This window comes from Euleptes europaea, chromosome 4, assembly GCF_029931775.1.
Source record: "Euleptes europaea isolate rEulEur1 chromosome 4, rEulEur1.hap1, whole genome shotgun sequence".
Lineage (NCBI taxonomy): Eukaryota > Metazoa > Chordata > Lepidosauria > Squamata > Sphaerodactylidae > Euleptes > Euleptes europaea.
The window spans coordinates 73414409-73702766 of NC_079315.1; the positions used below are offsets into that span (position 1 = coordinate 73414409).

General features: G+C 40.7%; 1 protein-coding gene and 1 non-coding gene across 3 annotated transcripts; both read left to right on the plus strand.

The window, feature by feature from the left end:
* Positions 1 to 2457: 2457 nt before the first annotated feature.
* EFNA5 (ephrin A5) lies at positions 2458 to 240171 on the plus strand. 2 transcript variants are annotated; one of them, XM_056848274.1, is made up of 5 exons: positions 2458 to 2605; positions 185967 to 186259; positions 229191 to 229256; positions 229664 to 229744; positions 239496 to 240171. In XM_056848274.1, exons 1-5 carry the CDS (start codon positions 2481 to 2483, stop codon positions 239615 to 239617), a joined length of 687 nt encoding a protein of 228 aa, XP_056704252.1. In that variant the 5' UTR covers positions 2458 to 2480; the 3' UTR covers positions 239618 to 240171. The 2 variants fall into 2 exon arrangements, with proteins under 2 accessions (XP_056704252.1, XP_056704253.1); XM_056848275.1 differs by lacking the exon at positions 229664 to 229744.
* LOC130477214 (U6 spliceosomal RNA) lies at positions 66356 to 66466 on the plus strand. The gene has a single exon (XR_008933305.1). It is a non-coding gene; the product is annotated as a U6 spliceosomal RNA (small nuclear RNA).
* Positions 240172 to 288358: the final 48187 nt, after the last annotated feature.

Consider the following 288358-nt stretch of genomic DNA (forward strand, 5'->3'; position numbering starts at 1 on the left):
CTATGAATTGTGGCAGTGGTGAAATGCAGAGCGGAGTTTATGATTCCAGCCCCCTCGTCTAAACTTTGGACTTCAGCAGGGTGTGGTTTTTATCTGAAGGGCTGGTGTGTGGCTGGCGTGCAAAACACAACGCCTTTCAATTGCCTTCTGGAGAAAGGTCACCTGGTCTTTGGCAGCGCAGCATAAGAAATACAGCTGCCGGCAGCAGATGATATTGCTGCCCTTTGAGAGATGTTAATGAAATATGGCTCGATAAAGCAATAAGGACCCGTTGCTTCCCTTTCTCGCGATGTAAATGTATGAGGCGCAAAAGGCTTCAGGTGAATCACTCTGCCGCATTAAGTAAGCCCCAGCAGCGGATCTGGCACCGGCAGACCCACGCCGGCGAGTCCTAACAGTGCTGGTAGGCAGGGGCACAACCCACCTTCGCATGACAGATCTGTGCTTTGATAAACTAATTCAAAAGCCCCAGAGCCGGCGGGCTATTTAGCAATCCCGGATTGCATTTGTGGCGAGAAGAGGATTCAACGCGAAGCAAAACAGATTAGCAATCTGCTTTCCAGACCGTGAAACGTTTTGTTTTAAAATCTGATGACACCATGCACGAGATTAGACTCGCACTTTGCGGCGAGATCCGATGGATCCAGACGCATCCCAGACTCCAGCAGCCCGCGGCGCATCCGTTTCCAGCCCAGCACCGGGGCGCGGGCTTCCCCGTCGCCCCACTGTCCGCGGGGAACCTGCGTCGGGGCACGCGCGAACCTCTGGCGCATCCCGCGCGGAAACGGTTACCTGCAGCACTCAGGAGCCGCTCCTTGTAATTCAATTAGTCTGGTTTCCAAAGGGTGTGTGTGTGTGTGTGGGGGGGTCTGTTCGGCACGGGAGGCGGAGCCAAAGGCGAAAAGAAACGCCCCTTTTCTACGATCCAATCCGGTTGGAAGGGACGAAGGGGGGGGGGAAAGAAAAAGCAATCTGTAAGCAAACAGCCGTCTGGGTTCTGACTGGCTGCTCTAACCACCCCCCTCCCTTCCCCAAGGAAACTGCATGCAAAACCCCCCCCCCCCACATGATCAACCAGCAGCGCCTTTGCTCCCAGCTAGCCGACTGCGCCTCCCGCGCACGCAGAGGCTTCCAGATCCGTCTCCTGGCACATAAGCGCGCGTGGATGCGTGCCTCTCTCTCTCTTTCTCTCCCGCGTGTACATCTCTGTTGCGCGCAGACAACCCAGCCCGGTAGCCTCCTCGGTTTTTCTTTCTTTCTTTCTAGGCTGTCGGATTGACACGCAGGAAACCGGTCATTGCAAAAAAAAAAAAAAAAAAAAAAAAAAACCCGAGAGGGAGAGGGGGGCGTGACTTTTTAAAGACCCCCCCCCATTCCTCGGCCGACTTGGCTTCTGCTCCTCCAATCCTCGCCGCTCCCTGCCTGCCAGCCGCTGCGTTCGAGTTTTATTTCCTTCGCTGGAGTGGCGAGCGGGGGCCTCGCCTCGCGGGGCCGAGGGAGCAGCTGCCGCCGGGCCGAGACCCCGGAGGGTCCTTCTCTCCCCACCCCCTCCTCTCTGATGTAGCCGTCTGCAGGGAGGGTTCCTTGTTCTCCTCCTCCTCCTCGTCGGCAAAGTTGACGTTTCCCAGGGGCTGGGACCTGCTCGGCGGCGGCTGCTGCTGCTTCTTCTTCCCAGAGCCGCCCGGCGACGGAGGACAGACCGCGCGCCGCCTCGCCTGAGGGGGCCCCCAGCCGCTTGGGCAGAGGAGGCGCCTTCGACCGCGGAGGGGTTTGGGGAGGGGGAGCCGCCCTTCTCCTCCCCCCCCCCCAAATCCACACTACTCCCGAAGCGAGCGGGCTTGGATCCCTCCGGACTGCCGCCCTCCCTCCCTCCCGCCGGCCGGCCGTTGGGGCTCCGTGGATTCCTTCCGCTCGCGCCGGGCCGACGAGCCACCCCGAGGGGAGAGGCGCCTCCGCCAGCCCGGCTTCTCCCCACTCGCGCCCCGGGGGCCGCCGACGGCAGAGGGCGGGCGCGCGCGCCGAAGTGGACTTTTTCCTCCGCGGAGGGTTTTCCCTCAGCCGGGCTCGCCTCAGCCGGCTCCTCGCGCCAAAAGGCGGGAAGCGGCGCCCCCGAGAGAAGGACGCGGCCAGGCCGCCACCGCGGAGCCGCCCCTCAGCGGCGCTGGACTGGGGGGGCGGGCCGGTGCGGGTCTCGCCCCGGGCCCGGCGCAGGACTCACCGTGAATGCGCTCCCGCCGCCGCCGCCTGCTGCTGCTGCCCGGCTCCCGGCTCCCCCTGCAGGGGCGCGCAGGCTCCCTGAGGCGCTCTCCTCGGCGCTGGGGGGGCCCTCTGCTGTTCGGGTGCGTGTCGTGACTTTGCGTGGCGCCTCTCTCTCTCTCTCTCTCCCGCCTGTCTTTCGCCCCCCCCCCCGCCGTTGTTCCTCTTTGCCGCCGCGGTCTTGCCGAAGCCCCTTCTGCGCTGCGCCTCGCCGGCCCGGAGCGATGTTGCACGTGGAGATGTTGACGCTGCTCTTTCTGGCGCTCTGGCTGTGCGGCCTCTGCCAGGATCCCGGCTCCAAGGCGGTCGCCGATCGCTACGCCGTCTACTGGAACAGCACCAACCCCAGGTAAGGGAGGGGGACCCGGCCTTGGGCCGGGCCGGAGAGGGGCTGACCCAAAGCAACATCTCCGGGCTCGCCCTTCGGGTTCCGGGTCCTTAAAGGGTAGAAGCACTAGAGGTCCGACTCCCCCCCCCCACCGGAGGCACTTGTTTGCAGAAAGTGTGTGTGTGTGTGTGTGTGTGTGGGGGGGGTTCCTCCCCTGACTCCAATAGAAGCAGCCTTGGAAACATCACCCTGGCCATTGGTGCATGGGAGGTTTTGCCTTGTGTTTGCTACTCTGTAGATGCCCGTTTCCCCCCATCCGAATTCTCAAAACTCTGCACGGGGGCTTATTGTTGAGTTTGGAGAATATGGATGGGGGAAAGTGCATCGGTAGAGTGGCAGATCCAAAGCAGAACCTCCCATGCACCAATGGCACCGGTGTTTTGTTTTTCCTTCTGAACTGCATTGCATCGGTGCATCTGACTTAGAAGTGTTTTCCTGTTCGGGGCTCCTAATGAAATACCCCTCTTACCTTTGGTAGCGGCAGGGAACCTCTAGTAAATTACACCTGAAGTGGAATATCTACCCGGAAGGTACATATGCTTCCCTCAGTTCTCTGGTACCAGTTTTGGGGTATGTGCGTTTGCGTAGAGCAGGAATACTCCCATTTTCCTTCTTGCTTTCCAGGGAAAGTTTTTAGAAGTTAGTAAATACCCAGAAACTGTTTTGATGATTTGTGTGTGGGTTGTGGCACAATAATAATGATAAACTTTCTAAGAGTCTTCCGTGCGGTACAATTGCAGGAGACTTTGGAATTGGCTTCCTGGCAACTACATGTGGCACCTGTTCCGTGCCAAGGTTTTAGTGATCGTGAAGGCTTAGCATTGCTGTGCAGCTCCCACTTCCCTCCTTCTGTTTACCTCCCTTCATATAAACCAGTTAACAGTTCAATGCTATGAACACTTTCCTGGGAATTGGCATATTGAAAAGACCTGCTTAGGATTGCTTAGTCAGGTTAACTGAGTAAAAAGCCTCAAGGTTTTCAGTGCCGTCAGATGATCCCTGGACTTGGAGGCTTTGCGTGGAAAAAGGCAACTCTTCTTGCTTAAGCTGTCAGAGCAAATTCAAGTGCAGTATCTGTTGATGCTTTCATACAGCAGATTTCCTTTATGTTGCCTGTGAAGCTGGAGAGAGAGAGCAGCCCTTGATATTTGCAGCCATGAGTTAGCATGATTAGGAGATGTGATTTAAGAGAGAGAGAGGCTACCCTGGTACAGGAGGAAGTTCTTAAAATACTTGATAAAACACATTCAGTTTGCTGTATGTAAAAGCAACCTTTATGACAGTTTCTTTGTTCTCTTAGCTTTTATTTGCACTTCCTGTAAATAATTAACAGCAATTTCTGTTTCTAAACTCCTGTCAAAATTGCACGAGTGAATCTTCAGATTAGGAGTTCTGTTGAGGGTGTTACCAAGTCCTCCAGTATCTGAAAATTACAGTCATTTGCCAAATGGTAGTACCTCTCTGGTTTTGTATGAGGTACCTAAATGCAATTTATTTTTATTGAGGGTTGCATTGTTAAAGAAGACTCGAGCAGATTTTCCTCCTTAAACTTGTCAGGTTATCCAAGTGAGTTTGAGGACACTTCTGTCTTGTACTATCTCTGTGCTTTTGATATAGGTGCTTGGATTGGGGTTGGCTCATTGATTTTGTTTGTTTGTTACCGGTTAAGTTTTTTAATACACGTGTGGTGTTTACAAAAGACTTAATATTTGAGGGAAGCTTTAAAATTAATAGTACCAATGTTAGCAGGAAGAGTTTTAAAGTATCTTAGTTTTAGTAGGTAGTTGATCATTTTAGTGTAATGTATAGCAACTTAAGCAAAACAAACACTAAGGAAGGGTGACACTGAATTGGATTGTTTCAAGTTACTTTTCATGGTGATGGTTACTGACTTCTTTGCTTTCAAAACCTGCCATCTCTCTTGTCATCTCTCTAGTGTCATATCACAGACAAATCTGCAGCCAAAAAGGCTTCAGGTAAAATCAGGCAACTGTTGTAACCAAGAGCACTTTGCAGATGTTATTTATAATACATTTTATAAAAAAAGCAACTGTCCCATCAGAATGTCCCAGAACAAGTTTTAAGATTAAATACATGTTTGCTGAAGATGGTAAAATAATAAACTGAGTTCGTCCACTCTACTTGTGAAAAAGGAAACATTTGCTGCTTTGAATTTGACCAAATGACTTGCACATGTTGCTATTTTGCTTAAATCAAAGTATGCTATTAAATTGTTTTGCTTCCCTGCCTGTTATGGTATTAATTAAACATGTGAGGTAGATACAGTTTTTAAGTATAAATAATCCACGGTACAGTGGGGTCAAACCAGAGGGTTTTAAACTATTGAAGTCAGAAAGGACCCATTTAAGTTAGAACTGTTGTGCACACTGCAAAGAAACTTCTTAAATAGTAAAGCTCTAGAATGTTCTAACTTTATCACTGGTGTGTAAGTGATGGAAAGCTCCCTGTATTCAAGGTTTAGAAAACCTTGCTGATATTGTGACAGTATCTTAGGGTGCGGCGTGTTTCTTCTAGACTTAAAAATAAGGTTAAATGATGAATTTTCATTTTTTTTCCCCTCTAATAAATTTTCTGATTCAAAGCTGCGCCTTTTATTATTACAAAGTCTGCAGACAGTTGTGTTGAACATGTTAAACCTTTCTTTAGAGAGACATTAGAACATACTGAGATAAGTTGACACCTACAATCCAGGACCTGGAATACGGAAGTCATGACTTTTTTAAAAAAACAGGTTATCTTCACTGAAGAGTGAGTGTTCTTAACTAATACCTAAAGATGTATAATAGGTACACAGAAATGTTATTTGCTGAATACAATTGCTAATTATTGTGGTGGCTAGTTTACTCTGAACAAGGAAGCCAGAGAAATGTCAACCCATAGAGAACAATGTAAACTAAAAAAAAATTGATAGCTGTAGAAGTTTTATATTCCTAATATTCTGATTTATTTAGATTTTATAAAATCTAAATATGATATATCGTCATAGGGAAGAGTTACAACTACTAATATAATATTGAGTTGTTTATCATTATTCAATAAAAGGGATTTTTGCTTAATCCACTCCACCTCCCCAATTATATGGGCAACAATCCAATGTAGGGCTAAGTGTGCTTATCCCTAACTTTGTGTTGTAGTTTGGCTTTTTTAAATCATGTATGAACAGCCTGTATCCTCTTCCTTCTAGCAGTTGCACTGAAACATATTACTACATATTTATCATGAAAAAAGTAATTTTTAGAACAATAGTAATTAGTCATATTTTTTCAAAGGTTACCTAGTTAAATGTACAGTATAAATAATGTTAAGAGGAAAATGTATAGTGACTTGATCGAAGAGTTTTAAAGCAGTGATTGTTAAAGTGATTCTGTAATTTTTCTAGAGAAACATTTTGAAAATTCATTATAAACCTGTGGATGTGATATGGACTTCACTCTCTAAAAGCTTTTAGTTCTGTGTCTATTATTGCAGAGGGTGGATTGCAGAATTGTATCGCAGAATACCTGGATTCTGTTTAGAACTCTTCTGCAATAATTGGGTATAGCTTTTAGAGAGCTGTGTTGAAATCATGCTAATTTTCCCTTTGAGGCCTATATCCTGCTAATACTTACAAAGAGATTTTGATACCATGGATAGATTTAGGGATATTACAATATTTCATACATTTGGTAAGTTTTTGTGTGGTTGCACCCCTAATTTGTCTCCAGTTTTTTTAGGTGATGGTAATAAAAGGGGGGTGGTTAATGCTTCTTCTCATACAAATTATTAAATATGCACAATGATTTTTATGTTTCCTTTCCTTTTATTTCAGGCTCATCTGACCAAAGGTCTTGAGCACGACATACGTAGGATAAAATAATCTTAACATTGTGGGATGTTAAAATATACAACAGCAATAACTTTAAATTTTTAAGAATGTTTAAAACACTTTAGATTTATAAATAAAAACCACATATTTTCTACCTTTCAAGTGTGAGTAAAATTTACATTTCTGATTATGCTGTTTGGGCGATGTAACTTCTGCACTGTGGTTTTTAATTAATTTTGATGCATGCATAGTAGTTACAATGATAGCTGTATGAGGGTGGTTGTGAGCAGGACTCCCACTGTACAGTTGAAAATTGGCTTGAGTGTTGATGTCCAAATTGGTGTCCCACTTTGGTTTCAACAAAGAGGTTCTGGACTGCTTTGAGTACGAGACTTCTTGTAGCCCAGGTTTTGCTAAAATTAATGGGGACAAAGGTAACACAGTTAAGTGCAAGCTTCAAGTTAAAAGCCTTAAAGTTGCATGGCCTTCAGAGGCAACAAAGCTGTTGAGCATTTGTAAGTTCCACTGAGTTTGATGGATGTTCAGAAAGTCTTCATCTCTTTGTGAAATCAGATCTCCTTCCTACATAATTTCCTGTAGGAGTCTGTTCTGTTTTAGAAAGTTTGGACGTATTTTCTTGTTCAGGACTTTGTTTTATAAATTCTACATCTTTCATTAGTAATAGGGCTTTATGACAAGAGAGATGTTTCTGTAGATGCAGAAGTAGACATTACTTTGTATCCTGTGAGTGTTAACTTGGAAGTTTAGTGTCAGTAAGTTCAGTGGAACTTGGATGTGAGTGAATGTGCATACGATTTCACCCTACCCATTAAGCGTAAACATAGAGAGGTTCATGCTGTTGGTTTCTTAAGTCTGCCTATTTTGGGTCAGCAGTGTAAGTAAAACTGTTGGGTGGGTCAGTGGGTTTGGCACTAATGTGCTAGTATCAAAAGAGTCAGGATACTGATACTTATGTCCAAGGAATATTAGTGGCTATCGCTTATATTTTAGTGGCTGACGTGGCAACCCCAGCCTGGAAATACTGAGATCTCTGCCTCAGTAAACTTTTGGTTTAGAAGTCCAACAGAAAAGCCCTCTTAGTTCATGACATGTAGCTTATCTGATTTTAAAAATGCTATTCTGAACTCCAAAGTTTGTGTGTGTGTGTGTTTTTTTTAATGAAGGTGTCTTCTAGTTTGGTCTCTTCTATGAAAACATACCCAATAAGCAATAGCTTTACAGGCCTTTACTTTTCAAAGAAATGGCAACTACTAGAGCACAGAATTCACTTGTCTGATTCTTTTTTCCAAGTGCCTTTAATGGAGATGTTTAAGTGCTGGACCTACTTGCCTTATTTACTACTGTTAAGGAAAGACTGATAAAGAAGATGCATACTGTCTCTCTTACTCTTATGAGTCAATCTACTATTTCTATGCTGGGATAAGAAAATGGATGAATACTGTTCGTTCATCAGGAATCCTACTTTTTCCTCCTTGAGACTTGGATGAAGATGGGCATGTGTAGAGTGACGACGGAGAAATATGATAAATGAGCAGTAAAAAGAACAAGAATGTTTTTAAGCTAAGCTCAACAAGAACTCAATTCTGTGCTTGTTTACTTAGATGTAAGCCTCATTATAGTAAATGGTTTGTATAGGATTGTAGCCAAAGTATTTTACTCACATAAGACTTTTGTCTTGCATGTATTTGCTAATTTATCTGTGAAATCTATTTGATTAGGAAGTAAATAAAAGTTAAACGTTATCACACACTGATTGAGTTTAATATGTGCTTAACTCCGTCAGCTTTGGCTGCATCATATACTACAACCTAATTTTGTAGTGAGATTTTTAGCTACTCTGTCTTAGTTTGTATCTGGTTGTCATCAGTAGGTGTATGAAATGATAGGGCTTTGTTTTTATAAAATGTTGCAGTACAAAATTTATTGTTTTGCTAAAATGTTGGAAGCTAATTTTTAAAGTTTAAAATGTGCAAGAATAGTTATGTAATTATTTGTTTTCTAACAAAGAGCTTTTAGTAGAAGTTATGAGCCGGGTTTGTCTTCTTCATTAACCCCATCCCTCCTTTCTTTGTTTCTTTGGTAATACAATCCAGTTGCTGTGGTTTAAAAGCTCCACGTGTAATTCTTTAATTCCTGTCATTGTTTTATCCAACATTTTCAGTAATTGTGAATGATATATTTGCTTTTGCAAAACGGTGTTAATTTTATGTTTGTGTTTACTTGTGCCCGTCTATGCAATATATTGAGTTCTTAGCAATTTTTTAAAAAATACCAGTTCTGGTACGAACTGAAGTATAACCCCCTCTGTAATACTCTTAGGTGTAGCTATATGCAAAAATCATGTATTTCAAATTAGTAATATTTCAGCACTTTAAAATTATTAGATATGCTTAGTTAAGCCCATTAGAGTTGGATCATGATGCCAAATTGTTGTCTCATGATTCTTTTTTTGAAAGCGAAAAATGCAAGATCTAAAATCTACTTTAAAGGAAAGTAAACAGTATTCTTCTGTATAATGTTGAATACTTTACTGATGACACGGATAAATGAAATCTCTTACATTGCTGAAGAGGGTTTTTTTGGTATTTGATAGCTGACAGATGGATGAAAATGCACTGTTGAATCTTTATCTTTCATTCAGATAGATCAAAATTGATTTATGATTTTTAAGCTTTAGTAAAAGCCTACTAATTTTATTCAAATATAAATCATTTTTCATCTTCTATATGATGACACAGCCAATCATTGTACTAACAAAATAAAATATAGATGTTTTGAGGAACAAACTATTTAAGTATTGTGAAGAAGACAAATCGCAAATTATTGCCAGAATGCTTTATGACTAAAGTGTGATCCAGTGCTCATGCGCATCCGTACCCCGTTCCTCCAAATTCTGAAATGTAGTTGGAAAGACTGTGGGCCCCAGTGAAGTTGGAGTCGCCTTCATTAAACTTATCTTTAAATTCCTGAGTTTAAAATGTTTTGATTGGGGAAAGAAGTATGTAAAGGAGAAATGCTGCCTTTGTATTTGTACCTTCCCCCAATTTTCATTTTCTATAATCCTGAAAGTTGAGGATGGGGTAGGCACTTCATGAGAGAGAAACTGGAAGAAGCTAGGTTCCAGCCTGGACTTTTAGTCCTTTTCTCTTATCAGTATTTTTGTGTGTTGAGCTGTTAAATAAACCCCCATCTTGTTAACAAGAATAAGCGAAACTATTATTAGTTGTCTGCTCTCTTGTATTGTTTTGTAAGTCCCATACCTTGTCTATTTGTATATATGTACACAGAAGCGCTTCACACAAGGAACCATGGGACCAAACTGCTGAAACCATTTTCAACACTACTTTTAACTCTCAATTTTATCCCAGTTCATATTGAGCTCTTCTGTGAAACCTCCATCTTGGTTTACTTGGTTCTATTCAACTGTTAAAAAGAGCACTGAATAAAATGGGGCTGATGACAAAGAGGACTAAAACATTTAAAATATCAAAACCAAATGATGGGTATAAATTCCTCTATTTTTCTTTTGGTTTGCTGTTGAAATTTTATAGCATTGCTTTACCACAACAATTTACTTTAAATTATTTGTGTTCAGTAGTTTGTTTTCATGCTGTGTTTGGTATGGCATCATTCTGAATTATTTTTGCTATTTAGTATAGTGTACAATATCTTCTCCCTTATGAAAAAATAATAATTTCAGTTTAATGGTGTGAACATAATCTTTTCACACTGGGCACACTTTATGCTGTGTCCAGATTTCTCAGTACAGATGAAGCAATATGGTTTTTGATATTAATAGTGATACAACACAATAGGTTTATATCTTTTTGAAGAAAAAAATCTTACATTTAAATTTGTTCTAGAAATGATCCTCCTTTGCCCTCCAGATTTAATTGTTTTGTCTTGGAGAAGAGTAATTATTAGCACATGTTCTGCAATATGTGGTAATCTTTTCTTTGAATTTCTATCATACTAGGTAGAAATGGCCTGCCTCTTTGGCCTACTATGATTATTGCAGAAAAACTGAATGCCCACTGTTACTGTTCAGTGTTGGTATATTTCCCTACAAATGAAGTAATAGACTGTAATTAAGTCAATATGAGTTTATACAACCTGCTCCAGTTTTCTAAACCCAGATAAGCTTTTTAAATTGTATATGTTTCGGTACATGTTCAGGTTAGCAGTGCGATCCTAACAGTCTTCTGAATCCATTGAAGTGAATGGACTTAAAAGGGTATAGGTCTGTTTAGGTTTGTGCAGTAAATTGGCCTGTGATTGGGATATATGTTGAACAATGAGTGGCCTTCAGGAATATTAACAGGTGGTAAAATATTATCTAGTAACAGATTAGGTTTTCTAGCATTCTCAGAAGGTAGATAATTTCTACGGTGCTACTGAATTTGAGTCTAACTGTTCTAATTCTTTTGTTCAACAGTCAAATATCAATGGCTCGAACTCTAGTGCTGCAGTTTTTAAAATATTAATGCATATGCAGACGCCTAAAATACGTTGCACAGTTTTCTTGTTCTTACCTTTTATTATTAATTTGCTCATTTTATGAGTGAACAATATTGTTAGTTCTATGGCTGCATCTTCTATTATAGCATAAAAATAATTTCCCCCTCTTGCATGGAAAGTACCTTTGTTGCTTAAATATGGCATTTTGATGAGTTAATAACCTGTATCATTCAGGTATGTTACTGGTCATCTCAGAAATAGTTTCAAATTTATTTCTCACAGTTTGGATAATAGTTGTAAAATATAGACATTGTAAGTGGCACAGCAAAAGTATATACATATTTTCAGATATGCAGAAACATTATAACCCAATTTAGCAAGTAGATTGCACTGCTTAAATCCATCAGTACTGATTGCATTTCTATTTTTTCCTGAAAAAAGGTGATAGATGCTGGAATTTGCAAAGGGTGATCTTCTGTCACATAAACATACCATGGTCACTACACTGGCACATAAAATGCCTTAAGCCACAAGAAGGGCAAACATATTTTTTATGTTAGTGGTATGAAAGCCAGAGGGATACAGACCTGTAATTGATCTTTCATTATTTGCAAGCTTTCAGGATTCTGGTCAATGATAGAACATTTATAGTCATAAACTTAACTAGTGATGAATTACATTTGGTGTATCAAGGGAATCTGTACAACACTGCATAGATTTGTTCTCTTTGGGGTTAGGATTCTTTGGTGGTCATCTTTGGTAGCAACTTTCTTCACAAAATAACTTCATTAGTAGAAGAAAAAAAAGGGAAGTGAATTTTCCTGCAGGGAATATTGTTTTACCATTATTGCCAGGGGGTGGGGGATAGAAGAAGTGGATTTTGAACAAGAAGCAAAACACTCCTAAAAATGTGCTTCCATTTGCATATGACTATTATATTTTTCTTATTGCATATATTGTTTTTGAAAAAAAGTCCACACAGAGAGCCTAGAGAATAGTATTCTGTGTATGGCAACAGCTGTTGTTATTTGTTTACTACTGTTGGTTCAATACATTTTATACCTTTCACCCATTCATTAGAAGCTTGGCTTATTAAAAATTAGTGATCCATCACTAAGAGGGGTACAGTACAAGTAGCGGTACTCCTGACGAGTTTTGTGCCAAGCAACAGGAAACAATAGGGATACAAGGGCTGCCAAAAGTGTGTCTCCCAATTACTAATTAGGCTAAATAAATAAATAAATAAATAAATCAGCAACTACAGCAGCTACTATGGCAGGCACAGGGATAATTTCTTTTAAACACTGAATAAACAATAATAGCCAAACAGTTGTTACCATGTAGTTTATGGAGCTTCCCCTTCCTTCAATAATCTTTTGAAATGTTGAATGCTCTAGGGTATGAGTGGGAAGAATCCGTGTCTTCCTGACTTTATCATCAACTTTTTAACAAGCAGCAGCGTTTGCAACAAGGAATGTGTTAGTGTTATGTTATTGAAAGGGATGTCATAGATTCCCTTACCCAACAAATTGGCCAATATGAAAGTAAACCAACCATTCCTTTTTATATTTCTGGATTACAAAGCTGCCAATCATACCTGGCAAAGACCCCATCATGGCTGCGCTGTCCGTAATTAGTACATTTTGCTTAACATTTACAGTGGGAAAGGCAAGGGGTGCTTGCAGAGCTATAGCTGTCATGGGAATAATGAAAAACTAATTGCATACCGCACTATCACCATTTTGAGCTTGGCATTTATAGAAAATATCATGCAGAATACATATTGTATTATATATAGTGTTTGAGTAGATAAACAACTCTATGGGAAAATGCTACTATGTGATTTACTGTTCCTTGTAGAAATACTTGATTGATTGTTGAGTCATTAAAAAAAATCCTTTGGCATTACCTCCCATACGGTTATGGTCTGAGATATATATCACAGATTCATAAGGTACAGTCTTTCAATATAATTGTGGCTAACAAGCTTCTGGTCAAATGCTTTTAAAAATGTCATTCTAAGCCCTTTGTGTAAGAAGTACACTGGAGTTAGACTTAAGCATATAGTTAAATGCTTCATTCTTGTTGGTTCCATCCATATAAAACAATCCCACTCATACTAGTATTATTTGTTCATCTTGTTTCATTACTTATAGGTTTAGGCTACTTATCTGAAAAAGCTAGTGCTTCAGTTAAAGATATTAAGGCCAGAATCCAAAGAATTCTATGTGCAGAATGTTTCTGTGCACACATTGAGATAAGGTTGAATTTTTTTGCTGCTAGCCTGTGCAGTAGCCAATTCCATTCCAGAGAGTTAGTATTCAGAAGAATGCAAGGGGTTGCAGAGTGATATAGGGCTTGAAAATCCCAGTGTGATGATGGAACAATATGGCTGTATTCAGATATAGCACAACTGCAGTGAAATAAAAATGCGCACACAGGCATGTTGTTAATAGGCATGCATGCATGCCTTGGTCCTCCGCTCTATTTTCTCATATGGAGAAGCGCAGTTACAAGTAACAGGCTACCCATGTTGTATGGATGATGCCATGCAAGTTAATCAGAACGAACTCTTGTTAACTTCTGAGCTTGTATTTGTGCCTTTGAAACCGCAGCTAGTTTTTAACCGTGATTCTTTGCACCAGAAAGAGAGGAGCTTTGAATCTTTGGATCCTGGCTTTGATCAGTAGTGTGTCCCTGCTATAAAGACTACTTAGTAAGTTTTTTATAGTTAAGAACTGTAAAGTACAAAATATGTATGAGGCATGTACGGAAATATTGCTAGATAAATTTTGCTAGATAAATACCAAGCTTGCAATTTTTTTGCAAACCAAGACTACAATTTAAACTTTTATACATTTGTCCAATTAATAAAACATACAAAAAAATAACGTTAAAGTTTGTGGATCTGATGAGGGCAAAAGGTGCGGTATACGTTTTGTAACTAACTAAATAAAATGTTTTGGTATTCAGAAACACATTCCCGAATGTCAAAGTTACACATGAAGTAACAGATGTGATGGCCTTACATACCTGATATTTCAAGAGTGGAAGGTAGTAATAAGTGCTGAAAGCTCAAAGAGCCTTTCAGCTCCAGAAAGTGGCCAAATCAGAAATGTTTGCATGAAACATTCAAAGTTACTCAAGCCTAATTTTTGTTCATAAATTAGAACAAAATTTAAACAAGGGTAGATGCTTTCCCCACTATATCAGTGAAATTTTTAAAAGTGATTTTGTATTTTTTTTTCATCTTAGTTGCTCGTTTGCTTACATCTTTGTTTCTCTTGGATGTCAGACTCTTCAGTGTTGTATGTAATATGATATTGAATTGAATGCGATCAGATGTAGCCTTGAAAAATCTGGTCTACATTGTTTACATGTGCTTTCATTTTTATCAAGGTAGTTTTGATTTTGACGTAGAAGAATTTTATATTGTTTTTATACCCTGCTTTTCTTTACCTTTAAGAAGTCTCAAAGCGGCTTACAATCATCTTCCCTTCACACACACCCCATAACAGACACCTTGTGAGGTAGGTGAGGCTGAGAGAGTTCTGAGAAAACTGTAACTTGCCCAAGGTCACCTAGCAGACTGCATTTGGAGGAGTGGGGAATCAAACCCAGTTCTCCAGATTAGAGTCCGCTGCTCTTAACCACTATACTATGCTGGCTCTTGCAGCTTTCTTTCTCTTGATTCAGTAGCTGAGGATAAGGTGGTACAGAATGAAAGCAGCCACAGCCTTTTACATTCCCACAGTAGTGTCAATCACTGGTTTGGGGCCAGGAAGCAATTTTCCTCCAGGGCAGATTGGCCAGGGATCCTAGAGGTTTTTTTTGCCATCTTCTGGGGTGTGTGTGTGTGGGGGAAGGTAGTTGTGAATTTCCTTCATTGTGCATGAGGTTGGACTAGATGACCCTAATGGTCCATTCCAACTCTATGATTCTATGTTGGATATAAGTCTTGCTTGGCTGCAGAATTATTACTTTGAATCTTTGGAACCCTTCCTTAATCGGTAGTACGTCTCTACTGCAAGAAGTATTTGTACTAGATGATCCTGGAGGTCCCTTCCAACTCTATGTTTCTATGATTCTATTAAAACTATTTGCAAAGTACAAAATACATGCAGAGCGTTTTACAAATGACACATGAAGTTGCAAAAGAAGCCAAAATAAGAACCAAAATAAAAAAAGCCAGTGATATCCCCCCATAGATCTAATGCAACATGGAGAATTTTTCAGTTTCAGAGCCAGCCATTCAGAGCAAAGACATTGTAATGTGCCCATTAATAATTATTGTAGTCTGTATGGTAGAAGTCATACTTTTACTCTTGGTGTTACTCTTGGTGTTATGCTTGTGTAGCAAACATTTTTTATTATTATAATTGATAGTGTTTATATGTTGGCCTTCTTTCTTAGTGACTAATAGCACACAGTAAATTTTACTCTACAAGTGTAACCATAATAGGGGATGTGCAAATTTTATTTATTTATTTAATTTATTTATGCCCTGCTTTTCTCCCAGTGGGGATCCAAAGTGACTTACATAATTCTCTCCATTTTATCCTCACAACAACCCTGTGAGGTAGGTTAGGCTGAGTGTGTGTGACTGGTCCAAGGTCACCCAGCAAGCTTCCATGGTAAAAGTGGGTCTTCTGGATACTCTTTAAAAAAATTAAATTTATTTATTTGTCCAACACTCTTAACCACTACACCACACTGACTAGGGTTCGTAGTGTAGTGGGTTCATATTTTCTAGGCTGGGAGAGGGATAAAAGAAATTCTTACACCAAATGTATGTATTATGAATAACAAAGGGCATTGCAGTTGCTGAGAGAGATGGAAGATGATTTTTGTTTCATGAAATAAAGCTAGGCTGAAATAACCCAGTAGCAGCACAGACGTTCTAGGTAAGGCTTCATTTTGTCTGCAGGATGATGAGCTTTTAGACTCTTTTGGACATATACATTATCTTCAGTATGGATTCTTCGCCAGTGAGAGCCTCATTATTTAGTATTCGAATGAAACTAATTTTAGTGACTTTCAAGTCTTAATGAAGAATGTGATTGCAAGACTGCTTTCTGAAGACACTTTCTTTATATGTTATAATACCCTCTCTGAAGAAGTTTTTTATGGGGAGGTGTTTTAGACAATCTTGCTGTAGATCCGTTAAGAAGCTTCAACTTCCAAATGTACTGTCAGAAATTTCATTAAAAAGACAGTGATGCTTCCTGCAGCAAGCAGATTGGCAACACTTTTTAATAGTGCAATTTAATCAATATTCATAAAGTATGCAAAAAAGGTTATTGGGACTATCCATAGATTGACTCTCACTTTTCTATGCTAACCTAGACATGATAATATGAAACAATGAAAAACATATTGGTGCTATGTTTAAATGTAGATTTGAGAGATTATACAAGATATACAGGTATCTGCAATACCATTCTGAGTTAGATTAGCACATAATGCCAATTATGAAAATATTTAGTAAACCTGAAGTTCTGGGTGCTTTTGTTTTCTTACCAAGGCTTGCGGTCTTCCAGAATTTGAAGCCACAAACACCTGTTGAAATACAAATAATTCAGTTGCCGATAATATTTTTATGGAGTGTATTAACAAATTTACATTAATCCATCGTGTACTTTTTAAGAGCATCTCTTGGTGAAACATTCTTTTTTACTTTTGCAGATGGGCTGCTGAAAGAACTGAATTTTATATTGTGCAGTAAAATGGCATCATACAATTTGCTTTTAAAGAAATTGATTGTCATTGCCTTTTTAGAAGGAATCATTGTAAAAGTTCACAAGCACTTTTTCATTGGACAGTTGGGATGCAATATAATTTATTGTAGTAGTGGTGTTTATAGATTTAGTCTTACTCATATAGGTAAATCAGTCCATTGTGTGCTTTTTTGATGGAGAATATCCAATGAAACCATTTATAGCTTGTTCTGTAAATAAAAGAAAGGTCCATATGACATTGTAGGTGTGTTTTCTACCTTCAGTGATACAAATACAGAAAAAAATTGCATCATTTGATATTTTTCAGTTTATCTATTACAGATAAAACTTTGGCCCCTTTCAAACTGCCCTTATAACCTGTTTGAGCAGCTGGTTGCTAACGAATTTTATGTGTCATTTCAGACATACTTGTTTTGGTTCCTGGCTGCTAATTGATTTTTTAAACTTTTTTCAGACAAAGCTGTTTGTTCCCCATTGCCATCCCAGGTTTCAGCCAGTTTTAATGAAAACTACTTTCTCCTATTTTCAGTTCTTCCTTGTGCTTCTGAATTGCTGCAATGTGCTGTTTAAAATGTCTGCAGTGCTTCTGAAAAAACTGTTTCCTCCCACCATTTTTAGTGGTGCATTATTTTGGTCTCCCCCCCCCCAACATTCTAAGATTAGTGCTATAGCACCATAGCAACTCAATGCATCTGAATGTTGATGATATAGCACTGAATTGCTATATCATCAGCATTGGAATGCATTGGGTTGCTATGGTGCTATAGCTCTAATCTTAGCATGTTTAAAAAAACCTGAAAAAGAACGCACCGCTAAAAAGGGGGGGAAAGCATGGCACTGTTTGAAATGGCCAGAGTGCTTCAGATCACTTTAGAGATGGCTCATAGATGGATTGAAATGAGCTGTATGAATCACCCGTCCCTGTATTACTTTGTTTGGAATTGGGCCAACAGCAGATAACATCCAGTTTAGAATGGTACGGTAGTACAAAAGGGGCCTTTGTTGGGAGGGTGTAATGATTTACCCTTGCAATGTTTAATTGATTTTCTCATGTCCTCATATTGCTAAAACCAGTGCAAGCAAACAATAAAAAAATTCAGTACTTTAATACAAGTCATTTAGGGAGGCAGTTGCAGCATTAGACAACTAATGTGAGGGAGGAGAAGAGATTAATTGTTGCCTTAGTCTTCATTGCCAAAGGTGTTGGATGATGTCCACAATAGTATTGCTTCTTTTAGGGAGTGCAGCTGACATTTATTTACTTTAAAGCATTTGTACCCAGCCTGTCACCAAAGGGCTCAAAATATCTAATGGTAAAAGATCAAACATAAATCTATCTACTACTCAAATATAAAAATATATGTCCAAACCACATACTCCACCAAAGAACCAGTTACCCAAAAGAATGCAGTATTTTTCCTCTCAGAAAGAAAACAAAACAACTAAATTAAAACCAGATGAGAAGCTAGAAGAGGCATGGTCAGGTCTTTGTGGGGTTCTTAAAGATAAAGTATAGCTAACTGAAATGTCATTTCACTGATGTTAAAATGGGAATAAGAAAAGATGAGCTGGGGATGGTTCTCACGGATGAAAGCATATGGAGAGCAAAGGTAAAACTGCATTGTTCTGTAGTTTGGATTGGATTTGGGAGACCTTTGCAACTGTGATTTCTATTTAAAATACTAGCAGTTCATCTGCATTGGCCCCAGTGCAAAAAGAGATAATGTGATGAAGTTCTAGGACTGACAAATTAAACTTAATGTCACCACCAGATGGCATATACCCAAGAATTCTTAGGGACCTCAAATTAGAAATTTGATTTCATAACAAAAAAATAAAATACATTGTGCCCGAAACCAACCTCCATGTTGGAGGATTGGGAAGTGACCAATGAAAAACCAATTTTTAACAAGGGATCTACCCCGAAACTAAAACTTTACACACATGTAATGCCTGTAAGTCTAATATGTGAATACGTGGAAAGCAACACCAGAATTTTTCAAACTGTAGAAGACCAAACCCAAGCATAATTCTTTGTAGAGTAAGTCCTGCCTTGCTAGCCTTTTAGGGACATACTATTTATTTTTCTTATAAAATAAACAAGTTTACATTGGAGGTAATATAAAACTCTTTAACATGTACTGGCAGCGCCGACTGGGCCTTCTGCTGGTGCCCCACTGGTGCAAAGCCTTGTGCCAGCATCCCGGGGGATGTTCCCAGGCTGTGCCGGAACCGCCAGTAGGCAGCTTTCTGTCCTCTTTTGGCCTGGCACACCAGTGGGGAGAATGGCATTGCTGCACCTGGTTTATTTGCTGGCGTAGTCTCGCTGTTCTCAGTGGGGCAAAATGCCTCATTAAAAATTTTAAAATGCCTCATTTTAAAATTAAAAAGCCTCCGAAAGCCTTTCGGCAGCCAGGAAATGGCTTTGGAGGCGCCTTGGCCATGCCGTCTCCTGCCGCTGAAAGGTCAGGAATGGGCAGTTAGTTTGAGATCTTCGTAACAATTTATACTGATTTTTTAATGTGTAGCCTGTGTTCCAGGCCCTGTGTTTTTAACGAACTTATTGTATACACCATGTAGTTTCCAGCTCAGCCTTTGAGGTTCCCAGTACAATTTACACAGCATATAGACCCATCCTAAGCAGAGTTACACCCTTATAATTCCATTGGAGTCAATGGGACCGTTACTTGCTGATAGGGAATGGTTACCTACCAATTCAAAGGTGTCCTACCTTATGACCACGCAGGATACAACAATTATTGACTCGGTGGGAAGATTTTTTTTGCTTGTAATTAGAGAACGTGATTGCTACTCTGCACCATATAATGGTTAACTCAGGATTAAATAACCAAGTAACCAATCTAGTGGGATTTGTATGTTCTTATAGAAATTATTTTATAGTAAACTTTACTATATGATACCTGCATACTTTATATCATTATTTTACTGTAAACTCCACTGTACATTTTCCCTTTTAATGCCAATAAAGGCTTTCGTATTCATAATCAAGTCAATGGGACTGTATTTAGAAAATGTCTGCTGCATAATCTTTTCCCTGAAGTTTTTGCTTTTGAGCATAAATTCAGCAGTTTTATGAGTGTAAAATACTTTTTATTTATTTTCTTCATTTATAACCTGCCTTTTACTCCAGTGTAGACCTGAAGCAGCTTACACCATTCTGCTCTCTTCAATTTTATTCTCACAGTCACCTTGTGACGTAGGTTATGTTGAAAGTATGTCGCTGGCTGAGGGTCATCCAGCTTGATTTCATGACCGAGGGGGGATTTGAACCAGGGGCTCCCAGATCCTCATCTGACACTAATCACTACACCACAGTGGTTTTTGGGGATTTTCAAGGTTTTATTCTAATTAGACTTTGCACTATTCAATGTGTAACTTTTATAACTTTGTATAAAGATGCTTTTCCTAATTATGTAACGTTAATTAGTAGTGAAACTTGAATTTATCGTATGGTTTACAAGCAGAACCCTAGATTCACTTTTCCTTTTTCTTGACCTTTCTTTTCGGCCCGGTTTTCATTTTCCACCTCAGTTATTTCCATGAAAAATGTGGTTTGGATAGTAATCTGTTTACCTCCTCACTTTTCCTTTTGTTAAAATAAAATCTGGTATTCTCTTGGGAACCCTACTGCTAAGTTCTGCTTGGAAGGATCTGTAATACTGCAGTTCAGAGCTGCTGTAAATATTGACTAGGCTTCTGAGCTGAGCCCTTCTAAAAGCTACCCAGTGGGTTGAAAAGCTTTTATTGTTCCTCCTTAGTCAGCATAGTGCAAGCTAAAAAACGCATGTGTTACAAAAAGAAGAAAGGTGATGTGGAACATAAAACATGGGGCACAGCTGAACTTTAATCTACTTAAAATAGAGGAAAGGGAAGCCTACAAACAAGGGGGGCAAGTGCATACTCAGGGATATGGAAAATGTAGTAGAGGTCGATTGCCAAATACTGGTTGTCATCTGTTCTGTGAGATTGATGCGTGTAGCGACTTGTCTTGATTAGCACTTATAAAATGGGACTTGGTCTGATGGGAACTCCAAGTATAATTGTTCAACAGGTCTCTCTTAAATGTTTAAGTTTTGCTTCTGAGGAAGAAGGAAAACTTCAAGTGTATGTTGTAGAGTAATTTTTCACTGGCAAGGATTTTAATAGTAATATTAAGTTCAACATTATGAACTTAATCCATACTGTAGCTACTGTGAGTATCCTTGAGTTTAAAAAACATTGTATCCAGACCAATTATATGTTTTAAAAAAACATTCAATTTAATAAACATTCAATTTAAAGCCATAGGGTTTTACTGTTACTAGGTTAGTTTTACTCTTTGGGAGAGATTGGGAGGACTGCCTATTGCTAATCCAAGAAGTGTACTGTGGTATTCTTTTTATAGCAGTAGCCAATGTTAGCAATTCCCATCAAACATTAAGGCAAATGGCAATTTCCTCTTGCTGGGGTATACTTATGCTTACAATGAACTGTCTGCCGCATCACTTTATTGTGAGGCTGGCATTGAATATACCTGATAACCTACTGGGATGATCTGCAACATCATGTGATCAACAGTTTGCTATATGAGTTTTTTAAAAAAATCCAATGCCACTTAATCCAGTGCCACTTAATATCCAGTACCTACATTTTCCCAGTGTGTTAGTTATTGAGACATTCTTGGAAAACAAGCAAAAGGAGTTTGTTTGTTATGTCCAAAATGTAAACAAACAACATAGAAATTCATTTGGTATAAGTAACCTCTGCGGTAGCCCTTTTTCTTTCTGCTGGAGAATAAAAAAGCTAACTTTGCATAGTTTGTAAAACAGCAGCTTTTGCAAATCAATCTTATATTCACAACTGCTTTTCTTTGTGTTCCATCTGTCCTACTCTCTTACCAGTACCCAGGGATCTAAAAACAGCTTTCTCAATCATGACATTATATAAAGAATTGCAGTTACGTTTACTTCGGGTATAGTTGAGAGGGCATTTGAGAAATCACCTTGTAGAGAAATCAGCTTGATGGGATGAAATGTGAACATGGCATATTTTAGACGGGGGTCCAATACTAATGAGTTTTCCACTCATCTAACATAATGGTTTCTTATAGTAGAGTAGTCTTTATTTTTAAAACTATATTTCTTGAAACTCCTGAAAAAATGTTATATCCCAAAACTTGAATGGCTCAGTGGTGAATTTTTATAAAACTTATCAGTTGTCCTGGTTTTATAGTGCAAGTATTATCTTTTTTAAAAGAGAAATTGAATCTGTTATAAAGATCTTTTAAAATAAATTGATTAATTTTAATAAGAAAATCAAGAAATAGAAATCATCTGAGCATGTGCTAAACACCTTTACATGAAAGTTATTGTAGTACCGTCTGCAGGAGCTTTTTGCAGTAGTATTGAGGCACGTAGCCTAAATCACCTGTTCAACCATGTATGCATAGATACGTTGAAAGAAGAATTGGGGGAAAGGATCTTCTTTATTTACTGATGCCAAAGCTAGTCCACATTTTTTCAGCAGTTTCTAATTGCAATTATTTTAATCAGGTTTCTTGGTTGATTGGAACATTTCCTGTTTTTCAGTAAACTACATGAAATTGTAGAACATGATAAAGAATTGCCGAACTAGAAAGGGACACATCTAGCTCAATGCTTCAGATAGATGGCTCTGGGAATAATTATCAAATAGCTAACTGGTAAATTTAAAACAGTGTTTGCTTTAAAAATGATTTTGTAAATGTACAATCTGATGCCTTATTAAATGATAGACTTCTTCAAGAGACTTGGTGCTCCCTTCCGTAGGTGACACGAGGTAGGCAACTTGCTCCCAATTCTGTGTACTTTGTCCAGGCATCAGTGTATGGCCAGAACTAGTTGGGTGGGAGTGTGGCTGGCCATGTCAGACCTGGAGAGGGTAGCAGTTTACATGTGTCTTGCAAAGCTATTAAGTGGGAGTCTGTTCTAGCTTCTCCCAGCTTGTTTGGAAATCTTGGCACATGGGCCATCCTCGTTGAATCAGGAACCTGCTAAATTTTTATTAATCAGTTTACCTTAATGAGGTGAAAAGACCCTTTCAAAAGATTGATCCACATACAGAAACTGTTCTTGAATGTTTTTACATAAACAACTTCAAGGAGTCTATTGTGGTTGGGAAAAGACAACTGTCAGTTCTCTTGGTCTAGCCTTCTCTTTCTTCTCTACTTAGTTTTAAACTTTCTGCAGCCGTGTGCTAATGAGATATTAAAAAAATCCAAAGAAGATTTAACACAAATATAATTTGTGTGCTGTGGGGGAAGTGGAAACAGCAAAGAGAAATACCTTTTGGGAACTGAGGCAAGGAAACGTAAGCTGATAAAACATGACTCTTCTTTCTTGCTCCCTCCCTCCCAATTCCTTCCCAATAGGAGCTGTTTGGATAACTTGCCCCTTTCTAAATTCTTCCTTTCTCTTTCTGCACCCCTTCCCCTTTTCTCTCTCTTGTCAAGCCCACTTCATAAACGGTAGCAGCTGGAGATCTTTTTAGTGGCATTCAGGGATTACTGCCCTTCAGGATTTTAATAAGCCCTGATGCTTGAAATGCCTATAAGGGTGCTCTCTCTGAGACAATTACCATTCACAACCAGGAATTGAGGGCCCTTCAGCAGCCCAGATGGTTGAGGTACTGCACATGGGCAGATAGTGTTCTAAGAACAACAAATCACTGGAGCAAAGAAGGATGGGGAGGGGAAATGAGGAGAAGCTGGGCAAAGAAAAGAATGGGAGGGGTGGAGTACCGTAAAGCTATCAAAGATGAATTTGCTCATCCTCTTGTATTTAGGATTTAAATTTCTGAAATCTATGGGAAGATTTTTCAGACAGGAAGCTGATTTATTTCCCTGTGCGGTGTACAAAATGTGTGTTGGAATCTAGAAATGTTAAAATTGCATTGCTTTTAATTAGCATGGGCTTAAGCTAAAAATGTGACTACACAAGAGGGAAATAATTCTTATTGTGAGCCCCTGGAGACTATGTTCTTAATGATTGGCATAAATGATAAACTATTCCTGGCCCACTCTGAACATATAAAGAGTAGAAATTGGCACTTCATTAACATAAGAAGCATTTAAAATATGGGAAGATTTAATATCTTTTCATCCGGGAAACTGCTCAGCTTCTCCCCTTCCCCCCAAACCAGAGCCCTTGGGAGAAAAAGTCAACTAATTTGGAATCCCTGTAAAGGATGACGATTTCTTTAATCTGTGTGATATTTGGAGACATTCTTTTGGAAGAAGCTGTTTACATTTTGAAAGTTATCCTAGTTGTGACAATTTTATCTTGTTGGAGCTCCACAGTGGTCACTTCTGATAGACATTTTGGCTGCACAGAAGCCATAGATAAAATATGGAGAGTGGCTTATTAACTGAGCAGCTGTTCTCCATCTGGATAGACAGACATTGCATTTTTAATCCTATGACTTTATCTTCCTGTAAAAACCCATTTGTGGCTCTGTAGATTAAAGTTAATAATCGATACACTTAGCTGAGGAAAACCTTTAGCTTTTATGATATGTCCTTTGTGTGTATATGTGTATATATATGTGTGTGTGTGTGTGTGTGTGTATGTATATATAAAAACTGATACATTTATATATTGTACAGGACAGTACAGGAAAATTCCAATTCCTAAAGAGATGGAATCAGTGTGGTTATAAATAGTGTAGATTTTAAACATGGCTGATAGATTTACAATATGATGGTTAAGCTGACATACATTGCTGTCCATTTCACTGGAATGCTTTGGCCTTGTATACATGTGACCTTGCTGTCTGTACCAAGAGGTAAATGCTGTATTACAAGCTTACTTCTGATAATGCTGTGTACATTTTTGCGAACTTGCTTTCTTAGAATCGACTTGGCACTGCTTTAGAAATAATTGAGTATACTATTTCTAATGGAAGCCTTTGTCCAGTGTTTTATGCAAAAAGTAGAAACCACTGCTATGTAAAATATGTGTGCCTTTGAGACAAGTGTTTTAAGTGATTGTTAATCAGCAGCTAAAATGTATGGCTACTTTTAAAAATAGTAATTTAATACATGATAGCTTTGGGGTGCAAATTTGTGTATTGTTTGACAGTATTATTTAGGAATTCATAACAAAAGCTTTGAATAGTTTTCTTTTGTTCTCCTGCTCTTGACATAATTTAGTCTGTTCAGTAATCAAACCACACCTTTAACTTTTAGTGGTGGTTTCCACAATTCTCCTGAGTCTTCACTTGCCTTTAAATGTACTTTTATTTTAGTTTGCCTCAGTGGCAAAAGTTCTTTTTGTTAACAGACATGAGAACCAGTTTACCTGCAAATAATGTTTCATTATCTTTTTTAAAAATGACAAAAACAGTTGCAAGAATACGGTCATGGGAAACAGGAAAATCAGATTTCCCCCCCGTACTCCTGTTATACTTACTTTTCCATACACACCTAATCTCATCAGCCTTATTATATCAAGTAGGTAATTGGCAAGTAAAACATTGCCAAATCTGAAAGGACCATATAAGAAGAAATGGTTGTATCTGGACACTATAAAAGTTGTGATATTAACTACAAAGTGAATGTGTCGTCATGAATGTTAACTTTGAATATTTGTCAAATTTTGCTTTGTTTTATTCTATTAGTGTAGTAGGCAACTTATGAATGAATTAGAGGATAACAGCTTCTAGTGAAAGATAATTATGAGATTTACTTTATCCCGTGTGCCTATCACACACTCTACACCAAATTATTTTGTATTAAACATAATATTTGAACTAAATATGAAAAATATTCAATCAAATTGACTGCACATTCCAGTCAGTGAATATAGTTATTTTTTTGCCATGATGTTATAACTGATTCATTAGACAAAAAGTGGTGGAGCACTAAATTTACTGCATGCCCTAGAAATGTATAAAATACATATTCTGATAGAGAGTATATATATGTTTGGAACAATGCTTTTTTTCTTTGCTACAACCAGTTTCAGGAAGAAGATGATACTATCTTTTCAGTAAGTATAATGACTTGTAATAAGGCTGTCACATTTGCTAAATTATTTGCTTCTTGCTAAGGGCCAATTTAGATGTTACAGATGCAGACCCAATTGTTTAAATCTGGGTCTAACACAGAATGCAGAAGTTGGGTAGTGGAGGAGAGGGAAGCGTCCAGTTCTGAACAAAACATATATGCAGGAAAGTAAAATAAGCCTTCTGCTCATGCCAGTGCTTATCTGTCAGCCTCATTCATTTCTAATATTTGATCTAGGCTGAAAAGAAAAGTTCCTGAGGGTATAGAATACTAGGAAGACACCACATTGGTGGCACATGCCTCCTTTACTTAAATATGGTGCTGTGAGGTTTGTTCTTTTTGATTCTCAAAGGTTGTATTTGATTATCGCCATTTCACATTTCTGTATTAGTGAATTAAGTTTTAGCTGTCATTTGTTGGATAGTATACAGAACTGTCAGGTTTTAGACACCTGTTGAACTCTGGAAGCTGAGCTACAATGGTTTTTTCACTCTAGATGCCTTGAGCCAAAAGGACTTTATATAACCTGGATAGATTCACATTTGATGCAATTGCCAGATCTCTCTAATTCTTATGGCTTCTGTTGGCGAGTTCAGATTTTAGATGGTTTTGAGCTATTGTAGAGAAGCAGAAAACAGAATCCATATTTTGTTGAATTAAACAGAAATATCAATTGAAGAAATTGTACATTTCACCTTTAAAGTTTCACAATTAAATGTTGGCTAGGCAACATAGCTGGGAGTCTGTGTATGTACGGGACCATGATTGTGTTGTGCAGGGGTAACAAGGCCAAATGTGGTCTGTTCTTTTGGATCACATATAAAATTGAAATTAGTTAAATTTCAACAGAAAACTGGCATTACTTTTGTAATTATCCGTTTCCATAAAGATAAACAATAAAAGGCATCTGTTAATATTTGTCACTTGAATAAAGTCTTGACTGTGCAAAAGTATACTTGGAATGTTAATGATTTCTTAGCTAAATAAACTTCAAAGCATTTTTAAATAGTATTGATTTATTTAGCACCTTGCTTAAATAATATCTTTCATTTTAAAAAATGCTGAAGAATTAATGTTGGGTGGATGCATTGTTTTTGGATTTCATTCCAGTTGTTAGTGGACCATGTCCTTTTAATACATTAGTAATGTTTTTTTGCAGCCTCATCTCTTAAATGCATTGGTTAGCACCAAGAACACTAAAAATAAATGGAACTTGCATTGGCAGCAACATTGTGGATCAGAGCCTTAATCTATGTTTCATTTAACTATTATTTGTAGTTATTTGGTAAATTGCAGTAAAAATATTTTAAAGCAACTACACATCATTTCCTCAAAATTTTCCACGATTCCCTGGTGCTCCTGGCTTTGTCATATTATTAGTCTGTGATGGAGGAGATAAAGCATTTCCTTGTATTGAATTTGAGCACGCTCTGTGCTTTGGGCCGAATTAAATATTAAAGACTACTTGCGATCTTACAGACAAGCAGGGCAAGCAGACTTTTGCACGCACACGGATAGGGAAAAAAATCCCAATAAAGCCAGGTAGAGAGGCATTGGTGGATTCCCAGATGTAGGTGACTTGTTCATTTCTTCGGAAATAATTTCTTCCTAATGTGTGAGAGCCATAGGAACATATTTGAAATTGCTTTAAAAGGGTATGGTCCATTGGCTTTTTGCTTTGGGTCACTGTTGTAGTGTCCCAATCAATATAATTGTTAGCAGTACTGTTCACATTTGCTTTGTAGAATAGTTGTACAATCCTAAACAGAATTTCAGCCTTTTGACCCATTGAATTCAGGATGTAACTCTGTTCAGGATTGTGCTGAGACAGTGCAATCCTATGCCTGTTTAAAGTAGGGGTTTCTCCTTTGTAAATGCATATAGGAGTACTAAGAATGGGTTATTGGTTGTTTGTGAGCACCTATTGGAACTGCTATGAAATTGTGCACACTCTTTGAAGTTGAGAAATGGTGTATTTTCTGTAATGGAAATGAAGTTGTGTAAAATTATCTATGGCCATACTATTGTGAAGCTGGGGACAGGTTTTCCCAACTTTAGCAATGGCTGATTCCAGAGAGGGGTGGGAAAATCCACCCTTGTTGTTCAAGCATTAGCAAGCAGAAGTAAATTGGGGGAATAATTGACATGCTCTGTCCCTGCAGTGTTTGCTGTTGGTGCCACCCTTCCTGCCCCCTTCTTCTCCATGGCAAAAGTGCCAACTTGAAAATCTTGCCGGGTCCCCTGCAGTCCAGCAATCCCCCAACTCCCCCCCCCCAACAGTGGTGACACTGTTGCTAAAGATAAAAAGGGGAGGAGAGGAGTGCTGGAGCTTAGCGCCACCATTTTGAAGCTCCCCTCTCCCTGGATTGCGGGCAGAGCTTTCAGTCAGAGGCTCTGCTTGCAGGTAATGCAACATTTTCCCTTTAAGTTGGGGCAAAGAAGGTTTTTCCTTGTTCTCGTTTAACAGGAGTCCCATGAGCTGTGATCAGAAAAAGCATGTGTTATGTGGAAACTCCCAAATAAAGTGTTGCATTGCACCTGAGGAAAAAATTTCTGTGTGGAATCCAGCCAATGTCTCCTAGTACGGAAGACAGGAAAATGTAAGGGGGAAAGAAAGTTTTTGACTTACAAACTAAACTGGCATTTATTGTGTATTTGACACACTAGGCTTCTGTACTGCAGAAGATTTTATATTAATGATAGCAGTGGGCATATACACTTTATTGAGGAGTATTTGTCCTTGCAGTCCTGGTTGAGTATAGTCACCTTGTTCATAGGCTCTTTGCTGAATCTTTTCATCCCATGGGTGGCTGGCTTTACAAATTTGGTCTTATCAGTCATTCCTTCAATGTGGAGTTTAGTGGAAATGCATTTATATTACTTAATTAGAAACTTTGCCTTTACTGAACCTTCTCAGTATGTGGCTGTCTATTACCTAAGGCTTAAAAACCATGATAATTACTATGTCTATAAAACGCTTCTCATTACAACACATAAAATGTGTTGGATTAAAGAGACTGCTATGAGGGGATTGTTTGCTGTATTCCAGTCAGTATAAAGTAAAACTCCTAGATAAAAACTAAGCATTGGATTTAGTACAATGTGTACATTATGTGAGTAAAGTCATCCTCCGTTCTCTTGTGGTTGATAGAGGAACAATGTAAAACCTTCAGTGTAGAAGTGTCTTTGTGTGTGTGCATGCCTGTATTCATGCATAACATTTCCACACATGCAGTCAACTTTGTTTCTGTTTTGTAACAATACTGCCCACATGATGTGTCTCCAGTTGTTTAAGAAACATGGGTAATGGGAAAATATATTTAAATGGATTCACAGGTTTGAGCTAGTATTCTTGGTGGGAATTAATTGAAGCGCTGCAAACCTCGGATTCAGCTAATAAAAGTATGTAAAATCATAGAGAAAGATTGTATTCACTGAGTTAAGACAGACTCCTCTGTTCTAAAATATACGATATGCTCTTTAGCTATATAGGAAAAAATGTTTTAAAACATTCATAATGCAATTAAAGTATAATCTTCCCCTATTTATGAAATGCCCCACGATCTGCTCTCTTTTTTCCTCTGAAGATACAACTTGAAGATAAGAAATGTATTAACTCTTTAGTATCAAGTAGTTAGCTAAAGCAACAAAAGAAAACATTTTGGAAAACAGCAGCATGATTTTTTGTTGACTTTGGCTACACCATATGGATGCTCTTAACTAAATTTGCGGTTTTAAACAATGACTGTCCCTCCGTTTGAAACTTACACGGCTGAATCCCAGGGTTGTTTGGGGTTTTTTGGTGTGTGTGTAAACAATGCTTCTTATCCCTTTCAAATCCATCTTTTTGGGGGTAAATCCAGTGTTCTTCAAGTTGATAACCTTCCTTCCTTCTCTTAACCCCATTCCTGTGTTCACCGTATAGGAAATAGCTTTGTATGATGGGATTCCATTGGAGTTGGGCTTGCTTGTGCTGCAGTATCCTGTTCAGTACACGTTTTAACAAGCGTGAACTATACTTTTTGAAATGGAAACATTCCATTTGCAGTGTCATGTTATTAGCGGATTTCAAAAGCAAACAGAAAGTGTAATTTAAATCTATCCCTCTCAAGTGCACTTCATTATAAAAAATTCTCAGCTGTTTTAGAACAACACAAGCAGTAGCTGTTCTGCATTTCTTACTATAAGCTACTAGTATTGAAAATGCTGAATCATAACCTGGTGTGTGTTTTTAATGAAAAACTGTATATGTTTCTAAAACTAATCCTACATTATTTCAAGCTTGTTCTTCTGTTTTCTTTTGTCTGAGCAAGGCCTGATCTTGAGCCGTTCTCATATAGTTTTAAAGGTGGTTTTGCACAACTAATCCTTGGCAGTGCGAGAGATCTCTTTGATTCTCATATTTAAAACAAATGAGTTATTCAGAGTTGGAAACTACATTTTTTATATCCGTATATGATAGCTGGAATGTTCTGAATGGACCAATGTGGGGCTTAGGAATTAGTATTAAGTATGTTCTTAACACTTTTTCTTGAAACTATGTGTCATTTCTGAACTGGGAAACGGCTGTATTTTAAAATATTGTCTAACAATGATTTTTAGCAACCCTCTTGTTTGTTTTCTCTTTCAAGATGAGGTAGTATGGAGTTCTTCTGTCCAGCATTTTTGTGTCTGAGGATTAACTACAGGAGCTCCCAGTGGTGTTTGTGGTAGTTGGTTATTTCAGAGTCCAATATAATTTAAACTTGTTTTTATAAAGCATTGAGTTATAAAAAAAAAAAACACAGCTTCCATGTTCCTCTGGTTCATCATTTGCAGTGGCGTTAAGGGCTAAATCGTACACCAGCCATGCCCACCGTTAAACTGGGGAGCTCTCTGTCCATTAGTAGCCGGAGCCTCCTCTAGCAGTGTGCTGCTTTGTATCAGTGGTGGAAGAAACATGGCACGCAGATGTTTAAATTATTTACACTCATAATCGGCCTTTATGTTACATTGCTGAGCCAGGCGTCAGTTATTCTAGTGCATAATTGATGGTGCTCAGAAGTGGAAATGTTAGAAAAGCGGAAGTAATGTGATGAAAAAGTGCAGTGAGGCAGCTCCAGTTGGTGTAGTGTATTGAGGCAGAGAGGTCTGAGGCACGATAGGATAGCGTGTGCACGCCCACTAAGGAAAAGACATCAGAAGTAACTGGTCTTGACTCTGGCATGTTGTTGAGAGTTATATTTAGAGGGTGAAGAGCTAACAGAGTCAGCACTCCTGATTTTTTCCCCCTGCGAAGTCATATGACTAATAAAAACTCAAAAAGTTGTAGCACTCTATCACAAAAAGGCTTTCGAACAGTACTGGAAATAAATGCTTCAAGACAGAGCAAGATCTGTCATCGGGCTATTTGAACTGAGTGACAACTGGAAACATAGCAAGTTAATTTGCATAATCCCCTTGTACTTGTGTTAAAAGTAATATAACATAATGGCTCGAGTCTTACAAACAAACTTCATGAACGAGTTCAGTATCCCTGGCGGCTTGGCGAAATCAGACTTCTACTTAGTCATTAATTTCAAATGGATAGCTATAGAGTAAGGGTGCAGCACATACATTTTGGTTATCTTTAGGTAAAATTAGTACAAGTTTAGATATATGAGCAGCCTTTCTTTTTACTGAAATGTAGCTTCTACAAGAAGAAAAATAAATAATACTCAAAATTACTCTTCTAGTGAATTATTTTAAATTTTTTATTGAAGGTAAAGTTGAGGCGTATCTCATGTACAGAGAATTTTTGTTTTTGATGGACTATTTAATGGTTAGCTAGTCCATGAATGATACATGTTAAGCTTTGGCAACTATTTTTGAGGTGCCTTCTAGCATCAGTTCTGCCTTACAGATTCATGGAAATCCTAATAGTTATAGAAAAGTTACTAATTTCTTTAAATAATGAGATGTTCATGTGGAAAGTCCCCTAGGTTTGAGAACCAAAGCAGGAAGCAAGGTGGGTGCTGTAATGGCAGTCATAGGTAAGGAAGTAAATATGATCTGCATTGAAGTTCCGTCATCCACATTGCAGACCTGAAATGTATTTCTACAATAGATCTGTCTTTCATGACTAACAGTTCAGTCCTATGCACACTTGTATCCTCCTAAGTCCATTGAGGCTTAGGAACGTATACCCTGCTTAGGATCAAACTATAAGAGAGCAATTTTAAGTAGGTCTCCTCAGAATCCTGTTGAGGTCTGTTTAGAGGGGCTTACTCCAAGGAAAGTGTTCTTAGGTTCTTATTTACCATACTAAGTGTTCTTAGTATGGTAAATAGCCTTAAAAAACAAAGTATATCTATCTCAGATGTAGCAATAAACAGAGCTAATTAATAAGACACTCTCAACTCTTGTAAAAACAAAGTTGCTACTTGAAACATTTTTGTAATTAAAAGGAACACGTCATGTGCAATACTGAATGGAAATAAGAGGTTCTTTGCCTTTGATTTTTCATTTTAATATGTTTATGCATTTAGTTGGAACTGCTTGATAAAAGAACAGAGTTAGCAAATCATTATGCATTTATATACAAAATATGAAAGGGCATGAAAGTAGTAAACGACCTCATGCTATTAGCTCGATGTCTGCTTGGATTACCTTTTTACACAGAGGTAGTACTGATGCAGGCATTTGCATGCTAAATGCTCCCTCTGTGACAATTCTTCAGGTGATAAAGTGGCTAATAACTTTTATTATTTTCTGTACTGTGCAAATGAATGCTTTGTCCTCCATTCATAGGGAAGAATGGTGCAGAGATCCCAAATCAACTCATCCCTGTGCTTTAATAACCCTGTCTCATTAACATTTCCTGTATTAATTCTGCAAAGTAAAACAAACAAAAACCAACAGAGAACAATGAAAGATGAATAAAGGAAATAGTACAAAGATGATTATGATAGTAAAAGTGACAGAAAAAGGTATGAAATGATATTTCATACAGAAAAGGCAACCTCATAACATTTAATGAAGCAACACAAATTCTTACAGCTTCTCGGATGATGGTGCTATAAAATATCTTAATAAGCTATTTTAAAAAAAGAAATATGTTTTGAAACAGTGGCTGTTGTAACATCCCATGCCACAAAGACAAAAACAATATCCAGAAAATTAGAATTTTGAGGCTACACATTTATGGTGACTTATGTACTAATTTGCTATTTTTTCCTTCTGAGATCACAGTTATAAACAGACTTCATAGGAAGTACCGTAAGTCTTGTAAAGCTCAGCAGGACTTATGTGAAACACAGAACATTTGACTGAGGACAAATTATAAGAAGGCAAGAAATAAAATTTTAAATGTGAATGCTGGAAGTTTGCCGGCATGGCTGTCAATCAAACTGAGGATTTACTACCAATTGAGTCCATTACTACAAGTTCTGTTAATGACTAGTAGACAGGCAGTGCAATCCTGAGGGCTGCCTGTGATGCAGTGGCTGGCCACCAGTGCAACTGTGACACCGCTAGTCCGCTTCTTAAAGGGTTTGGTTAAGCAGCAGCCAGCAGGAAAAAGAGGTTGTAGCTGGGTTTTCATGGCTGCAATGACAAACATCATCCCCAGAAACTTCATAGCATCCCAACCAGGTGTTGTGTTGTGATAGCTGGACTATGACAGACAGGGCAGGCACAAGCAGTCTGGGGCTGGCAGGCATGGGGGGGGGGCTGGCCCAGCACTTGTCACAATCCAGGGGAGGGAAGGGACATGGCCAGGGTTGCTGGCTCCATGTCTGTGGCGTTCCCCCACCCCCTTAAAGGGGTCGAGGCCTGGAACAAGTCCTGGCCAACTGACAGTAAGCCATGGCCCAGCAATCACACTTCTACAGAGACCCCAAGCAGGCCCTCAGCTCACATGATGCAAAGGGTGCGCTCACCTTGGAAGGGGCATGGGGAGATGTCAAGTGGAGTTTGTGCAGTTGCGAGTGTCCTCCACTCCCCAGTGGCTGTACTTCCCAGCAGCCCAGCCACATTGCTGAGGGTGCCCTTGGGCCACCCCCTGGCCACCCTTGCCAGCGGTGGAGCAGGAGATGGGGCCACTGGGGTAGGCTCAGATATGGGGATGTGCAGCACTGCCAACAGATCCCCCAATAGCCTCCTCAGTGAAGCAGCAGTGTTCTGGGACTGAGCAATCTGTCTGTGCCCAGAGACTATCATTCTAAATCCATTCTGCATGCATTGCAATTTTTGTGAGCAGTAATGCATTTCAAAGGCGTCCACAAGTCAATTGGCATTCTTGGCTTCCAGTATATCTAATAGGCATTCCTGCATCTCCCATTATTCCCAACAAGCACTCTTGTCATTTATTTTAGTACATCCTCTCTTGATGCACATCTGGGGACCCAAAGTGGCTTACATCATTCTCCTCTCCTCTGTTTTATCCTCACGCTAACCCTGTGAGGGAGGTTGGTAAACTCTCACACCTGTGAGGAAGGTGGTAAACTCTCCTTCCCTCGAAGCTTTTAAGCAGCATCACTGGGGTAGCTCCTGGTCATGTACAAGAGAAGGAGGTTTGGGAACCCGGTCCCTGCTTACCTGTCAGTATGCGGCAGAACCTTTTGATGAAGCCTCTGGAGATGGGATACATGTTAGGGTTCTGAAATGAGAGAGGTCAGCCACAGAGTGTGGCGTTTGCTCTCCCCTTTGGGTATTTGTGCGAAGTGGTCACCCAGTAGTGCTAAATGCTGTTTGTGATTTTCCTGCCACCAAAGTGCCTCGCCACTCATTCTAAGTCTGCACGGTAAAGAGCTCTGAGACACAGTCCTGTGCCACGCGCCCTACCTCATGAGTTGTGGGTCATCTAGTTGGGGCTTTTATAGGGCTGAGGGGGCTGACATTTGGTGCTGCGGAGGGGCTTGGCCCCCACGGGAGAGGGAGATGATTGGTTGCTCCCATAGTTGACATCCTGTGCTGCTTCTGACTTCATGGGTGTGGCTGGGGTAGTGGCGGGTCATGATTTTTGATCACAATTGGAGCGTATGGGTTATGCCATGTTTTTTGTCGGCATAACTTTCCACTTTTAAGAGGGGGTGTTCCCAGGCTGAAAGGGTTTAGGGAGCCAATTAACTTTGACCATGCCCCCAGAACCGCCCACAACCACATTGGTGCAGGGACCTATGCCTCAGTTGCACCGACAGGCAGACCCTGTGGGGCTGTGCCAGCGCCCAATAGTAGTGCAGTGGCCTGGTGGCTTGCACCAGTGTAACTCGTCCTTACAATGATGTATCTCAGAGGTACACCTGCATGAAGTTCAGTTGGCTCACTGAGTGCATCCCCCCCTTTAGAATTGCACTGTTAATCTTCTAGTAGCAATAATCCATATTGCTCGTGTTTTGTGTCTAATTGGCAGAATTATCATTAAATACAAATTTAAGGTATTGGCACAAGGCCTTTCCTATTTCAGGTTATCATTCATAGGTGAAAGACATAGGCCTAAAAGCACTCACAACTGCAATGTATTGCTGCTGCATTTATTCTGAACCTTTGTAGCCATGTATCGGCCTTGTGCTTTGCTAATGTTAGCTTCACTGTATAAAGCAAAATTTCAACTCTTAGTGGTATAGCTGACACCATGAGGCATGTCATAGTTGTTCTGTCCTCCCCCCCCCCACGTTTATGCCCGGGTTGATAATGAACTAAAAGGTAAAAGATAAAGGTCCTCTGTACAAGCACCGGGTCATTCCTGACCCATGGGGTGACGTCACATCCTGACGTTTACTAGGCAGACTTTGTTTACGGGGTGGGTTGCCAGTGCCTTCCCCAGTCATCTTCCCTTTACCCCCAGCAAGCTGGGTACTCATTTTACTGACCTCGGAAGGATGGAAGGCTGAGTCAGCCTTGAGCCGGCTACCTGAAACCAACTTCCATTGGGATTGAACTCAGGTTGTGAGCAGAGCTTGGACTGCAGTACTGCAGTTTACCACTCTGCGCCACGGGGCTCATTGATAATGAACTAGAGCACTATAAAGCTTTGAGTGATGTGGTTTGGATTCTTCTCAGTCTGTCGTGGGCACTTTTCTTTAGGGTAACAAAAATACAATAACGTAACATACTTTGGTAAAATAGCAGAGATCTGAGTTTTGAAAAATGGAGTGTTTTCAGGTCTGTGCTAATTTGGTGGTTAAATCAATGCATGCAATAAAATCAATTAGTATTGTGTAGGTGTAAAATGGCCAAATGTTTAATCTTAAGTCCTAAAATATCATCAGGTAAATGCTACATAAGCATTTATAGTTTCTAGGTAACTGTTTTCTCTCTTGTGATTCCCTAGCTTGACAGAAATGGAAAAGAACCAACCATTTCAAATGTAATTTTATATGTGGTGATCAGTGGCACTGTGGGAATATACTCTGCTTTGTTGCAAGAAATGGCTGTCTGATCAGTATACTTGCAATACACTTCAGTTGATTATACTCTTCTAAACAGAGATTGATTTCCATGCAGGAATCAGTAAATCTTAATTCAGCCCGGAGATTTAAAAAAGTAAAAGTAAAACCTTTTATTCTTTATTATTATGAATTTATGGTTTAAGAGGTGTTGGTTTTATTGAGACCAATTATAACTTTATTATCTCTTTAGCCATTAAAATTCTGTGTAATTGTCTACTAATCCATTATATGCAATAGAAGATGCGACCTTATGCTAAAGCCTGGTTACTGCATAAAACATATATATGAATTCTAAGTCAGCTTTTGTGAAGACTGCATTCTTGTATTGTTTTTAATGTAGAGTCATGTCAACAGCTAAATGTTGGGTTTCAATGTGGGAAATCTAGTTTTAAATCAGCTGAGAGACCTATTGGTGGCCTCGAGCCACTGTATTTCAGCCTCAGTTTCCTCATCTGGGATTACTGGTTTTGTTATTTATTTATGTTTATCCTGGCTTTCCTATAAGGAAATCAGGGTGGCATATATAGTTTTTCTCTTCACTTATCTTCACAACAATTCTGTGGGAGAGTGAGGTTACCTGTGATTTTCATGACAGCTGGGAATTTCAACCTTGGTATCTCTGGCCTAGTCTAATACATTAACTAGTAAACCCCTTTGTGCTCCTTGGAGAAAGGGTGGGATGCAAGCATAATGTAACAAATATTTTTGCATGGTGGGCATTTTTTTTTAAACTCTCACATACTGTAATCTGAGATTTACAGCCCATTCCTGAGCTTTTGGCGTCCGGAGACGGTGGGGAGGAGGCGCCGCGCCTCCTCCTCCTAAGCCTTTTTCCATGGGTGGTGAAAGCTCGAAAAAAGCTTTTCGCCCCATTCATATGGAGCACCCCGGGAACACCCTTGGGATGCCGGAACGCCCCCTGGAATGCCGGCGCTGGCCTTTATGCCTGTGGGACGCCAGCAGAAGGCCCCTCCGGTGTCCTGGGGTGGTGCTGCCATGGCAGAGCTGGGAGTCAGGGGCCTCCCCATCAGCGTTAGGGCCACTTACGGTGGCGTGAGTAGCCTGGAATCTGGTGTGGGGGGCTCCAATGCCAGCGCAACCCCTTCCTGGCCTCCTGAGGACTTTTCTTCTCAGAAGTCAGGAATGCGCTGTTAGCATTTTACTCTAAATGGACTGAAATCTAAAGGCTGTGATGTAATAAATCTCATTAAATGAGAGCTGATGGCTAAAGTTACTTCATATGGAAACATTACCAGAAACTAATATGAAAATCTGGCATTATTCTGCAGTGTTGAGCATGCTTACAAAGAATAAACTTCATTGAATTCACTGGGGCTTCATTTTTAGCAAATGTGTTTACAATTGTGCTATTACTATTAAGAAATATGTTTGCATCTCTCTCAGTTAACATCTAGAAAACTATTTGCATATTAGGCAGCCCATTCCTGAAGGGGGTGGTTAGGTGGCTCAGCAAGCCAAAAAAAGAATTAAGAAGCCCTTTTCCTTAAAAAAACAATAACAACCCATGGAACACCCCATAGAGTACCATGGGGCTATGCTACGATTTTAAAGGCGTAACTGAATGCCTGCAAAATGGTGTGTTCCCTACTCAAAAGGGCTTAGAAAGCAGACTAAAGGGGTCATGCTGGCTCCTGTGCAGTTTTGGCTCCCCCTTCAGGAATCGGTTAGAAGTCTTCAAATTCAAGCATCCCCCTGAATTAATGTGTCCGGGTCTTGGACAGACGAGCTAATCAATTGTGCTCTCCAACGCCAATGGCAGACATTTCAATCCTTCCAGGCGTGCCTGCCTCCCCCCCTCTGGATGCTCCCCCCCTCAAACAAGGCTAATGTAATAGAGGAGCACTTATATCCTACTACATCAGGTCCTAGTACCTCAGGGGGCATTGCAACTGGATCATGGCCCACAATAGCTGCCCTGAAGGCCAAATTGGGGGAAGCAGACAAAATACAGACAGATAATTCTAAATCTCTTACCTCTTCTATGGATTATGAAGAGGAAGAAAAAGAGGAGGGTGAATTTGATTCAGACGAAGAGCCACCCAAACCACAGAACAGCATAACAGGCTGTACTCTGGGGAGGACTACCAGTCTCTTTTGTCCAAGGCCATATTAGCCCTTGACTTGAATGAGGATGCTAGCCTATCCAAGGAACCTAAGTCAAAATTGAAAGAAGGGGTCAAGGAATGTTTTCCTGGACCCCAGTCTCACACTAATCTGGTCCCATTTCCAGAATTTTTCATCAGAGCTGTCAGAGAGGAGTGGGAAAATCCCTCCTCCAACAGACAGGTTCCTCAAAACATTAAAAAACTTTACACTCTCGCTCCACATGCTATGACCATGCTAAAAGTTCCCCTGGTTGATGCCCCAGTGCTTGACCTGCAGTCCCCAGGTATGGTGCCAGAGGATGGTTCCAGAGGATGGGGTAGGGTCCCTACGGGACCAGCTGGATAGAAAGTTAGACTTCTTGGCCAGAAAGGCTCATGGAGCTTCGGCCCTAGCCATCCAAGCCAGTGCTACCACTTCTATCTTCGCCAGGGCTTCATATCTTTGGATTAAAAAGATCATGCAATTAGTCCCGGAGGACAACCTTAGAGTCATAGGAGGACTTGAAAGAGTCCTTAATGCCACCACTCTGATGGCTGACGCCTCGCTTGACACCATGTCATTCGTAGCAAGGTCCATGTCCTTGGTTACCTCCCTCAGGAGAGCTCTTTTGCTGAGGGCCTGGCCGGCCGATTTCAAAGCCAAAACAACACTTATGTCTTATCTGATAAACGAAGGCAGGCTCTTCGGGGAGAAACTAGATAGCATTTTGGTAGAGACCAAAGACAAAAAACAGGTGCTGCCAATGCAAATCAAAAAGGATCAGCGTACAACTTCTTATCCTTCCTTTTGTGCCTCCAAGATCTCACCCAGGTTTAGACAGGACTTTAGGAGAGGCTCATGAGGATCCTTCCGGGAGTTGTGGGGCAACCCCCGACCCTTTCGTAGGGGAGGCAGATTCCAAAGACCACAAGGATCACAACCAAGATCAGACAAACCAGATAGATTCACAAAGAATAACACACAGTGACGCCAGCCTCGTAAGCGGCAGACTCCAACAGTTCACCGCAAGGTGGGCTCAGTCCAATCCGGACAAATGGGTCTTCAAAATTAGAACACAGGGATACCTTCTGGAATTTGTATCCCAACCCTTAGGTCGCTTCATCCGTTCCCCCACCTCTTACAGGAAGGGCAAACACAGCAGAACCCTAGCGGCCATTCAACATATGTCACATATCAGGGCCATCAAACAGGTTCCCAGCCAACAAAGGTGCCAGGGAGTGTATTCTATTTTCTTCACTGTCCCAAAGAAGAATGGGGACTGGAGGGCAATCTTGGATCTGAAATATATCAACAAAAGAATAATCCACAGACATTTTCGAATGGAAATGGTCAAATCAATCGTGGAATCCCTCCTCCCTGGCACCTTTATGACTGCTGTGGACCTCACAAAGGCATACCTTCACATCCCTATCCATCCTTCCCACAGATGTTTCCTGCCCTTTGCGTACGGACATCAACACTACCAATTCAAGGCCCTCCCATTTGGCCTGACTTCCGCCCCGAGGGTCTTCACCGAGACCCTCATTTCCGTAATAGCGGCCCTCAGACAGGAGGGAGTCCAGGTACATCCTTACCTGGACAACATCCTGATCTGTGCCCCAACTCCACAGATCTCACACTGTCACACAACCAGTGTCGTTCAGGTACTCCAACAGCACGGGTACCTCATAAACTTCAGAAAAAGCTCTCTACAGCCCTCCCAGACCATGACTCACCTAGGAGCCAAGATCAATTCCAAAACAAATTCATTATCCCTACCCAGAGAGAGGATGGTAAAAATAATAACCTTGGCTTCAAACACTGCCAAATTAAAGACTACCAAGCTCATGTCCCTAGCGAGACTCATGGGCTTAATGGTAGCTTGCATAGCGATCGTCCCATGGGCTCGATTCCACTCACGCCCACTACAGTGGCTCCTAAGACCACATCAGTCAGACATTACCAAGAAAAAGATCAAAAAGGTAGCCTTACCATACAGTGTCAGAAAGAGTCTCCTTTGGTGGTCCAATCCAACCAACCTCAGGAAGGAGACTTAATACATTCAAGAGGAACCCATGCAGGTATTTACAGACGCCAGCCTAACAGGCTGGGGAGCCACCCTGGGAGACCAGTTAGCCCAGGGACTGGCTCTCAGGGAGTTTGCAGATACACTCAGGAACCACGACGTCCTCATCAGGACTGACATCACATCAACAAAGGCTTACATCAACAAACAGGGCGGCACCCAGTCCTCGTCCCTTCACCAAGAGGCGATGGCAATCTTTACATGGGCGCAGGCAAACATTCCCTATATTCGTGCGGAGCACATCAAGGGCTCCCTCAACCTCCAGGCCGACTGGCTAAGCTGCCTGTTCGTGGATGAAGGAGAATGGGAATTAGATCAGGAAACATTTCTGCAGATTACAGAAAAATTTGGCATCTCTTTAGTCGATTTATTTGCCTCAGACTCAAAGCACAAGGTACCAAGATTTTACTCACGGTACTTCCAACCAAGACCAGAAGGGACAGACGCTCTGTTGAGTCAATGGCCCGGGGGACTACTTTACGCCTTCCCCCCAATTCCCATTTTACCCAAGGTTCTTTGCAAAATCTACCAACAAAGAGCCAACATCATTGTCATAGCCCCGTTTTGGCCTCGCAGACCTTGGTTTGTCAACCTAAAATGGATGTCTTGTCAGGAAACCTGGAGGATTCCTCCAGAACGGGCCAAACTCCATCAGGGTCCGATAATACACCCAGACCCACAATGGTTCAGTTTGACCACCTGGCACTTGAACGGAGGTCATTACTAAACCTTGGCTACTCCAGTGAAGTCGCCAACACCATCCTAGAGGCCAGAAGACCTTCCACTAGGCGCATATATAATATGTCATGGAAGGCCTTCGTCAGGTGAGCTAGGAGAAAACGCGTCGACCCCATTAACCCAGGCATTCCAAAAATCCTGGAATTTTTACAAGAGGGAGTCAGACTTAAGTCTTCCTCCACCTTGAGGCGTCAAGTCACAGCATTAGCCACGGTCATTCTGTTCACCGAAGGAGTACCAACAGCACAACACAGACACATATCTGCATTCCTAAAGGGGGTATCACACACTCAACCTCCTGTGATCCACAGATTCCCATCCTGGAATTTCAATCTTGTACTAAAAGCCCTTACGGCATCGCCCTTTGAACCCCTCAGAACTGTGGCTTTAAAATTCCTACGAATGAAAGTTCTCTTTCTTACAGCCATCACCTCAGCCAGGAGGGTGTCTGAGCTTAGGGCCTTATCTATCCAGAAAGGCCTCTGCGTCTTCCACAAAGACAAGGTGGTGCTCACTCTGGACCCCACCTTCCAACCCAAAATAAACTCGCATTTTCATAGGAATCAGGAAATTAATTTACCATCCTTCTGCCCCAATCCTTCTGGTCCGAAGGAGGCAACATGGTACACCTTAGACTTAAGAAGAGCCATACGCATATTCATTAAACGCACAGCTGAAATTAGAAAGTCGGACTTCATGTTCATAGGAATAACTAACCCCAACAAGGGTCAGATAATGTCAGCCCCTGCCATTAGCTACACCCTCAAACAGTGCATCTCTGAGGCGTACAAAGCGAGTGGCGCTCCCATACCAGGGGGTATCACGGCGCATTCACTCTGTAGCGCGGCCACCATGGCTGCTTTTAACAAACAAGCGCCTGTTGAGGAAATCTGTCGCGCTGCCACCTGGTCCTCTGTTTCAACGTTCGTGAAACACTATAGGATCAACACATGGTCCTCAGCCCAGGCAGCCTTTGGACGCCAAGTTTTACAAAACGTAATTGAGTAGCAGACATATCATTCATACCCACCCTGTTGGGAGCTCTATAAAGTCCCACAGCTCAGGATGCCCTAGTCTCAGTGGAGAATATAGCCTTGTCTACTTACGTGAGGGCTTATTCTCTCCTGAGGCGAAGGGCATCCTGCCCCACCTGGGAATTAACTGACAATATTAACTGACAATCAAGACGTAACAAGCATTTATTCCTAAAAATTGTTCTTACTGTTTTTACGTTTATTGCATGTTCTTTGAATTTTAAAACAAGTTGATGTTATACACATGTTCTTTCTTCGTCAGTTAGTCTCGTTGCTGGCAAATTAGCTAGACGAGACGGTAACTGGCTTCCTGCAGGCTGTTTTCCCGCCAAGGGAGACAGGAAGTCAAAGTTTTGGTCCTGCCTACCCGAATGGAAAGGAAAACAACCCACAGCTCAGGATGCCCTTCGCCTCAGGAGAGAATAAGCCCTCACGTAAGTAGACAAGGCTGCATTCAGCGCTGCCATCACTACTGGGAGCAGCGATTGGAAGCATGGGGCCAGCAGTATGGATTGATCTTATATGGATGGAAAGCCAAATTTCTATTGGAATATAGCTTTGCAGCACTATATATCTTCTGTCCTTTCAAGATCTGTAAATTCACTCAAACCACATTTTCCATACTGCACTACCTAAATTCTTGCTGTGTTTTCCCAGCAAAATTGAAGGATATACCAGTGAAATTAACGTCCCCCTTCCATCAGTTGAAATGAGTAGCAGAGTCTAAGCAGACCTAGTTTACAGGTTGACTCAGATTTTTCAATTCGCCTTTGCCTCCATTTCCTGTATTCCAAATTGGGATTATTAAAGCTTGGATCTTGTGGGAAATCTCTACTGATTAAAGGATTTCTGTCAGTGGTGTGCAAATTCTCTGCCTCCTCTATACCTCTGCAGCTCAAACTGCTATTCCTGAGGTACAGGAGACCCCCAGGAATGAAGGAAAGTTGAAGGTTTTCTGGGGAGGGAAGGAGATTGGCAAAAATCCTCCCCCCACTTCCATGAGTAGAAATGATCAGCAGGATCAAATGCAGTCCTCAGTGGCCTATATTTTACTGCTCATTCTGCTCAGCAAAATCTGGAGCCTTCATACACTGGAAGTGGCTCTTGTGCCATTGTAGATAACTGTAGTGGAGCAAGAGACAGCTCATCAGAGGTAGTTTTCTTAGGCTGGAGTAAGGCTTCAAACTGATGAGCAGTCTTTTAAGATGCTACTGGATTTCTGTTTTCTTTTCATTGTGTTTTAACATGAAAATATTAGTGTCATCCATTTACTATATACATGTAGAAACTTGGATTAAAATCGTTATTCGTATTTCATTTAAAAGTACGTTTAAAAAGGTATTCCAGTTATGACAGTTACCCGTAAACATTGTTGTAATTATATTAGCAAGGTAAAATTATATAAACATTATAAAGAAATCATATATGATTTTGATGAATGATTGTATAATGACTTCAGTTAAACACCCATTGTCAAAATGTGCCCACATAGTACAATATTGGAACAAATAAATTTTTGTATGTGAAGCATATTGATGTATGATTTAGATTCTTGCAGGTTACTTGGAAGTAATGGGAATTCAGCCTCTTTGGCTCAGTTATATTGCCAAATTGAGAACTAATTAGAAAGAGAAAATTAAGTACTTATATTTATTTGTATGTGTGATGCATATATTTCACTGAAGGCAAAGTAGAATATACAATTTACTATGAAATCTATATTTAGATGAATTGCAGCTCAGTAATATGTTGGGGAAGGTGTAATAAGAGTGCTTAATGTACTTTTTGACTACTTGGTGGTGGTAAGTACAGAAAATGTTGGGTTGCAGTGGGCCAGTGATGCAGCTCATTCTTGTATCATGATGAATTGGAAATGCATTTAGACAATATTTTTATGTCATAGTCTCCTTGCATGATTTCCATTTCAGCTCTTATTCAGCCAAGCATCAAATCTTTCCATGATCTCTAGGCTTGCTCTCTGCGTGCTGTCTATGCAGTTAAGAGCAAGTTGCTCAGAAATGTGTTTTGCCATACCATTAACAGTTGAGAAATTAGGCAGTTTATAGTATCATGAAGGGTTCCAGAATTGTTTTTAATTTATTACTGTTGAAAGCTTTCATTACTCTGTGTGATTATTCTATATATATTTTTTTGTAAAAACCCAAATATGTGTACATGCAGGAGGATATTGTTTTTCTCAAATTTGATAAGGGAATTTTTTTTCAAATAGTATCAAAATCAATACACAAAGAAACAAAATGCATTGCATTCTCCCCTCAGTCGTCATAGAATCTCAGATCACCCCACAACAGTTTCTTCTTTGTTCTCAACTCCACGTTTATTTCTATAGAAATGTATTAAATTAATTTTGTCTCAGGTTTTTGTGATGTATGGAAGGAGGAAATGGAGGCAAACAAGAACCTTTACATGATTTCTAGGAAGTTGTTGAGAGGAATGTCTAGAAAAATAGTCAGTGAAGTTTGAAGACATAATTAAAAAGGGGAAAAAACACAAAGATAGAGCTGGATAATGTTACATAGCACATCCAAATAGGCAGCCATAGTCAACTCGTCATATTACTTCACTTGTTTTCATGTGGTGAAGGAAAAAGTAAGCCCAACTACTGAGGACAGAGAAGCTGTTTCTGCCGGAATAAATTAGGGCCTTTGGGGGCCATTGCCTATATCTATACAGTAATAATAATAATACAATATAATATTATTATTGCTATTGTTGTTGTTGTTACTGCTCACCCTGGTGCATTTAATACTTTTAGGAAAATTATGTTTGGTATCACTTAATGCATACCTGTCATTGAGGTGCATTCACATGGTTGATGGCTTGGTAAATTGACTAATCTCTTACAGCCAGTGGCATGGGGTGGACATTTTTCCATAGAAGATATTAAACAATGGAGAATTTTCCAGTGCTATATTCTTCTGTGGGAAAAACATCTACCCCAAAATTGAAATTTAGTCTGTTTATTTATTGATGTCACACACTACAGATTGTACTATGCCAATAAAGGTATTTGAATTTATTGATGTCAAGGCTATTATGCTGCAAACCAATCATATTAGGTGTACTAAACGTGGGATATGAAGCGTAGACAAACTCCAGGGCTTGTACATAATGTTAGCAAAAGAAGACAAATACACTATTTAGATTTTTGATTCAAAAAGTCAAGTCCAATTTTCACAGAAAACCAGCATTGTTGCTTACAGCTATATATTACATCTAAACATTAGCAAACAGTGTACAGGCTCATAGATCCCATGTGGTCTATTTAACCATGAAGATATCTGCTTGGCTTTCTGGCAGTCTGTATATAGGGATGCAGGAATGCAATATTGTACACAGTGAATGATACACAGGATATTTGTTCATAATCAAATTGCAATTGATAAATCTGAGGAGAGGAATAGTAAATATTGATTAGAATTGTTTTCTGTTGCCATGTGTCAAGTAGTTTACTATATTTTCGAATCAGGTGAGTTACCATTTGAGTGTTTTTAAAGTATTTTTGTAGCCCATGAATAGAAATACAATAAAAGGATTTTAAAAAGAAGAGTAGACAAAATGATCTAAGGGATTATGCTTTTTAAAATGGTGGTAGTTTAATCCTCAGTATTTTGACAATATTCAGATGTATTGGTTTAGACAGATAATCGTATCCATGTAGGAAAAGCATATGTGAGGAAGATAAGTGTTTATTTTGTCAGAATGACATGTTCGGGGAAGCCATGTTAAAACTAAAACAATATGAAAAAGACTTTTAATTCTGTGAGCAGTCTTTCAGAGATCTAAATTTACCACCAAGAGTTGTAAAGGATTTTTATTTATTTATAAGTATCTCATTATACCTTTTAATAGGAGAAAGGGCATCCTATATCTGGCTGCACAGTACTAATCTGAGACAAATAGATTTAGTAGAATATAATTGCATACTTTCTTTCATTCCTCCTGTTCTTAGGCCAAAGTTTTGAATAATAAACCCTAAAACTTAAATAAGACCCATATCTAAAAACACCCTTCTTCGACTCATCTCTGCAGCCTCTAAAAAACGAGCAACAAAATAAGTACATTGAGTGTCAGAGTCCTCTAAGAGGAACAAGCTTTTGCTCTAACATCACTCGAGAAAACGCGGACCATTTATTAAAACATGACAATTGCATACTTAAGAATGGTGTATTGTGATTTGCCAAATATGGAGATCAGTCTTTTTAAATGTTATAAGCTTTTGAGAGTCGAAGCTCCTTTTGTCAGATGTATCTGATGAACGGAACTTTGACTTTCAAATGTTTATACCCTAAAAATCTTGTTGGTCTCTAAGGTGCTACTGGACTTGAATCTAGCTCTTCTACTGCCGACCATCACCTCGGAAACTATCTTTAAATGTTATGTTCTTGATTAGTACAATAAGTACTATATATATGATGTCCATGTTCTCTGACTTTACAGGACATTTCATTTACACTTTAATTTTTAGATTAGTTGCAGGTTTATGGCAGTTTGTGAATTTGATCCAACAAAAAGTATAACATTTCTTATAATAGTGGGAACATTTGTATTGTTGTATATTACTTATCCGAAATAAGAAATGGACTGTGTGCAAAATATGTCAATTGACAAGTTATTAAAATTTGTTACAACACACTGTGTGAAGTATCTGTTGGGTTATTGAAGTATGCAGGAAACAAAATTGTAGGTTATTTCCTATGCTGCTGCTGCTCTGTTATAGCAAGTGCAATGCAGAAAGGCTGTTCACAATCTATGTCATTCTGATAACATGCAAATAAAGTTCTTTATGATTATCAGGTTCTTACTGCGTAGATAGCTTGGTAGAATTTTTCATTTGGATTGACTGGTAAAAAAATCTTAGCAGTTTTTAAGTTGTAAGGGAATTTACATAGTTTTTGTTTTCATTATTTGAGCTTTGCAAAATAAATGTGGAAGCAGGCACAAAACTTTGCACACTGATGCGTATAGTAAGAACAATTTCATATGATTTGAATGCGATAAGTGGGAGATAGGGCTCAGTTTTCAGATACTTTTTCCACTCTTGCTGTGATATTTCATTGCTATCTCATTTCTGTAATATCTTAACTGAGATTCTTCCTGAAATAGGGCATCCTATTGCCCACTGTAGAGTGTGCTTGCATGAATGGGCATTCTTGGGGCCTTCATTAAATCATTACTAGTAACGAGCTGTGTATATGCTCACACATAGTCATGACACTTTGTGACCTTTACATTTTTAATTTATTTTGTTTCCTCCTTTCCATAGAGTCCTAAAACATGAACTCTTATCTTGTTTTATTTTTTTGAAGAAAAACAGATAACACATATTTGTGTCCTCAGCAGTGCATACCAGCTTGTAGGCTGAGTAAGCTGTAGAAGCAGTTTTTGAAGATTGGGACTAGTGTAACTTTTCACTACAGTTATTCCATAGAGCAGGAGTGAAATATTTCAGGGTGACCTTTTCTGAATGCACCACATAAAGACCCGTTGCCTTCAGCTGGCTTTATTGGATATTATTAACAACTGACATGAATTCCAGCTTTCTGGATCAAATTTTTAACATTATTTTTTCTTGAAACATACACTTTTGCATTCTTAAAGAACTTTGACTTAGAATAATTCACTTTGATTTTGTGTGAGTTCTTATAGCGTCGACCAGAGTTTCCAGTGAAGACTAAGACAGGCAACACTAAATTAAAAAAGCAGATTCTTTTTGTATCCATGAACAACAAAGACAAATATGGATACAACCAGAAATTGCCATTAGTGTTTCTTGAGATAGCAAAATATTTTAATTCATATTTTAATATTTTATTTGTATTATAAATGAAATATTTGATAGGTTGTTCTCATACAATTTATTGGACATGTACAGACAACTTAGATTTTTGGGTATGTGTTAGATGGCAATCATGACTGTCTATATATTCTGTAATCAGAGCTCATTAAAAAAAACCGGAACAGCACAACTTGCCTGTTTATTGGCTACTTCATAATTTGATATCTTCTCCATTGCAAATAAATTCCAGACTTTTTAATACCACTGGGCTTTACTTGGCAATAAGGAATGAAAGGAGTCATTTTAGGAATGGGAGTCTTCTCCCTAAGTGGTCTCAAATGAAATTCCCAACATTTAAAGAAAGGTGTGAAGAGCTTGCTTTCTCTTCCACATTTGTAAATACTTATCTCTGATCCATGAACTGGAGCTAGACTCAAATGCACTTACTTGGAAAAGTTTGAATGTCTTTTCACGTAGTGCTCCTAAAAAATATTGTATACTCAACCTGCATTCTTTAACTCATTTGCTTTTTTTGTTACTACTTTTATTAGTGTTATTTATTTCTAATGTTCATAATATTGTTAATGTCTTCCCCAACTACTTACATTTAGTTTAGTCAGCTCCTAAATAAAATTTGGCGTACTAAGACAGTTCATATTTGTTAGAAAAAATATGACTTGTATTTTTTGAATCTTCACATCATAAAACTAAAGCATGGAAGGGAAGTAGGGGGACCAAATTCTAACATAACTGATGAGCTGGTTAAATAGAATTTCAGTTGGGTACTTTTAAAATCAAATTCATTAAAGACAGACCTTGAATATTTTTTTAAAAAATTTTCAATCATAGTATGTGTTATTTAACTAACTTTATGATGCTGAATAATGTGTTTAGAACTGTCCTAGTAAGATCAAAGTGACAATTTTAGTGTTACTTTGTATCAGAAATATGTCCTGCAAATGTAGGTAAATTCACAAATTGTTCAACTTTGTGCTCCTCCTTCAGCATACTGTAATGTATAATATAGTGACCATGGACAGGTGCTGGAACACTGTGGTCTTTTAAGAGATCAGAAGGTTAGGCAAACAGACCCTAGAATTTAAACATGGCAGTTATTTCATGTCAGTTTAATTATCCTTATATTTTACGAGACAGTCAAGTGGTCTGGAAACGTTGAGAAATTGGAGACTTTCGCAGCTCTGAGGGCAAAGTTCTGATTGGGTTTGTTTAGTAATCTTTCTTTTTGTGAAGGACTTAATGTGAGTGATGGGCTGTTAGAACCACTAGGAATGCTTACTGCCAGAACAGGATTTAGACACTATGGTATCTTTAAGTAGGAAATACTTTTCAGCCTGATTCTTCCTATATGAATTTATCCTATGACTTGGTAATATCGACTATGGGTCATTATTTTTATTTTAGCATAGCCATTTAACCCCTAAAGTGTTTTAATTAAAAATACCCTTAAAGGGAATAGTTTATATTGTTTTGCAACAACCCTGTTTTCAAGCTACTACGCTAGGAGTACAGTCTGGCACAAACAAGTGATTGAAAAAAAGTTAATTTTATCATCTGTTGGTAGTGTGACAGTGCAAAATGTTGCACCCTTGCCTGAAAGTAGTTCATTGCTCCAGAGTAAATGAAAATCAGTTAGTAGAAAAAATTAATTAATGTTTACTGGTTCCATGTGATGTCCAAGTTGTGCCTAACATTGATGAAATATATTTGGCTCTGATTATACAGGATTGATTACTAATTTTGAGAAGAAATCACAATTTACCACATTATAACTAAAATGTTTAACGTGTGTGTAGGGGAGGCTTGGTATACATAACAAAAATTCTAATTGTTTTACCCAGCCCCACATTTTTATCAAGCACTTGAGATTTTGTTTTCATTTGTGCTGTGGCTCTTAGAAACGAGTAAGTAGCAAAGAAACAAAATTAGATAATTCAGATTTATACTGTTGATTCAATAAAACCAATAAAATCCCTTCATTTCTAAGTTTTTTATTAGTAGTATTTTTATTGCGTAAATTTGTTTAGCTTGTACAATCTAAGTCATTGTGGAAAATTTCTTTATCCGTATTGTGCTTTTATGACTTGAAGAGAATGAGGCTTGTTCTGGAACTTGTGAACAAGCGAGAGTGCCTTTTTAAAACAGTGCCTTCCAGCTAATTCTTCCGTTCATTTTTCTTCAGTTTATCATTCAGTATATGCTTCATTCCTTAAGTAGTTACTTTTCTAATAGGCTTCTCAGAGTTTAGTGCTAATTTTACAGTCTAGTTTATTCTTTTTGTACTCTTCTTTCCTTAAGTAGGTCGCCTTGCATTAATATAGGGACTGTGGAGGATCATCAAGAGGAGTGTCTTCCTTGTAAGGTGCTTATTCCGTCCTTCACTGACTGTGCTTTGCAGAAGCACCCACCTTTTTTGTCCAGTGACATGGTATAATATTTTTAAATAATCTTTCTCCTTTTCAGTGCCTATCTTTTATCTCATGCTTATTCTCACAGAGTAGATTTGTTCAGGCTCAACAAATGGTGAGGAGGTAAAAGATGGGTATGTTTGAGGATTTGCCTCAAGCAATTTAAAATCATGTGAATTTTGCATGGAGTGTATTTGCTTTAGCAATATGCTAAAGCATACTGCCCAGTAGTATGAAATCTGGTGTCAGTATTGACATATTATCTGGGGATAGACAAAGTGATATTGAAGCTATTGAACAATAATGCACCTGATGATAATTTTTTGGGGACTATAACGGTGAATTGCCTTGAATTCTTTGGCAGACATCCTACAAACATATTTAATGTCAATTTAATATGATCTGAAACAAAGTGCATATAATGCAATAATTAAATTCAAAATACTATATCACCTTTTGCCAGCATAAAAATATTGGAAGCTTTGATTGGCTCATTAGAATTTCTCTTAGTTTTACTTGAGAGTATACTAGATTGGAGTGGTGTCTTTTTCTTCTAATTTATTGGATGCTAATTACTTTACTCAGCATAGAAAATTTTCTAAGGAGGCATTTTCCTTTATTTCTGTTTTTGTGTATTAATCAGTACGGTATTAGTTTTCCCCTTCTCAAAATACGTGTGTACATTCCAATATTAATAATGTCTATTCTCTCAAATTATTGCAGTGTTTTCAGCTTTACCCTCATATCTTTCTTTGTGTGAATATGGTCCAAGTCAGTAACGAGTTAATATCCAGCAAATACTGGAGCATTACTTTGGTATTTTGTGCTAGGTTACAAATCTGTCACTGCCCCTCTTTCATGCTTGTGTAAGTATGGAAATGATTTAAGGCAGAATATTACTGGGAGGGGGTGAATGGGATAAGTGCCCATACCTTGTGACTATGCATTGCGTCATCACGAGAGTTACAGTAGAACTTATTTGGTATTCTTGGCACGCAATGCACATGGGGGATAGGACTTGAGAGAGCATGGATTGAAATATGCACTTCTAGAAAATTCTTCGTTTATCACATAGCCTCTGCCCCTCATTTCAGAAAAGGCACCATGCAGCCTTCCTGTGTTTTAGATGCATAAAGGTTGCTGTGAAAAAGGTCAGTCATGCAACAGTTAAATTTGAACAACACACAGTTGTGTTTAGTTTTAATGGCCTTGGCTCTTTGTCTGAATCATCAAATAAATTGCCTTGAAATATGTATTTTTAAATGTTTTAAATAGATTAATCTAGCAGTAGGGCAGTGACTTAAATTCTCTCTGTCTCTGTGATTGTCTTTTTAAAGAAAAAAAGCTTTGTTTCTGTTAGTATAAATATCGTGATTTAGATGTTTTTCTCTTTATATGGATCTTGTAATTTTACATTATTTTAAATACTTCAGTAGAATATGATTGACCTTCCTCTGGATATGTGAATTCATTTAGTCTGGAAGTAAGTGTTGGACATAGGGTATAAAACAAATCAATAGTATTACAACCCATTATTTTTTAAAAATAAATAAAAACTAGATATACTTTACTATATGCAGTCTTAATTATTTTAATTACTTTAAAATATTTTTTTATTTAACGTTCAGGTCGAAATATAGTTTGAAATGATGAAGTGGTCACCCTAGCAGTGAAAGTAAAGCGGCCTTGAGTATAGCAGGTAGTCCCAAAGACCTACGAAAATAAAATAATTTCCCAGAAAAAATTAAGGTGTCATAGTTTCTGAGACCTAGGTGTAAGTTGCCTTCATGCTGACAAACATTTTCTGACAATGAAGATCATTGACCTCTCTGATGCCCTAAGTAGATTTTTCCCCCCACATCTCTTCGTTTTTTTAGTTTAGGATTTTATTTTAATGTAGTTAGACAGTGTCTGCTTATTGGCTTCACTTTTTTTCTACTTAGGAGTTATTTACCTTATTTTGACTTGAACTTGTTGCCCCTGCAGCTCCTGTTAATAATATAGATGAACAGATCAAAGGAAACAAAGCCTCTGGAAGTGGGGTATAGTTGGCATGAACACAACTACTTTCAGTTCTTTTTTAAAGCAGCAGTCTCAGTAATGATTTTTTTAAATAAAGCCAACAGAAATTCTTAAGAGCTTTATTTCTCTATTTGCTTTAAAAACAATCAATGTGACTTTTTTATGTGGGCCAAACTATGAGAAAATAAATGTACAGCACAGGTTGATGTTGCCAAGGGAAAATAGGACTGTTGCTAGTCCTGTCATCCTATAGAGGTACAAAGAAAACGGTCCTTTTCTTTCCCATGTTCAGAAAATAATTAGGATCGTCCAAGTTGAAAAGAATAGGCTTACCAAGTGTATTGTAGGAGAGCAGGAAAGATGAGACAGGAATGTATTGTTCCATGTTTCTTGAGCTCCAGCTATAGGTTATGAATAGTGTGCATTTGTGCAATTTCATTTTACTGCTGCAGTGTAGAAAAAGAAACCAGACCTTTGATGCATTATCACATTTTCCGCAGCATGGTGGAGACTGCAACTGTCTCTTTTCCTCCCCCCCCCGACTTAAAAGTTACAAAAGTAATGTATCTTCAGGTTTGTCAGAGCTTTGCATTGGATTTCTGTTAGCTGCCATCATCTGCCTGCTCATCACTCTTCGTTCAGTCTCTTGAAACCATGTAGTAATCGAAATAGTAGTGAGATATATGTTTAAACATAAACATGCTGGCTGCAACTTACTCAGGAAATAACTTTGAGTAACGTATCCACACAAAGAAATTGCTGAAAACTTCTTTGAGAAAGTAAGTTTAAGTTTATTATTGAAACTTTAGTCTTATGAATGCAGTTTCCATGTTGGTCAAAATATATTGATGCCATATTTTATTTTATGTATTTATTTGATTAATTTTACACCCTCCCCTCTTAAAAAGGCAGATAATACCAATCATGTCCAAATATTTATTGTTATGCTTTATTTCTTTTCTGATATAATTTTAGCCTTTTCCCCATGAATAATATTCTGATAACTTCAAACAGGAAACAAATACTCCTTGGTGATGCAGAACAATTAATTTGTGGAAAAGATTGTAACTAAATATCAGTGATTTTATCAGTTTATAGGTTAGGTCAATATGACGTTTTTGTACTTTTCCATCAGTCCAGTACTTCATTAAATTTTTAATTATTAAGAAATGGCTAGATCCATTTCTGTAATTATCCAAGGCATATACATAGAATTGCTTTATGTTTGCTTTTATTATATTATTTTTGGAGACCTTTGTTTCCTGGTGTGAAATACATTAAAGTTATATCATATAACAATATTTTTGTTTCATCTAAGTGAATTACATACAGAATATTAATATCAAGGCCTGGTTTGTATGGGTAAGAAAAATGTACATAATTTTCACTGCTAAAGCATGTCATACCGCCTACAAAAGTTACTATGAACTTTTTCTGGTCAATTGTTAAAATTTCACCGCACCCACATAGAAAATGAAAAGAGGACATTTAATTTCAGGTGGGTGAAAGACATGGAAACTTTCAGCCCATTCCTGAAGGAGGGGCAGCGTCTCCATAGAGGCTTCCCTGCTGGATAAAAGAAAATTGAAGGCACTTCAAATAAAAAAGGCAAAAAATGCCCCATAGACTAGCGGGGCCATGCCAGCTATTTTGCTGTTGTAGCCCTGTTGCAGCATAGAGGGGCATTCCCAGAGCGAAAGGGATTAGGAAGCTGCCTAAATGCAGCCCCATCCTCAGGAATTCCTCCCAGGATGCCGTTACGGGGAGATGTGCCAGAGAAATGCTGGCAGGAGGTTGTGCCGGTGTCCGAGAGCTGCGCTGCCAGTCCAGGGAGGCCAGTGATGAGGATGGCCAGTGTAAGTCACCCTGTGCCAGCATCTGTGCCAGTTTGCATGGTGTAAGTGGCACAGAAGCCAGCATAGGGGTCACACCAGCTCCTATGGGCATTTGGCCCCAGCTTCAGGATTGCATGGTTCGTTTAATAAAGCATCTATTTAAATTGTCAAATTGTATCATTTAAGCATCAACAAGGCAACAGTCTGTGTAGCCCACATATATATTCTTGCATATTGTTAACAAAAATTAACATGTTAACATGTTTCAGTGTCAGTTAGTTTTTTCATCCCTAGACTTCCGGAATGTCAAGGTTTTTTAAAAATTACAATGCCATCGAAATTAAAGCCTTTTGCGAGGAAAATGTCCTTTTTCAACAATTTAGTATTCTAACATTGATCTATGTATTGGCAAGTTCAGTCAAGGAAATGAATGTTTCTGACCTTTTGTGTTTATATGAATAGTTTCTAAGATATCTACCAAAAAATCCCAAAGTTGACCTGGAGATTATGACCAGCCAGATGCTTTGAAGGTAAAACACTGTCTCTACTGTTAATTGTATTATAGTATGTGTGTGTGTGTGTGTGTGTGTGTGTGTATAGACACACACACACACACACACACACACACATCTGGAAGTGGCACTGGTGTGCCGCCTCCATAGAGGCTTCCCTGCCAGATGAAAGAAAATTGAATCACAAAATAAAATAAATAAATACATACTGTGTCTTTGAAAGTCATTTTTAGTAGGTTGGTGAGATGGCTAATGTCTGCAGTTGGAAAAATCTTGCAAATTTCAAGGTACAGAAATAATAGCCAATACAGAATCTTTTTGTCTGCAGCAAACTGTGAGAAAATGTATGCATTGTGAAGTGTGTCCAATTCGTGTACTTGTTTCTCAGCAGGGAAAACCAAACCATCTGAACTGAACTTTTGATTGCCTTGTTTCAGTGGGTAATAATTATTGCAGTTTGAACCCAGTGTACATTTTGTGGCTGCTGTAGAATAAAATATGGAACTTCATACTGTTATCTGAGAGGGTTTCAAGGCTCTTCTGAGAATCGCTGCAGTCCTACTTCCTTGAGTCTCTGATCTGCATAGTATTACTGTGGTGAGTAGCCAATATAAATGTTTAAAAATAGTAGCTGAAGGTAGAGTTTTCTTTTCTTGGGAAATAATGAATGGGAAGTTATCTGCTGGTGATCTGCTATGTCTGTTGTCTTCTCTCTGGGTCGTTCTCCTGCATAATGAACCAAATTAATCTTATTTAATAGGCGTAGCTGAGATTACCAAAGGGGTGTGTGGACTTTTAAACTGATATTTTCACCACCCAGAATGGCAACTGGACAAGTATTATTGGTTATTTCTAGTAAAAAATGTGGGAAATGTAAGAAGATATCTTTAGTCTCCAACTAATGCCACCTTTATTCTGTGCTGGGATAAAATTTTAAATTTTCATAAAAGCTGATAAACTAATAATCTATTATATTTTAATAGATATTCTGTTGGCATTAACTTCATATTTGGAGAAGAAAGTCTTGAGTTTCTGACTGGATTGTGGATGCTGTAGAAACCACATTAAAAACAGTTATAGGCTGCATTTTGTTGTTCAGATCAGGAGATAAGAAGGAAAATAAGATTTCAAAAGTCATGCTTAGTTGCTCTTACTTCACTGCATGAACTAATGCCTAATGTAGGTAAGGTTATTTTCTCATGACTTTATTAAGGAGAACAAAGATCTAGGTCAAGCTCACAGTTTCTTTGGTAATATCTATAAGGAGTTAGGGTGGGGTGGATTATACACATAAAATCCACATCCTGGCAGCTGTCTCCAGTTAGCACTATTTCCCCTCTCTTCTTCCCCACTTCAAAATCCTGTAGCAGCTTGTAATTTGTCCCACATGATTCTTCTCCCAGTGGAGCAGTTGTCCATTTCCTTCCTGGTTTCATTTGATCCCAAGTAATCAGTTCATGAAGAATAAATGAGTTCACCCAGCTGTCATTGGGCAGTAGGATTTTAGGAGTCATGAGCCGCAAGGAGGGGACAAATTATTTGGTTATTGGGATGGGGAGGTTAGAACGGGATTGGGAATTGAAATATAATGGATGTATAAAGCAAAAAAAAGTATTGTCATGTCAGGCCTGCCTGAAACAGGTCATAGTTTATTATTAATAAGAATGTAGGAGTAGCTCTATTTTCATTATCAATACATGGTAATTTAATAGAGGATGTCCATAGGTTTGTAAATATTAAGTTTTATTGTGGAGTGGCTATCCATTCTTGTTAACAAATTATTTGATATTTGCAGTGATTTTCTATCAACATGAATAAATATGCTGCTGTAGTTGTATGTGCATGCTGGTTTACAACATGAGGTTGCTTTCTAATTTTATCACAGTTTATATATATTTCTGTGGAAGTAATGAGCAGGTAATGTGTGTAGACATACCCATATGTGAACGTTAGATTGATTCTGGATAACCAGAAGTAATATTCTGATTCATTTTGATTAGGTACATCTCTGTTCAGTAATAATACTTAACACTGTATGCTTAATTTAATCATTTTAGTGTTCAAATAGCTTCATGTATATTGCCTTGTTGTAATCCATACAACAGCCCTATAAGTAAGGCAGTATTATCCCCATATTTCAGTTGGGAAGCTGAGACTGAGAATGGATTTCCTAAAACCACCTAGTGATTTTTGCATTGGAGGCAAAGGCTGGAACTGGGGACATTTAGCTAATTCATTTTGCTGCTACATTACGCCAGAACCTACATGTAAGATGGTATGTTGCTAAGTTAGCTGAAGTCTTGGAGCACACTTTACAAAATAAGAGGTAAAGTTCTGCCGTAGCGTTTTTTAAGTAAGCAGGTGCTCAAATAACACATAGTATAGTTTATCTGATCAAGAAATATTGTTTATTCCCAGCTGTTGAATTTGTAATGATCTATAGACATTATTGTGCAAACCAACAAAAATCTCTGTCAAACAAGCTTCATGGGACCTATTAATATGATGTGACATTTTAGTTTTGAGAAGAAAATGAATTTTATCTCAGAGAATGTAAAGAATAAGATCAAAACTTAGAATACATTAAGAAGCTGAGTTTTCACTGTATACAGGGAGACAGTTAAGCAACGGAAACCACGGTCCTCAGTCCGCAAGACCTGAGCAATGCTGTTACTGATAGGATGTTTTGGAGAACATTAATTTATAGGGTCCTTATGAGTCAGAACTGACTTGATGGGATTTAACACACATAGAGTGAAGGGGGACAGTTACTAATGTTTTCTGTTTTCTTTAAAAAACAAAGAAGAGTTGAATTATTGAGCCTGTATGTGACCTGAGGTAGTGTTGGTATAGTATCAACATGTCTGATATCTGGGACCAGAATTATCAGTTTTGACTGATGTATGTAATGGAAAGATAAAATTGAAGCTTAAATTAGTTTTTTAAATAAATTGTGAGAACATGCCTTTAGAGTATAATGCTAAGGTTCTTATTTTGTATTAAAGATTTTAGCATTGCTGCTTGTAAAATTAGAAATTTGAAGTAGAAGAAAATGCTTAGGGTGGGATCCATACCAGTGAAAGGCTGGGATGAAACTTTCCTGTCTTCCCTATCCTATTCAACCAATTGATCTATTTGAAATTCTGTTCCAGGGGGACAGGGACCTTCTGGAGCAGGGGTCTCCAATCTTTTTGAGCCTCTGGGTACTTCTGGAATTTGGATACAATGCACTAGGGTACAGCCACAAAATGGCTACTGCAGGAGGTGGAGCCAGCCACAAAAAGGCTGCTTGCTGCTGTTTATCTTCAGGCACACAGTGAAGATCCTTGTGCTGTGGTAGCTGCTGCTGCCAAAGCAGCATTTTTAAAAAATCTATACAGCCAATCAGAAGCCTTGCTTTTTAAAAGCACTTAGTGGGCACCAGGAAAGGTGTCAGGGGTGCCATGGTGCCCATGGGCACCATGTTGGGCACCCCTGATCTGGAGTACAAGTGGCAGGAAGGGAAAATTACAGCAGAAAGGGAAAACTGGCAGAAATTTACCACTTCCAATTGTAATTTTTAAAGCATCCCTTTAATATGGTCAATAGCAATCTTGGAGATATCAGCACCTTGTGGATGGACTGCGTTGCCTTTTTCAGCAGTGGAAATACTGGCTAGATTTGATCACATCATGAAATGCTTTATTTTAATCTGCTTCTTAAAATTAGAATAAGGGAACTAAATGTTCATCTGCAATCTCTCACAATAGTCTAATAATTCTTCTTTAATGTTAGGTCTTTTTATTTTCTATTTTGGTATACTGTATTATACTACAGTTGCATGTTATTGAATTGCATGTGAATCTGACTTCAGTCCCCTTTCATTGTAAGCATTTCATTAAAACTTCTGTCGATGCTAACTGCACTGCAAGGATCTTATCAGCGACTAAAGAATTTTTTGCTTACATAACTTGTAAAATGGAATCTATAAAGAATACTTCTTATATTACTTAAACAATATTTTGTAGGAAATTTGGTTTACAGTCTGAAATGTAGCTTATAGCAGTTTGTACCTTGTGGCACCCCATGTGATAGATAGCCACAGGGTCAAAAGATACATGATTGCTCAGCATGCTGTGTTGTTTTACAATTTTTTAAATAATATGTATATTTTCATCATGATCAAATAAGGAGAAATGCACGCTGTGACATGTGTTCCTTTGCATGTTATCAAGACCTGAAAACTCATATCTCGAAGACAGCAGTTTGTCTTGAATAATACCTGTAATTTATTTGAGGAAGCAAGAAGAAAGTTTCCCCTTTCCTCTTAATTATTAATGTTGTTTTATATATTAAATTTTATTCCCCTTCTGGTCTAACAGATGTCTACTTTATATTGAACTTAAGGTACCAAAATATTTTATCTACGAGGTATACCATTCTGTTGTGTAGACTACCTTGCTGGCCAGGGCTTGGATACAGCTATGAAGTCTTGAAAGAAATCTTATTATATTTTGTTTGTTTAAAAATCCAGCACAATGAGAGAAGTATTATGGAAAAGGAAGAATTTTCCATTGTGTTAAGGGCAGCTTGGGCATTTAGGCAAATGTCTACAATTTTACATTCTTGGCCTTCTCTTATTGTCCCATTTATAGCAGTGCTCTTTAAATATTACCTATTACTTTTTTGTGAGGGGCTGTTGTGTGGGCCAGAGTAATAAACTGTCTAGATGAGGCTTATTTTGATGACCCATTATGCTTGTAATTGTTACCTTACAAGAGATGCCTGTTCCATGGGAAAAATGCACGCAATTGATTGGTCCTTGCCCTCAGAGTTGGATCATCAAGAACAGGGCTGTCAAACATATGGTCCGCAGGCCAGATCCGGCCTTTTGAGAGCTTTTATCTGGCCAGCTGAGGTAGCCACACATACACACACACCCCTGCTCCCCATCTAGGCTGGCGAGGCATGGACCGGCCCAACTAAGTAACATTTATGTCATATCTGTCCTCGTGTAACAAATGAGTTTGACACCCCTGATCTAAAGATTACACCAATAAGGGAGAGATAGGGTAACATTAAAAGGGCCCCACCATTTAGCCAATAAACTGCGTCTGCAATTATGAAATAACACAAAGTGCCTACCTTTTTTCTAAAGTACCACTGCTTTTCCAGCTTTTTATGAAGACTAATAATTTTTCTCTTAATTAGGTTCCATCTGCTGTTCTCATTTTAAATTCTAAAGGTTATTACTGTATTCATGTGTAGAAGAACTTCAACAGTTTTAAAACAAAGATTCACTATTATGCTTTATCCAGTGAACTATCTATAGTTAATGGGAAGGGAGTTCATTGCACGGCAATGCTGTTCAGTCTGTCTTTCCATAGCATGAAAGAGGCTGGTGAGTAGGAAAATGAATTGTGCTACCCATCTGAAAATCCTTCACAACTTGTACTGGTTGATAAAATCCCAAAAGAAACCCCCCCCCAACTTCTGAATGACCTTTAGTATAAATATTATTAGGTATTTATCTTGTAGTGTTTCTCATTGTAGGAATGCTTAAAATAAAGATAGTTAAATATTTGGATGAGCTTTGGAAAGGTGAAGTTGAATAGAGAAGACAATTTAAGGTAAACTTGCAAAAAGCCACTTATCTGGTTGCTTGAGCTAAGTAATAATTACCTGCAACTAGTTACTGTATGTTGTATGTCTGTGGGAATATGACCCATTTCTAACTCAAACCCTAAAGCCTTAAAGTAAGAAAGAACTTTTTCATTCTGCCACATTTCACTCCAGACCCTAGGAACTGCTGGCATATGTCCCTCACATGTAGGAAGTGACCCACACTTCGGTGATAAGAGATCTGTGACCAAGCGGCAAGGCACAGCTACAAGGAAGGAACACTGAGACCCAGGACAAATGAAAATAGAAATAAAGTTTTCAGGGACATATACAAATATCTGGGCTGAGGAACTGGCAAATCTCAAGCTGTCAGTGACATGGAGTAGTAATTTTATGTACTAAATCCTGTTTTGTAGGGACTTTTAAATCTCATGATGCATAAAATCATATTGTATTTAATTTAATCCATGCCACTGTGATATCAGTTAGAGGTTAAGTGTACTTCTAGTGGCTCTTCATGAGATATGCTTGAACATTGTGTGTTGTTTTAAAGATAAGATCAGAGTTAATAGAGATGAAGGACATTGACATTTGACACTGGGTTATAAATTCTTTCCCATCAGGCTTTTATATTCTTTGGCCCCCCAGGCATTTAAAGAATTTTGTGCTTCTGAAAGCTCCCTTTAGAAGAATTTAAGATTTAAGCGAAGAAATCCATTCTGGAGAGAGATCAAGCTCTTGTTTGTTGAACTGAAATATATGCCTTAGAGCATAGATAGAAAGCCAGATCAATGATATATTACATGTTAGCACATCAGCCTATATGAGTCATGCCAGAGTGCAAGATAAGGTCAGTATATTTGGCAGTGTATTTGGATTCTGTTGAACAATTACTTGGGATTTTCATTTCTAAGCTGGTAACAAGGTATATTGCATAGCACCCTTTGGTTCTATTATACAGTGCCCTTTTATTTCTGGGATTATTTAAGTTTGCTCTATTTTTGTTTTGCTCTGGCACTGGCAAAATGTCTATGATAACAGGGTTTTTTTATATTGCAAGGACCCTTTATTTGAGTGTACACATGTTCACAGTACCTCTATAGTTCTTGCATACGGAGATACTTTACAATTGCCACTGTGGACTGGGTACCCCATGGGCACCTTCACTGCAGCAGTGCTTCCAAGCGCAATACTTCATATTTTTTTGTTCCTATGGGAGTAAATGGCTACCATTCTCTTCTGCCTTATCATGTGCATGTAGCAAGTGTGTGTGTACACTCTGCATATTGAACTTTTATTTTAATAGTCAAATATCTATCAAATGTGGAGTTTTAGGTCAGCCCCCGAGATGGTGATTGCTCAGTTATATGTGCCCCATTCATCCTCATCCCTTTGCTTCCAGGCCTGTTAAGCATAGCAATTCATTTCTTATTCCCTAATATGATGTATGTGCATTGATAAACTTGCTAATAAGTCTGCAATGATGGCAACGGAGAAGAAGAAGAAGAGTTGGTTTTTATATGCTGACTTTCTCTTACCAGCTAAGGAAGAATCAAACCAGTTTACAATCACCTTCCCTTCCCTTCCCCACAACAGACACCCTGTGAGGTAGGTGGGGCTGAGAGAGCTCTTAGAGAGCTGTGAACTAGCCCAAGGTCACCCAGCAGGCTTCATGTGTAGGAGTGGGGAAGCCAACCCTATTCACCAGATTAGTGTCCACCACTCATATGGAGGAGTGAGGAATCAAACCCGGTTCTCTAGATTAGGGTCCACTGCTCCAAACCACCACTCTTAACCACTACACCACACAGGCTATATTAATAACTACTTATGTCACAAAGCAGTAGAGAGCCATGGCACTTCCTTATTCAAGTCCTGATGGGAACAGGCAATCAAGGAACTCTTTCCAAAATGAAAAGTTGTAAATCTCCAGATACGTTCTTGTTACTTTCCTCATTTAAAAAATCACCTTCATTTTTACCAGATTAAATAATCTTATTTATAGTTGGTTGTATCATTAGAAAGCAGACTGGTGTTAAAAGCTTGTTCCTTGTGTTGGAGCCAAGGCACCTGCTCAGTTGAAGGAATCAACTAAATTATCTGACATCATTGATGTTTGTGGGGTTTTTTGTCCTAGCGGTTAATGCTCAGCAAGGTGATATAAATGGATGAGCCATTCTCTAAACAGATCGTCCATTCTCTAACCTGCCTTGCCCATTCTCATTTTACCTATTTTACAGTTGCTAAATAGCTCTTTTGGAGGATAATATACTTGGGAACCAATTTCTATTCCAGATTTTAACTACCACCTATGTTTGTCCATGACTGAGAGAATGAAAACAAATATAATACAGTTATCGTTGCGAGCTACGTTTTTTTTTACCCTATGTGTGCGTAATATATAGTTTTTAATAATAACTCCTGCCATACAGCATTAAGTGGTATTGGAATGAAGACAACCAGATGAAACTTGCCTCTGTAGTAAACATGGCTTGAACAGAATCAGCCAATTTCAAGGCAGATTAGTGTCAGTACAGTGTAACAAACTAAGGGGTAAAAATGAACATTAAGACGAATTTGAGCATCAGTCCTAGAAAAGAAAAATCTGCACCTGGTCATTTTATTCTGAATGCAAAAATATATTCTGACTAAAAGCATTGTCTCATGCATCTTCATTCTTCCATAATTTTAAGTACAGTTTGGCATTTTGAAAACCAGTCTGATATGGTTACTGGTTTGGACTGATCATAAAAATTGTCTGATTTTTTTTTCCATGACAGCAAAGGCTGCATAAAGCAGCAAGCCATTTTTCTTTCTTACTTTCATGTTAGACTGTATTTTCTGTTAGCTAGTCTAATTCTTAGCCAAGTCATGATTTTAATGAGAATTCAACAGAGCCAAAAAAAGGAGGTTCACTGTAAACAAGTTTCCTTCTTTTTCCTTAGATGTGTAAAATTGTCTAAAGTCTTCTAGTTTGTATGGGTTTGATTAACTTTTCCTTTGCGCAGCAATTTTTCCACTATGATCGGCACTACAAAAGCTGCCGCAGTTACTTTGAGAGTCTTGGTCCCAACCTACCTCTTTCTGCTTGTTTAACTCCTAGTCAGCAAGGAGAGTTGGTTTGAAAGGAGAAGGGGACTACACTTCCAAACTGTAATCTTAAATATACCAGCATATAAAGCTGGGAAAATGCTATATGCCAGGCCATGGGCTCCTAAAAATTTGATAGGAATTTAAATACGTCATAAACTCTTTAGTATATTGCAGCCATTTTTTCCTGATATTTAATCCAGAGAATAATGAAACAACATATGTTACAATACCATATCTTTGCCTAAGCTTTCTGTAGGATTACTGCTGTTAATACTGCTGTTAATTATCATTGCTAGCTCAGTTCAAAGATAGCAGAGACAAAGTAGATTTACATTGGTAGTTGCCTGTGAGCACTGTTATAGTTTTCTGAGACATACTGAGCTCATCTGGGCTAGTATTAAGTACTCTGATTTCTTTTAAAAAGCCACATTCACCTGCAGCTTGTTTCATTTTGCTCTGCTTCAACTCTTTCATACCTTAAGTATATTCCATGCTAGTTAAATTTATTTGATTTTGGATTGTGTGAACAGTACTAGCCTGCCTCTACCACCACTTCTTCCCAGCAGTGTGTGTTTTATGCTATATGGTTAACTACAGATGTGCTCATATAACATCACGTATGGAGATACACTTCAGTATGGAGACACACTTCCAGGTCTTGTCGGAAGCTTGTAGATATATCCATCTCTCTTGGCGAGATGAACGTTTTGCTTCTGCTCCAGGAGGAGAAGTATGGGGAAAGGATGCACGTCTTACTCACTTTGTCTTTCTGCTTGGCCACTGTGTGAACAGACTGCTGGACTTGATGGGCCTTGGTCTGATCCAGCATGGCTTTTCTTATGTTCTTATGCTTTTGGAAAATGTCTGAAGCAGCCCTCACACAATGTAAATGACCTTTTATATTCAGGAACATTGCTGTTGCACAGTGAAAGAAATCCATATAAATTTTTGGAGTGGTCAGGCAGCTGTTCTTTAAAATGAGTTTCTTTTTAGTTTATATATTTTAATCCTTGAGTTGACGGTTTATTATTAAAAGTATAAAAAAATTAAAAGGAGAGAATTGTTTGTGTACTAAATCCATCATAGTGATAGGGAGAAAGAAGCAAAGAGTTTCAAGGAAATATCTTTTCAGATGTGAGACTTTTTTTATTGTCCTGCTATTATTACTAATGTGTGTTTTATCAATTAGTCTGTTTTTTCACAAAAAAATCTCTTTGTTATTTCTTGGAGCAAGACATACCTTCCGTTTGAGAACTGAGTTGTACTAGAAAAACACATGGTGGATATGATCCTTCTCCCACTGACATCTGTAATAAAATCCTAATGTTCTGAAGCTGCCTGATATTGCTACTCAAGTCAATAGTAAGAGTTCAGAAGGGTAAATATGTCTTCCCACTGATAAGTGGAATACAAAGGGTACCCATTTACTTTATTTCTCATTTTCTCTGTGTTTCACCTTTTGTTATTACTGTTGTTCTGCATTTCTGTAGCAGACATTCTCCCCCCAGACAAGAAGAAATAGAAGAGATTGTGCCCCCTTCAAGGAAATTACTCTCTTCAGTGAGAAATATTATTTTTGCAACAAAACTACATATTTTGTTAGAACAAGAATTGAGTAATCATCAATATATTGCAGCATAAAAACAGTATTGTTCATGTATGTGTGTATGATCACAAAAGATGTATCTTGAGGTATTGATTGGCAAAAATTTGCATCTCAGTTTCACTGAGCTGACTTGTTCTTTCCAGGCGTTTGCTATATTGATAGTTTTGCTGTATTAACAGTGTAAAATTCAGCTAAATATCCTCTCAAATTCAAGCACAATTTGTTGATTCTTTATGTAATTTGGTGCTAAACTTGTAGATATGCTTTTCTTTTTACAGTAAAGTTTCTAAATTTGTTCTGTAAGGTCAGATTAAAACTAACAGAACAATGTAAAGTGTAAAACATATGATTTATTCATAATGCGAGTAGCTGAAGTATGAAATGGTTGTTGGAGATGAGAATATATGCAGGAGGGTGCAGAAGAACCAAGGGGAACATCTGTTCCCAGGGATGCTAGATTATTTTGTTCCTTGCTGTGGTTTATTGCCTTGATTTTATATGTAATAAGTGGGGGTTGAAGGGGTGTGTTGGGCTCGTTTCCTTAAAATTTTATTCTCTTGCTATAAGTATCTCATTTGTAGTTGTATACAGAGTAGGCTGACTGGGCAGTTCAATCCACACAATCATGCATTTCATCAAGATCCGAATTTTTTTAGCCTCATTCATGTTTAACAGTTTCTTCACTAGTAGATACTTAATTCACAACTACATTATGCAATTATGTTTGTCAAGCCATGCATGTGAAGTGACTTTACACAATTCTTGCATTTGTAGCTATTGTGACTGAAGCCATAAAATCATGCAAACCAAAAAAATGCTTTAATTCTTTAAACAAGGAATCCAACCTGATAGATTTGATTTGTGTGTCCTTAAAAATACCTTATGTAATCACTGAGGTAAACTAATGGATAGAAGAGGTCGTTACCCAAGAGTTGTATCTTATGTGACAGCACCAGAAGAGAAAGTAACAGAACACCACATGTTGTCATCAACAGCTCTTGCTAAAACCCTTAAGCCATATTTACAGTGATATATAGCCCATTCTCTTATAGTTTTTGAGGTTTTTACAGAAAATCCACAAATTTAAAATCTATCTGATATAAAGCTGAAGATTAGGCCCTGTAACAACTTCGGATGTTCCCGCTCTGAGGGAAGGGCATCTTGCAGTTTGGGTTATTCCCTTCCATTGCTAGGGGAGGCAGGACTAATTTTCTGCTTCCTGTCTCCCTGGAGGGAATAGCCTGAATTTCCAGTTTCCCTCCTGCCTTGCTGGGGAGTGCACGTTTCTCAGCAGAGCTCTGCTGTGATTGGCACTAGTTAGGGAAAACCTTTATTCCAATCTGTCCTTCTACTCTTAGTGTTCACTTTGGCATCACGTATACTAAAATTGGAATGATACGGAGAAGATTAGCATGGCCCCTGAGCAAGGATGACTTGCAAATATTATTGGGAAGCCTAAAAGATATTCACATGGGCGGAGAAAAATCTTGCTTCCATACAGGATGAACCTATCCAGGGTTCTCAGAACATCCAGGATGACTTGCTAAGCCTGGATATGTTCCATCAACGAGGGGAGTGGACTCTTTGCCCACAAGCTTTCCAGATGCTGACAGACAGATTTGGTCAATTTGAGGTGGAACTATTTGCATCTTAGCGGAACCACAAACTACCTCGGTTCTATTCCCGCTTCTTCCATCCACAAACAGAACAGATAGATGCGCTTCTGTCATCTTGGTCTCGGGGAACCCTTTATGCCTTCCCTCCCCTTCCTATCCTTCCGCGAGTCCTCAGAAAAATCTGAGCAGAGAGAGCATCGGTGATCCTGATTGCCCTAGACTGGCCAAGAAGACCATGTGGCTCTGACAGAACTGTTGACCTAGAGATCGTGGCGTCTTTCAGTGCTACAAGACCTGTTGCAACAGGGGCCCATTCTCCACCCCAACCCGGGGTGGTTCAAACTAACTGCATGAACATTGAAAGGCACAATGTCATCGCCACTGTTCTATAGGTCAGACGCCCCTCCATGAGGAGGATCTATAATTACAGTTGGAAGACCTTTTCAGTGTCAAACTGGCAGCCTTGACAAAGCCACCATTCGAGCCATTGAGGGAGGTTCCTCTGTGTTTCCTCAACATGAAGGTTCTTTTCCTTACCACCATCACGTCAGCCAGAAGGGTCTTAGAACTAGGGGCATTGTCCATTAGAAAAGACCTTAGTATTTTCCACAAGGACAAAGTTGTACTTCAGCCTGACCCCTCCTTCATCCCAAAGGTAAACACAACCTTCCACAGTAAACAGGAACGTCACCTTCCACCCTTTCCTGTGAACCCGGTCACCAACAAGCAAAAGTAGTGACACACTCTCAATGAACATAGAGCCATCAGGACTTATATCAATTGCACAACCTCCTTCAGAGCATTCGATGCTCTATTTATTTCTATCGCATCCCCAAATCAGGGTCATAAGATGTCTTGACCTGCACTCAGATGTACCATCAGACTTTGCATTGCAGAAGCCTACTTGGTCTGCAAATTACCAGTTTCAGAGGATATCACCACTCTGTTCGCAGTCCTGCTGCCACCGCAGTATTCAACAAACAAGCCTCTGTGGAGGAGATTTGTAAAGCGGCCACCTGGTCCACTATCTCCACTTTCGTGCGACATTACAAATTAAAACCTATGCATCTGCGATGCGGGCTTTAGCAGGAGAGTGCTTCAGCACGTCATAGAAGAAAATAACTAAATCTCACCCAGGAACATAGCTTTTGGATATCCCAAGATGCAAGACGCCCTTCCCTCAGACTGGAACAGAGCCTTGTTTACTCACTGAGAGGGTTACTTCTGCTCTGAGAAGAAGGGCATCTTGCCCACCCGAAGAAGATACATCAGATAATCCAGGATGGCCTTTTATTCGGAGCAAGGGATTTAATAATTTTCTCAACTTCATTAATGCATTCAAGCAGTGGAACTCTTATCTAAAATTGCAGAGAAAAGGACATAAAGTCTCTCTCATCTCCTTTTCATTCGTATGCCTTGACAATGTTCTTGTTCAATTACAGTTCAGTTACGTGTTCTTGCTATTATCTTCTGTTATTGTTGTCTACATTATTCCTGTCTCTATTAGCTCGTTAATGGAAAACTGGAAGTTCAGGCTATTCCCTCTAGGGAGACAGGAAGTAGAAAATTAGTCCTGCCTCCTTTAGCAATGGACGGGAATAACCCAAGCTGCAAGATGCCCTTATACCGTATCCGAGTGAAAGGAACCCTCTCGGTGAGTAAACAAGGCTCTTTTAGCATGGCCATGTAATGATTCATGTAATAAAAACAATTCTGTGACCAAAGAACATCGGTCATACCATCACCTGCTTATCTTCCATTGTAACATATCCCACCACCTACCAACTAACAGTGGCAGAAGATTCCAGTCTTCCAAAATACTTGAAAGCCATTTAACTTGAAGGAATTGACACTTGGACAGGTCTCTATATGCTTATAATTTTATGCTTAGAGGTCTTCTTGCAAAGACTGGAAGAATTAGTAGATAATAATACATAAACAGATGAAAATAGAAATAAAACAGATGAAAATAGAAATAATTCCACCTGGGGGAGGTGGAATTATATTTAGACAGTGTTTACAAATTACAATTTTAGCTAGTGCAATTTGATTAGGAGTTAAGGTTTACTTTGAATCAAGTCTGGTGTATGTCAGACTGTGATTTAGGAAGCCCAGGTTTTAAGTACCTACTCTGACATGTAGTTTACAATGTGACCTTGGGGCAATCACTACTTCAACATAATCTACCTCACAGGGTTGTTGCAAGGACAAAGTAGTGGAGCATAGAACTCCTCTTGGAGCAGCTGCAGGATGAAAAGGTAATAAAAGTTAAATTATACTTAAGTGTATTGCATACTTGCTTACGTAATTGTAATAGGTCCTCCCACAAGTTTTAGATTTTTGTCTTTTCACTAAAATACAATTTTAATTGGAAATATTAGAAATGGACCTCTAGGTTTTGACAGCTGAATGAACTGATAATTCAGACTTTGTACTAAGAAGATCCAGATCAAGACATTTTCACAACACAAGTAACTTTAACATTCAGCACTCTTCAGATGAAATGTAATGGTGTTATTGTGAGGGCTGAGTTTTCATATTTCTCCCTTGCTTTTCTATTTAAAAATACGTATTTTAATAGGAGCACTAGTATAGTGTGGTATTTTGAGGAGGAGGAGAGACAAAACTGAACTTCAGTACTCCCTCATCAGCCCATTATTCAAAAAGGTAGTCAGCATGGTAACAGTACTGCCCCCTCCTATGACCCACAGTTGGACCATTCAGTAATCTTCTTGAATTAAATGTTTTGCAGCTTCAAGTTAAATATTAAATCTGATGGAAATTTAAGAAAGCTTCATCCTTTTTTGTTTTAGTCACCACTGCTGCTGTACAATATCATTAAACTGTGTACGGCTGAAGTTAGTGTCCCATAGAACCCTGTTGAGACTTTAACAGTGCCGTCCTAAAACAGAGTTCCAAGTCCATTGAAGAAAATGAGAGTATTAGGGCGTAACTCTTTTTAGGATTACACAGTAAGATTCTCTATGTATATGTAAAACCAGATTTACTTGATATGGAAAACATAACAATGGTGGGGAGTTACTGACCCAAGAAAGGTTTTTGGAATGACTGCTAGGCATGATCTGCATCACCTTGAATTCTGTTTCTTTGTGGGAAAATGAAATCTACATATTCAAACCACATCAAAGCCATCTGTATATCTTTTTAAGCACCAGACATGAAGTGATACTCGCGTATCAATTTTACAGGGCTAATAGACAAGAACAAAAGACCTTTTCTTCTATGTGTTTTTGGTGAAGAATGTTTTCAAATTCCTAATCACTGTGTTACCTCCAGTTGTTTGGCATATCTCCAAATTAATTTCATGAATACAGTTCCAGGTCTTGACTCTTGAAAAACAAAACAAAATGATCACTTGACAAAACTGCTCACTGTATCAATTAAGGAAAGTCTGGTTCTGTGATGTAAATTATTAATATTCATTTCCTTAAACAGTTTTTATAAACTTTTTATCTGATTGCCTTAACTGTAACAGTTACTAGGTTTCATTAGTGCACATTTATTGTGTGGAGATTACACTTATCTTTCTATTTATAAATTTGGAAATGAAAATTATATTTGTCTAGGAAAGTTGTTTTGAGAGGGAGGGGATATAGTACAAGATCGAATTACCAGTTCTGTTCTTACTGCAGTCTAACTATAGCTAATTTTTGGATTTCAATTTATGTCTGGAAAATTAGTTAGATTAATATTACAAGATAGTCCCATAATTGGGCCAAATGCACCGAGTGGGTGAAATCTTTATGGTTTGTGTATTTTAAGACAGAAAGGCCATAACTGACAAACAGCCCATTCCTGAAGATTGGGCTGAAAGTGGAGTGGAGGCACCGTGACCCTGCCACCAGCGTAAGTGCCCTCTTATCCCATGATAAGAGGCACGCTGGCAGTGGGGGCAGTTCCATCAGCACCTGGATGCCGCAGAGCTGCACAGTGCTGCTCTGATGCCGCAGCCTTTCCGGAGCCTAAATCCCAGAAGAGAAATGTGGCGCCAGCATGGAGTGGGGGCATTCCCAGGGCATTCCCAGGAGCAGATCTGACTGTAGTCAGATTCCTAAGCCCCTCCAGCCCAGGAATGCCCCCTCCAGCAACTTTGTTGCTGCACCAGGTTTTTCTTGGTGCAGCATTGCTGTTTTCAATGGGGCTATTTTCCCCGTTTTAGATTTTTTGTTTTTTTTTAATTTTTAATGCCAATAAAGTATTTGTATTCATTTTTTAAAAGGCCTTTTTTTTAGCCTTGCATCGACCGGGAAACCTCTTTGGAGGCGCCACAGCAGTGCCTCAGCCACGCTGTCCCCGGCTACTGCAAGGCTCAGGAATGAGCTGAAAAGGTGTTTTCTGCAATAAAATAAAATATTGCATCGCAAGAAATTTGGATGTACACGTGTATCCTTTTTTGTTTAATTTTATTAATTTTATTGGGGGGTTGACCTGATATTTCCTAGTAAAAGCGATCCGTTTTCTTTCTGTGTATAAATTTGCCAAGGTGGCCTTATAGATTCATGGTGACAGTATAATGAGAAATGTGGTATAACTTTTTTAAAATTTTGTTTTCTTTAATTCAGTTTATTAATCAGTAGAAATATGTTTTCCATGAGGTGTTTCTGCTTTGATTGACTATCCATGTCTTCCACTGGATGGAGCAATGAAAGACTCCCATTTCCCATTTTGCTGTAATTTGAGGATTAATGGGAAGCAGTGTCACACTTTGCCAATGGGCAAATTTTCATATTAACATTTTCAAAGAAGAGACATTGTCCTGGGCGGTGGTTCTTTACCATTATAGACAAGAATGTCCTTCAAAGTCTTTCAGGATGCTTATAAATCAAAGTGAGAGAAATGGTACATACTGAATTTAAAATTAATGCATTTTAATATGCAAGTAGGCTTAACTTTTTCCTGTCTTAAACCCATCAAGATCAAACTCAAGCAGGCGTTCATATCCACTATTGAAACTCACCATCCTCTTTTTTCAAGTTAACATTGGTCCAAACTCTCCCCACTGCTTTTGTCAACAGATCTTTTAAAGTCAGGCATGAATGTGGAGTTTGCATTAGTCTCCCCCTCCCCCATCAGCTTCAAGCCCAAGGGCTTCTTTTAATAGGCATTAGTAAGGGACCAGAATTGAGTAGACAGACTTGAAGTTTGGAACAGAATTGTCCTTTATAGTTTTTCCATGGGGGGAAAATCTTCTTATGGGTATAAAGGCTTTAGACTAATCTCCTTCCATCTGGAAAATGGAGAAGCCAGAGGTTGCTGGCAGCAGGTCACATCCCTTATGTAAACTGTCAAATTCTTTTCATATTAATGGTGTATTAGCTTAAACCGAATGAAGGTGGTTTTCGTTTATCAGCCTTACTTTGTTTTTCTTACAAAAATGGAGAATGCTATCTGATAATATTTGTACCTTGTTTTGGGAAACAAGTTTTTCTTCTTTAGGAAGTCCTGTTGATTAAAATTTCCTTAAAATTGAGCTTTTTATTTCATGTGAAATTTGTAGCTAATTAACTTGAAAGGAAATTTTGGGTAACTATTCCATACAATGAAATGGCTTGTCACTTGTCTAATCATGGTATTGCAAATTAGTGGAAGGATGCCAGCATCAAATATGGGAGTTATGAAGACATTAAGGCTTAATAGAACCATAAATCTATTGACTTAAGGTGGTGTATTTATCTTGTCTGTTTTTAGGCAGTGAGATAGAGGGCAGTAAGTTAATATACTGAACATACTGGATACCCTCTTCTTGTAATAAACCAAACAAACAGGTAATTCTCATAAGTATATATTTTGTTGCTGCAATTACATTTGACTTATTGATAATTTAAGGATAAAATAATGCAAAGTATCTTGAGGAAACACACTTTAGATTGTTATAGAATGCACATCTTGGTATTAAAATGGCTAATGACATCTTAGTTGAGTTACAAACATTGACTTCTTTGTAAGATTAGGGCATAATTTTATTCTTTGCTTCCTTAGAAATCACTTCCATTATTCAGTCTTCTGTTAACTTGATAGTATGTGAATGAGAACATTGATATTTTCAGTGTATGATATTCTCTTACTTAATCTCGAAAAAATACCCATATTGTTTGTGGCTTAGTTTGGCAAAGCTTGTCTTTTTACAGCCTTCTCCTTTTGTTCTAGAACCCCCCCCCCCAAAAAAAAAACCCAAAAATGGCTGGACAACCACTTGTTCTCTCCACTCTATTTCTCTCCTTTTCCCTAGAAGTCCCCCCCCTTTCAAACACAGTTTACATAAAAACAGGCAGATGAATTTAGGAAGCTTTGTACAGCTTAAATGGCAGCTTGTCTGCCTCACTGTGACTAACAGGCAGAGAGTTTGCTCAGGAAGCTATGGGATGGTTTATCAGTCAGTGAGAAGAATGAATGAATGGACCTGAAGAACGATCAAAGCATTTGCCATCAGGTTAAACGATGCATTTTTCCCCCTTACACTGGAGCTCTGTCATCTTAGGGGACGTAGCTGACTGGAACATATTAACAGCAGTTTTCCTTAAGTAAGCGTTTCCAATTGATGATGGTGGGAATGTGCTTTCAGACAATCTCAGTGCTTGTGTTACACAGGATATTCTGTCAGACTCCTGAAATACTACAGCAGCAGTGATGAAAAGGGGTCTTGGTGGAGTAGAATGCTGTTGTATTGTAAGCTGAATGTAATTTTGTGAAACTGCAGTTACATCCACTGCATCCAGTGTCTGTTGCCACTGGTGGTTGAGCTCTGTATAAATATGGATCCGCAAGGGAAGCAGGTCATTGGAGTTGTGTTTATTGTTATCTTTTTCTCAGTGAATATCGGAAGCTCGCACCCTGATCCTAAGAAAATATATTAAGAAACAAGTTCCACCAACTTCAGTATGTTTTACTTTGATGCATTTGTTCTTAGCGTGGCAGTATTAGTGATATCTGAGTACTGCACATTGGAGTTCTCAAAGCGCTCTGACAAATACCTCTTTGTCAAACAAGAAACTAAATCACCTGTTACATTAACTTCAGTGCTGGAAAACAATGCCATGCTGTAAGGATCAACCATTGTTTATTGTTATGCGAATTAATCTGGGGAATCCTCAGGCTCTTTCACACTCTCTCATTCCCTCTCCATCCTAACCTCTTGTGTGGCTCAAAAGTTAAACATTTCTGCATTGATGGCAAGCCATACCTTTTAATTTTGCACAAACCATAAACTCTACTTTGATTTCTTTTCTCAAATTATGATTAGCTCTAGTTTGGAATGCTCCCTTGGAGCAACAGAAAAGCTATAGTTTGTGATTTAGGTGAAATGAGAAATGATGGTTTACGGCACAAGAAGTAGCAGAGGTGATCCATTTTTGAGCCAGATTTGTGCCCAAGGATAACAGGCCATTGACATATTGACAGACCTTGGTTTGTCATTATGTAATAATGGTGCTGTTGAGCTGATGTTGCTTATGGGTGCCTAAGCACCAAATGTGTGCATACTGCATCAGCTATGAAGGGTACTCATAGCTTTTCCTTTTGAAGTTCACTGAAGCAATGGCCAGTAAAGGTTGGGTTCATTCACTGTATTTGGAGTGAAACTGTGTTTTAAAATCTGTGTGCGTCTTCTAATGTGTGAGTACTCGGTTTTCAGGACAAGAATATGAAATGCTTTGTGAGAAGCAGCCCTTACTGGACACATTCAGACATCACAACAAACCTCTGCTCATGAAGAGCATAAACTTGGCTTATTTGTCATGTGACTCTTCTTTCTTCCCCTGCATACAGAAAATAATTTGGGAAATCTTCCATCAAACTCCAGCATGTTGTGACCTCAGCATACAGGCGCCTGGGCAAATTTGAGTTTTTTTCTTCCCCACAAATTAGGATTGAATTTTGAACTCTGTGTAAATATGTATCTGTAAAGGAAGGAAGCAGATCTTTTAATTTGGAATTCTGATTTTTGGGGAGGAAACAAATTCCAATTTGTCCAAGCTGCTGAGTTTGGATTGAATAGCAAGTTGGAGTTTGACTGAAGTCTTCCCAAACCAGGAATTTTCCAACCATGCTGTGCATGCACAGGAGCAGATGGATGAGAGAGAGCAGAGAGGGAAAGATAAGCAAAACAAACAAGCCATATTTTTTCCGGTCTGAATGCAGTCACAGGCGATCTGGTACCATTCCACAGCCCGTTCTGACCATAGCTCATCTACACAGTAGAATGGCCAGGTTAATGTTTGGATCTCCCTTGTGCCTCCCTTGTGCTTTGTTAAAATGTTCTGGATCTGTTTTTCTTGCACTGTATTTTCTGTTATCATGTGACATATATTCATTTCACAGACAAACCATTTTTTTACTTTGGTGTAGGAAATTCTGTTTACTCTGAATGTATATTATAATGCGTGAAGAGTACATGTATGTTTTATTTCTTTTCATGTACAACTGAGAAGCCCCATTTTTCTCATGGCATGTACAGACAGTAAAATAGATATGGTTGCTCCTGTCAAATGTAGTATACATGCTGGATGCACAGAACTGATAAGGTTTAGGAGATGCCTCTTGTGGGAAACAGTCAGAAAAATTAGTATTCTTCTGATTGTTGACACAGTACTTTTGATTCAGCCTGGATGTTTTGTTCAGATAAAGTTCAGGACAGAAGCCAGCAGGGGGTGCTATTGCTAGTTAAAGCTAGATATTGTATGAATATAATACTATGAAAACAAGAAGCATCTACGATCCTTTTTGTTAGATTGAACAGCTGACAGTAAATAATTTTCAGTTCTCTTCACATCTCTAAAAGAAGCAGGTACAGCCATATATGGCTGCTTCTTTTATATATATTTTTTACTTCTGCAGCTAGGCAGCAGTCAGTGGAGAGTACAGTGTGAACATTGCACAATTTTTGCAACTCCCGTCATTCATGTCTTTTTAAAATGCCTTTCAGTGGAATTCTCTCTATTGCTGCCTCTCCCACAGAAGTTCTCTGCCCTGGATATTCAGTCAACAGACAAAAAAAGAAAAAAGAAAGAAAAAAAGAGGGGGGAATTCTTCAGAGACCCAGAACAAGTTACCAGATGGAATGTTCCCATGTAGCTGCAAAGAATGCCAGATCTTTCATCTCTTAGGAATAAGGCAAACCTGTTTCACTCTCTAGGAGGCATGCTCTAAGCCCTCTTGTTAATGTCTCCCTATGGATGTGAGGTTATGAAAGGCGTTAGCAATTTTATCAAGTTCCTTTGAATGATTACTCAAGCTTAGTTTTGTAGCCTGAAGGATACTGTCTGGTTTACATGCTATTTGTTTAGGTTCTAAATAATTTGGCAATAATTATTTTTTGAGTAAAAACCAACAAAGGCTTCTTTCATTTCATTTATTGGACACGGTGCGCTGTGCTCTCCCTCTTCCCAAAACTATGTGGGTGTAGGAATTGTTTGTTGCTACCAAGACAGCTAGCGATCTGCACAGTAAAAGTTCATTGGTTATGTGATTACAGCTTGTAATCACAGTGTGGCTTATCAGCGTGAGCTGTGGCTTGAATACCTGACCCAGTGAGTGCCAATGCACTCTGCCCCTGTATTGGCTTATTGCGTCCTGGTTGCTGGAGAAGTTCCCGCTCTTGCTGATGTAAACAGAAGCTACTCTGCAGGTTGTGGAACTTTTGATGAAACTTCATGCGCAAGTCAGCTTGCCCTTACATAGGAACATCCTGTAAAAAGAGCTGTTCTTTTTCTATTTCCTTTCAATATGTCATTCACATAACGCTCCTTATACATCTGTGGATAAACCGCACTTTCTCAATTGCTCAACTGAATATTTTAGCCAATTCTGAGTGTAGTCATTCCTGCTATGTTTCTTACATGTTCTTGAGATAAACACTGTTTTGCAAAGATCTTTGCTTCTGAACTAATAAAAATGAATAATTTTAATGCATATATGATACATCAAAAACCTGCAGTTGTTAAAATCTTTAGCTTGCCATTTTTAAAAATGACTAAATAGATAATTCTGTTAGTTTTGACGTAACTATTGTTTTAGAGCTAATGTCTTGTGTTTTTCTCATATTTTCATACTTACCACTGCCAATGATGTTCACTATTATGTTAACCTTGTTGTTCCTAAATTAATGTCTTGAATATGGATACAGACAAAGGATGACTGAGAATTACTCACAAACAAGTACTTTTCCCCCTGTGAGTGAGGTGTCGAACTTCTTTTCTGATCCCATTTAAACAGCGTGGATTAAACAAAAGCACAAATCAAAATATGAAAGTTGTCTATGTCATCATCAGCGTAGATAATTTTGGCCCATTATTATTATTCATCTGCAGTGTAGAATATTAATCAAGACTAATTATATGCAATTGCTATGGAAAAACCTCAAGGCCAACTCGAAGCATGTTTCTCTATATATTTTGTGACTTGAGGGTACTGAGTTAATTAGTGGTAATTAGAAACCCTCCATTTACAGACTGATTATGGCAAATAATTTTGTTACTTTATTTACACTACAGCTCTTGCTGGGTCAAGGGTGCAGATGTGTCATTCAGGAAAACCTGGAGTTGCTCTGCCACCATCCAGTCTATCACCTTACCCAAGAACAGTAAATAAGCACAAGTCTGAAACTATGATACCAGTAAATAAATACTCTTTTTTCATTTGGTAAGGTCAGGAGATGATTAAAATTTGTGCTCATTATTAGTAATTTTGCATGTAGAATGACGGAACAAATAGTGTGGGAGATCCTTAGCAACTTAAATCCTCTTTCCCTTTGCCAAAATCAATATAGTATTCAAATGAAATATACCTGTATTTAATCCTTAAATGACAGTGCTTATTTTTCAAGATGCAGTCCTGAAGATAGAAGTATATGGACCAAAACTTCTGAAGTAACCATTAGAAGAAAGAAATACTTTCTTAACTTTGTTTGCATTGTATCTAGGCACAAAATCCATGGATTCAAGGGCTGTAGGCTTGACTTAACTTTTTCTATAACTTACGTGTTGCCAAAGCAATAAATTAAATAAAAATGTTGCTATTCTATGGAGGAGATGCTTATGGACTATCTTTGGGGTTGTCTATCAAAATAAATAGATTAATTGTAAAATCACACTAAGCTTTCTGGTATTCATAGCCAATATCTATGTACTAGAGATGGTTCAGTGAATATTACTTAGAAGTGTATGAGTAAGTGTAAGAAGGAAATACTGTGAACATGTATGTGGCAAAAGTGGTCCACTTGTATAGTTTGTTCCATATAATCTTTCTTTACATGTTTTCTGTGTGGTTATGAAGTTATAGTAGTTGTTTAAATTATCATTCAATTTGGTGTATGAACATATAATAACAAACCAAATAGAATTCTGAGAACTGCTATAGTGAGGAATCAGACTGCGCCCTGCTGTATTAGAATAGAATAGACATTTTATTACAGTCAATGACCAGCACATGCTGTATTAGAGTATTACATTTTATCACACCTTTCTTTCAAGGAGCTTATGGTGGTATACATGGATTTCCTGTTTGCTGTTTTAATTTCACAACAACTGGTTAGGCTTAGAAAGACTCATTGGCTCAAGAACAGCCGATGATATTCATGGCTGAGTGGAGAGTTGAACCCAGATCTCTCCAGTTATAGTCCAGTGTTCTAACATTACTGTGGCTTTCACCCAGAGTTTAATAGCAAAACAAATGGTTTATCCCTGTTTGTGACACACCATTATTTCCAGGCCAGCTGTATAGATTTTTGAGTAGAGTTAGTAAACTTATTTGCCTATTTTGGGCCAGTTTCATAAATGAAAAATATTCATGCTCTGTGGGAATTTGCACTGTATATTGGAAAGGGGCTATAACCAATCTGTTGTGTTTACGTGACTCAGTGCTATCCTAAGCAAAATTACATCCTTCTATTGAAGTCGATAGATGTAATTCTGGTTCGGATGCCATTGGATAAGACTTTCCCCTTGCAGCCTTCTATGTGGCAAAGGTTTCTGTTATATAATGGTCTATGTGGAAATAAGAAATGCAGCTTGGTTTCCCTATAGGGTTCTGTATTTTTCAATACTAATTAACATTAAAAGTATTAGATCCTCTACTTTATTTACTCTTTGTTTGCTAGTTTAGAAACCTTTCTCTCCCTTTAGTTCTGAATGTCTCTGGCTTCAGTTGCTTGTAGATGGAGTCAAAACGAGTCTATTTCCATTGTCTGAATAGAACTAGACATATGAATACTGCAAATTAATCACATCTAAGGCAAGAATGGGAACTCACACCCACTTGTGGGTCTGTGAAAGCAGCTTTGAATTGAAGGGGGAAAGAGCCTATCAAAACTACATGAAAAATGGTGGGTTTAGGAAGGCAAGGGAATTGTGCAGCTTGACTGGACCTGCATGCCACCATGTGTCTGGGAATGGGAGGGGGGCTGTGGGTAGAAGACAAACAGTCTGTGACGTTTTCTCCTGAATGATCTCATTTAATTGATTGATTCCACTAAGGTCATAAATGAGCTCCTTGCTGAGTCAGGGTTGGAGGTCAAAGTGTAATGCCAGCTGCCTAGGCAGCCATAAAACAATAGTAGCTTCCTTCTGTATGTAAGAAAGGGGCATTCCAGTACAATGTTTTATTAGACTTTGGGTAACCTTTCTTTTTACACGCCTCAAGATTCTCTTCAATAGAAATTATACAGTGTCACTTACAATTAACTTCTCACTATCCATTTCTGCTTGGGAGTTTCTAAAAATCATCCATAGAGTCTTTGTAGTAACCAGTTTAGCATCTTCTTTTCATCTATCTTTTGCATATTTCCACTTAATCAATTTTCACTATTCTCAGAGTTTTGAAAGAAGCAGGGTGTGGTATATGTAAAGTCCAAGAAAGACTCAGAATTGGTTTTGTCTTAGTATTCTTTAAGTGTTGGTGCACAAGTATGCAGGAAAACCTTTTGGTACAATAGTGAATTTGTCAGAAAATGGGTTATATGGTCTCTTGTTTCAAACTTTCAATCCAGTTTCTTTATCCCATCTTTCTTGCTTGCTTGCTTGCTTTCTCTCTCTCTCTCTCCTTTCTTTCTCTCTTTCTTTTATTCTCCCTTTCTTTCTTTCCTCTTGGCTTTGTTAGTCAGGTGCTGCTTGTAAGATTTTTGCACTTTTCTCCCCTGTTGAAAACTTCTTTATTTAAATTCTATTTCATAAGCTGTTTTGAGTCCCCATTGGAGAGAAAAGTGGGGGTAAAAGTACTTAAATAAAAGTAGTGCAAAAATTTCATTAGAACTGTCAAATGGCCCACATTTTTTTAAATCATTCTCATCTGCTAATAAAATATAAACATGTGATCAGACTTCTTCCCTGAGAAGTTCAATATGTGTCCCACTGACAGATGCAATTTCAAAGACCAAAAAAGCATATTAGTAAAGGAAGAGTACTAAAATTGAATAAGTAAAGGCTAAAATGAATAGAAATGAGCACATAAAAGTTCATCCATACATGGAAACAAGTTGCATTGTGCACAGATGTTCCATGCTATGGAGGGAAGGGTCTGGTTGGTATGTGTGCTTGTGTAAAATCCCTTCCATCCAGCAGTAATTGTGGTGCATGTGGTGAGGTGCAGTAGCAGTTTGTATGCTAACATGACCTCTTTTCTACATATCTTTGGGGGAGGAATGACCTCTCTTCCCCGTGGGATCATTTGCCTAATGGAGAAGAGGGGTCTCTGCAAGTGCTGCTGTGCTCAGGGATGTCAGGATTTGAGTGATGGTGTGGAAATGTTCTGTTTACTGTTTAACTAATAATGATTAAAGTTGCTTTCCTCTTGCTTCTTTTTTTTTAAAAAAAGTTTTTGATATACCCCGTTTTAATTTTATTCTTGCTATAAAATTGCACAACTTTCTCAGAAGGAAGAAAATAAAACCTGAGTTGCTTCAATTGTTTCCTGTGTGCATTATCTTTTAACTATGTTGGCTCACTGTTGCTGGCATCAAAATCTGCTGGAACAGCTTTGCTTTCTAACCTCAAGACCAAGTCATGTCAAAGGTCATACTGAAACCAACCTAAGAGGGGTAAACCACAAAGCAAGGGGTGTACAATTTCTCAAAGATGTGACCCTTCTCTGTTTGGACTCATGGGGACTCTAATATAATGATAGAGCTTTAACAGCTTGTAAAAGTGTAAACAGTTTGGGGTTAGCCATGTTAAATAAATGGCTGGCTCACATTGCTACTTCCCTATCATTCATATACCTTGGATATCTCACACATACATATCATACACACGCACACACAAGAAAGATATCAAAGAACAAACCTGGAGGGAGTTGGGGATAGGGCAGAATCTCCGATCTGTTCTAGCAAGGGCAGTTAGCAAATAATCACTCATACAAATTTATGTAAAAATGTTCACTCCTGTGGCTTGCATATTTGACTTGTTTGCTCCTGAAACTTGGGTAGATAAATGCTCAGGGCACAGAAGATGAATATTTGTGTCAGATTAAGAGTTCATCTCCAAACAGATGTGTAATTTTTTTAATGTGATTATTTTATTTAAAATTTTTTTCTCCTACTTTTGAAAATCAAATTCTTGAGAAGGCTTCTAGCATAATGATAAATGTGCAAACCAACAGTATAAAATACTAATAGTAAAACTGCAACATAATCTAGAGTAAATATTGTGGGCTGAATCCCACAAATCGTACAGAGGCAGATCTTTCCTGTCTTCCCATTCGTCCAGCACCTCCCTCAGACCCTCAGAAAGCCAGAGTTGAGGTTTGGGAGACTCTCATGGATACTGTCTGCTGCACTGTTTGGCCCAGGAAGAAGCAATGATGCAGGGAAATTATACCCACACACTAGCAAAGGAGTCCCCCATGACCCTTGGCACCAGCTTTCTGGATGCACAGAGTGCTGCTGGGGAAAGGGCAAGATGAGAGAGAACTGCTTCTGTGAGTTCCTACACCTTGTGGTATATAAGATACAAATCAGTTTAAAAATTGGTTTTTGTAGGTTATCCGGGCTGCGTGACCGTGGTCTTGGTATTTTCTTTCCTGACGTTTCGCGAGCAGCTGTGGCAGGCATCTTCAGAGGAGTAACACTGTCCTTAAGTGCCACAAGGTGCCACAACTGGGGAAAAAAAACCAAAACCTGTCCCTGGTAGATACCCACTATACTGTTACACAGACCAGGGCACCTGAAAGTTCTCTTTAATATTTTTGGATTTCCTAATACAATTTTTAATAGAAATTTAATCTTTGTACAAGGCACAAAGTTGTTTTAAGATCTGAAAAGTTTCTTTTGAATTCTGGAAAAAATAATTCAGGAAGCACTGCAGTTGTAGACCTTCTTATTTTAGTTTGTGGATCCTTTTTAAGGAAGAGTGATTAATGTATACTTGCTGCCAGAACAATGAATATGATTCTGTAGATTGGGCGGTGTTTACAAAGTGGGCCAGAATTCATTTAATGATCATTTGCCTTCATGCAGAGCCTTGTGGATAGGTGAATACTTGAATTTGCATTGTTTTGTTCCTCCTTCATGACTTTGAATGCTCCCCTGTATAACTAGGTGGAAATATTCTGCTGTTTTAAAATGAGATTTATTTATTTTTTTGCTGGAGACTTCATTTTTAAAAGAGATGTCTGATGTATATGTATTTGGCTTCATAAAGGCAGTTCAGCCTTGGAATATGTATTTTTACAGATCTATGCAGCTATAGTCATATATTGTTTAACACTGGAACATCTTCATGGTGTTGATCACTTTTCTAATCTTTTCCATGATTGTAGTTTGTATTATATTCTGAATTATTTGGATGGTTGAAGTCAGAAAGACACAAGGGGCAACTTGTATTAAATAATCTTGAGCTTCTCCCCCCCCCCCAATATTTCCAGTGTTGCAAATTCCTCACATCTCCAGGCCTACAATTCTTTGAAATATTAGGATTGGTTAAGACTTGAAATTTGAATTGCAAAGCCTTGGTAAGAGGGAATGCATGTCTTTTGGAGTCTGGGTTAAGGTGATTTGAAATTGAAGTTTTCCGGTCTTAAAGGTCTTAAATGCATGTTTATTCACATTGCTTTTCATTGAGCTACATTGCTGATAACTGTAAAACTAGGGATGTGTATTCGGATATATCTAGTCTGAATATATATCAGAAAAGTACCTTATTGGTATTTTCCAGACATATTCAGGTCGCTGGATGGTATCTTGTATTTTTCAGGATACCGGGAAATGGGTCTTGGAAAATCCTGGAAATATTCAGGAATGGGTCTGTGTCTTCCTGGGGCTTACTATTGGATTTCCATTTTGATTTGGCTTTGATTCTGTCCTTTTAAATTGGTCTTCTTTGTCTTGCAACATTGTATTGTTTGTGCAAGTTGCTTCATTTCAGGTTTCCTTTTTGTTGTGGAAAATTGGGTTGACTTTGTCTTCGATTCTCAGGTTGTACCTTTGCTCAGATTATCTAACTACATTTGTTGAGTTTGCAATAGCTGTCCTATGTGGTTTTCTTGGATGATTCTTTGGTTTGACATTGGGGTGGATTCTCAGGTTGTATACTTTGTGTTAGGTTTGCCACATTGTGCCACTGTTCTGGAATTTCCTGGTTCTGCATTGGTTCTTTGGGTTTGTCGGTTCAGTCTGCTTTCAGAGGCTTTTGGCCAGGGGTTGCTTGGCTTGTTATTGGCTATTCTTTGCCCTGGAGAAAGAATGAACCTCACTCCATAGCAAACAATGGAGGATGGCTGGAGGCACCTTGCTCAGGGACCCACAGAACTGGATGTCTTGGTCCAATTCACTTGAAATGTGGTGGTTAGTTAAAGGACAGGCACCAGTGGCTCTGCTGCAATTTAAAATAAAATAAAAAACAGCCCTCCAGCCCTCCGGAAAGATTCTGTATCCAAATAATATTGGAATCCCCCCCCTAAAAAACCCCCCACCTTAATCTGAATACTGAACTGGTATGTAGAAGCTGGAAAACCGGGAATTCCGATATTTTCAGATTCCTGATATCCAGATCTGAAAAATACTGGGTTTTTTTTGTGTTTTGTTTAGCTGCAAATCTGTATGTTGAACACCTACCTGTTATTGCCGATGCAGTTTAGAAGCTGTTTAGTGGTTAAACGGCATGTTGGCACACTAGCTTGAGTAGCAGCTGATTTCATTCAACACTTGGGATGTCTGACAGTTCCAAATACCTTTAGCCTAATTGATAGTTGATACTTGACATAAACACATTAAAATAATGCTTGGTCTCTGAAAGGCTTCCAAGTGATGCTGTTTTCCTTCCAAAGACAACAGAAGAGGTGGCAACTATAACAAAAACTACTTTTATTAGCAGTGCTTGAAGTTGTAAATTTTTCTCAAAAGGTGATCAGATTAGGCAGCTATTACTATTGCCTGTAATTCTGCTGCATAATTCATCTAACTTTAAATTGTTCAAAGTCAGTGTAGGTTTCACTTTAGTAGCAGATTAATTAAAGAAAAGATATCACTAGCTTTCTTGAAGATTCATTTGGCTTAGAAGAAATAGTGTATTGTTTGTAGAATAAGGAGGTTAAAACCTTATTGAAATTTGAAGAAAAGTGTTGCAGTTATGCTGAAAGATTAACTTCATTTGTAGAGAACAGAGGTGAATCCCATTCAAAGCCACATATTATATAAATGGGGGAAAGCTACAATAAAACAGCTTGTAAACTAATAAAAGATGATCGTCCATTCTAGAGGCTCCACGAGATTTTTTTTCCTACAGGAGGTTGTACTGAATAATAGGAAAAATAGCAGTTTTAAAGGTTTATCGGATAATGGTAATGGAATTGACTATCTAGCAGGAAATCAGATTTAAGAATTCTAGTCAGCTATGAACTACTGTGCTGACTAATAAGTCAGTGGCTTGCTAAGCCTTGTCATTACTTAATACTTTTTGTTTAACAAGTTGAGGTCTTACAGATCTCTGTTTACCCTGCCATCACTGCCAGTTCGATTTCATTGTTTTCATGCTCTGCATGGTTTAGAACAAGGTTACACAAAAAGTCTTTACAAGTGTTGTGTGCTTGCTATGTTCTTAATTATGCACCAGATATTTAAACTGTTTATTCGAATGTTCATTTTCAATATCCAGACTACTAAATAAATCAAAGCCCTGACCTGGATGGCCCAGGCTAGCCTGATTGCATCCGATCTCAGAAGTTAAGCAGCTTCGGCCCTGGTCAGTACTTGGATGGGAGACCATCAAGAAAGTCCAGGGCTACTACACAGAGACAGGCAATGATAAACCACCTCTGAACGTCTCTTGAAAACCCTACGGGGGTCACCATAAGTCAGCTGCAGCTTGTCAGAACTTTCCACTACCAGCAAGTAAATCAAGCTCAGATGGGCAATTACTTCAGGTTTGAGACCAGTGAAACTGAAAACCTGTTCGAGCAGTGTTTATGCTGTTCTAGTAATGCAAGGTGCACTTCAGACTCTGAGCTATGAAGTTAGTGGGTATAGTTATGAAGTTAGGGGAGATGCTGTTCAACAGTAGAAATGTAAGAGTTGCTTCATATGTTATAGCAGCCACATATAGGCTATTGAAATATTTCACTGTGGAAGCAACATGCTGGGGTTGTAAAATATGATACTAGTCACTATAGTGTGGAAAACCTCCACATGTGCTGTTGTGAACAAGGTATGTCATTGGTGTATGGAATCTCCCCTCACTGCCACATCGCAAGCTGCTTAAGGGTGTTGCAAGCCATGGGTGGAATTCTTGGCATGGCAAAGTATTTCCCCAGCATCCTGTGTATAGTTTGCTGTAGGGCATAAAGTGGATCTGTTTCACATAGTGTCCAGAAATATTTGAATAGTGGATTTGTATCATAAAATGATTGTGTGTACTGAATTCTGTAGTTGCCTGCACCTTTTTATGAAGGGAGAGAGCTAAGTTCAGAAAACCCCAAACCGTTTTCTTAAATACTTGAATTTGTGCATGGAACTGCTTAAAGGGACATTTTGAATGTTGTGATTTGTCAAAAACGTTAGCTCCTTTTTAAATGCAGAGAAAATTTTAAAAGCAGCTTGGATTGTTTCTGCTAACAAGTAATCCGAGGAAATGCTTACACATGTGTGTGCCCAGCACAGTCAATATGCTTTTTTTCTGGACTGGAACAATAGAAAACCATGATTGCAGTTGCGGAATTTTGTTTACTATGAGAAAAGAAAACGGATTTCTGACTACCATTCTCTCATGTTAAGGACACTGGTTGGATCTTACGGAAGATTTCTGCAAGTGTAAAATTTTTCAAGAAAAGACCAGCCAAGTTTGTTGAACATACAGGGCATTAAAAAAAAGTTCTTGGAAAACATCCATTAAATCTGATTTGTTACATGCTTGGGGTAGTTTAGTCTTGACATGTCATACAAAAGAGAGAGTGGCTTGATAGTCTTGTCCTTAGCTAAGGAAAGGGAGTGTGCTCTAATCTTTTCACCCACTTACACTCTGGTGCCTGTTCCTAGTGTAGGAGTATGGTACTAGGTACTAAGAAAGGAGACAGAAGTGGGTGCTAATAGCTCAGCTTTAAGCACTCTCCATAGCATGAAAAGTGTTATCAAATCTATTGTTACAGCAGGAAGCATAGCCAAATGAAAAGATTTTGCATAATTGCTTTGAAAGGTTATATGGTTGAGTGGATCAGCTTTGCTTTTGTCATATTAGAAAGTTGAGTTCTATTTTTAGTTCTGCCTGAAATGATCCAGAGGTATATTTTTTTTCATTATCTGAACTCTCTTTCTGTGTGTGTGTTTGCAGAAGCATTGTAAAGTAGATGTCTGGAGAAAAAATCATGGACTGCTAAATAATGATTAGTGTATGGATGAAGAATCATTGCTCTTGGCTCTCAGCCTGGTGACCTAAGAGAAGTCAAAGGTGAAAATCCTTCGCCCTTTTCTCTTCTGCCTGTCTTTCTGACAGTGTTATTCTCTTTCTATTTTTACTTCTTGATAGTCACAGCTTGTATACGTTAAAAACTGTTTTCTCCACTGAGGAAAGGGCATCTTCAGATTTGGGTGGTTCTTGCTTGCTCTACCCAGGGAGGCAGGATAAAAAAGGATTTCCGCTTCCTGTTTATTGCGTGGGAACCAAATATGCATTTGCTTAATTAATTATCTGATGTCAAGAGTTTTTCCTCCCTTTGGGTTTCAATAAGCAAATTTGTGAAGTGGTGACTTTTAGTAGGCAGGGCCATTTTAGCCACCCCATTGCACGTGTGTTTCTTTTTGTAGACTGGGGATTCTTTGAAGCTGCACATTGAGAAAAGGGAAGGCTGTGCAGTAAGAAAAACAAACAAACCCTGGTGGCAAAAAGTTAACTGTTAAATTTGAATTAATTCAGGTCATAAAGCAATAATTAACTGGAATTAAAGTGATCTTATAATTAATTGTTGATACATTAAATTCAGATTGGTAAAAGTAATTGCCTCACATTGACTGTTATATAAATAAATGTGTGACTTAATATGAGAAAATATTTGACCTGGACAAAGAAGCAGCTGCCACTGAGAATACAACTAAATCGAGAGGTTCAAGAAGAAGAGGTTGTAACTATTCCAAAGATCCACTCTTTAAGAATACACCCACAGTCTGGACTTCCGGTAATGAGCTAGCTCCAAGCAGACGTCCCTTGAGAGGGCTCTCTCAAGGGAATCCAAGTTGCGCTGAACTGGTGTGGTTTTACTACACCAACCCGGTTCTAAACGGTGAGCCGGGGTGCAGGAATTCCTCGGCAGCCTGAAGACAGAGGTGTGACTCCCATACTCTTCGAGGGAGTTTTTTTAAGTCCCCCGGAGGTGTGGATGACTGTCCTGCTAGGCATCGAGGGGAGAAGGCATCGCCGCCAGCGTTTCTTTGGCATTAGGCTTGGGCTTCCACTACCTATAACCAACTAATGAACTATTTAATGAGGAAAAACCTCACCCTTCAGAAATCTATGTGAGTAACAAGAATAACTTTTGATCTTACCGGGAATAGAAGTTCGATTTGACTGGCGAAATAACTGGGAGCTCCACATTCTCTCCCCCCCCCCACCATATAAAACCTTTTTGGTGAAGATAAGATATTAGATTGGCTATTAGTTGATCTGTGGGTAGACTAAACAATTGAATTCTCTGATGGATGTGGCAAGTACCAATCAGACTGTGTGACGTTTGAGGGGAAAGGAGAACTACAACCCTCCCTCCCCTCGGTCACGCCACCTTTTTCCGGCCGGGAAGATCTCTTTGCCACATTGCCAAGTTTCACTTTGAAGTCCCGGAAATCCTCTAGGAACACCATCGTATTGCAACACGTCGGGGAGAAGGGAAGAATAGAAGTACGCAGGACTGGAAAGGTAGTCCCCTGGTGTAACAACTAATAAGGTTTGTCATTGAAAACTACAAAAAGGGGACAACTAAAGGTCCGCGAATCTACTGCTTCCGACCAACTTCCTACTTCCTGTTGCTTGTCGACCTAGAGCGTCTACAAAAAACTTGTTGGTACTTCAAAATTTTAAAAAACTTTTTTCTACCTATTCTTCGAAGATTTTGATGGAAATATTTTAGCGATTATGTTTGGCATGAATTACTAGACTACCCACACTCTGCAAAAAACGTTTCCATAGACCTGCCAAAACCGCTAAGAATAAGGCATCATATTATTCTCTGATTTCAAGCTAAAGAATCCCTGCAAGAAGGAAATATGGAAAAGAAAATCCAGGACATGCTTGCGAGACAAGAAGAGACAACGGCAAAACAATATAAGCAGCTGTCAAAACAGATGGATCAAATGATTACTATATTGAATACCTTTATCCAATAAACGACTCAAGTTAGGAATGAAGAAACAGAAGACTTTACAGAAGAACTAACCCAGATGACTACAATGAGGTCAGAGGCGAAACTAGAGGGCTCTCTAGTTGAAAAGAAAGATGAAGATGAAGAACACAAGAATCTTGTAAATGAAATGGATCACTACAATACATTGACAACAATGGATTTGAATGAGAGTGACTTTGAATCAAGTCTTTTTAATTTATCTGATGAACTGTTCAACATTTGTCTGGAAGATTTGATGACTAGGAAAAAAGGAAATGTCAGGATCATCTTCCCTGAACTTGAGAAGAAAGATGCTGCAACAAGGATTCACTATGAAGACTACCCACCTGCAGAAGAGTCCTTACTAACAATTTCCAAGGATGTTCCTCGATACTTATTGTTAATGATGAGAAGACGAAAATGTTGGAAATTCAGGACAAAGGGATTAAATTAAGAGATTTTAACCTTTTCTTTTGTGGCACAGATTAAAAAGGAAAAGATTAATGGAACTGGCTAAAAGGATTGGCTTTTTGGATATGTATTATATATGATAACTAATTGGGAGAAATGGAGATTTACAAAATAATTAATGTTTAAGGAATGGAGGGAGATGTAGTGGAAGTTAAATAATTTTATTTTTTTATTTTTGATTATATAAATATTTTGATAATGGTTCCTTTTTTATTTTATTGTTGATGTTAACTGTTAACTTATGTGTTTAATATTTTGGAAAAACCTAATTTTTTAATGGAACCATGGATACTATTTGATCTAATCCCATATTTACACTTTTCACTAATTTTATATTAGAGATTGATTTAATTGCTAGATAGGATAAGAAGATGTTAAGTAAAATAGCATCGGGGTTAGTTCTGTTAGCAAAAGTTTAAACAATTTATTTTAAGATAGAAGGGGTGTGGGGGGGGGAAGTCAGCCTGTGATAAATTTAGTAGTATTATAGAATTTTTAGCATTATTAGTTTTTGTTAATACTGGATATTATGCTTATGTGTTGATATATTAAAATGAGAAAATAAAAAATTATTTTAAAAAAAGAATACACCCACAGTCTCAAGCAAAAATGCCCAGATCTAAAAAGGAAAAGGCGTATAATTTAAAGTTAGGATCTTTAAATTATATGCTGAAGCGGCGGCTTTAGTATGGCTAAAAGACTGGATGGATTTTAAAAAATACACGTTTATTGGACGAAGGGTTACGACAATAGAAGTGGTTGGCATGGTTATTTGTGGTATAATAAAGTTAAAACTCAGGCATCATTTCAACAACATATGGTCAAATCATCCCTCTATAGGATATGGATTAGATATAAACATTTACTAGAAGTAAAAACTCCATTATGGATTTCATCACAAGAAATGTTAACTTTACGCCCATTAAGACCTGCTCAATTTGTAACTTATCAGGATCTTTTGAAATGGGAAGGTACAAAATGTTCACTTAAAGAGTATGAAGAAGTTAAAGATTTATTATCCTGGTTCCAGTATCGCCAAATAAACTCGGTTTTTCTACAAGACTTGAAAACAGGATTTTCTAAAACTAAATCAACTTTACAAAAACTTTTACTGGATACAAATGATCATCTTATATCCAAGGTGTATAAGTTACTGTTAGAAGAAGAACAAATAAAACCTACCATGATCAGTTGGGCACAAATGTTGGGTCATGATATAATGTTGCAAAAATGGGAAAGGTTATGGACAAAAGATTTAAAACTTACATCTTCACAATTATTAAGAGAAAATATATATAAAATGATGTATAAATGGTATTTAACACCGAATAAATTAGCAAAATCTTTTCCCTCTATGTCACCAAACTGTTGGAAATGCAACAAAAAAGTAGGATCTTTTCATCATATTTGGTGGACTTGTGAAAAGCTAAGAAATTCTGGGAGATGATACATCAAGAAATAAGAGGGATTTTACAACAAAATATTTCCAAAACACCTGAAATGATGCTATTAAGTATGATACCGGATACTATATTTATTCATCGGACTTTTCTGATATATGCCACCACTGCTGCACATTTGATATATGCAGCTAAATGGAAGACTGACTAGATTCCGACTAAAATAGACTGGATAAAGAAGATGCTGGAATTGACAGAAATGGCAAAACGTACAGCTTTGATAAATCAAACTGACAATGAACAATTTTGGGGGGAATGGGAGGCGTGGAGAACGTACTGTGAAACACCATTTTTAATGGAATCATTCAAAGGATATGCTTTGGTTTAATCCCCTACATATATTTAGTATTATGGTTATATTAAGGTATTGAATTAATAATATTAGACAAAGATAAGATAAGATAAGTATGTACCAATCAAATAATGGGGATTATGTTAGCAAAAGTATACACAATTTACATTAAGATGGAAGAGAGTGGGGGGGAAGTCATTTTATGTTTTAATTGCTATAATTATTTCCTTTTTATTACCTTATTAAACTTTAAATAATTGATGCTTTTATATATGTTAACAAAATGAAGAAAACAATAAAAAAATTATTAAAAAAATAAAAAGGGAAAGGTGAAAAATTCTGATGCAGAAAATCTACAAATGGAGGATCTCAAAAATCTTATGCTACAATTAAGTGAGGAAAATATGAGAAAGCAGGAAGAAAACAAGAAATGTGTACAAGAGAGTCTGCAAGCGTGCAATAAGAAGCTTCAGGAGTCTTTACAGGAGACCATATCAGGGATAGAGAAAAAAATTGATGACAACTCCAAAGATATAAAAGCTCTCCAATGCAGACAACAGAAGATTGAAGAGAAACTTGAACAACAAGCTACAACCTTGAGTCTCCACTAGGATAAACATAAACAAGCGGAGGAACGTTTTGACCTTCAAGAGATTATTAATCGAGAAAATAATTTGAAATTTAGAGGTTTTGGGGGAAATTTTGGATTAATAGACCTTGAATCTGAACTTCAACTTTTACTAAAAGAAACATACGAAGTTCGAGAAGATTTTCTTCAGATCGAAAAAATATTTCAGATTAATTCTGCATATTCAATGAGATACCAGACACCTAGAGTCATTTTAGTAAAAATTTCACATCAAAAAGCAAGAGATAAGATTCTCTGGCTTCAAAGGGATAAGCGTTTAACTCACAGAGGAAAGGAAATTTTGGTCTACTCCGATTTGCCACCAGCTGTGATCCAAAAGAGGAAACAATTTAATGAGCTAAGAGCTGTTATACATAAGAATAGTATAAGATTTCATTGGATCGCACCATATGCTTTGGACATCTCTTTACCAGACAGAAGAAGAATTGTCAGGAATAAAAAAGAGGCTGACCAATTTGTTGAAGAACTGCTTTTTCATCATCAGTATTGTCAAGAAAGTTCAAGAGCAGAAGAAGAGGCCAGATTAGAGGAACTGTTGGTGAGAAGGCATCAGCAGAGACAAGAACTCAAAGAAGCAGTTTTGTGCTTAGTTCAAGTTGATCCCCGAACACCACATCACGAGTGAAAGCAAGTCAAAGAATTGGTAGGCGCGGCAAAGCTGTTGATATCTCCTGAGACCTTGTTTGAAATAAATCAAGAAGAAAAAAGACAAGCTGAAATCTTAGTGCTAGAGGGTTTGTCACTCGAGGAAGAAGAAGGGTCGAAGGCTGATGAAGCAAGAGCAACAGACTAAAATGGAGAACCTAAAGATCATTTTGGTAAACGTCAACGGATTAAATTCAATTATGCATTTACTTAATCAATTTCCTGATGTCAAGAATTTTTTCCTCCCTTTGGGTTTCAATAAGCAATTTTGTTGAAGAGGTGACTGTTAGTAGGCAGGGCCATTTTAGCCACCCCATTGCACGTGTGTTTCTTTTTGTAGACTGGGGATTGAGGCTGTACACTGAGAAAAGGGAAGGCTGTGCAGTAAGAAAAATAAACAAACCCTGGTGGCAAAAAGTTTCTGTCCCTTCTTTTACAAAAGTATTGATGGTTAACAGAGTGAATAATGACTTCAGTTCCCAGTATGTACTTAATACATTCCGGAATGCCAAAATAGTAAAGCAATGTGTCAGACGTTGGATGATGGAGGCTTTTAATAGAATTTGCATACTGTGCATTCATTAATAATCAGTTATAAAATAGTTGAGCTCTATTCATTCCTTCTTGCTACTAACCTTAGAGATGGGCTGCTGTCTTCTACTTTACATAGTGGGCATCCGAGGTAGAGGAAAATACATGGTCTGTTGCAAGTCCTAGACTCTCAGGTCAAAACACAGCTTTCTGGCCATGCACTCATACCAGCTGACCACACCAATAAAGATGATATATGTCTTCCATTATGTCTTCCATTATGTGTGTTACTTTTAGGGAAGACTGCCATTCATCATCTGTTAATGTCAAAGGTAGTGAGTTGAGCAAAAACAGAAATGGATTTCCTTCACACTGCAGACAGTTTACCTGTGGCTCATACATGTTTAAAGTATAGGTAAAATTAATTTTGAAATGCATGGATATATGTGTTACATTGTATTTATTTAAAATATCTCCTGCCATATCCTTAGACTCAAGGAAGCTGACAAAGCAATGACAAAAACTATAAACAGTCAAGATAAAAGCTATGTACAAGATAAAAACCAAGGCAGATCTAACTAAACAGCTTATACTAAACCAAATGATCTTGGAAACAAGCCAGTTTCAGGGCCGCTGGGGGGGCACTGGGAGGACAAAATTTCAAGGGCCCAAGTCAGCTGGAGGGCCCCTGAAGCCAGCATCATGCTGCATTCATAGAACACATTTAGTTTTTTTCATTTCCAATGCAGTTCTGCACTGAGCCACTAGGGACACAGGGAAATCAGAGCACAGCAAACAGGAGTTGTTCCAACTATGCTGGTTATTTGTTTTGCTATGATATTTGGTTTGTATCAGGGTCTAATGGGGAGTCCTGATGGAACCTTTGTCCAGAGGCCCATAGCAGCCTTGGGCAATTTACATGCCCTCCTGAATGCAGAAAGTGTATCTGTCCTGCACATCCACCTGGTAAGCTGTTCCAAACTAGTTGATCTACCATGGTAAAAGCCCTCAACCTGACTGTTTCCAGAAAGACATCCCTAAAACAGGACAGTACAAGGACACCTCTGTATGAAGAACGCAGCTACTGCATGGGAGCATACCAGAAGTGGTTCGATAAATACGATGGACCTAGGCTGTGAAGGGCTTTAAAGACATTTTGAATTGGGCCTAAAATCAAATAGGTAATGCAGTTAGCACTGGAGTTTGTTTGTCTTTCACTCTGAGTCTCAAGGCAGATCACACAATTAAACAATGCAATCAGAACGGTATACACACAACAATACAATGAAAAATGTTTACAAAATTATTACTCTTCCTTCACCAATGGGGGTTACCACACTTTGTATTCCCAGCGCTGTATTAAGAGTTTGAAAACGTTATAAAAAACTTCGCTTTAAAAGGGTTTTTGGATACCACAGCTTATAAATGGTTGGAAGACGTCTTCACAGCTAAAGAGGCCAAACAAAGTGCGAACAGTATTTTTATAGCATTTTCAAACTCTTTAATACATTGCTGGGAATACAAGTGCAGTAACCCCCATTGTCTTGCCTGGATTAAACTCTAGTTTGTTCATCCTCAGCCACTTAACACCCGTCTCAAGACATTGACCCAGATCCTTCACAGTTGCTTCAAGATAAAGACATATAAAGTGGAGTATTATCTGCATATTGGTGATAACCCACTCCAAAGCTCTGGATGATTTTAGCCAAAGATTTAACATAAAGGTTTAAAGAGCCTTGGGAATTGGAACCACACATCAGGTTCCAGCTAGTTTTCTCCCTTTCCTATGGAAACTCTATTTTTTTGCCAGCAAGAAAAGAATGACACTAACAGAGGTTTCCCAAACATTGATTGTAGACAGTTCTCCAAGATATTGTGATTGACCCTATCAAATGCTGCTGATGGTATCAGCGGTAGAGGATTGATGAAAAGATCAGGGGCCACAGGAAAATGAGAGACAAACGGGTAAATCAGAGCATCAGCTTTAAAGAGATTTCAGAGTTTAAGATGAAGAGCTGACAAAGTTATATCAAGGAGAGTAGAATGCTAAGGATACTGGCAGAAAGTTGGAAGGAAAAAGTAGAAAAGCAGAAACAGTGGGTGGGTAGAAACATGAAGTTAAAACAGTTGAGAATGCCCAAAATTGCACATGGGGAGGAAGCAAGCAAGCAAACAATGGAATTACGGTATATATCACTAATGAGTCTAGACTCTTTGCAAAGGAATTCTGGCAGTTGCAGTTTCTACAATTTCCACAATGTTGTGATTTAACTTACACATTTGACCTAACAGATAATTTGGCTTCCATTATATTTTTATAGACAAAAATCAGTATGATACTATAAAAACAATATTTTTAAATAGAAATACTAGCAGATCTTGTGAATATCAATAGTGCATGTATCTTCACATCTTTTGACCAGTTTGCCCATTTCAGATTTAAAGGTACTGTCAGTACCTTTAAATCTGAAATAGGCAAACTGATTGATGGAGGAGACTTAAATGGTCTTTGGCCCTTCTGACTCTGGGTTGATGTGCATGGCTCTTTGAGTCCTTCACTGTCTTCAAGGCTATATCATGGTTCACCTACAAAAGCTGTCTGGAGTCACTCATCTTTCACACAAAGCAAAAAAGTGGAGGTAGAAGACCAGGATGACAGTTTATTTTCTGTGATGGTAAGTGGGGCTCTGTGCTTATAACTAAATAGGGAACAGAGCTAGTTAGCAGGATATGAATGCTGGAGCTGGCCTAAAGTTTCATAAATGGCACAGATTCTGGTAACAGCACATTGGGTATTCTACATGGATTACAGTTTTTTGTGGGAAAAGCATGCAAACTTCCTGTAGATAATCATGTATCTGAGTGGTGGTTGCAAATATGTGTATACACTATGAAATTGAAGTATATGTGATTATCTCTTGTGATTTGCTCTAATGTAAGTATTGTTTTTGTAGGAAATTGTGCATGTTGGAAGCAGTTTTTATTCAACTGGGGAAATCTCCAAATGTTGGACATTCTGGAAATCTTTTCCGGTCACCTACTATGACCCTTAAAAATCTAATCATGCTGGTTTTTGGTGAATTGTGTAATCTGGTTGAGTTGAGCTATTATTGGTTAATGCAGCCTTGTTATTGTTGGCGTATGTTAGAAAGCGTTGCAGCTCTACAGGCGAGTAAGCACAGAAGACTCAGCACGTAGTACAAAAGTGCTCTTTTATTCACAGTGACAGAATGCTCCGCTTGGTCATCAACTCTCCACAACCCACAACCCAATACATATATAACACACCTATATACATATCTGGCATAGTCTCTCAGCCAATCACCTGTTGGCTGCCTTGTCTCCAGGACTATCTAGCTCAGTCCAGTACAAGCCAGTTTTTCTGCTCAGTCATTGAGCTGTCATGTGACACCACCAATCACCTGGCTGTCACATAGATCTTTTACATCTGCTTGCCATGTGCAGTCTCATGTTCCAACACTCCTCCTAGACTGACATTGCAAGCCCCAATTTGCTTCTAAACAGTTCAAACTTTTCTGTAGACAAACATTTGGTGAAAACGTCAGCAATATTTACATTTGAAGCACAATGTTTCAGAACCATTAAACCATTGTTTACCGCTTCCCTGACATTCTGGTATCTTATTGTGATGTGTTTACTTCTTGTTCTTATACCTTGATATCCAGCCAATTGCTGTGCTGCAGTATTATCACAGTAAACACTTACAGGCATTTCATATTCAAGATTTAGGTCTTTAGCCAGTTGACACAGCCATTCCAGCTGAATCTCACTGTCGCTTAATGCAGAATATTCTGCCTCACATGTGCTGGTAGCTACATGAGTCTGTTTTAAAGACTTCCACATAACCAGTGCCCCATGTAAAAATAACACGTACCCAGTGGTAGACTTTCCTTCTTCTCTTTCCCCCCAACTGGAGTCACTATACACTGTGATTGTTTCCTCTGCATCAGCCTTTAAACACAACCTGGCTGAAGCTGAGCCTTTTAAGTATCGCAGCACCCTTTTTGCTGCATTCCAGTCTTTCATGTATGGGCATGCACATTTCTGGCAAAGCAAATGTACTGCCATACAAATGTCTGGTCTTGTCCAACATGACAGATATAACAATGAACCCACCAACGATTGGTATTGATTTTTATCATGGAATACCTTATCATCCACCTCTTTCACATACCCTGTTGTCATGGGAGTCTCAGTGCTTTTGGCCTCTGTCATTTTAAATTTTTCTAGGAGCTGTTCAATCTTTTTCTCCTGGCACAATTCAAAATATCCTTCTGGGTTCCTGGTAATTTCTACCCCCAGATAATTTTGAATGTCACCAAGATGCTTCATTTTAAACAGTTTTCCAGTTGCCTCCTTAAACCAGTTTAGTTGTTCTTTTGTATGACACAACAAACAAAGATCATCAACATATAAAAATACAACACAGTCAGAGCCCTTTACACATTTGGTAAACATACAAGGATCAGCAACACCTTGCTTAAACCCAAGATTTGCCAATGCTTCACTAATGCATTGGGACCATGCACGTGCACTCTGCTTTAATCCATACAGAGCCTTATGCAATTTTAATACTTCTTGTTTACCCTTGCATTCAAACCCAGGGATCTGCTCCATATATATCTCTTCACTTATTGTTGCATTCAGATATGCAGTGGTGAAATCAAAATGGTGCACTAACATGTTATCTCTGACAGCTTTACACAATGCAGCTCTTATAGTATCAGCCTTCACAGTGGGAGCAAATAATTCATCAAAGTCTTGCCCTTCAACTTGGGAATAACCCTTAGCCACAAGCCTGGCCTTACGGAGTATCTTCCCTTCTGGACACTGTTTGACTTTGTAAAGCCATCTGCACCCTATGGCTTTTCTTTGAGCTGGCAGTTTTGTTACAGAGAATACCTTATTCTCTTTCAGGGAATCAAACTCAGTTTGCATGGCTTCTAGCCAGGCCTCCTTTTCCCTGCTTTCCAAAGCCATTACCTCCTGAAAGCTCTTTGGTTCTTTGACTTGTACATGATTTACATCAGTGGTCTCAAAACCATACCTCTCCGGGGGAATTCCTTTAGTGCTCCTGCTTGACACCCTAGGAATCTGTCTCCCCTCTTCAGCCCTTGGCGATGAAGCCCTTTGAGGAGACCCCTCCTGCTTCACCCCATCTGCATCCTGTGAGAGATCTGTCAATGGTAGCCCAATTTCTTTTGGCTCCTCCTGTCCATGAATTCTGGCCCAGTTATTACCCTCACAAAAATTCGCAGCTCTGCTGTAGCTGAGAGAATTATGTTCATCAGCAAACCTGTATGATTTCATGCCAGACTGATACCCAAGGAAGGTTAGTTTTTTAGCTCTCGCTCCTCCTTTCCTTCTCTTGGATATTGGCACATCAACCCAGGCTTTTGTACCAAACACTCTGAGGTAACCTAAGCTAGGATCCCTCTGGTACAAAACCCTATAAGGTATGTCTTGTATGGACCTGGTCCAGATCCTGTTGGAAACATAGGAGGCGGCCTTTATTGCTTCTGCCCAGTATGTCATTGGCAACCCTGCATCCTGCAACATGGAATACATTTTTGTTTGTAGCATTCCCCCATGTCGTTCAGCAACACCATTTTCTGCTGGCACCGCCACGTTGGCAACTCTGTGCCTCACACCTTGCACCTGTAACCACTTCTTAAACTCATTTGACATGAATTCTCCCCCAAAATCTGTTTGGAGAGAATCCAAGGTACATTTAAGTTGTTTCTGCACTCTTTTGGCCCAATACTTAAATGTTTCAAACACCTGTGACTTCTTTTTCAAAGGATACACCCAGGAGAATCTGGTGCAATCATCCACCAGAATCAACGCGTAATGGTTACCTGAGTGACTCTCCCTGTAGGGGCCTATTACATCTGCATGTACTACCTTTAATGCAGTGTCTGAGAGTCTCTCACTATGCTTAGCCACTGGGTAAGCCTTAGATTTGGAACTTTTGCATACCTCACAATCCAGGTAGTTCCCACACTCTTTAACTTTTTCCTTCCCCAGTAAGGCTAGCGTTTTCTTTATGGTCTCATAATTTGCATGAGCCAACCTTCTATGTAGCAGATGTATGCAATTGTCATGGGGGCTCTTATTAGTTATCATCTTTGCCTCCACATGCCTATTTTCTACCACATACACATTATTACACATTTTCCCTGTAAGAAGCACTTTCCCACCTTTTGATATCTTACAAGCCTTGTCTGTAAATGTTACAGTATATCCAGCCCTGTCAAGGGCACTTACACTTAGCAAATTATTCTCTAGTTCAGGGACACATAGCACCTTTTTAAATGTATAGTTCAAAGCTGGGAACCACACACTCCCCTCACGTGTCACCTCAGAATTCCTTCCATCAGCGAGGCTTACGTGCGGCAAACTTGAGTCCCGTGTGTCTTTTAAAAGTTCCTGATGCCGGCAAATGGTCTGTGACGCACCAGAGTCTAAAATCCAGACACCGGCTGTGTCACTGTGCTCAGTCAGCACCAATGATGCCTTCTGACCGCTCACAAACTCACGTGACGACTGGTCCCTTCGGCTTTTCTTCCTTGCTTCTGGGCAGTCACGCTTTAAGTGATTTGTAGCCTTGCAGATGTAGCAACGTCTGACCCTCAGAGCCACGTGCTGCTGTAAATCACCCGGCTTTCTCTGCTCCGCATTCCTTTCTCCGCCGGCAAACCTCCGCGTCTCCTGGCTTGGCAGGTTTCCCTCCGGCTTGGCAGGCTTCTCAGGATTTCTTGCAAGCAATCTCTTTTCATGTTCCAAAATTCTTCCAATAACATACTGTAAAGTTAGTTTATCAATTTCAACCGACTCCAGAGCTGTAATTAGCATGTTATACTGCTCAGACAGAGAGCTCAGGAGTATATAAACTTTATCATCCTCCGGTAGAGTCTTCCCCCTCTGCTCCAGCATTTGGAAACATTCAGTCAGTTCATTTATATGGTTTCTCACAGGAACTGACGGCAAAAGAAAAGTTCTGTACAAACGCCTCGTTATGGCTATCAAAGAGCCAGCTGTTTTTTGGACGTAGACCTGTGATAATGAGTTCCAGGCTGCTTTCGCTTTCAAAGCTCCCGTCACATGGACAAGCTGGTCGTCAGCCACGCTCAGCACTATGCTTGCCAGTGCCTTCTCATCTTTCACCACGTCCTGCGGCGTCTCAGGATCCGGGGGGTTGGAGACATAAATCCACAGTGCCTCTCTTTTAAGGTAGTGTTGCATACGTAACGCCCACACATTGTAGTTGGTAGAAGTGAGCTTCTCCACAAGCAAGGACATTGCAGCTTGAGCCATAATTTCTCCCGCTCCCTGCTGCTCCTGCTCCGTGTCGCTCTCCTCCTCCGCCTCAGACGCACTGCTGCTGGCAGACCTGCTGGGCACCTCCTCTGCTCCGTCTGACTCAACCTCAGACATCCACTCGCCTTCTGCTCACTACAGCCCTTGTTCCACAGATAGTACCTCTGCTCAGAACCTCCAGGATGTAGCGCAGTTGAGCTGTTCTGGGCCCATAGCCCTGTTGGTGTATGTTAGAAAGCGTTGCAGCTCTACAGGCGAGTAAGCACAGAAGACTCAGCACGTAGTACAAAAGTGCTCTTTTATTCACAGTGACAGAATGCTCCGCTTGGTCATCAACTCTCCACAACCCACAACCCAATACATATATAACACACCTATATACATATCTGGCATAGTCTCTCAGCCAATCACCTGTTGGCTGCCTTGTCTCCAGGACTATCTAGCTCAGTCCAGTACAAGCCAGTTTTTCTGCTCAGTCATTGAGCTGTCATGTGACACCACCAATCACCTGGCTGTCACATAGATCTTTTACATCTGCTTGCCATGTGCAGTCTCATGTTCCAACAGTTATCTGCATTGCTAACTAGGCCTGGTGAATCTGTGAGACACGTGCAGCCATTTGGTAAAATGAGTTAAATAGCTCAGGTTTAAAGTCTGAAAAGATTGTTCAGAAGATGAATCCATCATAAGCCTAAGAGCTCCCAGTAAGTGTTCTCCATGTAAACGTTAAAAAGTTCGCCCTGAATCTTGGGTAACTGTGGACTGTATAAACTTAATCAAAGCAACCGGATGGCTCAAATCTCTCTTAATGTACTGCTTTGGACACAGTGCATATGCTTTGCAAATAAATACCAAATTAGTGTGCTCCTGCTAGAAGCGTTCATTGAGAAGGAGTGATTTGTCTTTCTTATGAAAGGCACATACATTTTCCTTCGTAGTTGTTTGTCAGCTTGCACGTTACCTTATTTATGAATTCAGAATGGGCAATGGTTGTTTTTCATCTCCTGAGCAGATGTGCTAGAGGCAGTCAAATTGATCAGCCAAAATAAATGCAACACCATCACTGAGGTTAGGAGGAAGGATGGCTGCTGCAATTTATATTATCATCTTCTCCCTTCCTCATAATTAGTACATTCTTCCTTTTGGTTATACTATAAAGAGGGAAGATGCGTGTTTAAAATATGCTTTCAGAGGAAGGTACAGGCAACAAAGGCAGCTTCTTGAGCTCTTTAAATGCAAGCTTTTCTAGGAAGATGCAAAGAATAGAATTTAACTCAGTATGTTAATTGGCAGGCTACAAGTTTTAGGCTTTAAGTGTTATTTGCGATTATCACAAAGTTAGCTGGATAAGGATTCATTTTGAAAATTTTGGTAAGCATAAATCAGTGTCTAAAAGAAAGTTTTAAAGAAGAGATGAAATGCCTCTTTTCAGAAATGCTAGGTTATTTCAAAATTTTGGATTTGCAAATGAAATTACCGGAAAACTGTCGATGATACTGTCAATAAGAGTTATTTTTGTCCAAAAAAGAAAAGTTACAAATCTTTCAAAAGTGTTTGTCAGACACTAGATCTCAATTTTATAAATAAATAATAGAAATTGCAGTGATGTGTGATCAGTTTAGTTGATTTTTTTTCTCTGCAAGTAATGTTTAGGGATAGAGTCCCCTTCTTAGTAAGGCTATAGGTGAAATGAATTGTTTTTCACATACACACACATATACATGCATTACATGGATAGAGTGTGGCCTCTCCTACACTGGTTTGCAAAACCACTTTGAATAATTTTAATTGTTACTGTGTCCGTACCTTTGAGGCTCAAGATATAGATTTACGCAGATGTAGATATATGTCTCCTAACTGCTGTTCTTAGAATGTTGCAAATACTTACAAGAGACCTTGTCTCCTAGGAAGTAATTTGTTGTCAGTCTGGGTGGAAGGTTTGATTTGGAACTTACAGGGGGGAAAACTCTTTCTTGATCTTGACTGGCTGTCATGTGTTTAGTGTTTCCATGGATGCTGTATTTGAGGATCTGTACTCTGCTTAACACAGTTCTCATAAGAAACAAAAGACTTTCCCTAAGGACAAGCACTCAACTCCCTTTGTTTTTTTCATGTTCAGTAAATTCTAGACTTCCTTTCCTTTTGCACAACTGCATGATTGAATGCTGGTTAGTCCTCTTTTCTGCTTCTTTTGTAGAAAGTGACCTGTTTCAGAATCCAAGCATTTGTTTTAAAGCTAGCATACAATGAAATGGCAATTAGAAAAGTGAGTGCACTGATAGCAGCCACTCATTTTTGGGTACCCTTATTTGAGTTTATCTCATTTTAGGAGAAACAAGGGAGACATACTTTTGTATAGTAGTTTTAGGGACTGATTTTCAGTGGCACTGCATACTTGTAGTTTGTACTGATTTCATTGGAATTGAGTCCTTATCTGACAAAAAAGCTTCTAAGGATTTTTTTCTTTTTTCTTTGGCCATCAGATTGCAGCCGACTTGCAGTAACCCTGTAGGGTTGTCAAGGCGAGAGACATTCAGAGGTGGTTTGCCATTGTCTGCTTCTTCCTACGACCCTGGTATTTTTGGGTGGGCTCCCATCCAAATACTGACCAGGGCCAACCCTGCTTAGCTTCTGAGTTCTGAAGAGATCAGGCTAGCCTGGGCTATCCAGGTCAGGGCCTCAAGTATTGGTATATAAAAATAATGGCTCCTGAAAAAAGACAGACTATCTTGCTGTCTGGTTTCTTGCTCTGCACTTGGAGGGTATATGTTGTAATACTTGCCTACTCTTTGATTATATAAGTGTTTGAAAGAATAACTGAATAATTCCAATAATAGTGGCTTATTACTTATATGTAATTTTTGCTGTCAGGTCACAGCTGACTTATGGCAACACCCCCCCAAGGATTTTCAAGGGAAGAGATGTTTGGAGGTGGTTTGCCATTGCCTGCCTCCACATCATGATACTGGTATTCCTTGGCAGTCTCCCATCCAGATACTAGCCAGGGTCAGGGCTGAGAGAATGTGACCAGCAAGCTTCCATGGCATGATAGGAATTTGAGCCTGGGTTTCCCAGGTTCTAATCCGAAACCTTAACCACTACACCAGTGGAATCATAGCTTTTATTTGGAAGTGAACTGAAAAAGTGAACTCTGGCTCACGAAAGCTCATACCCTGCCAGGAATTTTGTTAGTCTTTAAGGTGCTACTGGACTCTTGCTCTTTTCTACTGCTATTGAGAGACTAACACGGCTACCCATCGTGATTTATTTGGACCAGTTTGAGTTTTCAGAATTGGAAACAAGGTTGCAAGTTACAGAGAACCCTTTGCTAATATAGTTACAGGAGACCCTTGCCATTGGCAGATTTCACTTATTTGCAGTCCACAGCCTGATCAAGTTATGCAGTTCACCTTACCTACAGAAAGTTAATTTTGTAAATTGATTTAGACTGGTAAACTGAAAGAGGGGACTCTTCCAGGTAGATTTTACTTTCCACAGGTTACCTGGTTATTTGCAAACTTATTTTCAGATTCTTGTTTCAAGAATTGGTGAAGGTACTTAATGGGTGCCCCCCCAAATCACAATAGTAATGTTTAAATGTAAGCATGTGTCCTCCTCCTTGTTCTTCTCCTCCCAGCTTGCTTCCCTTCTTTATGTCAGTTAATATTTATCTGGAAATCTGTACAACAAGCATTAGGATGTTGCAGCTTTTCAACTGATTATGTAAATTCATTTAAATTTCTTTGAAAATTATAGAGAATAAGGTGCTCATGTTGAAAGATCTGATGCATCAAATGAATACTTGGTTCTCTGTCACCTTGTTCTTTTCTGGTTCAAACATAATGCTATTGTGAATAAGTATTGCTAAGAAATCCCAGCCAAATTGGCAGATGTACTGGGACATCCTTCCCATGTTGACATAATAAGTGCATTCCATGGCCTATCCCTTTTGTTTACTCCCTTTCCTCTTTCATTCACAGTACTGCCTTTTTCCCATCAGCAAGTGCATCTTCCTGTGATGTTCTCTGGTTCTTCCTCTCTTATAGATGTAAGATGATTGCAGCTGTTTCTTTCTTGAACCATTTGTTCAAGAAAGTTTTATTACTTTTTAAAGACGCTTTTATTCATAATTAAACAATGTCTTATAATTCAAAATTCTGTAGTGGTTGGTAAGAATCACTATATAAGAAGAGATGAATAACAGTGCCCTATCTAATCTAACATGCCCTGACCTGGATGGCCCAGGCTAGCCTGATCTCGTCAGATTTCAGAAGCTAAGCAGGGTCAGCCCTGGTTAGTATTTGTATGGGAGCACACCAAGGAATACCAGGGTTGCTGTGCAGAGGAAGGTACTGGCAAACCACCTCCGTTAGTCTCTTGCCATGAAAACCCCCAAAAGGGGTTGCAACTTGACAGCACTTTACACACACATCTAATCTAACATCCTATTTCCAACAATCCTAGCCAGCAGATTTCTCCAAGACATACAAGTCATGAAGACAATAGATCTCCCCCACACACACACCTCCCACACACTTCTTCTGGAACTGGAGGATTGATTTCTCTATCATGAACAATAGCTGTTAAGTCTATTTTTCATGAAGAAGGCTAATTCTTTTTAAAACCATTGCCACATTTTGTGGAAGAAATTTCCACAAGTTAATTCTGGGTTGTGTAAGAAAAGTTTATTTTTATCCCCTCTGTCCACACCATGCATAATGTTATATACAGCTATCGTGTTACCTTCTGTCTTTTTTTCCTCAACAAAAACAAATACTTGTTGGGAAGACACTTGGATCCTGTGATTATTTTGGTTGTATTTTTCTACAACATTTCTAGCTCTACCATATCTATCAGAGATGTACAGGATGTTTCAGATGTTGCCACCTCATATTTTTATATAAAAGTAATAATCATAGTAATGGTGGAGTATATTATTAGTGTGCCCTAACCTGGATGGCCCAGGCTAGCCTGATCTCGTCAGATCTCAGAAGCTTAAGGGTCAGCCCTGGTTAGTATTTGTATGGGAGACCACCAAGGAAGTCCAGGGTTGCTATACAGAGGAAGGCACTGGCAAACCACCTCTCTTGCCTTGAAAACCCCATAAGGGGTCGCCATAAGTCGGCTGCGACTTGACGGCACTTTACACACACACACATTATTAGTGTATATTAACATGAGTATATTAATCTGAATCTTGCATATAGTTATTTCAGAGTATGGCCCATTGATCACAACAGGTTAATTTCTAAGAATAGATGTGACCTGCACAATTGCCATACTGTATACTGATTTCAGTAAGACTTACTTCCAAGCCATTCAACCTAGTTTTGAGGCTGACAGTTGTTTATGCCTGTCACTGCCATTTTAACATAAAGTATGCAGAGTGTTAAACTATGAATCATGTTGTTGTCTTTCTGCCTCTCTTCCACTGGAAAGAAAATATAACCTTATGTGATCAAAATTAGAATCTTACATATCAAAACCCCTTATTATATTGACTGATGTCATTATAAAACGTATTTTTCCCTAAAAGCACCTAAAGAAGAGAACAGTACACTGTCACTTTAATTTCCCCCCTAAACTTTATCTTTTTAAAATCCTTTTCTTTTTTCTTTTTATGATGCCTATCTTCAAATGTAAGCCTGGTGTTGTTGTTCTCTTTATAGGCTTTAAAGATATGAGTTAATTTAGTGCTGATGAAAGTTGTAGCCTGAGAGCACATTGTGAATGAGACATATTAACAGCAGGTTTTCAACATATTTCCTCAAGCATGTCTATCCATGTAGCCAACTTTTGATCTGAGACACTTTAGCTTGTCTGGTCCTGTGTTTCACCTGGGTAGAGCTGCTGATTATAATTATACAACTTGTGGTGACATGGAAGCTAGCATTAATATCTTACAAAGGACTGAAGAACCTTCTAATGTTTTTGTGACCATGATAGTTGATTCTTACAAAAGGTAGCCCACAGGAGTCAGTGGAAAATGTTCATTTGAATACAGTTATTGTCATACATGACTGGTAGGGTTGCCAGGTCGCCCCTGACCCTGAGGTGATTTTGTTGAACATTCATTCCTCCAGCCTTGTACTGCAAGATTTTACTAATCTGCTTGTGAAATCCATTCCCCATCCACAGTTTCATTTGCTATAGAATTAAGCCATATTATGAACAGATTTTTTGAAAGTTTAGTTTTACAGTTTGCAGCAAGCAGTATTTGTGGATCTTTTATGAGTGCACTTCATTAAGATTTGAATTAGCTGTCTACCTGCTAATTTTTGGTACTAGATATACCACTCTCTCGACAGTGGATGGGACAAATGGCTCAGCAGTCAAGTTCCTCACCAAGGCTAGAGTTCATTATTCTCATTGTCACTGAAACATGTTCTGGAATTTTACATCTGACACAAACATTTTATTTTTGAACTGATCAAACCTTAGGCCAGGATACAGCGATTATCCTCCTCTTTGCAGTTGCTAACATCTTTTCTGTCCAGTTGTTGGTATGCTTTACCCACTGTTCATACCATGCTCTGTATAAAACAGAAAAAATTAATGTGAGAAATTGTACAATTAAAAAAAGAGAAAGAGAAAATCCCAATATGATTTTTTTCCTTATGCAAACTATAGACTCCAAAGTACACAGTAAATTAAAGGTTATCCAAATTCTTCCATACAGTTATCTTCAAAATGAAATGCATATTATACAGACCTATTACTGAGAGGTTATAGTGAGAGCATGTGACTGGCCAAAGGTCACCCAATAAGCTTCCTAGGCAGAGTGAAGATTCAAATCTGTGTTTCCTGGATCCTAGTCTGACACTCTTACTACAGCACAGTAGCCCATCTACATCAGAGCAGATTTTGTGGAAATGGCAATGTTAGAAATGACCTTGCAAATGTAAATGACTAGTCTATCACTAGAGCTAGTGTGGTGTAGTGGTTAAGAGAGATGGACTCTAATCTGGAGAACTGGGTTCGATTTCCCACTCCTCCACATGAAGCTTGCTGGGTGACCTTGGACCAGTCACTGTTCTCTCAGAACTCTCTCAGCTCATGCAGAGGCAGGCAATGGCAAACCACCTTCAAATGTCTCTTGCCTTGAAAACCTTATGGGATTGCCATAAGTCAGCTGTGACTTGATGGCACTTTCCATCACCCATGCTCTTTTTAAAAAAAAGTCTCTCTCTCACACACACATTGCCTGCCTCCGCATGAACTGAGAGAGTTTTGAGAGGACAGTGACTGGCTCAAGGTCACCCGGCAGGCTTCATATGGAGAATGCCGAATGAGATCATCTGGAACTTTGGGGTTGGGTGTTATCAATAATCAGATGACACCCAGCTCTATACTGTGTTATCTAAGCCTTCAGGTACTTTTGCCTTGATTCGAAAGTGGGGCACTTTCTGTCAGTTGCATTTGGTTTGCCAACTCTGCTCTTTCTTACACTCAACCGATCTTAAATGTTACACATGCACTCATCTTATAGTTCTTTTCTCATTATACTCACACTGTGCTAAGTAATCAAGGAAAAAGTCAATAAGAACATGATGAAAGAAATGTCATAAATGAAAATGTGGAAATGTAATTTACAATATTGAAATGTGGAAATGTAATTTACAATATTGAAATTTTTTTCAATTTCAACATCCTCTCAACCTTGCATTTTTAGAGGATGGATGAATTTAAAAAATCATTGGAAAGCACAGAGCATGGAAATGTTCTTGCTGAGCAAACAATAAATGCAACTCCCTCCTTTCACCAAAAAAATCATGAATTCAAAGTTGCAGCCTGAAAGGAATTATTATCAGAATGCTGAAATGAACTTTTATACCTAAAGGGGATTTTACTTAAAGGAAAGACTCATTCCTTTTTTTTGTACAAATATATGATGTTCCTGTATGAAGAGCAAGTTCATTGTAATCCTGCTTGCTTTGACTTTTTCTGAAGTTCCTCTGTTCACATTATTTTATCTCTTTCCTCCAGCATATCTTGTCAGGCCATCTGTCTGAGGCCACAGAATTTCCTAACTATCCTGAATAGGATAAGAGCAAAACATCCCATAGCTATAAGAAAACTGATGAATGCTTCGGCATGAAAGGCCAAATAACATACATTAGCCCTTGAATTAAATGGACTGACTAGTGTTAAATCCTGGCTTTTAAAAAATAGTAAAATACTTGCTGTTTGAATTCTGGGTTTTTGAATAGTGTAAGTACAGTGGTCTAGAAACTGTTGTTGGTTTTTTAAAAAAGTCCTGCTACATTTTTATCTAAGCATTAGATTATGCTTGGACTGAATCCTTTCAGAAACTAAAGCTCAAGTAGATTCCCCCCCCCCCATTTCCATCTCTTAGGTTTGGGTTAGGTAATCAGAGATCAACAATATAAAAATTTTCAGGTAAAATGAAACAAATTGAAATAAATGTTTTAAGTTGCTTAAGAACTGTCTGTCTAGCCTTCGATCTGTCAATCCATGCACCTTTTTATAGGCATAGCTGCTAACATGTCAGTGCAGAGTATTCTTTGCTTTGGGAGATGGCCTTTCTGTTTTGCTTCGTATCTTTTCCATAGTCCTGGACCTCTTCCACACATATGTCTTTCTGCTAGTTTTCCCTGCGGCAAGAGCATAAGCCATAGCCTCGACGTGGCTGCTGTCACTCCCCACTCTAATGTTTTGCTGCGAAACTTACAGGCTTGGCTTTGCTGCATGGCATCTGCCAACCTTTCCAAACTGCACTGCTTTCCCAAGAAGGCGTTACCACCACCCTTTTTTTTGGCTCTGTAGCCATTACCTGAAGCTTTTTACAAAGTCCTCTTTGCAGAATGGTGCTAAGTTGTTGGTATTTCTTTGAGCTTTTGTTATTCATAAAAAGTCTGGCTGGAACAACTGTCTTTAAAGTGCTATCTTAGCACTTCTAACCCAGAGCTAAGTGCTCCTTCCTCCCCTTCGAAGTACATAACTACATTGCCATCTCCTGCCCTGGAGACAAAGCTCAGAAAACAACAATGACAGGATGGGGTTTTCTGTTTGGTTGCTTAATATAATCAATGCATTATTGGACAGAACTGAGGTTCATTTTCAGTCTTCGGTGTAGCCCCACATGTGGGACTGCGCCTGCGTGCAGGCCTGCCGCCAGAAACTTTTATTAGCCTCAGACCTCTAATTGGGGATGCCCCTCCCCTTGGCTGTGGCCGGCTTCCCGCCGGATCCACCGTGTGCTCCTGGGCGGGGCATCCCCTCCCTCCTCAGTTCCTTCTTTGCCGCCGCCGAGTATGGAGCTTTTTCTAGACCTCAGCGTTATTTACTCTTCAGAGATACTTTCGATTTCGTGAGCGCGTTTTGTGTGAGATATCGCTTGGATTTTCCGCTCAAACCCTTGTTTGGAGACCGGCCTTTGCCTTGATCCCCCCGACCGTGTGCCAAGGGATGGCATGGCCCCCAAGATGCCTTTTAAGCTGTGTCCTAGGTGCGCAACTAAAATACTGCATACGGACCAACATGACTTATGTTTACTCTGCCTGGGTGAGGGACATAATGTCTCTACATGCAAAATCTGCCAAAAATTCTCCACCCGCGCCTGCAGTGCCTGCGACAATCGCCTCAACGCGGAGTTATGGAAGAAAGCTCTGATGGCTCCCTCTCCCTGTGCTGATCTAGGCACACCACGAGACGCGCGTTCTGTGCACTCGGCTCCGACCTCCCGGAGCCCCGGATCCGTCACCCTCCTCGGATCTGACGCACAAGGCGAAGAAACATAAACATAAGTCTAAGCATAGAGAGAAGACTGGCAGTTCTAGCCGCACGCCCTCTCAACCGTCTACGCCTGCACCGACAACCTTGGATCCGATGACCCTGCAGCCGGATCCGACCCCCCCGGTACCGAGGACCCCGTCCTTCCATTCTGGATCGCCACTCCATTGCTTCTCTGATGTAGAGCTGGATCCGTTGGAAGAACCACCATTACCCCCAGATCCGAACCGTTCGGATCCGAAGAGGACCGTTCAGCCTTATTTGACACCTACTGCTCAACCATCCATCTCCCCAGCAATGCTGCAAGAGTGGATCGAAGACAGATTTTCTACAGGGCAAACCTTTGGCCCCCAGTGTTTCTCAACAACCTTCAACCTTTTATCCTCTCACATAGTGGAGCCCAAGGACTGAATCTGACCCCGAGGACCCTGAGACTAGAGCATCAGCTGACAGCTCAGAAGGTGTCTCAGAGCCATCCCGACGATTTAGTCGGGGACACGGAAGCAGTCTCTCCTTCTGAAGACCTGAGATTGAGGACGGAGCAGATGATCTGTATGGCCGAGGCCTTGGATATTAACATTACTACATCAGACAACAAACCTAAGGATAAAATATTGAGCCGTCTGTACCCAGACTCACCGGGCATCGTGGCCTTCCTCATCCTCGAGGGCCTCTCAGAGGTCACCAAGTCAGTGTGGAAGAAACCAGCTTCGGTCACCCCATCTACAAAAAAGATAGAGAACCTCTACAGGGTCAATCAGGACTCTGCGGAATTCCTAATGGTCCACCCCCCTCCTCTATAGTCACGGGGGATATGCAGACCAGACAAAGACAAGGGCAGCACTCCTTCCCCTCAGATAAGGAGAGCAGAAGGATGGATCACCTTGGCCCGAAGGCATATACTTCTGCCGCTCTAAATTTCCATATAGCAAACTACGAGACTATAATGGGTGGGTACCAACTCTTCCTATGGGAAAAGGCCACACCACATTTGGAATTTTTACCCGAGGAGTCTAAGTCAGTAATGAAATTGATCCAAGCGGAGGCTGCTCGCCTGTCAAAACAGGAGATTAGTGCAGGTAAGCACGCAGTAGAGACAGCAGCCAGGTCAATGGCCACAGCGATCACCTTAAGGTGCCAGTCCTGGTTACGTGCCACAGCTCTCCCTTTAGACACCAGAATACAGATTGAGGACTTACCCTTCGAGGGTGATACCCTCTTTGCTTCTGGCACAACGGAATTTCTAACAAACATTAAAAAGGACAGACAGACAGCGATATCCCTCGGTGTCACTCCTACTTTCCAAACCCAAAGAGAGAGATTCCAACCACGACAGCAGAGCTTTGGGTCGTCTTCCTACAGAGGCCAGCGATACCAACGCTTTCAACCGTATCCTCCCCAAGGGAAGTTTCACCAGCAGCACAACCAGCAGGGGCAGCGCAAGCAGGGCTTTAAGCAAAGGCCTACTACTACTAGCCCACATCAAAAGGATCAACGTCAACAAGCACAGCGATTCTTACTATTGAAGCAAACCCCTCAAGGAGAGTTCCCATTTGTTGAGAGGTTGGCCCACTTTGCTGATTCTTGGCGTTCCATTTGTTCAGATGCTTGGGTCCTTAGAGTTGTTTTAGAGGGCTACCGCCTGGAGTTGAAAGGCCAGCCCTATTGTTTTTCGGCAAGTTTGGCCCGGGACAACCCCTTCCCGGATTTTGCCCCCCAGTTAGAGGAGCTCTTACAAAAGGGTGCTGTTCAAAAGGTTTCGTTACCCTGTTCTGATTTTTTCTCCTGCATTTTTATGGTAGAAAAGAAGGATGGGGGATCCAGACCCATTATTAATCTGAGACTCCTTAATAAATGTTTACATATTTCAAAGTTCCGCATGGTCTCCTTGCCCTCTGTGATGGAACTAATTACCCCAGATACGTGGTTTGCTGTTTTGGACCTTAAAGACGCGTACTTTCACGTGTCTATACACCCTGACTACAGAAAATTCCTTATGTTTCGCTATGGGAAGGAGGTCTTCCAGTACACTGTCCTCCCCTTTAGACTCGCCACGGCTCCACGAGTCTTCACAAAATGCATGGCCGTGGTCATGTCTTTCCTTAGAAAATGGGGCTGCTGTATCTATCCATACCTAGAAGACTGGCTGGTTACAGCTGACAGTCCTGCTAGACTTTCCTCCCACTTAGACCTAGTTCTAACCACATGTAGCAAGCTTGGTCTCATGGTGAACTTTAAGAAGTCCAAGCTAGTCCCATCCCCTCAAGCTCAATTCATTGGAGCAGTGCTAGATTCCAATAGAGGCAGAGCTTTTCTCCCGGAGGAGAGAGTGTTAGCAATCAAGCGCTTAGTACAGTACTTCATGAGATGTAGACACCAACCAGTTCTCTCCATTCAGAGAGACTGCTAGGCCTTATGGCCTCCACCACAGCTGTCACCCCATTTGCTAGGTTACAAATGAGGGAGCTCCAGAATTGGTTTCTGAGGAAGTTTGATCTGAACCGTCACTCTCTGTTCCATAGACTATCTATTCCTAGGAGGGTACTGAGATCATTGCATTGGTGGCTCTTGCAGTCCATCCGTCTCAAGGGGATACCTTTCGGTTACTGGAGCCCAGAACTCACCCTTACCACGGATGTGTCCTTGGAGGGTTGGGGTGGCCATTGTAAGGGCATGTCCATTCAGGGCCAATGGGAGGGCAAAGAAGCCTCCCTACATATCAAGATGCTGGAATTGAGGGCTGTACATTATGCACTTACCTCATTTTCAGATATCCTGCGAGGTTCCCGAACACTCCTCCAATCAGACAGTACCACTACAGTGTATTATGTGAACAAACAGGGAGACACCGGCTCCATTCCGTTATGTTGGGAAGCACAGAAGGTCTGGCAAGTGGCCTTAAAGAACGATATTCATCTGAAGGCCATACACATAGCAGGAGTGCACAACACTTGGGCCGACTCCCTCAGCAGGCGGTTCTCTACGAACCACGAATGGGAACTTCCGGAGGTCTTCCTGTGCCCCATCTTTCAGGAGTGGGGGTTGCCACAGGTCGATCTATTTGCCACCAGGGAGAACAGAAAAGCAGAACAGTTCTGCTCTCTAGCGGAGAGCGAACGGGGGTCACTGGGGGACGCCTTTCAGCTAACTTGGTCAGGCACCCTGTTCTACGCATTCCCCCCCCTTCCCCCTACTGCAGAGGGTCTTGGGAAAGATCAGAGTGGACAACACTGCATGTATTCTGGTAGCACCACAGTGGCCTCGCCAGATATGGTTCACAGACCTTATGACACTGGCGAGAGGATTGAGCAGACCATTCCCGAGGGACCTGAGACTGCTCAGGTGGGGCCACCTATATCACCACGACGTGGACAGGCTGCATCTGGCAGCGTGGAAGATAGATCCCTGGCAGGAGAGGGTCTCTCATCCCCAGTAAAAGAGGTTATTCTCCAGGCAAGGAAACCCTCTACACGATACTCGTATGACAGAAAGTGGCAGAGATTTGTCAGGTAATCTGATTCTAAAGGGATCTCACCTTTCCTGTGCCCCCTTCCCTGGATACTTGATTATTTACTGGAATTGACTAAGACGGGGCTCTTGGTAGCCTCAGTGAGGGTACACCTAGCCGCAATCTCGGCTTTTCACGATAAAATAGAAGGGTATACAGCCTTTTCACATCCCCTTTCCAAACGTTTCTTAAAGGGACTTATTAACCTATTTCCACCAATGCCCAGGTTGGTTCCTCAGTGGTCTTTATCACTGGTACTATCTAAGCTCATGTTGTCCCCATTTGAACCTCTAGCCAGCATTCACCTGTATCTACTGTCAGCCAAGGTAGCCTTCCTGGTAGCAGTCACCTCCACCAGGAGGGTTGGGGAATTGGCAGCACTGAGAGTTGATAATCCCTTTCTCAGAAATTTTAATGAGAGGGTGGTATTACACCCCAGCCTTAAGTTCAAACCTAAGGTGATCTCCAGTTTTCATTTGAACCAGGACTTAGTACTGCCGGTTTTCTTCCCTAGACCAACTTCGTCGGCCGAGAAAACCCTTCACACCCTAGACGTCAAGAGAGCACTCCTGTATTATATTGACAGGACCAAACATTTTAGGAGATCAAAAGCTCTCTTTGTTTGCTTCCAAGGTCACAAAAAGGGTCAGGCTCCTTCCCCCAAGTCCATAGCCAGATGGGTGGTTTCCGCAGTGAGATTGTCCTATAAAGAGGCAAAAAAAGACTTGTCCCCTGGGGGTCCGTGCTCGTTCCACCAGGGCCCAGGGCTCTTCAGCTGCTCTCCATAGGCAGGTTCCCATACAGGAGATCTTCAAAGCGGTGACATGGGCCAGTGAGGACACCTTCGTCAGGCACTACGCGCTGGATCTGTAGGCAAGATGTGACACTGCAGTGAGGCGAGTGGTCCTCCAGACGTTGTTCTCCTAGATCGACACCCACCTCCTTCATGGTAAGCTTGCTATAATCCCACATGTGGGGCTGCACTGAAGACTGAAAATGAAAACAGAGTTGCACTTGCCTGTAACTGTTGTTCATTAAGGTCTTTGGTACAGACACACATCCCTCCCTCCGACCCCGCTGTCGACCTGAAAAAAAAAGAGTGTTATAGAACGATAAGTAATTGTCTGAGATGTGACTTACCGGCTGCTGCCAGGGCATGGCAAGGGCCAGGGTGCTATGAGGGCTAAGGCCCCGGTCATACAGGTCGGCGGCGGGTAAGGAACTGAGGAGGGATTGGATGCCCGCCCAGGAGCACGCGGTGGATCCGGTGGGAAGCCGGCCAAGGCCGAAGGGACCAATTAGAGGTCTGAGGCTAATAAAAGTTTCCGGCCGCAGGCCTGCGCGCAGGCGCAGTCCCACATGTGTGTCTGCACCGAAGACCTCAATGAACAGCAGTTACAGGTAGGTGCAACTCTGTTTTTTTTGTGGGGTCCCCAGTACAGAAATGAGGGGCTCCAGATAAGGTGTTTTGCCTCTACAGGACTTCTCTCAAGTTAATCACACACACACCCCAAACACAAACATAGAGCAATCAACAAATAGACTTTTCATTGAATCTCCCCAATCCTCTGTACTTCTCCAATTTTAGGATTCTCAAGGCAAGGATACTTAATCTCACCCCTCTTTCCCCCCCTGCAGTTCTCTCCAGGAGATTTGCAAGCAAGGATGCTTAATCTCACCCACCCACCCTTTATTTTCCCTCAAGTCCTGTCATAACATTACAACTGCACTGGCTCCTGGAGGAGTATCAGATCAGGTTCAAGGTGCTGGTTTTAACCTTTAATGCCCTAAATAGTCTGGGACCACTGTTTTTATGGGGCCATCTCTCCTGATACACCCCCAAGAGGCCATTACGCTCTGCAAGTAATAACTTATTGGTGGTCCCCGGCAAAGAGTGTCTGGCTGTTATGAACTAGGGCCAGGGCTTTCTCTGCCCTGGCCCCGGCTTGGTGGAACTCTCTCTCTAGCAAGACCAGGGCCCTGCAGGTTTGTTATAATTCCACAGGGCCTGTAAGACATAGAGGTTCTGCCCTACCTATGGTTCAGGGCAGCAATGTTTTCTTATCATAGCAAGCCTCCCCTCCTCTTTTGTTTCTCTATTCCATTGATTGAATTAAGGGGGGTCCCTGGACTGCTTATGAACCAGTGTGTGAAATTGGTGCACATTGGCAGTTGAATATTTTAAATTTATGTTTGAGTTTTATTGAATGAATTTGAAATTATATATGGTATGTTTATTTTGACTGATGTGAACTGCTCTGAGGCCGGCCTAGTTCGGGATAGAGAGCAGTGTAGAAATCTTAATAATAATAATAATACATTGATAACCAAAGAATGCTTTTATATCAGGTGTGTGTGTGTGTAAAGTGCCGTCAAGTCGCAGTCAACTTATGGTGACCCCTTTTTGGGGTTTTCATGGCAAAAGACTAACAGAGGTGGTTTGCCAGTGCCTTCCTCTTCTTATATCAGATACCTCTCCAAAATCAGCAGGGGGGCGGGCGTAAAAAGTATAGTTTACAATGCACACAACTGCCACCATTGCACCATTACAGCATTCTGGGAAAATACATCTTCTTTGTAGCATAGTGTCAATTCTATGGAATGTTATAGTAATGTTGTGTTTTAAAGAAGTATGGGAAAACATTTTTGTTCTCTACCCAGTAAATGGCAGAGGTGGGAGAGGGAGGTATGGGAAGATGTATGGGAGGGAAGGGAGGGGGATCAGAAGCAAGTATGGGAAGGCTTATGTGACATTTGTTTGTTGGTTTTAGAAGTGGGAGGGGTGAAAAGCTACGAAGGGAAATGGCCCCACTAACAATACAGCAAATGGATCTTGCAGAAACATTAACTTTGCAGGAAAACAGCAGCCAGAAAAAGCAGAGGGAAAGAATGGATTCCCCGAAGCTGCGCTAGAAACAGCCTAAACATGTGTGGAAGACCGAGCCAACCCGAAAGATTTAAAGGGCTGCATTCCACGGAAATAACTGGTGGGGGAAAGTCCCCAGACAGTTCCCTGATTTATTTCAGTCACTGATTTACATCCCTGAGCGACTGCCACCCCCAAAATTAGTATTTCCCGTTTTTCCAACCATACCTAGCCCATTCAGCATTATGGTTAGAGGTGTCTTTCTTTAAATGTGTTTGATATCATTCTGTTCTGAGACACAGATTCCAAAGTAGATTCCAAATGTAACAAAAATGTGTTCCGATTCATACGTTATATAGAACATTTTCATGATCTAAATTACTACACAATAATGTCAAATTCTTTCAAAATTTGTTCGATCACTTTCTTATTCCTTACTGCATGAGTGAGAAGACACATTTTGCAGATTTTTTTGTTTCTAAATTTAATTGGTTTTATCTGCTTCTGTCATCACAGCCTTATCTTCACAGACGTTTCATGGATAACATTCTGAGATGAAAATTCAAGTCCAGCTATACAGTGTCACTTGGCAATTAAATGTTGTTTGATAGTTCTGTCTGCACTGCAGGTGCTGTGGTGCTTCTGTCTCTGGTTGACAGTCTTTATAGCATCATAAAAATGTTCTCAGGGGAAATCTGAGTCTGTAAGAGTTTTTGAATGGCAATGGGAAGAACAATTGGGTAAAATACAGTTCAAGCTTCAGTTGCTGGCCTAATAATTGGCTATTGGCTGATGACTGTGCAGTTTAAATCTGAAAGAAGCTTAATTATCTGTTATTGAATCAGGAACTCTTATGTCTCCCTGACATAGAAGTTTATATTTAACACCGGGGGAGGGGCGTAAAAATGTCAGTATTGCTTTTTCATGTATAATTAAATTTTCCATAAAGAAACCATATAAAAATAAAAAAAGCATTAGAAATCTTTGGCAGCTGATATCTGAAGATAGAGACCCAATTAATTGCATTTAGTCCTCCCTAAGTCATTTACTGGCTGATTAGGCAGTTCTGCTTTCATGGATGTTTTGCTGTCCTGTTACTATACTTGACGGAAGAACAGAAATGTATTGTTCAAAGCTATGGTAAAAGAATATTTTGGCAGGCACTTAACATAGTTGGAGGACAAAAAACTAATGTAACACTGCTTTTGGGCTTGTTTGTTCCTGAATTTCACTTGACTGAAGTAGAAAAGCTTTTTTTAGAAAGGTGCTTTTAAAAATTAAAACATAGCATGTTAATTGAAGTAGAGAAGCTTTTTTAAAAAGGTGTTTTAAAAATTAAACCATAGCATGTTGTTAACTGAGTATATCTTTTATTTCATTGTTGCTTTGTACCTTATGAGTAGCTTATTTTTTAAAATAGCTCTTTTTATTATACAGATTAGGGCAGACTATAAATGAGATGACTAAATGGAACACTGATAGATAATATTATCCATTGGTTAATAGACATAACTGTAATATTGGCTGTGAAAGAATTCACATCCCTACAGATCAATAAAGAACAAACCATACTATACAAACTAAAGCATATACAAGAACTATTGCTATTAATTCTTTTTTCCATGAATGAAAATCTCAAGAGACCAGGTTTTTTGCTTGTTAAAGTTATTGCCCCAAATGTGTTGATAGTTTAAACACACACGTGCACGCAGAGTAGGCAATGTGGAAATATGGAACTTATGGTAATTGTCACTTGGTTTTCGAATAATGTCTTTCTTAAAACGACCATATTCTTGATAGAGTTACTTTTCTCATTATGTCCTGAGTTCGAGGTATTGCATAAGAGCATATCAGTGACCGACATTCAGTGAATTCAGACATCTCCGTAAACTAAGATTTGCACTAACCTTAAAATCCAAATCATGGTGTGGGTTACCAAACATGCAGGGAAACTATAGTTTGAAGCTCCTTATCTGCTTTTGTTTTTCATTAACTCAGTATTCTTATTTTTGTGGTGCTTCCGAACTGGAACAACAGTATTACTGGTTTTTAAATCTGTTTTAAACCATAGCTTCTGTTTCTGGTTTGCTGGCCGATCAATTGTCAATTCTCATTCTGCATCACAGCAAAATCTCTTTAACTATGGTAGATGTGATGTCAGAATTGAGCCATTAGGTTGTATTCGGTCGTGTTCAGCACATCCAACAACCACTCCTGTGAATTTAGTGTCCTGCGAGGCTGGCTGAGGATTAATTTTGGAGGTAGACGTAACAGAAACAGCAACTATCTAGAATGTGCTTAAAAATGGTCACTAGCTTCCAGCTAGGAATTGAATCTGCAAAGGAGCCCATGCCAGAAGTATGTAAATTACTTATTCATCTTCAGTCTTCGGTGCAGCCCACATGTGGGACTGCGCCTGCGCGCAGGCCTGCCGCCGGTAACTTTTATTAGCCTTAGACCTCTAATTGGGGATGCCCCTCCCATTACGCAGGACGGCTTCGTGCCAAACCGCCGCGTGCTCCTGGGCGGAGCATCCCCTCCCTCCTCAGTTCCTTCTTTGCCGCTGCCGAGAACGGAGCTTTTTGCCTGACCTCAGAGTTTTTCTTCTTCAGACCTTACGATTTCGTGAGTTTTTCAATCAAGGGTGCCGCTTAGGTCTGCCTAGCCAGTCCTCCGCTAATTCTACAGACGCGTACTCTCCCCGGAGAGTCAAATATCACGCTTTGCCTCAGTCCCCTCAGCCCTGTGCTGAGGGCCGTGATGGCCCCCAAAATACCCTTCAAACTGTGTCCTAAGTGTGCTACGAAAATACCTCACACAGACCAGCACGACCTCTGCTTGCTCTGTCTGGGCGAAGGGCGAACCTGCAAAATATGCCAACAATTTTCCACCCAAGCCTGTAATGCCCACGCCAACCGCTTAAATGCAGAACTCTGGAAAAAGGCCCTGATGGCTCCTTCACTGTCAGCCGGTTCCCAAGTGTCATGAGGCGCCCGATCCGTCCGCTCGGCTCCATCGCCGACCCCCGGATACAGCTCGGATCCGTCCCCTCTATCGGATCCGACGCACGTCTCAAAGAAACATAAACACAAGACCAAGCACAAGGACAAGCGCAGCGGTTCTAGTCACCCAAGCTCCAAGCTGGCCACACCCGCGCCTGTGTCATCGGATCCGACAACCCTTCAGACGGCACCGATCTCGGTACCAAGAACCCCGTCCTTTCATGCTGGATCCCCACTTCAGTGCTTCTCAGATGTTGAACTGGATCCTTTGGAAGACCCACTCCTATTGTCGGATCCCCCCCGGATCCGACCCCCCCGATCTGACACCCTCAGATCCGAGGAGACCTTCGCAGTCTATTCCAACGCCTGCTGCTCAGCCTACTATCTCTCTGGAACTGCTCCAGGAGTGGATCGCGTTTGCAGCTACAGGCAGCTCAGTCTGCAAGGCAGACCACTTACCTCTACCACCCCACTACTGCAATCTCCCTTCACTCCTCTGACTCAAAGGAGCCCTAGAGTTGACTCGGATCCAGATGACCTAAAAACAGGAGCCTCCATGGACAGTTCAGAAGGGAGATCTGAACCTTCACCAGACGTACTAGTAGGTGACATAGAGGCAGTCTCACCATCTGAGAACCTGAAACTGAGGACGGAGCAGATGATATAGATGGCGGAGGCCCTGGATATCAATATCTCCACCTCAGATAACAAGCCTAAGGATAAGATCCTCAGCCGCCTTTACCCTGATTCTCCAGGAATTGCTGCTTTTCCTATCCTAGAAGGCCTCACTGAGATTGCAAAATTCGTATGGAAGAAACCAGCTTCCGCTCCACCGTCAACCAAGAAGGTAGAGAATCTTTACCGTGTAAAACCTGACTCGGCTGAGTTCCTGATGGTGCATCCTCCTTCTTCTTCTATAGTCACGGGGGAGATGCAAAACAGACAAAGACAAGGTCAACACTCTACCCCCTCTGACAAAGAGAGCAGACGACTAGACCAGCTGGGAAGAAGGACATGTACATCTTCTGCCCTAAACTTCCGTATTGCCAATTACCAGACAATAATGGGGGGTTATCAACTCTTCCTATGGGAAAAGGCTACCCCCCATCTAGACGACCTCCCTGAAGAGTCCAGATCAGCTCTGAAACTCATCCAGGCAGAGGCAACTCATCTATCCAAACAGCAGATCAGTGCCAGCAAGCATGCCGCAGAGACAGCCGCAAGATCAATGGCTTCAGCTATTACTTTAAGACGCCACTCATGGCTTCGCACCACTGCCCTACCCATGGACATGAGATCTCAGATCGAGGACCTTTCCTTTGAGGGCGACACCTTGTTTGCATCAGGTACTACCGAGTTCCTGACAAATATTAAAAAGGACCGACAGACGGCAAGATCCCTGGGCATCACTCCTGCTTTCCAGCCTCAACGTGATAGATATCAACCCCGACAGCAGAGCTTCGGACCTACCTTCCAGAGAAGCCAATGGTACCAGAGGTTCCAACCATATCCTACCCAGAGCAAGTTCCATCACCAATCTAGTCATCAGGGTCAACGCAAGCAAGGGTTTAAACAAAGACCCGCTGCTAGTCCCCATCAGAAAGAGCAAAGAAAACCCAACCAAAGGTTCTGACTACCTGAATCGGCCAATCAGGAAGACTTTCCCTTTCTGGATATATTGGCCAAATTTGCCGAGGCTTGGCGTTCTGTTTGTTCAGACTCTTGGGTCCTCAAGGTTATTTCAGAGGGCTATCGCATAGAGTTCAAGTTTCAACCTCCCTGTTCTCCTGCTAGTTCTGCACAGGACAACCCTTTTCCTGAATTTGCTCCCCAGTTGCAAGAGCTCTTACTGAAGGGCGCTGTTCAGAGAGTTTCCCCAACTTGTTTTGGCTTCTTCTCCAGAATTTTATGGTGGAGAAAAAGAATGGAGGTTCCAGACCCATCATTGACCTCAGAATCTCGAAGTTCCGCATGGCCAGTAGGCAAAAGAAAGGAAAATACAATTTCAAAACAAATGCACAAACCCTGTAATCATCATTTACCCTTCACAAGCAGAACTTAAAATACAAACATGGTTTATTCAAAAAGAGGGGAAAACAATCAAAATAGAGCAAACAAATAAAAATTTCAAACTTGGGCAATAGCTGGAACCAGAGGTAACAGTCTTTCATTCTCTGTCTCTCTCCGTGGCCTTCTTAAAGTCTCTCTTAGGTCTGAACTAGACAAGATACCCATGGACACCTTTGCCATTTTAAAGCAATTTATAAATGCCAATTAGGCTCACAGCGCTGTCGTCCCCCCACCCCCAGCACCTCTTCGACTGCTGAAACAGCTGTGTGTGGGTATGGGTGTTTCGGCACTTGACAAGTTGCGGTGGAGAAGAGACAAACACCTCAGCCCTCCATCCTGTGGCCCCAGTCAGGATGGGATCATCCTGGCAGCATTTTTAAATTGCTTTAAAATTATGGCAGTGCCCATGGACACCATCATGGCTAGTTTGTCCCACAGTCTTTCCTGATATTTTGTGGTATGGCTGTTCCTGGGAATTTTGGTGCACCTATAACTCTCTAGAGATTACAGCTTTCTTTCTGTTCCTCATTATACAGAGTTCTCCCTTTGCCTTCAGAACTCTCTTTTCTCCTCCCCCCTCCAGCCACCTCCCACAACTTTACACCTGATAAAAAATAACCCTGTCCCTAACAAACTCCATCAGAGGGCCAGGCCCATAGAAAGTCCAGTAATTCTGTGGTATATGGAACATACGTTTGTGTTTCAGTGAAAAAAAGGAACAGAGAAATCAGACAGCAAAAATGTTTTACTAATGACTGTCTCTGTGGAATATATCACATGAAATTTTAAGCTTCATATGTACAACTTTGCCATGCCACTTTTTGCAACCTCCATTTGGCTCAGGGCCACCTGCCAACAAATAAGAAATTTTAAATCTAATAATAATGATGAAGTATCCTGGACTCAGTTCATTTTTTGCCACCCACCTTGTTCTACTCTTTTGACTTGTTTACCAATTTTCAGTCTATCTAGTAAAATGGATAAGGTAATTCTCAGCTGTCAGCAACTTTGTCAATATTGATGCTGACAGCAGAATTCAATAATCTAAAAGGACTACCTGCTGTTTCACGTTTCATGTAGTTAAGGTAGGGTACACAACTGCTTGCTTATTACATTTTGTAAACTGGTTTCACTTGAACTGGACTGGAATGCTAATCTTGTGGTGAAGATATATGTCTAACGTCATGGACTGAACATTCTGACTCCTTAGTACAAAGTGTTCAGGAATGAATAGTAGATTTTAAAAATAGAATGGCTACTTTGTAATTTCATTGAGCTAGTTTAATTCCATTCATTTCCACTGAGCCAGTGTATTCAGTAGAGACGCTCAGGGCATTCTTCCTTGATGTGGAGGTTTTGAAAAGCAACATTTGTTTGGGGATCTGCGGAAATGTACTAGCAGTCTGCCATTATTCTACGTTCGATTTCTGTACTTCATTTGGTTTGTTGAATGTTTACATTTGAATGTTTTCAATTCACATATTTTTGTACATGTTACTAATGCCCCTTAGAGCATATTTATGTTGATTAAAATCTCACATTAAAAAATTTCAGTGTGATTGTATGATCAAATCAATATTCCTTTTTTAAAGTATCTATGTATTTCCCTTTTAAGGGGGAAAGCATTCAGACTGAAAACTACAACAGCTTATATGCAATGTTAAACTTGAGTCTAAAATTATATAATAGTCTAAAAATATTTAAATAGATACATAAATAACTGAGAGACAGGTAGTATGTGGTTGAATTACCCCATAGTAGGAGTGTTCAAAAAACACTGGAGAAATTCAGATCTGGGAATATTGGAGGCAAATTTTGAGTTTCCTGAAAATGTCTGAATTCCCATGCCGGTATGTCCCCCCCCCCCAGGAATCTGAAAAGGATTGACTCCATTATAACCTATGGAAAATCTTTCTGGGGCTGGGGGGGGGGCTGTTTATTGAAGTAGAACCACCAAATTTTCAGCATAGCTTCTGGTGACTCTTTAGAAGAACCCAAGCCTGGTAAAGATTGGCGCAGGAGGTCCAATTTTATGGTCCCCCATTTTTCTCCATTTGGGGGAGCCCCCCAGAGCCCTGAAAAGATATCCCATAGGCTCCAATGGATTTAAAATTTAAAGCCCTCCAACCCAGCGCAAATGTGCCGAAAGAAGCAGGATTTTTTTTCAAGGGATCTCTTCCCTTTCTACTGCTGTAGCTGGGGATCCCGAAATGATACTGTTTTTCAGGATCAGAACTGCCAGCTACAGGTTAAACGGCCATTTTTTCAGTTCGGCTTTACCAAATGCACACCCCTACAGGACCAAGAACAACAAAATGGAACGGGAAGGAGCATTTCTCCATATTCTTTTAATTTATTTTTGTATCTTTGTTGCATACAACTCTGGGGTCCCAGTTTTGTGGGATTGATTATTATAGGCTCTGCTTTCTTAACATTCTTTCTAGAGAAAATAGGTGAAGGTGGGGAAGGGCACAGCTAGGTTCATTCACTGTTGTTGGTGGAAGCAGCAGGTCTTTTTGTTCCTCTTTTGAATGCTGACCTTTTTTTGTGAGTAGTATTACTGTTCTTGCCCAAACTGGTATTACATCAGAATATGAGAAGCTGCCAGGCACTACATTTAGAAGTTGTAAGTAAATGAATTTCAGCCCTCTCAAAAATCTCTCAAGGACTAATGTTGTTCTCACAGTACCAAATGAAGAATGGTGCTCTGTTAGCAAAATGAGAGCCCTCTGCAATTTATCAAAGGTGTTTTTTTAGGGGGAAAAGCCATAGGCTTGTATTTAGGATTGGAGGGAGAGAAAAACAATAGTTCCAGAAATTTGCACACAAGTGTAGGTGCAGCTGTTGAACCATCTTCCAAAATGGAGAAAGGCATAGAGAGTGGTGAGATAAAAATGGGAAAAGGTACTGAGTAGGTGCCACCATGGGGGGGGGGGGAATCAGTTTTTCAAGTGTTCATATACAGTCTATTTTTTATATTTTAAATTTTTATTTTGATATTTCATCCTAAGTAGAGTTATCTCTACTTGAGGTCAATGGGCTTAGAAGAGTATAACTCTGCTAAGGATGCCATTATGAGTTTTCTGTTTTTCTTTCTGATGTTGCCTATATTATACTATATTATATTATACTGCTGTGCTATCCATTGATTAAATATGACCTGCTGAAATATTGTTCAAAAACCAGCCTTTGAATAACCCTTTAAAGATGAGAGCAAATACCTTTCATACTGTTCTATTTTCCTTACACTCATTTTCCACTCATCATCTTCTGGAGTTATTTTTACTGACTATGGCTGCATTCCTGAAGAGGGGGACAAAGCTGGCATGACTTTGCGCCAGCATAGGTGCCATCTTATCATGGAATAAAGTAGCACTTATGCTGGCGATGGGGCAAACATGCCAGCATCCGGAAACCACAGATCTGTGCTGGCCCCTGCCGCCAGCACAGCCACAGCGGTAGGAAATGTCTGGAAGGGAAAGCCCATGCCGGTGGGTGAGGGGCATTCCCAGAGCATTCCAAGGGGTGGAGCTAATGTAAGCCAGCTTCCAAGCCCCTTTTGCCACCTTTTTTGGCGTAGCCCTATTGCTTTCAATAGGGGCATTTTCCTTTTAATACTATTTAAAATTGTTTGATTTTCCTTGCGGCGGCTGGGAAGCCTCCGAGGAGGCAGTGTGGCTGTGCTTCTCCCGGCCGCCACAGATCTACCCCCCCTTCAGGAATGGGCTGCCCAAATGAAGACACTCATACTCTTTTTTTAAAAAAATGAAAGTGTTTTGATGTTACTATTAAAAACAATTCTTTGTATTCGTGCGGTGAAATGTTCCCTTGAAAAAAGGCTTCATTATAAAATAGCTAGTAAACTACATCTTGGAAATCACAGAAAGCAAATGATTTTTCGTAAAGTGATAATAAGCAGAACACGTGAAATATGTCAAGGATAGTTTCTTAAATATGTATTTTTTGATACAAGCAGACTTTCTCTAGGTTAATGGTGGGCAATATTGGGACACAGATTTATATAACTAGTGGTTTTCCTCTCACAATCAAAAAAATTAATTATAGACAATAAATTTCATTCTTCCTATATTGGATTACAATAATGGTTTAGAAATTTCTGTAACATTTCTTTGTCTGTTATTTTAAAATACAAAGATACTGTTTACTAACTTAAACTTGAAGAAATTAGTAGGCATTTTATAGAATTACTTCTTTGAGCAGCCATTACATTGTATTATTGAAAAGTAATTTTGGATTGAAATGGTACACACACACACACACACACACACACACACACACACACACACAACAGGTCATATTTAATCAATGGGACAGCACAGTAGTATATATTTCTGTGTGTGTGTATACCGTATATACTCGCGTATAAGCCGAGTTTTTCAGCCCAAAAAAAGGGCTGAAAAAGCCGGCCTCGGCTTATACGCGGGTCAATACGGTAGGGGAGGGGAGGGGGGAGGAGGGAGCAGGGAGGGGGCAACTTACCGCCGCCGCCATCGGCGCCGCCACCGCTGCCGGGCCCATGCGGCTTCCCCTGGCCAGGAGCCCTGGAAGGGCCGGGGGAAGCCTGCTGCAGGGCGCGCCTGGCTCCCCCCGCCCTGGAAGGGTGGGGAAGCCTGCTGCTGGGCGCGCCCGGCTCCCCCCGCCCTGGAAGCCTCCTGCGGGGGGCCCGCCTCCGCCACCACCGCCTTCGCCGGGAGCCCTGTCAGGTAAGCCTGCGGGGGGGAGGGGTTATAAGCCGACCCTCGGCTTATACGCGGGTGCCTAATTTTCCCCCATTTTTGGGGAGAAATTAGGCACCTCGGTTTATACGCGGGTCGGCTTATACATGGGTATATACGGTATGTGTGTCCATACTGATTTATCCAAGCAACTTTATCCAAGTAACTTGGTTAATCACTTAGTACAGTGCATAGAAAAGCTCTCTTGAATAATTCAGTTTTGCATAGTTTACCGAAAACCTGGAGAGTTGGATCATTCCTGACCTCCTCAGGCAGGCCATTCCATAAGGTGGGGTCCACTATGGAGAAGGCAACTGTACGGGCAGTTGTTTATTTTGCCTATTTGCAGGTTCTTACATAAGGATCAATCTTCATATAGTTATCTTTAACACTGAATAATAATTCTTCAAGGGAAGGATTCGAATGATAAAAAAGACATGCTTGCAAGACAATATTTTTCCCCTCATGCAAGTTCCACTATTGGACCACATAGATTCTTATATATTTTGCTCTTCAAGCATAAATTTCTAAATGGAACAGTAGTACTCTTAATGAGGCATAGATACAGATAGGAAAGGAAGGGCAGCATATTGCTGAGTGCAAGCAGCTATAAGATATATATGTTCAATGCATCCACACTGAACATCATGGGATTTACTTCTGAGTATGCATTCATAGGATTGGGCTGCAAGTCACTCTTGAAGACTAGCTAGTATAAATTAGATTCCATTAACATCCCCCATTGTGGATTTGGTATTTTGACTGTGTTTATGGTCGTATTAGATGTTTCAATTAAATTTGTAAACCCAATTTACTATGAACGCAGGATAATGCGGTATAAAATATTGTCAATATATCGATTATGCCTTTAATATGTTTTGTAGGTGGCGTAAAGTATTTCCATATATTAAAATGGTACTTAGTTACTATGGTCGATTAAAATATATTCATTTGGAAAATTTCTATGCCACTTTTCCAGGGCCTGAGACAGCTGATAAAATAAAACATTTAAAAAACCATTATAAAATAATAAAACCCACAATTCAAAACGTAGCAGAGCATTAATCAATATAAAACAAGAAGCAACTTAAAATTCTTAGGCTAAAGACAGACTACATTATGATGTTAAAAATCCAGGCGGTGTGCTAATTGCAGAGGACTACTAATTCTTCTACAGTTGTTGAATAAATATTCCTATCCAGATCTAGAACATCTACTAACGCTTTTTTGCTTGCAAGTTTGTCTTTGAAGCTGGCAGCTCAGATTTTAATATGGCACTAATGATGTTGATCGGTTACAATGCAATCTAGAACTGAGAGTTCTTTCCCTTCTTTATGTGGATTTATTCTACTTACTGCATTGAGAAACAAGCCAGCAGTGTTCCATGCAAAGCCTATCCGCTGGCTGGTGTGAAGAAGTATAGCTTTAGAGCACAGTGCAAACACTTCTTGTTACTTCAGTGTGACACTGTGATTTATGAAGCGTCAAAGTAACTTGACTCAGAAGAAGTCCAGTGTTTACATGTGTCTTTTCTGCTTACTGCTGCCGCCTTTCTGACATTGAAATGGTTTGGGGTTTTTTTGATCCCTGTGAGAATAAATGAAGGCTCTCTTTAAAATATATTTCCAAAGATTTAAAACAAAGCTAGGAATCCGGAAATACTGCAGAAGATAGTCTCTGTTGTGTCACGGTTTCACTCACTCCATCTCACCTAGCGCTGGCAAAATAACATTTACAGTTCACAGGAGGAAAAAACAACAGTAGCATTTTCTCTTCTGTTCTTTGTTTTGCTTTTAGCAAGGCTGAAATGAAAATGCTCAAAGTTTCGTCTCTGTTGTAAATATCTAAATGAAGATAGTTAAGCAGTAATTTTTAACCTTTCACCTATGTATAGTTCACAAAATAACTGTAATGCACATGTATTGCTTTTCTAAATCTTAGAAATTACAACAGAACTTGCCCTAAGTTTAAAAATTTTTCTTTGGTATACAAATTATATATTTTTTAAGTTGTGTCTTCTGTAGAAAGCCTTTCCTCAGTATAAATGTCCAGGCAAACATCCAAAAATAATTTTTTTTAAAAAAGTATCGTACAACACCAACCAGTGAGTTGAAAAAGCAGTGGAAAGATTGCAGAAAGACTGAATGAACATTGTTCATTGAGGAAAGATAAACTCCATAAGCAATACAAGTGCCCCCTAAGTACAATTCAAGTGCTGTAGGTGCTGTTGCTAGATTGTGATACCCAAGCAGACATTTCGGTTTGCAAGGGCAGTGCTAATCATCCTTTTTATAACTTGCACAGAACAAATGCATTCTCAGCTCATTCCTGAGCCTTGCAGCAGCCAGGGATGGTGTGGCCGAGGCGCTGCTGCAGCACCTCCAAAGAGGTTTCCCGGCCGCTACAAGGCTTAGAAAACCCTTTAAAAAGCAAAAATGGAGAAAATAGTCCCATTGAAAACAGCGATGCTGCACCAAGAAAAACCTGGGACAGCAATGCTGTTGCTGGAGGGGGCATTCCTGGGCTGGAGTGGCTTAGGAAGCTGACTGCAGTCAGCTCCGCCCCTGGGAATGCCCCCCCCCCCACGCCAGCACCGCAATTCTCTTCCGGGATTTAGGTCCTGGAGAGACTGTGGCATTAGAGGAGTACTGTGCAGCTCTGCAGCGCCCAGGCACCCGCAGAACTACCCCACCACCAGCATAAGTGCCTCTTATTCTGTGATAAGAGGGCACTTATGCTGGCGGCGGGATCACTCCGCCTCCACTCCGCTTTCAGCTCAATCCTCAGAAACTGGCTGTAAGGCAAACATCATCATCATCATCCAGATTAAAGGATATAATTTACTCCCTTTGGCTATTCTGGAGGGTAAGTTCAAAAGGATTATTCTCGAAGAATGTGAATGTTTATGTAAAGAGAGGCATGTTGAATCTTTAGAACATGTTGCTTTTGACTGTCAAATCTACAGACATATTCAGGATGCTCTGATTGTTCCAATAATGAAGGGCTCTCCAGGGAAGAATAGAATGTTTTACCTTTATAGTATGTTACCAGATAAGAATCAGGAAATGAATTTTAAGGTGGCAAAATTTGGCTGGTTGGTTTTAAAGATCAAGAAATCTTGGTCTACACAGGTTCAAGAAGGATCATGAGCAGATAATATTGTATATCTTCCTTTTTACTTATTTTAATCTGTTTTAGTATTATTTTACTTTATATTTTAATGACGAATAATCGTCAATCATATGGAGATTGATTGAAGACATTATATTTATATTTACAACCTATGTAACACATTTAATCATAATCACTGTATGATTTTTCACTGTTAATTGAAACACTGGAGGAGATTATATTTTCCTTGATTTTAAAAAAATGGTTATTTTGGTGTGCCATTTTGTGCTAGGTTGTAGATAACCAGAGGGAGTGCAGCATATGTGAGAACGGGTTGACTACTTGTAAGTACATCCTATCAGCATGACAAGGAAAGCAGTTTACTACCCTTCATATGAAGAAAATATTACCTAGATATCACAAAATTCAAACTGTAAATAGCTGACGTGCTAGAAATAACATGCTATCACTCATTTCAGATCTTTTATGTTGAAAAGATATGCAATGATTGTGCTGAGCTCTCTGCTTGGGGTCTGTTGAGAAGGGCTGCCTGTGGTTTTTTTTCTTTGTTTTTAAGGCGTGTTTTTCTGTCTTGCATTATATGTGTGAAATCTCAGTCTCAGGACTTGGGTTACCATAGGTTATAGAAACTCAAGCCTTTGCACCTCACCGCCTATTGATTGTTAAAAGGAACTTTACTGGTGTGATGACATGTACAGCCACACAGTCACTCATGGAAGCCCAGGCAAAACATCCATTGCAGTTAAAGGTGCATCCTAGAGAGTGGTTACAAAAGTAGCTGTAAGAAAGAGCCTCATAGCAGAATGGGAGGGTGAAGGGGAGACACTTGTTGTTTGTAAGACTTGCAGTACCCTTCTGCTTTCTAATTAGTACTAATTAGCCAAGAAACTATTTACAATCTTTGAGTCATCCTGCTTGCTACATTGTTCAAACTACTGGCCCCCCTTCCCCTATTAAGTATGGCCAGTACTCAGAGTTCTTGTGTCTCAAGAGATGGTATGCATATTATCTGCTATCCCAGAGCTTCCAAAGACTTGTCATTCACCGTGACCTCCAAGGATCTCTTAACAAACCCAGCAAACAAGGCACTAAGGTCTGAAATGTCTTTTATTTTCCAATCTTCTCCCTCTTTTTTTGTTGTTGGGCAGGAGAAGGGAGAAAAGGGTGTAAGATTCCCTAATTATCTGAAAGTGTATGCAAACACTAAGAAGCATTGGGGGCATCAAGTGGGGTTCCTTATTAGCAAATCTTTTCTTTTATAAATAGTTGTCAAACATGTTATTCTCTTTTCAGAAGGTTAATCTTTCGTCTGTTTTATAAGAAAAATTCTAATTTGCTACTTAGAATAGCTTAAATCAAAGACGATGTCGGGTACAGCACTGTCCTCTTTCTGTAATAATAAGGTACCCTTTAGCACTGCATTTGTTATATTTCAGAAATATTATCCATGTTTCTTGCTTCCTGTTCTGTAAAATATTAGAAGAAAATTCTAAAAGGTGAAGACTTTTTTGTTTCTTTTGGCCTTCCCTCATTGTTCACTCCTTCCTACCCAGTGTTTTAAGTTTTGGTTTTTTGTATGTATATTTTAAGCTCTGGATTTAATTGCTTTAATTATGTGTTTTTGTTGGTTTTAATGGTTTTTAAGGTGTGACTTTATTATGTATCTTTTTAATTTGTTAGCTGCCTTGGTGGCCCTGATGAGGGCAAAAGGGCAGGCTATAAATTTTGTAAATAAAAAAATGATAATTGCTTGAAATACGGAAGGAGTTTGAGGAGGAGCCTGTAGGGCACACCTGATCGCCTGATCAGAGACTCTACATCTGTACTGGTGGATAGCACAGAACTGCAGTATTCTAATATAACATAGAGGTCTTTAAGCAGTTTAACTAAAGTCAAACTGAGATTGCTTTGACAGGAATGCCTTTCGTTTTTGCAACTTTCTTCTAATTAATAGGAGACTAGTAGGAGCCTCGTGGCGCAGAGTGTTAAGCTGCAGTACTGCAGTCAAAAGCTCTGCTCACGACCTGAGTTCGATCCCGACAGAAGTTGGTTTCAGGTAGCCGGCTCAAGGTTGACTCAGCCTTCCATCCTTCCGAGGTCGGTCAAATGAGGACCCAGCTTGCTTGGGGTAAAGGGAAGATGACTGGGGAAGGCACTGGCAAACCGCCCCGCAAACAAAGTCTGCCTTGGAAACGTCGGGATGTGACGTCACCCCATGGGTCAGGAATGACCCGGTGCTTGCACAGGGGACCTTTACCTTTACCTTTAGTAAAGGTTAGCCAAGCAGACAAAATAGTCAAGTCAGGCAAACTTTTACAGCTGACTGGTGAGATACCTTGCTTCTTATAGCTTGCAAAAAGCAACTGTAGAAGGCCTGATGATGACATAATAGGCTTTTGCCTATCTTTCCTGGGGATGAAGAGGGTAGGATAGGAATGGGGGAAACAACAACAACAACAAAAGATACACATTGAACATGCATTTTTCTAATATTCATGCGAAACTTCATGTAAAATTTCTAACATTCACGAGAAACACAGAATGAGTTCATTTGAATGTTTGTGAACTAAGTGTACAAACAGTATGTATTTAGTATTTATATAAATTGTGCTTATGTAGAATATAGGGTCTGGTCTTTCAGCCTTATCAAAGCAACATCTTAAGTCTGCTGGATTAGTGAGCAAAGCACATACCTCTTCAATGAAGATGTTTTATCCCACACTTTATCCCAGGGTGGTATACTTCTTTCTCCCTTACTCGTTTTATTCTCACAACAACCTGTAAGATAGGGTAGGGTTAAAGAAAGTGGAGAAGGCAAAGGAACTTTAAGCTGTACTCCTGGCTAAAGTGTGCATGTGCTGGTCGTAATTCCTTTAGAGATGAGTCATGTCTTCTTTCAGACTGAGGCAGTGCAGTTAATCTAAGAAGAGGCAATGTGGATGTTATGTTTTAGCCATCTTTTATACAAGTTGTATGGCCGCAGGTGTTCATATTTGCCACACATTTTTAAAACTTCTTTTTAACCTTGGCAGCTTTCAGACGGGGGTGCAAAAATGTGCTACTGCTACAGCAACAGCCACCATGGAAAAATAGCATGCACACCCCTCATTCCCATGGTAGTGCTGTTATTCCACCCCTGCTCCCTCCCCACAACACAACATTAACCACTCCAAGACTCCCTGCAGCTACCCTGATTTTGCCTCTACCTGCCAAGCCTTTCTGTAGCGGTACAGTGTGGCTCAGCATGGAAAGGAGAAAAAGCCCCTTAAAGGGCTAAAAGAAGAGGAATGGTGCACCAGCAGCAAGCTGCTGCATGCCATTTTGAAAACACAGCTTATCAATTACCCTTCCCCATAGTGGCAATGGAGGTAGTATCCACACGAACCCTCTTCTGCAGCCTCTTCAAGCTCCCCTGGAAAAAAGTAGGTTTATTTTTTTCCCTTCTGCTTAAAGGGGAAAGTACACAATGTCATGAAGAAATATCCCTTTAATGTAGAGGCTCCTGCTTTTTATGTGTGTGTGTGTGGGGGGGAATCCCCATATGGAAGCATCCTTTGCTATTCACATTTATTAGTAAGCACATTTTTTAATTTAAACATGGTTTTCAACAAAGCCGAAACCTTCAAATTAATGATGCTTTCAAGTGCTAAAGAGCTTCAAATTTTACAATATGGGCTACATATCTTTTAAATGCTTATTAGATTTTAATGGATATTTTTACCTGCTTTATGACAGTACAATAGTGCAGGTGTTTTTCACTTTGAAGTAGTCGTAGGGTAAAACTGATAAGAGTTTAACTCTTTATATTGAAAAACAATATGCAGTATGTTTCTAGAGGGTGAAAACACAGGTAGGAGGTAAATGATTTAATTAGCATGTGACGCAAAATCCACTTCATGTGGCATCTCATCGCCACCCTCTCCCCCAAGTTAATTGAAAATGCTACAATTACGTTGCAGAAGTGCAGGCAGAAAAGTGACTCACCATAAATGATAATATTCAGTAGAAAAACATCACGTTTTTTTACAGGCTTCTAGTAAATGCACCTTGTATGACACCCAAGATCTCAGTCAGAATTCAGATTTAGGTGGAGGACTGTAATACTGTTTGTTTTGGGCAAATTCAGCAAGCTGCTTCTGATTATTGCTTAGCCAGAGACCATCTGTTGATGGTGCATGCCTATATGGTGAGCTTTCTGTGGATAATGAATGCTGAATAGATTGGGGCACTCCCTGTTATTCGCAAGCAGATGCATGCCATCAGAGAGCATCCTTCCTGCCTTTCAATCTGCCAGCTCTCTATATTGATGGAATGCTGTATGCCTATAAGCCATTCCATGCTAGGACGACTGAGAAGTGCTCTCTTAGGGATCATTCATCAAGTTTTTCTCCAGGCATTTGTTGGAAAAGAATTCTGAATGTGTAGTTTTACACATGAAGAGCAAAAAAGGGGGGGGCTAATACGTTTGCTCCCCTTTTTCAGCCACAAACACATGTGCATGTTCTTCAAAACTGATAGCTATATGCTATCAAAGCACCTCTTGTCAATTCAAGAAGATACAGCTGCTTTTTGTAATACTGTAAACATCCCTCAAAATGTGAGGATTAGATTATTTGAATTCTATTTTCACTGATAACATTACTGCCAATTCATTAACACTGTGGAGAAAAAATTGCTAGGTTATGATACTGTGTTAGTCAGCATTTTGGGTCTGAAAATTGTTTTGCTGGAGAATATAAAGTTTAATTGCAGTTCCAGTTAAATTTGCAAATATGTTGGGGGTTGTTATTGTCAGGGGCAGCTGCCTATTTCTATCAGGCAGCTTTGTACCTGTAGTTGGTGTTATTTTATTTCGTTGTAGAGCTCCCCACTGCATGCAAAGTTTTTAGTAATGCTCTTCAGTTAACCAGCAAAAAGCAACCTCTTTCAGTTGGCATAGTATGTTGAGGTTATTTACTGGAAATGCTACTGGAAGTCTTCCTTTTCTTTTTGGTGCTCCCCAAATAAGACATTAGATGTCTTTATGGCTACAGTGGTATGAAATTACATCAGGCTGTGTTTTGATACCAAAATATCCAAAATGGATAATTAGGTTGATTGATGCTAAAGGGATCAGCTGTTGTGAATCTAAACTGCGTATAAAAATCAATGCAGTAAGATAAAAGCTCACAGTTTTATTGGCAAACTGTTGTGGTTTAGAGTAGAGTTGTAATGTGATTCTCCATGCTGATTCCTAATTGTTTAATGATTCCTAATATTAAATCCACATTTATATATATATATATATATATATATATATATATATATATATATATATATATATATATATATATATATATATATATATAAAATTATTGGAAGTAAGCTTCCCTGAATTCTATAACAAATTTAGACTGATAGTGCTATTCTTCTTGTAGTGAAGCCTAATGAGTAGGCTTCGCCACCTGGCTTAAAGATGCCCCCAGATCATAGGCAGTGAGAATAATAATACAAATTTCTGGACTAGGCAATTAGCAAATCTCAAACAATCACAATAATATCAAGAACATCACTACCAGAATGCTGACCAAAAAGCCTGTAAAAAGTGGTACTTTTCTACTGAATATTATCATTTATTCCAGGCATTGAAACATAAAGAGTAGAGGAAAACAAGGATTATATTTTGTGTTCATCATTTACAGAAAGTGAATTACAGAAATCTAAGCATCCATTCCCTCCATGAAGTAAACAATAATTTTACCTAATTTTCTGTCTCTTTTTTAAAAGTTCCTGTCGGGTTAGTTTTTCAAACAGTCTAAACACACTAACTAAATGTCTCACAATACAGAAATTGTTGTTTGTGACAGTGATATAATAGACAGGACATAATAGCAACAATCCAGATCGGCCCTTTAACAGGGTCAGACTGCATACATGTGACATTTGGATTTAAAAAATGAGTTTTTGCTCAATGCGCTGTCACAGTGCCCAGTTGCAGCTGCTTTCTAGCTATTGATTAGTCTGATTTTCACTGGGAAGATTATTCCCTGGCAGATACTTTCATACCATCATAATATTGAGACAGTGACCTGGCTTTCTTGCTTTGTAATCTATGCTTTGTTCTTAGTATGAAAAACTGGTACAGCTATACTGATAATATTTCCACCTTTAGGGAACCCAGAGGCTTGCCCCCCACCCCTCTTTGCAATAAGGCATTACAATGAAAATGGCTTATTCTAGTAGAAAGGGAGAAAGAAATTTGCAACAGAAATAAATAAACTGCTGCTGGAGTTAGGTTTTGGGGGCGTTATTTGAAGGGGCTTTCTTTCTAGTCATTATTCAGTCAGCAGAAAGTTGGACAGAGATTTCTGCCAAAGAAATTTAACCTAGTCATGCATATCAATCTGGGATCTGTAGTTTCTCCTCTTCTGTCCATTCCTGTTAGTTTCAAGGGAGAACAACTGCATCTTTAGGGTAAAACATGTCAGGATTTGTGTTACAAATGGCTAAAAGCGTGTACTGGTATATTGTACTTAAAGAAATAAATATTTACGCAATTGGCATACCATACCCAAATGGATGGAGAGAAATAATAAGCAATTAAGGTTGATTATAATACTTCAGAGATCGATTAAAAAAATAATAAGCTGGTTTAACAGGAGTCCCTAAGAATTCAGTCTCAATTATTCCCTAAGCAAACATCATTTTATGACTGAGCTCATAATGGCTATGATCTTCCATGTTATGAAGAAGCATGTCTGTGTGCCTGGTTCAGGTCAGCAAAGAGCTATCTAACACAAGAGGAAGGGTTGTGCTTTCAGTCTTCAGATCTGCAGTTCAGAAGATTTTTGTTCATTGACCTTTCGATGAAGGTTTTAGATACTAAGCAAAAGAGGAAGCATGTTGATATATATGCCACAGTCAGAGGCTTCTGAGTCCACTATATAGTGGATCATACAGAAGCCATTCCTGACTCTTCAAAAACAAGGCATGGTGAGTCTCTGCCATTAGGTAAGGCCAAGATCTTGCTCAGCATGAGCAAGCACTTTTCTGAAAAATTTTATATAATTGAAGAAAAATGTTTTCCCCCAGTTACCCCCCCAAGAATAGAAATTGTATTGTTTGGCATATTTATGAAGTTAACAGTATAAATGCTTCAATTTTGTTTACTTTTCATGGCTGAGCAAGTATGTGTATCTGGGAAGACACTTCAAATATATGCATCTCCTAACGGGATTGGAGTGCCAGCAGTGTAGCATATCTGGGCTTTGGGGGAGGGTTCACACAGAGAACCTGCTATCTCTGGACGTGACTTAGCTATGGCCAGATCATTTGTTAAAGCAAATTTGTTAAATCGTTGGTTAAAGATTTGAACTCAGACAACAGCATGAGTTCTGTTAAAAATTCATAGGAATGGAAAGAGGCTATTTAGAAAGTGAAGCAAGTAAATTATAAAATAAAATAGAGATTTGGAGATTATTATTCATGTGAAGTCATATTTAAAATACAAGGGAGTAATTTTATACTTTTATAGTTTCAAAATTTCATTATACATTTGTAAAAGGTAAAGTTGACTGGTATTAATATTCATATTAATATTCATAGTTAAATAAGAGCAGTAAAGGTGCTGAGGGAAACAAGATTCCACGTGGTGCTGCTTTTATTATTATTTTTAAGTAGGCCTTGGGGGGGGGGAGCACAGCATTTAGCATCTTTTAACAGTTTGGTGAAGAGTGTTTGGTTGTAAAGATAGATTATTATCTGTCTAACAAATGCATAAAAATAAAAATAGTAGTGGATTATATTTGCTTTTTTTCTGATCATAGACAGTTTTCTAATTTTAGCCCTCAACTTTTCTCCTTGGTAGCTTCATCTTCAGAACAAAGCTATAGGCACAGGTCCACTGCTAAAGTCATTCCTTTCCTCCTATGCCAAGACGTGAAGATCTTTACCTCGTTTTAGTTTGTACTCACTTCAAATGGCTTATCGCTGCTCTCTGAGTGGAGTCTTGTCTTGGGAAAGGAACATATGAGAGAGACATTTAAAAAGTCAGAAGGTTTCTTTGTAGCATCTGGGTTTATGATAATCTTTAAAACAGTCTGCTGTTTTTCATGTACATTTCGTAAAATTATCTCTACTAAGATAGCGTCAAGAAAGAGTACTTGCCATGGGACCTTTTGTTTTTGTTGTTAGCAAATAATGATTAAAATGATTATTCACTCTTCCCTTTTTATATTATGAGATGATACTTGTCACAAAGTAGAGGTACTTTGGATGCTGAGAGGTGGAAGGATATAATTAACAAGCAGTGAGATAATTTATTAATTTGCCACATGGTGAGAAATCCTTGTTGCATGGAATTGCACTGCTTTTATGCTGGGCTTTGGTTTCATTCTGGAAGACTCAGGAAGGACACTGAAAATGAAAAATGTGTAACTAGGACTTTATTATATTTGCAGAGTCTTTTTTTCTGGTGAAGGTGGGTGACCTGGAAAGAACACAGCTTGACTTTCAGAGCTCATGCTGAGTTTGCAGAGCTGGTAGTTATGAAAAAGATACCTTTCCCCTATAAACTAAGCAAATTCATTTTAGCAGTCATTGAAATACAATAAATATAGAAATTTAAGAAGCCTGTTCTTACAATCATTTCCAAGTAGTGTAAGTATAGTTCAAAATCTAAAAAGAAAAAGTTTGAGATGACTTGTTAAAATTTCTTTGAATAAACTTCTTTATATGCAATAGAGTGAATAAAACTACCCAGGAATAGGGGTGGGCAAGTTTTGTTTGTTTTTATTGTCAACAGGTATCACATTGCACAGAGAGGAGGTTAAAGAAAAGTGTGGTAAATGTATTTTAGCAATGGCTCTTTATGGTTTTCATGATTTAGTAACATTTATCAGCCAGAGAAATCAATGTATCTAAATTTCAACATAACCAAATCTGTGGATACTTAAATCCAGATGTTGGAGCCATGAACAGATAAGACAGATCTTTCTACTGACCTGAAAAATGCCACAAGTTTGCAGAAAAACCTTTAACACACACACACACACACACACACACACGGAATAAGGCCATTTTCAGGTCTGTTTGGCATTTGAAGGGCCAGGCCTGGTTGCTATGTATGACTTACATGATTCACTCAGGACCATCTGATTGCTACTGTTCAACAGCAGCCACTCCACAAATGGCACTGTGGTGTAGTGCTTAGCATTTCAGACGGAGAGACCTATGTTCAAATCCCCAATTTGCTGTGGAAGCACACTGGGTGATTGCTGGCCAGTCACACATTCTCAGCCTAACCTACCTCACAGGATTGTTGTAAAAATGGTGGAGGAGGGGAAACTGAAGACAGGATTAGATCAAGGTAGGTTCGCTGGTAGGTGGGAAGGCAAAAATGATACAGGAAAAGGGTATGTGGAAGAGAAAGAGGAAATGGTGGGGGAGAAGAAATGAGATGTCTCCCGCAAGTTCCACAGGGCCTGCAAAATGGAGATATTCTGCCAGGCCTATGAGGGCAGCTGCAAGTTACCCTAAGCTGTCCATTGTACTGGTCTCCCCATCCCTTTTCCCTCCTCCTGTCATCTTTGGGGGGTGATCCTGCTGTCTGGTCCATAGCAATTACCTCTGTCTTAATTACTATTGTTTCAGTGCCACATTGTTTCAAATTGCCATGTTTGTTGTGTTTTCATATTTATATTTCAATATTGTATGGTTCTGTTGGTTTTAAAGGTTGTAACCCGCCCTGAATGTAACCCGCCCTGACTGGGAATGAAGGCGGGCTATAAATGCAAATATAAATAAAGTTCTTGAAGGCCCCCACTTGTAAGTTTCTGTATTTCATTGCTAGATTGCTAGAAATAATGTAAACTCTTACTGTAGAACTAAAGTTTACTGAAATTGTTAAGATCAGTGCCAAGTATATTGTTTGGGATCCATGTGTAGAAAACATACTTTTCTGTTTAGATACTTCCTGATTGGTTTACAAACAGAGCAATCCTGAGGTCTGTCAGTGCTGCAGCAGCTGGCTGCAGCATAACTGTGGCACCTCTAGTCTGTTCCCTGTAGGGTTTTGTTAAAGTAAAAAGTATCTCTTTTTTGTGTCTTTCATAGAATCATAGAGTTGGAAGGGTCCACCAGGGTCATCTAGTCCAACCCCCTGCAAAATGCAGGAATTTCACAACTCCCTCCCCCCCACACACCCAGCAACCCCTACTCCATGCCCAGAAGATGGCCAAGATGCCCTCCCTCTCATGAACTGCCTAAGGTTCACTGGCCATAACTGCGCCTCTGCATTCCTTGGAGGTGTTGTGGGGAGGGAGCCGGGCCTTGCAGCCCCTGGCAGTAACCAAGTTTTTCCACTATGTGTGATTCTCCACAACATGGCCATGTGCCAATATCTTCTGTTTTGTGCCACTCTATGGCTGCCTATGGCATGCTCCACCTTTTTTCTTAGCATATCTGAAAGGCATTAGGGGGCAGACTAACTCCAGCCCCGCCCCACAATCTGCTCACAACGACACCTGAGTTGTGCCAGTGTGCAGCCGGCGCATAGCAGTGCTGGCCCCCGAGAGCGGGGGCCTGCACCGATGTAACTGGCCATTACACTGGCGTATCTCCAAGATATGCTGGTATAAGGGTCAGTCAGCTCCCTAAACCAATTCAGCTGAAAGAATCTTTGGCTAGAGGAGAGTTTGCTTCTATTATGGATCAGAAGTCAGGTGCATTATCTGGTACCTCTGAGATTTGTGAGATACTTGACTGACGACTTGCTCTGTGACAGAGTAATGTAGAATCTCGATCATTAACGATTCAGCAGCAGTAGCTAAACATTTACAGCATCTAGAGGGCTCTTTTCAAATGCATACAAGTTTCTGCTTCATGACCCATTGTTCATTATGAGTTTACAAATGTGAAGTGGCCCTTAGACCATATGGCAGCAAGAAGGTGTTTTAAAATGTTTTAGATTATAGTCTTTACCAATGGAAATAATTGACATGATGTCCCTTCTTATTTTAAAACCAGTTCTTTCTAAGAATTTCATCTTGATAATATGCTAAGTTGATCAGTCTCACTTTGAATTATTTTTATAACCCTCAGTGGAAATGCATGTATCATTTTCCCCTCAGAAAACCACAATCTACTAATCTGTGTTTAAAAAGTACAGCAAACCCATTTGATTAGTAATTAACATTCTGACTAAGATTACAAAAAGAGAATGTGAAATCTAAAGGCTTTGTTTTGAGGTAATCTAATAGCACATGAAACCCTATTTTGCAATCTCCTACGATTAACTTTCATTATGCTTTATCCGAGGATCTGTCAGGTTAAGTAATTTATGGAGTGGTCAGGTGTTAGGTGATTTTGGTTTTAAAACTGAAGAACTGCTTTGCTTTTCTTGTGCCCCTACACAAAGTAGAGTCCTTCAGTGCCTAAGGGGATCATCCTTTACAAGTGCAAACACTATTCTCGCCAGTCTGTCTTCTGATTTTGAAGGCACAAATTGCATGGTGGTCGAGAAGCGTTTACAGAAACGTCTTGTAAAGATTGCTTTCAGCATGTTTGTTTGTTTGTTTTGGCAAGTGTATCTCAGAACCTATTGTATATTTCCTCTGCACTGTGTAGTTAATGCTATAAAATCTAAACTTTTAACCGATGTGATATTCTTGTAGTTTGTATTGGTAAGAAGGAACATGTTATTGATTTACTGTGCAAGTGTGCCCTGAAAAGCTGCATAACTTTAATGGGCCAAACTTTAATGGGCCAAACTTTTTAATTCCTACTGGTTGGGTTAAAAAAAAATTGAGGTTTCACTAAAAGGAATTAAAAATGTAGTAGTCGCTGACATAATTGGGTCTAATATATTTCAGACACTAACAGGCATGCTTTTTCCAGTCTTCCTTAAATCCCTAAGTAGCCATATGACTTCAGGTATCTTTAGTTACATAGTCTGCATACTTGCTAGCTCCAGTGTAGTTGTAGTCATTAACCTTGGGGGGAAAGTGGAAGAGTCCCTTGAGCACACTAGGTCACAATCCCCCTTGGTATTTGGGGCTCACAAAGTCACAGCTGTGTTACCTGTTCTGTACTAATTAAGAGTTACTATGAATCTGTTTGACAATTAAGGACAAGATGAACTTTAGTGCAGATAGGCACTGTGGGACAGTAAACAGTTCTAAAGCTAGCAAAAAGTCAGCGCAGGAAATACTGCTGACAGCGCTGACTTTCTTGTAATGATGTAAAGTGAAATGTTAATAAATGTCTAAATTGGGTATTCCATCACCATGGCAGAAGTCGGATTATCAGAAACTCATACCATTATGGGTTTTGTTAATGCATTCAAATGCTTATTTCATATGAAGTTGTTGATCGAGAGAAATTTGGATGGAAGGCAGGGTTTCTTGATGAGTACTAATTCCAGCCCTACACTAATTTATGCAAAAATAACTCTTTAGGCATTAGGGAAATATCAAGGAAGATGTTTCTTTTTTTGTGAGTGCATGTTTGAAACTCTTCTGCACAATTAAATCTAATAGTTCGATGTAATGCGTGACTATGTCAGATTTGTATTCTTTCTCCAGGCTCTTATGGTTGTAGCAGCAGCAAGGAAAATAAGTGTCTTCTCCCTCAAAGGGAAGCCAATGCCAAAACCTGTCTGATTTATCCATTAAATTATTCAGTGATGCCTCTCTTTCTCTTTGAGTACTGCCCCTGTGGCAGTGCTGACCAAGGTTTTGATTAGATATTTTGATTAGTCTATACATGAACTGTGGTTGCTGTAATAAAGGAGAGCCATGAAGAGACAAAAACTCAACTTTCACCAACAGATTTCAGTTGATACCATGACTTACTTAAAAAAATGCCTGTGGGATATATGGTGTGTGTTTGCGGAAAGGAAGAAGAAGGATTGGTTTTTATACACCGCTTTTTCTCTACCTTTAAGGAGTTTCAAAGCGGCTTACAATCACCTTCCCTTGCCCTCCCCACAGCAAACACCTTGTGAGGTAGGTGGGGCTGAGAGAGTTCTGAGAGAATTGTGACTAGCCCAAGGTCATCCAGCAGGCTTCATGTGTAGGAGTGGGGAATCAAACCCAGTTCTCCAGATTAGAGTCTGCCACTCTTAACCATTATACCATGCTGACTCTCAGGAGGTTCTGGTTTGAGGAAGGGGATCTGTTGGCGATTATGGACATGCCAGTGGTTTGTCATATCACTTCATGATATGATTCTTTGCATGTTACAACATTCGAAAATAGGCTAAACAAATTGAATGACTTAGGTTGATTCATTAACAATAAAAGAGCTTAATTTGTTTGAATCTGGGAGATCATTTGAAAAACATTAGAATCAGTTCTACCTTGTTTAATTCTTGCCCTGAAAAGGAGAAGAAACAAAAGATGGTTTGATGTCTAAATGAACTAATCTTCAAAAACAAAAAAGATCATATTTGTTAAACTGTATAAGAAAAACAGTCTAAAGATAATATGGCTTTGTTCACAGTATTACATAAAGAAGATTAAAGACGGGAAACAAGCTGCTTAAACACTGTAAACTAATTAGTTCGATGAATTGTTTTCCTGAGGTTCATGAGATATGAAACATTGGCACCAGTGCGTGAAATACACTCTGCCTCAGTGCTCTTTTCAATTTATTTTTCTGTTGGTGTCATACATATATAAAAAGAAAGCAACCAAAAAGAAAGAGGTTACAGAAGGAGACCAAAGCCTGGCACATGATTGAAGCTGACATTTTGTCATTTTAAGCCTGGTGCGGGAGAGCCTTCCTGTAATACCCTTGTATAAATACCAGCTTCATTTTCTGCTATCACCAGCTATATTGCAAAAATGATGTCATGACAAGGCCCAAAGGAATTCCTTTTGTTGCTCAGAGTCACTCAGGCGGCTTTTAAGCTAAACTAAACATGAGTGAGCTGACGCATTATTAATTAGTTTGCCCAGTATCAAGGTATTTGGGGAGGAGGGAGAAGAGAGGCAGCGTTGTAAGGGAATAGGGACACATAAACCTTTGTGTTTGGTAGGGGTTTCCTTCCCTGTAAACCTCTGCATGTGCCTTCTGATGATATAGCAACAAGTTCACAGATTCAAGTCTCTTGCTGGGGATTGCATATCATTGTGCACTAAATATGACCATTGCAAATTTTGTTCACAGTTGAAGGCCCAGTGATTTTGAAACTTATACCTTTTGTATTTGTGCTAAAAAAATCTTAGAATTTCTCTTTGTTTGAGCCGCATCTACTTGCGATATTTGTAACTGTAAACAGTAGAAATTAAAAGACTCGGCATGGATGATTTCAGCCTGAGTGGATGGCACTGGCAATACTTCAAGTAACATAATACAATGTATAATTTTTGTGAAATATTTGGCATAGATGTAAATTGTCTGTGCTGCAATTAATATTCTCCAAGATACACATAAATACATGTATGTACATACATATATAGTATAAATATTCCTGTGCACAGAGTATACTGTTGTAAACAAATATGCTTATGGTATCTTTAGAAATTTTATACCTCATATGAGAGTCACAGAGCTATGGTTAAGAGCAGTATACCGTTCTGGGAGAACTGTAACTAGCCCAAGATAACCCAGCAGGCTTTAAGGAGTGTGGAGTCAAACCTGATTCTCCTGATTGGAGTCCACCGCTCTTAACCACTACCCCATTCTGGCTCTCTGAAGAGTGCCTAAGCTGTGCTCCTTTCATAAGATATGCAAGGCAGTTATCTTGAGGTAGGCATTTTGCAGTTAAATTTGTAAGGACAGTCATTTGATGGAAAGTTTTATAATTGTGATGTTCTTGTCTGTCTTTTTATTTTAAGTTATCTGTGAAGCTAGGCTGTTTTGTAGAATATCTTGAGCTACCATTGCTGGGGGAAAGGTGGTATATAATGAATAAAATGGCAGGGAAATAAATGATAAAATTGTGTATGTACAATTGAAGTTCCTTACCATGCACTGCCAACCTTTAATAGTTCCATATTCTTTTCTTCTTCTTTCTCTCCCCCCGCCCCCCATCTTTTGCCATTATTTTGGCCTTTTGGTGGTTGCACCAAATATATCAATCAGCCATGGAGCTTATGCGGCCCTGAAGTTCACTCGGTGGTCTTGGGCCAGTTACAAACGCTCAGTGTAGCCTACATCACAGGACTGTTGTGAGGGTAAATTAGAAGAAGGAAAAAGAGTGGGAATAAATAATCTTCGGCCTTTGTATAGTCTTCTATTTTGTTAATAGATTCCAATCAATTAAAAAACAACACTTTTTTGCTGACATTAATTATCTATAGTTCTCGTCTATTTTTGCAAATATGTGCAACTACACATTTCCAAACAATAGAATATCTAATCCTTCCCAGTTTCTCTTTAGTTGCTTTTAGGGTTAATGTCTTGCAAAGAATATAAAGAAAATTTTACTTAATATATAATTCATATTACATGTTTTTTCTACCCCTGGCTGTACTACTTTTGTACACCAGCACTGACTCATGGACATTAATATAACTTTTTTTTGTGCTACATATAACTAAATATGAATACAAACCAACATTACAGTGGCGGTAATATGGTAGTTTTTTTTAACCTCTTGACTGTGTTTGCTTGCTTCAACTTTTGTGGTTAAAGAACAGTATATTTATTTAATTACTATGCCATAATGGTGTTGCTTCCAATGGAGATACTAGGTTGAAGAGATTGTTAAAGCATGGTTTGCTTGACCATAATCAGCAACCTATTTAAAATGCTCTCTGTAAGATTTAAAAAAAAAAAACTTTCTTGCTTTTCCCTTTCCTTTTGGTACTTTATTTTGGAGGGGGAAAGTATATATGATATTGAATGTGCTACTTCTAGAAGGTTGGAAGCTAGACTTCTGGTTGGTATACAAGCAGTCAGTTTTAGCTATTACTATCTGTGGGACTCTGCCCCGACGTTGGTTGCCACAGGGGCCCCTCCCCCAGAGCTTACTCGGCCGAGCGGGACCTCCTCGGCCTCAGACCACTCAGAGGGGGAACTGGAACTGTCGTCCCCCTCTGACGCCGCTAGGTTGACACTCTCCAGACTGGAGGTCGCGCCCTGTTGGCTCGCACTACCATGCTCCTCGGCCTCCACACCCGGTGGCCCTAAATAGCTGTCCCTCCCCGGGCTACTCCCCCCGGAGGGTACATCTCCATCTCCGGGTAACCTGACCCCTCCCCCTTCCAGTTCCCACCTTCCCCGCGGGAACTGCTGGACGTTTGCCCGAGCCCGCCCGCTTCTCTGCTGTGCGGCAGGGGTGGGGTGGTCATTGGCCGGCTCTCGCCCTCCTCTGCCCCGGCGGTTGCTTCCGTCTGGGGCGGGAGCCCCCACGCCGACCTTCTCCTGGGGTTTCTCCCGGTGTGCGCCTGGCCCGTCTGTCCTTTCCCGGCTTCCCGGGCCCTGAGAGCTTGCGAGTCCAGCTGATCGGCGGGACGTGGCCGGCCCAGCTTAGCGGCGGGAGGTCTCGCTCCACTGCCGCGCCGCTTGCCCGCCCCCGCTTCCCAGTCACGACTCCGCCTCCGTCCGCTTGCCTCCCGTGGGCTTTCCCTGGAGGTTTGGGGAAGCGGCTGAACCTCGTCCCGCGTCGCGGGTAAGTCCGCCGACTCGGGACACTATCTATGACCATGGGTTACTCAGAATTTAATCTGGTTGCTTTAGTCCATAGTAAGCATATTGAATTAGAGTGTATACTAAATCTGTGTATCTCCATAAAAATTCATAAACATAATCTGTTTTGAAATCCTATCTAAAGTAATGTTACATTTATATTTTATTGTCTACCAAACTGACAAAAATTTGCCATGGTTTGTTTACTGGAATTTCTTAACATTTGATATAGTAGGCTATTAAAGTTGATATATCCATTGCAGAAACTCTATCACCTCAGCAAGGGTAAGAAGTTATAACTCTTATGTTTATACTTAAAATGGTGATTAAGGTGGAGTGATCCAGGGGTTGCATTGACAAAAAGGAATCCAGTCCTCCTTTCAAAAACAGTTAGACTTTGTGGGACCTATATAGATATCAGGAGGAAGACCCTGTTTATTTAAACATGAATTTTTGCTAGCCTGTTTGTTATTTTCTCCTTGCATTATCCTTCTTCCATTTTTACAAGCTGTCTAGAAGTTTGCATCTCTTATGTTATTTTACTTTCTGTCTGATTTTTATGACTTTTCTCAAAAATTTACTGGCAGCCTAATCTAACAAATCCTAAACTACTTAATGGGTTCTGGCAGCATCCAGTATGTGACCTGAATATTGTTTCCTCAGACATCTGGGTAGATAGCTTCTGAAATTTACAAAACCTTTGTGTGTAATCCCATAGCCGGACCTGCACATAGGAAATCTCAACCAGTGTTTGTTTGCTGCTAATTAGTCAGTGTAAACCTGTGGGAACAGATTCTCTATTAATGAATTTGAGCAAGCCGTTAGAAATCTTTGCATAATTCTGAGGAAATTACTTGTCTAGTTGTTTCGCCATTTTCCCGCCTTACAAATAGATCTTCATATCCTGTATTGTCACTGTACTGGTGGTGTGATTTTGTTCTTCCTTTATTAGGGAGGGAAAAAGCTAAGAAATAAGGAGTCTTATTTGGCACCATTGTGAAACAGCTGTGTAATGTGGCACAAGTGGGTTATTAAATATGACACAATGAGTAGTATTACTATCATGGCATTATATATCCATCAGCTTTTTGTCAGGGAACTTTTTCCAAGGTATGAAATCTTTCTCACGTATTTTCAGTGGGTATCATTTTAAAATGTTCAGAAATCCCATTGCAACCAATCAGTTTGTCTTTTTCTAAATACCTATCTTTGATTGATGGCTTGTTAGGGAGTGAGAGGAAACTCAATTTACATACTGTGGGATGCACCAAGGGCTCAAGATAGGCAATTTTGCCTAGCTGTATCTGTGGCATATTTGAAGGTTACATTTTCATTTATTAATTGGTATATCATCTTTTGGAGGGAAGGCAGCATAGTGTAGCCCAATCTCACCAGATCTTGGAAGCTAAGCACTTAAAAGGGAGACCTCCAAGGAAGACTGTGCAGAGGAGGGCAATGGCAAATCACCTCTGCTTTTCACTTGCCTTGAAAGCCCATTGCTGGGGTTGCCATAAGTCAGCTGCAACTTGATGACACTTTACACACATACAAACACGAATCATCTTTTAGCCCATTGAGGTACCCCAAGGTGGATCACAACAATTTTGAAAATTTAGAACAACTAAAAAATACAGCTCTCCTAGGTTCAGAGTGGGTTTCTTTAGGAGTGGATGCACCACTGCCCACTTCAAGGCAGGGTTGACCACCCCCCGTCTCAAGGAGGCATTTACTGTGTCCTGGGCTCAGTTTGCCAGCCCCTCTCCAGCAGCTATAGGCTGCCATAAGGGACAAGGATCATACAAGCAAGGTGATACTTCAAAGAATCCATTCTACATCCTCAGACTGAGCAAGCTGAGGACAACTGGAAAAAGCCGATCCTGTTGCTGTTCCTGTAGAGTCCCAGCTGGAACAAATGTGAGATTTTATCCACAAAGTGATCAGCAAAATGTTCATCTCCTTCTGTAGGCTGGAACTCAATACATCTCTGACCACCTGGAAGAGTTCTGCAGGTCTATGTTGTGCAGATACAGTAATGGCAGGTCTATGTTGTGCAGATACAGTAATGGCATAGAAATGTTGTTTCTTCACCCCTATTACTGCTCTAGCTGTCTCCCACGCTGAAAGCCAGCTGGATGACCTAGGGCTAGTCACAGTTCTCTTAGAACTCTCTCAGCCCCACCTATCTCACAAGGGGGGAAAGGCAATTGTAAGTTACTTTGAGACTCCTTACAGTAGAGAAAAGCAGGGTATAAAAACCAACTCTTCTTCTTGTTGTCTTTTCATTGACTTCAGACACTCAGGAGACCGCGGGACTGTTCAGGCTCTTAGACCTGAGAAAGGAAGCTTGGAGCGATCAGATCCTAGGTTAAGAGCCAAAGGACAAGAATACTTTAGCTCATACTGGAGATCTGTGCCTCAGCCCAGCCTGGGTTTAAATAGTGCAGGTACCTTTGAAAACATTTAAGGAGCCCGAATGAAGCAGTAGCTTGTAGTACCTTAAATGGCCAGATGCTGAAAACCAGATAACAGCCCCAGCAGCTGCCAAGAGCTTGCCAAACTGCTCCAACACTGCCTTCCTTCCTCCCTTTCATTAGTGCTAAAAATTACTAATGCCTTTGATTTAATTGATCACACATCCTTCGAAACATAGTAGTTTTTAAGTTATGTATGTGACTGTTTACTATATTTCAGTTGATAAGGATTTTGATATATTGTTTTATTGTTAGCTATTTCTGTAGTTATTGTCATTGCAAATTATATACTTTCAGGTAACGAAACTGTGGTTCTGTTTCCTCAGTGTAAAAGCTATAATCAGACTTGTATTCTGAATGATAGCGTGAATTTCCACATCATCAAATTGCAGTCCTGTAAATACTTTGGTCTGTAAACTGTATCCTGCTTTTTACTCTGTCTGGGGAAGAGTTGCACCAAGCTTCTGAAGAAACTAGCATTGCCTTTTCAGCTTCGTCACAGGAAACAAGCCAAAATGTGCCAAAAAGAAGAAGAAGAGCTGAATAGACAATGGAAGATAAGCATATAAAGTTTTTGCAACCCTCAAATGGAATAGGCTGTATGAAACAGCTGGCAGATGGTTTAGAACTCCATTTATAGTGTTAAAATTCCATCATATCAAAGTGTTTTACTAACAGTGTATTTCACTCTTTTCATCAATTCTCCATTTGCATCACTGCATCAAGTAGCTTTCTTTCAGAAATGAATATGGCTCACGTAACTGTTCAGGCTCATGTTACTGATCCATATCTGTTTGTGATTCTGTTCCTTTACCTCCCACGAGTCGCACCTTTCTAGTGCAAATAAGCTGCCACTAGTACCTCTGCTTGATCTCTATGCTACAGATGTCTCTAATTAACTTTGCTGTGACAGGCCACCAGGATATAGTTACAGAGGTTGACAGATCCCAGTGTCCTTGGAGGCTCTACCCTGTCACCTGACGCATTCCTTGTGCTAACATCTTTTTGGCAAGCTCTTTTGAATGACTAAGTCCATCTTGTAGCTGTGTATTTAATATAGGGAGTGCAGAGTGATAGCCACTAAAAGATAACAAAGAATTTATAGTTAGGGAGCAATTACAGTATCAGCTTTGATTTAGTAACATAAGAGATGTGTCGTTAGAGCTAATATAACATTCAGGAGGCTTTTCAAATAATGTTTTTGAGACAGTCTTAAAACTCCATTGATGCATTTGCAGAGTTCAGTGACAGGAAATATTGTATCAACAAGTGGTTGGACTGTAAATGGGCAGCCAGTCCTGAGGCCCATGATGGCTGCTGTGGCTGACCATTGTGCAACAACAGCACTGCTGGTCCACTCCCAGTGGGGAGATTTCTTCGGCAGCCACAGGGAAAATGGAGGATTAAAAAATGTTTTTATCAACACCGCCACACCAGCATGCAGCAGCGATGCGGTGGCATGGGAGGGCAGCAACGGGGCCCTGACAGACAGAGGGCGCCTGCAGCTAATCGGGGCCTCAGGCATGGGGGCAGACTGCAGCAGCTGAAACAGTCCAGGGGGGAAGATGGACTGGACTAGGCAGTTGAGCTGCTCGGCAGTGTTCTGCCCCCCTCCCCCTGCTTCTTAAAGAGGCCATGGAAGGGATGGGGATCTCCTGGTGGAACCTGGAGATCCCCTGGGATGGCAGCACATCTCTAGACTACAGAGATCTGTTCCCCTGAAGATTGTGACTGATTCGGAGAATGGACTCTGTGGCAAGGCATCCCACTGACGTCCATATGCCTTCCAGGATTCATCCACCAAATTCTCAGGGGCATGTTCATCTGCATCTGGCAACTTTTCCCCTGCCTCTCAGTGGACTACCTCCCCACCTCCTGAAAGGGACCAAGGTCAGTTCTGTTAAATTCACCAGAATAGGGGTCAGTCTGCCCCCTGTTCCCCTTCAGCCCCCCTTAGGATTGCATTGTTAATTGGGTACTTTTAGAATGAAAGTTGTAGGACTGTGTTTATTGTTATACCAAAATCTGTCTATAACCCCACATCACTGGAAGATCTTTTCAGTACTGCGCCTTTCTGTTTGAGCTTCGGTAGGATTTACTGTACAGCCATGAGGGCTAGGAACTTGGGTGTTTTGTTGAGTGATGGTGGTGTTGGTATATTTTTAAAATTTGAAATATAACTCTTGGGATGCCAACTTCATGGTATCGTAACTTCACATTTTACGGTGCTACATGGTTTATATGTTGTAATCCTAATGATTAGCTTTCAAGTGCTTATGTGTCTGTTGCAGTACATTCTGATGCAAGATGCTGTTTCTTTGAGTAACAGGTAATGAACTTTACCTACATTGGAGAGAGAAAAAACCTCATATTCTTCATTTTACAGAAAAGTATTATTCCCTTTAAGGCTTTAGTTGCCTAACCCAAGGCTACTATCTCAAAACATCCAAAGTAAGGTATGCCCTAGAATTGTGGTGTCTGCCTTGTGAAGTCCATTGAACTGCAAGAGTCTGAAATAAAAGATGTCTAGTAATCCTAGCTGGCCTTGAGTCATTGCCAGGCAAAGTAGAGCAATGGTTCCCAACCTTTTCTGTATGGGGACTCACAAGTCCTAATTTACTTGGTATGATGACCCATCCAGGGTTGGCTGAAGGTTTTGTGGCACCCTAGGCAAACGATGACCTTGGCACCCATCTAGTTCAACACTGCATTATCTAATGAATAACCAGATATTTTTGAAAAATCAGCATACATTGCACAAAGGGTACAGCTGTTCCCACTATGAACCCAAGCAAGTGGTATTCTGGCATACACCGCCTTTGCATATGGCGGTTACATTCCACTTGACCATACTCTCCTTCTCCACTACTCCCTCTAATCCCCCCTAAGATTCTAAAGAACTCATTCTAGTAACCATCAGGACATGTTTTACTTGATCAACATGTATACGCAATGAAGAAAAATTACCAACTAATATTGTTTCCAGGGTCAGATCTTGGTTTCCAAAATATAAAGGAGAGCAATGGAACTGGCAGGGATGGCTGACCCTTGACCCACTTTCAGAGGTCTTGCGATCCAGTTTTGGGTCCCGACCCACAGGTTGGGCAACACTGTAGTTGAGGACATCACACTACAATGACCACTTTAAAAAATACTGTTGCCATCCCGGATTTGTAATACCTAATGAATTTAAGATTGAAAATCCAATTTTCTTAGAACCTATCACTTGAGAATCAGAGTACAGTATTTTTCCGTGTATAAGACAACTCTTTTTTATTTATAAATAAGCTTCAGAATTAGGGGGTCGCCTTATACATGGAATACGGCTGTTGCTGCTGGCCTGCCCGTGATGGGCAGGCCGGCAAGAGGCTGGTGGCCCTGGCCGGCTGGCTTTCAAACCTGTTGCCCCCAGCCATCAGCTGTTGGGCAGGGTGGGCGGCAACCAGTTTGAATGCCGGCTGGCCAGGGCCACCAGCCTCTTCCCCCGCTCGTTCGCTTCTAGAGAGCAGGGGGAAAGAGGCCAGTGGCCTCTTGCGTTTAAACCAGCCTCTTTCCCCCTTGCTCTCTAGAAGCGGCCTTTTCCCCCCTCCCTCTCTTCTCATCCCAACAGCTGTTAGGCAGAGAAGAGAGCTAGCGGAAGAGTCCTGCCGCCCTGGCCTGCAGCCAGGGCGACAGGACTCTTTTGTCCTATAAGACGCCCCCACATACAAGACAATCCCTATTTTTTAAAAAAATTAAGTTAAAAAAATAGGGGGTGTCTTATACACGGAGGCATCTTATAGACGGAAAAATACGGTAATTATTTCCTATCCTTTGTGGAATATCACTATAATTGTATTAGTGTTGGAATGTTCTCATAAACGCTTGCTAACATCCTCCTACTTTAGAGGAAATCATCTCATCATATTTTATTGTCAGAAAAGGTTGTTTAAGTTTTAAAATGAAAAATGGGGAGAAACAGCATTCAGTTGTCATTGAGATAAGTCTGGAAGAATATGAGGATTATAATTCGGAAAAGATATATATCATAAAGAATAAATGTTCCCAAGTGGCCTCCAGACTCAATTTTGGAAAATTGAAGTTACTTTATTATATCAGTAGTCAATATATACATGCATACAAAACAACTATAAGGTAGCATTGTTCATATAAAACCTTAGGGAATCCTCCATGAGATGAAACATCATCAAGGGTAAAGGAACAGCACAGTTGACCAGGTGATTGGATTTCCCCTTTACACTAGTACCAATCATGTTTGTAGCTAGAAGTAATTGAGGTACCTGTAATGGGAAAGGTTGTAGCAGGCTGGGCTAGGGACAAGTCTCTATGCCAATAAAGAGGCGTAGTCTTCCACTACTGTTCTTGTCTTTATAGGGTTTGCCAAGTTTAACAGCACTCAATTCCCACCAGGCTTCAGGTACCGTGTTTTCCCGAAAATAAGACATACCCATAAAATAAGCCATAGCAGCATTTCTAAGCATTTGCTTAATATAAGCCATACCCTGAAAATAAGGCACCCCGGGGCTGGTGTGGAGAAGACCAGGAGGAGCCCAGCTGAGCAGATGCAGTCTCCCGCGGCTGCTTCAAAGGCCTGGCAACCAGTGCGCCCGGGCTTGGGGTGGAAAAGACCAGGAGGAGCCCAGCTCAGCAGAGGCGGTCTCCCGCAGCCGCTTCAAAGGCTCTGCAACCAGTGCGCCCGGGTCTCTGGGGGCGGGGAAGACAGGAGGAGCCCAGCTGAGCAGAGGCGGCCACTTCGAAGGCCCGGCAACCAGCGCGCCTGGGCCTCTGGGGGCGGGACCGGAAGGGGGTGGTAAGGGGAGAACGGGAGCCAAGAGGGAGGACAGTTCTGATTCCCTCGGAATAAGACATCCCCTGAAAATAATCCATAGTGTGTCTTCTTGAGGAAAAATAAATATAAGACAGTGTCTTATTTTCGGGGAAACACGGTAGTTCACAGCACACTCGGATGTACAACACTTTTGGCTCCATGATCCCTTCCCGTGCTCAGGCCCTCACCACCCCCTAACTATGCTGCATGACTGCCTTAACTACCCGGCCCAACAACTGGCTCCACCCTTTCTCAACGGCTCTCCATCCATCAGGCAGATGGTTCCGCTTAGCCCTCAACCCTATTGGGACTCCTTCCCTTCTCACAGCACAGCGTGTATTAATCAGCCCCTCTTGGCTGTGGGTATTCTCAGCCACACTTTGCCTACGGGGTGCCCACCTGTGGTGGCTTCAAGCATCTCCCTGTAGCCCACTCACCTCTCTTCCCAGTTCTGGCCTCTTGAGCCCTCAAGTGGGTTCCCATCTTCTCAGGGTGTCATGCACCCTGTTGTATTTCTCTAGGTTAATCCATTCACATATTTTTCTGTAACAGTAGACTTGATACACGGTTTGTAGACTGGCCAAACATGTAGGCTGTTCTTAATTTACTGACCAATTAAGGTAAACTGCAGCTGGAATATGAATGGCTAATCATGTTTTAACCTATTGTTTTGTCAAAATGAATCAGTCAAAAGTGATTCAAAAAGTGTGATGTTAAAACACAACCAAAAACGATGTATTTTTGTGGGAGGTTTTAATGGGCTTTTTGAAAATCTCTGGGGAACTCCTTATTTTCAAAGACTGTGATAGCTCAATACTGGAATATTTCAAACACACCTCTAGAAGCGGAGCTCCTACTCAAAATAAGTTTAACGGGTATAATTATAGTTCAGAAATTTAAAAAGATTTCTCCTAGCATGAGCTGGTTTCTTATCAAACTGTGCCCTGACAAGTGAGAAACAATAAGTTTCATTTTCCTCTTCTCTGTGACTCATTAGTTTTGTCTCATAAACAACTTATTCCCCTCGCCTTATACTCTTTTTAAGGTGTAGGATGAAACTGAAAACCTCCTTTAACGAAATGTTATTTAACTCTACCTAGGAGAATTTTTGACTTTTTCTTATGCATATTGGCTGTTATAAAGTTGAAATACAATACCTTTTTTGTTTACCTTCTAACATTTAATAAAGGAATAAGTTCTTCATTTAAATGTAAATCAACATTACATATGATGATACTGATTTCATTTATAAAAGCTTGCTTGGGTACACATTCTGAATCACTTTCATCTGCAATTCTGTATAAAGGTTTTTAAAAATATAATTATGGGGAAAAATAAAACAAAAACCTTGGGCCAAAACTGGTACAAAAATTATTCTACTACTTTGACTGTAAATCAAGATTCTGCACATGTGTAGATGTATTTACATTTTATCCTGAGATTTTGGGAAAGACAGTGTTTGGCACTTCCATAGCTAAAAATGTATTTTAAAAATTGCAGAAAACTTGGGGAATATTATCATTGCTAAGTCTCTATGCTGGCTGTCTAGAGAAAATACAGTAGTATAGCTGTGGCTACTTTCTCCTGAATATAGGACTTATCATCCGATAGTAAAGATTACCGGTAATGCATTTTAAGCCTTCTCTAATAGATATGATGTTATACTGAGGTTATATTATAAACAGAATATGTCCAGACCTAGTTTTAAATTTATAATATCAGAAGATTTATTATTTCTCAGACCATTCGTTGTATACAGGGAGAAATAAAAGAATCCTTGAGACCATTTAAGAATCATGTAACTTGTAAGGACGGAGATAAGTTAAGTCTCGCTGTGTCCAAGAAAGATGAAATTTGAGTTGCTGCCATAGTGGAGGGTGGGAACAGACTCCTGTTTGTACAGTTTCGCAGACAACTTTTCTTTAATCCCAATCCTAGTGAATCTTTCTGAGATCTCTTAAGTAATTGTGCATGATTAGACTTACAACAAGTGGATCCACTAACTTCCGCATGTGCTAGAGTCCTTGTGTATTCAAAAATCACAGATGTAGGCTAATGATTCACTTATATCAATATTTATAAATATAATTTCCTCAGATTGCACTATTGCTTCATAGCACCTTTTCAATCAACAAAATTAAATGTAGTTTTATGTATACAACAAGGCAAAATTCATAAAAAATCAAATTCAACAGAAATTAGCAATTGACTTGTGGTGTCTTTCTTTCATGAATTATGCATATATTGTCCATAAATGTCCTTGAGTCCAGTTGGGTAGAACAGGATTCCGGTATCTTTGCCTGTTTCAATATTTCTTCAGCTACCCTGAAGGACATATATTTATGATGTCTGGATCTTCTCTCAGAATGTCCCTTGTATCCTCAGCATTTGTTTGTAATATCAGAATGCTGGTCTGTTGATAAATTATTTAAATAGAACTATAAATTAACATTCTAAGCATTGCAATATTAATTATTTTACACATATATAATATAATTACAATTATACTTACAATCATAAATGAATTTTCATACACAGTGACTTGTGTGGTGTCAACCTGACAAGAATCCTTTCTTGTTTCCAGTCAATTAATTCCATACAGGCAGTATACTTAAATGCTTACTGCATTACTCATTAGGATCGATCCCAGGTGCAGGTGTTAATTTACAAGAAGGAGGTAAGATCATTGGCCATATTTAACCCCTTAGGGGATATGCAGTCAAAGAGTTGCACAAAGCGTGCTTCCTGCTGACTTAAAATTCGTTCTATGTTAGATCTCTGGAACTTCTTAGGTGTTGCTTGCCAAACTGCAAAGAACTGAAAGTCACTATCTGTATGTTTGCACTTCAACCAATGCTCCACTAGGGGCGCTTCTAATACTTGATTTTTTATTCTGGACCTGTGCTCCCCAATTCTTAATTTAAGGGGGCGTGTGGTTTTTCCAACATAAATTAATTTGCACATACAAATGACTAAATAAATAACATTTGCAGAGGAGCAATTTGTAAATTGACGCAGTACGTATGTGAAGCCAGTGTCTTCCCTTGTGAAACTCTTTACTGGGAGGGAGAACCGGCAGACTGCGCATGATCCACAGCGATGATGTCCAACAGCCCCTGTGGTGGGAGGTGCTACATTGAGATCTGTATGTATTAGTGCATCTCTTAAAGAGCCCGTTCTTTTAAAACCAATCAAGGGTGGTATTGCACATCCTGCAATGCTCTGTACTATGTGCCAGTGTTTATAAATGATTCGTTTTATCTTAGTTGCCAAATGTGTAAATTGTAAAGAAGCTGTTAAATTCTGTTTATCACGTTTCTTGCAAGTAAAAAGAGTAGACCTATCTATCCCATCAGCTCGAAGGCGTGCACTATTGATGATATGTGGTGGATAACCTCTGCTCAAAAGGGTGTCTTCCAATTCTGATGCTGCTTTTATATAGTCCTCTGTACGTGTTGCATTCCTTTTTAACCTTAAAAACTGGCCATAAGGTAAATTGTTCCTCATAAAGGAGGGGTGATGAGATTTATAATGTAACAGAGCTCCCTTATCTGTGGGCTTTTTATAGGGAGCTACCCAAAGCTTTCCCACTGAGTCAACATTAACAATTACATCAAGAAATGGTAGACTGTCATGATCCGTCTGAAAAGTCCTTGTGTAAGCAGAAGTTGTTGGGGGGGGGGACGATGACACCTTGTGCTGCCCTCTTATACTATATAAAGCATAATGTATCTCAAACTATTTTTCTGCAGTTTTTGAGCACTAGAAGATATAGGAAGGAAAATCATACTTTTTTCAAGTCTTGCATAAGCAAAACTGCACTAAGGCCTTTTATGTTTTCACTTGGGTGCTGCTGTATCCAAGCCAATTAGTCTTCCTTTGGTTCCTGTCCCTGCTGCCCAGTTGCTAACTCTACCTAGATTCCTTCTAGTTTGTCATCATGTAGCCAACTTCTTGGCTCATGCTTCTGGGCTCATGTCTTTATCTCAAAAATTGTATAACTGATTTTAAATTTATTGTATAGACATGCTTTGTGAATCAAATATAAATCAAAAAGGAAATCTGTTCTCTTAAGCTATTTAGCCACAGTGTTGTAAGGAAAAAATGCGTTTATCAGTAGTTACGGTGTATTTCTCCACTTCATTTTTGTAGCATTAAAATAACAGGTGTACGCATATTAGGCTTTCCTTTTTAAACAGCATAATGAGTGAGATTCAGAATAAGAAAGCTTCATGTTTCAAACAGTTTTTGATCTTCGTTCAGGAGGTTACAGACTGCCATATGCGGAGGATCCCTACTGGCAGGGATCCGTCGTTTGCGGGGCCGCGCCGGGTGGCGGGGCCTAGCTGGCCGCTCGGCCGCGGGGTGTGTGTGTGGGGGGAAGCGGCGGGTGTCTCACGCTCCCTCCCGACTCCCGACGGCGGGCAGAGGGGGGGGCAACTCCTACCGGCGGGCGGTCTTCGGCGGGGGAGCAGATAGGGCCGCTCGGATCCTCGTGGCGGCGGGGGAACCTGAAGGAGCTGACCGGAAGCCACGTCTCCGCGCTCCTTCCCCCGTCCCGCCTGTTTTTTAAAGTGGGCCAATCAGGGCCCTGCTCTCTGCTCCTCTGTCCCGGCCGGCGCTAACTGACCAGGGTGTTCGATCTGGTCCGCCGGCCGGATACTTAAGGGGAGGATTGCTTGTGGCTGGCCCTGTTTGCCAGGCTGCTTTGTCCCGCCCACCCTCCCCCTTTCTCTTAGCCAAGGCTAGGCAGTGCGGTACTTAGGGTTTAGTAGTTCATGGGTGTGTTGTGTACGGTTGTTCACTGTGGTTCCATGTACATACGGGCTGTTGTCGAATTGTTCTTGTTACGTTTGTGGGGTTTTTTTTTTTTTGAGGGTTTTTAAAGGTTACCTTGCCGTGATTATCTGTCACAACTGTCGGGGATTGGCGGTTGTGGGCATGGGGCCAGAATCCTGTTTGCGGAAAAGCCGGCCTGCGAGCCCCCTTTTCCTGGGCTGGGGACCCCAATAAGGGGTTTTTGGGGGGAGGCCTGTGGTTTGACTGCCCGTCGTGGCAGTCAGGGCAGCCTGCCTCCCCCAAGTGGCAGGGTACCACACAGTGGCTGCCGTCCATGTGGTTCCTGGATCTGCCATCTCAGGCTGTACCCAGCATGGGCTGGGCACAGGATACATCAGCTGGCAGTGGGTCACCTGATGTCAGGATTCTGCCTCCATGCTTGCCAATGCCTAATGATGTATGTTTTGATGTATATATTAAAAGTTGTGGCCTGTTTTATTCCATATTTGTGTTGTGTCATATTTCTTATTCCAGAAAGGGTGATAAGTAGTGCAGCCCTTCCTCGGGGGCTGGGGGGTTAGGTCCCATTTATTAGGTAGAGCAGACGGGCCCTGGAACCCCTATTGGCCTGGAGCCGCAAATTAATATATCTACCATTGTTGTTCACGTTTGGAATCAGAAGCAGCAAAAAGCAACTCCTAAGTGTGTGCTTCTTTTCTAGCTGCATTTTTGTGAAATTAGTTGAATTTATGTTCAGTTTTTAATTGATCTGTAAGGAAAGCAAAAGTTGGACATGGCAACAACAGTGATAACCCTGAGCCAGGTGATGGAATGTCATGTTAGATACTGAAGAAATCATGGTGGAAGTGTTCATGGAGACATTCCAGAGTTAGCAACTGAGGTAGGAAGAAGTCTGATTGTTACACCTAGAGGAAAAATTATTTGCTCTCCATTTGAGTTATGTTACATCAGCAAATAAATTGCTTTTATTATAGCCTAAGAGCTTTTGATATTTAAAGAAAAAGCGTATAAAGCATTAAAGTGAAGAACCTTGAGTCACGTTAGGTCTCAAATTTCTTGTTTTTAATCACTTCTGGAGTAGATACTCCAAAAAGCTCTTTGGATTGCCAGTCCGTTTGCATAAAGGATTCAATAGTATTTCTCAACTTGGTATAATTTTGCTTTATAACTATGATTTAAGCATGTAAGACAAATACTATACATCTATTATGTGTCAGTAGAATACTTCAGGGGTGACTTTTATGTAAACATTTTCATGAGACAGGACAAACTGCATTTGCTATTTTATACACCATTTCTTGTGTTAATGTCTTGCATATGTTTAGGCAACAGCTTCTTGTGTTACCATCTCAAGAAAAAAAAATCCCATACAAAATGTACTTTCTTGCATGTGAAAATGAATTGTATTGTATGAAGCAGTTCTAAATTTCGATTGGAAGCTAATTTATGGAAAAACCACTGTAACTGCTCAGAGGAAAATCTGGAAAGAAATTAAAAGAATTGGTTTCCATTAAAATGAAGAGAATAAGTAGCTGTCTTCCCTGAAGAAAAATATCTCTCAGAAAAATCTTCCTACAGATTTTCCTCTGAGGAGTTACAGGCTTTCTGTTGATGTTAAAATAATGATACTAAGTTGACTGGAGCAGGTGTTTTATTTTCTGTTTATTTGCAACATGTGTTGCAACTCAGAGGGTCCACACATCTGTGGGAACAATGGCTTGTATCCTACACGCTCTGTTCCACCTTCATCTGGCAGAAAAGTCCTACGATTGGAGGCAAGCCTCGAAATGGAGTTGTAGGATAGAAACTATTTTTCCTGTGACTAACTCTAATCATAACATAATGGAATCACTGCTCTGAAATTTATTTGTTTCGTTCATATAACCCACTCTAGTTGTTTTTGCAAAAAAAGGTACTAAAAAAGGCTTACATGGAAAACTGGATGGATACGTCTTAGTGCCTTTGGCAGAGAGAGTTCCACTGTCACGGGGTTGATGATACGAGACATGGGATAAGGTCCCACATATTTGGCACTCAGTTTGTCACAAGGACGGGTGGATCGAAGGTTCTTGGTGGACAGGTAGACCAAGTCTCCCACTTTAAAGTCCTGGCTAGGAGATGGATGTTTGTCAGCTTGAGCCTTGTATTTACGTTTGGCTTGTTCCAAATTTTTTATTAACCAGAGCCAGGTGGTGTGAATTGCCTCCACCCATGTAGCTACATCTCCATCGCCCTCCCCCCTGGAAATATTCAGCTGTTCGATAGGACCAAAGTCTTGACCATATACAGCTTGAAATGGACTAAACCCTGTGGACTGGTGAACAGCATTGATGTAGGCATATTCAGCAAAAGGCAACAGCTCAACTCAACCCAATTATCTTGGTGATAATTGACATAACAACGAAGGTAACATTCTAACACAGCATTGACACATTCAGTTTGCCCATCAGTTTGGGGATGGAACGCACTAGAGAGACTTCTCCACCCCCACCAATTTAAGGAAAGCTTTCCAAAATTTGGCCACAGAGGTGCCCCCCCCGTCGTTCACTATCTTCTGCGGGAAGGAATGTAGACGGAAGACGTGACACAAAGAGGTGGGCCAGCTTCAGGGCAGAGGGAATACTGTGCACGGGATGAGGTGCACCTGTTTGGAGAAAAGATCCGTAACAACCCATAAAACAGTTTTACCCTCACTAAGAGGGAGGTCAGTCATAAAATTCATTGCAATGACTTCCCAGGGTCTGGAGGGGATTTCTAAGGGTTGCAGGAGTCCGGGGGGTTTCCCTTGAGAATGTTTGACAGTGGCACAAGTCGGGCAGCCGCAAACAAAGGAGTCCACGTCAGTGTGCATTCCCGCCCACCAGAATTGCCTATGCAACAAGTGAAGAGTTTTCAAGAATCCAAAGTGTCCTGCTGTTTTAGCTCCATGGGCTAATTTTAACACTTCCTTCCGCAAGTCATTGGGCACGTATAGTTTAGAGCCTTTGTACCAGCAACCGCCACGTTCCAGAAGGGAGTGAGGGAGAGTGTGAGCGGAGAGCTCAGCCTGGCAAAGACTCACGGAGTGAGTCTAGGAAGGAATCAGGCAGGTCCATCTTACCCAGTGAGGTGGACGAGGCTGGTTGTGGAACTGGAGGGGCAATTGGAGGAGAGGGTGGCACGTCCGAACGTACAGGTGCCGGGGGGGGTGGCTGTGGAGGGCGAGGGAGTCAGGTTCGAGTTCTGGACACACACCCCAGCGCGGGGCTGTTGTTGGGTCTGTGGTCTGGTCTGGACGGCGAGGGTGGGCAAGAGGCTTCTTTGCGCTGGGGTGAATAAGGAGGGACGGTCAACTTTGGTAGGATACTGGGGGAGTCTGGAGAGAGCATCCGCCAGTACGTTCTGCTTGCCAGGGACATGTTTGAGTACAAAACGGATTGGGAAAATAAGTCAGCCCAACGAAGTTGCTTCGCGGACAGTTTATGGGTCCCAGTCAGTGCCTCCAGATTTTTGTGATCTGTCCAGACTTCAAAGGGGACCCGGGGACCCTCAAGGAATTGTCGCCATGTAGTCAGAGCATGGTAGACGGCAGCTGCTTCTTTTTCCCAAATGGGCCAGTTGAGTTGGGAGTGCGCAAACTTTTTAGAAAAATAAGCGCAGGGGTAAAGCAGACCATCATTGCCCTGCTGCAGAAGGGCACCTCCCATGGCTACATCCGAAGCATCTACCTGTACTATAAACATACGATCAGGATCAGGATGTTTTAAAACTGGTTCAGAAGTGAACAAACGCTTAAGGGTATCAAAAGCAGTTTGACATTGGAGAGTCCATAGAACTTTGGCCATGGGCAGAGTGGTGGAAGCCCCCTTGCCTTTAGTCTTGAGATCAGTGATAGGCAGAGCAATTTGGGCAAAGTTGGGAATAAATCCCCGATAAAAGTTTGCAAAGCCAAGAAATTGTTGCACTTGCTAACGAGTTGAAGGGGGAGCCCAATCAACAACCGACTGGACCTTGGCGGGGTCCATGGTGAGACCTTGGTGTGAAACAATATAACCCAGAAATTTCAATTGGCTTTGGTGAAATTCGCATTTGGATACTTTAGCATAGAGCTGATTGTCCTGGAGCCGTTGTAGCACTTCTCACACCAAAGCTACATGCTCTTCCATGGAGTTAGAATAAATGAGGATGTCATCTAGATAAACCACCATGCCCCGGTATAACAAATCATGGAGGATTTCATTTATGAATTGCATGAAGACCCCCGGAGCCCCCTTTAATCCGAAGGGCATTACAAGGAATCCAAACATACCAAAACAGCTGGAAAAGGCTGTGAGGGGCTCATCCCCGTCACGAATGCGGACTCTGTAATAGGCTTCAACTAAGTCCAGTTTGGTGAAAATGTGCCCCTCCTTTAGCTGTCCCAAGATATCTGAAATTAGAGGGATGGGGTAGGCGTTAATCTGAGTGACAGCATTGAGCTTCCGAAAGTCAATGCAGCATCACAAATCGCCTGTCTTTTTGTGGACAAAAAAGGCAGGAGCCGAGCAAGGAGCTGAAGATGGTCGAATGAAACCACGAGCAAGGTTTTTATCTAAAAAGTCTCGCAATACAGTACGTTCGGCAGTGCTCATGGGATATATTTTACTTTTAGGCAATTTACAGTCCCCCACTACTTCGATAGCACAGTCCGTCCTACGGTGGGGGGGCAGAGCATCGCACTCTTTGACATCGAAAACGTCCGCGAAATCCTGATACTCAGCAGGCAGTATTAGAGGGGGGGGGGGTGTCAGAGACTAAGGCTGTGGCTGTCGGAAGAACTACTGCGACTTCGTGTCGGTGTTGGGCGCAGTCGGGATGCGAAAAGGTGATAGTATCGGCTTTCCAGTCTATAGAAGGGCTGTGCCCCTTTAGCCAGTTTATTCCCAAAATGACTTCATATCGGATGGGGGCTATAGTGAAGTCTATTTGTTCCCAATGAGAACCGATACCCATCACAATGCCACGAGTGCGACGGTCTACCGGTCCACCCCAAAAGGTGCTGCCATCCATCTGAGCGAACTGGATAGCGTCAGGTAGTTTCTCTGACTTAACTTTAAGTGCCTTGAAAGTGGCCTCCTTGATTAAGGAGCGCCCACAGCCCGAATCTATGAGGGCTTTAACATGTAGTTTGGGGCCTCGTTTGTAATGTTGTAACACTACATCCACATATACAGTATTTTCAACTTCACTCACCATAACAGGAGCCTTGAGTTTTGCAGAAGAAGCTGCAGGGGTCTGCGGTGTCGCTCCGCTCACCGCAGACCCTGCAAGTTTTTTGACAAGTCAAGAGGAGATTCTAGGTTGAGGGCAGGGGGATCCCAGGAGCGATCCTCATCAGAAGATTGAGAGCTGTCCCTCAATGGGACACTTGTAATCCGAGTCCCGGATGGGACGGTAGGAGTGGGTTCACCAGTGACTTCTCCGACGTGAAGTGCCGAGGGCGCGTGTCGCCCCGGCACAGTGCTGCGTGCGGCAGCGGTGCCTCTGCGCTGAGGTCATCCCCGAGCCCGGGGAGGTCCTTCTGGACGAGAAGGAAGAGCGAGGTCTGGACGGCGCGAGCAGGCTGCTGCGAAGTGGCCCATGGTGCCGCAAACGAGACAGGCTCCCCTCTGGAACCGGGATTCGCGGTCTTGTGAGGGTCGTGTTGGTCTCCGCGGGATGGGGGTTGAAGCCTTAGAGGGAGGCTTTTGGCTGCTCCCCTCTTTGGTCTGACGCCGAACCAGGGAGATGAACTGGCGGCGGCTTTCCACTTCTTCCGCCAGCAGGATCCAATCCTCCAAGGTGTCAGGATCCCCTCACATATATGCCCAGTTCAAAATGTCGGGGTGTAATGCCTCCCGGAAATAGTGTATGCGGGTAGCTTCTGGCCAGTCCACTATTTTACTAGCGAGCCGTTGAAACTCATCAGCGAACTCCCGAACTGGGGTTGAGCCCTGCCGGAGCTGTAAAAGTTCGGCTTTAGCCCTTTCTCCCAGAAAGGGGTCCTCGAAACGTCTTCGCAGGGCCCTCATGAAATTATTGAAAGAGCGTATGGAGCGAGCCCGAGTGTCAAACTGGAGAATCATCAAGTCCGCCGCTTTTCCCGTTAAGAGGGAGGCGACAAAACGAACCTGAGAAATCAGCAGTGGCTGAACATGGACTGACACAAACAGGACACAGGGTCTTATTCCAAGACACTGAAAGACTGGACAATTCTACCAACTATTTTGTCAGATTGCACAGAGAAGCCATTGAAATTCATAAACATCAGCACAACTTTAACAGAAAAGAGGAGAGTTTAAGAATGAATAAGGCTTGGCTTCCTGTTCTAAAAAACCTCCAGACTAACAAAGACAACATTCAACAATAGCCATGCAGATTATCTTTGGATTACACACATTAACAGATCACTTCAGGATACAATGGTTCCATATTAACATACCATACCCTCATTAGCACATTATCTTGATACTTACAGGACAATGATTAGCACATTACTTTTGCAGGACAATACTCAGCTCAAACCCAACCCCTTTCTGACTATATATTACTCTTCCTACACCCTTGACACTGAGAGACACTGTCCTTCAGTGTTACTACTCTGAAGATGCCTGCCACAGTTGCTGGCGAAACGTCAGGAAAGAAAATTCCAAGACCACGGTTACACAGCCTGGATAACCTACAAGAACCAATGAACTCTGACCGTGAAAGCCTTTGGGAAAAAAACAGTTTTCAATTCTGGTGCTTGATGGATGTAATTCTGTTGAGAGATACTCACTTCACAAATTTCTTACAAAGATCTTTTGTGGAATAAACCAAAATGTTAGCAGAGAAAATGTTTTGAATGGCAGCTGTTACTTTACATTATACAGCATTCAGAATTCCCACCGTGAAAGTACAATCTTAAAATGTTGCCTTGGTACAAGTCATCATGATAGATCATATGATAAAGCACCAATACAAACATTTCCTTGCTAGCAGTTAAAAAAAATCTAGATTTAGGGTTCCTGCTTACCTATATTTCCACTGCATAAAATATTCTTTGAGATTTCAACAAATTATAATAAAAAAATTCAAATTCATCAACCTGCTCTTGACCTTTATATTAAAGATCAGGCTGATGTCGTGCAGAAAGAACACGATGTTGGCATAAACATTGCATTTTTGATTAAATGTGCTGCTGTTAGCTTCCCCAGAAAAAAATGGCTTTTTCTCAGAGAGTTGAATCATGCTGAAAGTTTTGGAATGTCTTTGGTTGTTTGAAGCAGGGATTCTATGATATAACTACCTTTGTGATCATTCTACAAGACATTTTTTCCTTTGGTCAGCAAGCAGTTATTAAACTGAACAGATGTCTTCTGAACTGTATGAGATAGTGGATGATCCTGAAGTTACTTAAACTTTAATATTTACTAATGTGAATGCTTCAGTGTAGGAACTACATTGATGTCTTAGTTGGCTGCATATTCAATCTGGTGTCCAGTTATGGAACATCAGAATAAAGATAGATTATTTTCATTCAGACTGCTCATTTTTAAGAGGACATTATCTATGTGAACTCAACTTTACTTACCCTAATTATTAGAATGCATTGCTCACACATCATCAAAGATGGGATATAAGCCAGCACAATCAAAAATTGGTTAAATAAGGTGTGAATATAATCCTGTGAGTTATATATATGCCATCCTGAAAAATAAGTCAAAGGTAAATAAATGAAATTGCACTTCTCTATTAATAGGTGCAAAATTATTTAATAGATAATAGTCATATGTAGTTTGCATGGGAGCAATCAGAGGCATTTGTGTTGTTAAATGGGTGACTTTTAAAAAACAGTTTAACACTGGACAGGCTACTTCAATAAATCATTGTGGTCTCTATTATGCTGGTTCTGAATGGATGCAGATGCTAACCAGACCAAAGTGATGGCTTTTACAGTTCATTGGGGATCTTGTGGGGGAAAAGCAATTTGCACTGAGTGAAGTGAAGAAAACTTCCATTACCAAATTGCTATGAGTTCTAACTGCAAAGAGACACCACTGATTTTCTTAAACCTTTCTGTATCTGTATAGAGGGAAGAATTGGGGTGAAAACAGCCCCCCCCCCCCGAATACCATCTTGAGGTATGAAGGAGATTGTACATTTAAGAGTTTCATTTGGGAGTAAGCATGCAGAGCCCCTGTCATACAAGGTTTACATATATCTGACTAATTTATCTTACCCACATATTTATTCGCTTCCTTCTCTGTTCTTTTCTGGCAACGCATACGGACATATTTAAATTCAAAAGCGGTGCTGAACTGTCCTCAAGGACCAATTAGCACTACCAAATGTATGGTTTCAGACAAAACAGTGAATTGCTTTTGGCTTAACTGTGCTAAGAAGAGTTTATAAAATGTGCCACTTTTAGTGGATCATAGGCTAACTACAGTACATTTACTGTATAATGCATCTGCAGAATTTTCAGTCCACTGGGAAGAAGAACTCTGTTTTCAAAATCACAATTTTACATACCTTGCTGGGAGGTTCTACTGAGATTTTTTAAGTGGACTTCAGTGTGTCATGTTCCATAATGTTCTGCCCTCCTTCATTCACCCTACCTTAACAGAAGGTGAAAAGTGAACCAAGGTGTTTGAGTATATATGAAAGCATATTCAGTCATTCACTTCTGCCTGCCCTAAGCGATCTGTGTAGTTTTGATTTTAAATTGATACATACCTGATCAGCTGCAGTGAGAGTGTGTGTTTTTTTAATATATAGTGCCAATGCCAACCAATGATTTGTTTGATTTGGAGAAAATTCATAGCACTGCCTTAATTTATATAATTTTATGTATGATAAAATGTTATGTATTGCCTTTCCACCAAAGCCACTCAAGACAATTTGATACTCTGTATTGTACCGGAACACCATTCTTTGCATGAAGATTATGGACTGGGAAAGAAACTGCCTTCTCCAGGGCCTATAGTCCCCCCTTCCCCATTCGGTCTGTGATGTATGATCAACTGCCCATTTTTGGATAAATATATAAAGCTCATCATGCTAAAGGATAAAGTGACAAGATGTACTTCATGAAATTGCTAGCCTAGAAACCAGAATTGTTGTGCATATTACTTTGCATTCAAAGAAATACTTGCGATTTTCTCCCATAGAAAACAGCTAATGGAAAGATGAAGTCATTATAGTCAGAAAGCAGAAGAGGTAAAGTATAACAGAAAAATAACAAGCAGCAAGACTTAAAACATGTTTATTTCTAGCTGGAAGCTTTTGTGGTGATGAAGAATCAGAATTATAAAGGTTCCTGCTGAAATAAGGAGCTATGAAAAGTGCTGCAAGAAATTAGCATAAGTAAAAAAATTTTTTGAAGACTACTATATTACTAGATAATTTTAACTGCAACAAAGTTTCATTAAAGATAATGTGCTATGCCATAATGCTTTCTTGTTCACACAAATTACTGTAAGACCATATCATCTGTTGTCACATTTTATTCTGTTCTTTACTCAAGAAGCTCAGGGCAGCATATCTGGTTCTTCCACCCTGCATTTATTGTTCACAACAACCCTGTAAAGCAGATAATGCTGAGGGATTGGGCATAAGGCATTCTCTGAGCTTTCTGGACTGTGTACTCCTAGACTATTTACACAAAGATCTTTTGCTCTGCCTCGGCTTACTTCCAGCGGCACTGTTTTCAGAAGCATCCACATGATGACCTCTGTTATTCTTCTTTCACAAACATGGTTCGCCCTTATCTTTTTGGAAAGATAGCCATCAAAGTGCCTTTGCATACTGCGTGGAGGTGGGAAGGTGTAAATTTTTGCAGGTCCTGCTGGCCCTACACGCAGACTTTTTTTTAAAAAAAAAGAGTAATTGACAGATTGCTGTAGTGTTACAACATTACAATGATCTATTGAAAAACCATAGTATTTTCTCAACTTTCAGAAAATAATACCTGTGGCCCTTTTTGTTGATGGGTTATAATGGGAAAAGTGTAGACTGCACATAACTCCTTATAACTCTTTAATGGAAAGAACTAAAGCTTTCCTTTTAGAATGTAAGCTGGGAGCTAGTACATGGTTGTAATAGATCTCTGTAATATTATAATGATATAGCAATCTAACAGTTTCCACATTTTAAAAAAAGCCCTGGGAGGAAGATGGAAAGAATGTGTAGGGAGAACTGCTATTTGGATGCTCCATTGTCACTGTGAATGTCTTTGCACTCACAGGAGCAACTCGATCTATGCAGAGAATCTTCTGTCTGTGGAAGCAGCCTTAGTCTAGCTCCCCCACCACACTCTGTTCATTAAAAGGCTTTCAGCTTTAGCTTTAACAAGGATTTTCAAACTGGCTTCTAAACCTTGTTGCAAACTCTGGTTTGAATTTAATCATGGGTAGTATTAACATCTGTGTAGACTCAGTGCTACACCATTGTTCACACAGAGGAAATTCACATGGGAGTTTAAAAGAGCACATATGGGAGCCTGCAACATGTTTCCATTGGCCCAGTGCAAAAATTATGTTTCTGACATGGGCAAAATTTAAAGTTTATACATGAAACTGCTTATGAAGCAGATCCTAGGAAGGATACAAGGAGGGTGTGTGTAGTCCCTGGATCCTTTTCAGACCCCACCCATGGAGAGGGAATGGTGGGGTTATGCAAGAGGCTGGGAAGGGTTCAGTCAGATTTCCATTCTCCTCACAAATGCATGAACGCCAGGTTAACTTGCAACTCATGTTTCTTGGGAACATTCCACCAGCATCTCTCACACAGGACAGTTGCCTCACTCCCTGCTCTAGCAATCTATTTCCAATTCTTTCCCCTGCCTGCCCAATGGGATGCCTTCTCCTGTCAGGGCTGCAGCTGACTTACTCACCCAGCTGTGCTGAAGAGCTTCAGGCTACACCTGGTCCACCAGTTTTGCCCTTGTTGGGATGCCGCGGCTGTGCCCTCGATCTTTCCTCCTGCTTTCTGTGTCTCCCCCTCGGTCACAGTGTGTTGCACTGAATACTCATCCTTTTACACACAGATACAAACCCACACCATCTTTATGCAGACTTGCGTAAAGCTGATATGCTTTACATATCTTTCTAGCTCATAAGTTGATATAGATAGAAGCCATCTTATACTATGATTTCTATCATGGCCTTGCTTCTGTGAACAAAAATCATGATACAGAAAATGCATTGGGCCTCAGCATTTAAATGGATTTTAGTATTTTGCTTTAGCCTGTCAGAAAGCTGCTTCAGCCTAACAGAAGGAGAATGTTTCAGCTAATTATAAAGGGAATTATTGGCTTTGTTCATGGAGGAACTCCTTTAATGTTTAAAAAAGTGTGGTAATGATGTGATCTGGAATTCATTCTGTTCTGCATCATCATGAAGGGAAAAAAATGTTGGATGGCATTTTTGCCTACAGGCTGCTGGGAGCTGATTATTCTTCTAATCAGAGCCGTCACAATCAGGGGAGACAATTAGCTAGGTTAGGTCTCCACTGATTTCTCATATAGCCCTTAGCATCAGATGGCCTTGAGCACTCTTGAATCATGCCAACAAGTATTTCAATAGTCTGTATTCATCTCCACCTGCTGTCATTAGGACTCTTTTTATCTCTTAAAGTGCTTGATTTGGGGTATACTTATTTATATTAAACTCAGACTGTAAGATCTTGCCATCTTTCAAAAGAGTCTTCTCGACTTGACGATAACAGAAGAGTTTAGATACCTGATTGTACTGTGAAATTTGCGAACTGTAATATGTGATTCGCCAGGTCTGTCTTTTTTCCACAGTACAGTATGTACTTAATAGATATATTTAAAATGTTATGTGGCGAATAGACATTTACAACTGTTAGCCCTAGATTCTAGTCAGGTCCTCTGAGATGCACTATGTGTCCTGTAAGTAAAAACCAGAGGGGAAAGGTTGCCAGTCCGTTCACCTTTGCTATTTTTCTCTATATAGAAGAACAAAATTATGCATACAATTAATCCTAGTTCCCCATTGGCTGCAGCTACCTTACAGATCTTGGAGTCCTAGTGGAAAACACTGGAAAAATTAGCTCAGAATACTGCGCCCTTTTGGGGGGGCTTTTTCAACTGAAAGGTGTATTGTAAGGAGGGAGGGAGTGAGAATAACATTTGAGGGCTTACAGTGCAATAAACAAGTGTGTTTATGAGATTCCTTTTTAGGGTCTTAAACCTGATCAAGTCCCAAGTATAGTAAAACTTCTGAGACTGAAATTTTATGACCAATATTGGGTATGGGCCTGGCTCAACCAGTAAGCCATTGTCTGCCTCCTGTCCCACCTGTCACCTATATCCAGGAGCTGGAACAGCTATTTCTCCTTGCCTCCTGATTCCTTTAGCCTTCCTTAAGTTCATGCCCTATAGGAGGTCTTGATTCCTATGAGATTCCTTCCCTTGTGCTTGTTTGGTTATCATTATGGCTACCCTGACACCTGCCCTGGCTGTTTTGGCAAGCCAGATGAATGGGTGAACGAGGAGACAGGGTGATTAGCTGCTGTGGTTCCTTGATAAAGGCAGTGATGGCAGTTGAAATGTCAGGGTCGAAGTGGTAATGAGAGTACTTTTAAATAGCAAAATGTCTTGGGCCAGCACTAGGGGGAGGGTCCCCCAGTGTACCTCTCAGAAGAGTACCTCTCAGTTTCAGGATATCCAGCGTGGGGTGTGATTATTTCCTTGAAAATTCAAATAATGTGTTTATTGAATTTTCAGGTGCTAACTGAAGTGAAATGTCTATAATTTCTTATCACTGAAAGCTGGTAATATAATATTGCCTTACTGAGATATTAGATAGGAACAGCGTATCATCCTACAAAGAGGTTTAAGGTGATATTTTAAAGATCCTGAGATGGATCCAAATTACCAAGTTACTTAGTTCAGTGCAAAATAAACTGGGCAAAGTTATTGGTACACTTTTACTCTGTGGCAGGAAATCTGGTTTGTTTCAAGTAAGTTGAAAAATATGAGAATTATACAAAGAATCTCTCAATAGGAACCAAACAAATAGTTTGGAACACTGAAGTTACAATAATATGAGGTAACAAATGGTACATTTATTATACTGATTAATTGATTTTTATTTACAATTTATTTACAATTTATTTACAAAATTGATATCCCATCTCTCTGCCCAATCAGGGCCACCAAGGCAGCTAACAGTTTAAAACAAAACATTATAAAGACATCATAAAGCCAAAACTAAATTTTACTATGTGGCAGCGGAAAGGTAGTAGAAATGTTTTAAATAAATGAATAACAGTAATACCTTCACCTGGAATTGGGCCCGAGAGCAGATTGGGAGCAAGTGCAGATTGGTGAAGACTGGAGTGATACGGTCCTTGTTCTCCAGTCAACATCCTGGCTGCAATATTTGATCCAAATTAGCCTGAGAAGGTTGCCTGGCCCCCAAAACAGAAGTGATGGTAAATGAAGAGAATGACAGTGAGGAAAGATGCATGGGTAGATTCGTTTGTTTAATTCATTTGTACAGTGGGGACCCAAAGCAGTGTACATTGTTCTCATCTGCTCCATTTTATCCTCCCAACAACCCTGTGAGGGAGGATAGGCTGAGAATGTGTGACTGACTGGACACCCAGCGAGCTTGCATGGCATGAGTAGGGACTCGAACCCAGGTCTCCCAGATACTAATCCAACACTGTTAACCACTACACCACACTGTCTTTCAATTTGTGCCACCAGAAACCACTCTTCCTCTCCATTCCCAGTGTTGTCCCTTTTTCACATCTGTTAACAGTTGCTCCACTTCACTACCAGCCAACATGACTGCTTTTCCCACCCTGCTGTCCTTACACAAACAAGGGCTGGCTATGCCTTGCTAAATGACGCTGTGCACTAGTTTTCTCCTTTTTCTTCAGCAGCAATTGTAGTAACACCTCTTCCCACCTCCAGTTTTTAAAGGACCTGCTGCAAAGAGCATCTCTACTGCAGCTGTCTCCTTCCCCTCTCCCATGACATGCACCCACCACACAGGAAAGGTAAAGCAGCTGTCCACAGGTCAGAATGAAAGGAAATATACAGAGGACAAAAATCTTCCCTTGGTGTTTACAAATGACCTAATGTGCTTTCTACTGTGGTGCGGTGGGTGGCTTGTGCTCATTCCACTTTAACTTTTTGAAATGTTTTGTGTTTCCAGTATGTCAAAATTAAGCAGTGTTAGTTAGTCTCTTGCCATGAAAACCCCAAAAGGGGTCGCCATAAGTCGGCTGAGACTTGAAGGCACTTTACACTCACACAGTATTGTTTAACAAAACCATTTTCTATGTTTGCAGTGTTCTGTTTAAGGAATATTTGTTATTACCTCTGCATTTACAGAATGTTGTGTTAACAAGGTCCGGGCCTATAACTCAGTTATGACCAAATTCTTAAATTTAACTGTCAATATCCCCAGTGCTTACTACAGACATACTATTCAGATTAATAAAAAAGGAGTTTTAATATTTTTGGAAATTTCTGCTGCTATAGAAATTTTTTTCCTTTCTGTGTTCATTATTTGACTCTGTACAGTTCCACTGCTGATATTATACTGCCCTTGTACAAATCTATGGTGAGACCACACTTGGAATACTGTGAACAGTTCTGGTCACCACACCTAAAAAAGGATATTACATAGCTTGAGAAGGTGCAGAAAAGAGCAACCAAAATGATTAGGGGACTAGAGCAACTGTCCTATGGGGAGCGATTAAGACGCTTAGGGCTGTTTAGCTTGGAAAGAAGGCGGCTAAGGGGAGACATGATAGAGGTCTATAAAATTATGCATGGTTTGGAGAGAGTGGACAGGGAGAAGTTTTTCATCCTCTCCCATAATACTAGAACACGGGGTCATCTGCTGAAGCTGGAGGGTGAGAGATTCAAAACAGATAAAAGGAAGTATTTTTTTCACACAGCGCATAGTTAAATTGTGGAACTCCCTGCCCCAGGATGATGTGATGGCTGCCAGCTTGGAGGGCTTTAAGAGGGGAGTGGACATATTCATGAAGGAAAGGGGCAGTCATGGCTATTAGTTAGAATGGATACTAGTCATGCTGCATACCTATTCTCTCTAGTATCAGAGGAGCATGCCTATTATTTTGGGTGCGGTGGAACACAGGCAGGATGGTGCTGCTGCAGTCGTCTTGTTTGTGGCTTCCTAGAGGCACCTGGCTGGCCACTGTGTGAACAGACTGCTGGACTTGATGGGCCTTGGTCTGATCCAGCATGGCCTTTATGTTCTTAAGAGTTATTTTTAAACCAATAATATATATAATATTAATGGGAGTTTTTGTTTCTAAAGTAAACCTAAAATTAGATGGCAAGGTAATTTTAAATAAAAACAGAGCTGAGCCTTAACTGATGTTATCCTGTACTAAATTCTTGCTTGAATTTCCTTTTGCCTTTTTATACAGAGGCTAGAAAAATATTTAAAGGAACTGCAACTACATTTTATTGAGTTGATTTTTATACTCTGCTTGTTTACCGTAAGGAGTCTCAAATGACTTACAGTTGCCTTCCCTTCCCACCCACCCCACACAACAGGCATCTTGTGAGGTAGGTGAGGCTGAGAGAGTTCTGAGAACTGAGACTGGCCCAAGGTCACCCAGCAAGCTTCATGTGGAGAAGAGGGGAATCAAACCTGTTTTTCCAGATTAGAGTCTGCCACTCTTAACCACTACACCATGCTGCCTCTCAGTCGTCCTAATATGTTGACTCTGACAAGCAAAAATATATATAGAAACCTGAGCATGTTCAGCAAGTGTAATTCCATTCATGGCTGCCTACAACTGCTGTTCGCTAGGATGCAGAGTTGATGATTGGAAAGCAAGTTTTGCACATTTGTGTCCTCCTGTAATGCAATATATCAGTTTATATTCGCCAAAATGTTAGCTTACTCATTTGACAGGTACAATTTAGTGTACTGCTCAACGGCTCTTCAATTCATTCTGTCAAGTTTGACATCAGTACAATAAATTTGGCAATTTGATTTTACTAGTGCTACTTCTAAGAAGCAGGGTAGGAGGAGTAGAGTAAAGAAGTCCAACATGGCGAAAAAAGCAGTGGTGTAGTGGTTAGAATATCAGACTAGGATCTAGAATCGAGCCCCCACTCTGCCATGCCATACGCTCTCATCCAAACCTAACGTACAGGGTTGTGGCGAGGGCAGAAGAGAAAAGAATAATGTAAGCTGCTTTGGGTCCCCATTGGTGAGAAAGGCAGGATATAAATGAAGCTAGTAAAATAAATCTTGGTTCTTCTTTGACAGTTGTAGGCTTGAGATCTTATTAGCATCAAAAAATATAGAGTTTTACACTATTAAAATGATAATGAAAGCACCATGCATTTCTTGGGAAGTATGTGTTAATAGGCTTTTTCTTAGTAGGTTTGGCTTATTCTCTTCTGACAGCGTTGTATAGGCAGCACGGATTACAAAAGCGACTGATGTTAGTGTCAGTTTAAACTGCTTGAGGGACTGGGGGACATGAATTTCAGTCGATGTGTATCAATCATAGTGAAGGTCAGTGGGAATGTTGTGCAAGTGCTATTCCTTTTGGCTCCTTGAGTGTGAAAAGCAAGACCTTTCTGCAGATGGGCCATTGTTCTCCATAACCATTAATAGATGTCAGTGCATGCCTCAGGGCAGGGTTAACAAATACCAATCATAGTCGCATTCCATCAAGCCTGATGGGCTGTGCCTCATAGGTTAGACACATGGTCAGCACATGTTATGAAGCTCATGTCTGTGTCATTTGGCGCTATACCCGTGGGTGCTTTCCTCTTTTTTGCTGTTTTATGCCTCCCAGTTAATTCTTAGAATCTAAGTGTTAATGATTTATCAGGTCGTTTACTGTGTCCATATTAATTCACTGTGTCATTTTATTTTAAGCTATTTAGATTGTTTGCTGTGCAACGTAGATTTTAATACTTTCCCCCCCTTTTATAAAATGTTAATGTACGTATTTTGTGAACCTGGATAAAATAAAGGGGGTGGGAAAGGGAGAATGGGACTTATGGAGATATAATTTGATGGCAGCAAACAGAAATGTGCGGATGTTAATTATGAGTTTTCACTGTGCTGCCTAAGATAAAGTGGAATAAATGTTGTGAGTCAGGATCTGAGTGCAACTGCTAGACGGGGCTAAATGGGAGAGAAAGTAATTGGGAACTCAAATTCACAAGAGCATATATCTATAAATCAGACCAGTAAAGAGGCTGGTATAGTCTGAGGTGTTAAGTTTCTGTTGCTTGGGCACGATACCCTGCAGTTTATATGACTCAGGTTGTCAATACTGAAGTTCAGTTTTTAAGTCTAAATGATGTCTTTGACAGACTAAGAATTCCTCTTGTACCCTCCCCCCCCCCCAGCTGTCTCCATCCCCATCACCAAGTTAAATGCCCAAAGAAATGAAAAATCAACGGTCAGGTGGAGGTGGCTATTGCCGGGATTAAAGCCATTGGAATGGTGAGAATTTGAGGATGAGAAGCTGATCTCTTTGGAATCGATGCTCTGGCTTGTTGTACAGCAAGAATGTACTCCTTATCCGCATGTCTTGACACAAGTATACCCCTGGATCCCTGCAGTCTGGAGAAGTGTGCTATTTCTAAGCTGGGGGAAAATAAGAATTCCAAGATATTGAAAGCAGTGTGTATGTCTTTACCCTGCAATATAGTTGTTTTTGTGGTACAAACTCCTAGAAAGCACATCTGTATCAAAAGGGAAAAGAAGGACTGGAAATTTTGCCTGAAGATAGAATGTAAGATAATGGTGTTGCAGATCTCAGCCAGTTAGCACTAAAGTGGCTTATTTTATAGTTGGGAAACAAATGCTGATTTTTTTTAATGGCAGGCATAATTTGTTTCTATTTTCATAATTACATTATATGCACGAATAGATCTCTTTCGATAGTACTGGCTGTAATACAAGACACAGGTTTACAAAGAAACATAATTTTAAGGATGGGGTCACACTACATTTTGTTCGAGAAACAGATTTCTGAAACATAACCGTGTGTGTATGTGAAAGAGGCTTTTTTTTTATAGTGTCTCTGTTAAACTGCTGCTGTTAATTGGCTTTGTGTCTTATCACATTCTGCAAATGCTCCTTAAAATTATTGGTATTTATCAGACCAAGCACAGGAAACAGGAACAGACTGTATAGTTGGGCCCTCTCTGTCTACCAGGGTGGTGTTAACAAATAGCCCAGTTATTGCTAACCTTTCCAGTGTATGTTGGTATTCTATACAGGGAGGAGTGTTATCTCCTTTTACTTACTTATTTGTTATAACAGCACTCTAACTTTTATTGCACCATAGGTGTGTGAGGGCCATTCCTAAGAGAACAATATATGACAAAAACCTAAGAGCAATAGGCTGGGTTCCCCCGCTTACAGGGCTAGCAGGTTTTCTACCCTGGAAGCACCTAATTGCCTTCACTAGGAGGAAGAATAATACCCCACCCCCAATCTAACTACAGTGAGAGCAGCTTTCTTTCCCCGTATAGGTCATAATGCATGAAATGGTTATATAGTAATCTCCATCACAGAGGGGAATATATTTATATAAAACAAGACAAAAGTAATTACTGAGGAATTACGCAACTTTAAGTTTGATTATGAAGAAATTGAAATTGTTGAAGGTGTTCAATTCCTTGGCTCAATAATCAACCAAAAGGGAGACTGCAACCAAGAAATCAGAAAGACTTGAGAATGTGGGAAGGGCAGCTGTGAAGGAACTAGAAAAGATGCTCAAATGTAAGTGTAAGTTGGCGACCAAGATAATTCATGCCATAGTATTCCCTATTACTATGTATGAGTGTGAAAGTTGGACAAGGAAGAAAGTTGATTCCCTTGAAATGTAGTGTTGGAGGAGAGTTTTACAGAAATCGTGGACTGCCAAAATGACAAATAAGTGGGTTCTAGATTAGGACAGAATATGGAGAAACCGAATGATTTTCAATTGGCAAAGGTGTTAGCAAGGATGTATTTTATCTCCCTAACTCTTCAATCTGTATACAAAACAAATAGTTAGGAAAGATGGATTAGATTTAGATGAAGGTGGAGTGAAAATTGGGGGGAGGAACATCAACAATTTGAGATACGCCAATGACACTACATTACTGGCAGAAAATAGCAAAGACTTGAAATGACTACTGCTGAAAGTTAAAACAGAAAGTGCGAAATCAGGACTACAGCTGAACATCAAGACAAAAGTAATGATTACAGGAGAATTACTCAACTTTTCAACCAAAAGGGAGACTGCTGCCTAGAAATCAGAAGGAGATTAAGAGTGGGAAGGGCAGCCATGAAGGAGCTAGAAAAGATTCTTAAGTGTAAGGATGTGTCCATGGCAACCAAGATCAAGTTAATTCATGCCATGATATTCCCTATTACTATGTATGGATGTGAAAGCTGGACAATGAAGAAAGCTGATAGGAAGAAAGTAGATTCCTTTGATATATGGTGTTGGAAGAAAGTGTTAATGGATATGGTGGATCAAATCAAGCTTTAATTGACCCTAGAAGCTAAAATGACTAAACTGAGGCTATCATACTTTGGTCACATTATGAGAACACAAAAGTCACTGGAAAAGGCAATCATGCTAGGAAAAGTTGAAGGCAGGAGGAAAAGAGGAAGACCCAACAAGAGATGGATTGACTCCATAAAGGTAGCCACAGCCCTCAATTTGCAAGACCTGAGCAAGGCTGTTAAAGATAGGATGTTTTGGGGGACATTGATTCATAGGGTCTCCATAAGTCAAAAGCGACTTAATGACACTTCTTCCTAGAAGCTAACATGACCCAACTGAGGCTCTCATACTTTGGTAACATTAGGAGAAGACTCACTGGAAAAGGACTTGGGGGGGCACCTCATTTCCCCCTCTATCCCCCTCCTCATACTATTTCCTCTTTCCCTCCCCCCAGCAAGCCCCATATTGTCTTCCCTCCTCTGCCTCATTTTCTCCTTCTTAGCCATTTACCAACCTTTCTTTTATCAGCTTCCCATCTTCAGCTATGTTTATTATTTATTTACTTCATTTATACTCCAGCTTTCTCCACAGTGGGAACCATTCTTCTCTCTACATTATTCTTCTCTCATCCTTTTCATCTAAACAGCAACCCTGCTTTATTCTCTCCTCAGACATTCACCAACCTACCTTTTATCTGACTCTCATCACAGGAGCTTTGAAAAAAATCTCCACAGACTATAATGGACCCAATTTGTTTTTGGTAAACCCGGAAATAAGCTGAATACCCATATTTACTGGTATGGGTACTCAGCTTATTTCAGGTTTACTGAAAAAAATCGAGCCGAATAAACCAGAACCCAAAATTTACCAATAAAAATTTCTGTACAACCCTACTGACGAGTATTAGACTATACAAGCAGGAACCTGCTAGGACTTGCAGATTCATTTCCCCCTCCCCCACTATTTTCCCTTTCCTGAAAGCCGCTATAGCCTCTCCCCTTTTCCTGCTTCGTTCTCTCCTTCTAGTGTTGCCAACCTCCATGTTGGGCCTGGAGATATCCTGGAATCGGAACAGATCTCCCAACTACAGAGATCAGTTCCCTCTTAGGGTTGCCAGCTCCAGGTTGGGAAATTCCTGGAGATCTGAGTGTGGAGCCTTGGGTGGTGAGGTTTGGGGAGGGAAGCAACCTCAGCATGGAATAATGCTGTAGACTCCAACCTCTAGAGAGGCCATTTTTTCCAGGGGAACTGATCACTGTCATCTGGAGATCAGTTGTAATTCCAGGAGATCTTCAGTCCTCACCTGGAGGTTAGCATCCATAGTTCCCCTGGAGGAAATGGCTGCATTGGAGGGTGGAGTCTATGAGTTTCATCCCCTCTTCAAAGCCTACTCTCAGAATTAAAACTGAAGTCCAGATGATAAAGATCTGACCCTGGAGAAAAAGGACTTCTTTGGAGGATGGACTAGATTAGATTAGATACCGAGGCCTCTCCTATCCTTAAAGCCTGCCCTCCTCAGACCTCACCACAAAATCACCAGGAATTTCCCAACCTGGAGCTGGCAATCGTAGTCAGGCCTGGCCCCAAAGTGTCCTCCCCCTAAGGCCAAAATAGGCCTTGAAAAGACCCTGCCCTCCCATTGCCTTTTAACTCACAGAAGCCCAGCCTGGAAAGTTGTGGTTGCCTAGCAACAGCCACAGAGGGAATCTATTTCTTAAAGCTGCAGGTGGCCCTTCAGTCATTTTGGGGGGATGTTAAACTCCTAAGAAATAGATTTTAGATTTTCCTGCAAACCTAGGGGGTTCCTCACGTTTGTAGAAAGATCTGTCTTTCCCATTCACAGCTCCAGTCACCGCATTTAAGTATCCTCAGGTTTTCCGACTTCACTTTTAGTGTACAGATGGTTATATGATAATTTTAGCTCTGCTGAACTCTCACAAGTCCAGGGACCTGATTCTGCTCAGCTGTATAATTGTGATGGAAGTGGGCTAGTCCAAGTCAGCAACTTGGGCCCTACCTTTGGGGAGTTTTGTTGAAGCAAAGTGGCTGGAAAAAGAAAGTGAGAGAAGTTGCATAATGATGAGCTGTTCTGCCTGATTTGTAATGAACAACTAATAAACGGTCTGGCTTTCTGTGGAAGCTTGACGGTTACAGGAAAAGCTGGAGCTCTGTGCCTGTGACCATGTTTTATTTTGATCAGCTGCAGCATAGCAGAGACAGGTAATTATCATAATCTAACAATTAGCCTGGCATCTTTTCCCAGTGTTTAATTACCCAGATAAACAGTAATTGAATAGAGAGGAGGACTTAATAACAAAAGGAAAAACTTTCACTCTGCCTCACATACTGCTTTCCTGGTCTAAAGCATAATTTTGCAGTCTTGTAGCTTTATTCATTTGTGCCTTGTTAGTTGCTTGGTGGAATTTAGTCTGTTCTTCACTCCATTAGAGTTTTATGCAAAGCATCTAATGGTGCCTACTTCTTGGTTACCTTATACTCATTGTTTTTTCTTGGCTTGCTTTTTGTATTTTTTAATTGTAGCAGTTATAAAATGTGGTTTCTTTTCTTGCATACTTCCTTCTGCATCTGGTAGCATGTATTTTTGTAGTGAATAGAAAAGAAATTAACACTTTGATTACGCTATTGTTCTGTGAATTGGACTCACTGATGTTTTCAAATATTCTGAGAACAAAATTTATGTAAACTGAATGGCAAACCTGGCTAACCAAGTAGGATAAATTATAAGTTTATCTGATGTAGTTATTTATGTTAGCACTATTTTCAGAAACAGCTCTTCAGCAGCAACAAAAAAAGAGAGACCGGCAACTATTTTTGTAATGCCTATATTTAAGTTGTTTTATTCCTCAGAAAGCCTGATTAGTAACCACAAGATTTTAAAACTGCAAATAGTGAGAAAAATTGAAATGAATCAGCTGAATTCTTTATAAGAATACTGTAGTAGGGATTCTTCTATTGATAGTTTAGCATAGGTAGTATTTGAGTTCACACTTAATGTTGGCTTAATGTTACCACACTGTAAATGTACAGACTGCATTCAGTTTATCATTGTTTTTATGATAAATGCAAATTTGCCAAAATACTATTGTCCTTTTATCTTTTTTAGTGTCAGCTGAACGAGGGAGCAAGTCCTCACTGTGTTCAGCCATACTTTTCCCTACAGTGGTGGTACATGGCTGTAGTTTTTGGAGGTTTGCTATGTGTAGGTTCACTGAATCAGACATATGTGTTGGCTTACATTAATGTACTTTTTGCAAGAGATAAGAGACATGTCCAAAATGAGACGAGAGCCTCAATGTCTGACCTCTTTTTCTGGGTAGAATCTGAGCTAGGGTGTTACTCCCTGTGCTTCTGATGCTTCTGATTTATGTGTACTTGTTGAAGAAGAAGAGTTGGTTTTTATACACCACTTTCTCTACTGAAAGTAGTCTCAAAGTGGCTTACAGTTGTCTTCCCTCCCCCCCTCCCAGCAGGCACCTTGTGAGGTAGGTGGGGCTGAGAGAGTTTTGAGAGAACTGTGACTTGCCCAAAGACACCCAGCAGGCTTCATGTGGAGGACAGGGAATCAAACCCGGCTTTCCATATTATGGTTCACCACTATTAACCACTACACCACAGGAGGTTCTTTCATTTCCTGTAAGGCATTTCTGTATTAAAGAAGAAATGCGGCTGAGCACTGAAAGTAGAAGGTACTTGTTTTTTTAAATAGGCGCTGCTCCTTGGATGGACACTTCAAAAGGGAGAATCAATATATATGATTTGTATGGGAGAATCTACATGAAGAACCTATTGCTGTTTTTATCCATCTATATGATAATTGGCAATTAGTGTCAGTTGTGCTATTTTTTATGTCAAGATTTTATGGTGATTTTTTTAAAGAAGAAAGTGAGAGAAGGAGAAGCATGCAAAACTGCTACTGCATTCTCAATATCTAGTTAAGTAGATCACCTCTTATATCCACAGTCAACAAAGTTATTAGATTCAAGACAAGAGCAGCATATGCTTCAGAATTACAACTATAAAAAATGCACATGGTATTGGTCGTGCCTGTGTTTTGTAATGATGAATAAACAGAGCACTAGAATTAATTTCAAAATGTATTGCCCGTGTCATATATTTCTTTGGTTAAAACTGTTAGGCAGATTCCCCTACATTCAGCATTCCTGTAGCTGAAATAGGTGGCATTTGGGAAAATTAACTACCCTTACATCTGTTGTTACCCTTCAGCCAGTCCGTGCTAGCTAGCTTGGTATCAGTGTGAGTTTTTTGTACAGTTCTTAATTTTGACTACACAGATGCTGTGGGTTAGGAGCTACTTAGCTGTCTCTGTCTTTGGTGTGCCTTTTAAAGCTTTGCTGCCTATTATCTAGTTCAGCAGTGTGCAAGTTTCTGTGACATTGTAGGAACATCACCTGACTGAATGTAAAGGTTAATTGTGTTTGAAGAATAGCAGTGTGTTTTCTTTTGTGTAACAGGTAGCATAAGAAGGCAAATAGCATTATTAAGAAGATTTGAGGTTTGGTTTGTTTGTTTTTTTGTTGGCAGGGGGTTGAGTTCTCTAACATCAGTTTGGGAGGCAATGTTAGGTTACTCTGACTGGGCTTTGACTGGGAGTGGATGCTTGTTTTTAATGTCTGCACCTGAAAGCCTTGTAAGAAGCTACTGAACCACTCACCTGTGGCAAGCATAAATTTCAACCACGCAGGGAAGCTTCTGTAAATATCTTCCCCTTCTCCCTTTTATGTTGCCGTTGTACACAATGGCTGTTAAAAAGGAAGAATATGTCTGGGTTTGCATTAGTCATGTTAAAAAAATGAGCTAGAAACATTTATGTACTTATTTGAAAGGCTTCTTACAAGAGTGTGTGTGTGTGTGTGTGTGTGTGTGTAAACGTGAATACGGTTTTATTATTTAAATTGGAAAAATTAGAGGAACATCTGTAGCTCTTGTGAATTCTGTGCAGGATTTTACTGAGGTATGAAGAACAATGGAATGGAAGAAAGTGAAGGCCTATACTATAAACACAGTCCATTGGTTTTTATCATATTTCAAAGCACATTTAAAAACTATCTACCTATATTGTTTAAATGCTTGGTGTTGGCTTAGAGAAAATAAATGAATGCCTTTAGTTTAAACATAACCTTGATTCTATTCTGATACAAGGCTTTCTTTATCCTGTTTGATGCCAAAGTTGCAGCTTGCAAATGTCAACTGTGCTTCCTCTGTATTCAAGGTAACTTTCTTAGGGCAAGCAAGGGGCTTCTAACTCAGTCTACTTTGTCTCAAATGTAATTCAAAAATATTGTCGAAGGCTTTCATGGTCAGAGTTCATTGGTTCTTGTAGGTTATCTGGGCTGTGTGACCGTGGTCTTGGTATTTTCTTTCCTGACTTTTCGCCAGCAAACGATGACTGCCACAGCTGCTGGCGAAACATCAGGAAAGAAAATACCAAGACCACGGTCACACAGCCCAGATAACCTACAAGAACCAGTAATTCAAAAAGCTTGTCTTTCTGGCAAGAATTAAAAATTGCCAGGAAATACATAATGTAAAATTATGTCACATAATGTCTTATGTCAGATAATGAGTGCATGGAATACTGATTTTTCCACGTTCCTCTATTTCCAGCAGCCTTATCCAATCCCCAGAAAGATAATTAGTGGGGTCCCAGAACCTATATGTAGGAATAGCCACACAGGTTGGGGTGCTACAGGGTGAAATTTGATGGGGGTGAAATCACTACTTCCCTATCTTCTGCCCACTGCCAGAAGAGAGAGGCCCACTGCCAGACGAGAGAGGAGGGAACAAATTCACTCTCTCTTAATTGCAATGCTCCAATCTGTATGGTAACCATCTTCACAGCTGCAGAGCCTGTAACCAAGAATGATCAGTGCAGAGTTGGAAGGGCCTGCCAGAATGGAGAGAAATATGGGAAACTCCAGGTAATTTCCATGCACACATTGTTTGATATATGCCAGAGTCTCTGGGGAAATAACTTTTAAATCTAATTAGTGTCTATTCACATTGATTCTGGCAAACAGTCACCAGATATTCCAACCATCCCATAGGAGTAGGAGAATAAAAATTACCTGTTTGCTTAGTTATTTAATAATCACTATGCTGCCTGTTAATGGTACTGTGACTTACACATAAGTCAGAGTGCTAGATCCTAGTACAACACTCTGACCACTGTTGCCCCCCCCCCTTCTGCTGAGAGGATAGCTTAGTGGTAGAGACAAACAGAGTCCATGGTAGCCAGAGAGCCCTACTAGGTACCACAAGAGCATTAGAGACAGCTAAAAAAATGAAAGCCAACAACCATCAGGCAGGACATCCTCCCTGCCTCTAAGAATAAGAGACCTTCATGGTCAGTCTGAAGGTCCGTCTTCACCATCTCCATGTCTGTGGGAAGCTGTTGCACCCCAAGTTGCTTTACCTTCGGTCAGCTCCAAGCTCTTCCTGTCTCTGTTTCCTTCCCCAAATAAAAACTGCCAAACTGTGTTACATTGTGTGGATGCATTCTGGGTCTCCCAGAAAGCGAAGCTCAGTCATTAATTACCATTAATGTGACCCATGCACAGTGATTATTATCATGATAGCCAAGGTCCTATCAACACTAAACTCAAACTCAGGTCATGAGCCGAGCTTTCACTGCAGTACCGCAGCTTACAACTCTGCACCACGGGGCTCACTAAACTAGTCTTTACCAGTAGATAAATGTAGGATTTTTATCACTTCTGTATCATTCGGTTTTGTTATGAGCTCATCTTTCTTCTTTGAACAAATGTGGTCACATCAGTGGTAGTACTGTCTAGTTCCTGCGAATTAAAAGAGTCACTCTGATAATCATTAAGTCCTTCATCCTATCAATAAGGGAAGGATAACAAATGAAAAGCAATTGATTTTCTAATGTTTGCTAGAGTTTAAGTACTATAGTACCTGGCTGATTGAAGCAGATGTGACTTTTAACATAAAGTTTTTACTATGTTTCAGGTGAGAGTCACGTGTTAACACATTGACTAGAATTAAATTTAACAACTTTTATTCCCAAACAACATGTAGTCTTCTATCTCTTAAACATATGTATTGGGGCTAAATGATTGTAAGAAATTACTAAATTGTTCTGAATATATCTTTGTAGGGAACCAGATGATCGTTTCTTTTCTTCCCAAATTAGATAGCAAGATCCAGCTAGCAGAATTTAGGTCTATAAGATGCTTACAATCTGTACCTCAGGTGAAATGGCTTATTATAGTTAAATCTGTCACAGTTTCCCTTGTGTTTGACAGCGGTGCTGTCAAGGAAAGGAAGCTGCCGGTAGTGATGATCAGCCAGTCCAGAGTGGAAAGGATAGCTGATAGATGTCAATCCTTACTGCTCAGACACTCTGCATATGCCACTGGAGTATATGTATTAAGGTCCCTGTTTTACATTATGCTTATAAGTCAATTTCTGTAGCCTTGTAAACTTCCACTGAAGATTAAAATTACAATTGGGAAAAAGAATGAATTGTAGCTTTGAAACTCTCCTTCATACTCCAGAGATGTAAAAGCTAGAAGGCAAATAGAAGAAGAAGAAGAGTTGGTTTTTATCTGCCGACTTCCTCTACCACTCAAGGGAGACTCAAACCGGCTTACAATAACCTTCCCTCCCCCTCCCCCTGTGAGGTGGGTGAGGCTGAGAGAGTGTGACTTGCCCAAGGTCATCCAGCTGGCTTCATGTGGAGGAGTGGGGAAACAAATCCAGTTCACCAGATTGGCCTCTGCTGCTCTTGTGGAGGAGTGGGGAATCAAACCTGGTTCTCCAGATCAGACTACACTGCTCCAAACCACTGCTCTTCACCACTTTAAAGTGTTTAGGTGAAATGTCATCTGGTCACACAGCCATAGTTAGTTGGGAGAGGTTGTGCCTACATTAGAATAGGGTTTCCACAGTGTCGTGTGCATAGCCTGTGCAAATGAGGTCATTAGTGATGGGATTTGTGTAGTTCATGCAGCAAGCATATGTTTGATGAATAGGTAGAATTTGATAGAAAGGTGTATACAAACGCATAGCTCTGTGCAGATTTTCTTGTGAGTAGATCTCATTGACCTCAATGTGTATCTGGCTCTATCTGGTGTGTTTGAGACAGTGTCTCCCGGGTAACTTACAAACTTCCCTACTCATTCAGAGTCCACTATGTACAGTTGGTAGCCACAAATGAAATAGTTTGGTGGCTTGGCCACACATGGTACTGAACTCTTGTACTATTACAATGACAGCAAAAACAACCTTATTACAGTTGCAACTACTTAACATGGCACATAACTTTTAAAAAATGCTGGCAAAATTCCCTTGTACTGCCTTTTTCATCTGGCTCTCATTTCAACTGTCAGCTAAGTGCTGATAATTCATAGCCTAGAATTCTTTTATCTATACAGAAGTATCTCCTCTGTGTATGTATGTTGGCAGTGGAATTATATTGCTTTTCAAAATCTTTCAAAGGCGAACCAGGGATTTCTGGATCTGGACTAAATGTTGCCAGCAATGATGAAAAAGTAAAGATAAATGAGGGTTTGTAGGAAATGTACATATACCTGTTACAAGCTTTTTAAAAATTTTTTTTGATATATCTCATCTTGTTTGCTATTTGTATGTGTATTGAATGCAGGTTTTCCTTTCTAATAGATAAATGTAAGACTCATTCTCTAGAGGAAACACAAGGGAAGAGAGGCTACCATATAGATCTGGAGGCTCAAAGTTGAAAACACTTGCTCAAGTTATTTCTTGGGCTATTGCTACACATCTTTGTTTTTCTGTGAAAAGGGTGAAAGGTGATTAAAAAAAAAAGCTTGGATGTGATTTGTAACAAAGTGAACTGAGCTCATTCTATTTTGTATCATTTTTAGATTCCAGCGGGGTGACTACCACATCGATGTCTGCATAAATGACTATTTGGATGTATTCTGCCCTCATTACGAGGATTCAGTGCCAGAAGATAAGACTGAGCGCTACATACTTTACATGGTGAACTTTGATGGCTACAGTTCCTGTGATCATACCTCCAAAGGATTCAAGAGGTGGGAGTGCAATCGGCCTCACTCTCCAAATGGACCATTAAAGTTCTCAGAAAAATTCCAGCTCTTCACTCCCTTCTCATTAGGATTTGAATTCAGGCCAGGCCGGGAATATTTCTACATCTGTGAGTATGAGGAGATTTATCATTGTTGCATAGCAGCTGGAGGAAACTATGGCAATTTTTCACCTATGCGAAAAGGCCAGTCTGTATGTCCTGCAGATGTGTTTGAGTATATATTTGCAGATTTCAGAATCCCCAGACAAAATCACCATGTATATGAGAACACAAATGGAATTAAAAGCACATTTTTCTTTCATACATTGAATTATATAGCCAGCTGCATTCATGTGAAATAAGTGGACAGTGTTGGGGTTATTCAACAGGGCTTTCCTTATTGTTTATTATTATTCACACGCATTTTAAAAGCAGAGGTGTTCAATTGCTGTTTTCATTCAGTGGTTCAAGTAGACGTTCTAGAGTTCTTGTTGATACTTCGTTGTACAGTGCAAGGATCCGTGTGCTTTTTGTTGGATTTGAGGCATCCCTGAAAGGAAGAAAGTGTGATCTGTATTTGCACTGGTCATGTGGATGAATCTTGAAAAAGTTGGGATGTTACTCCTTATTACACTCTCTGTGTCCCTGCTGTTATTGAGCAGACTTAAACTTAATGTTAACAGAGAGCATGTATCAGTTAAACTGAAGCAAATGTTCTTGGATCCCATCTAAATTCCATGCATGGACTTCCCTGCCTCTCATCTTCTGATGTAGCCCTAAATCCCCCCCCCCAATGCTCCTGGGTGATGGGGGATATGGTGTTCTGCCATGATGGGTCAGTATAAATGACAGCCCCCCCTTGTGCACGTGGATCTTTTCTATGCTCCTATCATGCTCCTTTAAACGTCTCCATTTGAGGGGTTTAAATGTACTGAAATGCAAAGAATCCTCAAGGTAACTTTAAAGTCACAAATAATTTACTTTGAATAAGAAAAATACTGTAATTTTTCAAACTGCTGTAATGTCCTTGGTGCCGCACAAATGGTTGTCAGTGGAGAAATGTGGTTTCCAAATATGCTATGGCTGCAAATACTACAGACCAGCATTATTTAGTGTGTCTCAGGATAAATGGCAGTCTTCACCAAGCCAAGAAGACATTTTATTCAGAGCAGCTGTTTCTTAGAGCAAGAGGGGGATACAAAATGCAGTGGGAGCAAGTTTCCAAGCAAATTACCCTGAAGGAATTCACACACCTGCATCAGTAAATGAGAACATACTGCTTTACTATCAAAGCATTTTTGCAAAGAGATTTGGTTTAGAGGTGAGGTAGTGGCAGAAGCAAATTCTAGAACAAGAGCAGCATTGTGACTGTATACAAACATTCCAGTGGCTTAAATAAGGGACCGTAGTTTTGAGATTTTGGTGACCTCAGAGTCATGTTACTTCCTAGCAAGATCCTAGCACATTTCATCCAGTTCACATGTGTAGACTCTATTAGTTAAAAGTACAAGAGGGAGCAAAAAGTTTTAAAACATGAATCAGATCCCAGATGAAAAGTCGTTAGTTTTTTGTTTGACTGTATATTTGTGTAGTGCCATCAATGTACATGGCCCTAAACACAGCACAAGACAACAGGTTCCTGCCCCAAGAAACATACAATCTAAAATCAGAGACAAAGGTCGTTTATGCATGGGAGTTTTACCTGAGGTTCGTTGCTCACAGGACCCACACTTTCCTGCCGGGAATCTATGCACCAGCAGTTTCCAAGCTCAAATCAAGTCCCCACCCCTTTAAATGCTGCTTTGTAATTGGCTTACATTGTAGTGTTTACTGTGAGAGAACATCCTCCCCCAAACCCAATTGCCAAATAAAAAAGCATTTTAAGAAGACAAAACAAAAAACTGAGCAATCTGAAAGGAGGGAGAAATCCAAGCCTCGGTTTTAAAAAGCCTTTCTTCTGCTCAGAAAGAGCTCTGAGGAAGCAGGAAGTATTTGAATCCCCGCCTCTTTACATGCTGCTTTGTAATTGGCTGTGAGCGAAACTAAGCTTGTGTGTCCCGCACTTTGCCTTATGCACGGGCATTTCACCTGGGCTGAGAGGGAAGGAGAGGGAAGAATTGGGTTAACAGAGGAACCGGAAGACCCAGGATTTGTGAGGGCTGGCAGTGAGGTCACCTCTGATGGACAGAAAACTCATGCATAACTCCAAGGAACAACCGAGACAGAACGGGAGTGAACATGAGTGAAGGTACCCATGCATGAATGACCAAAGAGAACAGAGAGAGTGGGAAGAAAGCATACATACAGACATAATGCACAGCTAAATTTAAACACCTGTATGCTGCAGTGGACAAAAATGTGGCTTGCTCCCTTTCTTCCTCTGCCAGCTGGACTAAAGAATTGCATCCTGTCGTGGGGCAAACTCCAATGTATTTTTCTGCTCTGCATAAGTAGTAGGGTGGCCAGGTCTCCCCTGCAAGGGATGAGAGAGTAGGGTTGCCAGATCCAGTTTGGGAAAACTCCTGGAGATTTGGGGATGGAGTCTGGGAAGACAGGTATCTCAGTGGGATGCAATGCTATGGAGTCCACACTCCAAAAAATCCATTTTCTCCAAAGGAGCTGATCTTTGTAGTCTGGAGTTAAGCTGTAATTCCAGAGGATCACTGGAGGCTGGCATCCCAAATAAGTAGGGAGTAAGTAGCAAAGGGAGAGCATGAACACAGTGGACAAATGGCATTTGTGTCTGTAATGGCAAATAATATTTAATCATATTTATTTATTTAAAATGTTTATATGCCCATTTTCTCCTGTGCATCTCAGGGCCCAAGGCTGAAATTGGAGATTATTTCAATGCAGTGTACTATCTGAATAGAGCCTCATATAAACAAAAGAAGGAAAATCTTTCAGTGACAAGTAAACTCTTAAAGGGTTCTGCCAATTTTGAGAGGGAGCTTGAAGGAAATGAGACAGGTAGTGTCATGGTGGTATTCTTTGAGGTAAGGCAGTTCAAGGCTTTACAGCAGCAAGAGAGAAAGGACAACATTGTCTAAAGGACCAGGAGTCTTTTGACGTACTTAGCTGAAGGAGCAAAGATCATGCTAGGATATAGCCTTCATGCCTGCAACTGGTGTGAAACAGTTATCACATTGAGTATGTAGCATCCCTATTCTTCTGCTTTACTTCATGAATATCGTGTTTTTTAAAAAAATATATCCTTGAAGGGAATTCACTCTTACTGAAACATTTGAATCCCCCCCCGGCAAAGTAGACAATGTATTAAGAGGGTTTCACAGGAGCTGAAGCTTCTGCATATGTTCACTTTCTCATTCTTGAACTCTCTCAACATGCCAGAATGTAATGAAAATAAATTAGAACAGTAACAGTTGGATTGTTTCGCTGCTGATTTCCTGAGATTCGTCCTGTGAAAACATGTCAGAACTAAACGCCGGTTCATATCCTGTGAGTAAATAAAAAAGGAATTCTAGACGTGGAAAGCATTGCAAAACGAATTAATTTACATCATATAGTACTGATCTTACTTACGCAAACATTCCTCTTGACTTTGTACATCTCTTATGTCTCCAAGGGGTACGTAACTTCATTTGACCCCCTGTGAGGAACACAAGTTATATATTTTCTCGTAGTGTAAAATTAACTGGTTGAGAGCTCTGTCTACCAAGCGAGAAAGCTAGACGATATTTAAGCTGAGGAATGAACCCTTGTTGAAGCTTTGTGTTTGTTTTACATTAAAAGCCCTGCAAGTATTACTCATTACAAATTAATAAAACATTGTTTTATTGGCTTTGGAGTTTAGAAAAGCTCAGCAAATGAATGTACTACAATTACTGAGGATACTATGGATATAAGGATTCAAGATGAGATGAGAAATTTCAGCAGATCTACTGTATTTTTCGCTCCTTAAGTCGCACTTTTTTCCTCCTCAAAAGGGAGGGGAAATGTCTGTGCGTGAATGTGTGTCCCGAGACGGACCCTAGCCCAGTCCATCCGGGGCACTAGCCGAGCCCGCAGGAGCCTGGATGGCCCGCAGAAGCCGGGGAAGACCAACCGACTGGGCGTGCCGGAACGACGCGAGCAGGCATTCCCCGCCCCGATGGCCAGCTGGGAGGCAGGTTGGGCCGCACAGAGCCGGCTGGGTGCGCCGGAACAACAGAGCGGAGGCCGAGGAGGAGAGCGGTCAGGAGTTCTCTAGCTGACGTCAGTCAGAGTGAGAGACCCTGGCTTCCACGGAGGAGGAGAGTGACTCAGATTTTTTCTTGTTTTCCTCCTCTAAAAACTAGGTGTGTCTTATGGTTAGGTGCGTGTTATGGAGCGAAAAATACGGTAGCTACCTAATAGCTTGAGTAATAGGAAGTTCAAAATCCACTGAACTTTATCACCACCATCATCATTTGCTACTAATTTTCATTTGTGGTTAAATTTAATATTTTGTATGAAACCATTGTGTCTTCCATAACATTCATTTAGTAGAATTATTTATCTGTCAACATTTATCCTAAAAAGTAATTTTTCAGAAGTGTTTTAAAATATCTAGAGATTTAGCTGTTCAACAGAAACCTGTGAAGTAGGTTAGGATGACAGTGTGCAGCTGGACCAAAATCACCTAGTGAGTTTCCACAGCAAGACAGAGATTCGAACCTGGGTCCCCAGACCCTACTCTGAAGCTCTAACCACTATACCACACTGGCTTTCATAGGGTGGCTGTTGTTTAACAGTAGCAAGACAGGGAAGATAAGGCAAGGAAGGCTCAGTTCCCTCACACATGCATCCTTTTTATTGTAAAAACAAGCACTTCCCCAACCACTGTATACATGAATAGGGCCAACATTGAATTAACAAATATAGCTTCCATCACCATATATGACTTTTGAGTCATGTGTGTTTGTTAGCAATTTACACATGTGCTTTTATCTAGCGAAGAGGAGAGCAGTCAGAATCTAGCGAAGAGGAGACTAGCCATCCCATTGTTATCTTTGGGGTACCGTAATTTTTTCCTGGGGAGCATTTTTTTTCCCTAGGGACCTCATTTGTGTGCCATGTCATCTTGATCTCAGAGAACTGTATGTATCCTTCTATGCACCTAATTAATTGTGCAGTTTCATTTTTTTCTGCCATGAAGTAACCTTAAGGAATGAAAACTGACTTGAGAAATCTTGCTTAGCAGCTTCAAAATATTTTAATGTACAAATCAAAATTCAAGGTTTGTAGTTGTTTTTATTATTATTATTAGATGCCCTTTAACTTTTTAGTGGAAATCTGATCAGCAGAAACCAGATGCTGCTCTGACAGCAACTCAAATGACTCAAAGAACTTTGTCAGTCATAGCTGGGTCACCCAAATTGCTTTAGACGTTCTGAGTGAAATCAGAGTAATGAGAAAAGTTTGGTAGATGTGTGGTTTTATTTTATTATTGATATTTTTGTGAAACATTAAAGATACAAGCAAGGTGACCTTTACAAGAAAATTTGTGCTTAATCTACTGTGTAGATTAAAGGACTGGCTGCTATTAAAAGAATTAAGTGCTGGGCTTGTAAAAGAAAAGCTGAAACACTCACCACCGTCTAATAGATTTTGATGTCAGTAGTGTTCTTAAAACTCTCAAAGGGAGTGTTAAAAGCTGTTGCATAATTTGGGCCAAGAGAAATATGTATAACAAAATGAAGATAGAAACAGAAGTAGTACTGGTTGTATGAGGGTTCTTTCTTCATAAATGCTTGTCATATAATAAACTGAAAAGAGATTATTTAGATTCCTGCTGTTCAAAAATTCAAGTGTCATTAACACATTGAAAGGGGGAGTATAAATGGAGATGGGCTGTGTTACAAATCTGCATATTTGAGAATTGTCTCATGAGTATATTGTAAAAATCCTTGGTTGTGAGAGGATAAATGAATTCTTTCCACAGTTAATATTCTCAATTGATATATGCTTTCCCCTCTTTTATACAGAAAGACATAGGGATTTTTTTCTTCCTTTTCATCAATGGGTGATTAAAAATCCTTTGCATCCAAGGGTACTGAAAGAACTCACGGTTGTAATTTCTGAGACCCTGTCCATTATTTTTGAGAATTCTTGGAGAACAGGTGAGGTTCAGAAGACTGGAGGCGGGCAAATGTTGTCCCCATCTTCAAGAAGGGGGAAAAGGAAAATCCAGGTAACTACTGACCTGTCAGCTTAACATCTATACCTGGAAAAGTGTTAGAACAAATCATCAGTCAGTCAGTCCTGGATCATTTAGAAAGGATGGCTGTGATTATGAAGAGCCAGCACAGGTTTCTCAAGAACAAGTCATGTGAGACTAAACTCATCTCCTTTTTTGAGAAAGTTACTACCTTACTGGATCAGGGGAATGCTGTTAACATAGTTTATATTGATTTCAGTAAGGCTTTTGATAAGGTTCCACATAATATTCTTGTTGACAAGTTGATAAAATGTGGTTTAGATCCTATTACTGTTAGGTGGATCTGTAACTGGTTGACAGATTGCACCCAAAGAGTTAATGGTTCCTCTTCCTCTTGGAGAGGAGTGACAAGTGGAGAGCCTCAGGGATCTGTCCTGTATTGTTCAACATCTTTATAAATGATTTGGGTGAAAGAATAGAGTGGATCCTTATTAAATTTGCAGATAATACTGAGAGGGGTAGCAAATACGGTAGAAGACAGAACCAGGATACAGGATGATCTTGACAGGCTGAAAAACTGGGCTAAAACAAATAAAATGCATTTCAACAGAGATAAATATCAAGTTCTGCATTTAGGCAGGAAAAATCAAATGCATAATTATATGATGGGAGAGACTTGTCTTGGCAGTAGTATGTGCGAAAAGTATCTAGGGGTCTTAGTAGATCATACACTGAACATGAGTCAGCAGTGTGATGCGGTAGCTAAAAAGGCAAATGCAGTTTTGGGCTGTATCAACAGAAGTATAGTGTCCAGATCACACAAAGTGATGGTATTGGTTCACTCTGCTCTGGTTAGACCTCACCTAAAGTATTGTGTTCAGTTTTGGACACCACAATTTAAGAACAATATAGACAAGCTGAAACGTGTCCTGAGGAGGGCAACGAAGATGGTGAGGGGCCTGGAGACCAAGTTGTATGAGGAAGGTTGAAGGAACTGAGTGTGTTTGGCCTGAAGAAGAGACTACTGAGAGGTGATATGATTACCAGCACGCAAAGGCTCTACAGTGGTTCCTGAAACCTCACCATCTCCAGATTATACACAAGAAAAAGTCTCACCTGACCTTAACCAACCAAGTCAAGACCAGCCTTTCATGGTAGACAAATTCCAGCAACCTCAACAGGGGACAACCTTATATTCATAACTCCATAGTGCAGATTTACATGGATGCCAGTCTGTCAGGCTAGGGGGCCACACTTCAACATCACATTGCCCAAGAACTGTGGTCAAAGAGGGAGAATTCCCTACATATCAACAAGCTGGAGCAATGAGCGATTAAGAAAGCCCTTGCAGCGTTCCAATCCTTCGTCGAGGATCAACACATCCTTATAAGAACCAACAACACCTTAGCGAAGGTGCACCTCAACAAGCATCCCTTCACACTGAGACGAAGTCCATTCTACTCCGGGTGGAATGTCACCTACTCTCCTTGAGGGCAGAGTACATCCAGGGAGTCCTCAACACACAAGCAGACTGGCTCGGCCGTCAACAGGTTGACAAAGGAGAATGGTCAATAAAGAAGGACGTCTTCCAGAGGATAACAGAAAAGTTTGGCCATCCAGTAGCAGACCTCTTCGTGTTGGCAGACAACCATCAGACCGCACGATTCTTCTAAAGCAGGGGTCCTCAAACTTTTTAAACAGGGGGCCAGTTCACTGTCCCTCAAACACTGTTGGGGGCCGGACTGTTGCGGGGGAGGAGGCGGCGATACGAGGGGGCTCTCCGGAAAAGCATCCTCCTTACAAGCCTGGTCCTTCCCCCTGTAGTGGTTAAGAGTGGCGGTTTGGAGCGGGGACTCTAGAGAACCGGGTTTGATTCCCCACTCCTCCACATGAGAAGCGGAGGCTAATCTGGTGAACCTGGTTGGTTTCCCCACCCCTACTCACAAAGCCAGCTGGCTGACCTTGGGCAAGTTACAGCTCTGTTAGCGCTCTCTCAGCCCCACCTGCCTCACAGGGAGTCTGTTGTGGGAGGGTATGGGAAGGGGATTGTAAGGCAATTTGAGTCTCCCTTTAGTGGTAGAGAAAGTTGGCATGCAAAAACCAAGGCCATTTATTCATGGAAGGGTTTGCCTTGGATTTGCCGCTCTCCAGATGCACATTTTCCCCATCCGAATTCTCCAAACCCTCCCCTGGGGTGGGGGTGGGGATTTACTTTTGAGTTCTGAGAATTCGGATGGGGAAAATGTGCATCTGGAGAGCGGCAAATCCAAGGCAAAACCTCCTGTGCATAAATGGCCACAAGTCTTTTTCTTCTCCCTGGAGATATGCCCAGCCCCCCCAAAGGGGCCCCTACAATTACCTCCAGGCCACAAGGATACCCCCAGGAGGAGAGAGAGCCCCGAGCCGTGAGAACGCTGCCAACTGTGGCCAAAACAGGAACGCCAGGACAGGAAGGGGGCGACTGGGCGGCGTGCGAGGCAGCAAGACGCCTCGCGCACCCAGGAAAGGAGGTTTTGGGCCTGGGAGGGAGAGGGGGAAGGGGGCGACCGGGCGGCACGCGAAGCAGCAAGATGCCTTGTGTGCCCAGGAAAGGGGTTTTGGGCTGGAGAGGGAGCAGGGAAGGGGGCGACTGGGGCAGGAGGGAGGCTTCCAGTTGTGCGTACACAGCCAGGAAGCCCAGAAAAGCTCTGGGGAGGGGGGCAAGGGGGGACTGGCTTCCTTGGTCCCTGGGCCGGACAAAAGCCCTCCGGGGGCCGGATCCGGCCCTCGGGCCTTAGTTTGAGGACCCCTGTTCTAAAGGTTCAGTCACCCAGAGGTGGAGAAGGTAGATGCCCTCCTCTCCCCTTGGCCGAAGGGCCTCCTTTATGCCTTCCCTCTGCTACCAATAATTCTGAAGGCCTTGAGAAAAATACAACAAGAAAGGGCCAGGGTCCTGTTCACAGCCCCCGACTGGCCACTCAGGCCATGGTTTTCCAGTCTTTGGGAAATGTCAGTCCAGGCCCCTTGGCACATCCCAGTCACAGTTGGACCTGCTACATCAGGTGCCCATTCTCCATCCAGACTCAGGGTTGCTGCAACTAACTGTGTGAGTCTTGAAAGGAGGCGGCTACTGGACCTGGGCTACTCCAAAGATATGGTAAATACCATCTTGGAATGTAGAAGACCATCCACCAGGAAGATATACAATTTTACCTGGAAGTCTTTTGCCTGGGGGTGCAGGAGAAAGCACATCGATCCCCTACATATCCCCATGATGGGTCTCCTAGAATTCTTACAGGACGTGGTTTGACTAAAGCTGAAGCCGGCCATGTTACTTCATCAGGTGGCAGCCATCGCCACCATCATCCTAGAGTTATACGGATACCCCTTATCCAGACATCCCCACTTCTTGGCTTTACTCAAGGGAGTGACTTCTATTTCCCCGCTGGTGGTACATAAATTTCCCACGTGGTGCCTTCACATTGTCCTGAATGCCCTAACTAAGCCTCCTTTTGAGCCAATGAGAGATGTGGTAATTCAAACCAAACTATGTAAATTAGCCGCTGTGACACATAGGCATAAAAGTAGAAATTAGTAATTTATGTTAATCACGAATGTTTCTCCAAGTTTTGTTAATTAATAGATTGCCTGCCAAAGTGTTTTCTAGAATATATTTCCCCCCTATTCTGCCACAGGGAACAAAAAGGTTATTATGGACACTTAGATAAAGATCCACGCTTTTCAACAATTCATGAAGGAAAAATGTATTTTACTATAGATAGTACATCAATTCAATTCATCACTGCTGGAAGAATTAGTCATATGTTTGATAAAAATTGGAATGGAGACAGGTTGGTTTATGTCCTTTGAAATATCAAAATGGGCTAATTGACAAAGCAGATAGATGCTCAAACAAACAACATCCAGCCCACATCCCCTCCTTTTTTTTGGTGAGCTCTGTCTTCCAGATAACAGAAGCAAGATCTCTGCCTGCTGTTCTACCCTGTATTTGACTATAATAGACTAAAAACAATTTCTTGTTGTCAAGCCCTCCAAAATCATTGGCAGGGCAGCTGTGTTGTCTCAAAACATTTACAAACGTTTTAACTGGAGAGGCAGGAGACTCAGTTGTAAATGTTGTCAATTGAAACAGCTTTAGTTGTTAGGCAGAAGCAAGGGCACAAGTGAACTGAATACCTCCTTATTTAGTTTCTCGTGTGATGCCAAATGAACAACATTGTGTATCTACAGCTTGTATATTGAAGTGTTGTGAGAATTTCCCTTTCTATCATTGTACTGGAAACACAAACAGTGGGTTTGCAAATATTTTATCTGCTCTGGCCATTTCTTTATAATGTCTGAAGCCACGTTTTGTGAAGCTTCTTCACAGAACCCTAATGGTTTGTGCAGAAGACAAATGTCAGAGCCATACAAAATTTACCTGGCCTTGGAAGCCAGCCAAATATTTATCGTTTCCACTATCCTGCCCCAGATGCAGTCTTGTATGTGATGTCACTCTTAATTTTGGAAGCAACCACCTCTGAAGCACAGCACAAAGTGCCAATTCCATATCCCCATCCCCTTTCAATCACCAAGCTCAGGAAAAGGCTAGGGAATCATTTGCTGTCTTCAAAGTACATCACCGTAAAATTACACTGTTCCCCGGGGAGTAACATTGCACCAAGGACTGAGTTTTTCCACCCGCTCAGCCCCAGTGCAGCAATCTCTCTTTCTTCCTCACTGCTTTATTTTTCAGTACTTGTTTAGAACATATTGTCTCAACCCACCTTGTGCCACTCCACTGGCCTCAACTGGAAGGGATAGGAATATGCTGATGAGTGACATGTCAACCACTTAATAGTACAGATATTCTAGGAAGGACAAAAGGAGGATGGATTGCATTTTCAGCACTAATTGGAGAGTGAGATGACAGGGTGAGAGTACACAGCTCACTGGACCAAGGGTTTACCACACATCAAAGAAGGATAGGATCCTTACTGTGATTTATGGATCTTGGCATAGCTTTAGTTATTCAACCAGAGCTCAACCTCAGAACCTGTTCTCTATGTTGGGTCTCATCTGAGGAATACATTTTTAAAGGCTTATGAATATGGGCATAGTTCCACACATTCATGTGGGTAGCTTCATATATTTCAAAGAAGCACAAATTGAGAAACCTTGCAGTTTGATTGTAACAGCCGTAGGTGCCCTGAATAGTTTCAACCAAGGTCTGCACTTGAAGATAAACACTGAGATGACTGAGAAAAAATTTCAACAACCATAGGCTTTTTGCCTGCTTCTCAGCAGAGGCCCTGATCCCAAGGACATTGTCATTCCCCATTACATACCTCAGGCACTTTGTCCAGAAGTGAAATATGGGCTAAGGACTCCTAGTTCAGACTGCACCAGAAGAAGTTAGAAACCTCTTTGCTTATTGGTTCTTGTAGGCTATCTGGGCTGTGTGACCGTGGTCTTGGTATTTTTTTTCCTGATGTTTTGCCAGCAGCTGTGGCAGGCATCTTCAGAGGAGTAACACTGAAGGCTATATATGTGAGTTATATATTAGACCAAAATAGGTGTAGGGAGACTAAAGTATTGGAGAAGCTTAGGTGCCTGAGGACTGGAGGTGGGGTGCCAAGGAGACAAAGGAAGCACGCGGCCATAAATTCTAAGGTTAATGTGGAATCCCCAAACAACATTTGACTGCAGGCCTGTATCACTGTATTATGTAATTTCATTTCTTATGATTTGGGTTTTTTTCCTTCATCCATTCTTGAGGATGTTTTACAGCCTAACTTTACTGCCCCTATAAGGAACTGTAAGAAGCCATTCAATATTCTGTACCTCTGCAAGCAATTCTGTAGACTACTGTATGAGCAGTCCATGAATAATGGGACAGAATGTGTAGAGCTGATGAGAATGATAAGAAAGAAGTCAGAATGAATGCAGCTGGTCCTAAGAGCAGTGCAGGGCAGACTGTCAATATGACCTTCACACTTTCCATGTGTTCTATTGGTAAAAATCAGTTTCTCCACATAGAGGCTTTAGAGGTTTATATCTGTTGTTCCATTGGATTAAAAAATAGACATTTCAATTAAGTATAATTATGTTATGGCAAATCTACATTTGTTCTGTTCCCAATCATGCGGTCTGTTTTTTAAGGCAATAGAAAATTATGAAAGGAAAAAGGAAGATTAAAAACAAACCCATAAAGATCAACCTGCTTGTTTCAGAAGATACAAACAAGGGGTGGGATAGGGAGAAGCTCATTATAGGGAGAAGCTCATTATGAAGAGATTAGAAAATTAATTGATCCGTAGGTTTGACAGTTCCCACCGGACATCTAAGAGTTCTGCAAAATAAAAATGCAGTCTCAAACATGATATTCTTCTGTATTATTCCATTTCCTCCCCCCTTGACTAGCAACTTCTTTGAAGGATCATTACCTTCCAATTATTTTCAGTGAAATATTTCACAAGGAAAGGGCATGATAAAAATCGCCAGTAGTGGTGTAATACTAACAGACTACCATGTCTGTTAGTAGGACTGTAAAAGAGAAGAATGTTATTCAGCATAGAACATACAAACCTTGGAACTGGGAGGTTTCTCTTTCACAGAGCACTTCAAAATCCAGTGACGAGGTTTAGCTGCTCTCTTGATTGCTATCAGCCAGTCGATGAATTCAGTGATAGTAAAGTAAGCTCTGTTGAACTGTCTAATGTGGGTAGGAGTGAAATCTCTATTGTATTCTGTTTTTTAAAAAAATCTTCCCTGAGAGAGAGCTGGAATATAGATCTCAATTTTAAATGCCACAATATCCTTTTTAGAAACTGTAAAATACAGTGCAACTCTTTGGGGACTTATCAGGCAGTTCATCAGATAAATGACTTTGTTCTGGTTTGTTTACTTTTTGTTGTTTTAACCCTGCCTATCAGATTAGACTCAGGTCAGTAAAAATATTTAAAAATGAACAAGTAATCCGTGTAATTGCCAAGGAAAGACTTGCAAATGTTTTGTGTTTGTGTGTGTGTGTGTTAAAGCAATCACAGTGACTTACAAAAATGCAACGTATGGGTAGTATGCAATTGCCTTAAATATTCTGGGGTAGACTATGTGTTATAGTTTTAAGGAACAGTTGTTCAAATGTTCTCTTTACGCTTTTCTAATAAATCGGGTGTCTGGAACAAATAGTGCATCAAATATCAGCTTTTGAGGTCATTTGGAAAAGTTTTGAAACTCACAACGAGTGAATGAGTAATGTTATATACATAACTAGTAAAATTAGGGGCAAGTGTACACATTTTTACTAATTGTCTACGGTAATAACTGAGGTGTTTTGAACTATATACACATCAAAATTCAGGATTGCAATTCATGGTCATGATAAATAGTTTGATAACATATTGCTGTGTCATGCTGTTGTGCTGTCATTATATCAACATTTATTTTGGTGTTAACTTTATTAGCATGCCTGCCTTCATTGAGGATTGAAGTGCCAGGTATAAATAATGTTTAGCAAGAATTAAAAATCAAAGGATCCATTTCTGTGCAAGCAGATTGAAACACAGCACACAGAAATGGCAATGCAAGCCACGTGCCCATGGAAATTACTGAATATGTTCCCAGATTTCAGTGCCATTGGGAATAGGATCCCTGTGACAACTGATCCTTGTCATAGCCATAGTGTTGAGAAATGCTTACCTCAAGGATCTTCATCCCACTGAGAGTTTCCTTACTTGCTTGCAGGTGTTTACCAGCTTTCCAACATGGTGCTGACAATTACTGTGCATGTTTATCATTGTTGCCTCAAGGGTAGGGATCACTCACCTCAAGGAGGCTGTTGCATTTGTGGTCTGCCTTTTGCAGGTATGAAAGTATACAATAATCTTACACGGAAAAGAAGTCTCAGTCATTAGTCACATATTTGCAAAAAGATTATATCACATTCATTTTATTTTGCACCACCCATTAATGAACCACTTCTGTGGGTGGTTTTTTTTTAAGTGAAAAAATAAAAAGTACAAATAGAAAAAGCAATCCATAAACACTGCTGGCAATCTCTATTCATTTCAAGCAGACACACATTCATACGTTTGGAATGTTCTTGTTTCCAAACGTTCTGGCATCTTGCCTTTATTTGAATCCAGTATACCCACTCAAGCATATACATTGATGTCATAGTTATAAGTTTTCTCTGTTGCAAAGAGAACCTTACAGATAAGGTGAGCATTTTACCTCATCAAATACTAGTAACGCATGCTTGTTCCATGTAATTGCACACCATGGTATGCTCCAGTAAATTCCCACCCTTCTCATTTGTACTTGATGTGCACCCAACTATAACACCCTAAACTCATACATACTTCCTCCTTCCTTACACAACTGACAGAAAAGTTGGACAGCTTACCGGTATGTGTTTCAGAAAAATCGAAGAGACATTTTTAACTGTGAAAATCCTATACAAAAATGATTTGACCAGGCCACTAGAGATGTGGATTTTCTGGGGGAAAATATGAATTGGAAAATTTTCTGGAAAACTTTCTGACACCCTAAATAGAGCATAATCTTAGTTAGCATTTTTATTTTGACTAATGTTTAGTAAACAAAATGTTAAAAATCTCCAGGTGCAACGAATACTTGGAATTGAAATATTTGCTTAGGAAATACAGTTTACAGTTATATTCAAATAAATGTGGAAATTCTTTTTATTGGAATATTTAACACTTAAAGAACAGTATATAATCACTTCTTTGGTTTTATATTTAAGGGGAGGGACAAAGACACTGAAAACTGTTGACAAATTTATTTTAGCATTTCCAAAGAGCAGTGAACAACAATGTTGTCCACTCATCTTTTTTTTTCTTTGCCATCAAGGCACAGCAGACTTATGGCAACCCCATAGGGTTTTCAAGCCTCTGAGTAGCAACTCTGGTATTCCTTCGTGGTCTCCCATCCAAATATTGACCATGGCCAACCCTGCTTATGAGATCAGGCTGACCTGGGCTATACAGGTCCCATGTAACGATTTGTCAAGGGCACCTCACTTCCCCCCCTTCCCACACTATTACCTCTTTTCCCCACCTAACAGCCTGCATATCCTCGCCTAGCCCTGCTTCCTTTTCTCGTTCCTACCTACTCACCAATCAGCCTTTTATCTGACCCCTATCTTCAGCTATAGTAAAAATTTATTTAGAAGAAGAAGAGTTAGTTTTTATATGCCAACTTTTTCTACCACTTAAGGCAGAATCAAACCGGCTTACAATCACCTTCCCTTCCCCTCCCACAACAGATACCCTGTGAGATAGATCTCTTAATAGAACTGTGACTAGCCCAAGGTCACCCAGCTGGCTTCATGTGGAGGAGAGGGGAAACCAACCTGGTTCACCAGATTAGCATCCACTGCTCATGTGGAGGAGTGGGGAATTGAACCCGGTTCTCCAGGTCAGAGTCCAAACTACCGCTCTTAACCACTACACCACACTTCATTTATATCCCACTGTTCTCCACAATGGGGACCTATAGTAGCTTATATCGTTCTCCTCTCATCCATTTTATTCCCACAACAACCTTGTGAAGTAGGTTAGGCTGAGAATGTGTGACTGGCCCAAGTTCATCAAGTGATCTTCCCTAGCAGAGTGTTTTAGGTAGGTAGCCATGATGGTCTTCAGTAGAAGAGCTAGATTTTAGTCTAGTAGCACCTTAAAGACCTACAGGATTTCCAGGGTATAAGCTTTTGAGAGTCAAAGCTTCATGCTTCAGAAACTTAGCAGAGTGGTGATTCAAGCCTGGGTCTCCCAGATCCCAGTTTGAAACTCTAACCACTAAATCACTCTGGCTTTCGTGAAGTGGCTGCTATTGAGCAATAGCAATAAGCCAGACCTGGGTGAATTATCCAAGTCATGTGGTAGCAAGTGGAGCAGTGGTTGCTGCCAGGCATGTTCCCAAAGAGTCCTCTGTCAAAGACCCAAACACTGCTGGAAAGGGCCCTACCCCAGCCTGAAAGAAAACAAGACTTGGAAGTTGCCTCACAGTGGCCACTAAGGATATTTGTTTCTTAAAGCTACAGTTGCTGTTTCTATTATTTTGGGGAGTTTTGAACTCCCAATGTATTTTTTCAGGTTTTTCTCTAAATGTGGGGCTTTTTCAGTTTTGTAGAAAGATCTGTCTTGTCTGTCTATGACTCCAGTCTCTGGATTTAAGTATCCATGGATTTAGCCATGTTAATAGATATACTGGTTAAGTGGCTTTTCACATGTACTTGTATTTATATTTGGAGGTTTCTATTTGAGACCAGTTCTCTCTAGGACAGGATTTATTCTGTGGCGTTCCACAAGGTCCAGTCCTATCCCCCCATGCTATTCAGTCTCCATGGAAGCACTTAAGAGAAATCATTTATGGATTTGGAATTGGTTGTCATCAATATCTTGATGAAGCCCAGTTCTATATTTCTTTATCAAAATCACCTGGTGATGCAGTTACAGGTCTTGAGCCATTGCCTGCCTGCTCTGCTGAAATGGCGAAGTGTGAGCAAGTGGATACTGAATACTGACAAGACAGACAAAATGCTGGTTGGCAGGCAGGTGCGTCCCACAATTGATGGAGTTCAGCTGACCCTTGTTGACTCTTTTAAGGGCTTAGGGTCCAGCATTACAGCTGAAGAAGCAAGGTAATGCAGCTTCAAAAATGGTTTCTTCCATCTTTATTTTCCCTGGAAGTAATGCAGCTGTGGCCAACACCAGTCAACTGTATATGTTATGTATTATGTATCTCAGTCAACCTTGAGTTGCTTCTTGAAACCGACTTCCATCGTAATCAAACTCTGGTCGTAAGCAGAGCTTCAACTGCAGTACTGTAGCTCACCACTCCCCCAACCCCAGAGGGGGGGTATCTTTGGTATGAGAGGACATTTGTTGGCCACCCAAGGAAGGGGTCCCTTTTAAGGGACCCTATCCCTCCTCCTCAGGTCAACACCCTCCAATCCTGAGACTCTCACTCTCTACAAAAGGTCTTGTTCCCAAACCCCTCTCTCTGTTTCAGTTTCTCCAGGTTGGCAACCCTAGGAACTCAAGGGAATGAACCTGTTCCCTGAGAGCCAAGAGCTCCATGCCTTGAAAACCCCATAGGGTCGCTATAAATCTGCAGTGATTTGATGGCAAAAAAAATCTGCCTTGAGCATCAGTGAGAAAGATAGAATATAAATAAAGTACATAAATCAAAATAAAGTCCAGAAGATTTAGAATTTAGGATATGACATTTTTATTAAGTCTGTTTTGTTTACTGATATTTATCAGTTAACAGACACTATTACCAGTCTAGAATAACCAGAACTTTGGCAGATTAATTTATTTATTTTTAAATGAATGATACTCATTGATTATTGTACTGGTTCCATAGCAGGGATTACTACATTATATTCTTCAACAAGTGCTACAAAGCGGGTTAATGGAAATGTTGTGAAATATATGGAATTTTCCATTCTTTGGCACAGCTGCAGCAGTTGCTTTGCCTGCTGTGCGGCATAGCACACTGGCCATTTGTTGGCGAGTTCATATTTCACATGGAAGGGAATAGGGAAGACTAAGCAGACAGGAGAAGAGTTTTATTTGCAGTAGCATGTGAATCCCTAGACTCTGATTTGACATTAAACATCTGCTTCATGATCTGTTTCAAGGCCACTTCCCTTCCGTCAACAAAGGTTACGACTTCAGGCAAGCTGTGCTTTCCCTAGAAGGGAGGAATTTGCCTAAAGTGTTGATCTAGTCAGAATCAAAGCACCCTGCCCCTGCAACCTTTTTACAGCTACTTTCAAAAAGACTGTCAGATGGTAAATACATCTATGTAATAAATGGAGTCACTTTTTTAAAAATCCTTTTTTTCTTTTGTAATCTGGGTCACATTTATGTGTGTGCTGATTGGGGAAGGGTCTATAATTATTATTTTTAATTTACATAGACAAACTGTTTCAGTAATTCTACTGATATCACTTCTAGTGTCTCTTAGTTCTACAAGGGAAATGGAAAATAATGCATATGCTATCTTTCAAGTGCTTGTATCCAGTTTGCTAGATTAATAAGTGTAATCTTGTATTCAAAGCTTAGTCAACACACACGCTCATAGGTGAAAAATGCAGTCCTTTGAAAAAATCCAATACAAAATGTTATGTATGTATGTATGAGAGTCTATTTGCAGACTTTATGAGTATTATATGAAATGCTCTTTGAGAGTTCAGTATAAATTTCATTGAAGGATTGTCATCTTGTTGATCCTGTCACAAATTAAATCCTTCTTTTCTGACTTTCAACAAAATAGCTATTCTTGACCTTTTACTAATGTGAGTAGTATATTATAAGCCACATTACTGTTGTTGGTACAAAGTCTGTATTACGTATGGATATTTCTTTTCTTTAGAGAGCCTTTCCTCTGGCTCAAAAAAGAAAAGTAATTGAATATTTGCATATCTCTAAGGAACCATGTGGGTTAAACTCTGTATTTGTCTTCTGCAGTTCTTAGGCCACTTTAGTTTAAGAGTAAAAGCTATTGCTTTTATGAAGTGCCTTTTTCTATAAAGTCAAAACCTCACAGCGGTGCACAGAAAGCTAGTGGTATAAAGGAGCTAAGTAGAGTCTTTAATAGAGAGAGCTAGGTTGTAAGTGTTTTTGTTCCTACAGAGCAGATAGATTTGGCTCCATCTGTTCCATATTCATAACAAAGGAGCTCACTTACAGGAGGGCTGACTTCCCCAGAGTAGCATAGTAATAATCTTTTCTACTTCAGAATGAAAGGATATGAACATGGTCATTTCAGCTCTGCAAAAAGAAGTCAGCACTTCACACCTGCTATTGTCCTGTTTTTCAGGTTTAGGACCAATATTTTTTCTTTGTTTAAAGTACAACCCCCCCTCCCTTTCCGATGTAGCAATTTATGTGCAAAATGAATCTTCATCTCAGCTTTTGCTATTAGTTAAACAAAAACAGGCCCTCTTGAAGGACAGGAAAATCTAAGTATGGGGGTTTGTATGGGTTTCTGCACAGTCCAATACCTGACTGATACGATAGTGATCATTCTCAATGGCTGGAAGAAAGATGAAAAATGTGATGCTTCTGTACTGGAGACTGTTTTATATACTTTTTAAAAGTAAACATTTGGAAACTGGACATTTAGGATTCATTGAATATGTCTAGCTCTTCCTTCTGGTCTTTGTAAAAAGCTAACTTTGTAAAAAGCCATAACTATACCTGTGGTGGTTTTTCAGGGTAACATTTGTATTGACCCATAAAAATATATGCATCACCCTGAAAAAAATTAAAATGAGACATTCTGAAAAATGGTACACATTATTCAAAAATTTTGTTATTCAGTCAAATTAAAAAGTGGTCTCTTGTGCATTTCTGAATGAAAAATTGAAAGACAAGTTAATATTTTATTCGTCATACATAAGTTTAAATACAAACGTAAATAAATGACAGAACTGAAATAGTTCAAAATTCTTTCCAGAAGATTGCCAGTATAGTTAAGCAGCACAATCCTGAAAACTATAACAATTTTTTTGTCTTTCTTAAAGTAGAAATCTTCCCTAATTGAAAAAAATAAGAAATGGCAAAATCTCTAATAAGTGTGATATGAATTCATGATAAGACAAGAAAGTTTGAGGAACAAATAAGAAAACTTATTAACGGTTTTTTAATTTAAGCAGATGAATGTATGTTACAATCTGACAGGAAATAGGAACGACGCAACAGGAATACTGAATAAGTACAAGGAATTTTCAAGTAAACTAAATAAGGTTGCAACAGTCTGTACTGCAGAAGATGGTTTAAGGATAGAACTGTTAGATCCAGTTTGGCAATTCAAAGTAAAAAGTAACAAGAGCCAGGTGGCATGCAACAAAATTCTTCAAGAGCTCAACTGTGAAATTGTGGGTCCTTTCACTGTCTTTTTGATAGGCCTTCAATGATGAGTTTGCTGTTAGACCCCAGATAGGAGCTGCAAGGAATCATGGAGGTGGGAAAATGAACTATTTGAAAAATTTATTTGTGCCTTATCTAAACCACTCCTTCCAAAACATATTCTTTCAGGGGCTTGAGCAGGCCAATTTCCCTATCTTCTTCTCATCACCTCTCTTCAGCTATCTCACAGTTGCTCTCAATTTTCTGTGATTTTAGATGCATGCTCTGTCTCTATCAGGATGTCTCTGAGATCTGGGAGCCTCCAGTATGAACAATCTTCTGCTTTGTGGTGGCCTGCTTTTGCAGCGTTCATGATTGACCAAAGTCTTAAATTTTACCATTAGCTATAGTAATTATTATCCTGTTATGCATTGTTAATAGTGTAAAGTTACTTCATTTACTTTTGTTAACATAGTTTTATTGGGAACCTCAGTTTCTTTGGCTTGTGTTACACATACCACTTCTGTGCTTGTATTTTTTATAAATCGAAGGAAAAGTGTTTCCTGGAATGACTGTATAGACATTTTCTACAAAATAAATAAAAGTGTGTTAAAGAAGAAGGAGGCAAGTGAGCATGTACTTTAGAACAGGGTTTCTTAAATGTTTTCCACTCGAACTCCTTTTCGCCCAAGAAATTTTTACGCAACCCCCGGAATATAGGTATATTAAATAGGTATACAAATCAAACATTTATTGATAATAAATCATAAAAAAGTATACTGTTTCCAAATTTTTCACAGTTCAGTTACGCGACCCCACATGGGGTCACGACCCACAGTTTAAGAAGCTTTGCTTTAGAACACTGGTTCCCAACCAGGGGTCCGTGGACCCCCAGGGGTCCGTGAGAACTAAATTAAGGTCCGCAAAACAAAGTTATAAACCCATAATAAATTAATATTTTCAATTAAAAGTTCTCTATTATAAAAATATATATTCAAATATTATTCTAAGTTTAATGTTTAACTAACAGGTATGATTAAAGTTTATTTTCAAATTCTCTGAATTTTTATTTTGAACCTTGGGGTCCCTGCACCGAACAAAAAAGTCCTAGTGGTCCCTGGTCAAAAAAAGGTTGGGAACCACTTCTTTAGAAGAACCCCTGTGACGGAGCACAGTAACTTCTTTTTTTCTTCCTGGCTTATAACAACTACTATTCATTAATGGACCGCCTTTTTCATAGAAGTTGGGAAATGTGGAACAAGTTTCAGTGACACGTCTACATATCATGATGGGTATCCATGTTATTCTGTCTGTAGCAGTAGAAAAGAGCCGGAGTCCAGTAGCACCTTACATTTCTGGCAGGATATGAGTCACAGCTCACTTCTTCAAATACAATATACTATTCAGATATCTAAAGAAGTGAACTGTGACTCACGAAAGCTCATACCCTGCCAGAAATTGTGTTAGTCTTTAAGGTGCTACTGGACTCTTGCTCTTTTCTACTTCTACATATCGTACTCAAATTGCAGGAAATAAGGTATACATAATACATAAGCAATACTCTCTTTAGCTAAACATTTGAAATTTGATAGAAACAAACCTACACACTACATAATAAAAAGTATAAAAATTGATATTTGTAAACCTGACAGTTTAAAATCAGAATATGAAATTTGTGTCATATGTAGGGTTGCCAACTTCCAGGTGGTTAGCAAACCTGCAATAAATGCAATCGTGCTTTGAAAATAAGTATATTGGGGGGAAAAGAACAGCACTATGGCCCATAGTGCTGTTTCTCCCCCAGCCTCCAGGTGGTGGCTGGCGATCTCCCGCTATTGAACAGATCTCCAGGCGACAGAGATCATTTCCCCTGAAGAAAATGGCTGCTTTGGCAATTGGACTCTATGGCATTGAAGTCCCTCCCATCTCCAAACCCCACCCTCCTCAGACTCCACCCCCAAAATCTCCAGGTATTTCCCAACTCAGAGCTGGCAACACTACTCATATGAGATGTCGAGTGTGCTAGCACCGAGCAAGAGACATCACAGAACAATTCAAAATATTACCTTTGCCACAGCGATTGATCCTTAAGCTACATCATAAACTAATGGTTGTGAGCATGTGATCTGTATCAGTGGTATTTGTGGTATTTGTATCATATATGGCCCAAATCACACAGTGAGTTTTACTACACTATTCAGCTGCTAGGATAGTGTAATATAATGGTTAGAGCATAGGACTTGGCCCAAGGAGGCCAGGGTAGAACCCCTGGTTGGACTGTGAAACTCACTGGGTGACCTTGGATGACCCCCTTTAAGTTTACCCTGCCTCAGGATTTTTTGAAGAAAAAAAAGAACCTTCTCCATGCGTCCCCTGAACTCCTTTGAGAAACTGTGTGGTATCTGTGAGGAATTAATAAATAAATTAATTAATCAATGAGAAATTAATAAATTGATAAATAAATGCCTTTCATTGGTTCTTGTAGGTTATCCGGGCTGTGTAACCGTGGTCTTGGAATTTTCTTTCCTGACGTTTCGCCAGCAACTGTGGCAGGCATCTTCAGAGTAGTAACACTGAAGGACAGTGTCTCTCAGTGTCAAGGGTGTAGGAAGAGTAATATATAGTCAGAAAGGGGTTGGGTTTGAGCTGAATCATTGTCCTGCAAAAGTATTGTCCTGTAAGTATCAAGATAATGTGCTAATGAGGGTATGGTATGTTAATATGGAACCATTGTATCCTGAAGTGATCTGTTAATGTGTGTAATCCAAAACTAATCTGTATGGCTATTGTTGAATGTTGTCTTTGTCTGGAGGTTTTTCAGGGCAGGAAGCCAAGCCTTATTCATTCTTAAACTCTCCTCTTTTCTGTTAAAGTTGTGCTGATGTTTATGAATTTCAATGGCTTCTCTGTGCAATCTGACAAAATAGTTGGTAGAATTGTCCAGTCTTTCAGTGTCTTGGAATAAGACCCTGTGTCCTGTTTGTGTCAGTCCATGTTCAGCCACTGCTGATTTCTCAGGTTGGCCAAGTCTGCAGTATCTTTCATGTTCTTTTATCCTTGTTTGTATGCTGCGTTTTGTGGTCCCGATGTAAACTTCTCCACAGCTGCAAGGTATACGATATACTCCTGCAGAGGTGAGGGGGTCTCTTTTGTCTTTTGCAGGACAATGATTCAGCTCAAACCCAACCCCTTTCTGACTATATATTACTCTTCCTACACCCTTGACACTGAGAGACACTGTCCTTCAGTGTTACTACTCTGAAGATGCCTGCCACAGTTGCTGGCGAAACGTCAGGAAAGAAAATTCCAAGACCACGGTTACACAGCCCGGATAACCTACAAGAACCAATGAACTCTGACCGTGAAAGCCTTCGACAATATTTTAAATGCCTTTCACTTTGCTGCATATAATGTCTAGACCAGTTTACACAAAATGAAGTGTCGGAGTGTAGGAATTCCACTACCCTTTCATACACAAATGAATCAGCTTGGAACTATGGGTGAGGGGCGACTTCCACTAGAAATCCTAGAAGCTTTCATTTATCCTTAGAAAATGCAAGATAAGTTTAGGAACCTGCATATGTTTGCTTATTCATTGTCTTGCCATTTTCATCTTAGAATAATGCAAAATTGAAGCTTTGCAGTTTGGATTTAAATTACGCAAATATTAATAATTTCCTAATACTTAAAGGAAAGCCAATTTACATGCCGTGCTTTTATTTTTGACAGCTGGAATTTTAAAGTGTCCCCTTGTTTCACACCTGTGGTTGCATTCCTTATGAAGGATGGTAAATGCTGTCCAGTCTTCTGCACACAAACACACCCCATACTGCATGCGTTTATGTGTTTTGGCTAAAATGCGATTTATTTTTAAAACTTTGTAGGGCAGATGTTCTAGTACTGATTTGAGTTTCCCTCAACTGTTGCTAGAACTGCAGCTTCTCGCTCTGGGAGAGGAGGCCATCTTAGAGTGGGTGTTTCCTCTTCCTCTTGTTCCGGGAGGCAGGACCTAAAACTTAAACTGCCTATCCCTGGAGGGAACGCTCCCGCCCTTTTCAGTCTTGTTCCTGCCTCGCTCCGGGAGAGCAGTGTAATCACAGCTCTCTTCTTAGAGATATACAAGAGCTTAATTTCCTTATTCTATTCTTATTCTGTCTCTAATCTATCTTCTGAGGCAGGGCAGGGTAAAAGTTTTTCCCTTCCCGCCAAAACAAAATGGCGACCGATCGCCCCGATAACTATGTTTCTGAGGGGGATTTGGACCCGGGCCTACTCCAGGCTATGCCAGACGCTCGGGATCCGCCTGCAAACGATCACTCCGGTGATCAAAAAGGCAAATCAAAGAAAACCACCGGCAAGCGTAAGAGAGGCTCTTCTCACCAGGGAAGCGCTAAACGCCTCCTATCTGCTGCTCGCGCCTGCTTATCTACGGCGGATAAGTCCGCTAAAAGCAAGCCCTCAACCTCCGGAACCGGGAACGGCTGGGGAAATACAGCGGCTTCAGCCGCTATCCCCTCTACCAGCGCGCAATCCATCGATCAGGCCGTAGGCGTCTCGCCTCCACTAATACCCGGTCGGAGCACATCGGATGCTGGTAATGTACTCCCCCCCTCCCTTCCCTCCCAGTCGGCCGTGAGCGAAATTGCTCTCCTGAGAGCGGAGCTCGCCTCATTAATCAAGGACGCTTTCACGGACGGTCTAAGAGCCGCACAGCTCCCCTCCCCTCCTCCTTCTGTTGCCGGTGTGCAAGCACCCAGTCGAGACCTTCATGGCCCCAGGGAATTGATCAAGCGGGCGGCGGGCAGCGAAGTGGCTTACATCGTTCTCAGGGGGGAGGCGGTTGGCTCACTAAAGCAGCCTTAAAGGCTACCTCTTCTTCTCAGCCTCGGGTATCAGAACAGGAGCCATCACCTCTATCTTCTGATAATGAAGTTTCAGATAGAGAGGAAGGCGAATTCTCCTCGGAAGGAGAAGACTCTTTGCCTAAACCAACTAAGCAAACTAGGATTTTTGAGGCTGATGACCTTCAGCCATTTTTAATAAAGGTATTGGCTGCATTAGATCTCTCTGATGATTCTACCACATCTCAGGAGAAAAAGAAAGGCGCTAAGGAATTCTTTCATTCCTATACTACCTCTGATACGGTGGTACCTGTACCTGACTATTTTTTATCTCTACTAAAAGGGGAATGGGACAAGCCCATGGGGGGAAAACAGTTCCCTCAGACTACCAGAAAGCTTTATAACGTAGCCAGTAATACAGCTGATCTGTTAAAAATCCCCCTAGTGGAAAACCCCATTACTGCACTACATACCTCTGACACTGTCACTGAGGAAGGTTTAGTGTCTATTAAGGACCCTGCAGACAGAAAGACGGAGCTGGCCTGTAAAAAAGCCCACGAAGCCTCAGCATTAGCCATTAGCTCCTCTATTACATCCGCCCTGGTGTCCAGAGCGGCTATTTTCTGGACTAGGAAGTTAGCTTCCCAGAGGAGGATAGAAGTGCTATGGAGGGAGTATCTAGAATCCTTAAGGCAGTCTCCTTCCTGGCTGATTCTACCCTAGATACCATGTGCTTCTCGGCTAGGGCTTTAGCCACCGCAACAGCTGCCAGACGGGCCCATTGGCTACGCCCATGGCAAACTGAACATAGATCAAAAGCGGTATTAATGGGTTACCCATATGTAGGAAAGAAATTATTTGGGGACAAGTTGGAAGAAATATTAGTGGAATCAAAGGATAAAAAGAAATACTTGCCCAGAAGTCTTCGCAAGGAATCCAAATGGTTCTCTAACCCTACTTCCTTTCATCCCTACCACCATACTCACGTTACAGACCTGAGCAGAAGAGAGGTCAATGGAATTACGGAAGGGGATCCTTTCGTAGAGGAGGGCGCTTCCCTAAAAATTCCTCCAGACCCCAGAATTTCCAAAATGACAGAGGTGACAAGTCCTTTCGTCAGCCAAGACACTGACACCAGGCAACAACCAGTAGGAGGCAGACTCAGCCTCTTCCACCACCAATGGTCGCCTGCCCATACAGACCATTGGGTCTTACAGACTGTCACCCACGGCTACCAAATTCAATTCTGCAAAAGACCACGAGATCGTCTAGTAGTGTCTCCTGTGTCTCGACAACCAGACAAGAAACTCAGAACCTTAACGGCTATCCAACATCTGTTGGAGATCAAGGTCATAGAATATGTAGTCCCCTCGGAGCAATCGTTGGGCATATATTCCGTGTTCTTTACTGTGCCGAAAAGAGACGGAGGATGGCGGGCCATCCTCGATCTGAAGTACCTGAACAAACATGTCACATACAGGCGCTTCAGGATGGAGACTCTACATTCAATAGCAGAGGCTTTAAGACCAGGAGACTTCTTAACCTCCGTGGACTTGACCGAGGCCTACCTCCACGTTTCTATTCACCCAGATCACCGGCGATACCTCAGGTTCCTACACAATGGTCATCATTTTCAATTCAGGGCACTCCCCTTCGGTCTCGGTTCAGCCCCACGAGTCTTCACCAAGGTCCTAGTGACCTTGGTAGCCCTAGCACGTCAGGAAGGTGTACGGCTCCACCCGTACCTCGACGACATTCTAATTTGCTCATCGTCAAGAGAGCAAAGTACCCAACACACAAACATCGTGCTCCAGCTATTAGACAGCCACGGCTTTCTAGTCAACCGCAAGAAAAGCCATCTCACTCCGACCCAACATCTTCGCCATCTAGGAGTGTACATAGACTCCGTCGCCAACTCCCTGGTCCTCCCATCCGACAAGATTCGCAAGATTTGTTCTCTAGCGAGAACAATCATAAAATCATCCTCAGTCCGCCTCATGACCCTGGCGAAGCTGCAGGGACTAATGATTTCATGTATTCCAGCGGTACAGTGGGCGCGACTACACTCCAGACCCCTTCAGTGGTTCCTCAAGCCTTTTCAAAAGGATATCCTGATAAAGAAAAACAAGAGTCTCCTTTCTGCCACGACAAAACACAGCCTCAAGTGGTGGACCATACCAACAAATCTACAAAAAGGGGTTCTCTACATTCGGCAAACACCTCTCTTACGGGTTGGGGTGCCACCCTCCAGGGTCAGCCAGCACAGGGTTCGTGGTCACTTCCAGAAAGGCGAATGAACATCAACGCCTTAGAGATCCGTGCAATTTATTATGCCCTCCTGCACTTCCAACATCAACTGATCGGATCAGATCTTCTGGTGAGGACGGACAATGTCTCAGCCAAAGCTCACCTGAACAAACAGGGGGGATCCCGGTCCTCGACTGCACAAGGAGTCTTTAAGAATTCTGTCCTGGGCGGAGTCCAACCTCTACTCCATCACAGCAGAGCACATCCAGGGAGCCCTCAACGTCGACGCAGATTGGCTCAGCAGACAAGATCTCAGCGAGGCCGAGTGGACCCTGAACCGGGACGTGTTTCATCTCCTGACAACTCACTGCGGCAGGCCCTTGGTAGATCTCTTCGCGTCCAGCAAGAATCACCAGCTACCAAGGTATTATACCAGATACATCCAAGCGGGAGCAGAGCAGACGGATGCTCTCACGGCACCCTGGCCATCGGGACTTCTGTATGCCTTTCCTCCCTTCCCACTCCTTCCCAGAGTCCTCAGACGAATCAATTTCCTTCAGGCCACAGTCATCTTGATAGCTCCTTACTGGCCGCGGCGCCCTTGGTTTCCCACTCTGATAGAGATGTCCATCACAAAACCGTGGACGCTTCCACCTCGACCAGATCTTCTCCACCAGGGTCCGATCTTTCACCCAGACCCAGGCTGGTACAGACTGACCGCCTGGGTATTGAGAGGGGTCGCCTCCTGAAGTTGGGTTATGACCCAGAGATAGCAGACACTATCCTTGCTGCCCGAAGACCTTCTACACAGCGGATATATAACACCACGTGGAAAGCCTTTGTAAGGTGATGCCAAAGAAAACAGCTTAATCCAATCAAGCCCACCATCTCCAACATCCTAGCCTTCTTACAGGATGGACGGCGACAGCGTTTATCTCCAGCAACCCTGCGTCGTCAACTGTCGGCGATTGCTACCATTGTCCCAAGGTTATCAGGTTTCCCACTAACTCAACATCCACATATTAAGGCCTTTCTAAGGGGATTTACTTTAATCTCACCTCCGGTCAAACACAGATACCCTACCTGGAGTTTGCATACAGTTCTAACAGCCCTTACTCAACATCCGTTTGAGCCCTTAAGGAACACCTCATTAAATCTGTTGAGAATGAAGACTTTATTTTTAACAGCTATAACTTCAGCTAGGAGAGTTTCAGAGCTAGGAGCTCTATCGGTTAGGCCAGGTCTTTGCACTTTTCACAAGGACAAGGTAGTCCTTGTTCCCGACCCTTCCTTTATTCCGAAGGTCAACTCCCGTTTTCATAGAGATCAGGATATCGTACTTCCCTCATTCTGACCAAACCCTAAAACCCCAAAAGAAAAAGCCTGGCATACCTTAGATCTTAGAAGGGCCCTTCATACCTACATTGACCGTACAAAACATCTGAGAGTGTCAGACACTCTCTTTATCAATCTGACAGCCCCAAACAAGGGCAAGTCCATGTCCCGTGCATCCATCAGTCGCACAATTACTAACTGCATCACTCAGGCTTACAAAACAGCAAAAATTACTGTTCCCTCAGGTTTGACAGCACACTCTGTTAGGAGTGCGGCCACATCAGCGGCTTTTAATCGCAGAGTGCCTATTGAGGAAATCTGCAAAGCCGCAACGTGGTCTTCAGTTTCCACCTTCATGAGGCATTATAAACTTAATCTTTATGCCTCGGCTGACGCCTCCTTTGGAAGGTGTGTTCTTCAGAGCATTCTCCATGACGTCTGATCCCACCCGGGCAGGGACAGCTCTTTTAAGTCCCACTCTAAGATGGCCTCCTCTCCCAGAGCGAGAGAGAGCCTTGGATACTCACCGTGAAGGCTTCTTCTGCTCTGGGATACGGAGGCCATCTTGCCCTCCCAGACGTCTACATAGATTCAGGAGGACGCTACTAAAATTGACTAAAATAAAACTTGGTTAGCTCAATTTGAATTGATTTAGCGCAGTTCTCAGGTTAGGTTTACATACAGTTTTTATTAGCATGGTTTACATACAGTTTTTATTAGCATGGTTATAGTTACAGTCACAAATAAGCATTACTTCTATATCTGTCTACTGTTCTTTACTTACTGTTTCTATGTTTAACGGTTAAGCTCCTTGCTCGGAAAGTTTTTTGACTGAAAAGGGCGGGGGCGTTCCCTCCAGGGATAGGCAGTTTAAGTTTTAGGTCCTGCCTCCCGGAACAAGAGGAAGAGGAAACACCCACTCTAAGATGGCCTCCGTATCCCAGAGCAGAAGAAGCCTTGACGGTGAGTATCCAAGGCTCTTTCTACAGCTGGCATCCTTCTGCCTCTTACTTTAAGTGATCAAAATCCTCAGCTTTGTCAGTAGTTTGACCCTGTTGATGATTATATGGCAGATTAGGCAAAATCAAATGTTGCCAAAAAGTCACCTCCTAAGGCTATGTAGGAAAGCAGTTTAGTCAGGATGCATGCTTGATAAAGCTAGCATCGAGAATGAGCAAGGAATAAATGTACACAACTAACAGTGTGATCTTAGATAGGTGTAACTCTGTTTAGGATTGCACTGTAAGTCTCCAGGAGCAATAAGAGCTAGACAGTCACAACACAACTTGATATTTCATTCTTGTGCAGGGGTACAAATAAATATCTCCTGGGTGCTCTCAGATTTCCGAAGGGTGGTGATTTGGGTATTTTGTCAAATTACCTAATTCTGAGTTCTGATTTTTGTGCTGCATCTTTTAAAAATTAATTAGCAGTAAATATTTTAAAGAGTTTTACTATTGTCAACAAGTCAGTTCCTTTTTCAGCATACTCTTCACATGTGTACTTTTTGTTGGTTCGTTAAATTTCAGCACTTTTCAATAGCATTTATGTAAATTTGGAACTTTTTCCAGTTAGTATTGTGAGAAGAATATTGATGTCTAATACTGCATTTACCTGGCTAATCTGCATACATTTTGTTGTACTGTAAATCACAGAAAACCCTACGGGGAAAGGCTCAGCTCTGCTAACAGTAAATAGGCTATCTTTTCTTTTGACTCCCGCAAATTGAGAAATATTGCCTGTGGCAAACATAATGGGAAACTGCATTTTTAATGCTCCCACATAAACTCATTTCTTTACAGAGGAGGAAGCAGATGGCTGTTCTTAAAAATGAAACTTCCCAAATCTCCAGGGCTGACACAGAGTATTGGAAATTTTGGTGCTTCTGGCTATCAGAATTAAGATTTGAGGGTTATATAAGGTTACTTGGATTTTAGATTTGACTAATGAAACTGGTCTTGTGCCTTAGACGGCTAAAGGCAAATCATAGCTATAAATACTCCCCTCTTCCCCAAAGAGCTTGTACTTATAATTTATTTAGGTAGAAACACATCCTAAACTTGAATTTCAGTGTTGCCTGACTTGTCATGGAGCTGCTATAGCTCTCTTCTTTTTAAAGGTGCAGATCTTGAATATTGAGATTTGCTTGACTGGGTTTTGCGACTTCTGGATATCTATTGCAGTTTGGTAGACAGTTAATTTTTTTAGAATGACAAGGAGAATAAAACCTCACCGTTCAAGTTTCCTTCTCCCAGCAAGGAAAAACTTCCCAATGGAGCTAATATTTCTGCTTCATTATTTTAAGATGGAGCAGGTGCTTCTAGGTCAAATCTACTATTCAACACATCTGGTCTTGTAACACCGTACAAGCAGGGAGAAGGCAATTCTAGATTAAATTGTGCAGTAATGAAAATTATTTGCAGCAAATATGCAAAGGGAAAAACAAAAGCACAAAAAGGAAGGATTCTGTTAGGGAAGAAAAACAAGCAATAATAACAGTTAATAATGTAATGACAGTGAATTAACTTGTGCTCCGTAGAGCTTCATAAAAAGTAAAGTATTATCCTCATTCAAAAATATCATGAGTGCCACATAATAGAACCATTATATACAATAAAGTAAGAAAGTGTTGTTTATTTGCTCCAGTATGTCTTCTCAGGGTGAACAAACCACCACCACCATGAAAGGCAGATCCAAAATAAAATTCATGTCTACAAGAGACAAAACATAGTTCATGCACCTGAATGGGCTACAGTTTCCTTTGCCTCTGACCGCTTAAATAGTGCTAAGGATATTTTAGTGGCTTTGCTCACACTTTTTTGTTTTGCTGCACTTTTTTGTTTGCTGCACTTGTAACTTTTGTGATAATTAGGCATTTTTATTTATTTGTGTGTGTGATGGGCAGCTGTCTTCCAAACAGTTGTCTCGGTCATAGTGTTATCTGAAATTTTAAATCCCTTGATCGACATGGAGTTTGAATGGAATTCTGAGAATGGCAGTTGGAGCGTTCTGACCGTTGAGAATGGAAAGTTGAATGAGAGAGAAGTTAACAGACAGAGCTTGGAGACCGGGGTGTGAGCTGCAAGCTGTCTGGTGGAGGAAAAGGAACACATTTGGATTTTGGATCAGGAAGAATATATTATCTAGGGACATAATTCTAAGGTTGATAGAGTGATCCCTAAGAGTTTAATGGGAAATCGCTCTGGTGAAAGGAGTGGTCCCAGTCCAGTTTAAAGGAGAAATTGGGCAAGAGTGTTAACGTTCCTAATGCCTCCAACTAAAGAACCACTGTGTAAAAGAAGCTTAAGTTTAAAAAACAAACTAGTGACTGTGAAGAGAAATCACTCTCAGTAGAGAATAAAAGTTTAAACACTTGTAGATGAATCACCTTGAGACATTTGGAATTTACAATTTATCACTTGGCCATAACCATCTCAAGTTCCTCAGTTCTGTTATTCTGTTACAAACCGTATTCCTGTTATGAAGCTTTGCTAACCTGACTTTTAGATCCCACTAAATGAGACAAATAAAACCATTTTTAAGTTGCACTTCAAAAAGCCTCTCGCGTACCATATATTTCTGACCTTTAAGAGAAAATAAGAAATCTGTCATAATTAGCAGCAATGGTGTCATAACAAGTTATAAGTCTCAACAGAGATAGTGAGGGTTGGTATGCGTGAGAACAAAAAAAATATTAAAACACAAGGAGTTATATCATAGGGTGATTAGAGAAAGCACAGGTAGGACGGCAGCCATCCTTTGCCCTCCACCTCTACCCTTGTTGGTTGAAGTTTATGTACAATGCCGAGCCTCCCACTCTCTGCAGACCTCATCACTTTTCATGGAGTTTCTTTATACTTGCTCTTTACAGTACACCACCTACAAGGCAGGGTGCAGTCTAAACCAGAAAGAATTCATACATTTATTTACCTTTTCAACTTTTACGACTTCAGATTGTTGAGCATTTTAATTTAGAACCTTCTTTTCTGGATTGGAGGTAGACCTCTACTCTTCTGCTTTTTTTTTCTTATCAGCTTCTATATGAAAGAGTTATGGCCAGTTATTAAATTATTGGGCTGTTCGCCTGGAATAAAATTGAGTACAGTTTGTTCTTGAATCCAGGTGCCCTATTCAATAAAATTTGAATGAAAATGTACTTTTTCTATATGCTCAATATACTGTCATTTCTAACTTACCAGGAAGAAGGGCTCAAGCCCCAGTATTAAGTATTTTAAAAATAATTTTTATTTAGTGCCTACAAATGACAGATGGTTATTGTCAACAACTAAACAGTAATGTCTCAGCTTCTTGCTATGCTTCATGCAATGTTTCAAGCTGAGGAACATTTTTCAGTATTACAGGACCATTTATTTTCCTGTCTTGCTTGCTTTATCAAGTATGTTAAGTCTCCCTTGATCGCTTATCTATTATATCTGCTCACTTTTACTGTTCCACTTATGGTTGAAAGTGTTAAATTTACATAGGAGAAAGACCAAGAAGGAACCAGTGGGGGTTACCACACTTTGTATTCCCAGCAATGTATTAAGAGTTTGAAAATGTTGTAAAAAACATCGCTTTAAAAGGGTTTTTGGATACCACGGCTTATAAATGGTTGGAAGACGTCTTCACAGCTAAAGGGGCCAAACAAAGTGCGAACAGTATTTTTTATAACGTTTTCAAACTCTTAATACATTGCTGGGAATACAAGTGCGGTAACCCCCAGTGCTTGGTCAGATTTTGAATGTAAAATTGAAAATGACTTGGTTTTTCAAGATCCCAATTTTTTGTTCTTCTGATTGATTACAAAGCTTTAGAATCATGAAGCACTTTTTGCAGTTCATAGTTTGTCTTGTAGTTTAATGCTTTTGAATTAAAATGATTATAACATTATTTCAAAGTAAAAGGAAAAATCTAATAAAACCTGTGTGTGTGACTGTGTTGGTGAGAGAACATATCATTATTGGTTTTGGAAGCCACCAAAAATATAAAAGATCTGTCTTTATTCTTCAGAGCATATATAACCATCATATTTAAAAAGTCTTATCTTCCAGCAGTGTATTAATTAATGCAAAAATATCTCACTGGGCTTTGTGGATAAAATATTTGAGCTATCCTACATTGTAAGCATGTGCTACCTCAATAAGCAGGAGCAGTCTTTGTATTTGTGCCTTTAGTTGTCATAAAATTGACTAATCAGACATAGAAGAAATGGAAATAACTTTTATCAGAGGAGAAATATTCCAGGTGTATGTGTTTGTGTGTTAAGTGCCGTCAAGTCGCTTCTAACTCATGGCAACCCTATGAATGAAAGTCCTCCAAAATGTCCTATCTTTGACAGCCTTGCTCAGATTTTGCAAATTGAGGGCTGTGGCTTCCTTTATTGAGTCAGTCCATCTGTTGTTGGGTCTTCCTCTTTTCCTGCTGCCCTCAGCCGTTCCTAGCATGACTGTCTTTTCCAGTGACTCTTGTTGTATCATGATGTGACCAAACTACGATAGCCTCAATTTAGTCATTTTAGCTTCTAGGGTCAATTCAGGCTTGATGTGATCTATAACCCACTGATTTGTTTTTTTGGCAGTCCATGGTATCTGTAACACTCTCCTCCAACACCACATTTCAAAGGAATCTATTTTCTTCCTATCAGCTCTCTTCACTGTCCAGCTTTCACACCCATACATAGTAATAGGAAATATGATGGCATGAATTAATCTAGTTTTGGTGGCCAGACACATCCTTACACTTCAAAATCTTTTCTAGCTCCTTCATGGCTGCCCTTCCTAGTCTCAATCTCCTTCTGATTTCTTGGCTGCAGTCTCCCTTTTGGTTGATGGAGGAGCCAAGGAATAGAAAGTCTTCAACAATTTCAATTTCCTAATTGTCAACCTTAAAGTTGTGTAATTCTCCTGTAGTCATTACTTTTGTTTTCTTGATGTTCAGCTGTAGTCCTGCTTTGTAGTCCAGGTCTATATATAGTAGTAATTATTATCTATACAATATCACTTATGTGCATGGTGCTTTGTAAGTACAAGGAAACAGGTCTCTGACCCGTGAAGCTTACTTTGTAAAATTGGTCTTAAAGATTACAACAAAAAGTGGGAAAGCTTGTAGAGTAGATATAAACAGAGGGAAATATGCATTCCGTTCAATATATTAGGCTTAGTTTTGGGAAGGGCAAAGCCTTCAATGAAAATATGGGTTTTGAAGAGAGGTGTAAATGAAGTTGACCTTGGACTAAGGGGATTCTCAACTTATCTGTATTTGTGGGTCCTCAACTCTGGAGGACTTGCCTCATTATATCCTATTTTGCACACTGTACGCAGGCCCCAGGGCTAAATTTTTGACAGGAACATTATCCGGTATCAATACACACTCAGATGCAGAGAAAATTATATTTCTGTTATCAGATAGTGATGCATATGCATCATATAGAGTCTCTGTTTGCTCTTGCAGCAAAGAAAATAAGGTCTAACGTGGTATCGGAATAAGCAGCTATTTTTCTTTTAAATTAAACTGTTTTAGTATATCCCATTATCTATTTAATATTTTACTTGCTAATCTATTGTATTTGTATTTTATTTATTTGTTGTAGCAAATTGTGATGGCCAGTAGCTATATACAATAAAACCTCTTACTGACTAAGGGATGCATGTGTTTGTGCACCTGACCCATGCATGGGTTCTTTAAACCTGTGTGTGTGCAACCTTGTATGGAAGTTATTTATTATTATATTATTATCTAGGGAATGAAAGCAGTTTACAAAACCAATGCAAAAATACATATCTCCTTTAGCTGGCAAAATAATGTTCACAACCTTACTTCCCTTATAGGATAAGGAACTTCTGCTGGATTGAGGAGTAGACAGGAAGCCAGTATAGGGGGTTTAAGCATCAGAATTATAAAACACATGAAAGATTTGAGAGAAAGATATGGATAGAGGGGATAGGGTGAATTGTGACAATGGAATGCCAGAGAGGAGGTTGCAGTAGTTAAGATCAGAGAGAACTAGTGCGATAACCAGAATTTTGTTGAGGAGGGTAGAGAGGAAGGGTTGTACTTATACTTGTTGCAAAGGAAGAAGCCTGACTTGACAACCAACTGAAAATGGAGAACAAAAGAGAGAAAGTCAAAGGTAAAAGTCAGGCTTTATATTTGTCCTACAGCAGTGATATTCACTCAAGTGGCTACCTATGACTCTTTGACATGCCACCTGTGGCTCTTCTGAGCATTGTTCCTTAATGCAACACTTGCCCCATATTTCAGGAAAGCGGGCCAAGCTTTTGTGTAGTAGGGCTTGTGGATGTGGACAGATGGCCCCCACCTTGAAAGAGCCACCAGAAGTACAATAAGTTGCAAGACTTCCTGAAGTGCAAGCATCATGCCAGTGATAGAAGTAAATGTGGCTCTTTTGGTTGATGGTAGCTGTGCATGTGATTCCCCACAAGTTATGGAGCGAGTACCGCTGTTTAGTGTGAGTTGTTAATAATACAGGGAGAGGTGTAACGACCCACAGGGCAAAAATTGAAAGCCCCCCCCCCCGAGCTTTCCCAGTTTTTCAAACACAAAATAATGAAATGTAGGAAAATCGGGGGATGGGGGTGGAACCTCCTATGAATATTTTCTCTTTTGAAATGAGTAAAATGCTTTTTAAGATAAGGTTTTATTCACCCAAAATGTGTAGTGTAGATTTTTATGTGAGGTAGTCTACAGCAGGGGTCCCCAACCTTTCTGAGCCTGAAGACACCTTTGGAATTCTGACTCAGGGTAGTAGGTGCTACTGCAAAATGGCTGACCTAATTATTTTGCTGGCATTGTGCCTTATATGTACTGACTTTACCCTCCTTTAAAAGTGAATATTGTTTAAAAATATTTTCTTCCTGGCATACACACACACATCACACACACACACATTGAGCTAGCTAAGAAACCCTTGTACAGCAGCATCTTATATTAATTTTACAAGTATCTAACACACTTATACGAAAGGAAAAGGAGATAATGCTTCTTTTCCCTTTATATGAGGCCTTTTCTCATGAGGCTAGCCATTTTTATCCTGCACTTTTACTTGTAATAATGACAGTGCTGAAGGACTGTTGAGGACTCCTTGCAATAAGAGTGGGATCCTGGCCAGATTTTGATAAGAGCATAAATGGTTTTGTAAAGTGGATAAAATGTGATGTGTTAATGTTATTATCAACTTCCCCCTGAATTATAGAAATGCAATAAAATTGGGAAGTTCTGATGACTTCAAAAGAGGTTCCTGTTAGGTGCATAAAGCATCATAGCTATACAGCCCAATTTTTTATTTTTATTTTGTCAGAATCAATTTCCATTGTGCTTCTGGAATATCACTCTGCTGTTAGCATTATACCAAAACATTAAAAGCGTAAGCTAAATCTGTACCACAATATAATATGAGAGGAAACAATAAAACCACAAAAAAGTAGTTGATGTTGCCTTATAATGGGGACAGAAAAGGGGGAATTAAAAAAAGAGAAATGGGGGAGGAGGCATGCAAAGGATGCCAAAGTGGTGGGAAAAGGAGAATGAGAGAGGGGAAGTTGAGGGGAGCAAATCTCTCTGTCACTCACACATTCTCTCTTTCACACACACACACGCACACTAGGGCTGAATTCGGCTCTCCGTTTTCCTGCCTTTTTTGAGTTTGGTTCCATCCAAACTAAAAACCGCCGAATCAGGGGAAATTCGGCTGTTTTTCGGTTCGTCCCGAATCGACAGCCCTAACGCACACACAAAACAAAAAAAGCCCAAGTGCAGGGAGAAGAGGGTGAATTTGAAAAAATACATGGGGGAAGGGTGAGGTAAAAGAGAATAAAACCAACACAAAATAGGAAGCCTGAGAGGGGAGAGGAAGAAAAGAGGAATCCAAAGGTATGAAGAAGAGGACCAAAGGAGGATTTTCTCTGGACTGTTCTGCCCCAGACAGCATTACATCTCTGCACTCTCCTCCCTCCAGGTCTCCCCCACTTTCTGTACTCCCATTCAGGCCACTCAGTTTGCTTTGGTCCCAGGCTATATCAGCACTCAGGAAGAGAAGAAGAAGGCAGGTTGGAAAAGGGAGAAAAGCCTTTCTCACCATCTTCCCCCTCACGTCAGCAAGCTTGCTTTTTTCTGGGGCTTTAGTACCACTGCTCAGAACAAAAGAAAGCTAGCAGTTAATAGGGTGGAAAGGGAAATACTTTTCTTCTATTAAACTGAGTAAAATTTAAAAAGTGAGTCCCCCCCCCCCACGTCCTTGAGGGTTCCCTACCAAGATGGCTTGGCTCAGTGGCTGGCACCATAGCTTTCTTAGGTAGAGGCTACTGAGCCATAGCTTTCTTAGGTAGAGGCTACTGAGGCCATAGCTTTCTTAGGTAGAGGCTACTGAGGGGGAGCTGAAGACAGACGGGCAGATAAATGTAGGTTGGCTGTTGGGAAGGTAATAAGGAAACAGGGAGAGCGTGTGGGGGCTTTCAGGAAAGGGAAAGAGGAAATAGTGGGGGAGAGGGAAATTAGATGCCTTCCACAACTCCTTGCGGGTTCCCACTTGTGGTCCCTATGACTCACTCCAGTCAAAAATCTGACCTCAGCATTCTGTACCTTCTGTAACTTCAAGGGCAGCCCCATGTAAAGGTCATTGCAGTAATCTAATCTAGATATTACCCCACCAGTATCACTTCCGTTTTGTCAGGATTAAATTTTAGCTTTTTTGCCCTTATCCATCCCAAAACCACCTGCAGGCACCTGTTCTTGGTTTCCACAGCTGGAAGCCCAAGATGGAGCTATCACCTTTACATTGGTGGCAACTCAGTCCAAATTTCTAGATGACTTCTCCCAGTGGCTTTACGTAAATGTTGAAAAACATGAGGGACAAGATGGAACCTTGCAGAACTCCATTGGCTAAGGGGCAGAGCAGCAATCCCCCAGCACCACACTCTGAAACCTACCTTTGAGGTAGGACCGAAACCACTTCAGGACAATGCCTCCCAGTCTCAACACTGAAAGGCAGTCCAGAAGGATGCCATGATTAATGGTATCAAAAGCTGGCAAGAGCTCAAGGAGAATTAACAGGGTTGTACTCCCCCAGTCCTTCTCCCAGTGCAGGTCATCCACCAGAGTGACCAAGGCTGTTTCAGTCCTGTAATGGACCTGAACAATCCACTTCATTCGGGGATGTGTGAAATTGCCCCGCCACCACTCATTCAGTTGCTTTGCTCGAGGATGGTACATTTGAGACTGAACGGTAGTTATGCAACTCTCCTAGGTCCAGAGTAGGTTTCTTTAGGAGTAGACACCCCATGCTGCTTCAAGGCAGGAGTGCCCACCTCCTCAGGGAGGCATTTATTGTTTCAAGAACTCAGTCTGCCAGCCACCGCCCCCCCAGCAGATTTGAGCAGCCAGAAGGGGCAAGCGTTGTACAAGCAGGTAGTGTGTCTAAAACTTCCAAGAATCTTGGATATGAAAACTATATTAAACATGTTCAACCTATCTGTAGTTAAACTCAGCTGTAATTAAACTATTAATTCAGTATTTTCTTTTTTAGAGAATTTAGAGTGATCTACTCCCATATGTCTTCCAGGAAACTACCTAAAGATGATTTAATTCAGACTACAACACAAATGACTGAATGAAACCCAGCTGCTCCTTTAAATTGAGGAAAATTTAAAAAGAGAAACACTAAGAATCCAATCCTGTGGATTTTATGTTGTTTGAGCAGTAAAGTAAGTTTAAGCATGATAAGAAAGGAAGGTATGGACATATTTCAGTTTTTTTCTCAATAATTTCTGTTTTAGTTTGCCTTTTTCAGGGAAAAAAAATACCAGGCTTTTTTCTGTAGGTTCAAATTTTCCAGAAATTTCATATCTCTAGATAGGGAGGACATATCAGATAGAGAATTGTATAGCGGGAGAGAGAAAATGCAGTTTTACAGAAGGGAAAGTTGGATGGAATCATCATATGGAGGGTACTGAAAGTCATGGTCTTTGTTGAGGAATGCCCATGTTGTTTGATTTTACAAATGTGAAGGATAGCTTCCGAAGCACAAATATAAAATTGACATCCTGCCTTTGAATATTTTTATGTTCCTTCTGTGTCATTTGTAAAATCAATTAAGAGATTGCATAGAGCAGGAAGTAGTCAAATACATATTTTTGCTTAGGCTAACAGGAGAATTAATTTACTTGTGTCTGTGGCTGTATAGTTAGGTAGGGGATACACTACTCCTGTGTTGTTAAGTAGCCGTTTCCCTCTTGACTAGGATTTGTATATTCATCAGGAAGCCACAGGAAGGACACTGTTTCCTGGATTCTCCTACGAAGTGCAATACTGTGCCCTGTAACACATCAGTTACTGTAAATGTCAGTACGGGAAAGGGTATTTTTAAGCTTTGATTTAGTGAGAGCTTACAGGCAAGCCAGCTGTTAGCACTTCTTAACTGCTTGTCAGTGGGTAGGAGCTAGAGAAGAAGGCATCATTGCTGAACGGTTTTGTTTTGTGATTAAGAGAAGCAGTCAGTCTCAACACGTGCTGGCTTGTGCTACTTGTCTTGTTGTACCTTCTGTCTTTTTCTTGGTTCTTTTTTGTCCTTGTACTTGCCAGTCATTTCAGCAAATATGCTTCGAAAACAGTTGAAAACAAGACAGAAGGAACTGGTTCTTAATTCTGTGCTAAGCTCATACCTATGTATAAAGGGCGGTGCACCTAACAGAACGGTAGTGTACTAAATATAAAGGGTGACAGGAAGTATGCATGTTCAAACAAGTACATTTTCTATATACGCATACTTTGTGGTAACCAACATTATTGAAGTTTGTATTTTTTCTAGACCATGGAAGCGCTTGACGTATGCTGAAACATAGCTCTTTATCAACAGACTTTGTAAAGTAGTGTACACGTTTTAAAGAATTTCTTCCTAAGTCCCTGTAAGCCCCGCTTATATCGATGCTTAGTGCTGAGGGCTGGTGGTGCACACAAACCACTAATCTGTGTCATCAGGCCTGTCATAAAACCCATCTTTCAATGCTTCTTTCTCCATGAACTCTTATAGCCTAAACAAAGTAGTTAGCCTCAGTGATATGTTCCATAATCCAAAACCAGAAGCCATGTATTACCTTTTATTGTGTATTTTTGATAGATCACAATGGGTAACCGTGTTAGTCTGTCACTAGCAGTAGAAAGAGCAAGAGTCCAGTAGCACCTTAAAGACTAACAAAATTTCTGACCAGGTATGAGCTTTCATGAGCCACTTCTCACTTCTTCAGATGTTTTGGTTAATCTTAAGAATCAGTGGATTTTTCTTGGATTTTTCCAGTACATGGTCCAAACCTCTCCAAGCCACGTAGGTTTCTTTATGGCATTGACTATAATGTAAATGTATTACCTTAGTAATATCCACTGCCACTTTCATTTGCTTGAGCACTACTACTTTAGTGCATTATTGTACTATTGTATTATTATACAATGTCATCGATGTTATACTCTGCAAACCATGTTATATTCCAAAATGTTCAATCCAGTGGTAGTCAGGCTGACATCTGGGTATGTGACAGTCCATTTCCCTGCATTTCAAGAGCGCCTATTTGTTTGTAGCCCATACATTACTGGTTTGAAACTGTATAATTGTTTTTTGTATATTCCTCTGTATATTTATACTTTTATTGTTTGTTTGTTTTTTACTTTTATTGATGTTAGCCGCTCTGAGCCTGGCTTTGGCTGGGAGACAGCCGGTTATAAGTCCAATAAAATAAAAATAAAGAAGATGAGTACATTAATATGATGACAATACAGATCTTTACATCATTTTATTAATAATATAGGCTTTCAAATACAGTATTTTCTACACAAGCTATTTTGACATTTAGGCATGTAGCTTGTAGATGTTGGTGATACCTTCTTTAAATTCCTGCTCAAAAACAGGTTTTTCATGTTGAAGTGGTTTGTCCCTAAATCAAAATCTGGCACTTTTAAGCATTGACTCTAGGGACCAAACTAGATAGGAGGCTGGAAATCTGTAATTGATGGCTAGCTGTTTTCTGTTGGTAAATGGCAGGGTAGACAGGTTAACCTTCCTCTACTATGCTCATCAATTTCTGTATCTCAAATGGCCCCTGGAACTGTTACTTGTCCCATTGTACCATATTTCTGGTATGTTGCTAGTGTTTTTCCCCAGTGAGGCAAATAGCAGCTCTGGGGAGTTCTTCCAGATTGGGAAAAAAATCAAATGGAAAAGTTAAGCCCCTGCTCCTGTTTCTGCCATTAAAATTAGCTTCTGTCTCCAAAGTAACTTAATTCAGATGCTTATCCTTTATTTAGAATAACTAATATTTGTATGTTCAGTTGGGTTCTTGGGGAGAAGCTTGCTAGGCGTTATATTCCTCAAATGAACCTTTTGAAAACTGGAAAGAACTATACTTATCAATAAATGTTAACATCAGCAAATTTTCAGCTTAATATGGTAACTGCTGAATAGTTACTAAAGGAACACCTTATTGCATGAAAAAAATAAGTAAAATGTCTTGCCTGTGACTTTACTACATCAAAATACCTGGAGACTGTTTAGACTTCTGCCCTGCACTTCATCAGTTCAGAATTTAAATACACAGAAGGGATTTTGCAGGATTCATCTTGCTCAGTTTAAACATGGGGTATTGTATATAAAAATGTCCCTGTAGGTGCAAAGTGAGAGAAATATACTATGATAGATTTCATTTTAATTGGGACAATAGCATTCAACATGTGTGTTTTGCTACCCATAGTTTGAGGTCATACAATCCTTGTGTCTGTTTTTTAATCTATTATAAGGAATCAAGCAAAGATTGCTGATACAATCTTAGACTGATTGGCTTGAAGAATGATATCAAGTCTTTATTGTTGTTTTAGCTATAAATTCACTCTTAGTTTGCCCTTCCTGCTCTGTCTGGTTTGAACGTTCAGAGGATGGATCAGTGAGAAGCTGTTTTGAAGGATGGAGTTTTCCTCAGAAATAGTTTTTTTAATGTGGATCTTAAAAACCACATTAAGATCCACATTTTAACTTGGATCTCAAAGACCACATTAATGGGGACTTATATTCTGCTGGATCTCCGTTGCTATGTATGTTGATCTACTTACGATGTTTGAACTCATCAGTTTTTGCCAAGGGGTATCAACCTCTTTCTTGGAATGTGCTGTGGTGGTATAATGAATGTTAAAGATTCCTCAGATGTGGAACAAGCTTGCCACATACAGTAGCTGCTCTGCAAAAGGATTTAATGTAGCAGCAGGCTAATTGTATGAATTTGCTTCTGAAATGAGCCCATCATCCGCACTCAACCTGTACCTGATTACAAGACAGTACAAACCTATGAGGATTCTGTTTTGTAGTCTAAGAGCAGGATTGTTATAGTTAAGAAGTGGGGTTTGGGTCAGCTTTGTGACTCACACACCAGTTGTTAACTTGAACAGTTGTTGCACCAGTGTTTCCACATTTTATTTCTTTTTAAAAGATAGCGTTATCTTAAAATTTACATGTTATTGAGAATATTCCTGCTTTAATTTGTTTTTCCTTTGTTTACACAATGTGTTACTTTAGAGAAGGAAAAGTATTATGCCTGAAGAATCAAACATTAATATTCTTTTTCCTGTCTTGTCTCTGATAGCATCTGCAATACCTGATAATGGGAGAAGGTCCTGTCTAAAGCTTAAAGTCTTTGTACGACCTGCAAGTAAGTTCTTTAGATATCGCTTTAGAGGTAGCTTTTATAGCGCATGCTTCGTTTGGTCCAGTAAACAGCAGTAAAAACTTCTTTTTACTCTTAAATCTTGTGTGGTATCTGTTCTTTATAGCGGCATTTTTTTCACCATATCTTTTTTACCATTTTTCACAAAGCTTTTTTCTTATTTGTTTAAGTACATAGCAGTTGCTAACTTGTTGTTTCTTAGACTGTTGTACAAAAAGACAATTTTCCTGGCATTTGCAAAAGTGCCACAGGCTAAGATATAATATATACATATAATAGAATTATAAATCAGATAGAACAAAAAACAAAACAAAAAAAAACAAAAAAGGAAAATGGGGAATTTAAGGGTGTCTAACTAACATATTTGGCTGTTATCTCTATTTTTGTTATAGACAACTGTATGAAAACTATAGGTGTTCATGATCGTGTTTTCGATGTTAACGACAAAGTAGAAAATTCATTAGAACCAGCAGGTTAGTATGCTTAGAGAATCTCTGTTAACAAATGCTTCTATCCCTCTGGTGCTTCTGCTTCTCTTCCCCCTCTTCCTCTGCATGGTTTGCATGATAAAATGACTCTGCTTTTGCTCATTTCTTGCAGTGCTAATATTGCTTATGATATATCTCATTTGCTAGTGCTAGTATTCTTAGTAGTGAACAAAAGGCAAAGTGTGCTTTTTTCCATAACAAATGATTTACTTAAACATGACATCCCAGTTTTAAAAATGGAGTAATTCTTCTGTCCCTATTTCTACCCCATTTTTATAATAACTTGCCGCACCACGATATCCATTTTAGAGTAAATGTTTAAGAAAGAAAATGTGTGTGTGTGTATATAATGAAAAACTGTTCCTTCACATATTTACTGTCTCCATGTAAAAGTATTTAAGTTAGCGCATAGCCTGCACACTACTCATAACAGATAATATAGTGTTTTTTCTAATAAAGCAGTTGCCCAATTGCTTGACAGACTCTTATTAAGTATAGTCAAGGGGCCTTTCCCCAAAAACGTCACTTTTTGGTCATAATTCTACATCAGGTATTTTAAGTTCTTGTTGACAGAATTACATCATTGCCAGTTTTAAAAACTGGAACATGCTTATTACCAATGTATTATGTGACCCTCTGCACAGTACAACTAATACCATGAGTGAAAGAGTGTTTTGCAATATTCATGCAGGCTCTGTGAATCCAGATATATCCAACTAAGCACATGGCTTTTCAGCCTGAGCTCCGTGAAAAGGTTTGTGTGTTCAAGTGTGTGCATATATGCACATACGTGTGTGTACATTTAAAGAATGCCTCACATTAGATGTTTACACAAATGTGTACACATTTGGAAGTGTTGCAGTGCTGAGAAATAGTCCTACCAAATGAAACTCTTTTGTATCTCACTGGTTTTGATGGGACTTAATTGAACAGATGTTTCTCTCTTTCCCATTTTAAATCAATAGGACTTAAATGTGCAGAACTTTGGCTGGGTCGCATACTAAAATATAAGTATATAGAGATGTTGCATGTGTGCATGAATTCATATATGCACACTGTTGCCTGCTCACAAGTAACCATGTTTTGCAAACAATCTCCCCGCCCACCCCCAAGCAAATCTCTAATAGGCTTTTAGGGTTTTTTTAGATTATTTGAGAGTATGCGTGTGTCTGGTGTGAACTAGGTATTTTTTTTTCCAGTTCTGTTTTTATAGTGAAATTATTAATGAATTTTTAAAAATGAAAGTGTTTGCATAATATTTCTGTGGACATTTCTTTTACTTAATCTCTTAGCATTCTCAACTAAATAGGATACAGATCTATGGTCTTTGATCATTTATATTAATTTGTTTTTATTGGAAATAACTCTTGCACACTTGGAAATGGTCCTTTTTCATTGAAGGGTTTCTCACATGAAATTGTTCTGGCTTCTTGTGGTTGCTTGTTTGTGTAAAAGAAAGTATTTTCCTGTAGAACTGAGGAAACTCCTTTTTTATCAGAAGAATGAAGGACTAGAAGTTTTGGAAGACTACATCTTTCTTCTGGACATTAATGTTTGTGACTCGCCATTAAGGGAAATGTAGATGTAACTCACATTGTTATCCTTGCTTAAAAGATGAGTAGTGTGCCATGTGATTACTGATCCCCTCCCAATCTTTTCTTGATCGCATATGAAATTCCCCCTACATTATCTCTTTACCCTAGGCCTGGCTTATGCTATGCAGGGCTCCCTCTTAAACATGACTTGCTGAACAGCTTCTTCATGGTTAAAACTGGTGCTGATATAAACTTTGATCATTGTTAAGGATGGTTGGCAAGGGTGGTAGGCATTCATACACAAAAAATGGAGAAGATCACTTCTTCACTAGCCCTAGTGCCACTGTGGTACATGGAACTGTGCAGAGAGCTATGTAGTGACACTTAGTTATAGAATGTCATTATTAGAACGGAGCATATCAGAAAATTCCAGTCTCAATAGGGAAGAAAGCAGTTCAAAGAGTCATCCAATCAAGTAACAACACACAGAGAGAAACCATAATTCAGTACAGAGTTCAGTAGCCTTAACACTGTATAGCGTTGTGGCCACAAAGACAACCATATAAATTGATTAAAGTTCCTATTGTAGAATAATTACTTAAATGGCATAAATCATTTTTCCAACAGATACCTGTCCAGCTTTTCTTCAAATAAATGAAATTGTATAAGGTCTAGTAAACTGTTACCCTTTGCTTCATTATTGTGCTACAGAAGGGTTTTGTAGTATTTATCCTATTCCTTTTGTCCTGTGAATTTAAATTCCTCTGTGGATGTTGTTTAAATATTGGGAAAATTGCCAACTCATTCCCTGTCTTTCGCAGTTACTGTTTTTATTTACAGTAATCATACAGTAACATCTGTTGCTGTCCTAATTAAGACTTTTTGTTTAGAATCAGGATCTTGTAACAAAAATTTTAATCCATCCTGGCTGAGTAGCAGTCACAACCAGTAAAGGAAAACTGTTGTCCAACAAAAGGTCCCAGTTCCATAAAGATGTAGAGCAGCTGCAATTGCTAGTGTTGTCAGCTGTGGCTATTGACGTATCCCATTTGTAAAACTAATCATAAACATTTTCTCAACATTTCTAAATATCTTTTAGAAAAGAAGAGCAGAAAAATAGTGTTTGTGAGTCCGTACAGCAAAGGGATGTCAAATCACAATACAAAGTGTAATTGTGGGCAGGGATGTCTCAGTAAAATCACATTCAGACTAATATCAGGGCTTCTTTTGTAAGAGGTATTTCTATTGTACACACAAAGTACCCATGGGATCAATGCTTTCCAACTAACTTCCATGGCAGGACAGCCCTACAGAGAGATATTTAACCAACTTTGAAGTTAATAGAAAGTTCAGGCTACATCCATACAGCAAGTATTCTCAGTTTTGCATTAATTGCTGCTGAAATTGCAGAATATTTGCATTGACGATAGTGTGTCCACACGGGAGTTTTCTGTGCACCTTTTGGCACCTTTTCTTAAATAATAATTGCAGTAGCAAGTATTAAAAACTATCAAAACAGTGACATCCTTGAGACTAACACAGGGAAAAATAGCACCCATTACTGGAAGAATATTTGAAAAATCACACTACCTCTTTAACAATAGAATCATTTGCTAATAAGGTTCAGATTTCTAACACCTTACTATTACTATGCTGCAGGGATCATTTGGTTGCATGCCGTCTTAAATGTGGAGTAATATGCATGCCTTTTTGATGTACATCTATGGTTCACATGTTTTCCTGTTGTCTCTTACAAAGGATATGGGATGGAGACACGTTAGGGTCACAGGGCACAATGGGCAGTCAATTATACTTATTCTCCATTGCATAATTCTATGTAATTTATGCTTCTAAACGGGGTTTTTCTATTTTTAAGAAGTAGAAAAACTTCTTTTTAAGTAGAACACCTGAGTAGCAGGAAAAATAATACTTCACAAAGAAAATACTTTGTATTAAATTCCCACAATGCTCTCTATGAACATAAATTGTAAAAAAGGTACGAGCAGTAATTTCTGAAAGAGTCTATACCTGTGCAGTCTCACAGTAGCTGTGGGTGAGGTTTAGAATTTGGGACTAACTGATATATATAAACAGCACTGCCTTCATATTTATGTTTTTGTAGCAGTCAAAACATGCTACAACAGATTTTAATTATACTGGTTGAAATGCATTCATTCTGCCTGTGTTACAGGCAACCATAGGCCAGGTTCCAAATAGCAGGTTTTCAGCATGGCCAGTGGGATTTTCATTTCTCTTCCCCCTCCCTTTGACTAGTAGTCCTTTGCTTTGCTCAATTTTAACATTTATTTTAGATGTTTTACCTTACTTGACCACAACAGTCAAAGTGAAGAACGCAGAATTCAATTAGATCACAAAAATAAATAACTTTAATTAAACACCTGCACTATAACACAGTATTAAAAACATTGCCCCCATACAATTCCCAGAAGAAAAAAACCACAGTATTTTGCTGCTCTTGCACATTTCTACAGTGGTTTATCATTGGCATGAGATCACTACTTGGGAAACACAAGCCCAAAGTAACTTCGGCAAATGGATCTAGTTGCACAGCTCTTTCATGGGTGTAGTAATTTTGGTATGCCCAAAGAATCCATCAAGCAATGCAGGTTTCTTTTTTTATTTCAAACAATGAGATAATTATAGTCTGTATAAATTGTCTCCCTTATATCAATCAAGAAAAGTTGGGAAACGTGGTTTTTTACAACTCCTAAATTCTGGATCATGTAATTTATTATGTATGTCATCACCTCAGTTCCCTAGAATGAATAAATTCTTGCACATGCAGAAAGGCTGTCTTAGGAATCACAGTGGCCTGAAACAGAGAGCTTCTGTGAGCTCCATCCAGTATAAATGTGTGGAGGTGTTCCCACAGAAAAGAAGACAGCATGTTGCACCATACATTCATGTGTATGTGTTTTATAAACTGCATTGAAATTTTTTACTTCTGTCTTTGCCCAGTGCCTTCTAGATATGTTGTACAATCCAAAAATTACACAGACCTGATAACTAGGATGTAATTTACTTCCACTTACCTATGATACATATGTTGGACTGTGTAACTTGTTCCAGTAGCATTTAGTGAAACCTGAGATTGTTTTGAATCTAGTAATTGACTTAAATATATACCACTTCTGCTCCATTTTTAAGACTGTTAAAATTTACAGATTTGAATCTGTGGCTAAACTTTTTTATGAAATTGTTAATAGGCAGAGGCTAAATGATGTTTATAGGGTTGATTTTATTTGATCAACTGCTTGATGGTATGCCAAAAAAGGTATTGAAATTTGAAAATCTACAGATTTTATGTAAGCATAAATGCATATTCCTTTCTTTCTTTTTGGCTTAAGATCTAGTCTGAAGAAGAGTTCTGGTGACTTTGGAAGTTTGCTCACTACTTAGAATCATAGAATTGGAAGGGACCACCAGAGTTATCTAGTCCAACCCCTACACAATGCAAGAAATTCACAACGGCCCCCCACCCCCCCAGTGACCCCTACTCCACGCCCAGAGGATGCAAATAAATAAATAAACCCCTCCAGGATCCCTGGCCAATCTGGCCGGGGGGGAAATTGCTTCCTGATCCCAAAGTGGCAATAGGCATTACCCTGGGCATGTAAGAAAGGGCCACGAGAGCCAAGCACTGACACTACCCTTTCTGCCTACTCTTTCATGATCTGCCTAATTTTGTGATGTTTTAATTTGTCATAATAAAGGTTTTACCCTGTTACTGGTTTTGGATTTTTTCCCTAATAGAACAACATAGCTACCTACAATTTATGACTTAACCTGTGAATTCCATTTACCTAGGGCACTTTAGATAAATTCCATAAATTACTTCTTTTTTCCTAGCCTAAATCTGTTGAATAAAGAATAAATGCATTTCCTTTCTAAATAGTTTAAGGATCCATTTTAAACTTATTAATTAGTGTGAGGACTTTTTAAAATGCTCTACCTTCATACTTTAGGTTTTTTCCAGATTCAAAGGGAGGCAAGTTGACATAGTACATAATACAGAAATATAATCCAGAATATAATCTAGAATAGAGGTAAAGTACAATATCTTCGAATGAAAGCCAGCTACGTTTAATATGGCCAATATGCTTTCTGTAGTGAATCACTTGTTTGTCATTTGTTTTCTAAGCTGACTTGCATTTGGGGTTTTTTGAACATATGAATCAGACCCTTGGTCCATCAAAGTCAGTACTGTCAGTACTGCCAACAGTATGGTGATTTCAAAGGAAAAAGTGGGTTCTAAAGAAAAGCAGAATACTGTTCATGCTGCAGGGCCACCAAAGATGGCAACTGCTGTGTGGTAAGGATATACAATTAGGATTTGGAAATATTCAGAAGCTCTAAATAATACTATAATCAGAAAAATTCATATAATTCTGAATCTTATAGTTCTAAAATAATTCTTTTCTTTTTTTTGAGGAAAAAGGTTTATTAATATGCTATAGTATATACCTAGGCATAGACACTATATTATTACAAGAAATATTTCCCAAATTCTTTGCAATTGTTATACATCATATCCCTTAATTAAATTTGTCAATTTGATTAGGAGAAAGGTTACCTTACATTTCAGAATCCACTTGTCAACTATAGGACTTAGGTCTGATTTCCAGTATCTTGTAAATACTAGTCTAGCAGCTGTCAACAGATGTGCAATTAAATTCTGTTAGTCTTTTAGAACAGCAGCTTTTTAGCTTAGTAGCATGACCTTGGAAGAAAAGGGGAAGTCTATATCGAAGCCTTTTTTAAAGATAAGCTATAATAAGGGACCAATAGGTTTGTGCTCTACAACATGTCCACCAGATGTGCAGATAATCTGCATTTGGTAATTTGCAGAACCAACATTTATCCTGCATAGATTTTAGCTAATTTAGCATAGATTTTAGCTAATTTAAGTGGCAATAAGTGCCATTGATTTAACATTTTTATTGCATTTTCTCTGAATCCGAGGGAAATAGAGAAAATTAAACTGCAGGTAAAGATATGTTTCCATTTTTCTGCCCCCTTCAGGAATGGACTGTAAATCTCTACTGCAGATGCCAGTGGCAATATGCCTGGTGATACAAGTCCATTTATAATCCAACGCTCTTTATTATAAAGTCTATTTCTTAAGTGTTTATTCAACACCAAGGAGGTCGTTAGAGGCATCTTAACGTAATGTCATTCTATGGTAACTTCTGAGGAATCTCCACTATCACCAAACCATTTGTCGATCCATGCTAGACATGAAGCAGCATGGATTAATTTTATGTTAGGAATACGTAAACCACCTTTATTAATTTTATTCTGTTCTACTAATAATTTAACCATAGGGTTTTTTTACTGTTCCATGTAAACTCGTCAATCATGGATTGCCAGTATATATATTGGATTTTAGGCATCAGTATCATTTTCACAGCATTAATTTGATCCATAGTGGAAAAGGTAAAAGTTTTCCAGAGAGCAAGTTTACTTTTTTATATCTAATAGGATTAAAGTTAATATCAAACAGCATTGTTCATGCTGATCCTGATTCCCAAATAAGCTACAAAAATTTTGGTAGCCTTGATTCTCCTTAACTAGCTTTGTGGTGAAAAACATTCCAAATTTACATTGAAAAGAAGCGCCTCTGTCTTTTTGATATTTAATTTATAACCTGCTACCTTTCCGTATTCATTTATGAGAGTTCCTAGACTAACTACCGAGTTTTCTGGATCAGTTAAAAATATAACTATGTTATCGGCATACAGATTTATCTTATATTGATGGACTCCAATTTTAATGCCTTTTATATTAGGTGATTCTCTAATATTGCTAGTGGCTCCAATGAGATATTAAATAGTAATGCTGACAAGGTGCAACCTTATTTGACACCTCTTTTTATCTCAACTGGTTGAGATAATGTGTCATTATTCTTAATTTAACTGTAGAGTTTGAATATATAATTCTGGCCCAATCTTTAAAATTGTCACCAAATCCAAATGCATCTAAACATTCCAATAGATAATTGTGTTTGACTCTGTCAAAGGTCTTTTCAACATCCAGGAAAAAAAAAACTGATTTAAATTTAGAAGACTTTGCATATTGAATTAGGTTTAACACCTTGCTTATATTTGTTGTGGCCATTCTACCGGATATAAAACCCATTCGATCTTGCAATTATGCCTTTAACTCTATTAGCTAACACTGTTGTTAAAATTTTGTAGTTGTAATGAAGAAGACATATTGGATGGTATGATCTGACATCAGATGGCTCTTTCTTTGGTTTAGGAATAATTATCATTTTTTACTCTGTCTATGACCTTGGTAACCTCATATCAGCAAAAATACAATGTATAGCTTCTAATAATAGTTGTAAAACAATATGTGAGGAGGTTTGATAGAATCCAGGCATTAGCCCATCAAGTCCAAGTGCTCTTGCAAGCCAGGTAACCTGCTTTCTATAGAAGTCAAGGGGAATCTGAATATTAGGAAGTATTCCAGAAAAATAAAGCATAAAGTTGCAAGACGAGCAAAGTGAAAACTATTGCTCATTAACTTGGTCTGGCTTCTTGAGAAAGGAAATGAAAACATTTCCCAGACAGCCTGGCACTAAGGATGGTGGGGGCAGAGAGGTCAGTGTCCCCTAATTGGTGTTGATTTAGGGTTGCCACAGGCACTGGGAAAGGATCCGAGGGAAACCTTGTAAAAAGTGCCTTGCTTTGGGGGTTTTTTAGTGGAAAGTGGCTGTTCCTATTGACTTTAATGGAATTCTGGATATTTGGAAATTCTGAATTTTCTGAATCTGAGGGATCCTGATTTTAGTGCTAATGCACATCCCTACTGTATTGCTTCAATGCTGGTTGTTTATTGACTCTTTTTTTAAAAATCCATGTTAATTTCACTTCACTTTGGGGGAGACGCAAAACTGCATTTTTTCGAGATTTTGTACATTTTCCATAGCCAAACAGTGGCCATAAAATGACAATTTTGCACATTTTCTATATCCAAACAGTGGCCATAAAATGACACTTTTGCACTAATTTTTTGAGGGAGATATTTTTATCTGGTTAAATAATTATTTTGAAAGTGAAGTTCAATTATTGAACTGTTCAACGTGTTTTTTAAAACTTTAATGTTTTCACATTTGATATATGTTATTATTCTAAACACATTTGCTCTCAAGTGTTAGAATTAGATATGGAGTTTATGATTAGATATGGGGCTTTTCCGAAGGACTATTAAAATTATTTGTAAAGGGGTTTGTGGTCCTAATAGTATCCTTTTCTGAGCTTCTACCTTGGATGAATACTCTGGTGTTTTACAGCTCCAATGAAGTCGTCACACTGTATGTGAACTAAACTCCTACACTCAACTGCTTTCTCAGTATGGCCCACTGTAGTAGTATTTCAGAGCCTCTGGAGGCACCACATATAGACAGTTGCAACAGTGGACTGGGTGGGGCATGACTGTAGCAGGGTATCTGCTTTGCACACACGAGGCCCTAGGTTCAATCCCCAGCATCTCCTGTTAAGATCAAGTGATAGATAATGCGAAAAACTTTGTCCTGAGATCTTGGAGAGCTGCTGCTAGTCTGAGTAGGCTTTAGCGGACTAATGGTCTGATTCCGTATATGGCAGCTGTATGTGTTCATGTGACATCTTCCCTTGAGCATTCTTCAGTAGTTGTGAATCCAGTACTTCTGAGCTATTCTATAGTTTTTAGAAACTAGTGGGGCTGACATAGCAAGGCCACCTCTAAACACTATGGCTATATTCTATCTTTACTTCACTGCCAGTTTAACATGTGGACTGTGGGGGATTTGTGGAAATGTTGTGTTAATGGTGTGAGGCACCCATGGATACTGGAAATGCTTTCAGTCATCACACAAGGAGCATGGACAGAGAAAGAGAGAGAGAGAGAGATTCAAAAGGCATTCTCGGATTTGAGCCCATGCTTATCCAACATCTCATTTACTGGTTTTCTATATCCATTGACATTGGGGAGATTTCCTTAATACAGGGAGGTAAGCAGAATATGGGTCACACTTTACGAATAATGACCTGTTACAGTTCTCAAATTCTACAATGGCATAAGTTTTGTTTTTTCTATGTTTTTACAAAAAGTGCTTTAATGTGTTTATGGCATAATCCTGAGAGGTCATCAAGGAATCAGAACTTCATTGGAATATCTGTTTTCTCTTTGAACAGATGATACTGTACATGAGTCGGCTGAGCCATCCCGTGGTGAGAATGCAGCACAGACACCAAGGATATCCAGTTGGCTTTTGGCAACCCTGCTGTTTCTTCTGGCAATGCTTTTGACGTTATAGCACATATTCTAGTAACCTGTCACAGACAACATCAGGGTCTTGGAACATCAAAGATCCCCTTAACTGTTCATCCCAAGAAAGGGACTTTATATAGGTTTTGCAGATGTTCATTTGTTTCCTTCTCCCCAGCCCCACCACTTCCCTCTCTGCAACCTGAACTATGAACAATACTTGAAGAGGAATAATTAGTCCTCTTCCCACTACCAAACTTTCCCATGGCTTTCCCTGATCCCTTCTGAAATAAAAAGGACTCCAAATGAAAATGCCAAATTTCAGTATTGACACTAGTGATTCTTACTTTCCTCTGCAGTCTCTCTTAAGATACCACCTCTGTTAGCTCGCTATATCATCTGTATATGGACAAGGAAGAATAGTGGCAGATGCAGTCAGTTGGAGGATAAGGAAGTTGTGTGGAAAAACCAAGAGGAGTTTTGACTCTCCGATACAATATTTATGGCTCCTTATTCAGCACTGTAAAGATCATCGTACAAGGCACTGTGTCATCATGTCAGGACTGGAGGGGAAATATTGAGAATAGATAGAGTATAACACCATTTCCTCCATGAAGTTTTCAATGAATGAATGGGTTTCAAAGAGGGAAGAGACACTGTTTTGTATGCAACTGCCTTGAAAACTCCTTTTGACAGTAGAACTTGTGCTCCACAACAGAAGCCCTGTCTTTAGGGTGAAATAAAGTGACTACTGAGGAATGCTAGCACACAAGCAAGGCCAGATTTAGGAAGATACACTGGGGTTTGAGTGCCTCTTTTATTTAAGTGAATTGTGCACACCAGATTATTATTTTTCTTTTGAAACTGATCACCATGGTGCTACAATATTTTTTCTTCAAATGCAAAGAGGCATTTTCTTTTTCCTTCCCTCCTTTTTTTATGAGAATAAAGTGACCTTTTCCAGGGCTGACTCACTAGCCAATAGCCTTGGATACTGCTCTGGGTGATGATACATGCTAAGATGATGGCAGCACTGAATAGAACAAACATGGTCAAAGACGCTTAATCCCCTGCAATTTTTCTCCCTTGGAAGTTGGTCAAACATTGGAATAAAATGCATTTGGGAAGGGGACAATTGTTATAGAAGGTGGGGTGTGAAGAGAAAAGGGAAAGTAGAGTATATTGAACTCTGGAGTGAAAATTCAGGCATTGGTTTTATATTTCTTTTGATTTCCTGCACAAATGAAAAATAGTCAATGTCTTTTTCAGAAGGAGATGAACTAGATGGACTCCCAAAGACCTTTAATTTTTTTTTAAATTAGGATAGAAAATGCATTATTTAGCTATACCTTGTGCTAAAAGTATATATGCTTGTCCTATTTGAAGAGATGAAACATTTGACATTTAAAGATTACAGGGCGCTGACCTACAGGGTTTGAATCAGGTGTTTAAGCATCTTTGCATAACTGATATAACATTAACAGGCAAGGTTTTCCTTGTAGGTTTCTGTAGGACTAAGTAGCCTGAATTTTGACTTCAAGAGAGAGGGTGAATCAGAGACACCATGAGAGTCCCTGTTTAGTAAGACCGGCTTTTGCTCCAGAATTGTTGAGAACAAAATGTTAGAATAACGGGTTAGATTCCACTCCCAGTAGGATTTTGACAAGATGACAAAAGTATAATTTAATCCTAAATCAAGATGCACATGGACAGCATTTTGTGAATGTCTCATTATTTTATGACAGGAAAGTAGTTGTCTAAAGTTGAAGAATTTCAGGATCCAAAACTAGTGGAAAGAGAATAAATGATGTTAAGGCACTCTGGGCTTGCCTGATACTATACAGTATGGGTTGCGTTTCAGAGCAAAGAGGTATCAGATATTGCACTACACAAAAAATGTCACAGTCTACATTGAAGGATGATCCTACTTACTTTACAATACAATAAACAAACCTCTAGCTGATAGGTAGGCTTGATGCACGTACACAGCTAGGAGTGGGAGAACTATGGGGTAATAACCTTGAAGACAGTGAGCAATGTAAAGATAAGGTTGCATTCCTGTGAAGATAGCATATCAATCACAAACATGAGACGTATTGCTTTGCTATACTGATAATGACCATAGTAGTTTCCCCACAATTTACAAATAATAAAAGTCCAGATTCACAAGCTCACATTGCTTCAAGAGCATGCTCTTTAAAAAATAAATTTTCACCACCATGAATTTGACCTTTTGCTTTGGCACAATGTGTTTGCTAATCCAATGAATTAAAGTGACACTATTTTACAGTGAAAAGGTGAGCCGCCGTGCTGCATAAAACACAAACCTTGTAGGGGAGTAAGTTTATGGGACCTGCACTTTGGATACTTGATGTCATCAGGCAAGCTCAGTCATGTCAAGCCAGAAATTTCTTCAGATCTGTGAATCTCTCTGGTGGGTACGCGCGTGTGTGTTGTCTTGAGTCGGAAACTCGAAAAAGATATCAGTGTCCAAGCTCACAACAGCCCTTCTCCCCCAGTCTGAAGAGCAAAATTGCACCTCCACCACCACCACCGTGGCAGCCCATCAGTCCTGGCAAGTCTGCCCTGCGTGCCCCCCTCCTGATTTGCCAAGGGCTTTGCAAAGGAAAGCTGGGAAATAAGGATCATTCAGTTTGGTGGATACTGTGTATCCTTTAATAGACAACAAGGTAACCTTTCGTGTTAGTTTAGAAATATTGTTTTGTACTGTACTTTCTTGGATGGCAAAGGAAAGGCAAGTAAAACAAAAGGGGGAAAATGCTATGTTCCTTAAATTCTGTATTATTAGCAGCCTCTGTTGTATATAGTGTTTGATAATAAAGTATTAATTTGATTCTTATGTCTTTTGTAAGTGAGAAAAAAATAGACTTTCGTGATATTAAAAATAAATAAATAATACACCCACTGATGATTATACGACAGAAGCATCCATAACGGCTACTGAGAATTGAATGACAAGTGGCCACGACATGTGAACCATGCAGGACTCCCCCCACCCCATTCACCCAGACTCAAGATTTCACAATGTCATGATTCCGAGCAATGTGGCATTTGATGACCAGTGTTTTGTCCTCAATGTTAATGGTCTGATGTTGGAGCTCTATGGCATTTAGGGTTAACCTTTCCTTTTGGAGTTGGGTTTTTTAGTAGCATTTAGCATTTTCTTTATAAGTTTTCTTTCCCAATAACTTTTTAAATTTCTTTCTGTCAACCGTTTTCAAAAGAGGCCTTGCCAGCATCTTGTGTGATATGATTTGATTCCCCACACCAATAAACAATGTTTGGGAGAAGTCAGATGGACATAATTTTCTTTCCTTCTAACCACTACAGAGGGAAAGAAATGGTAGCTGGTAGAAGAATGTGATTTTTACTAAACTCCGTTAGTTGCTTTCTAAAAGCAGTGGCTGTATCAGTTTTGGAAGTTCTAAAAAACTCATTCGTACTGCAGTCAGATTATGTTTGTTCACCAGTTTTACTTTACCAGTCCCCTGCATTGAATTTGTTTTTTTTTCTCTGCCTCAGCCCTGCAAGTTCTCCTTTTTCTCCCCCCCCCCTTTAAATTTGAAGCAGTGAATGAACAGATCTGTTTCTGATTTGGCATTACCAAGTTTTTCCCATGCATTCACCCCCAAGTTTTTCGGATGTGAGACAAATCTCCCTACAATAGGCGTGCTGCCATTGTCTGTACAGTTTAATAGATGCTGGCATGTTGGAGGTTACCCATGAGTCTACAAAATCCGCTTTCCATACTTACTCTTGACACCCCATTGAAACCACTCATTGTGTGCCCTTCTGGGTATGAAAGTCCAGCTCAGTGTGGTCCTGTGCTTGTACTGCCCTGCTTTGCAGTTTCTTTGCACTTATTCATTGAGTTCTGTTTTTTAAATGCTTACATTATATGATCTTAAAAGCAATTGTAAAAATGAAACAAACACATAAGATCTGTATTTGTATATACACATGTCCGTACAATTATATCTGAATAAAAAAAATTAAAAGATTTTCATCATTTTAATGGATTCTTTTAGGCTATAGTTTTGTTTGCTGAATAACGCCTTTGTTTCCGGGGCTAGTTATCCATCTTAAATATTTGTGGGAAGGAGAATACTGCAATGAATACAGCACTGAGAGGTTCTGTAGCAGTTCGAATGCAATTTCTGCATGCACTAAAATACCTAGAGCTCTCACTACCAGCATCCAGCATGAGCTATACTAGGGCTGTTGTAGGTTTCTCTACTCCCACCTCCCATCCCAAGCATCTTCTTAGTAATAACTTTTCCTGTGTAGCTGCTCACACCATCTGCTAGGTGCTGGTGGTAAAAATGCAGCTTAATGTCTTATAAGTGGCATACATTTCTTCCAGTGAAGAGTCATTTTGCTTATCATGGATTAGTGTGGTCCAAGAGACTGCAAGCAGGGCAGACAGTGTATGGTGCCTCTCTCCCCACAGTGCCTTCTGGTTGACAGATAAACAGGGCTGGTTAGTTTTGAAAGTGGCAAAAGCATTTGGTCGGTTCCATTTTCTCTCCAGTTCTTCCTTCTCTCCATATTTACATGCGGTTCCATTCCTCCCAATTAGTGCAGCATAGGCAGGTGAGTCCATCTTCACAATTAAGTGACAAGTGCCCTTGAATTTCCTTTGTCTTGCAAACTATTTCAAGATAAGATCTTTGAGCTACTTTTTTTCTAAGTCAAGGGAATGAATGAAAGAACATGGCAGGAGTAATGCAAAACAGCTGAAGCAATGGTTCCTTCTGGGTTGAAATTAAAGGAACAGTCTCCAGCAATTGTTGCATATTCTTGGTCATCCTTGGGGTCTATTACTGAAAACTTCTACTCAGATCTGATGCTGGTGATCTGAGTCTACAAGGTGTACAAAATATCACCTGAGAAATAAGGTCAGAGGTGGGGGATGACATGCATGCATTTCAAAATACAATCTTTAATTATACCCATGTTAGCATTAACTCCTTGAAAGCTTTTTATTACATTTAATTGGTTGACAGGGCAGCAGGTACTAATTATAACTTGCTGTGGCTTCTTTTTACAAATTAGGAGTGACAACTTAGTGAAAAGAGGAGCAGAGGCGTTAGTACAAAGAACTGGTGTGCTGAATCTCTGCTTCTGGAAGTGTGAATGAAAGATTATAAATGACACATGTTTGGTTTGTCTTGACATAATAGTCCCAAATTACACAGCAGGTTTTATAATGTGTGGTCATTCCTCTCAAGACATTGCCTGGATGGAAAATAGCATGTGAATTCTGGATGGATAATGGCATTATTCATTTTCTGGCTCACTTTAGTAGGCTTTTCGCAGCACTTACCAATATTTCTGTTTCCAGGATATGATTGCTGAGTTACAAGGAATGGAGGGAAGGAGATGTTGCTGCTTGATTAATATAGAAGAATTAAGCAAAATACATTATTTTAATAGAACAGGCATATACGTATAGAATTAAACCATATTTGTACTCTTACCTAGCACACTTTTATATATTATTTCTTCCAAGGCACTCAAGGCAGTATATACGGTTCTCCCTCACAAATTTTATCCTCACAATAATTTTGTCACCCCATAAACTTTCATGGCAGAGTGGGGATTTGAACCTGAGTCTCTCATTGTAGTCCAACTCTCTTAAACCACTATGCCACAGTTGCTCTTCAATTACAATGTGTTGGATCCCAAGGTTCCTCCATTCTTCTAATGGTGGTGCTTTCCTCCAGTGCAAAATGCTTTTTCTGCCAATGGGAGGTTCCTTGCAGCAGCAAAACATCCAACTGTTAGCAGAACAGAACCCTTTTAAGTCCACATCAAAACCCCAGATTAGGTAAAAAGGAAAAGCATTGTTTGTTCTGACATCTTCTCATGGACAAGTTTTTTTTTTCCACACACACCTGCCATCTAAAATGGTATAATCTAGAACAGGATTCATCTCTGTTTCCTGTTTGCAGGTACTGCACCTTGGTATCATAAACATTACAGCAGGAGGACAGAGAAGGAACTTGTTTCCTAGGTGTGTAGATCCAAGCCAATGAGAGCATAAGTGTCAAAATCAACAGTTTGAATTGTACCTAGGAGACAATAAGGAAGTAATGTAGATACTCCAGCACTTTAGTCATTTTTGTCACAGCCTTTGTTCAGGAAGTGGCGTACGTGCTCCTCCCTTCACAATTTTATCATCACAACAATCCTGTCAAATAGGTTAGGCTAAGAGATTGACTGGCCCAAGGTCCCCCAGCAGCATTCATGGCACAGTGGAAATCTGAACCCAGATCTTCCAACAATCTATCCGCTATATTACACTGTATTATGCAAGAAACTTCCAGTGACCTACCCCTAAACAAGTCAACAACATTCTGTACAAACTGATATGGTATTGTGTTCAAGGATTTGCAAATACAAACGATAAAAAAAGATTACATCTAGTTATTGCGGTTATTGTTTTGTGTTCATTTTATACACTATTCATGTGCACAATGTATTTTAATGTGGCTCTTGCTTTGTTTAGCTTTCGATGGCCGAGTAATTTGTCTAATACTGTTTCATATAGAATTATTTACGGAAAATCAGAGCTCTTATATTTATTTTGTTGCCTTCTGCCAAACTTCTACTGTCTCCAGCACTGTCGGCCATAATCTTTGTAGGAATGCTGTAGATGGGGTGATTTTTGTAGTCAATAATATACTTTAAAGCATCTAGATTCTCCTGTGATGATTATCCAAGTGAGTGCTGGTTGTCACTTGCTAGCATAAGGAGACTTGTTTGGTCTCACAAGAAAATAAGAGTGAAGTGAAAAACAAAACTAAGTACATTTATTGAAGGAACAAGATGGCTATGCCTACCACATTTTTCTTCCTTGTGATGATTAGGACTTCCTTCTTTTTATGATTAGATCGCCAATTGCTTCATGTTAATCACTTTTGTAATATACCGGTTATTAAAATAAAGAGTCAGATTGAAAAGTCATACTGTAATACACTTGAGTAAATAGGTTTTTCCCCCTTGATTATTAGCAGAGCCTTTTAATTGAAAAGTCACCTTAGGGAGATATTCCTCCTTTCATTACTGTATTGTTGTGCAGGTATTAAACTGCTTTTTGTATATGTGTGCCTATAGAAATAACCTTTTCAACTAGTGGCACATCAATGTCATTTAATCCTCTTACACCCCTTTGCAGCACTGGACCACAGGGTGAAAGGGGTTTGGGGCGTGTGTGAAATTGTAAAGTACAATAACGAGTATAGTTCTTGTATATACGAGTGTAAAAATGTTTGCTAAGTTGATATTCACTTTAAAAAAATAAAATCTGTAAATTAGTTGATCTTTCTTTTTTCTTGTTCTTTTTTATTAATGGTTTTGGGAAGTGCTGGTGCTTTCTACAACAAATATACAAGACATAGGTGTGTACACCTATGTAAACACCCATGTAATTCATTAGGGAACTTGGTCTGGGAGACAATTCCCAGATGTTTCCACCCCTTCATTACTATGACTTGCTTTGCTCTTCTTCGTCTAAAATTGTGCCTGTTTGCCTCATTACTGAAGCTACACTTGTGGAAGAGGCAGAAAGGGCCCATGTGGCTGTTAAGCACAAGGAAAAACTTTAGAAGAAGAAGAGTTGGTTTTATATGCCGATTTTCTCTACCTTTTAAGGAGAACCAAACCAGCTTACAGTCACCTTCCCTTTTCCCACAACAGGCACCTTGTGAGGGAGGTGAGGCTGAGAGAGCTCTAAGAGACTGTGACTAGCCCAAGGTCACCCAGCTGGCTTCATGTGTAGGAGTGGGGGGGAAAATCCAGTTCATCAGATTAGCCTCTGCTGCTCATGTGGAGGAGTGGGGAATCAAACCCCGTTCTCCAGATTAGAGCCCACTGCTCCAAACCACTGCTCTTAACCACTACAACACGCTGGCTCTCACGCTGGCTTTATTGTGGTCAGAAAGGACTGCTGGAGGAGGGTAACATGGGGAAGATCTGCATGTGTCAGCACTTTCCAATCTACTTCTTTGTCCATACATATAATGTCTATTCAGGGCTACTGTTGTATGTAAATTAATAATTAGTATTTCCTCTTATGCATTCTAACTTTCCCCCTTTCTGTTTGACACATTACTGTAAGCAATTAAAGCAGCATATACAAGTAGAACATAAATTTAATTAATAGGACATAAGTTGCTCTAAATTTCTATAGTTGCGAACCAGGGAATTTCATCAGAACATTTAAAATGCATTTCATAATTTAGTGGTACTATTCTAATCAACAAAACTAGAATAATATGATCTAAGGGAAATGCTGTAGCTGTTGTCATCAGAACAAGCTAGCATAAAGGATTTTATTTTTACCCCTCAGGAAGGCTAAATGTCAAAATATGTTGGGTATATAACACACCATTAATAAAGTTAGTTTTATGAACACTAGTTTGCATTCTTTTATCTCTTTTCAGAGCAGTTTCCACATTTTTTGACCCTGCACATTATAATCCTTCAATTTTCACACATATAATATTCCATTTTCTTTGCTGTAGAGCAAGTATCATTTATTTTAAAAAAAATCTGGACCTGTGAAAAGTATTCAGTTGCTCAAAAATGCAAGTGACAAAAGTGATCCCAACAAATCATGAAGAATTCAGAAATCAACTCAACCGACTGGCTTTATAGTGAGACAAGGAAAATTTCAGGTGGCTGCTTTGGAGAGGTGGTTGTCTTCACCACTACTCTACCTCATTTGTTACCTGTACCACTGACATGCCCACCCCTGCAATGGGACAACTGTTTTCCTCCTTGCTTCCCCAGGTGTCTTTAAAAATCAGCACATCAAGTTGCACATGCCCAGTAGGACTTCACATACCATTCTGACTTGAGTTTCTTTATGTAAGAGTTCAGTAAGCCCTGTTGGGCATGCACAGCTTGCCATATTTAAAGATGCCTGGGGAAAGAGAAAGGAAGGAGTGTTTGGCTGCTCCAGGAAGAGGCAGCAGGCCAAGATAGTCAAGTGACAGTCAAAGGATGGCAGCTTCAGGCAATGCCCCTTGATGAGTCACAAGCAGCAGTTAATTGTCAAAAAGTGGTGATAAAGGAAATCTTTCTCCCATCTATTACACAGAATTGTATGAACTGAGGTCATTTATGCATGGTACGTTCACTCACGTCATGTTCACCCCCTTGGTTGTTCCTTGGAGTTATGCATGAGTTTCCCCTCCATTAGAGATGACCTCACTGCCAGCCCTCACAAAGCCCAAGTCTTCCCATTCCTCTGTTAACCCGATTCTTCCCTCTCCCCTGAGCTCAGCCCAGGTGAAATCCCCATGCATAATGCAAAGCATGGGCCACAGAAGCTTGGTTTCTATCACAGAAAGCATGCAACCAATTACAAAACAGCTTGTAAAGAGGCAGGGATTCAAGTGCTTCCTGCTTTCTCGGAGCTCTTTATTAGCAGAAGAAAGGCTTTTGAAAAACAAGGTTTGGATACCCCCTTTCAGATTGCTCAGTTTTTTGTTTTTTCTCCTTAAAATGCTTTTTTATTTGGCAATTGGGTTGGGGGGTGGATTTTTTTTCACAGTAAGAACTACAAAGTAAGCCAATTACAAAGCAGCATTTAAAGGGGAGGGGACTTGATTTGAGCGTGGAGACTGCTGGTGCATAGATTCCCAACAGGAAGTTGTGGGTCCAGTGAGCAACGAACCTCAGGTAAAACTCCCATGCATAAATGACCATAGTATTAGCTGCAAAATGCATGGGAGTTTTACCTGAGGTTCATTGCTCGCTGGACCCACCGCTTCCTGTTGGGAATCTATACATCTAGCTAGCTGGGAAGACATATTTGAAGGAGGAGACATCCCCTGTATATTTTAATGTGTGAGTGTGTGCTAAGTGCCATCAAGTCGCCTCCAAATTATGGGGAACCTATGAATTAACAATAGCCTATCCTTAATAGTAGTGTTGAAAAAAGGACAGTTGCCAGGTAAGAAAAGCTGCACTAGCTGAAATCCTCTATTCTGTGCAAGTGGGTGAAAAGTGCCATCAAGTCACAGCTGACTTATGGTGACCCCATGGGGTTTTCACGGCAAGAGATGTTCAGAGGAGGTTTACCATTGCCTGCCTCCGTGTGGGCTGAGAGAGTTCTGAGAGAACTGTGACTCGCCCAGCAGGCTTCCTGTGGAGGAGGGGGGATTTGGATCTGGTTCACCTGGGATGATTCCCCAAAGTACTCCTTCCTTTGTTCTTTCCTTTGCCCACGGATAAGCAGAGAGATTTGGCCCTTGGCTTGATGCAATAGCTCAAGGGAAATTAAGTTCACACCATTGCTGAGGTGCATTGTATATTTCAAATAAAAGTATCCCTAAATGTGATATAGGAAGTTAGGAGAGAAACAACCAGTGTAAGATTTTGCATCCTGTCTTTTATATATTATATTGATTATATATGAAAATTAAGTATCCTGGATAACAACACAGATAGAACTTTATTACTTCATCTCCCCTCAAGCATATAACCCTTTTAATGCATATCAGTTCACACATTCAGCAGTTCAATAATTAGCTGTGTAAACCACTTCTCTCTTCATATCTATGTGAATAGTCAGCTTGGTTGGGCCATTGATTATCTCAGAGTTGCTTTCCTTACAGACTTCTGAGCCAGAAACCCAGGAACTTGGTCTATTTTTGTTCCTGTTCACTCCTCAAACTGGGACAAAAGTAATTGCACATGAGCAAGATATCTTAAGGGTGCATTAAGCTAAAAACTATCATCTGATTGATAATAACTAACTCATGATTGGCTCATAATCTTGAGGGTTGAGTTGATAAGAGACTATAATCCACAATCACTGCTGATGACAGATTTAGTCATTCAGTTTAACAGCTGCAAGTATCTCAAAGTATTGTGAGCTCAGTCTTAGGGTCAAATGAGACGTGACAGTGGAGATCTTCTGCTCTGGTTTTTTAAAAAAAAACATAATTGACTGCCTCACATGGCTGCTCTGAAATACTGTGCCTGTGCCTGTCTCTCCCCCCGCCCCCCGGGAGAGACTGGGGAAGGCACTGGCAAACCACCCAGTAAACAAAAGTCTGCCTTGGAAACGTCGGGATGTGATGTCACCCCATGGGTCAGGAATGACCTGGTGCTTGCACAGGGGACCTTTAACTTTTTAAGTGACCATGCATAAAACACCTATGACAAAGAGAGAGAATCCTTGGCCTGATTTCCCTAATCATATCAGCGAAAATTTAATTTTACTCGGGAGGGTGGGAGTACAGCACTGGCTATTTTTCAAAGTTAGTAGTTACTTTGTGGCTTGCATACTGAATTACACTTTGCACAGGTAATAGTGTGTGATTGCCATCAGAATTAATGTAAGCTCTTGGCTTCTTTCCATCTACTAGCCTTTGGGTGGCTGGGATGGGGAATGAGCTCATTCATAAATAGATTAGGTCAACCCAGCTAAATGAAACAGAAAAGAAGTGGCATAATTTTGATTATGTTCTACAAAATGGTTGCACAGTTACTAGTTAGAATGCTACAAAACACATGCTTTCTTTTAAAAAATATCTTGAGTCTTAACAAAATGAGTGAAAATGATGGAGCCCATGTAAGTATGGAGATCCCTGATAACTCGTCTTTCTGCAAATGCTGATTTTTAAAATGCCTGGGAACAAGGAAGTGAAACAAATGGACCTTCATAGATGTCACTTACAAATCTCTCCAAGATGCAGTATAAAATGGCATTTAACTGTAGGTGTTATGATTTGTTTTCATGTAGAAAGTAACTAATTAAACTGAGTACTAGAGCTGTTGAATTAAAAAAAATTCGGTATAGTTCGGATTCGGCCGAATTCAGCCCGTTTAGATTCGGGATATGCCAAAGTCCGAACTCCCCCACTTCGGATCCGTTCAATTCGGCGGGAATTCAAAGTTCGAAAAAAAATTCGGCTGAATAAAGCCATTAAAAACACAATCGCGCCTTTCCGCGGCTCTGGGGGGGCATTTTTGGGGTTAGAGGCCCCAAACTTTCGGCAGAGCTTCAAAGGATGTTTATTGAAAGAATCCCCAAGTTTAGTAAAGATTGGGTCAGGGAGGGCTGAGATATGGGCCCTGAAAGGGGTCCCCCCTACCCTTAATGTGCATCTCTCAGCAGAGCTTGCCGCCCACGCACAAAGCTCCCAGCCCCGACAACAGCTGAGACGTTTGCAAACCAACTGCAAACCAACTGCAAAACAACACAACCTTGTAAAACAACACCTTTGCAACACACAACTGAAACCTCCCCCCTCAAACCAGGGAGCGAGAGACTCGAGGGGGAACACACACCCCAGGCAGAACCGACGAAAGCCCCCTTTGGCTTCCCCCCCACCCACAGAAAGTGCTCCCTCCCCCCACACACAGAGACTCTGCTTTCCCCACACACACACACACACACAGGAGAAAAATTATAGATTAAAGCCCCCAAAGGGGTCTTACTGTGGCTGTCTTCTGTTCCATCAGAAGGGGCTGGGGAGGACTTGTAATCCAAGATGATTCCAATTAGGCACGGGACGTTTTGCTCTGGAGTGGAGATGCACACAGGATCGGCTGATCCATTCATCCCAATAGGGAAAAGGGGAAAGGGGAAAGAGGAAAGGGGAAAGCCCATATCTCGGGACCCCCTGACCCAATGTTCACAAAACTTGGGGGGTATCTTAAGAACACTGGTCTGAAACTCCGCTCAAAGTTTGGGATCTGCACCCCCAAAAATGCGCCCCCTGCAGCCATGGAAAGAGAAAAGGGGGAGGCGATATTTCTGCCCCCACTGAACCCATCTTTACAAAACTTGGGTAGTATCTTAAGAATAATTGTCTGAAGTTATGCTAAAAGTTTGGGGGCTATATCCCCAAAAAAGCGCCCCCTGCAGCCACATAAATGGAAAAAGGGGAGAGGGAAAAGGGGGAGAGCCCATATCTCGAGACCCCCTGACCCAATGTTTACAAAACTTGGGGGGTATCTTAAGAAGCTTCATCTGAAGCTCCACTGAAGTTTGGGGTCTGTACACCCAAAAATGCGCCCCCTGCAGCCATGGATAGAAAAAGGGGGGAGCCCATATCTCGGGACCCCCTGACCCAATGTTTACAAAACTTGGGGGGTATCTTAAGAAGCTTCATCTGAAGCTCCAGTGAAAGTTTTGTGTCTGTACCCCAAAAAATACGCCCCCTGCAGCCACAGAAAGGAGCGAATGTGCACAAGCACCCCCCCCACACACACGAGGATTTCGCTCTCTCTCTCTCTCTCTCCCTGGCCGGGCCGCACATCAGCTGATTCCTCCAGTACTCAATCCTGACTGATTGGCCAGAAGAAGACCCAGCTTGGCCACCGATTGGCCGGGGGAGGAGAATGCTGCTTACTGACTGTTATGTTGCTTACTGACGGCCCCGAATTTGCTGAATTTATTCGCGAACTCCCAAACTCGCTGAATTCGGCCCCCCCGGTTGCCCGCCAGTTTTGAGTTCGGTTCCTCCCGAACTAAAAACCACCGAATCAGGGGAAATTCGGCTGATTTTCAGTTCAGGCCGAACCGAATCAACAGCCCTACTGAGTACAAAGAAAACTGCTGCTGAATCCCTTATTCTAAGCAGAATCCCACCTTTCTAAATCTCTCGACATGGGAGGACATCTGCTCTGTTTAAGATGCTACTGTTTGAATACTCCATCCAGCAAAATGTTGACTACTACTAAGGGATATCCCATAATCACATAAAGCTTCTTAGCCTTCTTACTACCTTTTTATATGTATTTTTCTTACATAGCTTTTATGAGATTTCCAATAAAGTTTTTTTCATATAGTAATATAGATGGCTTGAAATTCTGTATGCAACAAATAGGAGTTTCTTGTGGAACAGTCCATGTAAGTACAACAAATTTATACATAAAATTAAGAGGGCAATTCCTAATCAAGAAATTATAAGCAGACTAATACTGCCATTTAATGGAAAAACTAGATGTGACAGCAGCAGAGGGAGCATGCAGGCAAGAAAAGCCAAATTATTCCCCTCCCACAGCATAGACACTTTCAGTTTGTATCCTCAGATGATTTTCTGTTCAGCCAAGGGCTTTTCCACATGTTTTCTGTCAGTTCTGGTCCCATATTGCTTTGGTTTTTCCACTGATTTCTGCACACATTTTTGTGCCTTGAATTTTCACTTTGGTCCTTTATGCATGGGTTCTTTGACTCATGCTCGTCCCAAGACTGACTCGGTTGTTCCTTGGAGTAATGCATGAGTTTTCCGTCCCTCAGAGATGACCTCGCGCCCAGCCCTTGCAAATTCCAGATCTTTCCAATGCTGTTAAATCCTGATTTTTCTCTCTTCCCTGAGATCTGCCTGTGTCAAATGGTCCTCATCTTCATGCATAATCCAAAGCGTGGGACAGGAGCTGGGTGCCTGTGTGACGTTTTTCTCACAGTAAGCACTACAGTCATTTACAAAACAGCATTTCAAGGAGGGGGGACTCAGATGCTTCCTGATTTTTGTCTCCCACCTGGAGTTTTTTCTGAGCAGACATTTGCCTCACACAGTAATGGGTTTTAAAACAACACTTGGGTTTCTCTCTCCCCCTCCCCACCATTCGTTTTAAAGAGCTCTGTTTTGGGAAATTGTTTTTAAAATGGCACTTGGGTTTCTGCTGGGGGAAGAGGGGGAACTGGATGTTTTTCTCACAGTAAGCACTACAGCCCTATTACAAAGCAGTGTTTTCAAGGGGCAAGACATTTATGCATGGGAGTTTTACCTGAGGTTTTTTTCTCACTGGACCCACACTTTACTATTGGGAATCAATCCACCAGTAGTCTCTAAGCTCAAATCAAGTCCCCGCCCCTTTAAATGCTGCTTTGTAATTGGCTTACTTTGCAATACTTACTGTGAGAGAAAACCTCCTCCCCAAAACCCAATTGCTGCATTAAGAAGTATCTTAAGAAGAAAAAACAAAAAACTGAGCAATTTGAAAGGAGGAAGAAATCCAAGCCTTGGTTTTCAAAAGCCTTTCTTCTGCTCAGAAAAAGCTCAGAGGAAGCAGGAATTATTTCAATCCCCGCCTTTGGACATGTTTCTTTGTAATTGGCTGTGAGCGAAACCAAGCTTGTGTGTCCCGCACTTTACCTTATGCACAGAGATTCACCCTTGCTGAGCTCAGGGGAGAGGGAAGAATCCGGTTAATAGAGGAATGGGAAATCCCGGGATTTGCAAGGGCTGGCAGCAAGGTCATCTCTAATGGACAGAAAACTCATGCATAACTCCAAGGAACAACCGAGACAGACCGGGGACGAACATGAGTGAAAGTACCCATGCATAAATTGTCGCGAGGCGCCTTGGGCCCTACCGCCGGGAGGGTCTTTGGCTTGGAGGACGTTGGGGCTGAGAAAATCTCTTCTGCCTCAGACCAGTCCAAGGGGGAGTCAGAGCTCGACTCTCCCTCAGGCGTCGCCAGGTTGCCGCAGGACACACCTTGCGGGCAGCCCCTGGCTTCTATCCTCCCTGGCAGTCAGACTTCTCTGGCCTTATATACCCTCCAGGCCAGAGAAGTCTCTCCCAAGCCCCGCCCCCAGCCCACCCCCAGGAAGTCCATATAAGAACTGGAAGGCGTTGCCTTCCAGCCTTGAGGTGCCGGGCGAGGGCTACGCCTATTCCCTGCCCGAGCTTGCCCGCACACCAGCTGGGGGGCAGGGAGGCCGGCTAACCAGGATGCCCCCCTCGCGCTGCCTCCAGGCCCCCCTCCTCCCTCGGTTCGGCTTGCGGGCCGGTGGCCCACGGCTCCCTCATCGGCTTTGGCCGGGCCGACGCGTCGGCGGCCCGCATTGGCTGCAGCCAGGCCGGCGCGTCTGGGGCCCGCGGCTCCGTTGTCGGCTTTGGCAGGGCCGGCACGTCTGGGGCTCGCGGCTCCGTTGTCGGCGTCGGCCGGGCCGGCGCGTCGGTGGCCCGCGGCTCCTGGGGCGGCGTCGGCTGGGGCGGCGGGGCGGCGGCTCGCTGCTCTCTTGGAGGCTGTGGGCGGGTTCCCTCTCCTCTCGCCGGCTCATTGTGGCGCTGTGGAGAGAGTAGGCCTCCGTGACTCATCCCCCCGGGGAAGGCTGGTGAGTGGAGGGGCTGAGACTTAGCCCGGGAATGGGGGGTGGGGGGCCCCCCAGGACATAAATGACCAGACACTTCCAGATTTGAGTTAGTGATTTTGCTGGTGCATAGCATTTTTTTAGAATTTGCAACAGTGTGGGTCGAGTGAGCATCGAACCCCAGATAAAAGTCCCATGCACAAAAAACCTTTGTCCCCCCCCGCCCAACAGGTTTTTCCAGTTATTTTGAGACTACTTTTACCCCAATATTTTTTCTGGAAGCTGATGTCGAGTTGCCTTTTTTTCACGCATAATGTTTATGTCTATTTTCTTTGTCTTGCCCACCTCCAGCCCATTTGTCAATGATTGGACTGTGGTGATCACACCATACCCTCTCCTCCCCCTCCCCACCCTGAGGATGAGTGGTTTCTCTTTTTTTTGAACATCACTAAAATATCAATATATTCCAAGAGTTGTAACAATAGGCTTCACAGGTTGTCTGAATTCCCAGCTTAAAAAAAAAAAGTCTTTAGCCCTTTCCCTTGTGGAGACATTCTTTTTTCCTTATCTCTCTACAAGGAAAGGAAATAGAGACTATTTTTTAAAACGAAAGCTGGAAATTCAGAGAACCAGCTAAGCCTGTTGTTATGATATTTTAGTGATATGTTGATATATCAATATTTTAGTGCCTTTTTTAAAAAAAGGCCACCAATGACACCACCAATGATGACAGCACCCTCCCTTGAAAATCCTCATCATTGAAGGCATGAGCAGAAGAAAATAAACTGCCTCCACAACTGTGAAAATGCAGAGGGAGGGCAGACATGCGGAAGAACCGTGCCCAAACCTATTCCAGTGCTTGTGCATCAACTCCCAAGAAAATCAAGAGTACGTTGAGCGTGTGGGAAAGCCCCAGTTCCTATGCCAGACGTATGCTTACCTGGTAGAGAAGTGCTTGAAGGACAGAACTGCACAGAGATGATCAGTACAAGATGGGTTCTACCTCACAGCCCATGTGCCAATTGGCTGTTTCCCCTCCCATATCCTATGGGATAAGGGAACTCTGTGGGTTTGGGACAGATCCATGTCTAAACACACAGCCACTGCCCCATGTCATCTGGCATTAAGTTACCTCATTCTGTAGCTGCTTTGCCTTGCTCTGCATTAGTGTGGCTCATGTTATCTTCTCTTACATACGTAATGAACAAATGAGAGCAAATTAGTGTCTGAGTATTCATCAAGACATTAAGGGTTCTCCCACCACTAACGCTGCTTTATTTATTTATCAAAATGGTTTATTCTGCATTTGTTTTCAGGCACAAAGGGGCCAACCTGAACACATTTCCTGGGCGCGGTTCTCATTAGCCAAATTTCCTCCAAACTCTTGTCCTCTAAAGAACTTTTGCCAAAAGGTTAAATGAAATGCACACAGTTGCAAAGTGTTATGAATATTTATGATGGTGTAATGATAGGGTGTTTTTTTTTTTTTGCATCCATGAATAATAAAGGTATTTTTTCTCAAGAACAGATAACGAGATCAGTACAAAACAGTGACGTTGCTAAGTGCAGAAACCCCACTGAGAACAGCAGGGGGGAGCTAAGTTCCTCCCCACCCCGCCCCTCCTTCAGTTGAAATCAGCAAGTAAGACAGGACCCACGGATATATTTTTTTTAATCTTCATAGAAAGTAAGGTTTTATCTGCTTGGTGTTTCAAAGTTACCTCCTGTGTACTTCATTTGGGTAAGCTCAAGGGTTTCAACAATAAAGTGACCTTCAACTTTGGAACACAAGGTTAGCCCTGAAATTTCAGGACTAGATTCTCAGGGCAGCCACTGCTTCTTAAGCAGAGGCGGAGGCTGCAGCTTTGCATTCTCTTTAGGAGCAACTGAGTGGAAAGTCTTTACAATTGCTTGAAGTTTTAAGCTTTTGCACTGTATTTTTTTAAAGCTTTCAAGCAGACTAGTTTGTTCACAGAAAGAAATGGCAAGACTACACCAGTCCAATGATGTGAAGAATGTAGTGTAAGTTTTAAGCAGAAAACAATTTGATTTTCTTAATGGTGTAAGAGAAGGGCCCATTTGTCACATCCTTATTAAAAGTAGGCCTTGGGTGATAAAAGCCAAAAAAATTACACATTTCTAAGAAACAGAGATTAATTTTCATGGTTAGTCAAACCTGTTCAGAGATAACCCAAATATTTTTGGTCCCTGAGACACAACTGAGGCCTGTAGTATTCCCAGATGGAGTCCCCTGGAATGGAAAAAATATATAACAACAAACCACAACAATAAAATATACAATATGTTGACTTTTTATAATGTCCCAAAATTGACCACCTTCCATTTCTAATAATAGGATAGGCCTCAGCTCTGTGATGTTAGCAAAGCACCTATCTGTCTGTCTGTGTGCCTGTCTGTCTAATTTTTACTAGCCTCTTTTTCTGGAGAGCTGAGGTCAGCATACATAGTTCCCCCTTACAATAACCCCATGAAATAGGTTGGTAGGTATATAGTGCATCTTGGCTTTTGGAAAGTGCTGAGTAGTATGCATATATTGCTCCAATTTTCTGACTTTCTTGACCTTCAATAACTTCATTGGTTTGCTATTAGTTTCTAAGCTCAATGTTTGTTTGTTTGGTTAATCTTTAAAGCACATCTTCACCTATGGCCCACATACCTGAACAACTGCTTTTCTCTGTATTAATCTATGATTCATCTTAGATCAGGTCAACAGTCTCTTTTGATAATGTCATCCTAACAAGTTTGCTCTATTATGGCAGGATCTTGTGAGTTCCCATTGGTAGTGTCTTCCAGAAGAAATGTGAACATTTTATTTTTTAGCATCCCTTTGGTAAGGTACATAAGACATTTTCTCATTGTATATTTACAGCTTGGTTTTTATGGTTTTGTCTGCTGGGCATTGATGAGTTGTATGGTCTGTTGTTCTATTTTACTGTGTTCTTTAGCTAAATATTTTATTTGTTTTGCTCTAAGCCATTATGACTATGAAAGATGAGGATATATCATTTTAAATAACGAAGTAAATTAACAAACAACATTGGCTTAGATCTAACCACCATTCGTGCTTGCATAACGCACTTTTACCCATGGAAGAGGGGAGTGATTTTCAGTGCTTTTCCATCCCGAGTCCTCTGTTGAGGAGAAAGTGTGGGTTATAAATTGATTGAATGGATGAATAAACAAACAAAACCTATAATTACAAAAGAAAACTTTTGCATTAGCAATAGAAAGCCTGTGTGATATAAAGTATGTTGTAATGCATGGATATCTATTTTGTTGAAGTTTTTCCAAAGCTACCTCATAGATTCATTTCACTTCCATACCTGTTGCCTGAAGCATATCATCGTCTAGTCCTGTGTCTTCTTTGCTTGATGCCACTCTTGATCCTGCGCTCGGTAATCTTTCTTAGGTTTTCTTTTGTATAACAGTTGCACACACATTCATCTAACTTGCTCCTTACTTTCTGACCCTGCTTCCAGTTCCTGTGACAGAATGTACAACTACTAGTACTTACCTTGATTTGATGTCTCATTTGGACTCCATAGTGACAAGGCTCCTGCTAGGGATGTTGCCTTTAGAAGTTCCTGCATCACCTCTGGAATCAGGGACACAGCATCTCCATGGGCCCAACATGACAAGAAACTATACAATACACAGACCGGTTATTCAAAGATATGTGTGTCCCTTTCATAGAGTAATGATATTATCATGTATAGAAAACATATAAATTTTGAGCTAATTTCTGCAGTCAATCCCAAATATGCCAGCTATTTGCCAGCTACCAGGTGGGGCCTGGAGTTCTCCCAGAATTGCAGTTCCATGATCTGTGGCCCAATTCTTGCTTGTTATAATATCTCTGAGACAAGCTCCTGTTAAGTATGAATGTGACAGTCTTGTGATTTTACTAGTGGCATAATTTTAATTTATCATCATCCTATAATTATTATTAGACTTCTGCATATCAGTAAACCCAAGCCAAAAATAAAGCTGAAAATCGCCATTTCGGCTTATTTTTGGTTTCGGTTTACCAGGGAGAAAAACAAAAATGCAGGAATCAGCCAAGCTGAATAGGCGATTCCCGGAAAAGCTGAATAATCGGCTTTTCCAGTTCGGCTGGGGGGCATTTTTGGAGGTAAAGCCCCCAAATTCATAGCATAGCTTGAAGGGACCCTCCTTGTATGACCCCTGAAGTTTGGTGATTGGGTAAGGGGGTCCAATTTTATGGGGTCTGGAAGGGGTCGGCCCCCCTCCATAGAGAAACACTGCAAACTTCACATTGTTTTTCTATGGAGGGGTGACCCCTTCCAGACCCTATAAAATCAGACCCCTTACCCAATCTTCGCCAAACTTTGATGGCCATGCAAGGAGAGTCCCTTCAAGCTATGCTGAGAATTTTGGGGCTCTGCCTAAAAAATGCCCTCCCCAGGAGCTTCCAAAAAATCCCCATAAATTGGCCTGAATTTTTTCAGTAAAACCAGAAATAAACCAAATACCCATATTTACCAGTATGGGTATTCAGCTTATTTCAGGTTTACCAAAAAAAATTGGGGCCAGTAAACCCAAACCTGAAATTTGCCAGATTTCTTTTTGCACAACTCTAATTGATATTTGTACTGTGATTTTATTGTATTGCTCAAGACCTCTGATTGAAGGAGCTTATTGTTAATAAATGAGTTGCAATTGATCCCCAGTCTACATATATAAGTTCCCCTAGAGGAAATGACAGCTTCAGAGGGTGGAGTGTATGGAATCACATTTCTGCTAATCGCCCTTCCCAGACTCTTCCCCCAAATATCCAGTAATTTCCCAAGCCAGAGCTGGCAACCCTTGGTCTCAATCAGCTGCTCTTGCATACATTCATTTATTTTAAGGGGCCTTGTACAAGAAATTGGAATAGAGATCCAGAAAATGCCTAAAGAACAATTTGCTGAACAGAATCCGTCTTGGTTTTGACAAATCCTCAACCATTCTTCTGTAGTATCTCCAAAACTTGCAGATTATTCACAGTGCTGAAGCCATCTGTTTACTGTTTCTCTGTATGCGTCACATAGTGTTGGTGTGTCGATGGTAATGGAGTTTGTTCGTGTTAAAGCTGAGAGCTGGGCCAAAAGCAATAAAATGGATTTCAATAGGGAGAAGTGTAAGGTACTTCACCTTGGCAGAAACAACATATGGCACAGGTACAGGATAGGAGATAGTTGGCTTGACAACAGTACATGTGAAAGAGATCTGGGAGTCTTAGTGGACCACAAACTAAACATGAGTCAACAGTGTGATATGTTGGCTAAGAAGGCCAATGCAATTTTGGGTTGCATCAATAGGAGTATTGTGTCTAGATCAAGGGAAGTAATACTACCACTGTATTCTGCATTGGTCAGACCTCACTTGGAATACTGTGTCCAGTTTTGGGCTCCACAATTTAAGAAGGATGTTGACAAGTTGGAGCGTGTCCAGAGGAGGGCAACCAGAATGGTCAAAGGTCTGGAATCGATGCCCTATGTGGAGAGACTTAAGGAGCTGGGTTTGTTTAGTCTGGAGAAGAGAAGGTTAAGGGGTGACATGATAGCCATGTTTAAATATTAGAAGGGATGCCATGTTGACAAGGGAACTATCTTGTTCTCAGTTGCTCCAGAGACTAGGACACAGAGTAATGGATTTAAACTAAGAGAAAAGTGATTCCACCTAAACATTAGGAAGAACTTTCTGACGGTGAGGGCTGTTCGATGGTGGAATGTGCTAACTTGGAGGGTTGTGGAGTCCCCGTCTTTGGAGGTCCTTAAGCAGAGGCTGGATGGCATTCTGTTGGGAGTGCTTTGATTGTGGGATCCTGCATTGCAGGGGGTTGGACTGGATGGCCCTTGTGGTCTCTTCCAACCTTGTGCTCTTGTGAAAGCATGCACAAGTCCACTTTCTCTCTCTCTTTTTCTTTATATCAAATAATGGATATAAAAATGTGGTTTACATCTGGTTGAAGCCTCACATGGGCCAAATGGAGTGGAAACCTATGGTGGTGTAATCTTTCAAATACTGCTGAACAATAATGCTGGTAGATTACACCACCACCTCCCTCTTTGACTGATGACTGGTTTTCAACCCCCTTTGCTCCATATTGATGTTACATATGTAGAACTAAGTAGTTTTCTGCAACACCTCCACACATTTCCTGAGATCAACTTCCTGAGGCCTTTGCTGATATTCCAGCTAAGAAAAGAAAGCTTTTCCTGCTAACACCTAACGGCTGAGCATTGTCTGAGAAGTTTTTGCATCATCATGCCTGGTGAAATTTAGTTGTTATTGTTTTTAGACAGTAGAATTCACTGATCGATCAGTATCAATGTTTATCCGATGTGATTTCTATAGGATGGATCATGACCTTGTTTTCTTCTTCACTACTTCTTATAATTGTGGTCTCAGCTTAATTCAGTGCTGTAACATCACATGCATCCTCTGCCATCCCCATCTGTTGAGGGGCACAGCTGGGAGGCTAAAGCCACTTGTGCTACATGTCGTTCAAGAAGCACTCCTCTCAACGCAGACCTCTTTATACCCTGCTGTCAAGCTGCATTTTTATAAATCTCTTTGTGGGATGTCACAGAAAAGGACACAAGCCCAGAAAGCTCATATATTGGCAGACACACAGCCAACACTCATCACAGACAATGGTAAATGTTAAGTAACTGAACTGCTTAACAGCTCTGTTTGCTGGCTTATTGTGAGGTGGAACTCCAGCAACCCAGTCCTCTGCCTAGCTAGGCTAGACAGTTTGTGTTTGGGATCGGATGCAGAAATCACTGTTGCTCAGATGTAGGTTTGTGCATATCGATATACCCAAACCAAAAAATAAACCTGAAATTAGACATTTCAGCAATATTCGGGTTTCGGGTCGACGGAGTACCAAAACATGGGAATCTGCCCAAAGCTGAATAGGCGATTCCCGAAAAGGTCTTCTGCAGAGTCTCCATTTTGTGGCCCTTGTTGCATTTAAAGGCCATGCAAACTGATTGTGAATTAGCTGGGAAGTACAAGACATGGATAAGAATATACATTACTTCTTTTTAATGCAACCTAAAAACACTTTGGACTCCATGGGGTACAACCCAACTCATAATACGTTTATAGAAATATTTCAGGGTAAGTATGCTTTATTATGCTAAAAGCAACTGTGAGATTGTCCTAGGTTGTTTAGGTCCCATCACAGGAGAAAGGTCACATTCTGGCTCTACATGGATGATGGCCTGTGAAGAAGACTGATATTACAATCATACCTATTCTGCAGTCACGCCTTTCATTCCTGATCAGTTACTAAGTTCAGTTCAAGATATTGGTCTTCATCACCTGCAAAGTCTTTCATGGCCTTGGACCCGTCCGCAGGTTAAGCTTGGGAGCACTCTTGGGCCCAACTTCGTCTATGGATAAACAGGTTGCTATGAGCATCTTCTTTCAATTACACCTATCTTATACATTGGACCCTTATTCGAACTCTGCTGTCCTACCCACACTTATTCATGCTACTGTAACCTACAGATTAGATTACTGTAACACAATCCATATGGAACTTCCTTTTACCTATAAAAGGTCTCAGAAAGATCAACTGATACAAAATATACCAGCAAGACTCCTATCCATAAATGTCCAAAGTTGTGTCAACTGCACTGGTTACCTATTTGCTTCTGCTACCAATTCAAAATGCTGATTATTAAAGCTTTCATGGCCTACAGCCCTCATACTTATTGAACCAAATATCAGGTATACTCCCATGCACCAGACATGTTACTTTTTCATGGCCTCTGTGCATAACATTGATAGGCTTTGTGCTTGTGCAGAGCACAATTTTAGAAACTTCTAGACCTTTTTTTAAAAAAAGCATGAAAATCTCCTCCCCCACAGATATGGGCATGGGTGACATATGTTCTAGGGGGAGGAATTGTGCCTCTCCTGCTCAGTTCCTTTTATCTGCCACAGTGGAGGCATCATTTTGGAACTTGTGTAGAATTTTTATCTCCTCAGAGCTACTTTCTACACATTTTCTCCTTCTCAAAGATTCAGTGACTCTGGGGAATTCTCTTGGAGGCTCCCTGGGACATTTTCTCTCTCTCCAGATTTTGACTCACCACTTCATGTCTAAAACGACATCTTTCAAAAATTGTCATGAGCGTGGTAGCAAACTCCTCACCACAGTTGGTTATGACCGGTTTCCTATGTTTGGGCAAGGCCCAAACATCAAGATTTGAGAACACTGTAATCCCATCAGTGCTTTCTGCTTTGTGAAAGGGCCCACTCCACATCAAAGGGGAAGACTGAGCTGACTTCAATACTGAAGGGTCCCTTGAGATTGAATCAGCCAGCCTCATTGATATCATCCAAATGTCTAGAATCCTCTCTTTGAAAGAACAGAAAGAGAAGGGCAAAGTCACTACAACCTGAGAAAATCCCAAAAAGGCATTTCCACATCCATGCCTTTTTGTTACTGAGGCTGAAATCCACCCTGGAAACCATTCAGCTACAGATACCAAAGAACTTTCCAATAAATCAGGAAGGCTATCCATACCAGCCCTGTTAGTATGTTACAGTGAAAGCATGTACATCCACCCTGTATGTGTGTATGTCAGTTTGTCAGAAAGAGCCAAGATGTGTTCACTTTAGAAGAAGAAGAGTTGGTTTTTATATGCTGATTTTCTCTACCTTTTAAGGAAAATCAAACCAGCTTACAATCTCCTTACCTTCCTCTCCCCACAACAGACACTTTGTGAGGGAGGTGAGGTTGAGAGAGTTCGGAGCGAACTGTGACGACCCCAAGGTCACCCAGCTGGCTTCATGCATAGGAGAAGGGAAACCAACCCGGCTCACCAGATTAGAGTCTGCCACTCATGTGGAGGAGTGGGAACTCAAACTTGGTTCTCCAGATTAGAGTCCACCATAGGGCTGTTGATTCGGTTTGGCCCGAACTGAAAAACAGCCGAATTTCCCCTGATTCGGTGGTTTTTAGTTCGGGACGAACCGAACTCAAAAATGGAGGGCAACCGGGGAGCTGAATTCAGCGAGTTCGGGAGTTCACGAATAAATCCGGCCAATTCGGGGCGTCAGTAAGCAGCATAACCGTCAGTAAGCAGCATTCTCCTTCCCCGGCCAATCGGTGGCCAAGCTGGGTCTTCTTCTGGCCAATCAGTCAGGATTGAGTACTGGAGGAATCAGCTGATGTGCGGCCCGGCCGGGGAGAGGCAGAGAGAAAGAGAGAGAGGGAAATCCTCGTGTGTGTGTGTGTGTGGGTGGGTGCTTGTGCACATTTGCTCCTTTCTGTGGTTGCAGGGGCTGTATTTTTTGGGGTACAGACCCCAAACTTTCAGCAGAGATTCAGACAAGCCTTCTTAAGAGACCACCCAAGTTTTGTAAACATTGGGTCAGGGGGTCCCGAGATACGGGCTCCACCCCTTTTCCATTTACGTGGCTGCAGGGGGCACTTTTTTGGGGATACAGCCCCCAAACTTTCAGCATAGCTTCAGACAATCCTTCTAAAGATACCACCCAAGTTTTGTAAAGATGGGTTCAGTGGGGGCAGAAATATTGGCTCCCCCCTTTTCTCTTTCCGTGGCTGCAGGGGGCGCATTTTTGGGGGTGCAGATCCCAAACTTTGAGCGGAGCTTCAGACAAGCCTTCTTAAGAGACCACCCAAGTTTTGTAAACATTGGGTCAGGGGGTCCCGAGATATGGGCTTTCCCCTTTCCCCTTTCCCCTATTGGGATGAATGGATCAGCTGATCGTGTATGCATCTCCAGAGCAAAACGTCCCGTGCCTAATTGGAATTGTCTTGGATTACAAGTCCTCTCCAGCCCCTCCTGATGGAACAGAAGACAGCCACAGTAAGACCCCTTTGGGGGCTTTAATCTATAATTTTTCTCCTGTGTGTGTGTGTGTGTGGGGAAAGCAGAGTCTGTGTGTGTGTGGGGAGGGAGCAGTTTCTGTGGGTGGGGGGGAAGCCAAAGGGGGCTTTTGCCGGTTCTGCCTGGGGGTGTGTTCCCCCTGGAGTCTCTCTCTCCCTGGTTTGAGGGGGGGTTTCAGTTGTGTGTCTTCAGGTTTTCCCTCATTCATAAGAGCGGTTAGGTCTATTTGGATGCTTGCTCAAAACTGGTTTTCAAATGGTGACTTAAAGAATGCATTTGGAGTCCCATGCAAAAGGGGAAATTCCACCCCTCCTGCTCATTATGCATAGCTAGCTGCCTCTGTCCCTTTCCATGGTTTGCAAACTCCCAGGTGTCAGGTGTTGCTTTGCACAGTTGCAAAGGTGTTGCTTACAAGGTTGTGTTGCTCTGCAGTCGTGTTGCAATGCTTTGCAAACTTCTCAGCTGTTTGTTGGGGCTGGGAGCTTTGTGCGTGGGCGGCAAGCTCTGCTCAGACATGCACATTAAGGGTGGGGGGACTTAAAGAATGCATTTGGGGCCCATATCTCAACCCCCCCAGACCCAATCTTTACAAAACTTGGGGGATATTTCAAGAAACGTCCTTTGAAGCTCCGCTGAAAGTTTGCGACCTCTACCCCCAAAAATGCCCCCCTGGAGCCACGGAAAGGCACGGTTGTGTTTTTAATGGCTTTATTCGGCCGAATTTTTCCCCCGAACTTTGAATTCCCGCCGAATTGCACGGACCCGAAGCGGGGGAGTTCGGACTTCAGCATATCCCGAATTTAAATGGGCCGAATCCAGCCGAATCCGAACTATACCGAATTTTTTTTAATTCAAAAGCCCTAGTCCACCACTCTTAACCACCATACCACTCTGGCTTTACAAATGAATGGGGACCAGTTCCTGCATATAACTGCAGTTTTAATCACACATGCATCTATACATGAATTGAATGTAACATGAGAATTACTGAATGTGTATATAAAACAAAGCTGAAGTCTACATGGATGGTATGTGCCTTCACTGTAACTTGTTAGTAGTGAGTATCGCTCCCTGTTGGGAAGGTTAAATTGATGACTCCTTGGGTTTTTCTGATCCTCGTCAAATGGCAATCCCGAGTGCGTGTGGACAGTGTTTTCACTGTCTGCATTCAGGAAGGTGTATACAAGGAATTTATTTCAAAGTTAGAAGGTAAATAGTTTTGGCGGACTAAGCTGTTTGTATAGTGTATACTGCTTTTATTCTATATAATATTTTTATTTTGCTGATTTACTGTTATGTTGTTTTATGTGTTTGCAACTTGTTATTGCTTTGTTAGCTGTCTTGAAACCAAGGAGATAAGAACAGATATTTTAAATAAATAGATGAGTAGAGGATTTACATGTAGCCTTTGCACGCTTTAGTCATTAACTACAAATATAAAAAGTACCCATATTTAAAGCAACTGTAAAGGAAATTAGGCAGGTTAGACACGGGCTATATAGAGCTGTTTCATGCAGAGTAACATACATAAACACAGTTGTAAGGTATATTTGTGGGTCTGAGCATTCTTTGGACCTGTTTTACCTTGCAGGGGTGGCCTGCAACAAGTGGATCCACCAGCTAACACATTAACCAAGGGGAATTCTCTTGAAAGGGCAGGTTACACAGCTGCCTCTGTCACAGAAAGGTTGATCTGGCACCTCTCGGACAGCAGCAGGATTCTTCCCTCATAGGAAATTCCCACTGTTCCCTTTCACCCAGTGCGTCACTGAAGCAAGATCCCAGTTAAGCACATTTTATTCAGAGATAGAAAGACAGACAGAATACTGTTAGCAAGCCTTCTGCCATCTTCCCTTGAGGCAGGAGAATGTCACCTCCCAAAGGCTGGCTCCCTTCCACCTCCCGACGTAGGAGAGTGTCTACCACAGACTCACACTCAAACAAAGATAAGGTATACCTGTCCTGTCAGCGCACTACCGCACCCAGGTTCCAATTGCAGGATGGCAGCAACTCCTCTACCACAAGGAACGTCAACTCTTGCCTGTTCTTGAGACTTTCCTTTTATGGGGTGTTCAAACTAACAGTCTTTCATACCTGCATTACATCACCCTGATCATACGTAACCATGTGTGTGAATACTAGGATTGCCAACCTCCAGGTGGTGGCTAGAGATCTCCTGCTATTACAACTGATATCAGCCAATAGAGATCAGTTCCCCTGGAGAAATTGGCCGCTTTGGCAATTGGACTCTATGGCATTGAAGTCCCTTCCCTCTCCAAACGTCACCCTCCTCAGGCTCCACCCCCCAAATTTCCAGGTATTTCCCAACTCGGAACTGGCAACCCTAGTGACTACGTGTTTTCCATGTTCTGTACATGTTGGAGGTGTTCCTAGCAGATAGAACAAGGCAGACCCTTCCGGGGTTTTATCTGGACCTTGGTAACTGTTTGTGCTCACAGGGCAGGCCTTGGGTGGTCTTGTTCTTCTGTAACAAACAATTGACCTTCAGGGGCTATAAGCCCATCCTCTGGCTATCTCTTCCTGACCCAATAAGATACACTTACCTCTGAGAGAGAACAGCAGTCTCGTGTTTCTCAGAAACACAGAGAGGCCTGGATGCTAGTTAAGATGGAAGTGCTTTGGTCAGTAAAAAGGCTTAACTATGATCAGCAATTGCAGGAAAATAGCTCAGAAATGCAGGGCTGGTTTTCATATCTGTCACAGTGACATTGGCACCGTCTTAAAACTTTGATTTGAAGGCTTTAAAATGCAGCATTTGAATGTCAGCACTGTAATTTTCATGCATTGTAAGCAATCAGAATAAACTATTTTCAAATGAGTCGTAATTTGCATAACGTATTGCATTGTTGTAGTTCAATGGCTATATTTATACTAGTTTCAATCAATCAAGGACATATTTTGGTATGATATATGATTTGTATGAAATCCGAGCCCAAGCCAGATATTTGTTTTAGAAGACAGTCGATGAAGAGACATGGCAATGTAAGACGTTTATATATGGCATGAGAATTCCAGTTGCTTCACTTATGCCTGTTCTTGTTTTCCCCATTTAAGGATGCAATTTTTTTAAAATGATGATTGACATTCTGAAAAAGAAATGACAAAATTTATTGAATATGAACCAGTTAAAGCAATGTTATTTGTGTTGTTTTGAAGCCAAAGCAACCAAATTCTAAGCCCTTTTTAGATCAAGCATGTATCAGGCCTCAAAACAATTAACCAGGGAACAAATATATAAGGAAGCAACAAAGGGGGAAAAACAAAACTGTAAGTGCATAATAAACATGGTGTAAATGTCATCCATGGACATCCCTGGCATTGGGAAATCCTAAAAAAGATTGCTGGCACTAGCCAAGAATTGCACAAAACAAAGAAGGAGCTCAAAAACAGCTGTAAAAAACTCAGTAGCATACAAAAAATGCCCCTAAAAGGATTGGTATTCCTAATATGTTTTGACAGTTCTCTCTTTATCAACACAAATAACACACATAATCCTTTATAAACCTGTATACACTTGGACATATATTCACCAATGCTGGCTGCTAGTTTTGTTAGCCCTTATGAAGGAGCAGTGGCCTGAGAAATAATTGAGACCACCCCTTCATCCCTTCTATTTAGTCATTTATATGCTTTTTTTGGAGCCTGCCCAAGACATCCAATAAACAGTGCAAAAGGACTGGGATTACAAAACTAGAAAACAGTACAAACAAAAGACTGCCAGAGCAACAGGTCACTACAAGGTTCCCTAAGGTTTGTGACTCATGCCAGGAGTGGAAGTAACCATGGCTGTTTGGGTTGATGGTTATTGCAAATGTGGCTTTCAACAAGTGCTGGTCTAAGGCAGGACATACTATAAAGCAAAGGAAGAACATAATGCAGTGACAGCAAGGTGATACATACAATAAACATTGCAAAAGACTACAATCCCATGCCTTTATAAAAAATGACCTCCTGAACTGTTCCATTGTACCATAGTTCTAATCCCTTTATAAAAATGCCCTCCAGAACATTTCGGTTTTGCACATTTTGAGAAATGATAGAAGTGTGGTGGCCTTACTGATCTTCTTGGGCAGGCCATTCAACAAGGTAGAATTGAAAACGCAGAATGCATGTGTACAGCCTGACAGACAGGCACCCTCAGAAGGCTTTGCTCAGATGAACCAAGCTCACATAATGGAACATGGTAGGAAAAGCAGGCTTGCAGACGGGTCCAAGGCCATGGAAGACTTTGCAGGTGATGAAGACCAATATCTTGAACTGAACTTAGTAACTGATCAGGAATGAAAGGCGTGACTGCAGAACAGGTATGATATCAAAACATGGCCTAGATCCTAGAATCATAGAGTTGGAAGGGCCATACAGGCCAACTAGTCCAACCCCCTGCTCAATTCAGGATCAGCCTAGAGCATCCCTGACAAGTGTTTGTCCAGCCTCTGCTTAAAGACTACCAGTGACGGGGAGCTCACCTCCTCCCTAGGTAGCTGATTCCACTGTCGAACAACTCTTACTGGAAAAAACTTTTTCCTAATATCCAGCAATATCCGCCTGCAATTAAAACCCATTATTGTGCATCCTATCCTCTACTGCCAACAGGAACAGCTCCCTGCCCTCCTCTAAGTAACAGCCTTTCAAATAGGATGTGGACAGAATGGAGCAGGTACAGAGGAGAGTGACGAGGATGATCAGGGGCCTGGAGACCACGCCCAATGAGGAAAGGCTGAGGGAGTTGGGAATGTTTAGCCTGGAGAAGAAGAGGTTGAGGGGGGACATGATTGCTCTCTTTAAGCAGTTGAAGTGTTTGATAGCAAACAAGCTGCAGCATGTTAGAGTTTCCAAGCTGACTATATATTTTGTGTTAGAAAATCTGAGGGTTACAGTTATAATATATTAACTATCATTTTATGGTAAATGTATAAGATGGCTGGACCTAGGGAGCCAATGTAAAGTAGTGTTTTCAGTGCTGGACTTGGAATAAAGACCCCTGATTCAATCCACAAATCTTACAGGATCAGTCAATAACAGCCAGCATCTCTATCTCTTTGGCAGAAAGGTGGGATAAAAAATGAAATAAATATTAACAAAATTTTCAGAGGCTAAAAAGTGCATATTCAGATATTACCTGTATTTCTTTCAATGGCATCCAGAAAAAATGGACATTGTGCTGAAGCTTGTCTGCTATCACAAGTAGGGTTGTGCATATCGATAAACCCAAACCGAAAATAAATCTGAAATAAGCCATTTCAGTAATTTTCGGGTTTCAAGTTTACTGGCTACCAAAACCTGGGAATAAAGCCAAAGCTGGATAGCCGATTGCCGAATCAGCCAAATAGATATCCAGGTTTTTTCGGCTTTGGCTTTCCCCCAGGCTTTTCCTTATGGGAATTTTTAAAATAAGCTCTGGGGGAGGCATTTTTGGAGGTAGAGTTGCAATGTTTCTCTATAGAGGCAGGGGCAACCCCCTACAGACCCCATAAAATCAGACTCTCTGACCCAATCTTCATGAAACATTGGGGTTTGTGCAAGGAGAGTCCCTTGAAGCTACCCTGAAAATTTGGTGACTCTACCTCAAAAAATGCCCCCCCGGGAGAATTTTAAAAATACGACTCACTTTTCACAGTCTGTAATGGTGGCATCCCTACCCAAGAGTTGTGGGAAAACTCATTTTCCCATGAAACTTGCTGTATGTTATGGGGCTTCCCCCATTTTTTTTTACCTGAAAAAAGCCCTTTTTTCTTCCCGCAGTAGCCACCAAACTTCTTTGGAGGTTGCCATGGCCAAGCTGTCCCTGGCCATGGTGGCTTTGACAAATGGGCTGTAAGTTTAATATAGCCCGGGAGCAATGGGGAAAGAAAACAATAACTAGTGGAAAATCCAACCTCAGTAGTCCAATTTCTTTTGGGTTTTTTTTTCAAGCAGAGGTGCCAGCTCTACTTCTATTGGTCTTTGACTGCACATAGACCTGCCTAAGATCTGTAATTATTTAGCATGTCCATCCTGAATACTGACCACATAATTACTTTTTAAAATAACTGTATTTCATCAGTACTCATACTCATTCATGGCACTATGATCCCATATTCCATCTTCTGTGAGATTACTTCAGTTGTCTTGTCAACAGTGGATGAAATACCAGCACCTGAGCTGCAGGCATAGAATTTTTGTAACAGCTGACACAACTTGGGAACCCCCCCCCCAACAATCTTTGATTGAACATGTCAGGTCAAAGGTGTAGTGGACAATGAAGCACCATACTAGTCAACTATTAAAACAAAACAAAAGCTTCTCTTCCTGTTGCATGTTTTATGCACTTCCGCATTCAGTATCTATGCAAACTATTTAACCTTAGTGTTATCTGAAAAGTTCAGTTGTTGGAATGAAAAAATAAGAAATGAGCCAAGAAGTATTATGAGACAAAAGCACCACAATCTATTAAATACACTGGGGGTGTAACTCTATTAAGTACAACAAAAATGTTGGATGATCTTTACTAATGACTGATACAGCTCTCTTGAGGGTATGGATGTGATCTAATTTATATAACCTTTTTATGACAGAGCTATCAAAGACCATTTATGGTTAATATCAAACAGCTTTGTGTATGCTCTGAATACTCCATTCAGGTCATCATGGGAAGACTGACCATCAGGTTCAATGGCAAAGGTATTGGACAATTAATTTTTATCTTTTGTATATATTTTAAGTGTCTTGTATGTATTTTAACTTTTTAGCTTTTCTAAAAATCATTTTAATGACGTATGTTTGGGAGGGGGGCTGATTTTAATGGTTTTATAATGCAATTTTATCTTGAATGTTTTAAAATGTTAGCCTCCTTGGCAGTCCTGATAAGGGCAGGAAAGTGGGATATAAATTTTGTAAATAAATAAATATTGCTATAGAAAGACTTTTTACAATCAGCCCAAAGGTTCTGGGAAAGTGATAAATGTTGCAAAGCATTTTGATTTTGTCATCATTCCCCCCTTAACACACAGGCACACACTTATGATATTCCTTTGGAAGGGCCAACAAGACTAGATGACCAAATATAGGGTAGCATCTTTTAGGAACATCTGATAAGATAGAATACATGAGGAAAGAAGGAAAAGCAATTCTAAAGAACTTGGTTTGTGTATTGCTTGAGATTATGCTAATGTTTCTTCAGAAGAATTCTGCAGTGCCATCAAGCTTGAGCACATTGCTTTTTTTCTCTGTAAAGTGCTATAATACAGACAATATAAGAAAACAAGAGCTCATCCTAAGGAAGAAGAAAATGGTACAACCGTTCAGAACAACATGCAGCACATCTACTACTTAACCTCTTCCTAAAGCTAAAAGTACCCATTTCACTATTCCTGATAAAATATGATCAAAACTGGGTGGAACTTTCAGATGTTAGTGTTAAAGCCTTGAACATTTAGTTATTAATGTACTACTTTTATATCTGCCTTTTACCCAAATGGGGGCCCAAAGCAGCTTACATCATTGATCTCACAACAAACCTCTGAGGTAGGTTAGACTAAAAGTGTATGACTGGCCCAAGGTCCCCCAGCAGACTTCCTTGGAAGACTGGGGTTTGAACTTGGGTCTCCCAGACACTGAACAACAATTAGTATGCTGAGTGAGCTTTGTAGGACTCAAAAAACTGATGCTTAAAAATAGAATAATAAAATGAGTTCCGCACAGCTTGCCCTGAGGGCCTGACATGACCTGCCTTGATTAAGTTCCACACAGAGAATGGCTTTTATTTTTAGGGCCCTCTATCTTGGACTAGCAATGACTCTGCTGATAGTGAAGCAGTAGGGATAGTTTGTCTTGATGGCTGGCACTTATGCCTGAAAAGAATGGAAGAGCATATTTAAACTGTCAGACCTTAATTGTTTCATTAGGCAGTGGTACCTCCCTCAGAAAAGGAACAAGTGAAGCGCTAAAAGAATGAGTGATGCACAGCAATTCCGAGAGGGCATGGTGGCACTGCTTAACTTACCTCTGTCTCTTTCTCTTTTGTTTCTTCTCAGTTCATCTCTGTCAGCAGGCCTCGGATAGCTGGATTTTAAAAAATATATCAGCTATTAAAATCTGTTGGCGATACAGTTCTTTTTTTAACACAAGTGAAGTGCTAAAATCCTCCTTTTGCTAAGTCTGACTATTGCATCTTCAGCAATCAACTTATCAGTATGATAACATTATCATGCTAACATATACAAATCAAAAATAATTCTGGTCTCATATTCTGTAGAATTTTAGCGTTGTTTTTTTTTTTTAAAGAAATTTTTTGGTTTATACAGATATGGCTATCTTTTATAAAATCTTGGAACCATAACTCTAATTGATAGAACTCAGGAAGAAGTCTGTATATCCAATTCTTAATGTGGCAAAATATCCAGAGAATGAGCAACGAACAGACAAAACAGATCTTTCTACAAACCTGAAAAATGCCGCAGGTTTGCAGAAAAATCTGAAATCTTAAAAAAAAAAAAATGCATTGAGAGGCTGTGGCAAGAGGGTGCCTGACAAGTCAACCTGGGAGAAAAAAGGTCAGCAGGGAAACCACTGCAACCCCAGAGGGAAACTCATCGGTGGGATGGGAGCCTGTGTTAGCAAACAAACCTAAAGGGTTAACTCAGGCTCTGGAGCAGGGCAAAGCTAACAAGCAGCCAGGCAATCAGGCAGACCAAGGCTGGCAAGGAGTCTCAGGTGTGACGGTGGGAAGAGGAGCCCCACCCTCTGAGATAGGGTTGCCAGCTCTGGGTTGGGAAATACCTGGAGGTTTTTTTTTTGGGGGGGGGGAGTCTGAGGAGGGTGGGGTTTGGAGAGGGGAGGGAGTCCTATTGCCAAAGCAGCGATTTTCTCCAGGGGAACTGATTTATATCGGCCGGAGATCAGTTGTAATAGCGGGAGATCTCCAGCCACCACATGGAAGTTGGCAACCCTATTCTAAGAGGATTGGGCAAGGCTATGATTTGGAGCCCAATCTCAGCAGGGAGGGGTATAGCTGGCAGATAGATGTGCCGTGAGGCAGATAGGAAGGTGAGGGAGAGGAAGCCAAGCATGCAGTTATGTTTGGTCTGAAAGCCTTTTTGTAATTGGAGTGGTCTGTGAACTAAAGACGTCAACCTCAGTCTGGTTATTGCAGCCAAAAACTAAGGTGAGAACATGGACAAATGTCCAGCCTTTTACAGTCCTTGCTGCTCATAGGTGCTACCCCCCCCCGAATAATAGAAGCAGTACCTGTAGCTTTAAGAAATGAATGCCCTTTCAGTGGCCATTGTGGGGATTTTTAGGCAACCACAACAGTATTACTAGCTTTGGATTCTGTCAGTAATTTTGAAAAAGTTCTTTCTCCCCCAGTCACTGCAGTGTTGGCAGGCAAATTCTGCTGGGAGTGGGAAATCTCCTATGTCCAGCAAGCACATGGCAACCCTAGTACTACCCACTTCCTTTCCCTCCATGCCTGGAACACTATGGGCAAAAACGCACAGTCGCTTTAGCCTCCTTTATTCCCTGTTTCAGCCAGGACTCAGCCAGGATCGAACGCATGCTCGGCAAAACGCATCCATTCGATCCTGGCTGAATCCTGCTGAAACAGGGACTAAAGGAGGCTAAAGCGACCATGCGTTTTCGCTCATTGATTGCACGCACCAGTGAAAGGAGTTTAGAGCAAATCAAATATATTTTGTTGTTATGACATAGAGATGTGTGAAGTATGCAAGAGCCAATAATCTATCTGGTATGTGGCAAGGATATTAAGGCTGATGAAATCTCAATGAATTTCTTCAGTAAAATAATTTCTCCCATGGGCCTGCAGCTTTTGAAGAGTTTGTGCGTGCTCTTGGCTTGGCATTGCCTACCTGTGGTGGTATCAGGAGAAAAGAGGAGGTGATGGGCCAATCTCTCTCTGATTTATTTCCTGCAACCATCTAGAATAAAAATGATCTACAGCAAGATTTCCACTTACATATATTTAGGAACTTAACAGCTTTAGGGTAAAAGCCTAAGCTCTGGTGATATTTTGTTGAGAAATAAAACAGAAAGCTTTCTCCTAGCTTAAGCTTAAAACCAGGTATGTTTTTCCTGAGCTATATTTATCCTCTATCTAGGGATTTTTTTCACTCAGGTACAAAGAGCAGAATGTGATTAATGGCTTTTGTGAGAGAAAAAATCATGCTCTTGGTGTGGGCAGCAACGACAGGGAGGATTCCTCACAGGCATCCATTTACAATTCTCATGTGGGAGGAAGGCTGCCATTGGTTAAGCTGCTGGTGGCAGTTGTGTGGGCTACACAGATTCAGTGCTATTGCAGACAGGGTGGCTGATTTATTTTCGTTCCCATGATTTACAGGAGTTTCATTTAAGCAGCTTAGTACCATACATTTTCTTGTGGGCTCCTAACTGTATGCAAATAAGCTTTGAACCAAGTTAACTTGTGTTTCCAGAGTACCCAGCAAGAGTTCATGAATCACACTTGTCATTGTTCTAGTGAAATAAGAGGACTAGTAGTACTCAAGATGAATTCATCCATGCATCCAATGCAGTAAAATCCATGGAGTTTTGTAAACAGGGGTGTCCAATTTACCCATGTAGAGGCATTTATCCAAAGAGTTATTTTCCATCATATACCAAGTCACTGGAAACCAGCCACAGAACTCAACTGTGAAACAATTACTTGTTCTAAGAACTATTTAACCAGAGCTTAGAAGATGGGCCTTCTATGGGCCTTCAAGGTAGGGTTGCCAGGTCCCTCTTTGCCATCAGCAGGAGGTTTTTGGGGTGGAGCCTGAGGAGGGTGGGGTTTGGGGAGGGGAGGGACTTCAATGCCATAGAGTCCAATTGCCAAAGCGGCCATTTTCTCTAAGCGAACTGATCTCCGTCGGCTGGAGAACAGTTGTAATACCTGGAGCTTGGCAACCCTACTTCAAGGACTATGGAAACTATAGAGGTCAGCTTAAGCATATCATACTTTGAGGAAGGCAGAAAATATTTCCTAGCAAATTCTTAGACAACATTACAGTGATTCAAACATTTCCTGAACATCGTCTGTACAGCTTTCTGATTTTCTAGATGGATGCAGAGGCTCAGTATTTCCCCTGTAATTTCTTTTCTTGGAAGGCTTGGAATGAAAATTACACGTAGTATCTAGTACAATGTAAGGGTGTAAGCAATGTAAGGGCATGGTATCTGGTACAATGTTAAGGATATTGGCTGTGAGCTAGGAAGTCCCAGTTTCAGATTTCAAGTTAGCTGTGAAATTAGGCCAAGCCGCTATTTATTCAGCCACAGATAGGATTGGCAGCCTTCAGGTGGGGCCTGGAGATTTCCCAGAATTACAGGATCACCAGACTACAGAGATCCCCTGAAGAAAATGGCTGCTTTGGAGGTTGGACTGTATGCCATTATACTCAGCTGAAGGCCCTACCCTCGCCAAACCCCATCATCCCAAAGCTCATCCCCTAAATGTCCAGGAGTTTCCCAAACTGGAGTTGGCAACTCTTGTCTCAGAATTAGCAACCCCCACCCCCATTTTCAAATAATACTGATCTAACTGGAAGGGTAATTGTAAAGATTACTGACATATATGTGACATAAGTGACAGTGTGCATTTTTGTATCCAGGATTTTTAAAATTCTTAGCTTTTAGTAGCTTCACACAAGGGTAATACTACTGAATTCAGTTTGGTTAGTTATATTTTGCAGTGATGCAAGGAGGAAAAGAAACAGGCCTCTAAAGATTTTATTCTTGACATCTAGAGGAATATTAACAAGCTGGAATATAGACTGATCAAGAATTATGAAACTCCCACTTTTCCCCATGGTAGTAGTTACTGTGGAGTGTCTGACAAATGGTGTACAACGTAGCAGAAAGGCTTGGGAGGCTGAGGAAAGAGCTAAAGGAGAAGATTTGTTGGGAAGTCCTTAGAGACAACTCAAAGTATGCAGCAGAATATAGTATACAAGTGAAGCCCCTGTCAAAGTAATGGAAAAATACATTGGAGGGAGGGGGGAGGCCAAAAGAATAAGGATCACCCTTTGTTCCTTCCTTATACCTACAGTTCCCAAACCCCTCCTGCCAACAACCACTTTGAACCCTCCCTTGCCCCCAGAGTGGTCATTCTGCCATTGGCGAACAGAGGCAGCATATCAAAGGGTGGGCTGTGCCTCCCCAAACTCTGGCCATTTTTGTGGAGGAAGAAAGGGTCTGCTTCCCTTTATCCCTGAAACAAGAGTTACTGGAGAAGGATCTGCAGCTCCGGTGCTCATCCAGCATAATTAACACCTACGGTTGCCAACCTCCAGGTGGTGGCTGGGGATCTCCTACTATTACAACTGATCTCCAGGTGACAGAGTTCAGTTCATCAGGAGCAAATGGCTGCTTTGGAAGGTGGAATCTATGGCATTATACCCCACTTATGTTCCTCCTCTCCCCAAACCCCACCCTCTTTGGGCTCCACCCCTAAAATATCCAGATATTTCCCAACCTGGAGCTGGCAAACCTATTGTCAGAGTTCAGTACCACGTTGCATTACAGCAATAGTAAACTCCACTCCAGACGTTGCAGAGAGTTTTTAAAAGTTTTATTAAGAAAGCAAACGGGTCAGTAGCTCTATACAAACTTAAGGTTAGAATGCTGATGGGAAGGATACAGGCTAACTATATAGAGAACACACAGTAGAATTGATTACACGTAATCTCTGAAATGCAAAACATCAGGTTTCTTTCACGCTTCTAGAGGTGCCAGGGTTCTGGCAGAATTGACATCTTGAGAACAGATAGTTGATTTACAATAGGAAGGCTTTGAAGTGGAAGTGTTACTGTCTCCGGCTTTCGTCCCCTCCTCCCAAACTGAAGGGAACTTTCTCACGAGACCGGGAGGCGGGAGGGAAGAGCACTGAGCTTGCTCATCCCGGGTCCGACTGGGTGCCCTTGCTGACACTCCGCCTCCCCAAAGACCCCTCCCCGAATTTTCTCGGTTTGGGCGGGGTAGTGCCGATGAAATTCCGCCACCAGGGTGGGGGCCTTTATGTGCATAGCGGACACCCATTCATTGTAGCTGGAGTTCAGGTGTTTCCAATGCACGAGATACTCCAGCTGGCCCCTTTGCACCCGAGAATCTAACACCTTGGAGATCTCAAAGTGCTGTTCCCCTTGCACCATAATTGGGGTCGCAGCTATGGGTTCAGGGTGCCATTCCGGTGCCGGTATAAAAGGTTTTAACAGACTCACATGGAATACTGGGTGCACCCCCTGTAAGGTTTTCGGCAGTTCCACCTCCACAGTAACCTCATTGATAACCCGGGAGATGGGGAACGGCCCCACAAATTTTTGACTCAGTTTCTTGCACGGACGTAAAGACCTGAGATTTTTGGTGGAGAGGTAAACCTTCCCTCCGACCTTTAATTCCCATTGGGGTGCCCTGTGTTTGTCTGCCTGCGCCTTGTATCTCTCCTTAGCCTACTCCAATTTTTTTACAAGCCAGGGCCAAGTGTTCCTCACTGTATTGGCCCACACTGACACCTCATGGGGGGGGGTCGCCACCTGATGGGAGGGGTACGCCCCCCAAAGGCCCAAATTCCAATCCGTAGACCGCTTTGAACGGGCTTATACCAGTAGCAGAGGGACGAGTGGCTGTGTACTACATTCTGCTGCAGGGGATATTTCTTGGTGAAAGAGGCACACATACCAGGAAAGGTCTGTCTTTTGGTATTCAGGATTGTTTTGACTGCCACCATTTCTCTACAAAAGTGAAGAGAAGCTATCATCAGCTTTCTCCCATTCTGTCTCTTTCCCATTTAAATCCCCAGATTACAAATATCTTGGTCTCTGCTTTACTTTCATATATCAAGAAAGGGATTTATTGCTTTGAATATGCAAACAGGGACATCCACCTGTTGGGAGAAGTAGCAATTGGATTGTGTAGTTACCCATGGAAATATCTGTACACAATGGAGCATTCTAATGTTGCTTCAGTGTGGTCTCCACCCAAAGTTCACAACACATTTCTGGCCTCATTTTAGCCTTTGGTTGTAGTCTCACCTTTTCAGAGTGATTCAGAGTGACTCATGGTTTCCTGTATTAACAAGGTACTTATTTTGAGTTTTTAAAACCTTTACAGTCTCGTTGGTACATCTCTTTAGAGCCTCATGAGCTCCACCCATAGAAGGCTTAGGCATCTGTCACAGTGGGTGTGAGGCCACCCTTGGTGAATTAAATGGTCCATGCTGAGCTAAAAAGATTCTGAAACCACATTGTTATCTGTGTCTGATTAAAGGCATGAATCACCCTGGTTAATAATGTGTGCTCCCAACTAACTCACCTTTGGAGATGATTTGGCTGCTTATTATTTGCTGCTTCTCATCTCTTCCATGAATGCTTTTCAGCCACTCACAGTTGGTATTAAGGTATTGATGCTATTGTGTCCTAAGCAGTACTTTTTTTACAGACAAAATGTGTCAGAATCATTGATGGTTCTCATGACAATCTCCTCTCATTCTCTCTCTTTTGTGTTACACATACAAGAAGCTTCGCCAGAGGAATAATGGCTTGCCTGCTACCACACTCCTTAGCAAATCTTTGCCGGCTAAAGAGCCTTCTTCCAACTGAAGTATTTGTTCCTCCAGCTGGAGGCTTCAAATATTAATGAGTACAGTGGTAGGATGCCAGCCAATGACTTACTTAGTGCTGCTCAATGAGCCTATCAACTGAATCTGGATTTATTCTGTTTCCACTGAAACAATAACAAGAGGATTCAAAGAACAGTGAATCTAATTCTGCAAGCCCAAGCAAACTTCAGAACTGGGGTGTTTTTTTAAATGCTACACTGCATGGCAAGCTGCATTTGAAACCGTGATGAGATCCTAAAGTTAAGGAATGGAAGGTCTAGCATTTAAAGAAAACAATACAAAATTATACAAGGTTGGCATGAGGTTGAGCCTAGGTAGCTTTGTGGAATCTGTATACTTTGGTACAACATCAAATGACACTTCTGAGGTAAAACATTTGGATAAAAAATCATACCACTTCAGAGTAAAGCAGGTATGGATGTACATCTGTGTTTGTGCATCTTAAACCCACAAGAATAACATCAGTAGGTATGTAAAATAATCAAAAGGAAAACAATTAAAAGGAAGTACTAATAATCTTATCTTCAACAAAGTAAAAATTCTTATAAACAGATGAATTGCCTCCAATCTGGTCTAGCTCAGCATTGACAGGCTCTGGCTGACAGCAGTTTTCCCAGCAGGAGACCTGAGGTCTCCTTAGTGGGCTTTGAGCCTGAGACTTCTCACATTTGGGCCTGAGACTGCAGCCATAGCTTCTCCTATTTTGCTCAGTATGAAATTCCTGGTGATTATGTGGAATACCATGGTTTGGGAACATTGGGATTCTCTGTTCACATATATTATTAGTGGGGTTATGATTTTTTTTCTCACAAGGTTTTGAACTACTTTCAGAGTGGCTTCAGATGAGAGTCAGGAAGTGAAAGTTACAAGTATTGCAAAGAAGAACAGAGAAAAGGAAGCACAACTTCACTTGGAATTCCTGTTTGCAACCCTCTCTTTTGGTATTACATAACAGCTTGTTGTCTTCCTGTTTCAGAAGTCTTTTAGTTTAGAATTTATTGTGGAAATTATATCTAGTTTGCACTCGAAGTGTCAGGACCCAATCTAGAGCACTTCTAGACTGAGGAAATAAAACCTTCTCTCTAAGTGCTTGGATCCAGTCCCAGAACCCAGAAGAGCACATCTTGGGTTTAGAGAAATAATCTTGGCTGTAAGGGCCAGGACTATATTTCTCCCATATTGTCTGCAGTCTTCACAGACTCTGGATAAAATGGGTATGGGTGGAGATATTTAATTATGCCCATTCTTATCCTCGGGTTTTGATCCATCAACTGTTCATCATGAACAATGATGGAAAATCTTCCGATCATGTCCTTAGGAGCAGAAAAGAGTTGAACTCTCAATGGGACAAAAATGCAGGAATCTGCTCATCTTTTATTTTAATGTTTGCATGCCATGTTATTTGCCTGTTGTTAGCCAACTTGAAAAGAAAAGCAGATTATAAATGTTTCGATAAAAATAAAATGATTGCAGCAGGTTGGTGAGAGCAGCATCTTCCATGTAATCACAGACACATGCCTGCATGCATTTGCTGCTCCATCTGGAGCAGACTCCATACGACAGATTTAAGGAAGCCACGGTGCAGATGCTTGGTTGCTTGAATTCATCTTGAAGAGACTACAGCAATGTGATTGGTGTCACATTCCAAGTCAGGAGGGATCTACAGCTTTGCAATTATATATGAGCAAGTGACTATATTATTAGGCAGTGAAGATTAGTCGTCATTGATTAAGGAAAGCTGATTGACGTTACAGATTGATGCAAGAATTTGGGATCTTCCCTCATAGATGTTAAGGAGTTTCCCTTTCTGAGTTATTTCAGTTATAGCTGATCCCTGTCACTTTAGAAGAAGGCTAACTTTACTCAAAAATCATGGGTAGAGAACGAAAAACAGAATGCCTATTGTTTGAAAGAGAAGGCCTGCAAATTGGTCTCCTTTGGCAGACATCCCAACTCAACAGACTTACATCTTCTAGAGTTGTTCCATCTGGTATTCTTATCTCTCCCTTCCTCTCACACTCATGCACCAATGGAAATAATATGTGGATTTAGTTCAGCTTTTCACTTCCAGGTGTTCAGATAAATGATCAGAATTTAATGTATAGCTTCTAATGGAGTGATCTTAACTATCTGTTACCCTTATTCTTCTCATTTTCTTTTCCTTCAGTGAAACATGATGCCTCTCCACTGTTCTATGGGATTCTTCAGATGCTGCAAGAGCAGCATGTGGGTCACTTTTCTGTGCATATAAAACTGCCTGATAATGATGGTGATGTGTAATTACCAGCAACTGGTTTATTTTAATTTATTTATTGAGTGTATTTTTTTTAGGGCTGTCAATTCGGTTCGGTCCGAACTGAAAATCAACCGAATTTCCCCTGATTCGGTGCTTTTCTGTTCGGACGGATCCGAACTCAAAACTGGCAGGCAACCGGGGGGGCCGAATTCAGCGACTTCGGGAGTTCGCGAATAAATTCGGCAAATTCGGCCGTCAGTAAGCAGCATAACCGTCAGTAAGCAGCATTCTCCTCCCCCGGCCAATCGGTGGGCAAGCTGGGTCTTCTTCTGGCCAATCAGTCAGGATTGAGTACTGGAGGAATCAGCTGATGTGCGGCCCGGCCAGGGAGAGAGAGAGAGAGAGAGAGCGAAATCCTCGTGTGTGTGTGTGGGGTGCTTGTGCACATTCGCTCCTTTCTGTGGCTGCAGGGGGTGCATTTTTTGGGGTGCACACACAAAACTTTCACTGGAACTTCAGATGAAGCTTCTTAAGGTACCCCCCAAGTTTTGTAAACATTGGGTCAGGGGGTCCCGAGATATGGGCTCCCCCCTTTTTCTTTCCATGGCTGCAGGGGGCGCATTTTTGGGGGTACAAATCCCAAACTTTGAGCGGAGTTTCAGACCAGTGTTCTTAAGATACCCCCCAAGTTTTGTAAACATTGGGTCAGGGGGTCTCGAGATATGGGCTCTCCCCCTTTTCCCTCCCCCCTTTTCCATTTATGTGGCTGCAGGGGGCGCTTTTTTGGGGATATAGCCCCCAAACTTTTAGCATAGCTTCAGTGAATTATTCTTAAGATACTACCCAAGTTTGTAAAGATGGGTTCAGTGGGGGCAGAAATATCGCCTCCCCCCTTTTCTCTTTCCATGGCTGCAGGGGGCACATTTTTGGGGGTGCAGACACAAAACTTTCACTGGAACTTTAGATTAAGCTTCTTAAGGAACCCCCCAAGTTTTGTGAACATTGGGTCAGGGGGTCCCGAGATATGGGCTTTCCCCTTTCCCCTTTTCCCTATTGGGATGAATGGATCAGCGAGCCGATCCTGTGTGCATCTTCTCCAGAGCAAAACGTTCTGTGCCTAATTGGAATCATCTTGGATTACTTTACAAGTCCTCTTCAGCCCCTCTTGATGGAACAGAAGACAGCCACAGTAAGACCCCTTTGGGGGCTTTAATCTATAACTTTTCTCCTGTGTATGTGTGTGTGTGTGTGTGGGGGGGAAAGCAGAGTCTGTGTGTGTGTGGGGAGGGAGCAGTTTCTGTGGGTGGGGGGGAAGCCAAAGGGGGCTGTCGTCGGTTCTGCCTGGGGTGTGTGTTCCTCGCCTTCCTGGGAGTCCCGGGAAGACAGGCGAGGGGTCTTTAAACCCCTCTGCTTTGCCTGTCCAGGCAGAGCAGAGGAGCTTGCCAACCCCCCGCTCGCCTTCCTGGGAGTCCCGGGAAGACAGGCGAGGGGTCTTTAAACCCCTCTGCTTTGCCTGTCCAGGCAGAGCAGAGGAGCTTGCCAACCCCCCGCTCGCCTTCCTGGGAGTCCCGGGAAGACAGGCGAGGGATCTGCAGTGGATCGCCTGCCCTTCCCCCCCTCCAATCCCCCCCTCCAATCTCCCAAGTGATCCTGTCAGCTGGGGGCAGGAGGATCGCCTGCCCTTCCCCCTTCCAATCCCCCCTCCAATCTCCCGGGTGATCCTGTCAGCTGGGGGCAGGAGGATCGCCTGCCCTTCCCCCTTCCAATCCCCCCTCCAATCTCCCGGGTGATCCTGTCAGCTGGGGGCAGGAGGATCGCCTGCCCTACCCCCCCTCCAATCCCCCCCTCCAATCTCCCGGGTGATCCTGTCAGCTGGCGCCAGGAGGATCGCCTGCCCTTCCCCCTTCCAATCCCCCCTCCAATCTCCCGAGCAATCCTGCCGCCTGCGGGGGCCACAGAAGCCACGGCCCTCTGTTTGCAAGATCTGAGCAGGGCTGTCAAAGATGGGACATTTTGGAGGACTTTCATTCATGGAAGGTTTTGCATCAGAGTTGCCACTCTTTAGATGCACTTTCCCCCCCATCCATATTCTCCAAACTCAACAATAAGCTGCCGTGCAGAGTTTTGAGAATTCAGATGGGGAAAATGTGCATCTAGAGAGTGACAACTCCAATGCAAAACTTTCCATGAATAAATGGCCATAGGGTCGCCATGAGTCGGAAGCAACTTGACCGCACTTAACACACACATGCAAACAATGAGCAGGCGAGTGCGGTGGGGTGGGAATTTCTCCTTTTGCATCAGGACAGTGAATAGTCATTTTAAAGGTTTTAAAAGTTGTTGTTGTTGTTTTTTTAAAAAGAGTGGTTTAAGCGAGCTTCAAAATCGATCCTACATTGACTGCAATGGATCTGGAAGGATCTCCTTCAGTTCTTGCACAGTGTATATTCATGCCTCTAGGAAGCATGACTAGAATCCATTTTGACTAGTAGACATGAATATTCCTCTCCTCCATGAACATGTTCACTCCACTCTTAAAGCCTTCCAAGTTGGCAGCCATCACCACATCTTGTGGCAGGGAGTTCCATAATTTAACTGTGCACTGTGTGAAGAAATACTTCCTTTTATCAGTTTTGAATCTCTCAGCCTCCAGCTTCAGCGGATGACCCCATGTCCTAGTTTTTATGAGAGAGGGAGAAAAACTTTTCCCTGTCCACTCTCCCTGCACCATGCACAATTTTATAGACCTCTATCCAGCTGGTGCTGGCTGCTGTGAGTGCTCCTCTTGGGATCCTGAGGTGAACCTGCCTGCTGGAATTGGATCTATCTAACTGGATTATAATTCCCTGACTGTGCCTGCCTGCTTCGTGGTGGTCCCTGGACGTGGAAGAGAAGAGAAGAAGACATCCACAGTTTGACCCTATCATTTTACTTAATTTGGGGCTTTTCTTTATAACTTGGGGTAGGGGAGCAGATTCTGCTGTATTTATTTGGGGCAAGCCCCAGGCTTCTGCCTGGGTCTCTTTATTTTAAATTTGGTGTTTGGTTTGTTGCTCTGTGTGTGCGGGCTGTGATTTCTGGCCTGTGCTACTGTTTCCAAGTTTGGCTTTCTAATTCCTGCTGTGGCCTGGAGTTGGCATAGGCTTTTACTGACTGAGTCTCTGTTAAGCTTGGCCTGGTTTGGGGCTCTTTATGTTAAATTTGATGTTTGGGTTGTTGCTCTGTGTGTGTACGCTGTGATTTCTGGTTGGGTGGGGATTACCTGTTCTGGTTGGGGTGGGCTTGCCTTTGTGGGAGTGTTATTCCTGCTGTTTTTTGTGGTTGCCAACTTTGGCTGGAGTTAAGTGGGTCAGTGTGAGTCTCTGCCCGCGGGGGGGGGGGGGGATCCAGTGTACTTTGGTTGAAGTTAGCTTGGGTTCCTAGAGTGTTGCGCCGCCTCACCTGTGTGATTCCTGCTTGCAGGGGAGATCCATCTGCTTCAAGGTAGCTGCCTTGTTTGTGAATTGTGATGTTGGTGGTTAACTTTGTTTAAGGGTGCACTAGTTATTAGGTAGGGTAGCACCCAGGCTTGGGTGAGGGAGGTAAACCTCTTGGTCATTTAAGCAGGGGAGGTTTTGCCTTGGATTTGCCACTCTCCAGATGCACATTTTCCCAGCCAGATTCTCCAAACTCTGCATGGGGGCTTATTGTTGAGTTTTGAGAATTTGGCTGGGGGGAATGTGCATCTAGAATTTGGCTGGGGGGAATGTGGCAAATCCAAGGCAAAACCTCTCTGACCCTGGAGATTATAGATATGTATCATGACTAGTATTCACTTTGACTAGTAGCCATGGATAGCCCTAAGCCCTAAGCCAAAAGTTTTGCATTGGTTTTTATGGAGAAGGGGGCAAGCCCCCTTCCAGCCCCCCCCAACCCAATCCTCACCAAACACGGGGGTTCTTGCAAGGAGTGTCCCACCAAGCTAACCTAAAAGTTTGGGACCCCCACCTCAAAAAATGCCCCCCCCAGAGCCGTGGGAAAAACCTCCCTATGCCTGCCTATGCTGGGAGATTTCTCATTAACCTACTTCCCATGAGGGGTTAACACTTTGGGCGTCTGTGGTTAACAGCAGAGGAAACAAGCTTAATGAGAAATCTCTCAGCACCAGCAGGCATAGGGAGGTTTTTCCCACGGCTCTGGAGGGGGCATTTTTTGAGGTGGGGGTCCCAAACTTTCAGGGTAACTTGGGGGGATTCTTCTTGCAAGAACCCCCACGTTTGGTGAGAATTGGGTCAGGGGGTCCGGAGTTATGGGGCCCGGAAGGGGTCCCCCCCGCCCATTGCATGAATAGCAGCCGGCTTCTGTTCTTTCTTTCCTATGGGTGGATGGGGGGGACCCCTTCCGGGCCCCATAACTCCGGACCCCCTGGTCCAATCTTAACCAAACTTGGGGGTTCTTGCAAGGAGGGTCCCTCCAAGCTACCCTGAAATTTTGGGACTTCCACCTTAAAAAATGCCCCCCCCAGAGCCGCGGAAAGGCGCGATTGTGTTTTTAATGGCTTTATTCAGCCGAATTTTTTTCCGAACTTTGAATTCCCGCCGAATTGAACAGATCCGAAGTGGGGGAGTTCGGACTTTGGCACATACCGAACCCACAAGGGCCAAATTCGGCCGAATCCGAACTGTACCGAATTTTTTTTTTGACAGCCCTAATTTTTTTAATCCTGCTTTTCCTCCTGATGGTGACAAAATGGCTTATAGAAAACACACTTTTAAAAAAGTTTAAATGCAACACAGTGCATATAAAAAAGCAAAAGTCAAAAAATAAACAAGGCATTCGGGGTTGATGTCCACCAGGTTAGCCCATCTGGCCAAGGGTTGTGATCTACAGTCTAGGAGCCATGGGCAAAGAGCTCTTCAGCTCATGCCCCTGGCCACACCCAAGCTATAAATACCTGCAGCAGGAGAGAGAGAGAAAAACAGTCTAGATAGTTCAAGCTGGCTGTTACTTTCTCTCAGTTCCCCTTAATGGCACCAGTCCTATCAGAAATACTGAAAAAAAGGAGGAGGGAGAAGATACTCAACCTGGGAGTCAAAGGAAATTGAAGAGGTTGAGCTAGATACTGCATACAATATAAACAAATAAATCTATTTTTATTATATTGTGCACAAATATGTTAAAAACTCTGGGCCTACAATGTCGGCTACCTTAAAAGCATGAACAAATATTAACAACACACACTCAGTCTATGTCAATACATAAAATGACCCAAGTTAGACCAAACACATTTGGTCTTATATAGGCCTTCCTCAGTGGTCATACATAAAACAATTTTATAATACACATCTGGACATCTATATACACGTTATACATGGTAAAAGATATATAAAAGCCTTTTGGTAAGGGAAAAAAAGGTGAAAAAGTGAATTAGTATAACCTTAATAAATAATATACCCAAAGAATTAAAACTTTTTTTGGAAATTGTATGGTTACCTTTTGTTTTGTGTGGCTTTATGTAGAAATATTTAATACATGTGTGTTAAAACATGGTTGCCAGCCCACACCTAGGTCAAAAATTATATTTTAAAATTTTTAGTTATACTATCCATAAAAGATTTTTTTTCTATAACCTCCTCCAGCATCAGGGTCACTGTTGGGAGAGATGCCTGATGGCAACGAAGGAAGCAGAACACGACAGAATTACACTGCTCTGTCTTCTCCAGACAATCTCTGGCTTCTGGGGTGAGCTCCCATTTTTCAGGCAGAAGGAGCACTGGACAGTGCAAAGCCACGGCTCTTTTACTTTCCTTGCAAACCCCATGACACTGATGGGGCTAAAATAGGTACACCAAAGTCGCTCTGCTCCCTCTGGACCAGCAGCAATTGGAGAAGGGAACCATGATTGGGGAAGGAAGGATAGGTTGCTGAAATCAGGGGAGAGAACATAACTAGGA

What these genes read in the sequence shown, in the direction of transcription:
- EFNA5 (XM_056848274.1), top strand. Translation starts at nt 2,481, where the DNA reads ATGTTGCACGTGGAGATGTTGACGCTGCTCTTTCTGGCGCTCTGGCTG. An exon ending in TGGAACAGCACCAACCCCAG is followed by an intron (nt 2,606 to 185,966) that starts GTAAGGGAGGGG and finishes TATCATTTTTAG; the next exon opens with ATTCCAGCGGGGTGACTACC. An exon ending in CCGGGAATATTTCTACATCT is followed by an intron (nt 186,260 to 229,190) that starts GTGAGTATGAGG and finishes TGTCTCTGATAG; the next exon opens with CATCTGCAATACCTGATAAT.